The 264,538-nt window shown below is 40.1% G+C and overlaps 1 protein-coding gene across 1 annotated transcript; it reads left to right on the top strand.

Annotated features, from left to right (window-relative positions):
- The first annotated feature begins 36,977 nt into the window (after window positions 1–36,977).
- Window positions 36,978–264,201, top strand: grin2ab (glutamate receptor, ionotropic, N-methyl D-aspartate 2A, b). The gene is made up of 20 exons (XM_041785148.1): window positions 36,978–37,132; window positions 37,917–38,123; window positions 77,136–77,360; window positions 77,463–77,621; window positions 187,368–187,534; window positions 187,650–187,784; window positions 187,866–187,965; window positions 191,297–191,502; window positions 205,320–205,434; window positions 205,540–205,742; window positions 217,249–217,417; window positions 223,255–223,408; window positions 228,467–228,592; window positions 234,884–235,113; window positions 235,757–235,917; window positions 242,817–243,004; window positions 249,484–249,722; window positions 255,899–256,082; window positions 259,158–259,965; window positions 262,048–264,201. Exons 1-20 carry the CDS (start codon window positions 37,115–37,117, stop codon window positions 263,048–263,050), a joined length of 4,797 nt encoding a protein of 1,598 aa, XP_041641082.1. The 5' UTR covers window positions 36,978–37,114; the 3' UTR covers window positions 263,051–264,201.
- Window positions 264,202–264,538: the final 337 nt, after the last annotated feature.

Here is a 264,538-nt window from a genome sequence, read left to right as displayed (position 1 = left end):
ATGGGTTTAAATGGTTAGGTGTGACCTGCAGTGTTAGATGGCTCTTAGGAAGCAGATGAAAGGACAAGCATTGCACAAGGTCAAGTCCATTTACCATTACCACGATAAGGACTAGAAAGGTGTGATAAGCTTAAAGGGTTTCAACCCCCTGTGTTTGATAAATAGATAGATTGTAGTGGTGTCAGTTGATCAAAAAAAATCTTGATTAATTAATTAATTGCAATCAATCACATTTGTTGATAGTTTGGGAAAGATTGCATTACTGGCAGATTGAATAATAACAGTAACAAAAAATCAGAAAGGACATGCTTATGAAAGGCATCAAAACCTTTTACTATCTTTTGAAACTGGAGAAGTGGAGACTAGGTGTCCTATCATTAGCAGCAGCTGTAGACCTTAAAACTTAACTCCTGAAAAGATGAGTCAAAGCAGTTTCTCCTCTGCTACTGCTGATAACAGCACTGGTATATAGTTCAGTTCAGTTCAGATGACTATTAATACCCAAAGGGAAATTCAGTTTACAGTTTGCTCTGCCTCATTTAAACAATCTAAACACCACTTCTTCATTTTGATTGGTCAGTTAGGGAGCGCTGGACTACATTGGTTTTGTATCAAAAGTGGGCACTGCTGGTGCTAAAAGCACCAGCTATGGACAGGTGCTTGCTGTGCTGTGGCTACGTTTACACTGCAGGCCTAAATGCTTAATTCTGATCTTTTGCTCAGATCTGATCATTTAGTATGGCTGTTCACACTGTGGTCCAATCAGATATGTATCTGAAATGTACCACATATGAAAGTGGTCTGAATGTGATATGAGAAGATCAGATTCAATGTGTATTGGGCTGTTTACACTGTCAGAAAAAAATCCAATATGAGTCACATATGAGCAAAAAAAAGAAAAAAAAATCAGCTATGGGTCACTTTTAACTGCAGTGTGAATGTAGGCCTTGACATTGGATTTTTGCAGAGATCTGATATGCCAATATTTATACATTAATTTTGCCTGATACCAATATCAATATTAAAAGAAGTTCGGACCAGAACTTCAGTCCTTAGAGCACACTTCACAGTTTAAGGATGAAAAAAGAAACAAACTTCAGTCCTTAGAACATTATTTAAAACTTAAAGAATGAGGATGGACAAGTAATTCAGTCAGTTTGATCAGCCTTAAACTCCAATAACTTACTGTACATATGGCTGATATAAACCTCTAATATGGGCTGATATTGATAACCGATATTGGTTGCGAATATCTGCAGAACTGTTCATATCCACTAATACCAATAATCAACTTTTTTGAGCTAATATACCGATGTTGTGCCGATAACATCTCTAGTTTTATATAGGTTTGTCATGTGTGGTAAATGGAGCAAACCCTCTTTTCCTTTATGGCACAGCAGGTGCTCTGCCCTCCACACCAAAACAAAAAAAGTTAAAACCACCTCAGTTACATAAAACCACTATGGTTTTGAGGGACCGGACCTGTAACACTATGAATAACTTACAGAGATTTTTACATGATTGTGACTTCCCCTTAAGGCACAGAATTTTTTAATCATCTGAAATTCATGCAGAAAGTGACACATAATAATCACTAATAATGGTGATTATGATTTTTGCCATGAGTAATTGAGTCATTTAGCAGCTCTAGCAGTGAGCATAACTGTTCCACGGACTGTGCCTTTTTTCTGTACTTTCTTTCTTATGTCTTTCTCAATGGAGCTTACAGTATAGGCTTACAGGGTAGCAGCGATTTTATTCTTCCTGGAAGCAAGTCTTGAATTTTTTTTTTTTTATTTTGTGAAGGCATTGTTTGCAACCAGGAGCTGCTGCTAGAAATTGTTGCCCCCTGACATCAGCTAGCTAAGGGCCCAGTAACAGTAAATATCTATAATACTTGACATGTTCCAGGAGACCTGTCCGGCCCTGGGCTCTGTGAATCATTCAAGGAGAGTAATGGCTTCATCCTGCAGGCTCAAGCTCCTTTTTTGAATAAGATACAGCAAAAACCCTTTCCAGTAAGGTGGTGATGTTTCTGCAGGAAAAATGTTAAAAGTGGCAGAAAAGATTGCTGTTTTTGAAACAAATATTAGAAAACAAAATTATAGATATTTTTGGATCAAAGGCTTTAGATGCAAGCAGCTTAAAGTTCAAATAAAATATATGTATGACAAAAATGCAAATACTAGGAATGTGGGCAGAGAAAATAGCCCTTGCCTAGTGCTTAATTTGAAATTGATGCAGTCGTGAGCTTTCCCACTACCGGGAGCTGCTGGTCTGACAGCAGGCAACAGATCAGTGAGCGGATCACCAACATTAGTTTTCCTCCTGAAGAAGTCGACTGAGTCTGGAGCTGGAACAGCTGCTCGGAGACACACCGTCTCTGCAGCCGGTCAGAGGGTGATTGTAGAAAGCTCCCACTGGGGTAGAGTAAGACCTGTGCATGTTTGTCTTTTTCCGTGTGTTTAAGAAAGCAAAAGGGAAAAAAAATGCATAGATAGATTAAAAAGAGTGGTAGATGGATAGATGAGAGTGTTTCGGAGAGATGGAAAAGCAGCAGGTTCCATCCATTCATATCCACTTTATAGAGGCTCCACCTGGATAGGCCGGATAGTAGAGGAGAGTGATGCTGTTGAAGTAGCGAGAGTCCTGCTGTGTGTCCATCAGTTTCAAATAATCCCTGCTGCTGCTCAAGCGTCCTTGAGTCACATGTTGAACCCCTGCCTGCTCTGAGACACACCTGACTGCTGTTGCACTCAAAACTTACAGTGAATATGTTCCTGCAACTCACAAAAATGCATCTGTTTTTTCATCCACAGTCAGGATTTTGCCCTCCAAACAGCTCAGCAATGGTACAAGCGTGGACTCATTGCCTGCAGCATCCACAGTCACCGCTCTCACAGCAAGATAAATAAAGCAAAGGTGAGTGTTCACAAATTTGTTTTTCTGTGTGTGAGTTAGGGGTATGAAGGAATGACAAATAGTCTTCAGGAGGATAAGAAGCTGCATTTGTAGAATATTAGATGAATGTCAGAGGAATGTATAGCTGTAGAGTGTATTTGTGGACTTACATGATGAATTAGAGGAGCCTTACAGGAGAAAAAAGTACAATATTTGTATCAGGGAAAGTTGCACAAAGCCTCAAAGAGCTGTAAAGAGCAATGAAAGACATTAATCAAAGAATGACACAAAAGACAGCAAAACCAACTGAATGCATGAAAAGATATATGCTCCTCTGTCCTGGTCTAGTACCATACTAATGCTCTTAACATGCAAATAACACACAACTCCAATCACATACAAAACATAGATAATTAAGTATGGTGGCAAAACTCTCACATACAACAAATTTCAGTGGTTTGCATTGTTACATTGAAGTTACAATATGCTGCACAAGACATTGCTGCAAAAAGCATGCTTAATATACACACACCAGTAATGAAAATCAGAGCTGATACTGATGTTTAAAATTACAGTGTTGCTGATTGCCACTACCGATTATGCTGTCTCATTATTACATCTTCATAATTCTCGTTTGTTTTTTGAATGCAATTAAATGTGATTAGGTGCGATTAGATCTGGGCTGTTGTGAGCAGTCCCTCCTCTTCAAATGCCCCTGGTTAAGTTGTCAAATAATTTTGATGCTTTTTGATACCAAGTGCTTTAACTAATAGAATATCTGCTATTTTTAGGCTTAATAGTACAGAAAAAGAACCAAAACAGATTTATAGTCATATTAACCAGAAGCTTCTGCATGCTTGAGAGAAAGTGAGAGAGATGGCGCAGCAGCTGGTGATCAATGATGAAAGTGACAAAAGAGAGAGGGAGGTAAGCTAGCGACAAATAAAGTGCTGATACAGAGAACAAGATGTTAAAATGTTTCACAGCAGTTATGCATTGAAGAACTGTGAAATATGTCGACACCTCCACACAAACTTACAGGAAGATGAAGCACTTGGTCGACTGCTGCTGAAGTTGCGCTTCATACAAGCTGCTTTGTGTCTCTTTGCTTTGTCTTCCTTTGCTGCCACTATCTGTTTTATTCACTGGTTAGCAAATTCTGAAACATTGGAAAGTTGTTTTTAACATCTCATAAAATTGCACACGTTAATATTCATGTCTGTTGCAGTCAGATATAAGGATAAGGGAGTGACAGAAGCTGGGTTTCCATTACAATTTTTCGCAAAATAAGAGCGATATTTCTTATATTTCGACTAGGTACAATTGCGCTTTTAATGTGTTGCCATTGAAGGCAGTTTTGGGCATGAGCCTCGCAATTCTCGTAAAATCTCATCTCACCAGATGGAAAAAGAAATCTTGTTGAACAGTCTCAGTATTCAAATGTATATTAACATGATTACACATTCCTCTGCAAAGACTGTATATAGTTACTAAATGAAAAGACTGCAACTAAAAACAAGGAAAAATGGGAATACTGAGAAAAGAAGAATTCTTAAGAGAAGTCATGTCAGATACAAATATGTCATTGTGGATCTCTCTTACTTTTTGCTATGTAAAAGCATGACTGTTGATATGTAAAACGACCTTGAACTTCCCCTAAATAAAGAATTGCAAAAAAAAAAAAAAAAAAATCTCATCTTACGTGAATCCGCTGCAAGGAAGCTGGGCACTCAGAACCTGTTGCGTGTTGGTACTGTTATGATTACATCTACAGCAGTTGCCTTGATAATTTTGAACAAAACACGAAGGCAACAGATGACAGTTCAGAGGCAAAGTCCATATGTATGGCAAAGACCACAAATAAGGGTGTAAGTATGATAAGAAAAGTCTTGTCTCCACTTCTGTCCACACGTACTGCGCCATGTTGTCTCTGAGTTACTAGTCATGTGACACCGTACGTCACATCCTGTGACTTGTAAAAGTGGAAAAAGTGTTTTCATTACACTTTTGCAATATACCTCTATATCAAAACGTCTGAAAAACCTCCTCATGTGAGTGTAAAAACTTTTTAGCAATATTTGAGAGAGTTTTCAAAATTCAGGTGTTTCCATAGCCATTTTTTTATTGCGCTATTTAGGTTTTGTGCATTTCTAAGGGTAATGGAAACACAGCTAGAGATGTCACCTGGTCCCTAAAGGTTTTCCCCCAAGTCCAAACCTGTGGACCAATTCACCACACAAACGCTGACTTCCATGAAATTTCCTAAGAAAATAATAGTAATATTTTATCCTGGTTACAGACTGTATTTAGGAATGTCTTGTTAATTTTTGTTTCATTATTATAAGCAGTAGGTCTAAGTCTAATTTGGGTGTGTTGTGTGTTCAGTGACCCGTCCTTACAGTTGTAATCAAGATTATTCTGGCCCATTTGCAAATCCAGTTTATTGTGGAAACTTACACACTTTCAGCTTTTTGCAATGAACAAATCAAACAAAAGCAACTGAAGTAGTTCAACACAACTAATTTCTCAAGTAGTTTAGCCGGATTCAACTGCAAAAGCAACTTATAATAACTTCACCAGTTTTAAAATGAATCAACCCCTTCATGGTAAGCATCTATAGGACTAAGTAGAGCACCCTTCACTTCTATGACCTGCTGTAAACGAGTTGCATAGCCAGACACAAGCTCCTGGCAGCAGTCCTGAGGACTTTGAGCCCATCAATGAATCATTGAATAATTTGAATGCAACTGCATGTGCAGATTTGGCATGAAAAAATAACAAAATTAACATGTTTTAGGTGTCTAGCAGGTTATTTAGTGTTACCATGGTAATAAAACAGGTGTCAGTAGTTTTTTACTAGTTCCTGTCAGATGTCACAACAACTCCAGTCCTTTTTTAACATGATTTACAAACAGAATGTCTCATCTTTCCCAGAGAAGGTTCAAGACTGCCACACTGCTGACATTCTCTGTAACATCTGACCCTGAAAATAAATCAGTTTGTCTAAAAGGTAACTTGGTCTGCCCATAAAAGACCTAAACTCTGAATCAGCTGTTAGTTTCATTAGTTTGGCAGCTTTAAATTGGCACTAAATGGATACACATTGGCTACTGATATCGATGCATGCAACATTTGCAATCTACAGATTCCGATTCTACAACAGTACTGAGCAAAGTTTGGTTATACCCTGCTATCTTTGATGTTTCACATTGTCACCTTCTTTAATCTATTACATATCTGTTGCCCCTTCCAGTGGCTGATCAGGAGTGCAATGAATAATCCCGAACATTCCAGCTTTCTGTGTTACACATTACAGGCTGATGTAATAGGGCTGTAAATAACCCACCTTAAACTGCCAAATTGTAAGCACCACTTATTCACTGATGGGGTTTGTCAACAGAGCCAATTATGGCTGGTTCTGATGTTTAACTGATACAGCGGTCCACTTTTATTGCTTTGCTTGATGTGAACATATAGAAAATATTTCATAAACTCAAAGATTGAGATTTTCTAAATTCTTATATGCCACCTTTCAAAGCTAGGTTAAGTGCTTTCCATTACAGCAGAGGACAAAGCACACGAAATATAAACACAGCTCTAGGTATCATAGTCCAAATATTAAAAATGACTCCAGGACAGAAAGAGAGACAGAGAAAAGAGGGCTCCTCAGCTGTGACTGGAAGCACCCCAGAGAGTTTGCTGACCTGACTCCCAGAGGAGGGACTGTTCCACATTCAGGGACTCAGGACAGCAAAGGCTCAGTCCCCAAGTGCTTTCAGTCCTGAAAGAGGGAATACTTGCACGCCAAGTAGAGTACCTCAGGGGTCTGGGAGAAGTATAAGACAGAAGCTATTCATATATACTCTGAAGTAGGATATTGAAAGGTTTATGAATGAGGAGGAGGATCTCAGCTGAAACCTAAAGCAAGTATAGTGACATCATAACTAGATTGATGTGAGATGGATTTGATGTCTGGCTGGGTAGTCTTACTCCAAAATTATGGGTGAAGTATGACTGGTTTCAGTACTTTGGTTTAGGGAGGCATAAACAGCATTTACTGCAGCGGTCTAATCTAATCAGGAGGAAAATTAAGCATAAATAACCATTTTCAACAGCCAGAGAGATAACAGCGGACATATTTTTACAACAGTCCTTAGGAGAAGAGAGTAGCAGGGCTGAAAAGCTACCTTGACATATTTATCACATTTCAGAAGTTCAAAATTGACACGCAGACTTTTGGAAAAAGATTTGCTGTAGTACTTTATGAACTGAGAAGGATGTTTGCTGAGACGCTCCTCGGGTGAAACTCAGCTTTGATTTACTATGATTTAATGAAAGAAGATCTGAGACTTTCATTAACTAGACTCAGTCAGGCACTGGTGCAGAACCTTGACCAATATCAGGGATACAGGCAGCGACTATTTTGATAGTCGACTCTGGTTGTAGACTATTGAGTCGATTAGTAACCATTCTAGCAACATTTTTCACATTTACTTAATGGGTATAATTGAAGCATATGCCGTTAAAAGATCTAAATTCAAGCACTATTTTTGTCTCAACCTAAAACATGACCAGAGATAGAGGTTGGATGATTTTGTTAATGTTATTAATATGTTTGTATAAATAAAATTCCATACAGGGGCATCTACATAAATACTTTTATCATGAAAAAGTTCTTTTTTCCCTGTAAGTTTATCCAAAAAGGTAAATGTACACATATTTTAGATTCATTACACACAAAGTGAAATATTTCAGGACCTTTTTTGCTTTAATCATACGGCTTACAACTCAAGAAAATCAAATATCTCAAAATATTAGAATATTTTGGGTTTCCTGAGCCTTCATTCTTTTACTTTGGTTCAGTTCACACAACCACAATCATGGGAAAGACAGCTGATTTGACTACTGTCCAGAAGACAATCATTGACACTCTCTATAGGGTAAGTCACAGAAGGTCACTGCTGAAAGGGCAGGCCATTCTCAGAAGCTATATCACAGCGTGTTTAGAAAAGTCAAAGGAGAAAACAGAAAGGAAACATATGGTAAGAAAAGGTGCTCAGACAACAGGGATGAGCTCAGCCTTCAGAGGATTGTCAAACAAAAAAGATTCAAGAACTTAGGAGAGCTTCACAAGGAGTGGACTGAGGCTGGAGTCAGTGAATCAAGAGCCATCATATACAGACGGGTCCAGGAAATGGGCTAAAGTGTTATGCTCCTAGTGTTGTCACTCCTAAACCACAGGCGTTTTAAGTGTCTCAACTGGTCTCAGGAGAAAAAGAACTACACCATTGCCCAGTGGTCCAAAGTCCAGTTTTCAGATGAATGTAAATTTAGTATTTCATTTGAAATCAAGGTCCCAAAGTTAGGAGGACATTCACACAGGTGCTCCAGATCCAAGGTGCTTGGAGTCCAGTGTTTCCAGTTTTTACAGTCAGTGATGGTTTGGGGTGCCATGTCATCTGCTGCTGTTCATCCACAGTGCTGTCAAGGAGAGACCAGGAGATTTTAGAGCACTTCATGCTTCCATCTGCTGAGAAACTTTATGGATATACTGATTTACTTGGCTGCTGCCCACAGTGAAGCCAAAACTACCAGACACTGGTTTTCTGACCATGGTATTACTGTGTTTGATTGGCCAGCCAACTGGTCTGACCTGAACCCTGTAGAGAGTCTCTGGGGAAATGTCAAGAGGAAGATGAGAGACACCAGACTCAACAATACAGATGAGCTGAGGGCAGAACCTGGGCTTAATAACACCCCAGCAGTGCCACGGACTGATTGACTCCATGCCACGTCGCGTTGATGCAGTAATTTGTGCAAAAGGAACTCTGACCAAGTATTGAGCTTATAAATGAACAAAACATTCCAGGAGGTCAACATTTCAGTATTATAGTCCTTCTTTTCAGGCAGTGTTTTGTAATAAACACCAATTAGTTGGTGGGTTTCTTGAAAGGCGCTATATAAATTCAAGATATTATTATTATTATTATTAATTAAAAAGAAGTATCTTTTGCAAATTGGACTTTTCCTCAATATTCAAATATTTTAGGATAGGGAATGTTTTTATTGTTATGAGCTGTAAGTCATAATCATCAACATTAAGGCATAGAAACCTCTGGAATATTTCCCTTTGTGTGTGATGAATTTAGTACGTATGGAAGTTTCCATATTATATTAATATGATAGGAGTTGGCTCCACTGTTTTTAAGAGCAGAAGAAGAAAAGAGATCAAACAGAAAGGGGGAAAATGAGAGAAAAGGCAGTGTTTTATGGGAAAAAGCTAGCAGGAGTCCAGGCACCTGTGTCACCTTGTTGCTTGCTGCTGATGGGTTAAAGTAATGGCCTTAGCCCTGAATTTAGCAACAGCTTTGGTGCTGTTTTCTGACTATGTCAGGACTCTGTAGTAGGAGGTTTAACATCTTTATTTGCAGTATTTAGAGTAAAATTCCAGAGTTTGGAAGTTTTCTGACATATTGGTGTTGCATCGGTCACTGCTATGTTTTGTTTCCCTGTCACGTCACGGTCGCTGATTTGCATATGCAACCCTCAGCAAAGATGGTAAGGATGAGATGGGTCATTCCTGATCAACATCAAACAAAGGCATGTACGTTCACAGCATGAAAAACATGCACAATGATGTTACGAACAAATCAATGACAATTAAGTCCGTCTGTGACTAATTTTGTCATAGACTCATATTGACAGCGTTGATGAATGGTTTCACCCCTACTGTATATAATCAGTCTCCTGCATTTGTATTTAAGTGGAAGTTTTCATGGTTGAAAAATGAAGCCAATGCAGATGTGCAGAAAACTGCAGTTCCTTCAGTGTCCACTTGAGGCTGGCTGCTCAAGCAACACATGCCACGTACACACCCCATTAAAAAATATCGTTTACATGCATGTTTACAGCATGGTTTCTCAATTGATTTTGGTCAGAATGCATATTTAGTGGTAAAGCTGATATGACTGTAAGCCAGTGTGGTGTAGCTGTTTTTTTTTTTTTTAAGAAGTTGAAACAGAAAACAGTTTAATAATATTGTCTGAAAAATCATAAAACATCTACTTTATTGCTAAACTTGTCTTTGGCTAGAATGGCAGCTGCCTCTCTGTTAAATACTCAAAGTTTATAGGGCGTTGAGTTCACACCAGCAGCGTATCAAGGTACTGCAGACTCCAGAGAATAAATAAGATTATGAGTCACTTTGTCTTGACATTGGACATCAGGAAGCTTCATTATATTCAGAACAGAAGAGAGGGTGTTTAAAGCGCATTAAAGAAAGGAGATGTATAACAGCTTTACAGCAGCATTGAAGTGATATGTCTGTGACGTTATGGCTTTTCATTTTTTCCCTGAAAGGAAACCTCGCGTCACAGGATGATTTTTTTGATTGATTGAACAAAGTTTAAAATGCAGGCACAACCCAGCGGCAGTTTTTTCCCTTCATCTTCACAAAATCTGTATTTACTACAACAAAAAACATCCCCAATTCTGAATCCATCTGGCTAGATTCAGTATGTAATCTACCAGAGTACATTCAGTATGTGGGAGCAGCTCTTTAAATGGCTGCTAAACATAATGATACAGCTTAAAGAATTTAACATCTTTTCCTCCGGGGTGTTTTGAAAACACAGCAGAATGAGGATTTCGCTTAGCACTGCTTCAGATCTACACCACTCAGGAGTAAAGGAGAGCAAGGGGGCAACAGAGATGAAATTATCATGTTGTTTCCTGCACAGCAGGGGATTATTTGATCATCAGGAACCACTCGGTACTGAGATCATGCTTTCATGTTAGGGTGGTGCTGCAGAATGGAGATAACACCTGTCCTGGCACTGAAGAAACACAAAAATGGAGTTTATATGAAAGCTGATGCATCTCATAAGCCTGTTAGATTAAGCCAAATTACGGTTTAAGATGCCTCACATAGAGGAAAGTAGGCAGTCCGTTCATTGTTAGTTCCCTATTTAAACAGGGAAGCCGAGACACGCTGCAGTGGGGACACCTGTGACCTCACACTTGGCAGACTTGCTTATTTGACTAATTGTGCTGCAGTTTGAGACATTTATTCACATTACACATAATATGTGGAAGATGTACAGCTGTAATTTATCAAATCTCTCTGTCTTGCTCTCTGAATACTGATGCTCTGTGAACAGGAGAGTTGTATACATTTATATTCAGAAGGGCTGACTACAGCAGACCTGCAGTAACCCCACACTCTGCTACTCACACTGTAGAAACACTGAAACAAAGAACAGTCTACAGAAATATTCCAAAATGTACATCTTTAAAATAGAATGCTCAGAATAAATCTGGCATTTTAATGACCCTAATGGGTGATGAATTTTAATGTGAAGTTTAACATTTGGATGAGTTTGGATTATTTTGTGTTTAACCTAACAGCCTGCAGTAAAACAGGAGGAATATAATACTACCCTCTGGTGCTCTTTATAAGCTCCTACTTTACTGTGGAGAAGCTGCAAATACCACACATAGCAAAACAAGTTTGGTTGGAAAAATACCTTCAATAAAATAGAATTTTATATTAACTTAAATAATTCAACAGCCAGGAGATATTGTATAGTCCACAGTCTATGACAACAAGAGTTGAATAAAGATAAAAAAAAAAATCAATGTAGCAGAAACATGAAGACAAGGAAAGAGAGACAAATGACTCCTACTCTTATGGCCTGCTGTCACTGTGACCTGAACCCTGGAAAGAAGTGAGATGTTAAATAAATGAACAGAAATCAACATATTACATCCTTGGACTTAGCGCTTGCCTTTGTTGGCATGGTTTCTCTGCTCTCTGCCTCTACATTTTTCGAAAATTTTGGTACCTCGAAATTTAGGTTATCACTGTTACAGTTCTGGATTGAGACCCAGGAGCGAGATCAGCAGGTAGGAGTGATAGTGCAAAAGCAGCCTTTACTAGTCAAAAGGGAGAATATAGGTCAGCAACAGGTAGGCAGGCAGCAGAGGCAAACAAGACCAGAGGGGATCAGGCAGGCAGCCAAGATACCAAAAAACTAGCTGGGTTCAAAGGCATCGACACAGGCAGGTAGAAACAGAGAGTGAAGCTGCAGTGGAAAATCTGGAATATTAGAGACTTACTCAGTAGGTTTTAAGTGATGGACTGATTGAGTGATGGGGGTGAAGGTTTGATGGGCAATGTTACCCAATTTTTCCTTATGAAAATGTGCAGAAGGAATTTTATTTTTGATCTGTGTCATTGTCAGTGGTTGGCTTTTATCATCTAGTAATGTGATGTAGTTGATCAACCAATGTTAGTTTTTCAGGGCCATTTCTAATACAAATTATTTATAAATACATACTTGATGTGAAAAAAGTAAACTTACCTGGTCAAAAAATAAAGCAAAATAAACAGTTTATCACTTGCTCTGTTGACATGAGAAACGGGGCAGAACAACCCACAAGAAGAAAGGAAGTGATGCCATTCATTCACGATGTCAGTAGCACCCAGGCCTCTGTGTTTATTGGCTAGTATTGTGTGACATCTAGCCAATCAGATAGTGTTGTGGGTTGGACCATACTTGAAATTGTGAAACATAAAAACAAAGCCAGAGGGGAGGGCACACCCAAGCAGAGGAGCCAATGTAGTGCACTTTTTAACTGACTGATTTTATTAATGTCTGTAATCTGTAAAATAGAATGCTTATTCAGGTAATCGGTCAAATGCTTAATATAGGCTCCCAGAATCTGCCAGACCAATAATTAATTGATTCCTGATGTCAAGGTTGTAGAGATCAAATCTTAAACCTTCTGACATTTTTATACTTTCAATTTAAAGTCTATGTAAAGCAGTCAAAAGCATGTAGGTTTGTTAAGTTAAAAACTCAAAAGTAGGGCTCCATGATATTGGATTTTTGCTGGGATTTTATTTTAGGGTTCATATAGAAAAGATGCAATGACTCTTCCAGACAGTTTGGAGTAAAGGGCCAAGGGAAAGGCACAGGCCACATACATTGATCAGGAAATTCCAGCCCAGCATTACCTAGACATTCACTTTGGTTACTAGCCCATTAGTGTTAAGGGTTAGGGTTAGGCATCTGAAAGCTTTGAATGACCATAACTCATGATAGGAAGGTGCAATGAACTTGGGTGTTGTGTTTATTCCCCCCGTTTTCAGGGATGGGCTTTCCAGTGCTGCCACTCCCAAGAAGTGGGTGGAACTTGTCAAAAAATTGGAATTGCTTGTATCTCAGGAACGGAAGGTTTTTTTTCTACATATTCAGTGTCTCTCAAGACCAATATCTGATTTTGCTTTAAACAGACTTTAAATTCTGGAAAATCATGTTAGTACTTTCTAAGCAGGACCTACACAGCCAATAGGAAAGAGAGAAAGAGCGGGAGAGAGGAAGAGAGGGAGAGATTGGAGATTGAGCTGCTGCTGATGTTTCCAAGCAACGATAAACATTCTAGCCCTGAGGCCAACATTTGTTGGCATTCGACTGTTTACAGAAAACAGACAGGTTCAATCTCATCTCCATTTCTTCCTGAAGTACACACATCCGCAGTTGACTTTGTCTCCTCACAAATTTTCACATCACCAGGACTTGTTAAAGTGGCAGTAAGTAACAAAGACATTCCAACAGGAAAATGTTTTGCCTCTACCTCTGCCACCTCGTATCCATCCACAAAGCACTTCTCACCGAATGATGCTCCAAAGCTCTGCATCAACTGTTGTCACTGCAAACTGTCTGTTTCACTCAATTAGTTCTGCCAGATGATAGAACCACTGACAGCTGATCAATATACAAGCAGAAAAAAGTTTAAAAGTAGGAACAAGTGTGCTGCACATCTGTCATTTCATGTCACTGTGGCAAGGAGAGAGGGCTACAGACACGATTTGCTCTAAATGGCTAGATATATCCATGTTTACCCTGGATAATTGTCTGATTCATGCTTTATACGTTTTTAAAACATTAACTATAATTCGCTGACAACTATAAAACGCATTTAATTGAACAGTAACTAACCTCCAAAAGCACTTTTATTGCAGCTGAAAACATATATGTGTATAGGTAATAGTAGTTTTGATGATTAGCACATTTAAGTACAGTGGATCAATCAATCATTTAATCTTTATTTGTAGAGTTCCCACTTCACAAACAGGGTAGGTCAAGACAAAATTAATTGTTTAGGTGGACGCAACATAAATCCACCCTGAGCAGAGGACTAAGCAGTTACACTGGCAAAGAAAAACTTCTCTTTCATGGGCAGAAACCTCAAGCTGAACCAGATTTATGTTGAACAGCCATCTGCTGAAGCTGTTGGGGCTTTAAAGGGAAATGCATGAAGATAAAAGAGAGAGAGACCAGGGAACTGCAGGACGAGAGAAGTAGATGCAGAAAGAAAGAAGGGGTGGATGCAGATAAAGAAAAATAGAAAGATAGAAAACAAACACGACAACCATGAATAAGATAAATATGGCTTTTCATTAATTTCATTAATAAGTTTAGCAATGTATAACGAATTAGCACTAATAACCATGCTTGATAGGAGACTGAACATTGTAGTATTAGCATTAGCAGCTAGGATGGTATGGACTGGAGTTGACTGATTAGCAACAATAATGGTGCTGAAGAAAAATTTGGACTTAGATAGTGTTTAATTGTACAGTTGTGTTATAAATAGGCATAGTGTCTGCCCTCTGCAGGTTAAAACCAATTTGAATTTTTTACTGGCTGATCTGGAGGCAGCTGTCAGTTTGCATCACCAACAATGATTTAGGAAGTAAAGTGACCAGCTAACATCCCATGTTGATTAAAACAACTGTTAACTTTGGTAAGATTTAACAGTCATATTTCACGGGACGGTAAAGATTTCCATGGCAAAAGTGCGCTCCACCCATCAGATACAAAGCTATTAGGATTATAGATTGATTTTCCTCGAGATCACAAAAAAACTATGTTTTTCTTGAGAAAAGGTTGACAGCGTATAACCTCTGCAGAAGCATATACAGTAATTTAACACTCTGATACATGCAACCCAGGTGAAATGTTTTCTTACTTTTTAAAATAACATTTCAATTCAATACTGCATTCAATTAGCAAATTGCAAAATAATTGTAAATAACATAACTAATTCTTAGAGATGTTCCAATGCCATTTTTTACTCCCAGATACAATAATTCCAATAACAGAGCGCTGGGTATCAAATAAGATAAGATAAACTTTTATTGATCCCCCATTGGGGGAAATCTTATCTTAAATGATACCACACTGTAAAATAAAATGAGTTGAGCTTTCGTAAAAAAATATGGAAACTCATTGCATCAAAAATAACAAGTAAACTCCACTGGACTTTTGTGAGTTTAAAAAAACTAGTTCATTTTTAGTGTAGAGTTCTTGTTCTAAATTAACCATTTAAGTATTCACTACTAGTTTAAAATCTATTATTTTAAGTGCACAAAACTGTATTCAAATGTTTATTTGAGTTTGCAGGACTTGAGTGTGCAATACTTAATATTTTTAGTGCACTGTAAACACTGACAAGTTCATAGAACTTAAAATATCATAGTCAACTGATTACCTTAAAAAGTTCAGTAGTACTCACTGGTGGACTAAGTTGTGCAACCATTTGCAATAACAGCTGTTAGTGACCCACTGAACCAACAGTTGATTGCATTAATGCCAGTGTGCCATCCAACATTCATGGACATTAATAACGGTAACATTGCCCCCATAGGCTGGACCTCTGCATAAAGGTTTAGTGCCTAAGGCATTTTGGGAAAACTCAGCACATTTGTCAAAACAAATAATTTGAGTTATCACAAAAATACTTAAATTATTTGAGTTCTGTTCACTTAAAACTAAAATTAGTTCAATAAACTCATAATAATGGAGTTTAAATTGCTATTTTGGATTTTTAAGTTAACATAACTCAATTTTAACCACCTTTTTACTTAATTTGTTTTATCCAAGTAAACCAAAGTAAATTGAGGCCATTAGCTGTTATGGCCAAGAAGTACAAGTAACTTGTTTCTAATCAAAATTGAGAACAGGTTAAAACAAACTGAGCTAATTCAACTCAATGTTTCTGAGTAAAATTGATGTTGGTGTTTCAAGTACTGATCTGATGCTGATGTAAACTTTCTGGACAGGCTGCTATGGTAAACATCATTTTCCCTTAAAGTCAATCAGAACATGGCTCAACAACTAGGATGGTAATGTACAGCCTCTCTGTGACACTTGAAGTTGTTTTTCTTGCTAATTATTGTGTGTTTTACTGACAAAATAACTACGACACAGAGGGTCACATCACAGGCTCTATCTATCTTGCTCTCCATGTGCTATTCTGGCATTCTCCATAATGATCTGTGTCTTTGTGCAGTTTGACATATGACGTGATGACAGAACAGCCTGCTATTGGTTGACAGCCCCTCACAAAGCATTTCAGTAGCTTCATTGAGGGCTACAAAGGCATGGATAACATCAATGGAATGGTACAATGGCTAGCTTAGAGAGGGGGGAAAAGTTAGAGACTATCTTTGCTTCAAAAGTTATTTAACTTTTAATAACCTGTGTAACTTCTTGTTTCATACGACAACACTGGTATCGGATTGGTGCATAAACACATGTAGACGCTGTTACCAAAACCCACATTTTCAGCAGTGTAGGGTGTATTTCCTATCTCTATTGTTGCATTGATCTTACTGATCAGATTTTTTCAGTTTCCCTCGGGATTGATTAAACATCCAGCCAGCCATCCATCCATCCATCCATCCAGCATCCATCCATCCATCCATCCATCCATCCATCCATCCAACCAGCCAGCCAGCCAGCCAGCCAGAACAGCAGGTTAAAAACATTTCCTATCTTATTTACATCTGCTTTATTGTGAGATCACTTTTGATCCTTAAACACCATGTTAGGTAATAGGTTGATAATCTTAATATCCTGTAATGATACTCATGTCTTGTAGGTTAAGATTAGAGATCAGAAAATCTGAAGTTTCTCCCTTCTCCCTCTGATAATTTAATTGGTGAGGAAACTAAAACTTCTTTAGTCTGAGTCGAGCCAAATGGACGCTTTAGGAGAGGGATGTCTGAGCATAAAATCACAGCAGAAGATGGATGGATCACTATAAAGTACATCGTGAGACAAAATACATTGTTCTCCCCCTTTTTAGACAATATTGCAGCTTTAAAATTTACATATCACTGCAGCAATTCTGGAGTGAGACCCAGAGGCAGAATCAGTAGGTGGGAGTTACAAAAAAATTACTTTAGCAGTGCAATAGCAGGATGGTCGGAAACAGGTAGGCAGTCAGCGGAGGCAAACAGAACCAAGGGACCAGGCAGGGAGCCAAAAGTCAAAAAACTAGAAGGGGTCGGAGTCACTCAAGTCTGATGTTACAAATGTGGTAGAAAGTGAAGAGTTTCTGCTTTGTGAAAGTGATCTTTGTCAAACCTGCATCTTTAAACCCGGTGACTGAAGAGGTTAAAAGATAAGTGTTTGTATGGAGGAAAATTGGCATTTCATAGTAGAAGAAGCACAGGTGTTAAAACAGAAATGGATGATGGCAGGATTCCACTTAGCTGCTTTAGTAGTTGAAAGTCCATCTCAGTCCTTGGGCCTTTTGAGATATTAAGGCGTATTTATAAAAGTCACATGTATGACCAAAAAAACCAGTGGAAAGAAAAAACACAGTTGCTCATAGGCAGTTCATCCTGATGTATGTAGGTCCTGCTTGTAGTTCTGTGAACTGTGAAATAGGGTTGGGACTAAATGTCAAACCTCTTTTGTCAAATATGGACATTTTCACTTACAAAAATACTAGCTCCAAAAAGATTTTCCTACCAGTTTCACTCACTGGCTTCTCACAAAGGTGGTTATTACATGAATGAGTGTACCACAGCAGCAGTTAACTGGAAAAAGAAGGCATGTTCAGCTGACTAGTCCAAATGTAAGTAAAACTTTAAACAGTTAAAGTGCGCAGTTGTTTTACTTGAATTTCCTTAGGGATCAATAAAGTTACCATCCATCCATCCATCCACACAGTCCGTCCATTCATCCATCTATCCATCATCACAGATGTTTGCCAACTTTTTAATTCTGGTACTGACTACCAAGGAATGCAAATTTCAGCGTTTAGCTGTCTAATCACACAACTCCTATATTGTATCAGATTACAACACAATACATCACACCATATTGAAGACCCAATTATTTTATTTTTTAAGATAATAATTGCTAAAAATATGCCACTGACTTCTGCTCATGCCAAATTTTTTGCCGCTAGCTTCTTTGCAGATGACGTCACACTTCCCTTGAAGGGCAAGTAGTGATTTCGGCCTAGAGAAACTCTACCAAAATGCCATGTTTTGAGCTGTTTACGGCTATGCAAAGCTTTCAAAGTGCAAAAAATAAAGATATCACTAATTCTTAAACTACTTTTGTGTCCCTAAAATAATTTAATATTCAGGGGAATAAAAGCTTTAAAAAACTCATGGAGAAACAGCAGCAGACAAGAATTAAAACAGCCTCTGCGTCAAGCCTGGATAAGAAGTGTCTCACAATGCTCTGTAAAGTGTTGGTATTGTATTCAATGTAGTTGATGCCAATGTTGAACTACTGCGTTGGTGCGTAGATCATTATTGATTAACAGATTAATGGATGTTTACCCAGCTCCAGAGAACACTGAGAAATGCAGACTTTATTTGACTACACTTCCACTCAATAGTGATTGTTATCCGAAAACACAGCATGCAAAAATTCTATTGTAATTGGTTGTTTGTATAGATGAGCATTGTTAATGATTATAATACTCACACCTGCATATTAACTATGAATACAACTCCTACCTTCAAACTAATATCAAAATGTATGCTGAAAAAACCCTATATAAATCTAATACCCATTAAGGTAGTTTTTGTGCTTTTCACAGAGTATTAATATTTATGTAAGTCTGCTGTTGCTGTGTTGCACCACCAACAATTGTAGCGGCTCTTTTAGATCTATTGATTAGCTGCTGTTTTCTCTGATTTGACTGTTTCATATTCAGTAGTCATACATTATAGGCTGTTTTAAAGCAACTAAACAATAGTTGGAAAGAGAGATCCATGGGCCAGAGCTGCACTCAATCACCCCCCACACATCCCACATGTGTCATCTATGGGGAAGGCACGGGTCTCTCTCTGCTTGTGCTGGCCTGCAGGTCCCAGTTGGCCACTCATGATGGTCAGTCCACCTACGCCTCTGAGTGTTGTTGCCAGTGGCAGAAATATGCCGGTGATAACAACCACTAACAGGATACAGAGGAGAGACAAGGGAGCCGCCGAATGTATTTCTTTAGCTAATTACATAAAAAAAACAATGGATTTAGCATTAGCATTTAGCATAGGCTGTTCACACTTTCACTACTTTCTGTCTGTTTCACAGCCCCCCTCTGTGGGGCAAGTAAATGATGAGGTGTTGCCGGGAGCAGCTGGAGAAAATTGTAGAGAAAGTCAAGACACAGCTGGAGTGAGTTCACCTCATTTAGGCGTGACACCTTTACTCGCTCACACACACACAAACACACATTCCTGCATGTGATGTTGTTTTACATGTGAATCCAACCCTGCTAATTACTTAATTGCTATGTGTGTGTAACAGCACGTGTAACGGGAGTTTTCCAGCTGTGAGAGCAGGACTTGAGGGTCAGGGATCAGCATTTTGGCACTATTAATAACTATATAGCAGGTATCTATAGATGGATCTTAGACTGTAGCAATAAGTTAACCTAAATGACCTTTGAATGGTGGGAATTATTGTGAAAAAGTTTTAGAAATAACTTTAAAGCTGTCTCACTTCTTTCCATTTTGTTGAAATGTCCACTAAAAACTTGGCACTTTGAAGCCTGGATGTAAAAATGTGCTGAAAGGGCACTAACTAAGAATATTGATTTAAACTAAAACCAGCCTCTGCACATTTAAGGAATTAAAACAAAGGAAGGCGTACAAAATTCTTAATAGCTACTCTTAAATATACAAATGACTTTTAGAGGGATTTAACAACTGCTCTATCAAAGGCCATCCTCATCTTTAAGAACCAGTCATCATGGTTGTGTCAGCAATCACTCCCCTTTAACTGGAAATAGAGGGCCATTATTGTGTGTGTACTACTGTTCATTGCACTTTAGGCAGTGTATGGTACAGATACATTATATTGCATAATGAAAGTAGAACCATTGCCTGTTGGTTGTATGCTTCCACTCCATGGGACATACGACCAGCAGACCCACTACTGGAAATACAGTGGTGGGTCAAGAGAAGGGGTGCAGATGTCAAGGGATGAACACAAGGCTTGCAGAAAATGTTCTTAGTCCATAAATCTACTGTAGTAAAAGTAAGAGTGAATCATTTATTAAAATTGAATTTTAATCAAAGTACTGTGTGCTGAGTTTCGGCTACAAAAGGGGCTTGTCCAGTGAAATATCATCTTTCCTTAATGTGGAAGAGCAACAAGAAAATATCAGTCTAACCAGGTTGATTATAATACGACTGACAGTGAAAAGCAGCAGCTGGTTCTTGTTATGTGCTGCTGACCATCTTGTGAAATCAAAACCAAACTACTAGCCAGTTTCATGTTGTTGACAGAAGACTTGGGCCTCCTTCTTTGGCTTTGAGGGGGTTTGTCTTTTTACTTAGAACTTGATTCTTTTTACCTGCTTATACTTGAGTTAAAGTGGGCATTAGGGCAAAGTTTGGAAAAAAAGAAACCTTCACAAGAAAGGGATGAACATGAGAACCAGTGACTTGGTTCTCTGACCTATGACCTAAAAAAATCAAATCAGCTTATCTTTGAGACTGAGTGGCCATTTGTGCACAATTTTAAGACAGTCCCTCAAAGCGTTCTTGATAAATTCTGTTAACAAGCAAAGTATGAGCATGAAGCCCAGTGACCCTGATCTTATACCTATGTACTCCAAAATCTATTCACTTCATACTAGAATTATAATGGACATCGGGGCAAAGTTTGAAGAAAGGGATGAGTATGAGGCCCAGTAAACTTGATCATTAACCTATACCTCCAAAATCAAATCAGTTTATCCTTTATTCTGTGTAGACATTTATAAAAAGTTTGATGACAACCCCTTAAAGCATTCTTGGTATAAGGGATGAACATGAGGCCCAATGACCCTCTGTAGATCTTTGACTTTTGAACACCAAAATGTACTCAGGTGTTCATTAAGTTAGAGTGTACATTTGTGCAATGTTTGAAGAAAATCATTTTAAGTGTTCTTGAGACACCTGTCACATGAAAGGGATGAACATGATACCCTAACCCCTGATCTTTCACTTATGACCTCAAAATTGTATTAGCTTACCCTTGAGTCAGATTGGATATTTGGGCAGTATTTAGAGGAATCCCCTTTAAGTGTTCTTGAGATAACAAGTTCCCATGCAAGGGATGAACATGAGATACAATGTCCGTCGCTGTCAAAGGAATGGTGAAGATGGACAGATGCACAGCCTGAGGAGTTAGTGCCCCCAGCCCTGGCTATTTGGAGCAGAGGCATAAAAAATAAGCTATCTTAGTTCTATGGACACACACTTGGTTATACTGTGTAAATGTAAATACTGTGAAGTCTATCTGATTTTGGTTTTCTATTATTTCAGTATTTTATTTTTCAACAGTTAATGTTTGCACATAACGCAGAAAGTTAGCCCGAATCTATTTCTCGGAAAACCTAAAATATAAAGGTGACTGGCGATTCTGATCTGATTCCAAAATAAAGTAACTTGCACTAGAAAATACTAAATAAGAAGTCCTGTGGCATGGACAGGCACTAGTTAGTCCTGGAGGACGTGTGGCTGGTGTTAAAAAGGGAGGGACCAGCAGGATGGTGGGCATGGGACAACAGGGAGTGCGGACAAGGTGGGAGTCCAGAAGAAGATCTCCTGGACTGAAACTGGCAAGTGGAACCCCAATGAATACATTTTTGGTCCAAGCAGCCTACAACATTCTTTATAGCCAAACAAACCTCCATATCCAGGTCAAGAATGACTCGCAGAGGTTCCTCAGAACACATCCGAGGCAGATACCCAACAGCCCTTAGGGAAGGCCAGTAGCAGGGAGGGAACAAGCATGAGGTGAAATCCATTGCAGCGATCATCTCCAAAGCCATGGCCAACAGCAACCAGCTTTGAGTTGATCTCAGGTCAAGTTCCCAGACAACGTCATCACAACTTCATTGAAGCTAGATATGGTGCAAAGACTGCTGCTTTGAAGCAGGTGCAGGCCAAGTACCAGGTTGGAAGACAATCCTGTTGAAGTGGGGTGTAGAGGCTTCGCTGGCCAGTCATTGTGCAAGGTCTACATGCTGCTTGGCATCACTGGGGCTGCCAAAAGGAGAGCCATCAAGTTTACCATGGAGGTAGGGGAAAGGGCCTCCAGATGGCTGTGGCTCATGAGTGAGCCAGTACTGCTGGGACTCAAGCCAGGGTCTGATCAACCTGGCTGGGTCACCTGAGTGAGTGTGTGTGATGTTGAAAGACCCAAAACACACGATGACCTCAGGAACATAACTAAAGCTGTGTCCCAGTTAGGTTTGCACTATACTAATGGCATGATATTAGCTTAAAGAGTTCAGTATTGATATTGGAAGATATGATCATTTCTGCCATATTTGCAGCCATTGTAATGGCCATACTAATAAAAGTGGTTTAATGCATACCAGTCTTAAAAAGCTTCATCAGGTTTATCATAAGGAGGCTCCCTAGGGCCCCACACACTTAAGGCAGTCCACCATGAGCTCTGATTATTTTGAATGAAGCCCCAAACATAAAACAACTAACAGACTGTCTACTTCCCTGTTACTCTCTTTTTACAGTAAAAAGGTGTGTAATCATTGGTATGGTATCAGTGAATATTAGTTTGGAAATAAGTGATATCAGTAAAAATCTAATATCGAGCATCCCTAGACCCAGTGCATAATCATGCAACAGTAGAAAAAAATATACATCATTTTTGCACTTTGCATATATGTGTGTGTTTTACATGACACAACATATAAGGGGTTATTTTTTCTTTGAAAAGAGTTTTGTAAGAACTAGCTCTGCTTGTCTGGTGGCTCACTGATGATCAAATGTTATTTTACCTTGAAATATGTTCCTTCAGATTGTCATCATTTGTTGTCTTTTCAGCTTCAGATCTCATGGGGAGCTGACAGTTTATCAGATTCTTGACGTTTATCTGTGTTGCAACCAGGAACACTGTGATAGCACATCATCCTTTTGCTATTGAGCTTGTGAGTAAATCAGCAAATAAGGGAGTGAGTTCAGGCAGAAATGTACTGTCTCTACCCAAATATATTGATCATTTCAAAAGCATTTTCATATAAACAGTATCTCTAAATTGCATTATCTATTGTCACAATCATAATCAGTGAAATCCTGACCCTGATGTCATTCCTGAGAGGTATTGGCGCTATAATATAATTTGCATTGTGACAGTCTATGGCAGTCTGTTTTTGTTGTTCTCTTGGTGTAAGGACGGTTAATATGGGCTTGTGGGCATCTGCAAACATCATGTCACAAAAGATTACGCAGCAGGTTGAAAACACACTGCTTTCCGTGAGAGACAAATGGTCCCACTGCACCATGTAAATGTGGCCTTCGCTGATCACATTGACCGGACCATATGCGCCAAGAAAATGACACAGTTTCACCTTACAAAGGTGTTTGTGTGTCTCTGTGTGTGTTTCCATCTGTGTAAGATTGTAATATAGCCATCCAGCTCTCCCCCCTCCCTCTCTCTCTCCTTCTCAGTGGTCCTTTAGGAGATGCAGCAGATGGACAAGTATCCCATTCAGGAGAAAAATACCCCAAAAACCAGCCTGCATGAGATTATAAAATGACCAAACTGAGACTCAGGCTAAAACATACCAGCCCACAGACGGATTCATACTAATACACTCAGTATGAAAGCCCATTTCAGCAGCATTCATTTAATTGACTGACTGAGAGAGCGTTTGACAGATTGTTTCTTTCAAAGTGGGGATTTTCAAACCATTTCTAGGAAAGCATAAAATACTTGGATCAAGTAATCATAGGTTACAAATGTATTTGTTTCTGCACAGACTGAAAAACATGAACTGTTTAATTATTGATTAAGGACTGATGATTAAAGAATTGAAAAAAATAGTATCTTATCAGTTCTGTTTTGGCATAATGAAGTGTTTAAACATGAATTCATTTTAAGGTTTTAGCAGTAGTCTGCTACTGGAAGATAGATCACAGTTACTGGCTTCAACATACTTAAAACAGATATTTTAAAACAATGGTTCTCAACTGGTGGGTCAGGACCCAAAAGTTGGTTACGGAGCTGTTTTTGGTGGGTTGCGAAAATGTTTGTAAGAAAAATAAAACTGAAGCTAAAAGTACATGATTCATGGAAAGCTAAGCTCATGATAACAAGTGCATTGAAGTCTTTTTCTATCCATCTGTCCATTTTCTATACTGCTTATCCCGTTGGGGGTCGCAGGGGGGGCTACAGCCTATCCCAGCTGTCATATGGATGAGAGGCGGGGTACACCCTGAACTGGTTGCCAGTCAATTGCAGGGCTGACATGTCGAGACGGACAACCAGGCACACTCACATTAACACCTACGGTGAATTTAGAGTGATCAGTCAACCTAATGAGCATGTTTCTGGTGGTGGGAGAAGCCGGAGTACCCAGAGAGAACCCATGCATGCACAGGGAGAACATGCAAACTCAGCACAGGAAGGCCCCTGACTGGGAAGCGAACCAGGGACCCTCTTGCTGTGAGGCAACAGCGCTAAACCCCGCGCCGCTGTGCAGCCCCTTTAGTCTTTTTCTTGACATCTAAACCTGTTAAACTCCTTTTTTGAGAAAACAAAACCCTGATTTCCATACATGTAAAATGACAGAGGGGGTCAGCGGATGCAGAGGTCGGCAACTTTATGCAGAGTCACTCGCTACAGACCTCCAAACTTCATGTGGCCTTCAGATTAGCTCAAGAACAGTGCGTAGAGAGCTTCATGAAATGGGTTTCCATGGCTGAGCAGCTGCATCCAAGCCATACATCACCAAGTGCAATGCAAAGCGTCGTATGCAGTGGTGTAAAGCACGTCACCACTGGGCTCTAGAGCAGTGGAGATGCGTTCTCTGGAGTGATGAATTGCGCTTCTCCATCTGGCAATCTGATGGACGAGTCTGGGTTTGGCAGTTGCCAGGAGAACGGTACTTGTCTGACTGCATTGTGCCAAGTGTAAAGTTTGGTGGAGGGTGGATTATAGTCTGGGGTTGTTTTTCAGGAGCTGGGCTTGACCCCTTAGTTCCAGTGAAAGGAACTCTGAATGCTTCAGCATACCAAGAGATTTTGGACAATTCCATGCTCCCAACTTTGTGGGAACAGTTTGGGGATGGTCCCTTCCTGTTCCAACATGACTGTGCACCAGCGTGCAAAGCAAGGTCCATAAAGACATGGATGAGAGAGTTTGATGTGGATGAACTTGACTGGCCTGCACAGAGTGAGTCCTGACCTCAACCCGATAGAACACCTTTTGGATAAATTAGAGTGGAGACTGAGAGCAAGGTCTTCTTGTCCAACATCAGTGTGTGACCTCACAATTGCGCTTCTGGAAGAATGGTCAAAAATTCCCATAAACACACTCCTAAACCTTGTGGAAAACCTTCCCAGAAGAGTTGAAGCTGTTATAGCTGCAAAGGGTGGACCGATGTCATATCAAACCCTATGGATTAAGAATGGGATGTCACTTAAGTTCATATGCGTGTAATACTTTTGGATATATATATATATACATATATATCTGAGTGACATTAGTCATTACTGATTTATAAATATGCCTTAAGATTTTCAGTTTTTACTGTAAAATCTGGTGTAAGAAATTTTTTCCACCTATTTTTCCATCACAAAAAACTTTGCCGCATCTAATATATTAATGCCACTAATATACCAGCATAAACTGTTGAGACATGTGCCATCATTAGTGTAAGCGCCTGCAGCTGCCACCATCTATCACTGTATGAGACCTTATGTGATTGAAAATTAACAGCATATTGCAAGTGACCATGACTGATGCTGTGATACATAACAACAAAGATCAAACTGTGCCATCATGGGTTGGTGCCTCTTTTTAACCACTTAACTCGCTCCAAAGTCATAACTTGCATTTTAAGTAAACGGGACATATGCTGTGAAGTAAACAAGCCTTGCTGAGTGCTGGTTTGTGTGAGAACATCCCTCAGTTAAGGACAACACATTGACAGAGGAGGGCAGTGATCTGTCAGTGTCTCACAAAAATCACCCACAGGCTAAAAGCTCAACTACCCTAGAGATACTACTGCCAGTAGATGTCAAAAGTCTGCACAGTGAAAATAGAAGGAACAAAAAGAGCGACAGAGCTAAACAGGTACTGCCCTTTGTGGACTCTGCTGAAAGAAATGGAAAGACTTAAAAAAACAGACAGCGCCATGCATCCAGGCAACTTCTATTTCAGAATTAATGGTAAATAGTGTCCTCGAACTGAGCGGTGCATCTCTACCCGTCATCTCTTCTTATTGGTTTGATTGAAAGCCCTCTGGCAGACGAAATTACATACTCTGCATTTAGAACCCTCCCATCCACCTCACCCCTAGAGATTTTAAAAAACGTAATTACTGACATAATATAGAGACATGTATCTTCAGAATATCTACATCTTTCATTTAGACTCACTTATCTGTATTCATATATGCATGAATGTGTACCATTACACCAATGCATGTAGTTATCCCCACATGTACATGCAAACATATGCTGCACACATGTATGTTTACAGAGCCTCAGGGGGGAGGGAGCACACCATGAAGAGTTCCAACATGATCCTGTCCAAGATTTTTTTTCCTTATTAAAATACATGAAATTACATTATGTTAATGCATATTGATTTGACAGCTGGTCATAAAGTCTGCCTGTCTTTCAGCTGATTCATCAATTAATTCATTAATGATTTCACCACAAAGTATGCAAGAGTGTTGAACATGAGCTGATGGTATATTTTTTTCACTGCACAGTCCATCCCTTTATTCTTAGCTTGAATTCAATCATGTACACTACTAACTTTTCAATTATTTCTTCTTTTTCATCCCTCAATTACTCCCGCTAAGACTTTAAAAATACAATAGGTTAGTCCCTCAGATTGCCATCATCCAAACAAATAAACCCACAAAACTTTCTTACCCACTGAGGAGCTAATGAGTGATCATTATTCTCTTTATTAACCCAATATGCTGATGCTAGCTTATAACCCCAGCATTCCCCACCAACACCAGGATAAAGACTCCATCAGGATTTGGATGATGGCCAGGCTGGGAGTTTACACTATTGTCTGATTATTGGATTCATCCCCATAATCAGGCATTATCCCCGCATAAAGTCTCTTCCAATCTAATCTGTGTTTAATCAGCAGCACTAATTTTTTAAACTAGTCTGCTGATTGAAGCCATTACATGCACTTTTTCAGCTTTCAAGTTGTTCATGTTAATGGAAAACAAACGAAACAAGTGTGCTTGTGGCTTTTAGGAGCTTGAATGGGACCTAAAAATACATCATTGAGTGGCATAGTTCAGCGGTAAATATTTGCAGGTTCACATGTTCATTCCCACTTCCATCTAGCAATCTCACTGGAGTTGATCCTGCTTGCTGTGAGACAAACTGCCTCACCATCATTTTTACTAGCACTGCAAAAACAAATACAGCCCAGTTCCCATTTTTCCACCTTAAGGAGCTAATAAGTTCTGACAACCCCTTAAAAATTTCAGCAAATCTTGTATTTAAAGGTCATGCAGTCCGTCTTTTTTATCAAGAGATAAAATCTCAATCTCTTCAAATCTCTTCAATCTCAAAGTCAGGCTTTTGTTATTGCCAGGGGGATTTTTGATGCTCCCTCTGGCTATGCTGATAATAGAAAGGCCATAAAAAGCTAGGCCTCAAGATGAGCTCCTTCAAATTGTTCTGTGGACTGGGCCAATTAGTTTGATTTGGCTGCAGCCTCCAACACTGAAACGCTCTGTTGCACCAACTCCTAAGCCACTGTGCCATAAGTACCCCACATACACTCTGATCACCCAAAGAATTAAATACTCTGAATGTACTAATGGGATTTCCTGTAGCACTGTGAATTTCTGAGCTGTCAAATTGTGTAACAGAGTTTCCCCCCGATGCTTTAGGTGCAAATTAATGAACACTTTTAATGTGTGCTTCCCCAGATGAACTCCATGCAATCATTTCTGTATTTCTTTGGGTGTGTTGCAGGTTGCTATCTGAGATGGATCATATAGTGGAGTAAATTTACGCTCTGCTTCACTATGTTTGTGATGCCATGCCGCAGCAGTAATGGAAGCCTGTGACCTCCATATCACTCTAATTGTCAGCTTGTGCATGCTTGGATGCTCGAATCAGTGTCAAGACTTCATGAGACCTGCAGGTAAGTCGTTGAATGTCAATGGAATAGTTGACTGTGGGTTGGTCACATAAATTGCACAAAAAAAAAAAAAAAGACAGTTATGTTTGTATGGTTTATAAAAACAAACAAGTCAGGCTATCCATACCTTTCTACGTGATGTCACACTAAAGGAACTGCCCCTCAACGGGCAGAGTTGACAGATGTCAACTGCCTTCTTCAGCTAATTTTCATTTTCATTTTTAAAATGAAAGACAGTTGTTCCTCAAGCAGATGTGCAAACAGATGAGCAGACAAGCCCAAGTCATACTTCTACAGAATCCCATCCCAGAGAGGAGCAAAGAGCAGATTACTGCAGTCAGATGTTGCGTTGTGTCTGAAAACGCATTCTGTTCACTATATAGTTAACTCTTAGAGGTCCATGATCACGCGGCGTGATTTCATCATGCGATACTTTTGTCACATGACAGCATGAAAACAAAGCCACATTTTGCATTGCAATCACTTCGCCTGGAAAGCACAATCTTTAAGCTTTCTTTCAGCTTTTGTTTAATGTCAATAGGCCTAGTAAAACGGGAAATATAATCATTTTAGTTTGATATAAAAATTGATGTTACTCATAGGGGACAGTGGACCATGCTGCACAGGGCTGGCATTCGTATTTTTTTCAAAATTTCAGCATATTGTAAATTCTTTTTAAAGATTACAATATATTGTTTGAAATAACATTTTTCAAAAATCCATTTTTTGTGAGTTGTGTTTTTTGGAGGCTCTGTACAATTCTACCATTGTTATTAATCCCCAGCAAGGTTATTATAGTTAACTAAAACTAACTAAATGACTAAAACTAAAACATTATTATAATTTTAGTTAACTAAAACTAAATATAAACTAAGCTTAAAAAATGAACTAAAACTAATTTCTATGCTGACAAAACTAACTAAAAGTAAATTAAATAAAATACAAGATCCCTTTAGTTTTAGTCTCTGACAGCAGCATACTGACTTGCATGTATGCCCAAGCCTAGAGAGAGTAAAATCCCTGATTTGACTGGAGAAGACTTCTCACAGTGGTATTTTTTGGTCTTGAGTTGTATAAAAACATCAATATTGAATAAATGAAATGAAAAGTGAAGAGGTCTTTTGGGTCTCGCCCCTGACAGGTATCCGATATTGACAAAAAAACTAAAACTAACACTAAAACTAATAAAAACTAAACTAAGATGAAGCATTTTTGAAAAATTGAAAACAAAACTAAATTAGCAATCCATCAGGAAAAAACAAATTAAAACTAAACTGAATGGCTAAGGATATAATAAAATAGAGCTGATGACCCCACGACATTCTAGGTAATCTCTTTATTTACTTTTATTTATTTCTTAATTTATTCTTATTATATATATACATACGTGCATATATATATATATATATATATACACACATTTATCTTGTTTGCTTTTTTTATGTATTTTAATTTGTCTTCTCACGATTTATTTTAACTTCTTCTTTTAATAAGTAGGGTACACTGGGAAAGGGGCTCTGTTGGAGCTATGGGGTGGGGGTGGGGATGGGAGTGTGTGGGGGGCGTGTTTCACTGTTCAAAAATGAGACACCATTGTTGTTTATATGTTTGTTTTGTATAATCCTCAAAAAGCAGTAAAAAGGCCTTGACTAAAAAAACTAAACTGAATGTAAAATAAAAATTAGGAATTAAATACAGATAAAAACTAATTAAAACCCAAAACCATTATAACCTTGGTCCCCAGCTACTGTCATTGATGCTGTGAGTGTTGTCGATGACTGTGCTGTAGTCTGCTGTAGACATCTCAGAGTTGGGAATGAGTGTGTGATTTCAGACACAACCTTGGTCACAACAAACTTCCCCTAATGTTAACATAACGTTTGACTGACTTTTAATTAATTATTGCTTGAATCTGTAAATATTAATTAGCTAATATTAGCTAACTAGTACTCACCTATTGCTATAATGAATTTCTTGCCCTTTACTTCCCAAGCAGCAGCATTATTGACTCAGACACGTCAAAAATACTCAGAACTGTCCGTACTTTTCTAGACTTTCACCCTGGTGGCTCTGTAAGGAGAAGGATTCTTCACTACTAGAGATGAACTGAAATATAAACATCACTGAAGTGGAGCTCTGGCAAGGACTTTGCAGTTTAACTGATTGTTCCAAGTGCAGTACAAAGGGTCCAAAGTGACCAAAATGTAGAGTTTATGATATTATCTCCATTTTCCTGCTCTCTTCTTGGGATGTTGGCATGTGTCATTTTAAAGAGATGGAGAACTAAAAAGCTGGTGCTGCTATAGTGGTCAGTGGTATCTGCTTGCTCTTTTTGCCCTCTCAGCTAAGTTAAAAAATAAGTTTTAGTTTTCAAAGAAGTACATCTGGTGATGAACATAATAATACAACAATAACTACAAAAGCACTAAGAGAGCGCAGACCTTTGCCATTAGCCCTATCTCCCAGTAGTACAGGATCCTTTAAAAAATCCCTGAATCCAGACGGTGATTTCATCAAAATCCATCCATAACTTTTTGAGTTATGTTGCTAACAAACAAACTAACAAACCCTGCCAGTCACATAACCTCCTTGGCGGAGGTAATTAAATGTTGATTAAAGAATTCATTGTTGAAATGATAAATATGATCACTAATTATTAAGCGGCTGCAGTAGATGTGTCTGATGCTGACAAGCTCAGGAGAGCGGGGATGGGAAGGGAACCTGTGCACTTGGCATGCTTTTCCAAACCTGACCAATCCCTATGCATACTGGGTGCCCAGGGCAGGTGGGTTGACTAGGGCTCAGGGGCGTCCTCATGTGTTGTGGAGGGTTTTGCTAGAAGGATACCTTGAGATACAAGGCATGGGCCAGGTGCAGGCCTGGATGATGGCCATTAGGAGGCCAGGGTTGATGTGGGAAAGTGCCAAACCAGCATATGCTGCACCAGACCTGACCTGCTGCAGACCAGGGCTATAGCTCTAGTTAGTCATAATACTCTCCCACCCAGATGTTAATCAGCAAAGGGAAAGATGGTATCTTGTAACATCGGACATTTTGGCTATATTTTGACATAGAAAAGGAAGTGGAAGTTTTGTGTAGGTCACGTCAGTTTAAACTGGCATATTGACTGCAGCAATGCACATCTTCAGTACAGACATGTTCACAGGGACTGGAGGTGGGTGTTGTTTGCATTGCTAATGTTTGTTTGCAGGTGCTGTGAGCTGGTGTTTAGCCTTGTTTAATAAACTGCGCTCAGGTTTCACTGTGTCTGAGGGCAATCTCACCTTTAGACTAGTCTGAATTTAATCATTTTAAAATTAGACACCTAGAAACATCCCTACATGATATCCCTTAAGACTTTAAATGCCTACTGTGTACTTATTACTTGAGATATCTATTCAATTACAGTCAGAAAGAGGCCCTAAGAGATGCATCCAAATATTTATTTCACTTTACCATGATAGCAAGTACATTAAGGTTATTTTCTTGAGACCTTGACTCATTTATCTCGTTACCCTGGGATAGAAATGCAGTTTTCCTGTTAATTCCCCAATATCTTGAGAAAACAACTTAAGTTAGGTAATTATCAAGGGAAAACAAGTGTTTTTATCCCAAGATAGAAAAATAAATGAGTTGTGGTCATGAGAAAACCACTGCAATGTACTCAAGTAAAATAAAACACAAGAATGCATGTCGTCTGAATGCTTCTGCAGCTGAACAGAGCAAAGGTAACTGTAGCTTTATTTGTCTTTATAACAAGCTGAAAGCAGGCCTTAGATTCATAAAGAGAACAAGTTTTCTTCCCAGAACAATAACCCCCCTCAGGCTGATCCCTTTGCATCATTGAAGACTTTGCATAGAAGTTGTATAAATTTGTAAGGTCAAGTCAAACTACGTTCAGTTCTTGAAAAATAGATTATTTTATCTAGCAATAATTTATTCAAAATATGAATTATTAAAAATCCCAAAACTTACTTGTGTGAATTTATTTGTTGCTCGCTTACTTGATGATCAACAACAGAATCATGTACCTGATTATGAACACAATCTTAACATTAACAGCAACAACATGGTCTTGGTTTTCGTGGCAAAAATTAGGTCAGAAGATCTTCATCTAAAGAGTTCTCACTGACCAAGAAACTTTCTTAAACCGTTACTTCAATTAATAATTAAAATATTGACTGACCTTTTCGAGCTAAAGATAACTGCTGGTGTGGCCAAGTGAAGAAGACACAGCAGTGCATCACTCCCCGCTAATTGATTTGGCTGCTGCACTCATGAACTTTTCACTGTGATCAGCAGTGTGACAGAAAGTAATCACCCATCAATTTTTGAGATGAGCGGTTTTCAAAGGTGCCCATAAATTTCAGTAGGGTGATGATACTGCCAAGGTAGACCTTTGAGAGGCAGCATAAAGCTTGCATGAGAACCAGGCTCTACACACTGCTCCTGCATGGCTGTACGAAGCGATGCCGTCTGTGGGAGAGCTCATTCCAGGTCACCCACTCTCTGTGGGCGAGAGAGCGAGAGAGGGTGGAGAGTGCAGGGAGAGGGAGGGAGACAAAGTAAAACGACAGACTAGAGAGAGCGAGAGAATATCTATAACCTGATAACTGCCAGCTATCACACCATTCTTTCCCAGATAGAGAGCCTTGAATGCATCCCTGTTTATTTTGTTGCCATTTATTGACGCAGTGATTCATTTCCGTGGTCTATATAAAGACATGTACTGTAGCTACGATGCAATGTCTTCACCATGGCAGTGCCTCAGTCTGAGATCTTTGTGTAAAAGACAAGAAATTTGTCTTGTACGCTTATCATGCAGTCATTAGGCTGAATAATGCCCACCTACTTTCTTTACCAAGCAGCTTGCCCAGAAACATTGCAGTGAATCATATTTTTGTGGTTTTCCATTGTGTTTGCCTGTCCATCACAGTCCTCATCATTGTCAGATAAGCTCTAGTTTGTGCTGGTATGAAGATGCTGAGTGAGTAGGTGTTGCAACCGGAACTACTTTTAGGTAGCCAACCATGTGAGTATGACGGGGTAGGATTAGGGATTTGGTATCACTGCCTGGAAGTTGAACAAAAAAGCATTAATCCACTTTTCTATTCCCAAAAACACAAAATGTTCGCAAAAATACAACCCCAAGTGTGCCATCAGGTCTTGTTGTCATGGAAACAATGCCTTCTTTTTTTTTTGGCTAAAATGATTTTTAAGTGAAGTTGACAGTTACATGCTTTTATGGACTATGTCTCAGTTAGCTATGCAGCTAATTAGCACAGTGTGCTCTAAAAGATTTCCATATGAGTTGCATCAGCAGTGAGCGGGATTCCGGGGGGGGGGGGGGGGTAGTGTGTGCTGGGAGTGGGTGGGTGCGATCAGAGGGTCTCTAGTACATCAGCCTGTGAATGAGTGGCCGGCATCCTGTAGCACTAAGTGATGACAGTTGTTTATGAATGAAGGCTTGTTCAGTCCGGCACAGTTTCCCCAAACATGAACTATGCAAATCTGGGTTGCGCCTCTTCTAAAACAAAAGTGGTGACACTCTGAAAAAAGTCAGTTACCATGGATACAAAAATTGCCCACATCATTTTTGTCAGAGGCCTTGTGTAATCTCTTCCCTGTAATTTATTTATCTATTTATTTATTTATTTACTTATCAGTTTGTTTGTGTGCCTGCCTGCTGCTTTCTTAGTTGGAGTTGCTTTAATTGGACTTTTTCTCTCTCCTTTCCTCCAGTTCATTCCAAGAATATTGGAGTTGTGGGCTTTGACTATTAGCCAAATAACATTAGTGGAATGAGCCTTTGTCTTGAATAATTACACAGAGCAATAACACAATAGTTAACAAAGTGTTGATGGGTGCACAGTGCTAATGGGTCTCCCTTGTTTCTCAAGTTTTTCATAATCACACACTGCTATGAGCTATTAGCACCAGCTTTATAAAATTAATTCAGACAAAAGGAATGAAGTGATAAAGGCTTGTTCAGGTGTTGGGATACTGGTCACCAAGAATCCAACCTGAGCTCTTTATCTGTGTGTAGGAGTGTTTTTGGTGTCTCCTCTGCAGCACAAAATGCCTGAGTAACTTCTGCTCAATGTGCTGTAGGCCCATGAAAGATGCATGAAGACTGAGCCCAGCGGTGATAAATCAGTCATAAAAACAGGGACGCATGTTCAGACAATCCTAACACTGTGAACTCCTCCCATACTGCCTAAATACCTACAACTGTTTGCAGACTCTCCACTGTCCAAGTGTTGTGCCGGTGTAACAGAGTAAACACAGGCTAAATGAGCAAGGAGGAAACTCTTAAATCAAAGCACACAAATCCTGTAATAGGCAGTGTCCCAGAAATTACTTTAGGGAGGTCTGCACTGAAGCTATTCTTTGAGTGAGATTACGCTCAAAGAAAAGGACAGCTTTTTAAAGCTTATTTATGGTGGCCCGGAAGAACGTATGATTTTATTTCCTTGGCAACAGCTTTATGTTAAATATAGAACAAGATGCACATAGCTATAGTCTCTGATATTAGTGCTAACTTTTGTTTCAACTACAGATGAAAGCCACTTCAAGGCATCCTCCATAGTCCCTAAATGACTTGTCCTGAGTTTGGTCTGTCCCAACAGGACTCCTCTAATGAGTAAATATCAAGAGGGGATGAATGTGGGTGGGAGTGTAACAAAGAAAGGCTAAGCTATTATATTTGGAACCCCAGGATTTTTTTTCCTGAAAAGAAAAGCAGACCATCATACTGTTCCTGCGGTGTGTCTCCTTCTCTTTTATGTCAACGTTATGCAATCGTCTGTTTCTTTTATTCCAAGCCTGGGAGGCTCGGGCTTTGACGGAGGAGGATAGAGGACCTCAACAGGTGCAGATTTTTATTCTAGGGATAGAAGAGGAGGAGGAGGTGGAGGAGGAAGAGGAGGGTAGTGAACCGTCCCTTCATAATAAGCCCTCTGGTCTGCTTACACTGAGCTGCTTTTTTTGCCTCAGAGTGTAACTCGGCTTATGACAGCCAGTAGTAGATCCCTGGCCTGCTAACATGACCCCATGCAGTATCTACACCATCTGTCTGCAATGGGACTCCAAGGCAACACTCAGGGGGGGACGCAGAGGGAGAGGGAGGGCTGGAGAGAGGGAGAGAAAGGGAGGGGGTGTCTGCTCCCTAAGGACCTCCTGTGATGCAGTTTTGATCTGCTAATTATGTTTAATTGAGACTTTGTAATTCACAAGCGTTGCCTCTATTTCCCCTTATCTCACCCTTTTAACAAACTCTGGCGCTGACGAGGGAGCATGACACATCATCAGCAATAAACGCTCCGATGCATTTATTTGAAGGGATCCGTATTTTAATTTTGGGGGAAGGAAAGTGAGCATTTGGGGACCACTTGATTGGGTTAAACAGTTCAGCGGATATTGAAATGTTTTATCAGTGCGCAGTGGATGCTCTGAGGAGCGGAGGCGCCACGCGGCGACTTGTTTGACGCCGAGACAGTCGTCACAGCACACATACACAAACACGCCGAGGAAGGGAGAGAGAGACTTGCACAAATGCGCGCACGCGGATTTCGTTTGGCGAGATGGCACCAGGTGATGCCATGTTCGACGAATGAGGGTTCGCTGGTGCGCCATACCTCTCATTTTTGGAGAAGAGCAACTCGCAAATAGACAGGAAGACCCGAGAGAGACAGAAAATGAAGAGACGTATTAATTAAAGCGAGCTGTGAAGTTGGAGTTGCTTTTTTTGTGATTATTTTTGGAGCGGCAGACATGGCGAAGTCTCTCTAGCGCGCGCCCTCTTAACTCGCCACACATCTTTTTGATATTTTATAATGGGGAGATGAAGTCACCCAAGTCCCCCCTTCCTTCCACCACATCATCCCTCTCCCATTCAGGCCCGTCGCCCATATGTTTAATTAACTAGGCTGATGTGTAAGTACCTTCAGCCAGCGAAGCGTGGGCGGACGGGCTGCGGGGTAAAGAGGCTGCCGGAAAATATTTCCTTATTCCTCTCTGCCCGGGTGCTCGCTCCTTTGCTGGAGCATCACCTCCATCGCGCGACGTAGAAAGCTACAAAAATAGCCTAACTCGACCCGTTTCAACTTCTTCCGAATTGTTTAGTGCGTATTTTGGAGTGCTTTCGGAGAGCGCGTGAGGGAGAAGTAGAGGAAAGAGGGTGAGTGAGGAAAAGAGAGAGAAGGAGAGAGTGTGTGTGCTTATGTGTGTGTGTTTTGATGTTATTTGTGACGGAATCCCCCTCTCCAGTCTCCAAGAATCCGCGAGCGGCGCGAGAAGGAGGAGGAGGACAGGAGAGAAGGAGGAGGAGGAGGCGCGCGGACCTGTCCACGAGCCCTCACTGCGGAACGCGCGGGGCTGCCGCTGGAGATTCCAAAACCAACGGTTATTTTGGATTCTAGAGACTAACTATTCTCTGAACGTCAACGGTTTTTTCTTCCCCCGTTTCCCGGTCCGTCTCTGCCGCTGCATGGACGGTGTTTGACGTCTTTACCGAGAGGAATACTACCTTTTTACCGGGGGTGAGGTGCTGGTGGAAGGGGAGGTCTTCTGAGGCAGACAGGTGGATTAATTCGTGGTGTTGTGGCTGTCTTTTTGGGGAGACTGGATGGAGGAGAAATTGGTGGATTAATTTCACGGAGGACAGTCGTTTATGAGATTCCCACTCCTGCCGAGGGCACCCGAATGGAGTAACAGGCTGCAATGTCATCTCCACCTGGCCGCCTGGAGAGATGTGTCACGGGAATGGGGTGAGTTAGCTTAATTAGTATATTTTTTAGCTTAGCTTCCAACGAACTCCCGCCTCTCGAAGGGAGCCGCTTAAATTGAGCAGGTGTTTGGGGGGGTTTAGTGGTTTTAATGTCTGACGCACACTCTCTCCTTCTCAAAGTGGAGCAAAGGAAGGGTGACTGGTTTGTGCTCCACTGTTCGTCCGAGTCGCCGACACACAACCTGCTGCATGCCCTACATAGAGGAGCCCGGTACCGGAGAGAGGAGCGTGAGGGGAATATTCGCTGAGGAGCCACAGGCTGTTTTTAACGCTCTCCTCTCTCTCTACCCTCCCTCTCTCTCTCTCTTTTTTCGTCACAAACGCTCACACGCAGAAAGGTAGAGAGTAACGTTACAATTTGGTCTTTCTCGCCTTTCACAAACTTACCGTTGGATTTAAGTTATTTTTTATACGTCATGCAAGCGCCCGCTTCAGTAAGCCTCAGCATCCCCAAAAAAAGGCACATACGCACGCGCGCAGTTTTGCTCCCACGTACGCCAACATATAACACACGCGCGCGCACACATAAACGCACATGAGCACACGCAGGCTCCTGAACTGAGCTGGTATTTGATGAAACTGTAAAATGCGTTTGAGTCACGAGGACCTTTATGACATTGGGGACAATGTTTATAGCTGATATACACCAGCCTGCAGGCGCGCGCGTCGTTTGATTGAAAAGAGTGAAATTCAACAAGTCTGCGCTTTAGAGGACCGCAGTTCAATAAGCTGCGGCTTTTTTTATTATTTTCCCATTTTTCCAGATCAAGTTTGAACACTTTTCCTCTGGCTTCACTGACGCTGTGAGAAGGCACCAAAATGCCAGTAAACGGACGGGCCATGGTGGCTGCCTGCGCGGGCCCTCGCACCACGGCACCAAAACTCAACATTCATCGCACGGACTCCGAAGAAGAAGGCGCAAAACCTCCACGACCGCAAACCTGCAGCTGCCACGCTTTGTGACACCGAAGGTAAGGAGGACTCTGGAGATACAGTCCATCAGAGCGGCTCATGCGCAGCATAATAAGACGCTAAGCGGCGCTGTTGCATCACATTATGTCCGGCTACTGATGAGAGGCCGTGTAATGAATTCATATCTCAAATTACAGTTTTCAGGCTTTGAATGCAGTCACGTTGTAGAAACACATTTTCTTCCGTTTTCCTCCCGCTTTTCGTGCCAAGTCTGACACACGAAGTGTCTTCTCCTCCTCCCTGGGACATGGAGGCAATCACACACATTCAAATACACACATATGTTACATGGGGGGTAACTCTATAGGAGCATGGAAGTCTGACATGACAGAATATAAGACCCTAATTCCCATAATTCTCCATCAGACTTAACACTCGTAGAGGAAGTGGAATGCCCGTCATTTTTAATGCCAAGCGCTAAATGTGCATGTGTGTAAATTTATCATAATAATTTAGGGCAAATTACCATGCATACCACACCAGACTCATTGTGTGTGATGTAGAGAGCTGCAGAAAGAGGCTGCCGATGTGCTCAGCAGTAGCCTATTTTCTTGAATAGTGGGATGACACAAAAGGAGATCAACTCTGTAGGGCATAAACGCAATAGAGTGGGGAGCAGTGAATGTCGAGAGCTGTTGCTATCTTCATTAATATAAATATCCTGTGCAAAGCTGCAATGAATTCTGGGGATGATGTCATACCACCTTTAAAGCCTCAACAATATTTTATAGCAGGCCTAATTTTCTATTCACTTTCTTTTTTGTTGATATGGCTGCAGAGATGTGTTTTCTCCTCATGCAGTTTGCTATTAACTAAGACTGTAATAAGGCCAAACAGAAAAGCATCAAAATGTTTAGAAAAATCCTCAGTGATGCAATGCATACTATATTCTGTGTCCCATTTTGGCTGCAGCCTGACATAGTGTTGAAATTATATGTCGAGATGCATCTCACTGAGCCGTTCACTCAACCGTTTCTATGTTGGCAAAGCAGGTACTGTAGTTCAGAATTCATTGTCTCCGAGCAGCTTGACAGGGCTGCCAGAAGTGAGACTGTGTTGTTCTGCTTCTCTGCAGTTAAGGCTATTTAATCCCTTACATTAAATGAGCTCTTCTCAACATGTTTCTGTGCTGCCTTTAACAAGATGGCCCTCTTGAGATTATTTTGATGGCACCTAAGAGGAACCGGTGAGGTTCACACAAACATTAAGTTTTTGTACCTATGATAGTAGGATTGATCTAAAAGATACCCTTGTTGCCTGCCTCTGCTAAACAGATTTTTTTTTTGTAGTCCATTTTTCAAAGAGGCTACTAAGAGAGCTGTCTTGTAGGGACATGGCTGCTAAAGGTGAGCAGCCAGACTTCTGTGTCACACTGTTCTCAGTGTTTTGGTTAGTTGCTTGACTTTTTTAGAGCTGGAGCACAAAATTAGCCCAAAATCTACATATGCCTGCAAGTGGGAATGGGTTCAGAAAGCACTCATGCGGAAGACTATTTCTTTTCATGAAAGATACATCAAGTTTTTATCTCAGCCGAACTGCTTGTTTTACTGAAGCGATCCAAAAGTATCACAATTATTGTGCTTTTACTTCGTTGTAGTCTCAAACAATAGCTCATCAGGAGTTTAAATTTATCTGTTTGATAAAGACACATAATAACTAAGCTGTAAAATGCTGCCTTTTATCTGCTGGGTTTTTTATACTGTTCTGTTTTGCTCAGTTATGAATATTGAGACTCAAATGATACCCTACCCTTTATAAAACACTCCTTTTTTCCTTCTTGTGTCCATGAACATATAGAGGGTTTAGGTAGGAGTATACACACAAGATAGCGCTGAAGAATAATTATTAAGATGCTTAAAAAAGAGAAAGGCAAAGAAGTTGTGGGTGGGAAATGCTCCATGTTGCCCTGCGTTGTAGCTGTTTTTGTCCTGCAGGAGGTATTGACATATTCTGAGATAAGAGCAGCAGCAAATAATCCCTGTATCTGCTTAGTATTTTTGGCTGGAGAACACTATCCACTGAAGTTGAAAATAAGGTTCATGGTGGTGTGGTTCCGCTTAGAACATTAACAGCCAAAGCATGTGAAGCCACCGAGCCTCTGGCGTGGCCTTCAGCTTCAGCTGTCATCTGCTGAGTGAGTGCTTCTCTAAAGTCAATTAAACCTGCTATTGCGCTTGTACTGCTCTGCATCTGATATTATTATCCCGACAAACCTTCAACACAGACATTTGGCTACTTTAAGCTGTGTTCAACAAATTTAACTCTTTCTCTTCTCCACTGTTAGAAGAATCTGAAATCGGATGCTCTGCCCTCAAAGTTGCTCGCTGTCATCGTTCATAGGTCAAACGCTCACAGGAGGCTTGAGAGCAGGAAAATGAGTGTTTTCATTTTCTTCTTCCTTGCAATTACCAGTGAAAAGGACTGAGTGACATATGATAATGAGTCATTTGACCCCTGCTGATCTTCTGTATATTGATGTGTGATAGTGCAGTCTCAGACACAAGTTAATAACCCAAAAGCCTCTTAAGAACGTGCACTGTTTAATCATTTAATCAAAACACAGTTGGGGGGATCATTTAATGAGTTAGTGAGCCATAGTGATATTAAGTAGGGTTTGACTGATACAGGTTTTTGAATTTATATTTTTAGAAAGAAAATGTCAGTAGTTGATGCTGCTTTTAATTCCAAACATACAGAAATTTGAGGCTCTCATGCCTAAAACCACAAGTGTTCTGTCTTTTATATAGTTTGTATAATAATTCAAACCCAACGTCATTTCTCTACATTTGCAGCAAAATTTCTGGATTCTGATAAGTACATGTTCCTTAGGCAACACTAAACTCCTAATGATGTAAAACTCAGAAGAACCTTATTTTAGCACTGCATTTGTTATTAGTTTAGAATAAATGTTCATGACTTAACTGAATTCTGATTTTAGGTTAGAAAGAGCCACTTCCAGCACCATTTAACACTTTACTTACTGGGTGTGAGTAATTTAATAATCTTGGTTCTTGGAACCTACAATATAAGCATTACCTTTGCTCAGGCTTGGAGTTGGAAGTCAAATGTGACTTTCATTAATATTGAAATTGTGGTTTTCATGATAGCCAGATGGTTTTGATGATGGAAAATCAGCAGGATCTTGATCCTACTTGAGTCCTGGTCTCAGGGTGGATTTTGAGACAAGAATAACTGGCCCATTGCCAAAAGACTGCCACCTACAGTCCTTTGATAAAGTTTTTACTCCTTCCTGATCCTCTTTTTTTTGCATATTTGTCACACTTAAATGTTTTCAGATATTTATAATGATTTCATGGGCTGCACAGTGGTACGGGTTAGTGCTGTTGCCTTACAGCAAGAACGTTCCTGGTTCGCTTCCCGGTCAGGGCCTTTCGGTGCGGAGTTTGCATGTTCTCCCCGTGCATGTGAGGGTTCTCACCAGGTACTCCGTCGTCCTCCCACCACCAAAAACATGCTCATTAGGTTAACTGGTGACTCTAAATTAGCTGTAGGTATGAATGTGAGCTGAATGTGTCAACCCTGTGATTGACTGGTGACCAGTCCAGGCTGTACTCTGCCTCTCGCCCAACGACAGCGAGAGGCAGGGGATAAGCGGTATAGAAAATGGATGGATGGATATTGATTTCATTTATTAAAGGAAACAAAGTTTTTAAAAAGTAAATCTACCTGGCCCCATGTACAAAAGGAATTGTCCCCTAAACCTAATAACTGGTTGTGCCATCCTTGGCGGCAACAACTGCAAGCAAGAATGGTGTGATAACTGGTAACAAGTCTTCACATTGCTGTGGGGGAATTTTGGCCCACCCTAGGGTTTTTCAGTGGCCTGTTAAAGGTCATGCCACACCATCTCAATCAGATTTAAGTCTGGGCCTTGCCTAGGCCACTCCAAAACCTTCATTTTGTCTTTTTTTTAAGCCATTCAAAGGTGGACTTGCTGGTGTGTTTTGGATCATTGTCCTGCTGCATAACCCAAGTGTGTTTCAGCGTGAGGTCATAAACTGATGGCCAGAGGTTCTCCTTCAGGAGTTTTCTGGTAAAAAACAGAATTCATGGTTCCATCCATTATGGCAGGTTGTCCACGTCCTGAAGCAGCAAAGCAGCCCTGGACAATCACACTACCATCACCATGTTTGACTGTCGGTATTATGTTCTTTTTGTGTTTATTTTTCTCCAGACATGACAGGAAGTTCAACTTTTGTCTTGTCAGTCCACAGAATATTTTCCCCAAAATCTTAAAGACATTTTTGGTCAGCAGTGGTTTCAGCTTTGGAAATCTCCCATGGATGCCATTTTTGCCCAGTCTCTTTCTTATTGTTGAATCATGAAACGCTATCCTTAACTGAGTCAAGTGAGGCCTGCAGGTCTTTTAATGTCGTTCTGGATCCTTTTGTGACCTCCTGGATAAGTCGTCGTTGCACTCTTGGAGTAATTTTGATAGGCAGGCCACTCCTGGGAAGGTTCACCACTCTTCCAAATTTTCTCAATTTGTGGAAAATGGCTCTCACTGTGGTTCACTTGAGTCCCAAATCCTAAGAAATGACTTTATTACCCTTGTCAGACTAATAGTCGTCTTTGACTTTGTTTTTCATCTGTTTGACCTTATTTAGGTCATGGCATGATGTGTGGCTTTTTGAGATCTTTTAGCCTACTTCACTTTGTCAGACAGGTTCTATTTCAGTGATTAGTTTCTTAAATCAACAATTCTAGCAATAATCTGGCCTGGGCGTAGCTAGTGAATGTGAACTTAGCTTTCCAAAAATGTGATCAATCACAGTTAATTCATGATTTAACAAGGGAAGCAGGCACTTAATTTTTCACATGGGGCCAGGTGCAGGGCGAGGTTAAGATGGCTTTTTTCCCTTATACATGAAATCATCATTTAAAAACTACATTTTGTATTTACTAAATTTTGTCTTTGTTTAATGTAAGAATTTGTTCAATTATCTAAATCATTTAAGTGAGACAAATATGCAACAAATAAGAAATTTGGGTGGGAGCATATACTTTTTCACAGCACTATATACACATATTTCATTTTACTTCCAGGCAACAAAATGCTCTCATTGAATCCGTCAGAACAGTTTTACATTCCAAACACCTTTGCTGCAGATGGACAACCAGCTGGCTGGATGATGAGAGTTGCTTTTTGAACTTTTATTCTTAGTAAGGTTGTTTGAATAATGTTGTAGAGGTTAAGATGCTACAATAAGAGGATTTAATAATTTTTTGCTGGAGAGCAATTTTGTTTAAGCTGTGTTGCAATTCAGTTACACTTTGTGTGTTACCTCTGATGTCTCGTCAAGTATGCAGTATTTTCAAACTGAATATGCTGCTTTATTGTTAACACAATCCCTTTCTGCCGGGCAGGTTGTTATTACTGACAACCTTACTTGGTTGAAGGATAGTGAGATAAAGGTTAAAGAGAGATTGGCACATTGGAGACATTTATTGATCTATATGGGCAGGTAGTCAATCCTACTGGTATTCAGAATGTAAAACAGAGGGAAAGTCCCGGTCAGTTGGGACACTAAAGTGCAGAGAAAGACACAGCAGGGGAAGTAGATTTCAGTTAGGGGAGGTCTTCGTTGAAGAAGCAGGTGGTCATACACAGTCAGTCAATTCAAGGCAAACAGACCAGGCGGGAAGTATGCAAAAAAGCCAGAAGTCAAAAACCACAAGATTAAACCCTGGGAAGAAAGAGATGAGAACATGATTGGAGAGGAACACATGGGGTAGAACAAAGACAATCTGGTGGGGGAGCAGAATAAAGGAAGTACATCAACGGGGTTGACCGATGACCAAAATCAAGGGCAGGTTTGTAAAGAGTGATGCACTCAAAGAGCAGGAGGTTTACTTTGGTTCGTGTCCAGCATCTCAGTTGATCAAATTAACCCCCTAGGGCAACCATACACTGTGTGAATTGAAGCCGTTTCTAACTGGATTTTTGAGTTGCCCAACTGATTTTGATGCCAGGTAAATTTTGCACATGCTGCACATGCAGTGTACAGGGGGGCACAAGGCCCAAACACAGCTTTTTCAGCTACTTGTGACAAACTGGATGAATTGCTTAAAAAACTGGTCATATGACTGCTTATTCCTGCACAGTTAGAGAACAGCTACGGGCCATGAGATTCTGCAACTTCAGGGTATTTTTCCTGATTGTGCCTGCCCTCCTTGCACAAAGATTTATTTTGGGGCCCTTTTTGCCTTATAGTGATAGGATAGTGGATGTAGAGTTGGAAACTGGCATGAGACAGTGTGGAAATACATGCAGTGAAAGAGACACAGGCCGAACTTGAACCCAGGTCGCCCATGTACATGGGGCGCAACCTAAATACTAAACCATCTGAGTCCCTGCACAAATCTTTTTAACAGGACAAATGTTTACAGGTCTTCCAGCTGCCATGGAATAGGAAATTAATAACAGTTTAGCTTGCTATCTAGTAGGTGTTTCTTGGTGATTATTTACTAGACCCAGTTGCCCTGATCTGAGTTGAAGCACTCCATCCCCAGTCCCCTGCCAGCCTGCAGTCACACTGTTCTGAGCCCAGCTGTGCCTGAGCACAGATAGGTCATAACGTTGTAATATGACACTCGCAGTTTACAATAGAATACAATAGAATTACAGAATCAGCGCAATAGAGGAATAACACAAACAACATGATATTACCATAACTCACTTTGTGGCTTACTTTGAGTCATTTTGGTCAGATACGGCTCTCTAACACTCCCTTTGTTTGAAATGATTGTTGAGAGGAATGGTTGTATTGATTATACATGGCATAAATTTTGTACACCTATGCTCCTGCGCATGCAATAGCATTCGTACCTTGCCAAAGCCAAAGGAGTGTAATGTGTTTGAGCATGGGATAGAGCACTCACACTGGTCAAACAAACTGGACTTTGAGGCTCAAGTGTGCTTGGGTGCAGGCTGGATTGTATAGTGTGAGTGCACCCTAAAGTTTAGTGTGTGTTTGTATTAGGGCCATGCATGTGACATAGCTTCTGTCTGTTGGAGTTTTTAAAGAAAACCATGGATGAATGTTACTTCTCCCTACTGATCTAACATTGTGTGAGTACTTAGGTCTGCTTGACAATTACATCTTGCTGTGTGAGAATATACAGGTACATCTCAAAAAATTAGAATATCATGAGAAAGTTTAATATTTTTTGTCACTCATTTCTGAAAGTGAAACCCATATATTATATAGACTCATTACACATAGAGTGAAATATTTCAAGCCTTTATTTCTTGAAATTTTGATGATCATGGCTTGAAAATGATTACAGATAAGAAAACCCAAAATTCAGTGTCTCAAAAAATTAGAATATTGTGATAAAGTTCAATATTGAAAGTCATGGTGTCACACCCTAATCAGCCAATGAACTCCAAACACCTGCAAAGGTTTCCTGAGCCTTTAAATGGCCTCTGAGTCTGGGTCAGTCAGCTACACAATCATGGGGAAGACTGCAGACTTGACAGATGTCCAGAAGACAGTCATTGACACCCTCCACAAGGAGGGTAAGCCACAAAAGGTCATTGCTATAGAAGCTGGTTGTTCACAGAGTGCTGTATCCAAGCATATTCATAGAAAGTTGAGTGGAAGGAAGAAGTGTGGTAGGAAAAGGTGCACCAGCATAAGGGACAACCGCAGCCTTGAGAGGATTGTCAAGCCAAATCCATTCAAGAATTTGGGGGAGCTTCACAAGGAGTGGACTGAGGCTGGACTGAGGCACAGACCAATAGACGTGGGCTACAAATGTGGCATTCCTCGTGTCAAGCCACTCCTGATCAGAGACAACATCAGAAGCATCTCACCTGGGCTGTGGAGAAAAAGAAGTGGACTGTTGCTCAGTGGTCCAAAGTCCTCTTTTCAGATGAAAGAAAATTTTGCATATCATTTGGAAATCAAGGTCCCAGAGTCTGGAGGAAGAGTGGAGAAGCACAGAATCCATGTTGCTTGAAGTTTCCACAGTCACTGATGATTTGGGCTGCCATGGCATCTGCTGGTGTTGGTCCACTGTGTTTTCTGAAGTCAACAGTCAACGCAGCCATCTACCAGGAAATTTTAGAGCACTTCATGCTTCCTTCTGCTGACAAGCTTCATGAAGATGCTGATTTCATTTTCCAGCAGGACTTGGCACCTACCCACACTGCCAAAGGTACTAAAAGCTGGTTCAATGACCATGGAATTACTGTGCTTGATTGGCCAGCAAACTGGCCTGACCTTAACCCCATAGAGCAGTGATACTCAACCTGCGGCTCGCGAGCCGCATGTGGCTCTTTAATGACTCATTGCGGCTCATTTTAAGTCCTACTGCCTCTTAAAAATATATGATATTTAAATTAAAAAAGGAGAAAAAGTCAGCAGAAATGATTTGCTGCAAGTCATGTCCATCCATTACGTCTCCCACCCTCAGCTGCATCAACCAACCAATCACAATTCATTCTGGGTCTCGTACTGTGTTTACTGTGCAGGGTCCGACATTAACGGTTGCCCGAATGCCCGGGGCAACTTCAAAAAGCCGACAGGCAAGCAAAACTTGTAAGGACTTGCCCAATTGGGCAAGCACGACTCTGAGCTTTTCTATTCATTCATTTTATTATTTTCCTCTCTCGTTTCTGTTACTACAGAGCCCCCGAGTAGCCAGATGCAGTGTCGCTGCGCGACACACATCACATGTCCACTGGCTGAGCATGTCTGCTGACATGCAGACAGCTGCACAAACTTTAACTAAAAACCTTTCTGAAGGTAAACACTGTCATCAGTAAAGATTTGTGGTAGGTCACATCAATAAGTCTGTTACCCACATAAAGAAGACAGGCTTTAACTTCCAAATTTAAACGTTTATTATTTTAAATCCATATTTTATTACCATCGGATGCGCTCGACGGCGGAGCATGCGTAAGAGAAGAGAGCAGAGAAAGTCCGCCGATGGTGCGTCTCTTCAGTCTGCTCATTCATTGAGGTGTGCTGTCGTGTTTAATCTGAAGCTTCCCATTTCCTCATTTTAATTTTTTCTCCAGCCACTTCCTGCAGATGCTCTCTCACATCCATATCTTATGACAATTATGCCGATGTGCGTCATCATTGAGCATAACACACACGGATCACACGAGGAGATAACGTCATATCTAGTGGAAGTTGTCCAAACGGGGGTGTTTTACTTGATCTTTAATGCGCTAATGATCATAAATATTGTCAAAAGAGCAGAAATATAAAACCAAAGCTCCAGAATGAGGCTGGGTGAAACGTTGTGTCTGGAGAGCTGCAGGTGTAAGGCAGGGCTGGTTTTAGTCATTTGGAGGCCAAGGGCAAAGACCAATATGAGGCCCCTCCCCCTTTCACTAAAGAATTAATGATGAGTGGAAAAAATTAGAAAGCATCTCTTTAATGTTAATAAAGTTTACAGAACTCTAGTAAATGCCCCAGTGTGAGATATAAATACCCAAATAGCCAACCATAATTCATCTTTTTTTTTAAAGCATCTCAGAGCTCAAACTCAGCACATTCTTATGTCTTAAAAAAAATCTTTAGGCCAGGTGGAACTTTCATAAGGCTGGTGTTGGGCTAAAGACAGGTATTCCCCAAATGACCACTTTTTAGGGAATGAAAAGTTTATAATTTATAAAAATGATAGAAATATGATTTATAAAAACAAATTAAAATTATGAAAATTGAGATACAATTTTTTAGCCTGATGTCAGTGATAAGATAAATATATGCTCATTATCAGTGACATATCGGTTCTTCTGACTCTATACAGACATTTGTATCCCATTTAACCTCATAATTATCCACCAATTCACTGTTTTATTTCATTTCAACTACAAATGATCTGATCTATTATCTGCCTGACATTCCCGGTTTGTATTGTGGCTCTCGCTAAAGTATTATTTTTTAGACAATGTGGCTCTTTGGGAGAATAAGGTTGAGTACCACTGTCATTGAGAATCTGTGGGGTATTGTCAAGAGGAAGATGAGAGACACCAGACCCAACAAGGCAGCTATCAAAGTAACCTGGGCTTCCATTACACCTGAGCAGTGCCACAGGCTGATCGCTGTACTGATGCAACAATTCATGCAAGAGGAGGCCCAACCAAGTATTAAATGCATAGAAATGAACATACTTTTCAGAAGCCTGACATTTCTGTTAAAAATATCCTTTTTTTTATTGATCTTATGTTATATTCTATTATTTTGAGACACTGAATTTTGGGTTTTCTTATCTGTAAGCTATAATCATCAACATTTCAAGAAACAAAGGCTTGAAATACTTTATGTGTAACAAGTCTATATAATACATGGGTTTCACTTTCATAAACGAGTTACAAAAAAATATTGAACTTTTTCATGATATTCTAATTTTTTTTACCTGTAAACATATAATTTTCAAGTTTTGGTTGTGTGTTGTGAATCATTAACTTGTAAAGTGTGAGTTGACTTCCATTATGAAATGTATGAAATTCTACAGTGTATGCATGGTCTAAAACAACTAAGGAAAGGGCATTTTCCCATTGAACACAACTGTGTCTTAATATACCTGAGTAGGAATGGGAATCGACATCCAGGTCCATAAAGACTCAGTTCTGTATTTTTCAAATACCCGAAAATCAGCAACATTTTAGCTTATCAATACTCCTATTGAGTCTCTCAGGCTCTGTGATGCAACGTCATTTTATGGTAGCGCAGATGCAAAAACATGAGCCAAGGGGAACATAAGCTAAAAGCACATCATCTTTCTGCATTAAATCTAACCAAATTTCTGTACCTTCAACTGTCAGCTTGAAGATAAAAAGACTCCACCTGCCAGTAGCATGCAATCAGACCTGCCTGCACTGGGGGTAGCATGCACTCATAGAGCTGTCTTCAGCTGCTACAGGACAGTCCTCTTCTTCCCCTGCTCAGATAAATGCTGAAAAGTGTTCCCAAACTTTGTAGCAAGTCTTGTCCATTAGAAATATAAATCCAGTGTAAAAATCTATGGTGGAAGTAAATTAGCAAACTGAACGACCTGAAAGATGTTTTAAATGATGCATTCAAGTAAACAGTAAAATAGATGGAGAAAAGAGACAACGATGTCAGCCACTCTGGTTGTGCATTGCTTTTGTTCTGTGTGGACGTGGAGTCCATCCTGCGGGCTCCTATGGATGTTATTTTAAAAATTTTTTCCCTCTTCCTATTCTTCCACATCTACTGTGCAGCTCAGAATGAAATGGGCCCATGTTGTGTGTATATGACAGTTTTTGAAGAGACACGTTAAGAATTGTTTCTACATCTTACTCACTGATGAGCTGTACTTCAGCACGGTTATATTCACATGTCCATGCAGGGTCCGATGAGTCCGGTACAATTGTATTTCATTGATTAACTACACTTTTGGGTCAAGTGTACTCAGATCTGTGCCTTGGTTCTTAATGTGATTCCACCCAATCTGTTTGGCTAAGTTAAGGGTTTATCTTGACCGAGAATTTTTTAAATGTGCATTGATTTATTTTTTTGTCCAGTTGATGGTGGAATTGCAAGTTTTTTTAATCAAAAAATAGGCATTACTTAATCCCCTTAATGATGTTAAAAAATACTTCTTTATACTCTGAAAACATGCAGTAATAATTAACACTGTAAAACAGATGTAGGTCCAGAATTTGTTGTTGATTAATCAGTCTAGACCCAGTGATCCCAACTGTTGGGTGAAATATCTGCTTGTGTATCCATTAAATGCTCTGCTTTGTTTTTTGGCTGGTTTGTAGCTGCTGTGTGCTGGGCAGGTAGCACACATCGAGTTTATCAGAGCATTCTCACTTCAAACAGCTGCCTTTGTGACTGGAAATGAGTTTGATGAGATAATAAGAGACTGATCCAAAACACTTGCAAAAACATCCATGGATCTAAGCGGAACAAACAGATCTGGGTGAGGATTCTCTGTGGTTTCATCTCAACAACAAACACCTTCAAGATTACATATATTGAGGGGTTTGATCAATTATTAATCTGAAACTATTGATTTTGAAACCCCTGTTATTTCTTAAAAGAATACAACCTAAATATTGATTGTCAGTGGTCATCGTTCAAAAGAAAAACCCGCAGATGTGCTCTCTTTTGATGTCAGTGCTCGTCCTCCAGTTAAAGGCTTAAGGCTTTCAAGATGCTGGATGTTTCATTTTGGATTGTAACCCCCCACTGTGCCGATTTGAATAGTGTGCTTTTGAATTAACTTGATTAGTATTAGGCACAAAATGTGGCTTTGAGAGTGAGAACATTTTTTAGCTTCCTAGGAGGCTTAGTTGTTACCTTAAATGATGCTTTTTCAGTGTCTGTCTGAGGGTTTTCCAAGCTAAAAAAGAAGCTTAGGAGGTGCTTTAGTGCGGTCAGCCTGCACTGTCATTTTGGCCAACTTAACACCCAAAATCCATATTCCAATTTTATGCTTTTACAGGCTCCAGATTTGGTTCAGACTGATACAACAATGTCCTTGTTAAGTCATTCTTCAGCATTTTAAATCCGATTCGATTCAGTATGTCATGGCTACGAGGAACATATCAGTCACAAAAGTGTATCAGTACTATTTCCCCATTCAAGGATCACTGTTGGCAGTGGAGGTCTCACTGATTCCTCGATGACTGCCACTCAGTTTCATTTATTACTTATGTCAGGGCACAGTTAGCTCAGTGTGTCACTGAGGTGATTAATACTTCTTTTTTTTTCAATGAATCAGACGTTATTATACCAGCAGAGATAATGCACAGTAGGGTTTTCTTTAAATAGCTGCACAATCATTTTGTACTTTAGCACCATCTTTCTGGTTGCAAAAGTGAGTGTAAAAAGAAAGTTATTGTAATCCCCTTGATAAGCTTGCAGCTACATTACGAATAAGAAACTCTGGCACTATGTGCTCAGTACTAGCTCTGCCAATGATGTTAAGTCCATATGGAATATCATCAGTCTGCTGGAGAATAAGTCAAATGGCTTTAATCTTCCCTCGTATTATTTTCCTTATGAAAATAGAAGTTCTTCAAACTCACATTGAGTGGATTTACATTTTTAAATTATCTTTCTAATTTTTGAAAGAATGCTATTATATAAGGATTTTCTTTGAAAATGGTTATGAGTAGTGGGGAAAGTTTTTTTGAACCGATTCAAGAGCTATGGGCCAACAACTCTGTCTCCTTGGTATGCTTGATGTTTGTAGGCATTTAAGTGATATAACGAAATGAACCTCTAATGTGGGTTTGTTCATGTTTTTATTGCAGTTTTTCAGAAAACAATTTGACAGCATAAACTATATCAGTCAAAATGAATAAACATGAAAATAGAATTAAATTGTTGTAAAGCAATATCTTCATTTGTATTAAGCTAACTTCATTTCTCTTCAAGCCTTATGGTTTGAATGTTACATATTAATTTTTTGGCAGATGGCCACTCAGTTCAAGTCTTTACTCATGATACAAAATGATAATTACATCTGGACTTACATCTGTATGGATGCACAATATCATTGACATGATATTGGCATCAGCAGAAATTAGCTTAAAAAGGCATTCATCAGTATCTGCAGATATGAAAATTTCTGCCAATATTTCCTATTGATATTGGCTATAAATACCAACTTATATAATCTGTAAATAGACAAATACTGCACAAATTTGTACATACGTTTGTTATTTTAGGCATTCCTATAGGTGTAAAGTTTGATTGAAGGACTAAAGTTTGTTTCTTTGTTCATTCTTAAACTTTAAAGTGTGTTTTAAGGACTGAAGTTTTAGATCTAAACTACATTGATGTATTGGTATTGGTTCTAATGATTAGGCTGTGCACGGGATTCTTTTCTTTATCCTGCTCCTGCCTGCTCCTACTGGATTTCTGACCACTACCTCCCACTCCCCAGCATGTGCCATCTACCCCCGCCTACACCTGCAACAGGTCTGTCCAACCCTGCCTGCATCCTGCATGGATGTTGACAGTCCATTTTAAATGTTCAGAATAACAGACAGTGCATTTAATTAAAGGAATGGTAATGGATTGGTAATAGCAGTGTCAAAGTAATTCTTACCGACCTTGTTTAAACATCGTTTATCATCATTCGTTTTTAAGTTATACAGAGGTGAAGTTACTTCCTGATCTCTGGAAAGTTTGTGTATCATTAAAAACTGCAGCACACCTCCTTCAGCTCTTGCAGACAGTAGGCTAATCTCTACTCTATTTACGGCGTGCTGTTACCAACCTCGTCATTAAATGTTTAATGCAATAAGGCTAATTTGCATTGAAAGGGGTGTTTTTCCCCAAAGAACTGCATAATGGCTCAGCACCTCTGTAAACGGGTGCATATTAGTGGTGAATGGCCTACAAAATAATAAGGGGAGCATTAAAGTTGTTCTTTTTGACTTATTTACAAAGTTTTAGAGAATGCACTTACGGTTTGGCTGCATGGAGACAGACGCATATTCAAACATGTTTTCGCAGCACTGCTAACCACAACCGTAAAATAACAGCAATAGGCTGAACTGTGCTTTCAAACAGCAATGTGTGACACATCTCCCGTGCTGTCTTATTTAAAATGATCATGGATAAATGCTTTAAAGAGAGCTTACTTTAATCAAGGATTTTGGAGCAGGTATGTCATCACATCCAGGCATGCCAAAAACGTTTCCTAGTGAGTGTGCTTCAACAAAGTCCAGCTGTTTTTCAACTCTGTCACTTTCTCTCTCAGTTGTAAAGAGAAAACAGACTTGTGAGCCTAATGTAGTTTCAGTCTTTCTAAGTTATGTGTTATGTGTAGCAACACTTCACTTGATACAGATATTGCTACCAAGTGTACTTGGGGCCTCACTTGTCTCTTTGTAAGCTAGCTACTATAATAGCTACCTAACAGTATTAGTATGCTCTCAATCACTTGCTTACTCAGTGAGCCAGGGTGTATAAACACACTCATGCTTGTAAACGTTGTGGTTAGCAAGCTGAAGTTTGCTGCCATACATCATTGTCACAGCCTGCTGTCAGCACCTCACTGACAGGAGAGTGATGTTTCTGTTTAATGCAAATATTGTGTGAATTAAAATGGTTGAGGTGGATGTGAAAAAGTTTCCCAGCACATATACGTGACCATCCCTCTTAAGGCAGACTTTTTCGTGCTCATGAGAGAATGATATAACAAAATTCAATGTTTTAGGTAGAGTTATCTAAGAGTGGTTTGAGATTGTGTATCCAAGGATGGAATGTTTTTCAAAATTAAGCAGTTTAATCCATTATTGATTCGGTAAAAGCCACCCATGCTCACTTAGATTGCTGTTACTGTGTTTCTGCCTCAGACAAAGGTCTGTCTCTCATCTCCAATTTGTACAAACACAGCACCTAGGAGACTTCCTGGAGCATCGACTCTGCTTTTATTGATTCTGCTGTTGATTTTTTGGTGTGTTATTTGTCTGTGTGTGGAGCACACAGCACCTGTGGTTTAAAGTTGGCCATATAAAATAATTAGAACTTAGACCATGTCCTGATAGATTAACCACTGATTTTGTTACATTTACAGGCAATTTGCATAACACCCGAGCCTTGATGTATGTAGTGTAAAGTGATACTGATGTAGACTTAAAGCTTCACAGCTCAGAGTACCCGTGTTTATCAAGGATAAGCCTACTTGGAAAAATAAACCTCAGGTAATGCATGCAAGTACCTCTATCTAGCTATAGGTTGTTTGAAATCACGTGATCCTGAATGTCCTCTGGGGTCAAGAGATGGGGGACAGCTGTTAGGAATGAATGAAAACAAAGGAAAGTTAGAACCTCCTATATGGACCTCTACACTGCAATTTTCATCAGAAAAAAAATACACAAATTAAGCATGATCCCTAAACTTTACAAAAAAGGTGTTTTTTTCCCCACAGTTTAACCAATTTACCTGGCTTTGAGGCAGTCAATATCTCATATTACTCAGTCTCTCAGACCTTTGCGCCTAGCGTTGTTTAGCCAAATGAAGGGAGACAAGAGTCTTGAGGAGTCTTGTACTGAGCTTAGAGGCTAGCTGAGCCATATGAGGCGAGCTAAGAGGCTATCTAAGCACCTTTTACATATTAAAAAATCCTAATTTTGTCACAACATGCTTTTAATTGTAATGTGGTGTGCTATCAACCGAATAAACCTTGTGAGATGAGCAACCGGGTAATGATGTGCCATTTACAGGCCTGTTCTATGAAACTGCTTTTTATGTGGGCCACAGATGCCAGCTCCAGTTTGAGTTCTATTTTCCTTTCCTCAATCCTTTGTTGTTAAGCCAAACAGTTAAAAAGTGAAGAGCTGTTTGGGAGCCAAACAACCAGCTCTACTGAACCGAGCCAATTGATCTTAAAAGAGACAGATTTCCCATCACATTCATGAGAGTGGGTGGACATCATCTGAGGAAGCTCAGGCAAGATCAGGATTTAATGTGCTAAACCGTGTGACACCGCTTATCCAGGTTTTATGGAGGCTTTTTCAATTCCTGCCTGCTGCCGTTTCTGTGTGACTTACTCAAAACTTTTTAAATTTTTTTTTTTTTCTTTTTGCCTGAGTATGTCACTACTTTTGGGACAAGAAGTGGCTTAAGAATTAAGTATGTTTTTCATTTTCAAACTTCGAATGCTTGACGTAGTCATAAACAGCTCAAAACATGGCCTTTTTGGTCGCGTTTCTCTATGAAGATATTATTTCTTTTCCTCCAATTTTTGTTCTCTGCTGCTGCGTGATGTCATCTACAAAGAACCTACTGGCTCCTGCAATGTGCTCCCTTAAAGTTAAAGCAAGCTGCTTGGCTAACCCAGAGATCATGTTTTGCGCACAGCTGCCAATCAAATCTCTAGATGCATTTTGCAATTAATGGGTAAGAGCATTCCTACCTAAAACACAGTTGTTTGATTTGTTAAAGAGATGCACAGACTGAAAATCAGGGCTCGCACCAATGTTTACCATAACAGTTTAGGCCTCTGTCAATGCTTTTCATGACTTCCTTTCATTACTTCTGTTGGTGCAACACTCCCACTATGGGAGTTTTGTCTCATGTTGTCCATAAGGGGACTTCATCTGCCCTGTAAAACAGTTGTATACTGTTTGGCAACCCCGTGTACCGGATGGCAGCATTAAATCATATAAACACATATAAACACTGGCTGATATCTGTTCATGCCACGTTTTTTGCTGGTGGTTGAAGATTGTCAACAGAGCAGATACAGGCTTATACGCATGCTAAACTGATGCACTGATGCATCAATAATGGCATCCACTCAGATTGTCAATTGTTTATGCTCTGTACTGACAGTAGAGTCCATCCTGCAGGCTACTTTGAATGTGTCATTTTTTTTTAGAGGCCAACAACAACCCTTCTGTTCTACCGGTATCGGCTAATACCAATGTTTAACTGATGAATCATTGCAGCGAAATTTGTAGACTTCTCACAGGAGCCCTGGATGGCCTAACCATGTGTTTGCATTTTCATATAGAAAGACTTCTCGAAGCATATGACCAGGGTTCAACCTTGTTGACTCCTTCCCCCTCTCTCTTCCTGTTTGTTTTTATTTGGTCCACTGTCCTATCTAGATGAAGGTATAAAACTCCAAAAAAATAAAACATGAAAAAGATTGAAATTTAAAGAAAAAACAAATAGGAACTTTAATTTTTGTATTTCTTTTTTTTGCTACTTTAAAACACAACATTTATATTACATTATTTACCCACAGCAGCCCACACACATTAAATGAATTAGTTAGTAGTATTTCACTAACATACCTATGTTGTATCTTTCCATCAGTTTTCAAGACATCGTTTCAAGTAATAAACTTAAAAAAGCCCTTGATCACTCCATGATTTAGTGTGTCAGTTCACATTTACTTTATCTTGTTGAGAACATTGCCTGACAGCAAGATGCAGAGGCCAAAAATATTCCCCAAACATCTGCAAATCATCTAAAATGTATTTCTTCAGGTGTAATGCCTCTGTCCACTCTGGCGACAGGTGCTGTCTCAGTCAGACGGGGCATCTGGTGATGTGGGGACATTTGAAGCCTCTTTCTCCTCCTGCCAATCGCACTTTATAACAGCGCTGAGCCTCACATCAAAACACACATGCCGACCAGAGACACTGCCGCCTAGAGATGTATGATCAAAGATAAATCCCGTGTTTGGTGGCTTTTTAAAGCTTGCCATAAAATGCATGACTGAGCTAAAATCTATGTTGTTAACATAATTTAATATAAATGAATATAATACTGACTACTAAACTGTAATATCACCGGCTTTATCTGCCTTTTATGGCATTAATGATACAGGAGGTTCTCTTTATGTAATGACCGTATTAAACATGACAAGATCAATGTTGTAAAGAGCCACTATGCAGAGTCACTGCTGAAGAACAGTGATAAGGCAGAGTAATAATTGAGTGTTGTTGGAGCTCTTACTTACAGGCTTTTTCATTTCAAAAATAATTTGGCTTTTGAAGTTTTAATTTATGATCAACATGAGCGTGAGGGAAGCTCTTCTTAGTAGTAAAATTCCTAATATAGCTTCACATCAGTTTCACCATTTAATGGATACAGAACTCTGATGCCTGTTAAGAGTGAGTTGGGAAATTTAGGGAGGAAGACTGTGTTAAAAGTCTGATTATATTAAGATTATAACACAATATTTACTCCTTTAATGTTGTTATGAGTAAAAGCAACAGATGAAAAAGCGGTAAAAGACATTTCAGAACTAATAATGTCTTAACTTTCATTAATGTAGAGAAGGATGCACTTGTCGTGCAGTGAAATTAGTACAACTTCATTTTTTGGTTAAAATTTAAAAGGATAATCTCTTCCATCCTAACATCAGATCGTCTAACAAGGCTTACCGATGATTGACTACAAATGTCGTGTGTCATTTTAATGTTTCAGGTCTTTTGAATAATTGAAAGCTAAAAATATCACATTGTGTATTCATAAGTCTTAGCTCATGCTCTTCTATGGTCCTGTAACTCTGGCGTAATGCAGTTCTGAAGGCAGAAATAAAGCATGGATGTACATAAACACATGTTTAAGTTAAATTGGAAGCTTTCATAACAACCAACAAATCCTTCAGAGTTTAATCTTTATCTCATTGACTTTGTCGATTCATTTAAGGTACTCTTTGACAAAAAAAAGACCTGTTAGGTTATACAACTAAAGACAGACACATGTTAGACTTTGTAATTAATCCTCCTTTAGATCTTAAATATAGTTGAGTGCAGTTATGTTATATAAAACATAATCAACCTACCCTACAATATGCACTCCATCTTTCCAAGGTGAAAACTATCCTGCTGAAAGTCGATACACCTCCTCGCTTTGGCACAGCTTCATAATGCCTTCGTGATAATTTCATTTTCCTGCCCTCTCTTTCCTTGTCTTGCCCAGCACTAACCTTTTGCCTTTTAGTATCCTCCACTGGGGCCGTGTCTTTTTCTGTCTTTACAACCTGCCGCACGGAAACACAAATACACTCAAAGTCAAAAGCATAAAACTATAGATAAAGACATCCCCACATAGTGATGCGAACACACAATGCAGCCCCCCAGTGAAATGTGGGAGTGTGTCCTTTGTGGTGTTTGGCATTGTCCTTGTTTATTCATATTTATTACAATGAAATATGGATGACAGAACTCTCTCCGACATTGACTTCTCCCTTGATTCCACACGAACCACAGGCATGCAAAAAATGAAATAAAAGTAGAGAGATTAACTTGGCGAAAGCGTGCTCCCCAAACACATGTACACACATTTCTTTGTTTCACTGAAAATTTGATGTAGTAAAAGGCTGCTGGGCTGTTAAAGACTATGTCTAGCAGGCATGTGGTTTTATTGAGGACATGCAGAAAAGCACTAGGAAGTTACAGCGATGTTTAACAAATAAAAATGTCATATTTCTGACAAGACCTTTCAACCATTTTCTGCTGTGGAATCAGGACAACAAACATTTATGTTTTGCAATTCAATATCAGGGTGGGTGGATAATGATAGACACAGTACTTTAGTTAATGCAGAGCAATCTGTAGAAAATATAAACCTTGGCATTCCCAGGTCAGGGGGAAAACAAATTTAAGCTTACTATGTGAAAGTGCACCTGCCATAAGACTATTTTGGAGGAGTAGCTTGGAAATTGCTATGAATTGAAACCATTTTTGTCCTTTTTTAACTGTCACAGCATAGGTAAAAGGTCATTAGTGTTATTTAGAATAATTAAAGACTGTTTTACTCACAAATTTCCCAGTCATACATAAGTGAGCTGTTTTGTACCCTCAAATCTAACATCAAAATTGCTTCCTCTTCTGGTTTTATGTTGGAAAATATGCTCTCAAAAGCACAGGAATTAATTTGGTTCAATATCAGAGATTTTTTGTTTGGTTGGTTTAATGGCAGCATTTCTCAGCAGCAATAAAATACAACATTTTTCTCAAGGAAAGAATAATGGAGTCCTTGGCTCACTGCTCATACATTTTGCCAACCTTTTTAAAGATGGAAACAGGTGTTAATTGAAAAGTAGGAGAGGGCACTAGGCAATTAAATTATATAAACAATCAAAACAGTTTGTTACAATTTGAATAATTAGCCCACTCATACATCATAATAGTATGAAAATGTGCCTAATGTCTGTCTTCAGAAGGTCAAAGAGGAGGCTCTCTCTTTGCAGACCTGGCATTGAATTAGATGTGTGTATTAAATAGAGCAGCTAGAAATCACATCATAGTATATGTAGGATGACAAAAAACATTACAAAGCTAAAGCCTGATGTGTCAAGGAAAAAACATATAGTATGTCTTCCTTTGCACACCTTCCTTAAATAATTGTAAAGGTAACTGGGTGCACTTTCATGCATAACGCTTTAATTGAGAATGACGTGATGTCATGCTCAGTCCTCCCTTGCAAGCCTGTTACACTACCCTGACACCTGACAGCATGACACCAAGCTGTAAAAGCTTGAGGGTGGCTCTGAACTGGTTTGTTTTGTGCGACATTTGTGTTTTAAGGGTTCAGTTTGGGATTAACAGTCTAGCTGAAATGACAGCGGATCAATAAACCCTTCTAAATTGCACGGCTGCAAGCCAGGGCTGCCAGCTTGTTAAATCACAGTGTCTTCTTTTTGATTTTACCCATGTTGTTTGAAAGAATTTTGACTGTAAACATGGAGAAGTCTGAAATGTTTAAAGATACAGTGCTTAACAAATTTATTAGACCACCTGTCATATTTGTCTCAAAGACCATCCAGCATCATGAAGTGCTTTAATGCGGACTCTTTCATTTTTGGTGAGCTCTCCATGTTTTACCATTTTGAACAACAATGAGGAATTTCAAACTGACTTCACCTTTTTATACCCAAATTTGAGCCGGCTCACTGGGCTTCTTTGAGAAGTCAAAAAATTTATCAAGCATAACATTCAAGCACTAAAACAAATTTTTCTGTTCAGGAATGCAAGGAAATAACTAAAATTTGACATATTAACCAAGAAATAATAATGTGCTTTACTATTTTTTTCAGTTTTTTTGTAAATCAGTAAATTTGAAAATTCATGGATAACAATAATAATTATATTTTAACATTAAAAAAATCATTTTGGTTAAAGAGCTTCTACATATTGGTGTATTAACCATTGCAGAAACATAAAAAATGATTTTGGTACTTACCAGTGCTGTTAATTTAGGGCAGCTGTGGCATAAACCTTACTTTGGTTAGGGTTAGGGTGGTCTCATAATTTGTTAAGCACTGTATGTTTGAAAGAGTGCCCCTATATTGGTTATTTGTTTGTTTTTTTAACCAAGCATTGTTGAGTTATTGATTATGTCTGCTGCTCCAGATCATTTGGCTAAGCTCAATAATTAGTGCCAGTCTTTTGGCTTTCAAATGGCTTTTTATGTGGTACCAGTTTGGCTTTCAATTGTGCATTGAATAAAATGGAAGAAAAAGAAACCAGTTCTCAAACAGATGCCAACTCCTGTGGTTTATATAAAGTGCTGTTTCATACAACAGGTTTGTGAACAGCACAAATGACTTGATTGCTTAAACCACAAGGTTTAAACCTTGTGGTTTAAGCAATCAAGTGAAATCAATTGAAATTTTTTGCACTAAAAACTTATCGTTGAAACCATCACACATCCACGATGACATTGAGACACTTCTTTTCCTGCAATATTAACAATACTGTTACAATCCTACTACTTCAGCTCTGAACTTTTTGTCAATAAAATATTTAAACAGAAAAAAACTATTTTTGACGTGGTTTAAGACATTGACTATCAAAGTCCTTTCATCATGGAGAATGAATGCAGCTTGATTTACAGATTGCTGCTGATCTTCCTCCGATCTTTGATGTCTATCTCAGCGATGTTTGTTTGCCTAGTCATCCTTTCAAATGAGATATGATCCTAATCATATCTAATCATCCTATCATATCTATCAGTTTTTTTCATGCAGTTAATACTGAACAAAGCAGTAAGACTGGGGGACCATGGATAATGACACGTGGCACTCCCCTGATAAGTAGATGGTCAGGGTGCTATTACTGGTTCCTCCTTTGCATCAAAAGAACCATCACGCTCAGAGGTAAATCATCATGTTGAGGGTCTTTAACTTTGAAAAAAAATGGTTGCCTACTAAAGCATAAGACTTTTGGTTTGCAAAATATTATTTTTTTTGATCAGTAAAAATAATATTTAACATGAGAAAATAAAACAAACTGCACAGGACTAAAAGCCATGACCATAACATCTTAAATGTAAATGTATTTTCTGTTAGGTTAGATTGATGTGTTTTTTTTGCATAGATTAGTGATGAAAACAGATGTTAAAGGTGTACTTTTTCTGCTGTATTCTTCTGATGCTGAGGATTCTAGTCTCAATTTTACAAGAAGAATCAACAACAGTTTCTCTGGTCACATCACTAACTGTAACTTGGCTTGTTTAGAAACATATAAGCTTTGGCCCAAATGAAAAGGGGGACCAGCAGAGAAAGGACGGGTCAGAATGTAAAATCTGCTCCAGAACGGTCCCTTGAAAGTGGGGGAATGCATTGAATTCTAGGGCTTATCAAACTACCTAGTGCTGGTACCAGCCGACAGTTAGTCGTGGCTGAAGCCTTTGGGCTGATTGCCATATACAGCCATGAAATTAACAGGCAACCTCTGAGCTTATACTGCATACAGAGTTCACTGCTACAGCCCCAGATACACGAAGTGGTACGATAATAACTGATGCTGAAAAATTCAAGCATCAGAGCCATAACTGCTCAGTACCGTGAGAAGAGTTATGTCAGCAGCAAGAGAAATATTTCTTCTGACTTTTTTATATAATTTCTGTCAGATTAAAGTGATTAAACACTAAATGACAGCTGGATGACTGTTAAGCTGTCACTATCAGAGTGATTATTTAAACACAGTCAAAGTAGATCTGGTGTGTGTATGTGGGACTGTATTTGTGCCTTTCTTTTATGAGTGTGCTTTCTTCCAAAACTCCCGCAAAAAATCCTCACAAGCATGCTTTTTGAACATTTACATAAACCCTTAACAAACAAACAAACAAGCCAATGGAGTGCAAACATCATATTCCCACAGATTACAATCAGCTGTCTTCCCTCAGCAACCACTCTGAGGAGACAGTCACAAGTGTGCCTTTATAGTTCACAAAAGTGTTTTAAGTTTAGTTTCTTAAAGTTGCTATGTTTATTTTTGTCGGTGTTTGAAATCTTATTGTCTAACAATGCAAAATAGCTTTTCCCCTTATTTTCTTTTATTTATATTTTTACAAATGTTGAGGTTGGATATTTGTTAATTAATGTCCTGATAATGTCTTACAATGAAGCCTTTTAAAAACATTTTATGGGTGGTTTCACATTTGGGTCCCGAGCTTGGATCTGAGTACACTTGACCCCAAATTACAGTCCATTTGCTAAGTGTGAATATAAGCGTAATGGACTCAGGCCCCGTGCCCTGTCTATGATCCATGGCAGATGTGAGCACAACTGTTAAACCTGACATGCCAGATAGACCGGTCCACATACCTATTACATGAAATATGTCTCAGACATCTGTGCAACTGCTGATTGAAAGTGTTTGAGAAGAGCAGATCCTTTGTGTAAAAGCCAAAATTCATGGTATTTAGTGGTATTTCAAGTGTAGTTTTTCTGGTCAACGGGTGTCACCACATGACTGCAGCTTATAAATACTAAGGATTTTATGTCCGGGTCAGGTGTGTGATCCTGGAAGGGCTGAGGGTTTTTGACCGCAGGAGTGACAGTTGTATTTCACCTGTAATTGAAAGTTTATGTCTTTGATATCATAGACATTGTTTACGTCATTACCTTTGGAAGATTAATAAAATGAAGTGTTTGAAACACATTAACGCCTGGATAATTGGCAGCAAACAACACAGACACACCCTCAGGTAAAGCTGTTTGCAACCTGTAGCCTTGGCTCATCAGCAAGGTCACTCTAGGAACAGAACGCTCCATAGCTCAGAAGTAGACTGATTTCTTTAATACTTTGTCCAAAAAAAAAGAAAAAAAAAAAATCAGAGGATGATCGGAGAGACATTTCGTCTGTCAAAACCAAATTTTCCTCCAGGATGGGATTCAGTGTGATTTTTTGTGCTTTTTTTAAATAAGAAATGTTGTTCAGTTTTGATAAAAACTGCTTAGGCCTGGGGGATACGTCCTTATATCCTATCACAGTGGGGTTTTTTGGCCTTATATCATGGTATTACAAAATTAAGAGATAATGCATTTAAATGCCCATTCAGGTGTCTAAGTTTGGCATACTAAAGTCATGTCTGAGCATAAAAACACAGTAAAAGGATTTTATAAGTCTGTGTTCACTTTGTCTTATCACTAATTCTAAGTTTCCTTCCTTTTTGCTGAAGCATGTTAGGCTGCCAGTGAACACACCAAATTTCCAGATGTGGGCATTCACGATAAAAGCACTCTATGATAACAAAAACTACGGACTTTTATTGTGAAGGATTTGTCAGCGGTACCATGTTTGTCATCAATTTAACTTGGCTTTAGCAGTGAAGCCAACAGGTTTACGCCACCACAAAGACTACAGCTGCTTCACTAATCAACTGTATCACTATGGCCTGCTTCTTTGAATTATCATGGATTTAACACAAGCACATATTTCAGCAATTACTCAAGCTGTTGTAATACGAGTCACTGCAGCGCTAGGCTAAAGACAATCCGTATTGAACCCAGCTTGTACTGAAGCCCTAGACAGGCTGACGGAGATGATTTGCAAAGTGAACACTCGCTTCATGTTGCCATTATTAAAGACCTCAAACTTCAGGAGGAGAGAACACACCATCTGTGGAATAACCAAATATGGTAATTCTTTAGAATAACCATGTTTCAGTGATTTTGTGTAATTGTAATTGTAATTGGGGAAATGACTCCAAATGAGCTGAGTTGTGGCCTGCTGGTATGAATAGAAACAAAAAAGCTTCAAAAGGCTTTTGAAACATAACATTTTTTTCAGCCTTTAATTGCCTGATTATTGATTTTGTTGATGTTTTTAAAAAAACTGGGCCATTTCAATCAGCTTGTATGTGTTCATCATCAGCCCGTAGCCTTTAAATACCAACAGCATATGCTGTAATCATCTTTGTGGCTCTAGCTGTCATTAAAGCAAGTAGCGTTTCAGAACTGTTTCGCTGGTTGTGTTAGTATGTTTTGATGCCTTGAGTTTTGCAGCCTGTTGCTGCTTCACTTCTGCATCATGTTGTGCATGCAGTTTGTGTCAGTCATTAGTTCCCACACTAACACAAGACTATTCTTAAGCTTTAAGATTTTCACTTGTGTCAACCCTGTCTGTATATTCCTCTTTTAATTAAAGATACAGTATGATGATTTTCTGCACTGAAATTTATATTAAGTTTAAAAAAAAGCCCTTTCCTATTTTGCATTTATATATATTTTAATGGAGGTCTTGTATTTCCTAAAAGTTTCAACGACAGAAATTCTTGGTTTTATAAAAGTAACAGGATGTATCTTTTTATGAAGGCTGCCATAGGTTCCTTAACATCGAGCCCCACATCCAGCAAGTCAAGACCAGCACTGCTCTGCGCTGCCTTCTTCTCAGTACTACTTTTAGTGTTTAATTGAGGACTCAGTTCAATGAAAAGAGGCACTTCAGAAGGTGTTTTTACAAAACAGAAAACCAGTGTTTTGCTTTCATACATAAATTTATCTTAACAATGGAGAAAGAAACTGAAAAAGGGTTCCGGGTCCCAGCTGAAAGCATTACCAGGATGCACATGCACCCTAGCATCACTTCTAGCACACATGCATATTCTGGGGCTGCTTCCAGCATGACCAGGGAGTGACATTTTTAGTGCATTTCCTCCTCATTATGAGAAAAAACATTATGAATGAAAGCATTACGTTGATTTTTACTGAACAGAGTCCTCACTTCAAAACAAGAATCAAATAGCAGAGATGGGCACTGCTGGTCTGTGCTTGTCAAATTGTGTTATTGTTTTGGTTGAGAGCACCCTGGTGGCAGAAGTTTACACACTTTGTTTTACAGATAAGCCAACCAGAGCAAGTGTCCTCTGTTGGTTAAGGACATTGGGCATGTCTCATTGATTTATGTTGTCATAATTGCATCTTTACTTACTTGTATCAGCAGGAGTCGTTTTGTGTTACTGGTTTGCCTGTTAACCTGCTACTCCTGACCGTTAAGTAGGTAACAGGTTTAATGCAGGCAGCAAACAGAATTACATAGATATATCAACTTTACTGGCTCTGTAGCTCTGCTTCAGTCTGTCACACACTATTTCTTTCTCACCAGTCGTGTTCACATCAAAGGTTACACTCTCTTATAGTGAATTATAGACTTCACTAAGGATGACACTCCAATATTTTTGTAGACAGCATGTCAGTAAATGTTGTTAGATTGATTCAAAATATTTGTTGATGAATGCCAAAGAAGGCTGCTGCCACCTAAGAAAAAAATCATGCAAAGCAAACATGCAAACAGTTTCTTCCAGTTTTCCACACCTTTTAAAAACATTTCCCAATTTGTTCTTGAAGAAGACACACCACCATCTGGAATGTGTTTTAATTTTTTTACCCAACTGAAACACAGCTCAGCACACACTGCCCATTAATGTGACAAGCTTGGCTAGCTTCTCACTGCACTAATGCAGCCAAATAAAACTAAGAAACAATAAAGGTGGGTGGCCAGCAAACATAAAAATGAGCTGCTCTCCTCTATAAGGAGACATCAAGTCTAAACTATGAGCCGGAAAAGTGCACTCTTTGTTTTATCCCTCTTAATGCCTTCTCTACGAAAAACTTTAGTTCATTATCTTTATCTGAAAGTCTGTAAAACAACTCAGCTTCCATTTTTCTATTATGATTCAGACTGTCACGTAAAACCACAGATGATGTATTTGTGTGAGCATCAAGCACGCATTATGCACTGGCTCTTCTCTTCTGGACAAAAACTTCTAACTTTCCCAGAACTGTCAAGTTTCATTGTTTGGCAAATCTAAAAGTGACAGCCCTACACAACATAAAGTTCACTTGATGTGCATGGTATTTATCAAACAGGTGCAGCGGCCTGGAAGTGTAGTTAGCCTGTCATCTGAGACATGAGTTGCGTGTGATCAGTGAAGTGTGCCTCTCCTCTTCATGCAAATGCATTTAGCATTTAAGGGAGGACTGCACACATAAAGGGGGAGATTTGATAAATGTGGCTGACTGCACATTCTGGTACATTTATTAAGGCACAGCCAATATTCAGAGGTCCATTTAAAAGAAAAAATCTTTCCTTCTGCAACGCAAGTGCAGATTAGAAGTGGTATATTAAAAGAAGGTTGTGGTGGGGGAGAATTAATAACCCTGCATTCTGCGAAAATCATGCTGACAGCAGAAACATGTGTAGGAGAGCTACAGTGAATTATTTAAAAATTAGAGTGACAGCTTCTTAGAAAGTAGAATAGAGCAGAAATATTAAACAAACACAGCCAGGCATGCTTTTTCTCTTCACCATTAACAAAGATAGAATGAAAAGTTTTGGTTTTCTGATCATTCAACCATTAACCATCTGCATGACCTTGAATTACCATATTTCAGTGATTGTGGGTAATTGTAATGGCATGCATGTCTAAAAAATATTTTAGATGTTTAATGATGTTTTCTTCCAACTTAAGGCTGTTTTATAGCAATAGATACTCAAATTATGTTGTAAGTTAGAGTTTAATCAGGGCCTTAGTAAATGATTTGGAAAGTTTAAGTTTTATTTAATGGGAATAATAATTTCAGCTTCACTACATTTGATATCTTTTTCTGGGCTTGATTTCTTTCATGATTTATTTCCCCATCGCATTCCCATTTCACCACTGAGCTGCATCTTTTGGAGATCTTGTTTATATGCTGAATGCACCTAAAAGACAGTCCCAGTTATTCATAATTAGCTACTGCTTTAGTATTTCAGACGCTAATTTCATGCAGATTGGGAGCGCAAATATGTGCATAAATCTGGCCTTGACAGTCCGAGTTTGGAAATGGGCATTATGGGGATTAACATACCAAAAAAATATATTTTTGTGCCACTAAGAGCAGAAACAGTGGTAGAAAATGAGGTTTCAAGACATTATTTTATGTTAGCAGCTTTTATGTATGCAACCCCAGTGGCTTGGCAACAGCACACAAAAGAAACGATGATTTGATCTTCTTAATTATTCAACCCCAAGACTCTAGAGAGCACACAGCCAACTGTTATCTAATAAAATGCAGTAGGCACAAGTTTTTATTTTTAATGCATGTGAAGTTTGACCTTTACTCAGGCTTAAAAAACCCCTTAGGCAAAAATTAACAATAATATAGCAACATTTGAGAGTGACAATTTCCACATGCACTGAGAGCAAACGTGCTCAGCACATCTCTCAGGTACTAGAGTAACATCCTTTGGAATACAAGGGCACCACAGATTTCCATCAAGATGTACTTGACCTTTCTTGTTTTAGTGAAAAGTTATTTCCACTTCAGCTAATCCCTCTCCAAAAGCTCACTGCTCAGGTTTTATTTATCACTCACCAGCGTTTTTGTTTTGCTTTTTTTTGCAGCAGATCCCCCAGCATCCAAAGATCTAAATCATGTAATTCGGTATTCAGCTTTCTCACTGAGACCTTCTCATTATAATCACAAATCATAGGAGAGCAGGAGAAAAGTGGTGGTAAATAAAAATGAAAGTATCTGACTGACACACAGCAGAGTCAGTTTAGTCACAGGTGACCATCACAGATATCTCTACTCACTAGTAAAGCTGGGCAACATGACCTTAAAATCATACTGGGAGAACAGTATTATATCGTGGTCGTAGAAGATTAAAAGGGATCTCACAATTTGAATACATGTTTAAGCATTACAACCCTCCTTCTCCCCCTAAAACAAGTCTGTAATATGTGAAACAGCTCATGTCTGTGCATAAGATCACATAAAGATGAAATACAAGTCTATTGTTCAGTAAAGGTGCTTTTCAACCACAGAAACTTTCTCCTGGTACTAAGAACCTCTTGAGGAACTCTGTGCTTTTCAACTGCAGAAACCAGGGTCTAGATTTAGTTTGGGGGTAAAACCACTTGAAGAGTCCCCATTCAGGGGCTAGTACTTTCCAAAGGCCCAGGAAATATGAGGCGTCGAGCTGCAGAGGCTTGGGCAATATGGCCTAAATATACCATTATAATTTTTGCATTTAATGATAATGTTATTATACTGTCGTATTACTAAATTAAACTAGTTAACACATTTCAGGTGCTAGGAAACCTGTCCTCCTCTTAAAACAAACCTGTGATGGCTTACTCAACTCATGTCTGATCTTAAGATCACAGAAACATGACTTACTTAGCCTCTTTGTGTTCACTTCTTGGTAAATGCTCCTGTAGTTTTAAGTTTCACTTTTGTTTCCAGCTGCTATTGACTATACCATATTTCCTATTGGGACATTCATAATAAAAGCTCTATAAGTAATGACAGCTATGAGCTTTTATTATGAAGAAACTGACAAAAGTAGCGTGTTTATCATTAATTTAACTTAGCCTCCGCAGCAGTCCAAGCAACAGTATGCAACTGTAGTATTTACAGCTGCATCTCTGACTTGGTTCAGCATCGTAGCGCTCTTCTTGCACTCAACATGGACTAGCATTTAGTGAGTCATGAGTTAAACACTTACCCCCAGATCATTATCCTTGTGATGGTCGACAAACGTTTCTCTCTTGCTGTAGTAAAATTTACAGCCTAAACCTTTAAGAGGAGAGACAAAAATCTCCTCAGCAACCTAAACTGAGTCCAGTTGACATGTTTAGATCAAGCTTAGGCTAACGTTTACCTGGATAGCTGAAAACCTAGCTGATGTTAGTTTATACTAAGGGTTATACCCACTTAGCTGATGGCCAATACCATCGCTGAGGTTTTTTCACAACTTCATTTGGGGTAACACCCCCTCAGTGTCAAAATGTTCCTTTTTTTTAGTGTTTGACCATGAAAACAGATAAGAGATTGAGACAGGTCACAACATCTATCCAATAATGAATGTCTTCTCTTATACAGCAGTGCTGAATGCCAGCATTAAATTGTAAGGACACGACAGAAAAACATCTCCTACTGGTGTCCCTTCATGCCAACATTGTTTGCCCATGGCCAGTGTTTGTCAACTGGGCCAATCTTGCCGATATCGATGTTTACCCGATGCGTCTATAGATCACTCTCTGTTCCCCTACCGAGACCCTTCATCACAATAAATCCAAATATAAATTTATAAAGGTATTAATCTGTTTTTGCTTTAAAAAATCTGACACACACATTTGGTCTGTTAAATGTTAGATCTTTGTCATCTAAAGCTTCAGCAGTAAAAATATCACATAGCACATAATAATATTGATCTTCTATGTTTCCCTGAAACGTGGCTGTATCAGGAGGCCTTATTTGCGTAAATGGGACTTTGACACTGGTGGAAATGCAGGCAACAGGAACCAGTTAGTTTCTGGATGATAAGTATCTGGAACTAAAAGTTCTGGGTAGTTGTGGTCAAAAATCCCCTTAAGTTGTTCAGTTCCCAGTATGTTGTAGCTTAAAACTGGATGAACTGTTGTTTCTTTCCTGCTGAAAACACCTAATTTCCTGACGTGGCTATTCACAGTAAAAGCTTTCAAACAAGATGAGAGGTAGGGACTTTTATTGTGAAGAACTGGTCAGAAATGGCATGATTATCATTGAATAATCAGAGTTTAAGTGGAAACATATTAGCAGCAAGTTCATGAAGTTATAATGTTTACAAGGGCTTCTTTGAATCATCTTGGATCTAAAACAAGTGAGTCAGAAGTTGAAACACACCTTAGTGGTTCTCAGCAGCTGTAATTGAGATGTAAATCACTGCTGTGCTGAGCTTGAGATAAACCGAGTTGATCCATTCTTATTGATGGCCTGTGTCAAAGCCCCGGATATACCGACAGAGATGCTCTGCAAAGCCTACTCACTCACTCACTTAATGTTGCTGTTATTAGAGACATGAAACTTGAAGAGAGGATCATACAGGTTTATCTGTTTGCTGTGCTGTAAGTTAATAATAAACACCGACCCCGCTCTGACATGAGGAGGAGGAGGCAGAGCCGTTCAGTCTTGAGTGTGTAGGTCCGCCTCGCTCTGCTCTTTAAGTGTCAGAATGAAACATGCAGAGGAACGGCACTAAATTTGAGCGGTTGTCTGCCGCAAATCGCTCTTTTACACTGTTTTTATTGACCCGCCACCGGTGTTGAAAGATTGAGCTATTAGTACCATTTCTTTACTTGCATGTGCTGTACGACCAAACCGATAATGATGGTTTTGTAAAAAAATCAATTTAGTGTCAGTGATGGTGTTGATACTGGTTCACCACCCACCCCTTCTTGCCAGTGGTTTCATGTGATAGATAACATATGTGTAGCTTTGCAGTACAGATTGCTGCCATCAGGTAGTAAAGGTTGCTTATAATCACGAGATCAAGAATGGTTAATGGTCAAGTAAGGAGGGACAGCCCTAAGGAATGAATAGGAATGAAGTTTGTACTTTATATGGATCTTTACATTGGAATGTTCATCAGAAAAAAATGTATTTACATTTAATACAATTTCCACACTATAGAAAACAGGGATTTGTATCACGGTTTAACTGATTTACCTGGTGTGGTGGCAGTAAATATCAGAATTTACTCAGTCCTGCTGACCTCCTTGTCTCTGGTGTCAGATGAAGATGAACATGTTTTTAACTGTAACGTTGATTTTTGTGGTGTAAGCAAACAAGTAATGATGTGCCGTTCACAAACGAGTCTGCTCTACAAAATAGCTCTATGTGAGCCACAGTAGTTATCTTCCATTTGAGTGCCAGTTTCCTTTCCTCCATCCTTTGTTATTTGATGCACATTTAAAGAGTCAATCTGATACCAAATGCAGAGCCAAACAACCAACTCTACTGAGCTGAGCCAAAATATCTGGATCTCTAAAAGCGGTGGATTTCTGGTCACAAAGAGCGAGACTGGAGGTTGATGAGACGTACATCAACTGAAGAAACATAAGTAAGATCAGAGTTTAATGTCCTGAACCATTACAAAACTGTACTGAAGCAAACTGGACTACTTTATGGAAACGGACCGCACATGAGCCTCAATATTTCACTACTTTCAGGACACACAAGTAGCATAAGAATTAAGAATGTCTATATTATCAACCATATGCTTAGCATAGTCATGAACAGTTCGTGGCCTTTTTAGTAGCGTTTCTATATGTGGAAAGAACCTCTTGCCCCCCTAGGGGAATTCTCTGCTGGTGCATCATCTGCACATAACCTGTGGGGGCTTTGACTGTCCCTGATCAGTAACTAGAGATAACATATTCTCCACATTCTGATATCATTTCAAGTTGCTGCTTTGGTTAAGCCCTGCAAACTGACTGGTTTCAATTGGATTTTGCGCACTTAAACTACAAGAGTGGGCATCTGCTCTCTAAAGCCATTGCACTGCACAACTTGGTTTCAGCAGACAGCCTCTTCATGCTTTGCGACATTGGCTAAATTCCTCCTGGCTCTGATTGGATAAACACATGTCCCCCATAAAGCTTATTGGATCAATTACTACCGCTGTTTGAAGTCAAGATGCCAGACTAATCAGTCAAGATGACGGATTAAACGTCTGGACCCAGGCACAATATATTGGCTAAAATAAATGAGTGACAGAAACATGATTTACATGCTAATAGATGGTGAGAAGTAGGCTGTGCTGTAGGAGTTTGAGAGGTTTTAGTGGACATTTTGATTCCTGTTTTGTTCACTGTGGAAAACTAGTGAAGGAAAATGCAAACTTTTACCAGCTGCTCTCCAAGCCTCTAAAGTTGGCATGAGACAGTTTTGGGTGGAGTATGACTTTAACGTATTTTGGCGAAACAAAACCCACATAACTGAGAGCCTAATTTATGTTGTCATCTAGAGACACTTTGCAGAACTGCCTCATTGGCGATGAATGAAAGAAAAAAGTTGTGGACTGATAGATTTAAGCAATTACACCCACATAAAATTGAATTTAATTGGAGATAGGGCTAACATTGTTGAACCGAAAAAAATGTGCTTACATCCGAGGAAACTCACCCTGAGTTGAGTTACACTGAGCACAAAGACGTCCTCTGATTCATTGTCACTGAAGCAGCTGCAGGGCCTGTGAATGCCAACACCCATCAGAGCACCGGGTGCGTTGTTTCTAGCTTTGACAGAGACATGGTTTTCATAAATTGTGTTTTAACTTTAGAGAAGAAAATAAAGAGCATTTTTGGACAAGAATAGTTTGCTGCTTTAAGGCAAATATGTACAATGAAGGAAACTTGTAAAAATGAGGACAAATAAAAGCTCCCTTCAGTCTGTTTCATTGCTCCATATCAAAGAATAAATACGCCCTTATCCTTTAGTAGACATTTTTAGAGTAAAAACCCTTGAAGGGTTGGCAGGGCTCAAGAGAATTAGGCCACTGAATATTGCTGCATTATTAAAATCAAGCTTTTTTCAGTTTCGTAGAAATATTAGCATAAATGCTAATACAGAGGCAAACAGTAAACAGTTGCCCCTTATGACATCTCGTTCGGAAGCTAATCACAAGAGTCAGCGGAGAGGATTTTAAGCCTGAATGCAAATCGCACAAGACAGTGGGAACACTCAGTGACCCAAACTTCTCCAGCTACGTTGACCATTTTGGGAGCAGTGGCATAGCACACTCTGACTCCTAGTTATGTTAGCTCTGATGCTAACTCCAGGGAAAGTTAGTGTAATCTTGTCCCATTGGTTAGAGCTGACACTAATTCCCTGGGACAGGAGTGTAGCGGTGTGTGATTTAGCGGCGTATGCTAAGTGCTGCTGGAGCTGCAGGCTAGTCTGTGGGCACCAGGGCAGAGAGAGCAAGCTGGGAAAGTACTGACTTGACTAACTGGCCTGATTAGACCGGGTGTGAGATGACATGGATCAGATACACACACTAACCCGACCAGAAAGACAGATTGGTAGAATTAGAGAGGAAGAGAAATGCAATGCATGAAAAGGAAATGAATAGGTAAAGATGATTAGCATTCACAGATGCAAAGTGAAAAAAAAAATGAGGTGAGGCAAGGATGAAGAGATGCAGAGACAGTGGGTTAATTTGGTGAACGTGATGTTTCCTCCTGGGGTGTTTTTCAGCTCTGCTGGACTGTGGTGGTGTAAGAAATTGGCTGAGATGCAACGTAGCATTCGCATCATGGTTTCATTAGTTCTCATTCAGCCCAAGGCATTTCACACTGCATTTCCTCTACTCATCTGCTTCCTTTAGATCTGCACATATTACAGGAAAGGTAACACAGACACAGCTGAACTGGGAACAGGAACTGAAACGCGAGACTCTACTGTATCAGACTGGAACTTGGTTAGAATATAAAGTGGAAATAAATGTTATTTTTCATCTCTGTGAATGTTATTGATTGATGCAGACACTTTTGTGCCTTTAGCGATTTGGAATGTTTTTTCCTCATACCCCCACGTCTGGGGTAAAATCAGATTACATTTATTTCAGGGTTATTTTATCCATTAATAGCTGGCACTTTACTCCGAACACTGCCTACAGGCATAGATTATGTTGAAATAAAGGCAGACAGTGGAAGAGAGATTTAGGGCGTCTCGTGAAGGCTGATTAGCGCTTTAACAAAAATAAAGTTGGGTTTAACCCTGCTCTCTTAATGGTTGCCCACTTTGAAACAGCATTTTGAGCAGCTGAGGACAGAAAGAGGACAGTAAACTCCCAGCCACTTGATCTTATCTAGTTATCTTTGGTTTTGCACTTGAGACTTGCTCGAATAATTACATTCAAGTCACACAGCCAAGTCACACTGTTTATATCAAAGACAAATACAAGCCCATCTCTGAGAACCCCGGCGGGTCGTTTTACACCACTTACTGCGTTTATGAAGACATGGTCAGAATACACAAGCCGCTCAGATAGAGGTGGATTGCAATATATTCTGTCCACAACACCGTTAAGTAGATCTTCTACTTGTTTCACAAGGTGTGACCCAATTTCCTCCAACAAACAAAAATGTCAAGAAGGTACAGCTCTTGTGGGTTTTGTAGGAGGCAGGGCAAACATTGATTTCATTTCTTAAAAAGGAGGAAATATTTAAAGGAGGGAATTACAAAGATGTATATTTAGAAAATAGTGAAATTTAATCTTGGCTTTACACAGTGCTGTCTTCCTATTAATTAGTCATGTAAACATAGCATAAAGGAAGTTATATTTTTGCCACGTCTTCCTATGTTTTAACATGACACACCAGATAAACTATTACACATATCTACTGCATGGGATATATTTCACATCCATCGAGTAAACAGCCCATTAATGGTGTTTGAAAAAGGCAGAAAAAAATCTTAGAGGGTGATTTGAAAAACAATGTCTGTCAGACTCAGTACTAACCAATCATAGTGACACAACTTATAGTTGGCATCAAGGTCATTATAGTTAACTAAAACTAAATAGCTATAACTAAAATGTAAACATCCTTTTAGTTAACTGAAACTAAATAATAAACTAAGCTCTACAAAAAATTTAAACGAATTAAAATGTAATTCTGTGTTGACAAAACTGACTAAAGTTAAATAAAATTAAAGGTAAAAAATCCTTAGTTTTAGTCTTTGACAGCAGCTTGACTGACATAAAAAGATATCCCAGATATCCCATATTTCAGAAAAATCCAACAGTAAAACAAAAACAAAAAAAGTAAAATAAAGCATTATGAGAGTTGAGAGTTGACAAACCAGAAGTCAAAATTAATTAAAACTAAACTGAAATTTAAAATAAAAGGTAATTAAATAAAAATGAAAATCATAGGAAAATTCCAAAACTATTATAACCTTGGTAGGCATATTATGCCTTGAAGAGTAAACTACAGTGCTTAACAAATTTATTAGACCACCTGTCATATTTGTCTCAGAGACCATCCAGCATCATGAAGTGCTTTAATGCGGACTCTTTCATTTTCACTGAGCTCTAAGCGTTTTACCATTTTGAACAGGAATGAGGAATTTCAAATTGAATTCACCCAAATTTGAGCCGGCTCACTGGGCTTCTCTGAGAAGTCAGAAAATTAATCAAGCATAACATTCAACAACTAAAACAAACTTTTCTGTTCAGGAATGTAGGTAAATAACTAAAATTTGACATCAAGAAATAATAATGTGCTTTTCTATTTTTCAGTTTTTTTGTAAATCAGTTAATTTGAAAATTCATGGATAACAATAATAATTATATTTTAGCATTAAAAATATCATTTTGGTTAAAGAGCTTCTACATATTGGTGTATTAACCATTGCAGAAACATATAAAATGATTTTGGTAATTACCAATGCTGTTAATTGAGGACAGCTGTGGCATAAACCTTATCTTGGGCGGTGGTCTAATAAATTTGTTAAGCACTGTACATAACCAGAGCTCGACAAGCAGCAGCTATCGCTCTTTACTATTGAACTCAAATTAACCAAACAGAAACATCCTTCCACTAGGAAATACTTTCAGAGCAGTTATTTGCTAAAGAAATATTGTCAAGCTCTGATAAAACTGCAAGTGGGGCCAAACGATTGTGAAAAAATATCTAATTGTGATTGTTTTGACTCATTGCAAATTTGATATGAATTGATGCATTGATGGAAACGATAACTTTCCATGTCATCCTCATTATGATTAAGAAAATATACAAAAATAAGGACAGTAGCATTTTTCCTGGAAAATTTTCTAATGAAACATTGACAGTTGAATGTTTGCATGGTATGTTGATTATAACATCTCTACAGCAAAAAAAAGGATTGAAGTGGTATTTTGACACATTTCAGGTTGAAGAAAACCTTCCTCTATTTAAAAACTGGGTAAACACTTTATTTGAAGGAGTATGCCCTAGACTGACATGACACTGACATAATCAAGACATGACACCTGCCATTCACATGAATGGGGCTTTATGAATATTTGTAGATGTCATAGGTGTCATTCGGTCAATTATGTCACCTTCAGTGCAAAGTTGACATTGTTTGATCCCTTTTTGCCTCTTTGCACAGTAAGGTAGGGCCGTGGCCAGCTGTCTTAGCCAGGCATAAATACTCGGGGCAATAGAGGAGAATAGGATGACATCCAGTTTTTACTTATGTAAAAAGGAAACAAAGCTGAAGGGCAACCACACAGGGTGCAAGGTGCACTAAAAACCTCCCCTCTTCATTTGGGATGTCCGCTGGTGTAGTGGTGTGTGGGTATGATTTTAATTTATTGCATTAAAGGTGACATAGTTGTCGAATGATGCTTAATGATAACAACCATAAACGTTCATAAAGCCTCGTTTATTCACAGGTGTTGTCATGATTATGACAGTGTCATGAAAGTCTTATGCATACCCCTTCAAATAAAGTGTTACTGAAAGTTGCTCGGGACATATTGCTATTTAATCTTGCTCAGCCTTAGCTTGCAGTAGAACTAAACGAACCCAAAGCTACAGCTACAGCATCAGTCTCCTCAAATGACACTGATTGGCCCTTTCCTTTTCCAGACTATTGCACCTTTCATGGGACCAAAGGACACTTTACAAGAAAGACAGAAGGCATGCCACAACACAATGAGCAGTTCAGACAAGAAAACAAGTTATGAGTGTTTTGGGGAGACAGGGAGAGATTGTGGGGAACAGGTGATGCTCGAGCTTTTAAACATGTATAATGAAGGAGCATTGCAGATGTTTGTAGGGAGGCTGTGCCGTATTGCGAAGGCCCTGATGAAGTTAAACTTTTTTTGTCTATTATATTATTTTTTTAGCACATTTTTTGTCTTTATTTGATACTACAGCTATAGAGAAACAGGAAACATAGGGATGGAGGATGGTGGAAGACATGCAAGAAGCTTGATGAATGGGAATCGATCCCATGAGGACTATAGCCTCTGCTTGTGGATGCCTGCTCTACTCACTCAGCTACACCAGAACCCTAAATTAAATACATTTAAACATGTTGAAAGCTTGTAATCCTTGACTCTTTTTTGACACTTTTTAAGCTCTTTATAAAATGATGAGTGTAAGTATTTTTTATCTAGACAGTTCTCAACACACCTGACAGCACATGGTATAGGGGAAGAAGCTGCGTTGGGTTCATGCCTTTATCCAAAGTCAGCAACCTGCCGGTCTGACCATCAAAAACAATGACAGGAGGAATAGGGCAGAGAAGTGCCAATATGCTGGTCCACATATATAAGTCTCAAATGTACTGTTGCAGACTGCTGAGAGCAGTCATAAAGTGTCAAGGTAAAGAAAATATTGTTGCAGCCTTAGTTTATGAGCTTTATAAAATAAATCCAGGATTGAAATCATCTGTTTTTATAAAGCATCCTGTCACAGATTCACCACAGGGTGGTTCTTTGGGTTTATTTCTTGTGCCTCTGTGTTTATTTGTGTTTTTAGGGTATGATGGGTGTAGTGGGCTGGATGCTGCTCCTACTCTCCCAGATGATGGCTCCAGTGGCGTCCCAGAAGCCTCCAGGGCTCAGTGTGGGTGTGATAATGGGCCAGACGCGCCACTATTCAGATCAGGAGCTCCGGCCACCCCGGCGCCCTGATGACGCTCTTGATGTCTCTGTGGTAATACTGAGGATCAACCAGACGGACCCTAAGTCTGTGATTACACAGGTAAGAGAAGCTGACTTCATTTTCCTCCCTCATACATATGCTATCCATCAAACAAGAACAGAGTCTTCTTTGACACCTGTGTTTGTCTCTCTGTGCCCAAAGGTGTGTGAGCTTTTATCACGCACTCGTCTCCATGGCATTGTGTTTGCTGATGGCACCGATCAGGAGGCCATCGCTCAGATCCTTGACTTCCTCTCCGTCCAGACGCAGCTTCCAGTCCTGGGAGTCCACGGAGGCTCTTCTATGATCATGGCTGACAAGGTAAGTGACTGTGACGCAAAAAACAAACACCTGTTTTTGGGAATGCATAATGATTGTGTTGTTGAGATTAGGGAGGTGTAATCCCTTCTGTCAGACACCTTTGACTGTTAAGGGATGATTCTTTTCAACCTGTTCATTCTCCTGATGTCCTTGTACGTTTGCTATTAGATTTCTGGCTTGGTATTCAGAACATCACATCACCTACAAATGCAGCTCATAATTGAACGTAATGTGTTTGGTTGAATAATATTCCATAAATCAAACAAAATCTGTATATGTTTTACAGACTTTTAATTCATAGAGAGATTGCATAAGTTCTCATCTGGTTGAAATAAGAAATCATTAATCAGCTTTTGATTAATGTTACATTTGGCCTCCTGTGACTTACTTGAAGCTCTTTGAAAAGTGGATATTTTGAGGTTTTCTGGGTTAAGGATGGACATGGTTTTCTTGCGTCATATAGAAACTGTCCGAGGATGTTGTAGTCAGCATGTTAGAGATTAGAGAATTCCACATAAGAAGGATTTTTGAAGCTTGTTTGTGATATAAAGGCTGCTCTGTCAGATTATTTTTTATTTTAGCCCAGAGGAGAAACAGTACTGATTGATGGCTTTTATCACTCACTCTAATAAATTCACTGTTGATGAGCCTTACAGAGGTTGCATAGAGCATACTTTACAGTACAAGATTAATAAGGTCAGTAGAATACTTTGCAGAGAATGTGCAGCAGTCTCTGGTACATCATTTCTATTTTAAAAGATGATCAAGCATTGTTTCAATATGTAATAATGCATTTTCTGCTTTGTCTAAAAACTGGGGTATGTGATGCCAAAAAAAAGAGAGAAAGAAATCCTGGGCTGTGTGTAGTTGTTTCACGTCTAGTGCACAGTGGGATGCCAGAAAAATAAGATTCCTTGTTCATAAAAAGAGAAGAAAAAAAGGAGAAGATATCCTCTAAGATTGTATTTTTTTGTTTTATTTTGGTGTGATGCTCAGTGCAGAGTTAGGGATGTACATGTCTTTCTTAGCGCAATTCTCTTTCTGCGACTGACTCTGTAGACCTCGCTGACTGACAGGCAGACTGAGGAAGCTTTGATAAAAACACAACTGGTTCTTTAGCTTTAAATCTCTCAGGGCACCGCAGCCAAAAACACAGGAACCAATAACTGCTGCAATACGGCAGCCTTTTGAAGTACAACTTGATGGGGGATGCAGTGTTTGTGTGAGTATGTGTGCAAGAAAAGACAAGAAAGGAAACAGAGGAAGGTAAGAGAGGCAGCAAGAGTTTACTCAAATGTTAGGGGAGTTGGGTTGCAACATGAAGGTCACTGGCTTAAATCCCCCACTGAGTTTATAATGATAGTGAAAATAAATAAAATGCACTCAATCGGTGCTGTTGATGTGCCATTAAACGAGGTACTTAACCCCCAGCTGCTCTAATTGAAGTGCATGGTGGCCAAAAGTACAAGTGTGCGGCCGTTCTTGGCAGCTCCCAGGTGTGAGCGTGTGTACCCTGTAACTATGCGGCCCCCCCACGAGTGCTCCTGCACCCCCAGCCTGGAGATAAAAAATGTCTGCCTGTCTAGTTTGAATCAAGGGCAAAAGCTGCACTCTGGTATGGATGCTCGGTGAGTCAGTAAATCACTGGAAAGCATTGCTGGTATTTTTTTTCTGAAGTTCTGATGTGTTTGGTCGTTTACTTCTCATTTATCTGCAGCTGCCAGAAGGACAGAGTTCAGACGTGGGGGAAAGGTGTGAGAGGATAGTGAAGATTTTCTTTACTGTGTTCTGGGTTTATATTCTTGAAGAGTTAATTTATTTATATATATGAACGACTAAAAGATGAGGTTGGCTTAAAATCTCCTCTTTATTGATTAAACATTACTTGAAAAAAATCGGTCTGTTCAAGCCATTTGGATCATAGTCCACGTTTGGAAACGTGTTTTAGTGGATGATGGAAGACATTTAAGTAGATAATTAAGATTAATTAAAGACCCTGTAAAGTTAAATCCAACATTTGTGTGTTAACACTCTACATTTGTTGGAATATGGTTGCTGTAACATGTGAGAACACTGAGATCTACATGTGACTAAATTTTGGATTTAGATTTTTTGAAAGTTTTTCACCCCTTTCCTGGCTTGGTTTCATTTGGGCAGGGCAAATATGTAGGCTGGCCACATCATCAGCCCACATTGGGGAATAACCCTGCCCCTCTAACGATACAATGATATAAAATTGACGAACAGTTCACGTCACTACAATCTGTTGTTAGCCGATGTCACTGCTCTCATTTAAAGTTAACAGTCAGTTACATGCTGTGTTTTTGTTCATTGTAAAGTAAATTTCCCAAATCTATCAGCCACAGTGGCCTTTGGATCAATTAAAGCATCATAACAGCGATTTGAGCCAGAAAACAAACTTTGTCTATGCTCTGGCACAGAGCTGGGCAGCTGCTCTTTGAACAAAGGACAGACTAAATGTTGGAGTGCTTGTCTATTTTTCACTTGAACCAGAAGCAGCAGAAACAAACATCTTACCTGCTTAAGTTTTGTTTTAATCCATGTTTCCTTGTCTTTAGTCCTGGATGATTAAAAGAAGCTGACTGTGGCTTTGTCTCTGTCAAAGCAGCAACAGCTCAATCCCTCCTGCCTGTTAGCATCGTGTTGCTTAAGTTTAGCAAAGTATCCAGTGACAGCAATGTTCTGTTCCTGCCGCAATAAAAGCCTATTTTCAGTAGCAACTTAACAACAAAGACATCTCATAAACAGGATAGACTTAACTTCATATAACTCAGAAAATGAGATGTAAGGCATACCTGAAGAGTTAAATATAGAATGAGAAAATGAAACTGAGACCTTTCAGCTCTAAACTGTTTCTGACATGAATGTGTTTGTTTCTCTGGTGGCTGACAAGTCCAATAGAGCAGACTGATGATTCCTAAATTCAGGTTGCAGCTTTTATTTACATTCTGAGAAGATCTTATGTCTTGTGGGTGTGGTTTCAGCTCATTCAACGGATTCGCCCACACCATCTTGGAACAGATTTTACTGCCTCATTTTTCATGTTTTTGAAGCATAATTTGATAAACTTGAAGATTTTTTTGACTGAAATTTAGCCTGGTGGTTCATAACACAGTGGCCTGTCATACAATAGACATGAATACAGATTTATTATCAGGGTCTTTACATTAATAAAATTACTTATGGGGGAAATTACCTTAAAGGGCTTTATGTTTTTAGTTAAATGATTGGTTGGAGGGCGTAATTTTTAAACATTTTCATTCAATAACTATAGAGGGCAGGTCACGTAGGTGGGAATTAGGAGGACTTCTTCGTTCTTGTGGAGTAGGTGGGAGCTTCATGCTGAATATTTTTTTTTTTATTGTGTTTAAAGTTATTTTTAGTAAAACTTAGTTTTAAATGTTGCCACAAAGGATGTGGAAACTGGACTCAAATAAATGGAAGATGAAGTCAACAGATCTGTGAGTAATTTATTTGTGGACAAGCTTCAGAAATAAGCATCACGTTCTCTCCTACCACCAGAGTGACATTTAAATCTGTTTTAGAAAAATGTCTCCACAGTCTGTGCCACATTCAGAACTTTTTTAAGCCCATGAAAGTAGTTCCCTTGATCAGATAAACATGAATTAATTCCAGCATTATTCAAATATCAAGGATTCATTTAGGATATGCCCTCATTTTAACGATGTCAAGACAACAATTAACATAATAAATGCACACAAAAACAGATAATGAGAAAACAGAAAACAACAGAACATGTTCAAAGGCTACTATGAGAATTAGAGTTTTCCTCTGTATTGGTAGGTGGCCACAAACGCATAATGAACTCTACAGAATATTTGAAGTGATTTATCAAAACATGGCACAGACTCAGTGGACCCCTCTGGGCTAGACTTCCTTCTGTCCAACTAATTATCTCAAAACTGACTATGGCTGACTTCATAATTTACACCACGGTCCTGACAAACCTGGCGGTGTGTGTTCCTGATTTTCTCAGTGTTAAATCTGATGTGATGGAGGATTTGTTAGGTCATTGGTCCCCAACCTGGGGAGATTCCGGACCCCAGATCTCAGTGGGGCACAAAGCTTTGTCTACTCTGTGGTTGTCAAGTTAGATTTGCACATATTAACTCAAATCAGGATAAAACACTTAATAGATTGTGCATACAAGGCACTTTTGCTAAGAAAAGCATAAGTAGACTTATTTTCCTGGGGCTTTATCAATTAAACAATATAGATGTTGATTTTTGACAGCAGTGTCTCCATTTTTAACCAGTGAGTCTTGGAGGTGGCTTAGCTTTTGTCAGATACAAGCAGGGGATCTCCAGGGAAAACAGGCTGAGCTGCGTAAGGTGGTGATGAAACTGACTGAAATTAGCACTGATACCTCTTTGTGACCTGTGAAAGCAAATAAGACCATCAGAACTAAGAATGACTGGTATGGGTTTCTAAAAATGCCTAAAACTTCTGCTGCAGGGTAGGTCAAACCAAGTGGGGAAATGCAAGCTTGTTTCGCATTTAGGATATGCTAAAACCTAAATTGAAACAAAGTGGGAGTCCCTCACATGAGCTTTAATTTAAATATCAAGAGAAAAACACACATTACATCCAACAAGATTCTCAGAAACCAGAGAATTTTAAATTTATTGTAAAACCCCTAAACCCATTCAGCAAGGGTTTCCATTGTTGCTTTGGTTGGAAGGATATATGTACATAAATACTGAGGACATTCCTGCATATCACACTGTGAGCCAGAGATGCAGGCAGCTTTGGGGTCGTGTCAGCATGACCCATGTGCAATAGCTATTGTCCTCGATGTGGGCTGCCAAGGTTCAAATTTGGCCTGCGGCTTCTTTTCCCCACGTCATTCCCTACTCTCCTTCTCGCCAGTTTCAGAGCCACTGTCCTTTGTGAATAAAGGCATAAAGCCTGAAAATAAATGTAAAAAAAATACAAGGTGGCTGCCTCCAGCATATTTTGTACTTGCCCTTGTCAAAGTCTGACAAGTATTTTCATTTATAATACTTTTGTCCAAGGTCAGCACTGGGTGAATTTGTCATTTCCAAATGCAATTACAGAATAATGCTGACATGGTGGAGGCGCTATATTGTAATCTGTTCAATGCACAATGGAAAATGCGCTGCCTAAATTGCCAGAGAGGAAAAAAGGTGACAGAAGACGAAGCTTAAAGTCTTGTGTGGATAGCAGAGTTTCTGCTCTACAGTCAACAACAGTGGATGTGTAGGAATTTCACAAATACATTATATAGCTTCCACTAAACTGAACCTGCCAGTATTATGTCTGAGAATTAAAATGTCAGCTGCTACGTGGAGCTCGGACCAAATGTTGTGAGAGTTATGCAGAGGAACAACAAAATAGAAACAAGATATTTAGTCATGAAGATCAAATGCCTATCCACATTTATGTCCATGTTCAGATTCTGTGAAGCTTTCGTTCTCTCTGCAGTTACACCTGTGTAACATGTTGAATTATTATTTATTTAATAGGGATCAAAACTAACCTTGCAAAGCAGTAGATACGCCTGTTTCCATGTTTCTCACTGGGGAATCCATCTTGCAAAGCTCCCATCTGAACCATTTGGGCCCAGTTAGAAAGTGACAGGACCAATCAGCAATGAGAGGCAGTACCTTCGGGTGCGGTGGAGTCGTGACATAAGCAAGCAGCAACAAGAGGCCGGTGCAATTAAGGCAGAAGACATTAGCGTGGATGCTGCTAAAGCGCCAGTTTTATCAGAACTTGACAACATTTCTTTGTTAAATCTCTATTAACTAATATTCATTTGCCTTACATCTGTTTTACAGCGTGTTATCATGTGATATTGAAAGCTTTAAGATGCTGAGGTGTTGCATAGGAATATGTGTTTATAATAAACACATACACAAAGTAAAGGCTCATTATTAACAACAAAACCTGCCAGAGGGGCAGAGAGAGATTGAGTGTGTGCATTTTTTCCACAACTTTATTCATAGCTTTCATAATTTCCAAACAAAGATATTTTTCCTACAAAGGTAAAGTTTTAACATCCCATAGCCTCCTACCAGCTCCAAGATATTCACAGATTAACAGAAAAGGAATAATAAATAAATAAATAAATGACCATAATATTTATAGTACAGCAAAAACACATTTTACAAAAAGGGGTATAGAAAACAATGAAAAAACCCACAAACAAAACTAGATTAAAATAATAATCAATTGATAAACAAACACAATTAAAAAAAATGTACAAAAGTGTGTGTGTGGCCACCAACAAGCTGCCCTTGTAGATAAAATTGGAATATAATATTTTACAGCTGTTCCAACAGATACGAGAGGAAAAGACGCCATACACAGTTAAACTTGTCCTTTTTTCTAGCTTCAGGTTGTATAGTGCATCCCTGACCCAGTATTGGGTCTGTAAATTACGTTCACATTTGTGCAGGCAGGATAAAATCGACAGGCCAAACGTGTTCCCCAGGACTGAGGTTAAGTTTTTTTGGGTTTTGTTTATAATCAACTAACATACAGAGAAATGTTTCCTAGTACAACATCAAACATCAAAAGTTACATTTTCTATTATGTTCAAATCTGGATTATGATCAGATGGAGAATGAGACCTCTCCCTCTGTCTTTTATGGGTTTCACCAGACTACCATGTGAATGATGAAATTTGATGTTCATGCAGGAAGCACCAGTCATTTAATATTAAAAAATATGTTTCCTTTTTACAAAAAAAAAAAGATTTCATTACAAATTGATGCATAAAAATACAGCAGGATACAAGAAATACGGCTTCTGACCATCAAAATCCTCTATTCTAAGAATTCCTAATATAGTCCTGTGCTGCTTGTAAAATGTGTTTGGTTAAGCCATTCTGTACAACGTGCATATGCATTTGTGCACACAGTAAGGAAAGTACCTCAGCTTCATTAATTCCTAATATAGTCCTGTGCTGCTTGTAAAATGTGTTTGGTTAAGCCATTCTGTACAACGTGCATATGCATTTGTGCACACAGTAAGGAAAGTACCTCAGCTTCATTTTCAGCCAGGGTAAATCCTGATTGCATTTCTTTGTCTGTTCAATGACTTATTGATTAACCATGTATCTCTGGCTGGTTGTCTGTTGCTTTTATACCTGCTGTCTGTGGTGCAGATCTTATCTCAGTGATTTCAGAGTTTATGAATGACATGCACATGACAATAGTGTAATAGTCATGATAAAGAAGACCAACCCCTGTATTTGACTCTAGAAATCCTGTCTCCATGCAGCACTTCTTGGCTGGTTGTCTGTTGCTTTTATACCTGCTGTCTGTGGTGCAGTGGTAATCTGGAGGATTGAAAGAAATCCCAGTGGGCTACTAACAATTCAGCCTGATTACTGTGGGCTAACAAACAATATTGTGCTTTCTGCTGCCTGTGCGTGCAGAGTCTTTTGCTCTTTATCTCTTCTTACACACCCATATGTTCTCTTAATGTCACCATCAAGTCTATAGTCTGAGAGTGAAAGATGAGCGGCTCATCCCCTGTTACCGTGGTTATCCTGGCTCAGACCAGTTGTAGTCTACACATCATGTTTTAGATAGAGAAGAGAAAAACAGAAGGAGGAATATGGTGCCAAGAAAATGCAGAAAAAAAACTTGAGCAGGCAGGCAAGTGCTCTAAAATAATGGATATACATGGAGGTGGGCAGTGCAAGTGTGAAATACTTGGTGTTAAAGCAGCATTAAGCTGCCAAATGCAAACTTCCCTGTCATGATTATGTCACATTTCAAGGGAAGGCTTTCTTTAGTTGTCATTTTTATCAGTAGCTGGCTGCTTAGCATCACACTCCATCACTGAAACAGATGCAGGCATCCTCCAAAAACTGTGATAAACAAGGCTGTGGACACAGTAACTTACTGCAACAGCTTCTTTTTTATATATATATAAAACAGACACTTTTTATTTGTCAAGTTTAGACACAGTGTGACTTCTCTGCTTGTTTTTCACACAAACTAGAATATTTTTCAAACAGAGTGGTTTGTTGTGTAGTTGTTTGTGGTTTGCTTCCAATTACCAGGGCTGGATTTGGCAGATTTTTGTCAGCCCTAGAGGGGTTTTAGCTTTGTAGTCAACTTTTTGACTGTTAGCATTCCTCTGCCTTATCAAACCACCCATATAGATATTTCCATCATTTAAAATGTGTAATATATTGATTTATTTCATCGAAGAAATAGCTTTACACCTTTAAAGAGCAGCCTCCCAATTCCAACCCTCACAACCAGTACAGTAACACCATCTTTATCCCCTGGGCTGAAATTAAGTCCCTCTCAAGTCGTCACATGCTGCAGACCACATTGCAGTTCACATGAAGTAGACCCCAGACCCCTCCATAACCAGCTTTCACAGATGTTTAGCATAAACAGTCTTGGGGGGAGAAATGACTTCTTTTTGTGCTTGGTGTATAAATGTCCTTGACTCACCTCCACAAATAACCGCACATGCACACACTCACAATTCCTTATTGCGTTCGGAATACATTGATAAATAAAAGAAAGGAATAAATCTACTGGAGAAACTTTAATTTTTCTGGTAAAATTAGATTAGCAACAGCATTCTCAAAAGACAACTCACTACAGTAAAGATACGACTCCTCAGGTTAGACCTTCAGAATAAACTAGTCAAGTTAGTTGTCACGTTCAGGTAAAAACTCAAAACAAAAGGTGAAGGGCCCAAATGCAGATAACTGAAATGACTGATTTAATTAACAAACAAAAGAACTTACTCAAATTAAATCCAGGAAAACCAAACAACAAGAGTCCATGAAACAACGAAAAATCCACAAGGAGGCACGAGGAAAATCACTGAGAGTAACATGAGGAGTACAGGCACAGAAGACATTTGACGAACTGACAAAGGACTGCGAGAAACACAGAACCTAAATACACAGGGAGTGATTAGACAAGGAGAGACAGTTGTGGGTAACAAGACACAGGGGAAACTAGCGAGGGTAATCACTAAGGCAAGAAGCAAAACTGGAATCACACACAAAGGGAAGGCAACTACACAAAAAAACAGGAAACATGGAACACTTCACAATACACAAGAACACTGGACCAGGGGAAAAATCAAACATGAGACACCTGGAGGGAGCAAGGAAGGAAATACAAACACAGGGAGTAACACTAAACATGAAACACAGAGAGTAAACTAAACATGAAACATGGGGAGTAACACTAAACATGAAACACGGAGAGTAAACTAAACATGAACACAGGGAGTAACACTAAACTTGAAACACAGAGAGTAAACTAAACATGAAACACGGGGAGTAACACTAAACATGAAACACGGAGAGTAAACTAAACATGAACACAGGGAGTAACACTAAACTTGAAACACAGAGAGTAAACTAAACATGAACACAGGGAGTAACACTAAACATGAAACACGGAGAGTAAACTAAACATGAACACAGGGAGTAACACTAAACTTGAAACACAGAGAGTAAACTAAACATGAAACACGGGGAGTAACACTAAACATGAAACACGGAGAGTAAACTAAACATGACACATGGGGAGTAACACTAAACATGAAACACAGAGAGTAAACTAAACATTAAACACGGGGAGTAACACTTAACATGAAACACAGAGAATAAACTAAACATGAAACACAGAGAGTAAACTAAACATGAAACACGGGGAGTAACACTAAACATGAAACACGGAGAGTAAACTAAACATGACACATGGGGAGTAACACTAAACATGAAACACAGAGAGTAAACTAAACATTAAACACGGGGAGTAACACTTAACATGAAACACAGAGAATAAACTAAACATGAAACACAGAGAGTAAACTAAACATTAAACACAGGGAGGAACTAAACATGAAGCACAGGGAATAAACTAACCGTGAAACAGAAGGAGTCAAACTAAACACTAGAACATGATCTAACATAAAGCACAAAATACACAGAAACACAAGGGATCAAGAACTAAACACTAAATAACCTGAATTACACAGAATAAACACAGGAAAAACACTAGAAATCAGAACAGAGATCATGACATTAGTAGTATTAATCAAAGGTGTCAAAAGTATTCACATTCATTACTCAGGAAGCAGTATAGGTACTAGGGTTTAAAAAGACTTCTGTAGAAGTTGAAGTATCAACTCAAACTTTTTACTCAAGTAAAAGTTTAAAAGTACTGGTTTCAAAACTACTTAGAGTATAAAAGTAAAAGTAATATTAGGGGGACAAAATGCCATTAAGGACAAAAGCTTAGGCCGCTTCACAGGGGCCGCTGCTACTACAGTAGCAAAGATGGACATAGGTGTGTTTTGGTACTGTAGAAAATGCAAGATGGAAGAATCCAAGATGGCAGAGTTTGTGGAGGGGACGAATAAAGGCTTATTCTTAGTTAATAAATAAATAAATATATATATGTATATACAGTGCTTAACAAATTTATTAACCCCTACCAGAGTAAGGTTTATGCCACAGCTGTCCTAAATTAACAGCATTGGTAATTACCAAAATCATTTTTTGATGTTTCTGCAATGGTTAATACACCAATATGTAGAAGCTCATTAACCCAAATGATACCCAAATTCATGGATAACAATAATAATTATATTATTGTTATCCATGAATTTTCAAATTTACTGATTTACAAAAATACTGAAAAAATAGTAAAGCACATTATTATTTCTTGATTAATATGTCAAATTTTAGTTATTTACTTGCATTCCTGAAAAGAAAAGTTAGTTTCAGTGGTTGAATGTTATGCTTGATTAATTTTCTGACTTCTCAGAGAAGCCCAGTGAGCCGGCTCAAATTTGGGTGAATTCAGTTTGAAATTCCTCATTCCTGTTCAAACTGGTAAAACGTGGAGAGCTCAGTGAAAATGAAAGAGTCCGCATTAAAGCACTTCATGATGCTGGATGGTCTCTGAGACAAATATGACAGGTGGTCTAATAACTTTATTAAGTACTGTATATTTATATTTGCTTGTATAAGATAGTTAAACACTAGTTTGAACTGGCCTTCTTATGGATAATATGTTTTATTTTTACCAATTTTGTCCTGCTAAATGCTTTTAGGCTAAATATTACACACAACACCTTTAAAGAAACTTAGGTTGTATAACCAGCCTCTTCTGTGCTAGCTAATGTACATTTAACTTAGTGATGATGCAACTTATGGTGTTTTCACACCTCTAGTTTGGTTGATCTGATCAGAATCATGGATCAGTTTGTTACATTTTTGCATAATTATGCCAGATGTGGTCTGAGTTTATACAGGAACATTCACAGTCGGGACAGACTGTGTGGTGGAAATGCTCTCTAGTTGGTCAGAATTACAAACGTTTACAGTTATGACATTTTGTCTCTCTAAACTGAGATAAATACATAAGATAATAAATTCTTCATCACAAATACATCTACAATCAATAAAAAAATAAAATTGTGTGAAGTTCAAACTTCTTGGTAGTTATGTTGTATGAAAACGATCTAAATCAGTGGGATAACTTTAACAAAATCGGTTACACCCAGCTGCCCTTCCCCAATAACAGCAGACGAGGACATTTAACAGGAAGGATCCCATACTAGCTGGTTACCAGAGGGATGTACTGAGCATGCTCCACAGCACAGTGGGTTTCTGTGTGCATGTGTGTCACAGCCGGGACCAGAGCAAGCAGAGATTATGCGTGTATTAATGATCTTGGATTTTATCTAAATAAATAAATTAATCGAATGTCATAGCCTGTCTGGGAGTGATGCCCAGGTAAAATCTATGAGTGGGATGTGATGGATGTTCTTTACCTTTGCAAAATTTTTCCCTCAGAAAGCATCCTGATGAGAGGAGGAAGAAATGTGCATTTGCTTCTGAAGATCTGTCAGATCTTTCTGTGGATATTAAACATGTATTTGACTGGGTATGGTAGCTGGTGTGATCCAAAAAGGGCAGAGCTTTCTGGCTTGGATCAGAGTAAATTCGATTCATAATGTCACTCAGAGACCCACGTTTTCAGGAGGACTCTGTGCAGCTGTTTGGTCCAGACCAACAACTTTCACACCAGCAAAAACAAACTGCACTAACTCTGTAAACACTGGAGTTTGGTTGAACTGAACCAAAGTGTGAAAGCACACTTAAAAAATTAAACTTATTCAAACAATGCAATAATAATGGTTTCACCTTGCTTTAACTCCTGGGGTTGTCTGACTATTAAGATTGTTAAAGTTTTAACACTTACCGTTATACCTTTTGGTACTTAATCTAGTAGTGGTTTACTTTAGACAGTTAAAAGGGGTTTGCAAGCAATTATTCAGAAAATAATACAAGAAATTGCCTGTAGTGTGTGCCGAGGGCTTGTATTTTTCTTTCCATGGTATTGATATCTTTAAGTTTTTACTAGAATTGTGTTGAAGTTTTAGATTTATTTTTACTGACAACTCATCCATTCCCTTCAGCTACTGTAGGGCAGGAATGACACCTGAGGAGTACCTGCGGCCTCTTTGACCACTCAGTAGAGATTATTGACCAGTTGTCAGACACATTGATCTATTGGCTGTGGATTATCTCTGTGAACTTTGCTGACACTGCGATTGCTTTTTCAATCAGCTTTTTTGTCTTTACCTACACTGTTCTCCTTGTACTTCTGCCAGAATCTGAAATGTTTGAAATAAGTTCCAGCACAATTAGACAAGCACAAACAAATCAAAGAATCATCCATTCTTTTGTACACCAAACCCGTTTTTCCCCTAAATGAAAACAAATGGATCAATGTCACAACAGGTCCAACCTCCTCTCCCTGTCTCTCTCCTTCACTTCTCCTCGCCCTCAGCCTCCTCCTGTACTGCATGTCAGTGAGGAACAGTCAGGCGTAATCTTGGGGCGGTTGGATGGTGTGCTGTGAGAAGGCAGACATGTTTAGGGAACACAGAATTGATGGGGAGAAAGGGCATGTGTAAGCCCAGGAGAGGAGCAGGATTAGTTTGGAACGTTGTACTTCCATTACAGAGGTACCGCACTGGGAAATAAGAAACGTTGGCTTCTGCTCAACCCCATATGTGCTCGCCCATTCTCCGCCAACCGTGTTCATCTCATCTTTTGACTTCTTCCTCCTCGTCTTGTGGGGGAATCGAGGGTGGGGGTTGTGGGTCACACTGCGTAGCATAAGAACACGAACATGCTGAAATGGAAGGTTGTGAATTAAACATGCATGTTCTTTCTGCTTGGCTCTGCCACCATGCTTGGATGCTACCCTTTTTCTGTGGTGTCTGCGCATTTGCATGCATGCGCATGTGTATGTGTGTCACTATGTGTGTGTCTCAGCCTGGGATGTCCCATATCAGTAGGGGCCATTTGCCCAGGTTCCTCTGCTGAGGTGCTTTAATATTTAACACCTGCTCCCCACACCTGCTGTCACTTGCAGAAGATACACTGCTGTGTCATTCACTCACTGAGTCCTCCCCCACTTTCACCTTTTAATTTCTCTCTCCAGCTCACTACTCTTTACTTCCTCCACATCTCCCTGTGTCCTCCAGCCCCACGTCTCTGTCTAGTCCTCTTCTCCTGTCTCTATCGCTCTCCTTCTCTCCTCCATCCTGGCTGAAACCCCATCCTTCTCTCTCTGTCTTGTCTCTCTCAGTCTCCTCATGCCTTCCTGCTCTTGCTTCCACGGTTGTTATCCTCTGGTGGCTGGGGTTTGTGCGAGCTACAGCCCGCTATGTCAGAAGGCTTTGGGAAATCTTGCTTGCCTTGAACCCCTGTGAAGCACGATTGGATGATGGGTTTGTGTGTCAGTGTGAGAAAAAGAGTGAGAGAGGGAGGGAAAGAGACAGCTGGTTTAATATGGTTACTATGGTGACTAAACTAGAGCATTTAGTTCTGTTCTGCCTGCTGCTAAGTTTCCCTGGATGCGTTGACACCACAGGTATTGATGCTTAGATCGTTCCAGCTTAGCAAAAAGACAAGTTGATGTTTACACGAATGCCAGCAAGATGTCAACTCCTGTCACTGCATGAACAACTGCAACCAACTCCACACTGAGATGGCTAGTTTTTAAATCTAAATTATGGGTGAATTAGGGGTCATGCTAGCACACTGGCACTATTATTTATCTCAACAATCATTATTTTTGATTTAAGGGTTATTTGGGCCTGGGATATCACCTCTGGCATTTTGAGCCAACCTGTTGCCCTAAAAATCCACCACACATGAAACAGCAGCATCAGCCTCCATCACCCTATTGTATTACAGTTATACAGCAATGATAATGACTTTATTTTTATAGCACTTTTAAAAACAGATGTTTTCAAAGTGTTTGAACAGACAAAGCAGAGGCAGCAACTTAGGGAATAATAAAATAAACATCAACAATCGGAAACGTACTGTAGAAGGGCTTAAAAAGTAAAAGAAGAAGGCAAGAACAGTCAGCAAAAATAGCAGAAGAGAAAGGAAGGCAAATAATTTGAAGTATTGGAAATGAATCTAAAAGACAAGATGTTGTATTCAGTGTCCATCATCATGTAAGAATGTATTTTATTAATGTTAATATTTTAGCTTAACATGGCAGCTTCTGGCTGCACAGGGATTAGAATTAGCTGTCAAACCAAGAAGGTTCCTGGTTCAAATCCTGGTCAGACTGGATTTTCTCTTTGTTCTAGCTGTGCATGTGTGGGTTCTCTGAGGGTACTCCAGCTCCCTTCCACAATCCACAGAAATTCTTGTTAAATTAATGATGACTAGATTGTACCTAGGTGGATCAGTAACACAAAATTTTCCTTCATTTGCAGTTGCGCCATCTGACATTTGCAACTAAATGCAAATTAAATAGGTAAATACTTGACACATGTTACTCTTCTTGTAAGATAGTGGACACATATATTTTAAAAGTAAAATCAAGAGTTTTATGGTCCGACAAAATTGAGCTGTTTTAGCTTGGTTGGACCACGTGACAAAAGTGTACCCACTCACCTAAGCAACGCTGTCACTGATCTGTTTTTTAAAGTAATACCTCATTTACCTAATTAGAAGTAAAGTCAATATTTTTAGAGCTTTGAATGGTATTATTTATTGACAGTTTTTGCAGTTTCCCCACTGAAACATTGCATGCACCACCTGACATTTTCAACTAATGTCAAATTTATGAGGCAAATACTTAGACACATATTGTTACTTTTGTTCTTGTAAGAAAGTGGATACATGTATTTCAAAATAAAATCAAGAGTTTAATGGTAAAAATATTTTTTAACCATTTTACATTGGTTCTACCACCTGACACTGAAAGTGTACCTGACAACCTGTGACTGAAAAAAAAATATCTCTACCTGAAAAGGATCTACAAACCATTTCACTTGGTTGTGAGTGTCAGCTGGAGTTAAATGGATGATAATTTATGCTTCAATCTGTTTTCATCTCTTAATTTCAAATTGAATTTCCCATGATCACGGGATCCAGAGTTTTTCAATGATCATTGATCTTATAAGTTTTCTGTACGTAAACTATGACAACATTTGTTTGTTTCAAAATTTTCAAACAAAATAATTTCAAAGTATTCTGATTTGAATTTCTCACAATTAAGACATCGTTTTTAATAGTGTCAGTATTCTGTTCATTTACTCAGATGGTCTCGCCACCTGACATTTTTAGGGTTTAAGATACAAAAATATGAAATTAATTATATCATTTAAATGAATTAAAACATATTAAAACAAAGCAGATGTAGAGCAAATTGGTGTATGCCATGAAATGTATTTTTTTCCAAAAGGAAATAAAAGATTAGAAGACAAAAATATGGACGGCGTGTCATTGACCAGCAGTGTCAATTTTGCAGCTAACTTACATTTGGTCTTAGTTTTCAGATTAAAATGCTCTTGAATTTAAGTCAAATCTACTCAATACCAACCTTTATTCTTTACTCTAGTTTTAGCTGACGGAAACCCCAGAATGTTTCAGTTCAGTTTTAGTCAATAAAATGTCAATGAAAAGTCTAAAACTTTACTATTAGTCACAACTTTTATCCTAGTTGAACTGATTTAATTTGCCAGATTGCTAGAAAGGGATGCACAATGTTGGATTTTTGATAGCTGATATTTAGAAATGTAAATACTGGTACTGGTATATCAATACTGTTATTTAAATATATTCCAGACCTGAGACTTTAGTCCTTAAAACACGCAATTTAGAGTTGTGTTAAGTTAAAGAAACGGCATATGTACAGAGTTTACTTTATGTAGACTTGAGCACTGGCAAATTTCTATTTATGAGGTAATTCTCGGTTCATTTCCTTCATACCTTCTGACCTACATCAGTCAGAAGAGAACAGGAGCTTATAATCTTTCTTTATGTCTGTTCTAAAGGTCAGAACTGTGCTAGGAAAAGGCATTTCAATTTGCAGCTCCCTTTGCATCAAATTCATCACAAAAAGACCTGGAAAGTAATGAGCTGGTCTTATTGGATCCTTTTCAGATGTAAAATGACTTGTTCTAATGTATTCCTGTACCTAATATTATGCCATTGTGTGTGGCTGCTTAAAGTTGAAAACTTTAACTGTGCTGCTGCCTGTCTTGTTCAGGACACTCTTATCTCTCAAGTAAATTTTTGTGGATTTGATTTGATGTTGGTGGTTGAATGAAGGTTAAATTAAAAAAATGATCGTGAACTAGCTCATAAGTGACAACAGCTGTGTGTAATGATTGGTTACATCAACACTCACTGATTTTGAGCCAGTAGCAGGTCAAATAAATGAGCTGACACATAGCCCAGATGAGGAACAGTGTTGTTTTCTGAAGGCTCTTATTTTGCTTATCTAAACTAGTGTGCAAAAATCTCACCTTCAGTGAATTAAAGACATCAAGCTTCATGTTTGAAGAGAGCAAAATTCAGAAATAAACATGCTGAGTGTGGACTCCTTACCTTTTGTCATTGCAGTTGAAAACTGACCATGGGTCACACAGCGGTCACCCTGAAAAAAGGCTGCATTTAACTAAGTACATGAATATCATAGACTTGATAGACAGTGCTTTAACCTAAATGCACGATGAAATCTCCATCTGCAGTGCAAGCAAACATCTGCCAACTTAGCTGTCAGCTCTCTGCTACAGTAGATCAAAGAGCATCTCTTATGTAACACTGTGTCCTATCCTCCGACAAAAAATAGAATAAAATGGAATAAATACATTTGTAGACTCTGCCATGTAATCATTATGTAGCATTTGACTGTTTCAGACATCACCATTATTGGATGAATGGATCAAAGTGAATTTCCTGCTGCAGTATTTGCAGTGCCCCAAAATAAACTTGAGCAAAAATGCAATCCTGATAAAAGATCTTGGTCTAAAAATATCTCATGTGCATAAAGATAATGATAATAATCCTTGTACTTTTGAGAGTGATGTCTAGAGAACAAAACCGTCATAGAAAGAACAAAAAATATAAACTAAACGAAGCTAACTAAAGAATATAAAATTGATAAAGCACTAGTGTTGATTATTTGACATGTACAGGAAGGAATTAATGAAGCAAAAGAGTGTTGAAGGATCAATTTTTAATAGAGATTCAAAAGAGGACAAAGATGAGAGCTGCTTGCTATCCTCTGGCGAGTCATTTTGGAGCGACGGGGCTCTGATAGCAAAGGCCTGGTCCCTCCTGGTTTCCTATCTAGATCTTGGAATCTCTCAAAGGAACCCACCGGAGCATCTCAGGCTACACTCAGGCTCATGCGGGATTAATCATTCATAAATGCACTCCAGGGCAAGTCCCAATCAGGGCTTAAAAGTGATAATTAGAGCTATAAGTTGCATCCGTAGATGTGGAATGTATTCATAAATGGCCCAGAAGGGACCATATGACTCTGACTCCATGCACTCCTTTTTTTACAATTCTGACAATTATGATAATTATTCTAGTCATTTCACACTTAATCAACTAAACTTGTTCACTCTCACTATACTGTTGGTCTGTCTTTGGTGCTTTTACTCAGAGAGACACCATATTTGGACTCCCTTCACTTTTTCAGTTTTGTTATGTTGCAGCCTGATGCTACAGTCGATTAAATTCATTTTTATCCTCATTAATTTGCACTCAGTACCCCAGAATAGCAACATGAAAACAGAAGTTTTAATTTTTTTTTTTTGCAAATTTGTTAAAAATAAAAAAACTAAAAAAATCACACTGGCATGATTAATTAACTCTTTGCAAAAACACTCGAAGTTTAGCTAAGGTTCCTTCTGTTTCTCTTGATCCCCGCTGAGACTTTTCTACACCTTCATTAAAGTCCACCTCTGGTTAATTAAACTGATTGGACACGATTTTGAAAGGGACACACCAGCACCAGGAGGCCTCACAGCTGACAATGCATATCAGAGCAAAAATCAAGCCATGAGGTCAAAGGAACTGCCTGCAGAGCTCAGAGACAGGATTGTTATAAGACACAGATCTGGGGAAGGCTACAAAAAAATTCTGCTGCACTGAAGGTTCCCCAGAGCACAGAGGCCTTCATAAGCCTCAAATGGTAGAAGTTTGGTGCAACTAGGACTCTTCCAAGAGTTGGTCACCCGTCCAAACTGAGAAATCAAGGGAGGAGGGCCTTAGTAAGAGAGGTGATCAAGAACCTGATGGTCACTCTGACAGAGCTCCAGAGATCCTGGGAATGAGGGCATGTTACTGTGTCAATAAGCAGATACTTTTTTCCGAAGTGACATAAGTTTGGGACAGAAGTTCCTGGCATTAAGGGCTGGGACCAAGGGCCAACACTGGATACTCACTGTGCCCTGACTGGGATTGAATACCCCAGTTTACTGTAGTAAAGTCAATGAGCTATCCAGCTGCAAGGAATTAGTAGCAATGAGTATCATAATCTGGTACTGACATGGTACCAGTATCAATACATCCAATACCTACAGGGCTGAATTACAACACGGATATCAATACCGAAAAGAAAAGCAAGAAAATTGTTATGGAATTTATGTGATTTATGTGTTACATTACACCAGCTTCCTTTTCATGTCCCATATTTAACTGGCATTTTTAAATAAGATATTTTTGTGACTCATTTATGATACCAAGACAGCTTTTTAGTCACCCACTGACTTTCATTACACTTTTTTCCTCTCAGAAGTATCAATTTAAGCACTGTTTAGGCACATGTATCAGAAAAAAACCCAACAATACCCATACGTAGGAATTATTGATGAACAGGAATCACACTGCCTCATGTCTTGCATTTTCGAGATAAAGATTCAGGGAAGAAACAGTAAATGTGCAATACTGTTCTTCTTATAGAAGCAGATTTATCATAGTGTGAGAAATGAATCACTTTAAAACGAGTGACTTTGAATACATCTTGAAGCTTTCAAAATGTTGCATGTTTCTCAAAGTGAAATGACACATTAAGAAGCAGTGGTGGACTTATTTGACATCACAGTGTCTGCAGGGAGAAGTTGCACTGGTTTAACCTAATTGTGCTGAAATGGCCATTAAAGCATGCAATCAAAAAAACAGTGCTCTAATTATGGACCTTAACTGCATCAGGATCAATGCATTAAAACTGACAGCCTGAGTGATTTTGCAAGGCTTAGAGGCTGCAGTTCAGAAAGGGAAACAATTCTTTGCAGCATCACTCCCCCATAATTTCTTGTTCTGGAGTTGTTTTCATCTTTGAAGGGCACTGGAAATATTTGCTGTAGTTTTGGCTTTGAGACTGTCACTTCTCATCATGCCTTTTTAACTCTGAGTGCTTTTCATCTTTGGACGGTGATATTCACTCCACCTTTGGCTTGGAGTCAGGCACTTTACTGTTCAGCATATTTCTCCTCTCCATTTTCTTGAATTTTCTGTTGATAAAGTTTGCATTTCTGCAGGCAGCTTCTTCTCTTTCAATAACACTGCTCATAGCAACCTACACAGCTGTTTTAGTTCTCCCTGACCTTTGCAATGCTGAATTACATTTGTATACTTGACTGCAGAAAAGATTTAACTTTCCTCGGTCAGGGGCATTGTTAAGAAGTTATATAAGCCAGACTGGTGATTGGCAGTACCTCCCAGAATTATGAAAGTTCTGCTGTAATTTCAGAATATTAAAAAGAAAAAGTGTCGGTGTCTCCTTTCTGAAAGATAAAAACTTATGCAGTATTTTGGATATATGATTGGCTGATTCAGATTTATTTCAGATGACCTCCTTTTAGCTGTGAAAATACTAATGCAAGCTGAAGGCAACCCGGGGACAGCAGTGAGATAGCAGAAACCCTTTGAAAAATAATATTGTTATTGCATTGCTGGCCTCTTTGGCTCATGTTTTGGTTTCATGGCTCTGAATGCAGAGCAACCTTAAAGTGCCCTTTGCTTAAATCTTTTAATTTGCTGCGGTCGTCTTTGCTGCTTTGTCTGAAGTGGAATTCTTTGTTGTAGTGCGCTGGCTTTTACTGAAATGTTGATGACGACAAAGGGAAAATCTTTTAGAGACATGTAAACACCCTGCACACCCTGTCCCGGCCAAGAGATCTGCTTTTTTTTTTTCTAAGAACATCTTAGATGTAGGCAGAGTACAAAAACTGCTTTGCATTATATCTGAATGCTGCTGAATGGATCAGTGTCTTGGAGGATGAGAGAACAGCGATGCTTTCGACTTAAAAAAGAAAGAAAGAAAAAAAAAAAGCTGCTTCAGGCTCCAGGCATAATCACACCACTCTGCTCCCACTCTGCACATACCCTGTAGCACATTATTGCTTTAAGGGAAAAAAATTTGCATCTAATAATGTGGACTTCCAATTCGGTGGTTCAACACAATCCATTAAAGTTGCTCCCTCTGTGGGGCCTTTTATAGAACCAAAGAAATCACATTGAATCCACACAAAGGGCTCTGCCTTCCTGTATGCAGCATTATTTATAGTGTGAGATTATCAAGACCAGGCCAATCTGGAAAATGAGTGTTTTTACCTGGCTGTCAACGTAAGCTGGTAATCATGTCCAAATATGGAGAGCGTGCTTTTCTGCTTGCCTGGCAAATATGCAGACACAATTGATTATGCAGGCTTTGTAACCGTATGCAGCAGGCAAACAATAGCAGCTATTTGTGTGTTCCAAAGTGGGGTCAGTTGACTAATGTGCTTGTTGTTTGTTTGCTATTTGTAGTAATTATAACTGCATCAAATTAACAACTATATTGCTGGGAACACACAGCAAATATGGAGCTACTTAAATATGCAGAACATTAAGTGCTCCAAGCTGCGATAGCTTATTAGCTGTGTTACACCACTCTTTTTATTTAACCTTCACTGTCAGGCATTAAAGTGCCTTGCCACCCATTGTATCACAAAAACTTTCCATGCACTGGTGTTGGATTCACACTCCACAAACAAAAACAGCCCATGGTGAAAATCTCAGCCTCAAAGTGAGTTGCTTTCTGTTGGCATCGGCCGGGCAACTGAAGCAAAAATACCGTCAGTCACAGCTGATATCCGACAGCTCTTTATGATCCTGGCTAGCGGTGCTGCTGCCCAATAACAGCAACCTAAGCCTCTGCTTTTTACTCCTACAGTGATGCTGGCTCAAACAAGTCAGCTTTGACACTGACGACCAGTGGCGTTCATGGGGACAGGAATGGGTTGCCCTTTTTCCTCTTGGGTGAAAATTGCCCTTTTCAACTGGCGATCTAAACTTTTCATGGCCTGGCCTGGCCCTTTCATAGGGCCCTGACCTTCTCAGGCTCAGCTGAGTAAGAGTTAGGTTTTTTTCATGCCCCAAAATACTGCCTGTGCAAAACACTGACGGAGACTTCTTATTAAATGTGAAATAATCCATAGAGTCATCTGTGTGCCTATAGTTGGGAGTCGTTTTGGCTGTCCGAAAGGCCAGTGGCGACTCGAGTGCCCTTAGTTCATCAGAGTCAGAGGGAGAGAAACGAATGTTATCTAAAAAAAAAAAAAAAAACTCCCCCTGCAGTTCTTTCAACATCTACTGAAGTCAAAATATGTCACTGGATTTGAACCGCTCTGCTACATCTGGTCACAGTGATAACAGGCAAGAGATGTGTCAACTCTCCGACTTATATGGCTGAAAACGCAGCAAAATGTTATTGAGAGCACACTTTCAGCACTGCCACTACATGCTTAATATTTGAAGCTACTGTATGAAAAAAGATGCCCATGTTAGGACTTCAAGTATGAAGATTTCCTGCAGTTTATTTTAGTGCAAAAAATATATATTAAGCATCCAAACTCACAGAATTCAGCAGAATGATGCTTTACTAATAATAAAGACTATCAACCTGTAATTAACAAGATCACACCATGCTGCAGCTACTGTAGATGCAGTCATTCTTTAACAATATACTCTCATCTACCAATCTGATCCCTTTGGATTAAGCCAACAGCAATACATCAGAGCTTTTAACATCCAAAGCAACTTTCCCCCTTACCACCGCCACAGCACTGCACTTTCACATTCAAATTAAGCTGCTAAATTTTTCTTTTAAATCTAAAATTACAACTCCCCTCCAACACTTAAATCTTTATTTCCATGACTGAACCCAGTCCTTTCATTTTCTAACACATAGCAAAAATATGAAAAGGACTAGATCAAAGAAATAATGTCTATTTGCATTTCAATCATTGAATCACATACACCATCTGGAGGTGGGCGTTATGACCTGAAATTTATATCATGGCATTTTTAGGTTTGTTGTGGTAACAGTATTATAATGTGATATTACAAAATTAAAAGACTGCATATAAATGCATGTTCAGACATTACAGCCGTGTTTTTCCCACAAAAACAAGCCCGCTATATAATACTCAGCTCATGACTGTCTTTAAGACCAGAGATGTGCGATATTATAAGTCACTTTTTCTTTAAGTCGGCTACATTGTAGTTTGAGACAGAATCATTTCTCTCTTGCAGGGTTGTGTTAACTGGCTGCTGAAAACACAGTGTTTCCTGATATGGCTGATTTATGATAAAAGGTATCTCATTAACATAAGAACCAGGGAAGTTTGTTTTAAAAGACTGGCCTGAATTCCAATTTGATCATTGAAGTTGAAAGCAAGTGTTCATAGCTTCCACTTAATGTTACTGACACATGGAGCCCCCCCTGGTGGGCAAGTATGGCCTTCAACTGCTGCACACTACTGAGATGTTGATGGTCTCAGTTACTCCCAATCTGTGTAATGCTGGCCTTACACCAGAGAAGTTTGCTAAACTTTTAAAAGACTTTAAAAAGACTGACATCTGTGACCCTTTCACATCTAAAGACAATTTGACAGCAAGTCACTGAGTTTTTTAGTCTCGGACTATAGATTCTGAAAAGACTGTGGGCCACTTAACCTGGCGTGTGTGTTTCACACATCCATCTGGTAAACCACTCATAGACAGCTTTTTGAAAAAGGTAGAGCCTTAGAAAAAAAAACTCAGAGGGTGATGAACGTTCTGTCGTCACATCTTTGTGGGCCAATCAGAGCAACAAAACATGTGACGTAGCTGCTATCGAGCTGTGCCCCTTATGTAGGAACTACATAACACGAACCATGGCCACTGTAGACATGTCAGTGCACAACATTTGTCGTTTTTGAAAAGAAAACAGCTCACTTCTGTTCTTTGTTCTTCTTTTAACAAAGAAATGTCACCAAGTTCTGATAAAACAGGCGTTTTAGCAGCTCCCACGCTAAAGTCTTACGCCATAATTGCACCGGCCTCTTGTTGCTGCTTGCTTACGTCACGACTATGCTGTGCCTGAAAGTACTGTCCCTAAATAACACAGATAAAGTGAGTGTTATGAGAAGTGAAGTTTCTTTGTTCAACCTTAAACTGAGTTTTAAGGACTGAGGTTTAATACGTTTCTGTATTTCTCACTGGCGAATCAATCTTGCAAAGCTCCCGTCTGAACCGTTTGGGCCCGGTTAGAAAGTGACAGGACCAATCAGCTTCGAGTGGCAGTACTTTTGGGCGTGGCGGAATCGTAAGCAAGCAGCAACAAGAGGCTGTTGCAGTTATGGCTAAGGCACTAGTTTTATCAGAACTTGACGGCATTTCTTTGTTAAAAGAACAAAATACAGCAGTGAGTTGTTTTCTTTTCAAAAACGACAAAAGTTGTGTACTGACATGTCTACAGTTGCCATGGTTCGTGTTATGTAGTTCCTATGGAGTTTACTCCCTCAGTCGCGGCTATGTCACGTGTTTTGTTGCTCTGATTGGCCTGTAAAAATGTGACAGAACGTTCATCCAGTCACCCTCAGAGTTTTTTTCAAAGGCTCTGCCCTTTCCCAAACACTGTCTATGAGTGATTTACCAGATGGATGTGTGAAACAAATCCATCTGGCATGCCAGGTTATATTAGTGCATGGTGTAAATCAAGCTTTGACTTCCTGGTGTTGAGTCATTTTTATGTAGGTTGAGCTAGCAGTGCCTCATGTGCACTATAACCAAACGTGTTTAAACCAGTGATGACACTGAAAAAATCTTTTTTTGTGACAGAACATGCAGTAATGAAACTGTCTTCTTGCCTAGCACTTGTGCTTCCTCGTTGTCTTATTCTCAGTCTTTTCCTCAGTGTTGTCAATGCAGCTGATTATCTGTTGTTGCTTTGTTTCTGTTGGTTGTGTTTTTGTGGCAATGCCTTTCTGACAATTTTCAGCTCTGGATCAGTAATCTGTTGTGACATCAGACACAGTGTAACACATTTTTACATCACTCATCTTAGCTTGCAATCTTACTCAGTATATTATCAATAAAATCTAATTACAAATGTAATGACACAGAAACAACTTACTGGATCAACTAGAACTATTCTAAATCACTGGATATCTCATCCTGACAGGTGGAAGCCTTCCCTGGTCAGCTAAAGTGTCTGTAAGAGATGTCCAGATCTAATAAGAGTCAGAAATTATTAGATTCATGATCAGATGTCCTGATTAACTCAGATTGATCATGCTGCTTTGATGTATCAAACTTCAAATTATATAAGAATTCTCACATTTTGAACCCTCACATTAAACCCTATGAAAACAGATGTCCAGCAGGCAGCTGTGTAAGATCATTGCTTTCATAACCCTGCTTAAATAATTGATCTAAAATTCAAAATCCATGGTGAACTGACCAAAGGAACTTTCATTATCTTCACAAAGGAAGGCTAAGACTTGGGCCTATGTCAGGTCAAGAACAAGTTGTGAAAGTTTTTCAGGGGTTCGGGCACACAACAGAGACATTTGTTGTAAGGTGGTGGATTTTTGTAAGGCTGTCTTTTCTCATCTTTAGTGCAGCGATGAAATCAATGTCTTTGTTTTGTCCAGTGATGTAACCATTCTCAGCTACCAATATGAGAAGTCTCACCGGCACCAAACAGGGAGCTGCAGACTAGGAAGCATAGCGGGAGGTAAAGGAACACACAGTTCTCCTGGACTGTGAAAAAAGGAGCAGAAACTGCTGGAGCTATGGAGAGAGTGAGAATGCCTCTTTGACTTGTCCTTGCCTTTTTACCAGGACAGAGTGGAGATGTAAAAAAGGTGGACAGAAATTGCTGTAGCCCTTGAAACTCCTGACAAGTATGCTATAACTACCTGATAACAACTTCTGTCCACCTTTTTACCTTCTTCACTCTATCCTGGTACAAAAGAGAGGAAACACCAAAGAGGCATTCCTGCTCTTTCCGCAACCCCACCAGTTCCTGACCTTTAGAACCAGAGTGGCTCCATATGACTGGTCATTTTGCCTTGTATGTTAAGCAGCAGGTGCCTTTCTGTCAGCATGCAGATCTCAGTAATCTTGTTTTCATAATCGTGAAGCTAAAATCATAATTGAAATAGAAACTTAGAAGATCCCACAGCCACAGAATCTCCGTCTGTTGACACGCTGACACTCTGTCTCGTGATTTTGAAGGCACTAATTGTGAAAATTTGGACTGTTACAAATGTTTGAAATTGTAATATAGCCAACGGCAATGTTTTTGAAACTTTGATATTCCACTGCACACGTTGTGGTCCTTCTCTGGCATGTTCCAGAAGTTCTGCTCCCCCGCCAGCTGCAGGCCAGGTTTGTTTCGGTTCTACCACGGCCAAACCACATCAATCCACAGAAAGCGGATCAATCCAAACAGCAGGAAGAACATGCAAAGCATCCAGTCAACTTCAACTTATCAACATTACGCCCCATCCTGTGGCACAAGCTACTGCTTGCTGGCCGGTCAGTGGTACTAGAGCATAATTTTAAATGGAGCATAATTTTTGGCAGGCCGTAAACGCGCCAGTAACAACAAAGCAGCGGCTTGGCTTTCATGTGCTAAAAATGTCAGCAGTGTGGAAAAGCTTCGAACCTGAGAGCGAAAACAGTCCAACGAGCACTTGCAGCATCTATAACAAGACCGTTTCATGAGGTGGTAGCAGCAGAGCTGCATTTAACACTACAAATTTGATCCGTCATCTCAACATGCAGCTGAATACGGGGACTTTACAAGAGCAACAGGCAGCTTCACCAAAGATACACACTCTGGACTTTAAGAGAACAGACAAGTACCCTTGAGGGAGCAATAAGGCAAAAAGGATAACAGAAAAAGTGGTCGAATTCATCGCTGTGGACAACTAGCCCATCTCCACCAGCCGTGGTGGAGAATTTGGATCCACGCTATACCCTGCTGTCTCGACATTACATTACTCACTGCTTTACCAGAGCTGTACAACAAAGTATGTGACAGCATACTAGAGAAAAGCAACCTCACTGCCGTTAGCTTCACTACAGACGTTTGGAGCTCAGATGTTTGACCCATGTCACTGCTGAGTCTCTGAGAAACAAAAATGAGGGGAGGGCGAGTGATGTAGCAGCTCTAGTTGCACTTTAGAAATTGCACTGAAATTACAAGAGTGCCTTATATTTGGGTTTTATCCCAGTGTTAATGTTTTGGTTTAATCTCAGAATAAGCTGCTACATTTTGAAAAAGACTCTTGTTTTAAATCTGTATGATTCATATGTTTTTGATCCTATTCAAGTTAAACTGTTTACACCACTTTAAAGTGGAGTTGGGATGTTTTTAATTCATTTTTTAGTTCAGTTTTTGTTGTGACTAATAGAGTCAAGTTAACTTGTAAGTGGAACTATAATATTTAAAATTCATTTTTTGAGTTCATATGTTATTGTGACTATTGACTCTGTTACACCACCTCTAAGTGAATCTGTGGTTACTTGAGTTCACCTTTTGACTGCTTAGGTCATTCAGCTGACCACTTTAAGCAGATTTTGATTGTCTGATTGAATACTAAACACTGCACTAAGTGAATATGTAAATTTATTTTTTGACAGATAATTAAAGCAAAACAGAGCTATTACACCATTCTGAGCAGAAATGTGATTTTATGTTTTTTTTACAACAATGTTGGCTGTACTGAGTTAAATGGAAAAAGTTTGAGATATGTAGTAGTAAAAATTGAAACTGTAATCTAGATAATTCTGAGTATCGGATCGGGACTCGGTATCAGCCGATATTCAATATTAAAAGATCGGATCGGGATCGGAGGCCAAAAATGCTCATCAGGACAACCCTAATAATAAGTGTATTGTGATGTTTTGTGTAAGGGTTGAACTCAGGTGCGGAGACGGAAGCAGTTTTAACAGTTTTATTGTGAGGATAAGTGCACCAGGGAAGGGGATTCCAAGAGTCCAGGAGGGAGTGAGGGAGTGCTGGAGCTGGCTGTGGTGAATTGAGCAGGAGGCACTGGAAAAAAGGAGGAGAGGCACGTTAGCGACAATGTACACAAAATGCAAACACTAGAGATCACTGGAATCATCAAAAGCACAAAGAACTTCTCTGAAGGATCACGAGAAGGAGCCCGGAGGCAGCGTTTAGCGTGAGTTAATGTAGACAAGACTCAGGCGCTGTAGAGAGCTGCAGCCAGTCTTAAATAGCAGGTGTAATTAGAGGATTCGCTGCAGGTGTGCCTCTCCACAGCACCAGGGGGGCAGGGTGAACGCCTCAGGAGAAACAGAGTCAAGTTAGCAGCCAGCAACCAGCTCCGGAAACCGGAAGTACCACAAAGTAAAATATTCAATACAAAATAAACACCACAGTACCCTCTCAACGGACGCCCCTGGCGTCCTGCCAGGCTTGTCCGGGTGCGCCTTGTAGAAATCCCGAAGAAGGTTGTCGTCTAAAATTAGTTTTCTGAAATCCAGGAGCGCTCCTCCGGGCCGTACTCTCCCAATCTACCAGAAACTGGTAACCCCGCCTCGAGGTCTAACGCCCAGAATCTTGGAAACGGTGAAGGCGGGATGGTCATCGATGATCCGGGGGGGAGGAGGGGCGACGGTAGGAGGGCTCAGATCACTGGAGGAGACCGGCTTGAGTAGTGACACATGAAAGGTGGGATGGATCTTCATGGATTCAGGAAGTTTGAGCTGTACTGCTGAGGGATTGATGATTTTGGTGATCTCAAAAGGTCCAACGTGGCGGGGGGTCAATTTCTTGGATTTTGTCTCGAGGGGTAGATCTCTGGAGGAGAGCCAGACCTTCTGGCCAGGGAGATATTCCGGGGCAGGAGTGCGGTGGGCGTCAGCCAGTCTTTTATTGCGCTCAGCCGTGCGCGAGAGTGCCGCCTTGGCTGTCCGCCACACCTCTCTGACGCGCTGGAGATGGTGCTGCACGGAAGGGACGGAGACCGAGATCTCCTGTTCGGGAAACAGGGGGGGTTGATACCCGAGGCAACACATGAACGGAGACATGCCGGTAGCAGCGCAGGTGAGAGAGTTGTGGGCATATTCAATCCAGGGGAGGTGAGAGCTCCAGGTAGAGGGATGATGGGCAGCAACACAACGTAAGGCCGCCTCCAGACTCTGATTGGCCCTTTCAGTCTGGCCGTTGCTCTGTGGGTGGTACCCAGAGGATAGGCTGACTGTGGCCCCCAGCTCCTTGCAGAACTCTTTCCATACACGTGATACAAACTGGGGTCCGCGGTCCGACACGAGGTCGCTAGGAATTCCATGGATACGGAAGACATGGAGGACCAACAGGTGAGCCGTCTCCAAGGCAGAGGAGCTTGGGGAGAGGGACGTAATGGACGCCTTTGGAGAACCGGTCCACTATAGTCAGGATGACTGTGTTTCCCTCAGAGGGTGGGAGACCGGTGACGAAGTCCAAGGCTATGTGCGACCAGGGACGACCAGGAGTGGACAGGGGATGCAGAAGGCCAGCAGGGGGTTGATGAGAGGATTTTCCTCTGGCACAGGTGGAGCAAGCAGCCACGAATTCACGGGTGTCTCTGGTCATGCCCGCCACCAGAAACTCTGCTGTAGGAACCCGAGGGTCCTCTGGAAACCGGGTGGCAGGTGAGTTTTGATGCGTGAGCCCAATGGAGCACTGGAGAGCGAGCTGAGTCCGGGACGAAGAGACGGTCTGGGGTCCAGTTCGGGGTCCGGTTGGGCTTTCTGGGCGTCTTTGACTGCCTGGATGATGTCCCATGTGGCAGCACCGACGATACAGGAGGGGGGAAGAATCAGGTCCGGCTCAACACTCTCACGAGAAGGGGAGTCCAAACGAGAAAGGGCATCAGGTTTAGTGTTTCTGGAGCCTGGCCTGTAGGAGAGGGTGAAGTGGAAACGACTGAGAAAAAGAGCCCACCGGGCTTGACGGGAGTTGAGTCTGCGCGCCGTGGCGCAGATAGGCGAGGTTCTTGTGGTCAGTCCAAATGATGAAGGGCTGTCGCGTGCCCTCCAGCCAGTGCCTCCATTCTTGTAGTGCCCACACCACAGCCAGCAGCTCTCGGTTTCCCACGTCGTAATTGCTCTCGGACGGGGACAAACGACGAGAGAAGAAGGCACAAGTGTGAAGCTTCTTCGTAACGGGTCTCTTTGCGACAGAACAGCCCGGCCCGGTCTCCGAGCGCATCCACCTCCACCACGAATTGGAGGGAGGAGTCAGGGTGCTTGAGGACGGAGCTGACGAACAGAGTCTTGAGCCTGGTGAATGCCTCAGCAGCCTCAGGTGACCACCGGTAGGGGGAACTAGGGGAGGTGAGCCTAGTGAGGAGCAGCCACCCTACTGTAATCTCTAATGAACCTTCTATAAAAGTTTGCAAGCCTAGAAATCGCTGGAGTTCCTTACGGTTACCTGGGACGGGCCAATCAGTGACTGCTCTGATCTTAGCAGGATCGGGTTGTAATTGGCCCTGGGCAATGATAAAACCTAGAAAACTGACTGATGGGGTGTGAAACTCACATTTCTCGGGTTTGACATAAAGTCTGTTCTCTAGTAGCCTCTGGAGGACTAAACGAACATGTTGCTGGTGTTCCTGGAGTGACCTGGAGAAGATAAGTATATCGTCAAGATATACGAACACGAAGCGATTGAGCATGTCCCTGAGCACATCATTAATGAGAGCCTGAAAAACTGCAGGGGCGTTAGTGAGACCAAAAGGCATGACCTGGTATTCGAAGTGGCCAATAGGGGTCTTAAAGGCTGTTTTCCATTCGTCTCCCTCTCTAACTCTGATGAGGTGATAGGCATTTCTTAAATCTAGCTTGGAGAAGACCTGGGCTGAACAGAGAGGCTCGAAAGAGGGGTCAATGAGGGGAAGTGAGTATTTGTTCTTTACAGTGATGTCATTAAGTCCTCTGAAATCGATACAGGGGCGGAGTGTGGAGTCTTTCTTTTTAAAAAGAAACCAGCTCCTAGAGGAGACGAGGAGGGACGGATGAGACCTGTGGCTAACGAATCATGAATGTAAGTCTCCATGGCCGCCCTCTCCGGGGCGGAGAGGTTGTACAGGCGACTACTGGGCAGGGACGCGCCAGGGAGCAAATCGATCGCACAGTCATAGGGACGGTGAGGAGGGAGAGAGACGGCTAGGTCCTTGCTGAAGACCGGGGCTAAATCATGGTATTCCTGAGGGACATTGGATAAATCAGGAGGAGTGGGAGTGACGGAAGGACGACTGACCGGTGGACTGGCTGAACGCAAGCAGTGAGAGTGGCAGTGTACGCTCCAATTGGTTATGGTAGCGGTTTTCCAATTGATCTGAGGATTATGTAATTGGAGCCAGGGGAGACCTAAAACAACGGGAGCGTGAGGGGACGGAATAACAAACAGCTGAATTTTTTCACTGTGATTACCCGAGATAATGAGGGTTATGGGGGCTGTCCGGTGAGTAACCTTAGCAAGCAACCTGCCGTCCTAAGGCGGTGATGTTCTTAGGAGTCGGTAAGGGTTCAAGGGGGAGTTGGAGCTGTTGAGCTAACGTGTCCTGAATAAAGTTGTCGTCAGCTCCGGAGTCAACAAGCGCACTAATGGGCACGGAATCGCGCCCCCAGAGGACACTAGAGGGAACGGCTATGCGCAGGGGAGGGCTAGAGGAGGAAGAGGTCTGGCTCACCCGAGTGCCCTCGTTCACGGGTGAGCCCTGTCTTTTGGCGTCTGGGGACAAGTAGCGAGAAAGTGACCTGTCTGACCACAGTAGATACACAGTCTAAGGTTAAAGCGTCTTTGGCGCTCACTGGGGTTAGTCGGGTGCGCCTAACTGCATGGGTTCATCAACAGGAGTGGGGGAAAAGTCACGGGAAGACCTAGTGTGTTCAGGAGACTGAAGAGAAGACTGACCAGAGGGGGGAGCTACGGGACGGAGCTGGAGGGCCTTTGCTGACTCCTCTCTCTGCGTCTTTCTCTCAAACGGTTGTCAATGCGAATGGCTAGTGAAATTAAACCCTCAAGGGAGTCAGGTTCATCCCGGGAAGCGAGTTCATCCTTAAGCTCACTAGAAAGACTCTTAAGAAAAACCCCTTTGAGCTCGGTCTCCCCCCACCCGCTCTCAGAGGCTACAATACGAAAATCAATGGAGAAATCAGCTACTGATTGGTTACCTTGGTAGAGGGAAAATAAACGTCTTGGCTGCTTCTTGGCCCTGGAGGGGATGATCAAAAATCCGACATAGTTCACTAGAAAATAACGAGTAAGAAGCTAACACTGGGGATTCTCTCTCCCAAACAGAAGTGGCCCAGCGGAGGCTTTCCCACGTAACAAATTAATTACAAAGCTATCTTGGCCCTGTCCGTGGGGTAACTCAGGGGCTGCTGGTCAAACACAAGGGAACATCTTAACAAAAACCCACTAGCGCTACCTATTTCTCCTGAGAAGAAATCAGGGTGAGGTACATGAGGCTCTCTATAGTGGGGGAGGGGAGGAGAAGGTGAGGGATCTACTGCGGGTGGCTGAACACTGACAGGTGGAGGCTCAGGAGTGGGGTGGTGAGGCTGAGTGACTGAGAGTAACTGCTCGGATATGCTGGAGACCTGGGTGTTGAGAGTCTGAAGAGATTGCATGATACCTTTTAACATGGACTCGTGATGTCCTAGGCGTTGTCCTTGGTGGGTGATGGCCGTTTTGAGGGTGTCTGATTCCGCTGAGTCCATTTCTGGCCTGAGTCTTCTGTGATGTTTTGTGTAAGGGTTGAACTCAGGTGCGGAGACGGAAGCAGTTTTAACAGTTTTATTGTGAGGATAAGTGCACCAGGGACGGGGATTCCAAGAGTCCAGGAGGGAGTGAGGGAGTGCTGGAGCTGGCTGTGGTGAATTGAGCAGGAGGCACTGGAAAAAAGGAGGAGAGGCACGTTAGCGACAATGTACACAAAATGCAAACACTAGAGATCACTGGAATCATCAAAAGCACAAAGAACTTCTCTGAAGGATCACGAGAAGGAGCCCGGAGACGACGTTTACCGTGAGGTAATGTAGACAAGACTCAGGCGCTGTAGAGAGCTGCAGCCAGTCTTAAATAGCAGGTGTAATTAGAGGATTCGCTGCAGGTGTGCCTCTCCACAGCACCAGGGGGGCAGGGTGAACGCCTCAGGAGAAACAGAGTCAAGTTAGCAGCCAGCAACCAGCTCCGGAAACCGGAAGTACCACAAAGTAAAATATTCAATACAAAATAAACACCACATGTATTTTTTAAATCCATTTTTAATCCTTTCTCGATCATTTACTTTGGCTTTCTGTCATGGGCATTGCCATGTTGTTTTCCCACAGTGCATTGTGGGAGGGGCTGTTGACCAATGGCAAGGTGTTGCGTCTCTACGGCTTTAAAGGAATGGCACAAATGAATCTAACTGCAAAAAAGCGCGTGGACATTTTTTTGGCTTTAGAGTCCTACAGCTGTTTTAAAATTCAAGTGACATTACTGTAGTTGATGTATTCCTAAAGCCCTGTCTTGCCTCGTAACAGAAACGAAACTCAAGTCCCGCTGGAGTTTTGAAGACGGAGAGCTTTAGATCGTCAGCCCCTTGTCCCTTTCTTGGGAAACAGTCATTGGTGAATAGTACTCCTCATTTTTTCCATTAATCATCACTTTACTATCAGAGAGGCACTAAATTATTCACAAGTAAAGTTTTACATCTGCTTGGGTGTGACTTAAACAGTTCTGCGCCACACCAAGTGACGCCATAATTGCGGACACAACAAATCACTAAACAAAGCTGTTGCCATTATTGACTTTAATGTATCTTATCTATGCATTGTTTCAGCCCTATAGAAAACAGGACCATTTTAATTTCCTAATGCACTCACCCATGATAAAAGAAAAAAACAAAATAAAACTCAATAAACTTATTTATATACAGTTTTTATTTACAGCTGATCCATTAGTAGTAAATATGTGCCTATAACCAATAAACTTTATACTGACAGCATGCTGATAATATTTTGCATCCCCATAAGAAGAGTCTTCCTTGAATCATCAGTCGGTGTACCAGATGACAGCATGAATTTAACACAACAGATAAACATCGGCCACTGATATCTGTTCATGCTATGTTATCTGCAGATGGCTGATGTTTGTTAACAGGACTGATTTTGGCTGAAAGCAATGCATCAGTGCATCCCTTCTTTACATGTAAGAGGGCGTTAGCCTATGAAGACTTTTATTTGTAGATTATTCTGTGGGCTTTGTTGCCTTTATTTGGATAGCTGGAAAGAGAGAGTGGGGAGAAAACATGCACCAAACAGCACAGGGACATGGTTTCAGTCCTGTGACCAGTGTGTGGAGTGCTATAGCCTCTATATATTGGTGTCTGCTCTTCCCATTGAGCTACTCTGGCTCCCTTTAAAGTCTTTTTTAAGTTTCTTCAGTCCTCAAGCGTATGGAAGGCACATGAATCTCAGAGGAATAACATCAATATAAGCAAAAATGCAAAAGCATTGGGAGGATATCTTAATATAAAGTTAAATTGAAGCATCACTGTGCTTGTTTCCCTTAAATGATCATACCAGAAAGTATTGATTTATTCAAATTCCTTATGGAGGGGAATATTTTTCATGTTTCTTCATTAGAAAGAGTTTGTGATCCACATAGACTGCTTTTATTTTCTCAGAAATGTGTTCTGTTTTTCATAAATATGCAACAATTTCAATATTTTCATGAACTTGTATGGTTTCCTGGATTATGTGGCATGTAATATTACCAATAAATGATGTAGCCTAAATATATAGCAAATACCCCCAAACACATGCTTGTGCTGCAGACTTTAAATCTCTTTAACCTTGCCTAACTTGTTTTAGTTTATTTGAAACATATTTAGTGAAAGTTAGAACTACACATTTCTGCTTTAGATTCCCCTGAAGAACATTGTTGACAGTGTAACAGCACTTGTTTAGATGTCTGTTTATGCGCCTGCGTTCTGTTTATCTGTCTGCGTTGGCAGCGTCTCTCACTTATTGTTGTTTGCTCGTTGGAAACGGCTGCTGAAGATGTCAATCTCTCCTCAGCAGAGCCGCTGCAGCTGTTCAGCATACATCTCGGCCGGCGTTGCTGCATCGGGCTGTCTGTCTGTGCTGTGTGTCAGAACAGCAGGATGTCACCAGCAGCCAACAGGTCCCTCTGTCTCACACTCAATGACAGAATCACCTTCACTGGACCTGCTCGGTGTGTTTTCATAAAAACTGTGTGTGTGTGTGTGTTCATGAATCAGTCATATCTGTCAGCAGTCATCTTTACTCAAGCTCAAACACACACAAAGGTCCCACACAGAGCAGGCCTCTATATTAATACGTCTGTCTTCATCTTTATCTTCCTCTTTCCCCACACAGTCCACAGATTACAGCCTCCCCCCCTTCATCTCTCTCTTAGATCCTTTCATTTCTCACTCGTCCCCATGTCTTTTACTCTCTCCCTTTTCTTCTCCTCACCTCTCGCCAACCTCATCCCCTTTCCTTTTCTCCCGTCACCCCCCTCCTGCTCTCCTCCTTCTCTCACGCCCCAGTTGGGGAGTACAATGAGATGGCAATGGCAGGGCTGTGGTGCATGTGTGTTTGTCTGCGTGATGTCACACTACAGCAGCTCTATAGTAGCTCTCTCTTTTTTAATCCCCATGCTCGCAGACCACACTGCTATTTTAAGATTCTATAAACCTTTTCAAAGAAGCTTCAAGGGGAAAGCTTGTCCATGTTCTGTGTACTGAGTGTTTGGAAGAAAGAGCGAGTGTGTTGGGAATGTTTACGTGTGTGTTTATTTTCCTGGCAGACAAACTGACAACCCAACTCTTTGCAGTTTTATGGTGGAATTCTACTTTACTTCACAGACATGATTTCAGAGCCTTTAACATTATAGAAAATGTGTAAAGCTAGAAAACAAAAGCCCCCTTTTGATGGTAAAAGTTAAACCTATTTGGGGATTTGCTCTGTGTAATAGTTTTTTTGCTTTCCTGCTGGGTCACATTAATGTTAGGATCCCAAGGAAAAAGTCAAATAGAATATTTAGAAGCCCTGCTGATGTCATGTTAATAAAACAGGCAGCCTTTCCAGACAATAAGCAGACAATAAACCTGACTCGGAGGGTATTGCATGCTCATTATTGCTCCTGCAATATAATATCTGCAGTCCTGAACTGTCTGATCTCTTGTCTTTCTTCATATGTAAATCTGTCACTGGCACAGAGGAGCTCCATTGTCTGTGGTTTCAGGGTAAACTCCCCTTTAAAACATGAAAAGCACAAATACAGAATCTAGACCATGGCCCAGTGCCTGCACTCGAACTCCTAGGAGGGAAAGGTGCGAAAAAGGAGAAATTTTCACTTATTAAATGGACTGCTGAAAACTGTCAGGAGACGGGCAAGGTCATGACTGAAATATTTTTTCCTGACCTCACCTGAGATAGAAGGAAAAACCCAAGAGCTCCAACACATCCTCAGGTTTCACAATGATGATGTGCTTCCTCTCTGTTGACATTATGACTGGTGGCAAATGGATTATTCTTAAAGCAGCAGTCATTTAGACCTCTAATGGAAATGCAACAAGCTGTAGATACAACATTAACATATTGTGACCAAAATAAAGTTTCTGTTGCAAATGTACAAACTGAAGTTTGTCTCTTTACACACCCAGCATGCACAAATTGTTGGGGATATGTAATATTAGATTTTTACTGATATCTGACCCTAAGCTCTCCAAATTCATTGTAGCTGATATCAGTACTGACATATAAACACACGCCTATTTTATCCTAAAGAATACCAAGGCTATTTGTTTTAGAAACAAACAAAACAGACAAACAACATTTGATTCTACCACAAATTATGAATGCATTCTTTGAGAAAGCATAAGTGTATATTACATGCAGGCTGTATTTTTAACAGAGTAAAACCAGACTCTATTCACCTTGTTTCAAAGCTACAAACATCACCATATAGACAGTGAGCTCTGTAGGCCCTAATTTAAAAAAAATCTTTTATCGTTTTAAGGAATAATAAGGGATCAAAAGAACATCAAGATGAGATGATTATATCGAAACAAACTTTAGCTGACTAAGATTTGTTGCTTCTGCTAAAACTCAACAAATTTCCTCTCACATTCTGCTAAAGGCCTGTAATGTCAGTAAAAATGTGGATATCTGCCGATACAGATAATTAGCTTTATATTCTGATTCAGACAACTTTATTTATCCCAAAGGATGGTTTTTGTGGTTTACCTAGACTAGAATTGGCCGGTATACATTTTTAATACTGTAATTCCCTCCCCAAATATTTCCGGGGAATACGGTATTACCGCCAGGTGTAAAAATGACTTCATACAACCACTTATTGGCAAGCAAGCATTACGGGCAGCGTGCTTGCCTTCACAAGAGCTTCATTTAATCCTTTATCAAAATGCTTCAGGTCAAAAAACATTTATAGGGTGATGTTTACAGAAGTGCTGGAAGTGATTTATAGTCGAAGCATTGTTCTAACACAAGTCAACAGTTACAGACAGCACAGAGGAGCAAACAACGTTTCTTTTTTTCCTCCCCATCTGTGGCACATGCATGCACTATTTTCCTCTCACTTCCCTCCCCTCTTCCCTGATTTAATATGTGAAATAATGATCAACTGTTATCATTTAGAATCTGGGAATGTAAAGTAATATTTCATGTGCTTTTAAAGATTGACCTTAAATATTATTTCTGCGTAGCACAACAATGCCAAGCTTGTGCCTGGTGTTGCTGGACTCAAGCATGTGTAGTTATTATAAACTTGCAAAATTTTCATCACTGATCTACACCCAGAAAGAAGAAATGAAGTGTTTTAAAAAAAAATCAGGTTGTCATGCATCACATTTCAGCCAGTGGTGCAAGTTGTGGTGCCAGGCCACGGCGTGCGAGTTTCTGTGCACCGGTATGTTTATGTGACGTTTGCCAAATTGTTTGCCAAATTGCCCCGACATCATGAGTAGGAGTTCTGACATCACTTTTAGAACGTCTTCACACACAGACGGTGGTGCTGCTGGTGGGAGTGGACATATACTCTCAAGGCATTTGCTGTGGCTATTTTTTAATACCCCAGGATACGGTATAACTGCCCATTCCCAATCTAGTCCATACATTTGCAGACAACAGCAAATAAGCTATTATCTGCTGATATCAATATCTTAATGATAATACTGTGCATCCTTAGTATCCATGGATTCATGTTTGAGGGAACTTCCCATCTTAACTCTTCTTTTAGCTTTGCCTTGAACTGTTTTTCTACGGGAGTCATTCGGCTCAAGAGTTTGCTGATTTCTCTGCTTGACTCATCACTCTGATTTTCAGATTCTTTACAATTTAGCTTAAATTATGAACAAAGGGTTTCAGGTAACTTTGTTATCTGCTGAAAAAGACCCTGATACATACCAAAAAAGTGTATGAAGTCACTGAGTGCAAACTGTCATAACCAAAGAATGGGTCATTGAACAAAAACAAGATAAGAAATGCAAAATGCCTTAACTTTTCCAAGAGCAGGTGGAGAAACAGACCCCTATTGCTTTACAAAGTGGAAGTGAACTGAAATTTATTCTGAGCATGTAAAAAGAGAGAATAATGGTCATAAAATAATAACATTATTACACAAAATATAAAGCATAATGCAGTACAAAATTGTCAAACACCTGATGAATCCATTTACATATCTAAAGAAAAAACACTAAGGCTCATTAACTTTTTTTGTCATTGTTGCTTTATGCTAGAATCTACAAGGTTATCAGGTGTTTATTTAGTCATTGTCCTTTGCTGAATGAGTGAAAACAATGTCATTAAGCTTTATGATGATCTATTCAAGAGTGAAGCACAAGTAGTGTCCATCAACCAGCATCGATTGGTTCACCAAAGAAAACTGTCAATTCTGGTCTCTGCTGAGTTAAAGATGAAGGATTTGTATGATTTTTGATTCATGACTTTAGTCTTTAAAAGTAAGTAAGTAAGTATTAAAAGAAAAAAGAAGCAAAGTTCATATTGAGAAAAAGACACAAGCTCTTTTTATCTGTGTTAGAATAGGGGAAAAGAAACCCAGATTCACCTTAACAGCATAATCAAACCTGAGATCTAAAGGATTATTTCTTTAAGTAAACATACAAAAGTATTGCTAGCTGCGTGTGCTCAAAAATACAGGAAAACTACTCACAATGTAGAGTGACTCCTTTATGAATTGTACAGCATGTCATAGCTACTGTCAGAACTGCCTGCTAAACAATCAAGCGTCTGATCCCTTTGTTAGTTGGCACCAGAATTACTAGTCCGTTAACCAAACTCTTAATATACATCAATTCACACCCACAATCCAAGTGAAATGTTCTGTCTGAATTGTAACTCAGCTTCCTGCCACTTACTCTGGTTAATGGCAACTTCTTCGCTGTTGCACCGCTCTTTAGCCTGAATGTAAACAATGGTGGACCGATAGCACGGATAGTATCTTATAGAGACAACATGGTTTCAAACTATTTTGATCTAGAAAATAGGGATGCATTTGGACACAGGCTTTTTCAAGTTATTTAACTGAAGTATGAAATGATGGCGTTCAGCACTGGAATGTGGACTTTAACCTGCACAGGATAGGAGGTGGGATTCAAACACCGGTAGCTTTAGCCACACTCTGCTGACAAACCTTATATGCTTTACCCCTGTATTGTATATGTAGGTAGTGATTGATTGTCATACAAGTTGACTAACACAGTTTTAATTTTCTTTTAATTGTTTTTAAATTATTTGCCTAGAAATGCCACAAATTTTTCTTGTATTTTTTTTGTTTCTTTCAAAGCTCACAGATCCAAACAGCTGATCCCTCTGCTGCTGGTAAAGGAGCATGTTGCATTGCAAAACAGTGTTGAATCAAAGTGGCTTGTTGGCCTGGAATGTAGCGAAAAAAGTCTTAAAGCGTACACTTAGTCAGACATTGGTAAGGTTGGTATTCATTGCATGATAAAACTGGCCCCAATCTGAGGTGATGTATAGCATGGCATTAATGCTGGTACACAAAGCAGTTTGTCAAAATACAGTACATGCTGGCCCATCTCTCCTGTGGCTAGTTGCAAGTACCTCAGACAAACTCTCTTAAAAAAAAACAAATGTATGAATAAAATGAAATCAACATTAAAACATCAGATAACAAAGCTGGTCTAGGTTCAAATAAGTTGGTAATACTTTCCTAAACTTAGTTGGCATCTGATAGGACAGCTGAAGACAGACAGGAAACACAGGGAGGGGAAGCCAAACAGCACCAGAGTCAGGGATCAATCCTGAGACCACTGCATTAAGGACTCTGGCCTTGCTACACCAACTGATATAAACCTTTGCCTGCATTGTCATGTTTAGTCCTGTTTGAAAAATCTTTCAAAGATGCATGGTAGGAATTGTAAAGGATCCATCTCCCTTTCAAGCACCCTGAAATGTACACAGAAGAAACAAGAAAAAACCCCTAGGCTTTGTTTCTGTACCATTTTAGTTTCAAGTGCTTGTAAGACATAGATGTGTGATGTAACTTGTATCATAAATGTACAAAGTGCAGTAGTTTTGGACATGTTCTTGTGTTCTTCTTGGCTGTGGTGCTGAACATTACCATAGGCTGTTTTAAGCTGCTTAAACAAATGAGCAGTGCTGCTGTTTCCTGGATTGGACAGTCTCATGGGTCCTGTTCCACACTAATAAATGTGTCCTGCCCTGCTTCCTTAAACTGGCACTGGTTTGTGCCCTCCAGCCGTCCCCTACATTTTTATTTCACTGGAAAATTCTGCTGCTCTGAGCTCTTTCTTTCTTAATAGAGACTGTTTCCTACATGAAATCTACAACCTGCCTCTTGTCATTATCCCCACAAGCCTCCTCAAGGGGTTTCATGATATTGTCGGCCAAGTGTCATCTCCACTGTAAATAGCTCCACGGCCACTGGGGCTGCTGGGTCCTGATTCATACATGCAACATGCTGTCTGCTGTAAAAATAGTACACTTTCCAGCATTCTCAAACCCGCATTGCTATTTTCATAAATGTGTCTAAACTGCTGGAAAGTGAAAACTGTCAGGTTTTCAGGCTAATTTGAGACATCCTTCTCCTAACTGTTGGTTCTGACTGTGCTGTTTGTGTCCTCATAGACTCCAGGGCTGCCTCCAATATGGTAAATCATGCTAGTATAATTGAGTGTCTTGAGCACAGGGCCGGTGTAAACAGCACTGCCCTGGCTCATATGTCATAACTGATGAACAGAACCATTTAGGCGATTTTTCATCCGCTTGTCTTGGATTTCTCATGGGGTCCCTCAGGGTTCAATTCCCAATAAATTCTTTTTCTGCATTAGTTTTCTGCACCATTGAGCCACATTATCAAGACCTACATTTTCATTCGCTGTTTATCGACAGTGATAGGCCTGCTAAAGCCTCCTGATTTATACATCTTACAGAAATCTATCTGCATCAAGGAATATACATTTTACTGACCCCAAACTTTTGTCTGGAGCAAACCACAAGCTATTTGAATCCTGCATATTCACTAAATAGTCGTATCTTTCTAAACCCATGACCCATAAAAACATTAATCCATGCTTTAAAGCTTGAAACCTGTATTTTTCCAAATGATATCTCCACCTTAAGTGTCAGGGGAGAAATGAAATGATGTTTGAACTAGAACAAAGGGGATTGAACTGTTATGGATCATTCTCTGAAAGTCTTTATTAAATCAGCCAGAGTAAAACCTGGATAATACACCAGCTCTACATCCTCAATTTAACCGCTGAGTTTGAGGATAATGTCCCTCTAAGTTAATTAAAGTCAAACTTTAGTAATCCCAGTAGGGAAATTTGTCCTCTGCATTTGACCCTTCCTATCTGTTCAGCAGGAGTGAGCAGCCAATCCCAACCAGACAAGAGTTCAAACCCTCAATCCTTCTCCTCTCAGCCACATGGTTAATACATACAGACTATTTGTATTAATCAATATGGTAATTTAAAAACTTAAGGGATAACTTCTTAGTGTTTAACAAAGCTCCTCTGTGTAATGAAAGCTGTTATAGTTTGCTTAATATATCAGATTTTACTGATACAGTTTGATCTTTAAAGATCCCCTCCAGCCATGTTTTATGACATACATATAAATACTTCTTGGCTGCCTTTTTTCCTTAGTGCCTTCATTTGGAGGTTTTCCAGGCACAGCCAACTGGTAGCACACCCTGGGGTAGACCCAGAACATGCTGGAAAGATTATATATCTCATTTGACCTGGGAACGCCTCAGGAGGAGCTGGAAAATGTTGCTTGAGAGAGGGAGGTCTTGCTCATCCCTCTGCATGTGCTACCTAGACCCAGATAAGCAAAGGAAAATTTATGGATGGATGGACATTAATTATTAAATAATAATTTGAATCTGAGATGAGTTTTTCCCCAGAAAACTTGTAAAAAACTATTAGTGTACTCTTTCTCCCACAAGAAAACAAGAATCTATGCTTTGGATAATTTTAAAGATTTAACTGCTAGACACAACATGCTTCCTACTCCACTGAGAGCTCATTTTCAGTTGATTCTGCTTTCACATCAAATGTTTATGATCTGAATAATTTTGCACCTTGATTTTTTTCTTTCTTCTTCTTTCCAATGAGCTTTGATGTCACAAAACTCTGCTGAAGGTATAAGGCTACATGAATCCAGCCAGATTAGTGCCTGACTGCATCCTGGCAGCTCACTGCTAGCTACCAACGCGCTCTCCTCAAATAACGCTGATTGGTCTGGTCTGTTCTCAGACTGGGCACAATTCAGGTATGAGCTTTGCCAGATAGATCTGGCTGATGATAGATATGAAATCTGGTAAGTCCATTGGCATTGCAAGGTTAAAATCAATTCATTTAAAATCAATTTAGCATTCTCAGTAGTTTTATTGTCAACTGTTGAGATTTCAGTTGAAAATACTTCAGATCCTGGAACACAACCACATGAGTCAAAAACTTAGGGGTGAGAGAGAGCAGGAAACAACTTGCAGGAAAGGGGCCAGAGGCCAGATTTGAACCCAGGCTATTACGAGGACAAAAACCTCTGTGATGGCAGTCATAACCGCTAGGCTGGCCCTGACTCGTCTTTTAGCAGCACAATTTCCAGCTCTAGATCTATTGCAAATGCCTGTGCAGGATTCCTTTTCTGTTCTTAATATTTTGTTGGTGATGTTTTCTTGAATCAAAGCAAAGAGTAAGCATGCCGAGTAGTTTAAAATAGGCCTTAAGGTCACTACAAAGAAAAGAGGAAGTGCTGCAAGCTAACTGTTGTAACCTAGCAACAGTAGGTGTCCATGAAGAGTGCTTTGAACTGAGGTCATGGGTGCTATCAGCGCAAAGAAAAAGTGTCAGAGGATTTCCGCTTCAAAAAGATGATTTTTTTCAAACATTACTCACAACTCATCTCACAAATAAAGGTAAAAATCTCAATTTACATGACGATAAATCTTAAACATTTTTTCAGTAGAGGGGAGCTTTACACTTTACTACTCCTTATGATGAGCTGCGTCTGCAGCATGTTCCCTATCAAACATCTTAAACACATTATCTGCAGCACACCTCCAGTTTTTAGGCCACTGTATTTCATCTCCTCCCCCACTGGATTACTCCTTGCACATGTGCATTGGTTTTTCTTCCATGTCCTGCATGCTGCTAGGGAGGAACATCGCTGCCAGGCTTCAAATGCATCCAAAAAGGTACCCCACATTTCCCTGCTGGCTGCTCCTCTTCTTTCTTTGGCTCTGCCATAGCAGAAACGTGGTGTAAGGTCTGCCATAACAAGGCAAAAATGCTGGTTGTTTTTGCCTTTTGTATTTCTGACTGTTTTACCTCCTTTAATGATGGGTTCCTCTTCATCTAGAGCCCTTGATTCATGACACATGGGGCCTGATTGTAAACTCAAGGAGGAAGCACCTTAATTGTTGATTTGCGTAGTTTATTGAAGTGCTGTGTTAGATTAGGAGAAGCTCTTTCATATGCTGAAATCAAAGCTGATTGAAAACCAATTTCTGTTCTTAGGTATTTCTCTCTGTTTAATTTGCAGGTTTCTGTGTGAGCATTTGTCTGTGAGTGTATTTTTCAGTGTATTAAGAAAAACAGCATTGATGATTTCAGGATCCTGATAAACCATGTATTTATGTCAGTGTCTGGGTTATGGCTGCACAAAAATTTTATTTTTAGATTTGATGAAATATGAGCTTTAGTAATAAACAAATTGCAAAAGTCTGACTATATTGAAGCAAATTGAGTCATTCTCTTAAATTAAGTGGTAAAAATGCTGGATTTATTTTGGTTTCATGACAAACATGCAGCAAAAAGCTGAAGCTCATGCAGATTTTTTTAGTGGTAGTTTTGATAAAAGGGCTTCATGGTATCGCAATATTAAGAAGTCCTGTTGTGCATCACATTTTTCCAATATAGTACAGCTCTAAGGTAAATATAGCCTAAAAGCCAGATATAAGCCCAATGAAACTGACTGCACCTATTTGGTCTTCCTGTATTTTTCCATATTGCCATGTACATTGCAGAAACAACTAGAAAAGCACTTCGAGAGCGCAGACCTCTGCCATTAGCCCTATCTCTCAATAGTGAAGAATCCTTTAAAAACATTTCTGGATCCAGACGATGATCTGGATCACTCCCAAAATCTAATTCGCTGATTACTCCCTCCCTGGTGGGGTGGAGACATGGTGAGGCAAAGCATTGGCTTCACTACGTGTGGACTGTCTTGGCAGAAGCATCCATGGTCTCACCGGACGACTGAAAGTCATGGCAGAGGGTAAATATTTCTCTATTTCCCCCAGCATTGTGAGTATTCTCGCTACAATTCACTGTCTTTCTGTTACACTCCGGCTCGTCTCCTAGACTGGGCGTATATCTTTCAAACTCTGTAAACTCCAAAACTTTGAATAGAAACACACCAAAAAATGCTGCTGGGATTGAAGTTCCTCATGTCCGCCATCACCTGGTGTAAAGTGGTAACAGCGCAGACCTCTGCCATTAGTCCTATCTCCCAATAGTAAAGAATCATTTAAAAAATTTCTGGATCCAGACGGTGATCCGGATTACTCCAAAAATCTAATCAGTTCTTCCTTATCCCATTTCTGACATTTCCTGAAAATTTCATGAAAATCTGTCCATGACTTTTTGAGTTATGTTGCTAACAAACAAACAAACTAGCAAACAAACAAACCCACCCGATCACATAACCTCCTTGGCAGAGGTAAAGATACAGCTTTATCTTACCTCAAGTAAGATCATTATTACTGCTATAGAGTTCAATTTAATCTACAAGCAATTTAAACTACAATGTATGTTAAGAATAGGTCTATGGCTGTGTCCAAAACCACTCACTCATTCCCTACTCCCTATCCACTATATAGTGAGCAGCATACAGTGGACTATATAGTGGCCTCAACTGCAAAACACAAAAATGATTTTGGACACTACTCCGGCCGCGGGAAATGATGTCATCGCCATCCCACATTTAAATCGTTAAATGTAGGAGCACATTTAACAGCAACAACAGCTCGTAAATTTCGATGACAGCGGCTGAGGGTCAAAATTAACGGTAGAATTTCACTGAAAACTGACACTAAATGTGATGTATTTTCCCCCCAAAATACAAATAGTAGTAGATAAAAAGCTGGTGCCCTCAGGTAGCTTACTCGCCACATCTGTGCCTTACTTCAGCCTCAGTTTTTGGCCCAAACAAGCATCAAAGTTCTGCACAGTACTGTGTGTGCTGTTGAATTATTGTGCCATGCTACAGTGGGGATGACAAAGGGGAATTAGTGATGAAAAACCCTCATGCAAGAGTCATAGAGCCTAATGTTACGCATTATCATGACGATAAAAGTACAGAACAAAGCAGTTAATGTGCAATACTGTCCTTCTTGTATGGATGGATTTACTGTGTAAGGAATCACTTCACTTTTAATGACTGAGAGTTGTTGCAATAGAAATTAGACTGTATTCTCCAATTGCTGTGTTGTGAATTGGTTGGCATTCAGAATGTTGTAGAGTGGCCCATCACAAGAAGTTGCAAGTTTCAATAAGGGAGGCATATAATGGGCCTGATAACCGTATTGGTGGATATTAGCTTTCAAATGCAACTATCAGCTTTGGCAGACATCAACATTTTGGCAAATATTCACAACCAATATATACTGGCTGTGAAAATCAGCACATATCGACTGTAAATATCACCCTAAGTACTAATAAGCTTGTGGAGTTTGTTTGAAGTCTTTTCTTTGTTCATCCTCATTCTTTAAACTTTAAAATGATTTTTAAGGACTCAGGTTTGTTTCTTTGTTTATCCCTAAACTTATAAATAAATATTTAGATCTTGATAACAGTCTCTGTTTAAATCAATCTTTAAATATCGGCATATAGATATCAGCAAAAATCCAGTATCATGCACTCCTGGTTTCAGCTCATTTTAGCAAGAGTCACTGATCTTAACTGAGCTTGAGTCTCAGTTATGTACTGTTATAATGATAACAGAGATGTCACAAAGTTCTAGTGCCCATAATGACAGCAAGGGTGTGCCGAAGGTGATTTGCAGTTTCTATTTCTATTTCCAGAGTGTGATTTTTCCCCTGATGTAAACAGGACAGGACAGTCTTCACAAATGCACGGAGGTCATTTACTATAATTATGTTTTTTATTAAAAAGTGTCATGTCTCTATGTAATATTCATATTCTATAGAAACATTCTAATGAACAGTAAACACAGGTACAGAAAAACAACATCTTCATTAATAATGTAAACATCTGCTGTATAATTAAAGTTGCTCTTCCCTGAAAAACAAAGCTGTTCACAGCAGTGTTTGTGTGCATTATCTGATTTAAATCCAAATTGGTGCTTATCATGGAGAATTCATTTTCAGAGTTGTTTTCTTTTATTTAAATATATATATATTTTCAGTGTTTCAGTTCAAATAACAGTTGTTTAACATGCTCCATATCCCAAAATGAGAAACAGCATTACCCAAAGCATCAGTGATGGGAAAACACATTTCCCTAGTAAGCTGTTAAACAGTGAAGTGGGGTTTTCAGGGGATTTCAAATCAGGACAAACAATTAGAGCCAAATCTGTAATAAACAACAAGCCAAAGCAAATACCACTTCTGTTGTCATTTGTTTATTTCTTCAAACAGCCAAATTTGAGAGTGACTGATATCCATGCTGATGCTGTTTAGACTCTGTTTGGCTCTATCTTTGTAATGTGAGACAAAACAAAGCCTCGAAGTGATCCACATGAGGGTTAATTTACAAATGCCACACAAAATTGAACAGTGCAGCTTATAGGATCGGGTTTCTTTGTGAAGGTTTAAATCCTGTCCACACTAACCATGACACTCAGATGAGTTACAAGCATGAGCTCTGCTGCCAAATCCATTATTTAAGGTCACAAATTTTACCCCATAAGACAAGTTTATATTGGTAGTCCCCAAAACATGCCTGTGAAGTCTGTTGCTGAAAAAACACTCCTGTATTGGATTTGTGCATGTCTAAAAACCCATCTTTTTCAGCCCTTCAGAACTTTCTTCCAAGCAGGGTGGGCGAACTGAACCTGGGGTAGGTGCTAACTCCTCACATGACATCATGAGGGGAAAATCTGAGAACACCTTGTTTCAGCACAAATTTTCCAAAAGGTGGACAAGGGAAGGGGGAAAGGGAATGGATTTTTCTGATTTTTTGCTAGAAAAGCCTAGAAAAAATGTATTTTGCATAATATGTGATCTTTAAAACAATTATAATCACACTAATATTTTTTATGTTGATTTAAGAATAGAAGCAAAGCAGAATGCTCAGTAAAAAGATTTAAAATAAGATCTGCAAAAGGTAAAAATCTTATTAACCATATTTTGCATATTACTAGGGGCATGGCAAAATATGTTGAAAAAAAAAAAAACAAAGTCCACACGTTTAGGGCGGAGCAGCGGGGAGATGTGGTGAGTAAGAATGGCCTAGGGGACCATCTGGGCAGGTAGTAGGGTTGCCACAAGCCCCTGGTTGTGCTGTGGATGTCCCAAGGTCCTGAAAACTGCAGTGATCTCGACATATTACCCTGGATGAAAAGGCCCAGATATGACTCAGAACTGACTTATTATCCTTTATTTCTTTACTGTTAAAGAGATGTGTAGATTATGTATCGAAACTTGGCTGAAAAAACATCTAAATATGAAAGCTACATCTCTCTCAGCCCTAGTGGGTCTCTTTTGTTGGTATTGTTTGCACGCACAGTGGCAGTGTGATGCACATTCCTGCCTTTGATTTCACAGTATTAAACTTTAGGTAAATGTTTGTAGAAGTGGTGCCAAGAACTGTGCCAGAAAAGGCATTAAAGAAGAAGACTGCTGAGAGCAAATTCAACTGCTGACCGTGAAATGTAGAAAAGAAAAGGGGTTTAAAGATTGGACCTATGAGTGTTTTAAGTGTCTTTTGACTATCTTTTTCAGTTTTAGAGTAAGCTTTAGGGTTGTTAAAATGTGGCAATGGACCAGTTTATCAGCTGTCAGGCCTGGTCAGTTTTAAAATTAGCTCAACCTACAAGTATTTTTACACTCATTAGGCATAAAATCTTCACATGTTGCATACAGAAAAATCTCATTTTAGTGTTGAGTATTGGTGCTTTAGATTCAATTAATTTAAGTGCCAAGATTTAATTTGTGACTCCCTAAGAATGGGAAGAATCTCACTGGCATTTTTACATTGTGTCATAACAGCATGCCAAGTGTCGGACATTATGTCAGGCATTACTTTGCGTCACACAGCATCATACACTTGCTGTCCACATTGCGTCCATTTAAAGATGCAATTCTTTGGCCTAGTGCTCCTCTTTTGAATGTGAACAAACAGAAATGTGGCGCTTTCTATTGATGAGCCTTTTGCAGCTTTGAGCTGAGTAGTTTTGTCTCTGCTGACTCAAGTCAGAGTACAACATTTCGAAGAGGAATATGGATAACTAATGCAGCACTATGTACATTTTGAAAAGAGCTCTGTTGACTGAGAAAAGTGAATAAAAATCAAGGAAATGTTCCTGTCCAACACTCCTAATACCTTGTCATCTACCTCTTTCCTTGTTCCTTGTCCCTGTTGATGAGAGCGACCGAGAGGAAAATAGGAACAGGGCGACGGGAGGAAAAAGTGCCGCCTTGTGCTTCTTCACACTGCATTGCTTCCACGCTGTCAGGATATTACAAAATAATCAATGTGACTGAGCAGATTTTTGCGCTGATGTTCGCTCTTGTGGCGTGTAGTTAGGACACACTGTTAGACACACTATCTATTTGCATCTATTTTACATATGTGCACCTTTCAGTTAAAATAATATGGTTTGGATCAGTGGGGAAATCACAGGATTGGTTGAAACTGTAACTTGTGATTCCCTTTGCTTTCCCCCAAACTGTTACAGAGTTCTCATAAGTAGCTTGATTTCAGGGCTTAACGTCCATAATGGCAGTTTTACTGAGCATCTAATGTAATATAGAGTCTGATCATTTATAGACAATGAAGCCTACTTTTTCTGTATAAGACACTGGCAGCCATGACAAAGCATCCGTATTTGAGTACTTAAGAATGAGAGTGTGCTGGTGTAGTTCATCAGCAGACACTGTCCACAGAGGGATCATGGTATTGATTACCTGACTATTATATAAATCCCTAAAACAAAGATAGGTGGCGGGCCGAAAGTTTTGTAACTTCTTATTGCTCCTGCACAGCTACTGCTGATATCCACTCTCTGTGTAATTGGTATGTGAACAAAGGGATGCATTCTCCAGAGCAAACACTCTCTATAGGTACTCTTCTACCTGCTAACTTTTCTATTGTCTAATAAGCCAATAGCAGCAACAGGCATACAACCCAATCAATCATAGTTAGGGAAGTGTTTGACAAAGTTGCAAGACTTGAGGGACGAGAGGCTATCACAGCTACACTGTCGCTCATCAATCATCCCTCAAGTGCAAACAAGGAGAGGAGGATTGTTGAGATGCTGTTTTCTAAACTATGGTTACCGATAGAATGATATATTACATCCATTTTCATACGGCTGAATCTGAGCTTATTGACCCCATACATTCTTCTCTAGTCTGATTCTACCTCTTTTTATTTATCAATTTAAAGTTTAAATATTCAGTATTGCATCCTGCTGTATCCACTGGAAATAAAGTTCAAAATAGACATTTTAACCATGTGCAGCTCAAAACGCTGAACAACTAACCTTTGCATATTTTTCTGAATTGCTAATCAGTACATAAGGGTGTTACAAACTGGTAATTTGTCAAAGTAGCTCACTGCTAAATCAGCTCCATGACAGGTGTAGTTACACAAGCATTCATAATATTGACATAAATAGTTGCAAAGACAAGCTGTTATGCCACTCCACATAATAGACGCATACAATAGGTGATTACACTTGCAAACACGCGTAGTAGTGTTTCTCAACCCCATCCACTGCACAGACAAGCAGCCATATGTGCTAAAAGAACAGGCACATGCCTGGAGGCATCCACCACCCATGTGCTTCACGTGTTCAACTGGGATGGAGGTTAGAGAGGAGAAGAGTGGGGGGAGAGGAGAAATAGAAAGAAAAGGTGTAGAAAAGAGGGATTTGAGTGAAGCTGGTGTCAGACGCACACCATGTTGGTGTCAGTTCCACTCCTCTTCCTCCATGTTAAGAAGTTTCTCCCTTCCTCCAAGGGAAATGCACCAGCTGGCCCTCTGAGAGTCAGAGAGAGAGAGAGAGAGAGAGAGAGAGAGAGAGAGAGAGAGAGGAGAATGAAGAGTAATAGTAATAATAGAAAGGCAAGTGCACGTACAAGATGAGATCGAAAAAGCAGAAGCACAGTGATAGATACGTTAACATAACACTACATGCAGCAGGGATGTCCAATTATATGCCACAGAGAACCCACTTCTGTCTGTGCAGCACTTCCATCCGACCAAACAACGGAGCTCTTTCTCAATATTTGTTCTCATGTCCCCTGTGACATTTTATTTAGTCTCTAGCTTATAGAGCTGAGAGTTGAAATGTCAAGTCATTGATCATGTACAATATCAAACGTAGAGCCCATCTCAAAGATGCAGGGGAGTAACGCTGAACATGCTCAGGGGAAGCTTGATATCAGGATCCTTTATGGTTTTAGTTTGGCATTCTGGGATTTAATAGGGGAATCGCAGCAGCTGATAACTTGAAGCTGCGAGGCATTTGTGAAATAATGTGATGTATTCATCAGGTGGAATAAAAAACTGTATCTGCTCAGTATTTTTTAGATCATCAGCCCACTCTCCATCAGCAAATCTTCCTTTCCCTGCAAGTAATTGGACACCACTTACAATGATATGGCACAGAGAGATATATGCATACAACAGTCTGAGACACTTCCTATTCAGTTTTTTAAATTAATCTATTGTGACTTGTGTTGGTGGAATTTAATCATCCATAATTGTTCCACTTAGAGACAAGAAAAGCTAGACTTGGGTGAGGTATGTTAGTAATATCTTTGAATCACTGATCATGTTCAGTTGCATCGGGCATCATTCTCCTGTATTATGTCTTACTGCTGTGTTTTTTTACTCGTAACTAAGCCATATAAACATGCTAAATCGACAAGTCTTAACTCTAAATTCAACGCTTCTGGACTGATAAGTCTAAACAGTCGATCACCATCAGCAACTGTCACTGAAAAACAAACAGGGTTAGGTCAGATAAAATCTTATAAGGCATTTTTCCACTTCCTAGTTGTTTTTATGGTCAGCTAGTAAGAGGTTGAATTTGACAGTCTGAAAAACAAGTTGTAAACTAACGAAACTTGGTTAAATCAGTTTATTTTAAAACCGTTTGTCTACTGTTTTACAGCAACCACTTTAAGCATAAAACAGCTCCTGCAAACCGTTAGGCCTTAGCTTTCATATTGTTCAAAACTATCAAAAGGTAGTCACTTCCTAGCATTGAATTGCTGTAAAATCTGGTGCATTTTTCTCTAAATGAATAAGCCTCTCTGCTTTGTTTCTTTTTCTCTTTATCATCCAGGGTGTGAGAAGCAAAAGTGGCTGGCATGTGCGCTCTGTTTAACTTCCTCGTCAGAATAGCAGCCATGGTACCGGGATCTAATAAGGCAGCAGTGCAGTTTGACTCTTTTGCAAACAGACTAATAAAGTACTCTTTAGTTGTAGATTAGTGTAGTTTTTACACTGCGATCAGAGTCTATCAGTGAGTATAAAGATACGTTTCAGGGCTCATAGCGAGGGGATCATGTCAGCTGCCTCACTCAACTGCACATGATGAATCAGAGAGGATGACTTGTCTTTCAATCTAACTGCCTGGCAGTTGGTGTTGCTGGGAGATTGTATTCTGGGGTGATATATGGTGAGAGTTCATTTTTGTTCCAAGAGGTTTTGTATCATCTTGTAAACGTTCTATTCCAACAGATCAACACGTCCTGCTGCAGACAGTTGATCAGACTCTTTCTGTTCAGATCTTTTGCAAACAGACTGTAATAAAGTAGTCTTCAGTTGTAGTTTAATGTAGTTTCTACACTGAGATCAGAGTCTACCTCCTTGCACAAAAAGATGTTTCGGGGCTCTTACTGGAGGGAACACGTCAGCTGCCTTATGCATCAGCACAGCCTGCTGGCATGAGTGGACAATGGGATTGTTAAAGTGGCCAGCTATTTTCCGGCTAATTTTAGCCACATCAGAGACACAGCCTGCTGTAACTCAGCATATTCTGTCACAGCAGCATTAACTTCAGATTTGTATGATTTCCAGGTTTGACAAACATTGGCAGCTGTTAATGGCATGTGTCAGTTTTTTGCCAATAGCCAGACTTGGCCAAACAATGAGGCTCACAAGGCCACCATCGCCCAGTGCACATATTCCACTGCTTTTAATACCTTTTTTCATAGAGAAAGTCAAAAGAGAGAAAGTCAGCTTATATACCTGGACAATGCAACGTTAATACAGCAAGTACATACAGCTGCCACATCACACACTGCATGAGACCCAACGGTACAACCCTACTGAATCCTTCCGAGTGTTGAGCAAACAGAACATTGTGTGCTTGCCTTTTTTAAATTGAGTTGTGCTTTCATTTAAACTGAGCACCGTAAGGTGTAGGTATTAAACTGCAACCAGTGTTTCATTTCCATGCATAAATTTCACATATTGAGAGAAAAAATGTTAAAAAGCGACGGCGCCTACCGGACTTGTGCCACTCTGTGTGTTTCTCCCGTTAGCTGGAAGCACAAGCTGGAATATGTCAGCACTTTTAAAAGAACTTTTCTCCCTCAATTTATGGAAGTCAGTTTTCCTTGAAAGTTTTTATTGATGACACTTCCATTCAAAAAAGATAGTCGGAAACAGAAGTGGATGGAGAACAATGCTCCGTTGGATCACATATTAAGTTGGGCCGTACTGAAACCAGACTAGTTATTGGCCCTGTTTATTGCTGATTAAACTGCTCAGAATGTCCTAGAATACACATTGACACAGAACACTTTTGAACTGCTTTTCCCCTTCATCAGGTCATAACTGTGCAAAGAGATCAAACTGTTTTGTCAGTTAACCATGTTTAGCACTGGTTTAACTGAGAACACTCCTCAGTAAAACAACCTCAAGTAAAAGCTCAGTGGCTGTACTAAAACTAGTGGATGCACAAAGTCCATGTTTTGGAAACATATGGTATTAAAAGAGCGACACAACTGCACAGAAATGGCACTTTTTGGACTTCGAATAAAACGTAAATCCTCACCCAAGTAAGACACAGCACCACAGTGTCATACTGTATTTGAACTTTTCACCCTGATCTCAATATCAGAGGAAAATGCCTGTCTTGTGATTGGGTTAATAGAGCTTTTGTGCCAATAGCACCCTTAATCAGTCCAGGGAAGCTTAAAAAGGTAACAAGAAGCTAAAATGTCAGGACCTTACCATCCTTAATGCTGAACAGAGGTACAATAGGCAACCCTGAGTGTCTTCAGGTTGGAGAAATGGGAACACTGGGGGTTATAACCCATAGTCTAAGTCTTTTGTTCCCTTCATACCACTGTGAAAGCTGTCCTTTCTCACCTGTCATTAAGTTTAAAAGTCCACGACAGATCAAGGATTTGCCGTGCCCCCTCTACCCTCTTGACTTTTATGGCAATGGAAGTGAATTGCAGCTGTGGTGTGGAAAAACTCCAGCTCAGGGACGCTTTCGTGTCTCCACTGCAAATCGCAGATGGTGCTGTCCTTCTGGCTTCATCAGCCTGTGACCTCTGATGTGCAGTTGAGCTTTTGACTGCTGCGTGCGTGGCGGCTGGGGAAAGGGTTACCACCTTGAAATCTGAGGTCGTGCATCTTTCACGAAACGAGGTGGCTTGCTGTGTTCTGATTAGAGGGGAGCAGCTGTATCAAGTGGAAGGAACGGAATAGCTTGGGGTCACAGTCATGTACGAGTGTAAGAGGGGGCAGGAGATTGACATTGCTGCCGGTTGTCGCAGCAATGTTGGAGCTGTAGCAGAGTGTAGTGGTAAAGAAGATAATCCGCTAGTGAGGATGTAATATACTGCTACAATCCTTTTAGTCATCACCTGTTTTAATGAGCTGCTGGTTTGACAAAAAGTGTTAAATCATGCATTATAAGGAATGCGCTTCAACAAGTTCTCACTGCTATTTCAGGGTTTTTTTCCAGGTCTTTTGCTGCATGCAATCCACTTCTCTTTATTTGACTTTCCCCTTGTACATCTTTCACTTTCAAATAAAAAAAGAAAAATAATCATCAAGAAAAGGACTTTCTCCGGTGGTTTGGCTGGCCTTGCGAGATAAGCCCACACGGTTTTCATGTCCTGCAACGATGCGTCCTCGGTGCCTCCCATGGAAGGTGTCACCTTGGAAGACACTCAGAGTAAGACAAAATAAAGCTACGTGACTTTATGTTTCAAACTGGCCTGAAAAACCCTCTGCATTAGATCTCCAGGGAAAGCTGGTGGAAGTCAGTCGGTAAAAGTCTCTCTCTTGGCTGTCAAATTAGCTCACATTTAACAACTCTGAATAGTAAAAGGGGCTAAAGGATGAGAGGATGATACTGCTTTGTTAAATGGCAGGAGCTTCAGCTTTTTCGTGTAAGTGATACAGTGGTTTTAAAGCTGATTGGCAGAAAATAACCAACTGGTCATATGATCGGTGATTTTATAACAATTACACAAGTTAAAGCTCCTGGGGATCGCTTTTAGCTGGTTATAAAACATAACCTGACATGCCTGATGGGCTATCTCACAAATTTATGAAAGAAGAAGTAATTCACATCCGTCTGGGCAACAAAAATTGCAAGAAAACTCTGGCACACTGTCTAACTTGCTAAAGAATATATATTTTTGTGTTTTAGTACTAGACCTTCATCAGTCCATCATAGCATCAGATCTTTATTGGCAAATTAACAATCAACAAACAGCAACGTCCTGACTAAGAGAATAAATATGATATAAGAAAACCAAACCCTGTGAGACAATTTTAAGAAAATCTACAATAAAAATTGTAAATAAGGGGGCTAGGATACCCCAAAGAGAGCTAAACTACAATCTATAGCAGGTCCTCTAACTCAGATTTGTTTCCAGTTACCTCCTAGGCCTTCAGTACTCTTTCATAATAACTCTCACATTCAAGAAGCATATGTTTGTTAATTTGCTGATTGAGATCTGGTCTCATGATGATAAGTTGATTGCAGGTGTGTAGCCACTTCCTGTATAAGATATCATGCCCAAACTCTTTAACCAATGATGGTCTACCACTGAAACAGTGCAAATAAGTTACTTTTTTGCACGTTGGACAGTACACAGGAGTTTTCTTGAACTTTCTGTGGGACACATTTCCCTTCAAAGCACCAGTTTTATGAAGTAGATGAGAGATCTGTTGTGACATACATCTGGACAACAGCCCATACATGGTGTTTGGGAAGGTCAGAACCTTTAGAAAATTCTCAGAGGGTGATTGGATAAAGGTTTTGTCTAACTATAAGATCAATTAGAACAACAAAAAAATGGCATAGTAGGCAAGTGCAAGGGCTGCTTGATTATGGCAAAAACATATTCATGATTGTTTTGAATTTGTATTGAGATCACATTTATTAAAAATGATTACACATTGATTTTTACAACATCTGGATCACATGCATTTATCAAACTCAAACACTTAACATTTTGAAAACAAGCAATGACAATATAAATGAATTAAAAAACTTGGTATGTAAAAATAATTGTATATTCTAACAATAAAAAGACACAGATAAAACATTCATGGCTAAGTATCATAACATGACAAAACCTATGGGGTTAGGGTTAGGGTTAAAACAAGCATAGCCTAGCATGTGGCACAGAAATCTACTACTACTAGTTCAACAGGTGCCTATTATCATTGCTCACTATCAGTGGAGCCAGTTGGTGAATTAAACTCATGCGGAAGCCGGTCAGGACAAGAGCAAAAAAATCCTTTTCCACAAGAAGCTTTCAGTGTGGTTCTTTGCTCTTCTTTGAATAAATAAATGTCCACTTCTGATAAAAGTACCACTGTAGCTACAGCCACGCTAATCTTTCAACCGTCTGCATTGTTTACCAGCTTGCAGTACATCTAAACCATGCCCATAGCTATGTCCTCGTTCTCCTCAAATGACGCTGAGTGGTCAATTCATTCTCTAATTGGGAACAAGTGTTTCGGCTTGAAGCTTGGCAGGACGGCACCATCTGATGAATGACATGGAATCTGGCCAATCCATTTGCTTTGCAAGGTTATATAAAAATCACCGATATCGTCATTGACGCCTCTGTATGACATTCAAAGGCAGAGAAGACCATCAACATAGAACTTGATTATTTGTAGATAATTACTAGACACTTTGTCCAGAAACACACATGATTTGTGGATATAAATATGTATATTAATCAGCAGTTGTTAATTACATTTATTATATTTATATTTGGCAGTGGGGCTGTTCTGGGATCCCCCTGTCCTTCCATGAGCCTACATGGAAAGCATCAAGCAAGAAGAGTGCACATTCCTGCCTTTCCCGTACCTACAAGGAAAGCCCAAGGCAGAGAGAGAGAAACAGCAAAAATCCCAGAGCAGAGTAGGAACCAATGACAACAGAAAGACACTGGTAAAGTCAGAAGCAGAATAAATGAGGAGCTGGGGTGGAGGAAAAAAAGTGGCTCGTAGAGGGAGCAGCAAAAAGAAGCCAGCCTAGAGCAGTTTAAATATAGCAGCATGAGTGCAGGTAGCTAACAACATGCTTCGAGCGAATCAGCTGGCTGAGTTGATGAAGGCCTGCGTGTCATCAGCTGATCTTAATTATATGGCAGCGGCTGACTCCGTGGCGCTCCATACGCCAATTTTTGGGTTCATTTTTCATGTCAGAAATTCTCAATTTGACTGTTAAAAGAAATCGGGGGATTTTCTTGTACAATAAATGAAAAATACTCAAGCATAAATGGACAAAAAGGAATGGATTTATGCCTGGGGGGCGCCAAATTCAACACAATCTGAAAGTTCCTCACAGAAGCTTTAAATTATCCATAATATATTTCTATCAGTCTTGTTTCAGTTCGAAAAATGTGACCATTTATTGTTTTTTTCTGTTGCTTCATTACATTAAAGATTAAACATCCTCTGATTTAAAAAAAAACTGGACAACACATATGACACCAACATGATCCCAAGGATTTTGCATTATTTACTGTTTTACCATGTGTCTTCATCTGTACAACTGCATGTTTAGCCAAATGAATAATTAATACATTCATCAATAAAGAAAATAATTGTTCTATGCGTTTCTATCCCCAAATGATCTTAAATGAATTCAAAGCCAGTAGACATTGTCTTGCCTCGAATGCTGTTTATATAAACGATACGTCACCCTGCTTACAATCTCATCAACATGAGTCTTTATATAACCTGTGGCACATACAGTAAATAGACCCCAGGGAGTGGCATTTCAAAGAAACAGAGAGGAAAACAAACAGATGTGAGGGAGGAAAAGACCAGAAAATATGCAGAGTTCAACTGGGTGAAGACCACAGGCGGAATATTAGAGTGGGGGAAAAGTCAGTGGGCGATGGGGTTTATTTTTCCATTTTCTTGCAGGTAAAGTTGAGTGAGTATGCATGTTATTTTTCATTAAATTTTCCCAGCCAGTCAATAATTCACATCAGCAACCTTTGAGTCATAGTCCCACTTCTCTGACCTCCATACAGAGCTCTGACTCACTGCACATAATATGGTATTTCAATATCCAAATGCGGGGAGAGTGCTACAGAAAATGACTCTACATTTTCTGTACAATCTAACAGTATGGTTCAGATATTATGACAGATGCTTCCTGCAATAACTGTGTGCTGCTAATCCCTTATGACAGTAAAACAATGTTTTATTACACTTCAAATGCATCCATGCTGCTTTGATATTATATATATCAGCATATAAAGCTTAGCATTCCTTGTTGAATCTAGTATGTGATATTTTCATTTTTCAGCGCCTCTGCTTCTGATGCTCCCCCCTTCCTTTAAACCACTGCCCTTGAACTATTAAATATTTTGTGCACAGCCTCACTAAGAAAGTCTGAACAGCTAAGTAGTGATGAGTTGAAGAGACAGGAACAGAGTGGTGTAAGGATAGATGGAGTAAAGGAGAGAAGAGTTTTGTTGTGTTTCTGAGGTGGTGCCCACTTTGGCAAGTCAAACTCCCTTCACCGCTCTGTTCTGCTCTGCTCCACTCTGCGTGGGTTGTTGCTGTATAAATAACACTCTCAGAGCAGATCAGAGAGAGGAAGAGAAAGAGAAAGAGAGAGGGTGAGGGAGGCAATAACAGCAGAAGAAGAGTTGGTGAGGGAGACGGGGGGAGTTGGGGACACATGGGGGAAGCAGAGCAGGGGGAGAGAAAAAGAGAGAGGATGGAGAGACACAGTTGATCAGAGTGATATTAGATGTTCAAGAGGAAGAGAGAGCAGAGAGAGAAGAACTGAGAGAAAGAGAGAGAGGGGGGAGATTGAGAGGGCTTGAAGAATAATTGAACCATATATGGTAACAGTTAAGTATGAGGCGATTTGAGAGGATGAGAGAGAGAAAGAACAAGTGTGAGAGAGAAATGGATGTGAAGATGTACAGTACCAACCCTTCAGAGAGAAAGAGAAAGGTTTAGTGTGTGTGGTGTCATGAGATGGCCTGTCTTGGGCGGTACTTTTATGACACCATCAGCATTAGTCATTGGGAAGATGATGAATAGTGTTAAGATACTGCAGCAGCTCATCACTGCCAAACAGCAGATTTCAGATCATTTTGCTCACCTGTTCACCAGCTAATTCTAGCTGACACGTTTAACTTGAATCCAACTTACCATATTGGACATGAGATTTATTGTTAAGACACACATTTTCCCCCTCAGACTCCACTTGTAGCATTTTATATATGTATGAATCATTTATGTTCATGACCTTACAAAACTCTTTTAAAGGACAGGCTGTAAAGCTTACTGAGATGCAGCAAAGTCTGTTGAGTGGGTTTTGCTAGAAAATAGATCTGCACAATGTGGAAAACACTGCAATGTGCGAAAACACTGTTAAATATTGTGATAGTGGCATAAGATTATGTATTAGATTTAACATGGCTAATGTGTCTATCTTATTTTTTACATAGTATCTGTGTTTGCAACATGCTTTTCATGAATCCAAAATAAATACAGGAATTGTTGTTTGTAAGGCTGTCAGCATTACACACAATGACATTTAGGTCCAAAATTAACACACTGAATTCTTTAAAAGCATAAATCATGTGCTATTTCATGCACCATATAAGCTACTGTTGCAGCGCAGTGTCTTCCCACTCTCACAGTGATGAAAAATAAGGAAACTGCAGCATTTTTGAATGTCATATATCACTTCAAAAAAATGGCATACAGCTCAGTAGTCAAGATAAGAAATCTCCACCTTTTGATACCAAACATTTGACTTTTTTCTATTCCCTGTAGCACTTTCAGTATGCTTTTCTGTAAGAACGTTTTTTGCTGTAGTTAAGCTCAAGTTGGGACTTTCAATCTACCAGAAGTTTTTCATTGTCTTTCAAAATAAAGCAGGTATTTATCTAAACAGAAAGTTAAGTACCCTGAGCTTAAGCTTTAGTGCGAATTGCAAGGTAAAAACCTAACGTACAACAGTTCCTTAAACAAATCTAATCTTAGATCATTATTCTTAACTGGGATACTTTAACAGAGGCAGCAAATAAACAGAAACTCCTGAAAAGTGCAAATACTGTTGTGGTAACCTTGGATTATTGAAGATAAGTGTATCATTTTGTACATGCACTCCTGCATGTTTTTTAATGTGTAACAGTGAAAATCACAGAATAAGAATTTTGGAATTGTCTCTGAGTCATGTTTTTAGGGTGCCTTCACGTTTGGCCACAGCGCGATTGCTCCCCCTCCACACTTCCTACTGGCTTCACATTAGGAAAATAGTTCTGTGTCTGGGTATTTACCCAGTCTTAAACAGCAAGTGGCAGTATGCACGATTGTGAACCCACGAAATAGGAGAAAGAAGAAGCAGCAATGGCAACCACTCAGGTTGACCTGACCAACTATAGTTGTGTCATAAGCCAGTAAAGTTGTCCAGTCTGCCATCACTGATGTTTTTTAATCATATTTAAGGCACCAGCAGTGCCATTCTTTGTATTTACTACACCTCAACGGTCATCCATATGTTGAGTCATAACAAACCATTTGTTGATTTGATTCTAACAATTTCCGCTGTTTATTGAGAGAAATTTTGAACAAACTGCTGCACCAGGAAAAGAAGTTTTGCCCTTAAGATGATGTCATAACTCCCTGTCCCGTATTGGAGCGCAGTCATATTCACTCATTTAAACCAAACTAGAGTCCACTTGAATCACGCCTGAGACCACCTCCTGAAGTTGGCCCGGCGCCTCGGTGCAGTTTGTTTGCATTCACACTGACCCCGAGAGTGAAACCCTGCTTAAACTACACTGGTTTAACGTCTCGAATTTATTCAAAGAATAAATCTGAGAGTCAAGATCATGAAATACATCACTTTGCACACATTTAAATTCCAAATCAACAAACTATTAAGTTTTCACTCTCAATATAGACTTGAAATCAGTGTTTTAAAATGCTCGGTTACTGAATTTTGAACAAGGCATTTTTAATTTGGGATTAATTTTAATTTTAAGAATTGTATCTTTTGCTAGCCTCAATTGTTTGTTTTTACAGCTGAATTGGCACCAATTAATCTAAGGGTTGCAGATAGCCAACTTTAGCTGCATATGATGCCCTCAAAATGTTTTTAAAATCAGGGCCATTATGCCCAGACTGCCTTCAAGTAGATAGCACTCAGGCATACTTGAGAAAGTATTGCGTGTTTACTAAAAGTACACATTTTCAGTGTATTTGGTGCAAATTTATGATGGCAGTAACAAAAGTGTAATTAATAGTGCATGCCATTGTTTTCTTTATTTCAACTACGATTCAAAGCCTTAGTTCCCAACTACTATACATGTTGGGACCCCCTAGGAGGGGCGCCAAAAATCTCAGGAGAGCCGCAAGGCTTTGTCTACTCTGAATCTTTTAAAATTGTGCTTGTACGTATGAACTAAAATCATGATCAACACTTACTAAAAAGTTTATACAAAGTACTTCATGTAGGAAAAACGTGGACTTAATTCCTTTGAGTTTTGTTAATGAATCAATACAAATTCTATTGATTTTTGACAGCAATTTCTTTTATTTTGTTTGGGTCATGGGGGGGTCTCAGCATTTATTAGATACAGACTGGGGGGCTCCAAGGAACAAAGGTTGTAAATCACTGATTTAAAGCAGAACAAGTGGGACAATGTTCAGTTCCATGCAGCGCATAAACGCCCCACTCAAACTATGAACCACAGTTCCACAGTGGCCATGTTCCAGTGATGTCAGGCTCAGAGTGGAAATCTCAAATGATGTTTTCATGTTGTGTTATTATATTTAAGGAGATTTGTCCCAGTGCTAGATGTTTATAGAGTTTTAATTAATTTCAATTTGGATTTTTAACTTCCCACAGTCAATAAAACAAGATAATCAAGACTAAGTAATTACTCTATGGCATGCTGTATTTTCTTTGTTTTAAGGTAAGTTGTGTGGTTTCTTCACAGCCCAGCATGTGCTCTACCACTCTATCCCAAACAGCTCTCACTATAATTTAAGTGAGGAGCAGAGGGAGCCACAGCATCTACTCCAGTTAATTTGCAAAACAGGAGAGCTGAAAAGATGGGAGAAAGGCTGCCATCGGTTAAAAAGTAAACTGACCTCAGTCTTGATTTAGAGGAGTGTAAAACAAATTTATTTGAATTGGAGACACAGATGCAGCTGCTATAACATCACTGGGTAATCATGTTAGGTAATCAAGGTCTCAATATAAATTAAAAAATATAGGGAGTAAGAATTTTGATGTAATCATCAAAACTGTTTATCTTTCATCCAGTCCTGATTGAAACTGTTTTTCTTTCATCTAGTCCTGATTGAAACTGTTTTTCTTTCATCCAGTCCTGATTGAAAAGCAAATACAAAACCAATGAAATCTAAAAATCCGGTAAGAAATGGTTGGAATGAAATTCAATGAGTTGGCCTTTTTGGGTTCATTTAAGAAAATATGTTTTCAAGACCCCATCTGGTTAGAGAACAAGCCTTTAACAGCATCTCCAAAAAAATTAAGTCAACATTACCACAGTGACACAATTATCCGACTCAATTTGCTCTGCGAGGCTTCAGTGCACATTTTCAAAATCTAATTAGTAATGATCCAAAATTGATGAAAGACTCAAGGCACCAGAAACAAATTGTCAGATTCACGGAGAATTAAAGCATTTTCATGCAACATACTGAAACTTAGGAGGGCAGATCGTCAGGCTGCCATGCAATGACATCTTTACTACTGACGACATTATAAAGAAGGTATTTAGGATGAGATGCATGCATATTCTTCCACAACAGTTCTTCTATAAAAAGTCTAAAATCAAGAGTGATATCTGTCAAGTATCAATAAAAAGCAGACAATTTATTTCTCTATATTGCTATATTCAAGCCTGAAGTCCACTGAACAGAGATATGATGTTTTCAAACAGCGTAACAATATTGCTGTAATTAACTTTAAGAATTTCCCCTATACTCACATTCAACAACCATCTATGCAATTAACAGTATGTTAATTTGCCTTTTTCCTTACAAACTCATGAAATGTCAGCCAGCTTTTTGTGCACCCCCCTCATATGCATCGTCATGCATCTAAATGATTGCAGTATGGCTTGGCTGAATGTGATAAGTAAAAACAATAGGATTGCTGACCTTTCCCTTTTGAAAAGGTTGAATGTTAACTTATTCAGTTTTGGACATTGGAGCTTTGGGAACTAATTATTTCTGTTTGTGTGGGGACTTTGAACCAGTAATTGTAAAAGTACATTTGTCTGTTTAAACTTGCCCTACGGAAAATGTACCATAACTATGCCAACATAAAGGCTGCGAAGAAATACTAACCGTTATTAACTACACCCTAGAAGTGTGTGACTGTGTATGAGGGGAAAATTAACAATATGGAAGAAAAACTGACCTACCTCGCTGCAGTTGTTTAATGATGGCCAGAGGTGTTGCTAGACAAGCTGATGGTGATGCATCCAAGAACATTGTTCTCCAGACCAGTACTAATCAGCCGTTATTGGTGCGAGGCTAGCTAGCAGAGGATTTGGATCAGAGTGATCCAAGAGAGGCCTACATCACTACAGCCGGCTAATGATGGCCGACGGGGCTACAAGCCTGACACATCCTAAATGATTGCATTACAGATCAGCTCACTGCGGATGCTTTCATCACATGTTGGACTATCTTTGTATAAATTATGCTCACATTTGATTAGTTTCACTGCAGCATACTCTGAATTTGTTATTATCAAAACATTGAATTGTGAAAAGCCGACATAAATCTGTCTGGTGATAAAATAATCTGAGATAAAAAAAGTGTTTCGTTTAGCTCTGTTAACATGTTCAACCACATTTCATGCTCTTCCTGCAGTGTGTGTTTTTTTTCAGTGTTGAAAATGAGAAAAAATGAGAAAAGGGATGGAACAACCATCTGAAATGTCATCTGATAAGAGCAACCCAGCTCAAAGTGGCACCACTATAATCTCAATAATGGGTTTACTGTGTGGCAGCCAGCAGATTGTCATTCCTCATATAGTATGGGCAGCGAGATATTTGACCTCAGCAAACACTGCCTCTGGTAGAGGTCTCCTCTCTTGTGAAGTGTTGAATTTTTATCAGTTGTCTTTTAAAAGTTGTCCTCTGACAGAAGAGGAATTACCGTGGCATTTTTACATCGAGCCTGTGAGCATGAATTCTTTATCAGGTATAAATGATCCGTGAAATAATCCACCCAGTAAAACCAATCCAGTTAAAATAGTGTTATTGATCGAACAGCGTGCTTCATTTCTCCTGCAGGGTCTAGTTCAGTGCTAGTACAAGTAAATAATTGCACTACCCAGTACTGCTGAGCGCCGGTACTGCCAGATTGGTGCTAGGCAAGGCTAATGCAGGTGCCAAGTGGAGTGTTAAGTGCTAGCCGTGTGATACGGGCCTATGGCTCCTGTTGCTGTAATGAGAGCGGCTGCTGCTAATTGCCTTAATTGAGAGAGTGACCTACATATAAGAGAGGCTTTGGTGGATCAGCAGAACAGCTGGCAAACCTGCAGAAGGCAGGACAGGGAGGAAAAGGAGGGAGGGCTAAAAAGAGGGTGAAATGGAACGAATGGGAGAAAAATTAGGAGAGGCAGAAGTAGATGCAGTTAAAAGACAAATATGGCTTGTCGGACTCGAAACAGATTGTCGGAATAAACTTTTTTAAAGCATGACCACTCCTCACACGGTGTAAACTTCTTGTTTTATTTAAAATTTTCTGCACACACGCATGGCTAGATACCCGCATCATAATTTTAGGACCCAATTAAGCATCAAATGTGCCATCAAAGCCAAATTTAACCAGTGGAATGATATGGAAGCGGTGCAAAACTCACGTCAAACAGATAAAAAGAGCAAGAAAAGGGACTTGAGGAGAAGGCTGGCAGTGACATCATGCTTTTAGAGCAGAGGCCGGCCCTCAGGCCAACACTGAATACACTCTTAACAGTCTTGTGTACTTCCCTTAGACTGAATAATTCAACACACTCCTGATGGAGAGACTTGACTGTGACTGTGTGTGTCTCGGTGCTGCGGTTCTATGTGCACACACAAGGGTGCATGAGTGCATTTGTCTCGAGAGCGACGGTGAAGAGTATAAGTCGAATACAAGTTCTGTGTGTGAATCCAACTTTCTGTTTTCTTTGTGTGCTAGAAAGAGTGTAGGAGAGAGAGGGAGGCTGCTCGGAGTCATTGAATGAGCTTGTGATGTGTGGGTGGCTGCTCAGTTTATGTGCATGTGGTGGAGTGTGCGCACACGTCTGTCAAGTCTGTTCAAGTAAATGTGGATTTTCTGTGTTTCAGATTAGGTGGTTCAGCTAGTTTTTGTTCCCCCTCAGAAGAGAAATAGTGCTCAATCAATCCCTTTTCCTTCCCCTCTACCTCACACATTCACTCATACATACAGTAACGCGCTGTCTGCCTCAGTCTGTATTTTGGATTTTAAGCTGCAGTGCTCTTCAGTGTGCCCCCATTTCCTTTTCTTTCCGTGTATGTGTGGGTGAGTGTGTGGACAGTGAGTGTTGGGGTTTGATCCTGTGCTAATGATCTCCCAGTGGCTCAAACTTCTGTAAAGTGTGTTGAGCAGGAAAGGAGAGAGGCAGAGAAGAGGAGGGAGAGGAGGAGGTGTAGAGAGACCAGTGCCTGATCATGATCATCATCCTCATCATCACTAAACCTCCTCCTGGAGTAACCCTCTCCTCCCTCAGTCACTGTGGGAAGCTTTTTGAGCATTTATTTGGCATTGGTAATATCAACTAGGGCTGCAAAATTGTAAAATTAATTGCTTTTTTCCCCAGTATAGCAATTTTGATTTAATGTGCAATTACTTTTAAGTTCCTTATATTATGTATTCTCAAAAAATAAAAGTAATAAATCATTCTACATTTTAATGACATAACATCTCTGCTGTTGCTGCAATATATATATATACACACTACATGGCCAAAAGCATTCACTCACTCATCCAAATAATTGAAATCAAGTGTTCCAATCACTTCCATGGCCACATGTGTATAAACTCAAGCACCTAAGCATGCAGACTATTTCTACAAACATTAGTGAAAGAATGGGTTGCTCTCAGGAGCTCAGTGAATTCCAGCATGGTACTGTGATAGGATGCCACCTGTGCAACAAGTCCAGTGGTGAAATTTCCTCACTCCTAAATATTCCACAGTCAACTGTCAGTGGTATCATAACAAAGTGGAAGCAATTTGGAACGACAGCAACTCAGCCACCAAGTGGTAGGCCACATAAAATGACAGAGTGGGGTCAGCAGATGCTGAGGCTCCTAGTGAGCAGAGGTCGGGGCTTTTCTGTAGAGTCAATGGCTACAGACCTCCAAACTCCATGTGGCCTTAAGATTAGTTCAAGAGCAGTACATAGAGAGCTTCATGGAATGGGTTTCCATGGCCGAGCAGCTGCATCAAAGCCATACATCACCAAGTGTAATGAAACGCGTTGGATGCAGTGGTGTAAAGCCACTGGACTCTAGAGCAGTGGAGACACGTTCTCTGGATTGTCGAATCACGCTTCTCCATCTGACAATCTGATGGACAAGTCTGGGTTTGGCGGTTGCCAGGAGAACGGTACTTGTCTGACTGCATTGTGCCAAGTGTCAAGTTTGGTGGAGGGGGGATTATGGTGTGGGCTTGTTTTTCAGGAGCTGGGCTTGGCCCCTTAGATCCAGTGAAAGGAACTCTGAATGCTTCAACATACCATGAGATTTTGGACAATTCCATGCTCCCAACTTTGTGGGAACAGTTTGGGGATGGCCCCTTCCTGTTTCAACATGACTGTGCACCAGTGCACAAAGCAAGGTCCATAAAGACATGGATGAGAGAGTTTGGTGTGGATGAATGTGACTGGCCTGCACAGAGTCCTGACCTCAACCCAATAGAACACCTTTGGGATGAATCAGAGTGGAGACTGAGAGCCAGGCCTTCTCGTCCAACATCAGTGTGTGACCTCACAAATGCGCTTCTGGAAGAATGGTCAAAAATTCCCATAAGCACACTCCTAAACCTTGTGGAAAGCCTTCCCAGAAGAGTTGAAGCTGTTATAGCTGCAAAGGGTGGACCAACATCATATTAAACCCTATGGATTGAGAATGGGATGTCACTTAAGTTCCAATGTGAGTCAAGGCAGGTGAGCGAATACTTCTGGCAATATAGTGTATATTAGTGATATCAATCGGTTAAAAAAAATAATCAAGTTAATCACATCACTATGCTGTGATTAATCATGATTAATCATTTCTATAGTTTTAGTAATTTTTAGATTTTTAAACGTTCCTATTATCAAGTATTTATTTTCATTATTTTAACTTTATGTAGAGCCCTTTGAAAGTGCTTTTTACAAAAAAAGTATTATTATTATTGTTAATATAATCTATAAATGAACATTTAAAATACTACTCTTTATTTGCATTTTTGATTGACATAAATTGATACAAGTATGGTGTTTAAATGAAGAAATATTAAACAAACTAGAGTTTTTAAACTTATTTGTGGTTTGTAAATCAGAGTGTCTTAATTCACTGAGCAATAATATTTATAAACTGCAAATGAGCCCAGAAGATAAACACATCAGGTACTAAGTACCGTATGCTGTAAAGTGAATGATCAGGTGTGCTGTTACCCTGAGGTAGGTGTGTTTGCTGACTGATGTCCTGTGGTCTCTCATCAGTGTAATAAAAGTAGCTCGGCCAGCTGCTCCACTTTAGTTGCCTTTTTAGCTTTCATACAGCCCACGGATTCTTGTGGCTGTAGTTCTCGTAGGTGTCCTGTGGTACGGGTCATCCGAGGCAACCCGGATGACGTCTTGAATCCCCTTGTCGTTAACAATGTTGATGGACTGCAGTCTCTGGCGACCTATTAGCGATCGCATTAGTTAGCTTAGATGTTGTCATTTTGGGGACAAATCTAGGTCTGCCGGACTGCGCCGGTGTAGCTTTGCGTTCTGGCTTGATCCTGTGTTGTTGTTAACGTCTTTGCTAACATTAAAAAAGAAGTGTTTTGCCCAGAGGTGGTATGTTAGACCTGTTATATTTTGGTGTAAAGACAGTTCATCACCACAGTATGTACATACAACTTCTGTTTCAACCAGACTTTCATTAGCCAGCTTTTTAAATCCAAATTTCCTGTGAAGCAGACCTGGTCTGTCTCCTCACTCATCACTGCTGGCTGCGTTTGACACGCCTTTAACCTTTTCACCCCAGGGACGTAAACATTCGCACAGGAAGAAGTTGTGGTCAAACTTAGTCATATGATTAAATTGTGTTTTTATTTTTTTAACGTGTTAAGCTTCCAGATTAATTACGAGTAACACGTTTATATTAACAGGCCTAATTAATATATTTTTGCTCTTTCTAGTTGCACTAGCAAACATTTGAATGCTTACTAGCTAACTGACAGAGAGAGTATTAGTAGAGCTACATCATGGTTGATCTCACAGCATCAAATAAATGCTCAAAGGCCTTTCCATAAGTCACCACCACCTGAGCCTCCACCAGTTTTTTTTTTTTTTTTTTTATTTCCCCAAAGTGTGCGGCATCAAACCTGCTGGTGACAGAAGGATGGAAGGAGTTGTGGATGGACAGACAGATGGATACACAGAGCCAGCATGTGATGTGTGTCATTCTCGCTCTCTCCTCAGCTCACGCAAGGGAAACGTCAGCTGCTCTCAGACACTCAGATATTGGAACTGAGCTTTCTCTCTAGTTTCTTTTTATTGAATGTCACAGAGAGGGGTTTTCTCACATACCTCTCTTTCTTTCTGTCACCCCCCTCCTCCTCTCCCTCCTGTCAACTCTCAACTCATCTTCCTGCTTACATGCACTGTAATGCACTTTTGTTTTTCTGAATGTGTTTGCACTTCCTCTGCTTCCTCTCAGTCTTTGCCTTTACCTCTCCTCCTCCCTCCCCATCTGGAGTAGATCTGTCTCACTAATAGGAGGCCTGGTAAATTAGCCTTTCTATCCTTCCTCTTTGTCGCTCCTGTCTCCTCCCTTCTTCTCTCATCCGTCTCTCCAAGTGGGCGCTGCCCAATAGAGCATGCATACCCACAGATACGGGCATAAAAATACATACGCATAAGTGCGGATTTGCTGTGTTGTCTCACTGTTTGTCTTCAGGTTGGGTACTGGCTAATAGGGCGTAGTAGGTAATGGCAGCCGTAGCCTATTATCTCTGCTCTGCTGTCTAATAGCCACTGGCTTTCAGCATCTGCCATGTAGCTGCTCTAACTCCCCCAATGGACACTTAGCAACTTAGCACTCACACTCATAGACACACATGTACATCCCACCCCCACAGATGCACGGCAGAGATAATGTACACACCGCCAAAAGTAATTTGTGCATATGTGAGCGTGTTTGTGCATAAGTGTTGTGTATATGTGCATGGCTATCGCATCTTACACACCATGCCTTGACATTCGGTATGCTCTCTTTTCCTTGGGGAGCACTGCCTTCCTTTAATTAGTAAAGGAAATAGATTTACTTATCTGATCTTTGACACGTTGGCCACGTACACATAAGCATGAACACATCTGCCTGCATGCAGTCAACCACGCAGCACATCAACACCTATCCATTACCAGCGTGGTGGAATGCCAGAGAGGGAAGCTAACACATTGAATGTGTGTTTGCTTGTGTGTGCGCGCTAGGGAGGAATGAATCGGCTCCCATCTGTAGACTGACCATTGATTTGCCATGGTAACGGTGGATGGTGACTGTTGTGTGAACAAAAGCGATGAGAAGAAGTGGCTGGATTGGAAAAAAAGGGAAGGAGCAGTGGAGACGGGGGAGAAGGGGAATAGAAGGAGAGCGGCGGTGGTATTAAACTGGGGGGGGGGGTGGACTCACATGGGGACACACTCAGCAGAGGCAGGAGAGGATTAACGTGCGTTAGCCTGTTGCTGCTTTACCTAAATGTAGCTACAAGAACTCACTGTGGGTATTCCAGAAAGAGAGTGCGCGTGCATGAGAGTGTTGTGGGAGTGTTTTTGGTATGAAAAAGGCTTACACAGACCTGAGTAAGGCTTATATATAATGAATGAATCCCCCCTTCAGCTACCGTTTTTCTTTCCTCTGCAGAATTCGTCTAACCCCCCCTTTCTCCTCTCCCAGCAAACAATCTCTGCAGAACCTCTTCACAACTTTACAGCGTTTCTCCCAGAATCCTCCCAGCACCCAGCCGACATGCCCTCTGGAAGCCTGTGTCATTGTATAAACGTATTCAGCGGTATTTAGAAAACACAATGCCTTGACTGTCAACAGCTCTCTTTAGAAACACTGGGCTAATGTAATTTTAACCAAAACGGGGATAAACCAATGTTTAGTATTCAGCAGGGCCTGCAGCTCTTCTCTAAAAGCTGAAAGACTAACACACTAAGAATTGACTAATTAATCCTTATGCTGGTGGCATTCATACACCAGCCAGATCCTTTTGTTTCGCTGCAGCGTCGGACAAGTGCCCTGACGCTAACCCTGACTAGACGTCCTGTTTGCGTACCTGCGGCACTCTTCATGTTTAGCACGGTCCGGCAATCAGCGCTGAGGTAGTCAGCTAGGACCGTCTGACTCACGCGCGCTGCCATTTTTAAACCAAGCCTAAGGTTTCTAAAGTCCATCAGAGTCACCATCAGTGGGTTGAGAGAGACAAAGAGAGAGAGTAAGAGAGAAAAGGATAGAGTGGGATTTTTTTTCACCCAAAGGCACTTCAGCTATAAATATCAAACTGGCAATTCTTTGATTTGCCAATGAAGGCTGCCAGAGCAGAGAGGAGGATGCAGGGTCTCGCTCGCTCCTTGAGCTGCTTTAAATTCATTCACCGACAGGGAAGGAGAGAAAGTGAGGGAGGAATAGGCTTGGCTGTGTCATTAATTTCCCATGTAGGGGGATGAAATAACATTAACATCTCTTTCTCTCTGAAGCTCCATAAGTCAAACCGTTATTATTACTCAAACGGCAGAGGCAGCACACACCATATATAGACAGCACATCCTATTCTTTTTCCTGCCGCACCGCTGCCTGAGAGTGTGAGAGTGTGTGGATGTCACAGCCTGGACAGACACTTCAGTTTTAATAAAGCTGAGGCCTTTCAGCACTCTGGCAGATTCTGCTGTAATCTCTCCTAAACAGGTGTTGTGATTAGCCTCTGCCGTGAGCAGCATTCTGACACTTGGATAGGCAGGGCCAACCATGCACACAACCTTCGGCTATACCACATGGGAGACAGATTTAACCGCCTGTGCTTGGCAAGCGCACTTTTACCATCCATTACAATGTGCTTTGTTGAAGTTCTGCGAGAAATTAATTTTTCCTTCCACAGCCAAATAATTATGTCATTTCTTTTCAATTTTCTAGTTGATTCTATGGGAGCTGATGTAGCACCATATCTCATAGAGTCAGTGCTGCAGAGCATTGCTCTTGATTTATAGGCAAACAGATGGATGGATTGTTTACCAGGAACACAAATGATGCTTTCAAACAAAGCTGAAAAGCCTCTAGTTTCAGGGATAATTATGAACAAATTATTGCATCAAATTGTATTAACCTCAGCAGTTACTTTGTTATCTGGTTTACATTTTAAATCATCCAACATAAAGATAACAAACACTCCACTTGCTTTGCGGTCCCAATTAGGGATTAAATCTCCTCCAAAGAACATCTGCATTAGAGAGTTTTGCCAATTAAATCAAACTGTAGTAGGAGACTGTTTGTTCTTCACTCTCATGCTTTAAAGTAGGCGCTTTCATTTCCTTTTTCTTACTTCTTTTTGTCAGTGACAGAGCTCTCTTTGCTTCACAGAAATTATTTCCCACTCAAGATTTTTCCATTTTTCTTTAGAAGAATCTGAATGATGAAAACTTGGCACACGAAATAAACAAAAACTTTCATATCTACACCTCACGCTCTTACAGACCAAGCTGATAAAACTGCAAGATGGGCTTGTGTAATTTTACTATTGAGAAATACTCACTAAATATTACATTATAAATAATTCAGAGCAGACACTGGTAAAGAAGATTCTTTGATCTGATGAAGTTGTATGTCTCGGATATCGGATGATGCACTTAAACTGATGAAAAACTGAAATGCAATATAATAGAAAACGAGCTTGCAGACAAGGAAATGAAAAGCTGTGTTGATGGTAGTCTGCAGGAGAGATATCTTACCTTCTTCAATCACGGTCGTTCATCTGTGACACATTAGCAAGACTGCGACAGTGGATTAATAAATCACTAATCCCCTGTAAATCCCATCAGGTATCGGTAACTGATCACTTGTTCCTGCGACTCTAATAAAGCCTCAACCAGACTAAAATATCGCCACTGACAGAAAAGAAATGTATTACATGGCTATGATGGATGGCTGTTTGCTCTTCAATATGTCTGCAAGCTGTTTTTAATGGATTTTTGAAAACAAATGTGAGTTTATGACTTCCCTGAGATAATTATGGTAAACCTGCAGTAGAGCACATTGTATTAGTCTCTGACTGTGGCAAACAGTGGTGGGTTCAGAATTTTTATGGCCATTAATGACGATGGGAAGAAAGGAAATTATACAAGTACTGCACACTCACACACACATAAACACAAAAACGCTTAAGGCAGCACATCTCAGACACAAATTAAGTCTCTCTATGACAGGTAAAGTACCTTTACAGAAGCAAAACAGTGGCCATAAGGATCTGGATGTTATACACTACAGAACTTATTCAGTTTAACTGATATTGAATACTTAATTATGGAAAGTGGTGAATTCATGGCACTGAAATGTTCTAAACTTGTGATCCATTCACCTTTATATCAGGGTCGTCTGAGGCAGTGTTGCACAGCACACTGAAATTCTAGTAAACAGTATGATACTAGAATTTCCTGACATTCTGTACTATATATACGTACACACAGCAGCAGAGAACTTCTCTTGGGAGACAAGTAGTGATTTCTGCATGGAGAAACTCTACCAAAAAGATGCGTTTTGGGCTTTTTAAGACTATGCCAAGCTTTCAAAGTGTGAAAATAAAAACACCCTTTATTCTTAAGCTTAAGCTTTGTGTCCAGAAAGTAGGGATTTTTTCAGGCAGAAATGTTGAAGTTTCATTGTAATATCATCTCACAATATGAATTTAAAAAGTCTCCTGGATAAGAGTCACACAACACTCATGTATGGTCTGTTTTTGGTTTGGTTCAGTACAGTTCTGTCATGCTTTAGCACAGTCAACCCTGCTCTTACTTGTATTTACTCAGCTGATGTCTGCCCAGCTTTGCTCGTTGTGACTGGAAATCCATCGCTATTGGATCAACATCATTCGACAAAGCCCAGTGCTCAGCCTGTTGTTTAACTTTCATACGGCTCTTCATGTGGTACCAGTTGCTGGAACTTCCTTGCTGTGAGACAACAGCTGTAACCACCGGTCCTCCTTGCAGCGCATTATGGGTAACTTTTTAACACCTTAACCCCAAATGTGGGAAGAATTACCTTATTTTTATCAGTCCAAACTAGGGGTTGACCCTACATTGGTTTTTCAGGGCTGATGCCGATTGTTAGTAGTTCATGAGAATGATTACAGATATTTGGAATCAGTTGTGAGTACGTGATTGTTTGGACAAACAAAATGCACTTAAGGTGCACTTTAGCTGCACTCAGCTAAAATTGCATGATCAAAATAATGCAAAAAATAATGAAGGAAAATTATTAGCTCAGCACTCAACAGAAGAAATGGCAAAAATAACACATAAGCAGCAGGAAATTGGGAAGTACTACCACACACTCTGTGTCAGTGGCTAGCAGGCTTTGGTGGTGATTGCCTGATACTTGTGGGCAGGGCATTAGGTGAGAATGAAAACAGAACAAGAGGGGAAGACACACCTTGGAGCCAAAGTAGGGCACTTTTTGATAGACTAAAGTACAATGCAGTTACTGATAATCAACTCAATAATTGCTCGACCCTTTGTCCAAACATTCACTTCAAGAAACTGTTAGAAACGGACACACAAAATGAAAAATACAAACTTTGATATTTGGCTAAGAACAAAGTTGTTTGAAATATAACAGATGTCTGATGCCAGGAATGTGGGCTAACATTTGTTGTTCTTCTGCGATACCTCAGCTAAGTGATTGTTTTGCAGAAATGGAGATGGAGATGACAAATGGAGATGCTAAACATTTCAATCTACCAGATGGGCATGCATGTTAAGTTTCAAGTTGATGGAAACACTTGATAGCGAAATTTACTGAATAGCAACGTCAACATAATATTACACTAATGCAACAAAATAACATTGGTATGTTTGCCATTCAGTTAAGTTTATAGCTACTTAACATTTCCAGAATATCTCAGACTGTCGGTACTGAAAATTCTACTACCATGGAGCATACACTATATTTCCAAAAGTATTCACTCACCTGCCTTGACTCTCATATAAACTTAAGTGACATCCCATTCTTAATCCATAGGGTTTAATATGATGTTGGTCCACCCTTTGCAGCTATAACAGCTTCAACTCTTCTAGGAAGGCTTTTCACAAGGTTTAGGAGTGTGTTTGTGGGAATTTTCGACAATTCTTCCAGAAGCGCTTTTGTGAGGTCACACACTGATGTTGGACGAGAAGGCCTGGCTCTCAGTCTCCGCTCTAATTCATCCCAAAGGTGTTCTATGGGGTGGAGGTCAGGACTCACTCTGTGCAGGCCAGTCAAGTTCATCCACACCAAACTCTCATCCATGCCTTTATGGACCTTGCTTATTGCACTGGTGCACAGTCATGTTGGAACAGGAAGAGGCTATCCCCAAACTGTTCCCACAAAGTTGGGAGCATGGAATTGTCCAAAATCTCATGGTATGCTGAAGCATTCAGAGTTCCTTTCACTAGAACTAAGGGGCCAAGCCCAGCTCCTGAAAAACAAGCCCACACCATAATCCCCCCTCCGCCAAACTTGACACTTGGCACAATGCAGTCAGACAAGTACCGTTCTCCTGGCAACCACCAAACCCAGATTTGTCCATCAGATTGCCAGATGGAGAAGCGGGATTCGACTCTCCAGAGAATGCGTCTCCACTGCTTTAGAGTACAGTGGTGGTGTGCTTTACACCTGACGCTTTGCATTGCACTTGGTGATGCACAGTGCTTAACAAATTTAGTAGACCACCTGTCTTAGAGACCATCCAGCATCATGAAGTGCTTTCATGCGGACTCCTTCATTTTCGGTGAGCTCTCCACGTTTTACTATTTTGAACAGGATGAGGAATTTCAAACTGAATTCGCCTTTTTATACCCAAATTTGAGCCGGCTCACTGGGCTTCTCTGATAAGTCTGAAATTAATCAAGCATAACATTCAACCACTAAAACTAATTTTTCTGTTCAGGAATGCAAGTAAATAACTATAATTTGACATATTAATCAAGAAATAATAATATGCTTTACTAGTTTTTCAGTTTTTTTGTAAATCAGTAACTTGGACTGAAAATTCATGGATAACAATAAGAATTCAATTTTAGCATTAAAAATATCATTTGGGTTAAAGAGCTTCTACATATTGGTGTATAAACCATTGCAGAAACATCCAAAATTATTTTTGTTTTACCAATTTTTACCAATTCTGTTAATTTAGGGCAGCTGTGGCATAAACCTTACTTTGGGTGGTGTTCTGATAAATTTGTTAAGCACTGTATGGCTTGGATGCAGCTGCTCAGCCATGGAAACCCATTCCATGAAGCTCTCTACACACTGTTTTTGAGCTAATCTGAGGCCACATGAAGTTTGGAGGTCTGTAGCGATTGACTCTGCAGAAAGTTGGTGATGTCTGTGCACTATGCGCCTCAGCATCCGCTGACCCCGCTCCGTCATTTTACGTGGTCTACCACTTCATGGCTGAGTTGCTGTCGTTTCCAATCACTTCCACTTTGTTTTAATACTACTGACAGTAGACTGTGGAATATTTAGGAGCGAGGAAATTTTTACCACTGGACTTGTTGCACAGGTGGCATCCTATCACAGTACCACGCTAGAATTCACTGAGCTCCTGAGAACGACCCATTCTTTCACAAATGTCTGTAGAAACAGTCTGCATGCCTTGGTGCTTGATTTATACACCTGTGGCCATGGAAGTGATTGGAACACCTGATTTCAATTATTTGGGTGGGTGAGTGAATACTTTTGGCAATATAGTGTATATATTAAATGTTGAATGGTTGAATGCCGGTGTAGTTGTCTACAGAGTATGTTCCACAGAAGGCATTTTTATGACCAACCATCAGTTTAGGAAAGAGGATATAAAATACCCTTGTATTCTGTTGTAGATATTTTGATCTTGGTGAACTTTCATCTAACTGGAAGTAACCCAGTGACAGCTGCTGTGAAAGGGGGCTCTTTGATTGGTGGGCCAGTAGACCAATCAGACAGCCAACAAAGGTCAGTGGAACATAAATGGAATCTAACAGATTCCTGTCATAAAACCCGTGGCAGTTTAACCCAGAAAGATATTGTTAGACCAAGTAATAAAAGACAAAAATTATGAAGGTTGTCACAAAGTTTGTTCTTTAAGTTTTAAACATGGGGTTGTCTAAAAAAAGTTTTACAAGCATTGCTGAATTCAAATTTAAGTGCAAGTTCCCCTCATCTCCATACATACACTCAGTTTGTTTCTCATGTACTGGATTAAACACTTAAAACAAAGTTTTTGTGTAGAAACAGCAGACTTTTTTCTCCTACTCCTGTTAATGGCTTCGAAGCCACTGAAAACATCAGTGCATTTGTCACGCTAAGAGACTTGTACAGCCTGTTTCCCTCGACATCTACAGTATCTTAAACATCTCTATACTTAATTCAAATTAATACAGAACTCCTTCTCTACAGCGGTGCTTAAACTGTGCAGAAATGCAGGCCTCTTGGTGCGCTTGGGCTGAGAGCGTGTAGAACTCAGCAGCAAAATTAACATAACACTTTTTTAACTTTTGTGTGGGAAAAAGAAACTTTTAAGGTCAGAGAAGGAGAATGTGTTTCGAAGCATCTGGGGACGTGCTGTATTGCACTCAAATATTACATTCTGTGGTTATGCTGTGCTCTTTGTCAGACCGCTGTCCATTACATGCTTCTCTGAGTTGGTGGTTAAACCTAATGCTTCCTCAGTCTGAGCTAGGCTATGCTAGCTTGGGGGCTGAGCGCTGTGTTAAATGCTGTTCTGTGTTTGCCTGGGGAGTGCGAGGCTGTTAAATACTACAGTAGACTAAAGCATGAGGACTGACCTCTTGTTTAATACTGAATTAGGCTTTGTTAGCATGGGGAGCCAACATCTGCAAGCTCAATGCTACAGTCCTCTGTGAGCTGGGTAAATGCAGAGTGTATATGTTAGTAGATGTGGGCTTTGGGACCTGTCTCTGTGTTCTTAAACTGAAGAGCTTTCAGGGCTTTGGGGACCACTGCTTGTTAGCCATTGAGGGACCTGCCTTTACATTCTGTTTGTGTCAAGAGAATATTTTATGCTATGTCTGTGCTATAGAGGCTTTTGACTGAGCTGTCCCTATTCACAGCTTTCAGCTATGTTCAAAGAGAGATGTTTGATGTTACATGTATGACTGTTATACTCATAAAACTATTATTCCAAGCTTTATAAAATCGTATCACACTTCAGACCCGGAGAAATCAATGTGTATGTGTAGATTTCTTTCTGAAAAGATGCTGCCTTCGTTCTGTTCATACTTCAAAAGCTCTATGCTCTTTCTGAAAAAACGATTCTTTGGCTGTTACTTGTGACACTGGTCAAATGACAGCAGCTTCCTCTCCAAGGCTGCATTAGGTGTTTGTTCATAAGTGGTTTTCCTGAGTTAATTCTTTGTTAGCGGATGGATTAAGAGGGATGTTTGTTAGCGTGAGGGTTTTCAGAACATCTGCTGAGCATTTCCACACAAACAGGCTGCAGCATGAAGCTTGTGCTGTCTGCCAGAGTAGCTTTTGTAGTGCAGTTTTAATATTTTACAAGTTCTTTTTTGGTGTGCCTACCTTTTATCCCTCTAACATACTAACCACACTGTTTAATTAATCCTAACTACAGCGATAAGCCCACACATCCCCAGGTAGAGTCATGTTTATGAAGAAATTTCTCAGCTTTGTCTTGATTAGTCAGAAACAAAGTCAGGAAAGAATATGCTCTTCTCTGTTTCCTGGTATGGTGTAAAGATTAATCAGGCTTGATAACTGTCATATTTTGTTTTGGATTCTGGACAAGATACTGTGACATTTTCAAAGCTGACACTTTGACTTGTCATCATTAAAGAAACAGCTGTAATTAATTAAGTTAAGGATGGATAAACTGAAAGCAATCATCTGTGTTATTAATGACACCTGTGGTTCTCCTCTCATGTCAAAATGTCTGCCATGTTAAGGCTTAAAGCCTGTGTAAGACAGCTTTGATTACAAGACCAACCATCTGTTAAAGCACCTGCTTTTGGTTATGTCTCCGCGTTTAACACCTTAGAGTGTACTCTCAATCTAGATCTAAGTGTTTTTCAAGTTTTCCCACAGGAAACACAGCATGACTGATGTTCCTTTTACTTCCATGATTTGACATTTTTATTCAAACACCTGCCGTGATTTGAACTATGAAACTGTTGCTCTGTTTTTAATGCGTTCTTTGTCTTGTTGTTACAACAATGCAACATGTGTTAAATGCTAGAGTTGTCTAGATATATGGACAGCTTATCGCTAAACCTGTTAGAATTAGAAACTGAAATTGTTCAAATGGATTCTTGAGTGCTGAATGTGCTAACCTGACACACCAGGTAAACTGTTTCATATACACTATATTGCCAAAAGTATTTGCTCACCTGCCTTGACTTGCATATGAACTTAAGTGATATCCCATTCTTAATCCATAGGGTTTAATATGATGTCGGTCCACCCTTTGCAGCTATAACAGCTTCAACTCTTCTTGGAAGGCTTTTCACAAGGTTTAGGAGAGTCTTTCGTGGAATTTTTGACCATGCTTCCAGAAGCGCATTTGTGAGGTCACACACTGATGTTGGACGAGAAGGCCTGGCTCTCAGTCTCCACTCTGATTCATCCCAGAGGTGTTCTATGTGGTTGAGGTCAGGACTCTATGCAGGCCAGTCAAGTTCATCCACACCAAACTCTCTCATCCATGTCTTTATGGACCTTGCTTTGTGCACTGGTGCACAGTCATGTTGGAACAGGAAGGGGCCATCCCCAAACTGTTCCCACAAAGTTGGGAGCATGGAATTGTCCAAAATCTCTTGATATGCTGAAGCATTCAGAGTTCCTTTCACTGGAACTAAGGGGCCAAGCCCAGCTCCTGAAAAACAAGCCCACACCATAATCCCCCCTCCACCAAACTTGACACTTGGCACAGTGCAGTCAGACAAGTACTGTTCTCCTGGCAACCACCAAACCCAGATTCATCCATCGGATTGCCAGATGGAGAAGCGCGATTCGACACTCCAGAGAATGCGTCTCCACTGCTCTAGAGTCCAGTGGTGGCGTGCTTTACACCACAGCATGCAACGCTTTGCATTACACTTGGTGATGTATGGCATGGATGCAGCTGCTCGGCCATGGAAACCCATTCCATGAAGCTCTCTATGCACTGTTCTTGAACTAATCTGAAAGCCACATGAAGTTTGGAGGTCTGTAGCGATTGACTCTGCAGAAAGTTCATTTTATGTGGCCTACCACTTCATGGCTGAGTTGCTGTTGTTCCCAATCGCTTCCACTTTGTTGTTATACCACTGACAGTAGACTGTGGAATATTTAGGAGCGAGGAAATTTCACCACTGGACTTGTTGCACAGGTGGCATCCTATCACAGTACCACACTAGAATTCACTGAGCTCCTGATAGCGACCCATTCTTTCACAAATGTCTATAGATCTGCATGCCTTGGTGCTTGATTTTATACACCTGTGTCCATGGAAGCGATTGGAACACCTGATTTCAATTATTTGGATGGGTGAGTGAATACTTTTGGCAATATAGTGTATCTACTGCATGGATATATTTCACCATTTTTACGCCAAGAGAAGATTTCAGTGTGACTCTTTGCTCTTGTTTTAATAAAATGATGTGGAGCAGTTCTGATTAAACAGCTGCTTTTCTACAGCTAATCACTTTAGTGGTAGCAGACACCAGCTATTGTATACACTGGCTTACAGAACAACTCAATCCACCCATAATGATCACAAGCTCATGCTGAGACAGGGCAGGAGAAGAGTGAACACGTCCTTTCAATCATGAAAAACTCTCAGTGTGGCCCTGTGTCCTTGTTTTTATGAAGTTCTGATAAAACTGCTGCTACATGATAGCTACATCTAAGCCAACTGTGACACTGGCAGAAGCCATTGCTAACGGCTTTGAGTCCAACTAAACCCCCACCCTTAGCTACCATGTTGTTCTCTTCAAATGACGCTGATTGGTCAGAACAGTGTTCGGTTTGACACAAACATTGTGGACTGGAGCTTTTTATGATGGATTTGCCTGATGACAGTGATAGAGGCTGGCAAATCCATCTACTTTGCAAGGTTTCCCCCAATTTATCTATACAACTTCTGTGCCACCCTCCGCAGCACCACGATTTTGCTCACACCGAAGGGGTGCAACCTCGCCTACTGTAGGTGTATCGAGAGCGCTGCGCTGTGGCATGCAGCCCTGATCAGCAGGCAGAGATCATGGGAGATCTGTGACTTCATGCTGGAATAGTATGTCAGCAGTGGACTATTTTACCTTTTTGTGGTTAATTTATCATTCTGATATAAGTCCATGATATTGCTTACGCCATGGGTGGGTACATTAGGAAGTTAAAGGTTAAAGCTGAATTAAGTATGTGTGGTTTTTTCCTCAAATTTTCTTAAAAGTTAACTTTTCCTCGTTAATGGCGCTGTTGTAGCTCTGTGACCCTCTGACCTCCCAGTGACCCTTTGCTTTCGCTGCAGGATGAGACATTTTGCTGATATAATGATTATTTATGATCGGGAGTTCGTACATTCTGTAGAATTTTGAAAGTACCGGATACTCTACACTTTTGACTTCCTGTCTTGAGCTTTCTGATGGATGGGGATCGACAAGGTTTGGCAGCAGCCGGTGTTCTGCCCTCATTAAAGAGTCCCCTTCCTTAATTAGACAGACGGATAACTCCTTCAACACACTGTGGTCAATAAGCAATGCTTCCTCACGTTTCACCGCGTTTTATTGATAATGTGCAGAATGGAGTAAAACTGGAAAGAATGACAAAAGATGATTTGAGTAAAAGTATGCACAAAAAAAACAAGATAACATATTCACATGATGTAAAACATCCTCTATTTCTGTATCAAGTATGCCTTATGTAGCTGAATTTAACTAAAAGCTGTTAACTTAAGACATATCATACAGAAGGCAATAAAAATGTCTATTGATACAAAATATAAGCATAGAAATGAACAGAGTAATGTATAGATTATCTCACTTACAGACAATGCTCCCTCAGGTGCTCATGTATAAAGGATGGTCATAGATCCTGCAGAGCGCTTCACCATGTGGTGCTGCCAGTGACTAAAGGCTAAATAAAATGGCCGTCTACGGCAAGTCATAAGTCTTAAAATGTAAACAAAGAACAGGTGCCGCCTAGTGGCTGCAAGAGGAAATGTACCCTTTTCTCAGGTCGGCACACTCCCCGCCTGGTGTCCTTAAGGATGCCACAATATCAACACAAAGAACAGCTGAACAATCTGGACTATCCAGTCTCTGGGGAGAGAAGTAGGACAGTCTCTGTGACTGGACGTAGAAAGGTCTTGCATGAACCATCCTTAGCTGTTTTTATCTCCACCTTCCTCACTCTACCGTCTGAGCTTGGAAATGTTTTAACAATGATACCTATAGGCCAGTCGTTCCTTTTTACTTGGTTGTCTTTCAGCACCACTATGTCTCCAGGTTGAAGATTAGTGGTCTCCTTTTGCCATTTCCTTCGTCTTTGCAAGGTTGGGTGGTACTCCGCCCTCCATCGATGCCAGAAGGCGTTTGCGAGACTTTGGACTTGCTTCCACTGCTTGCCATAAAGGTCTTTCTCACCAAAGTCACCTGCTGGGGCAGGCAGTGCACTTATCTTCTGGGTCAGAAGTGTTGCTGGGGTTAGGATGAGAGGGTTATCTGGGTCTGTTGATACAGGAACCAATGGGCGAGCGTTAACTATGGCTGAGACTTCTGCCAGGAACGTGGTCAAGACTTCATGGGTAAGTCTTGATGGGCCATGTTTCAACAGCATGGAGTCCAAGATGCGTCTTGTGAGCCCTATCAGTCGCTCCCAGCTGCCACCCATATGTGATGAGTGCGGAGGATTGAAGATCCATTTGCATCCATTGTTGTTTAAGTAGTCCTGCAGTTCTTTGTTGCTGTATACAGAGTCTATCTGCAGTTCTCTACATGCCCCCACAAAATTTGCTCCACAGTCAGACCTTATTTGCTTGGCTGGTCCTCTGAGAGAAAAGAATCTCCGAAGAGCGTTTATGAAGCTTGAGGAGTCCATTGACTCAATGACTTCAAGATGTATGGCTCTTGTGCTCATGCATGTAAATAGCACTGCCCATCGTTTGCTGCTTGCTAGTCCTCCTCTTGTCCGTCTGCCACAACCGTCCAGGGTCCGAAAACATCTAGACCAACGAAGGAGAAAGGAGGATCTGAACTGAGGCGGTCAACAGGTAGATCAGACATCTTCTGGCTCTCGACCTTCCTTCTCAGCCTTCTGCATGTGACACAGTGATACAGAATGCTGCTGATGCGTCGTTTTCCACCAGTGATCCACAGACCTGCTGCTCTCAGAGCACCTTCCATAATATGACGCCCCTGATGGTGGACCTGCTCATGATGATGTTGGATCAGTAGGGTAGTAATGTGGCTTCTCCCAGGGAGAATCAATGGACAGATTTCATTTTTCTGTAAACTCATTTTGGAGAGTCCACCAATCCTTAGGAGGCCAGAGGTGTCAAGGTAAGGGCAGAGGTTGTAGAGAGGACTTTGTTTAGGAATGGGTTTTCCTGCTCTAAGGCACTCCAATTCTTCCTTAAAGGCATCTTGTTGCACACTCTGGAATATGGTGATCCTTGCTTTGTCTAAGTCTTCCATAGGGCAGGAGTTTTCATGAAGATGCCAACCATGGCAGCTGCTGCCCGTCTTGAAGGAGCTGGCAACATGTCTTAGTCTTGCAACTGCACGAACTGCTGATCGCCAGCTAGAGAATTTCTCAAAGCGCTGGGAGCATAACTTGTCATTTTCGACACTGTTGACGAAACAAGTTATCTGTGGCCGGATCTCGATGTCAGAATTTGGATTAACCAAGTCAAAGGAGAGAGGGGAACATTCAGGTTCAGCTGACTTCAGCAGAAATGCTGGTCCTGACAGCCATGTGGTGTGAAGCAAACTGCCTGCTGGGACTGATCTCGAAGCATGATCAGCTGGGTTCTGGTTAGTGGGAACATACTTCCACTGCTCTGGACAGGTTGTCCTCCTTATGCGTTGCACTCTGTTATGTACATAGATGTAGAAATGTCTGGTCTCGTTGTGGATGTAGCCCAATACTACTTTACTGTCAGAGTAGAAAGTAATGCTATCAAACGTGATGTCCATCTCATCTACAATTGCATCTGCAATTTCCACTGCTAGCACAGCAGAGCATAGCTCAAGCCTTGGAATGGTTATCTCAGGACGGGGAGCCAGTTTGGCCTTGCCAAACACAAAGCCAACGTTTGGATTGTTGTTTGCATCAGTTGTTCGTATGTAGGCTACAGCAGCAATTGCAGTTGTTGATGCATCACAGAAGATACATAGTTCCTTGTTTTGAGCTTGGCTAAGGGATGTGGAGGTGTACTGGCGTGAAATCTTGATCAGTTCGATCTCCTTCAGTGAGTTTCTCCACAGTTCCCAAGCTTCAAACTTGTCCTCCGGAAGAGGTGCGTCCCAGTCACAAAGTTCTGTGGTAAGTTCCCTTAGTAGAAACCTTCCTTGGATGCTTACTGGGGCTACAAATCCAAGCGGGTCAAACAAGCTGTTGATAGTCGACAAGACCCCGCGTCTTGTGTAGGGTTTCTCTGCAACTGATACTTGAAAGGTGAACACGTCCTCCAGTACATCCCAGCTCACTCCTAGACTTCTCTGCATAGGGGATGGGTCTGTGTTCAGATCCAGATCTTTAAGACCTTTAGCCAGGTCGTCTTGAGGAAAGGCTCTCATAACACCTACTCTATTAGAAGAGATTTTGTGAAGGCGCAGGTTAGAGAGGGCTAGCATGTCCTGAGTGTTTTGGAGAAGAGTGACAGCTTCCTCCTCTGTTGGTAGGGACACCAGTCCATCATCAACATAAAAGTTCCTCTCCACAAAGTGTCTTGCTTCTGCTCCATATTCCTTCCCTCCCTCCATGGCAGCTCTTCTTAGTCCATAGGTTGCGACTGCTGGAGATGGGCTGTTACCAAAGATATGCACGCGCATTCTGTACTCCACAACATCAGCGTCAAGGTCATTGCGATACCAGAGAAAGCGGAGAAAGTTGCGATGGTCTTGACGTACTACAAAACAATGGAACATCTGCTCTACATCAGCTGTTACCGCCACTGCTTCCTTCCTAAACCGCAGCAGTACACCGAGCAAGCTATTGTTCATGTTTGGACCAGTAAGTAGGACGTCATTAAGGGACACACCATTGTGTCGGGCGCTGGAGTCAAATACAACCCTTATCTGACCAGGTTTCTGAGGATGGTACACTCCAAAATGAGGTAGGTACCAGCACTCCTCTTCTTGTTGTGGGGGCGGAGCGACCTCCGCGTGTCCGTTCTCAAAGATCCTGTTCATGAAACCGATGTAATGGTCCTTCTTTTCTGGATGTCTTCTGAGTGTGCGTCAGGGTGTTAAGACGACTCTTCGCTTGTTCATAGTTGTTTGGGAGGCGTTGTCTTGGGCTACGGAAAGGAAGCGGGGCAACCCAGCTGTTAGCTTGATCCTGATGGACCTCTTTTTCCATGATCCTCAAGAATGCAAGATCTTCAATAGAAGGAGCTGTTCTGTCATCATTCTTGGTGCAGCAGAAAACAGCATCTCCCATAACACCTTTCACATCAGTAGGTAGGGGTTGCTGTTCCTTGTTCGGAATAAGGGAATTTTGATACTGCTGGTTGGGACTGAAACTCTCCTTCACACTTATTCTGTTTGGGCAAGGTCTCATCCTGCTGGGTCGTCCATTCTCAAGGATATTTGTCTTGAAGGCATCCACAGATGAGGGTTTGTGACAACCATCCAGGCAAACCTCTCCAACTATGACCCATCCAAGAGCTAATCGTTGTGCAAAGGGAGCGAACGGAGGTCCGTTGCGCTGCTCAAGAACTTTGTGTGCTTGAATGATGTCTCTTCCTAACAGGAGTAAGATCTGGGCCTTGGCGTCAAGTGGGGGTATTTCAGTCGCTAAGGACTTCAGATGAGAATGATACCTAGCTGCTGTCGGAGTGGGGATTTCAGCTCTATTGTCTGGGAGCTGGTCACACTCGATGATCGTAGGAAGGGTAAGACTTGTACTCTTATCTACTGGTTCAACAATGAAACCCCTGGCTCTTCGACCTGTAGTCTCTGACACACCTGAACACGTTCTGAGTGTGTAAGGGCAAGTGTCATCAACTATGTTGAACATGTCGAAGAAGGCAGATCTGGCCAGTGACCTGTTGCTTTGGTCATCCAGAATGGCGTATACTTTAGTTCTCTTCTTTGATTGGCCTTCAGGATACACATAAACTAGGCAGATTTTAGAACAGGATTTCCCTGTTGTGCTTTCTCCACAAACCTCTGTGCAGGTTGAGGTGGTGACTGAAGAAGAGAGAGCTTCGTCTTCCTCCCCGCCATGCCTTTCAGAGGGGTTTGTAGATGACCTTGTTAACCAAGGGGCAGGGCCAGCATGTAGGGCTGCAATATGCTTCTCGCTATCACATTCAGAACACCGAATAACTGCCTTGCAGTCTTTTGCTTGGTGAGAAATCGAGGAACAGCAACGGAAACATATCCCATTTTCCCTAAGATAGTTCCTCCGTTCTTCTAGGGTCTTCTCCCTGAAAGCTCTACATTTTTGCAGCGGGTGGGGCTTCTTATGAATGGGACATTGCCTTTTAAGGTTATCTGATTCCTCATCCTTTTGTTGTGTATTTTCGACTTTTGTTTTGTTTACTGTGACAGGTCTTCTCACAGACTTCAGTGAGAATCCATCTCTCTTAGGCGGCTGGATGCTCGAAGTTGTGACGATAAAACTCGGATCATTTCTCATCTTCGCCTCCTCACGGATGAAACTAGAAAAGACAGCAAAAGGAGGGAAGCTTACATGGTTTTGTTGTTTGTATTTTGTGCCGTGAGTCATCCATTTCTCCTGAAGACTGATAGGTAGTTTTTCCAGGATGGGACTAATGCCGCGTGCTGTATCCAGGTAAGACAGACCTGGTAGATAACCACCTTCTTTAGCTGACTCTACTTCCAAGAGAAGGTCACCTAACTCTATCAGGCGTTGTGAGTCTTTATTTGATATTTTGGGAAAATGTTCAAGCTTGTTGAAGAGAGCACTCTCCATTGCTTCCGCAGATCCATAGCACTCCTCCAGCCGCTCCCAGACCATATTGAGGGCTACAGCAGGATTTCTGACATGAACTGATCTCACCCTTCTTACATGCTCAGCTGACTCAGGCCCAAGCCATTTAATGAGCAGGTCTAGTTCTTCACTGGGTTTCAAATCCAGATCTTCAATAGCATTTGAAAACGAAGATTTCCATGCCCAATAATTCTGTGGCTTGTCATCAAACTTTGTGAGGCCAGCTGTCAGTAAGTCACGGCGAGCTAAGAACTTTGCTAAGTCTGAGACAGAATGTGATCCACCAGATCGGTAGTTTCCTCTTCTGTCTAGCTGCTCGCTATCTTGTATTTCTGCTTTTGGCACATATGGGCTGTGCCCTTCAAATGTAGTGCGTGGTGTGTTTTCTTCACTTTCTCTTTTAGATTCAAAGTGAACAAGTGGCTGCGTCGTTGCAGAAATTGCCTCGGTTGGAGTAGGGGTGTGTAGAATTGGAGGGTGGCTGTCCAGCTGGCTATGGACAGGTGTACGATAAGGGGGAGAGTTATCTCTGGACTTAACATCAACATCTACTGGGAATGCAACTTTAACTTTAGCAGGCTTTGGCTTGTCCTGGCTGGTTTGTGTCTGGCTTGCATTCATGTAAGCATACTGATCTTGAACGTACCTTTCAGTTCTCTCATCTGACTGATGAGAGAGGCCTTGATCGAATTCACGGAATCTAGTTAGCCCCTCGACACTTGGCAGATCCACTGCTGCCTCAAATATGGTTGCTTCAGCAAGAGCTGCTTCTGCCTCTTTCTCCTGTTGGATAGCCTCTAATGTCGCTTCAAGACGTGTCTCCTCTACTTTAAGTTGAGCCTTTTTTACCTTCACTTCAATCTCCCTTTGTGCGAAGGATGCTCTGGTGCAGCTTCTGCCTTGGCCCGTGCTTCCACAGCTGCCAAGCTTGTTGCTGATCTACTGGAGTGTCTTGATGACTTAGAAGATTTTGATGAGTGTGAGCAAATGGATCTTGTGTCAAAGCCTGTGCCCTCTGGAGCTGACATCTTAGTGGTTGTTAGTGCAGGTCTACACTTCCAAGAACACAATCACCATTGAATCTGTCTTTTTACTGTTCTGCCCTCATTAAAGAGTCCCCTTCCTTAATTAGACAGACGGATAACTCCTTCAACACACTGTGGTCAATAAGCAATGCTTCCTCACGTTTCACCGCGTTTTATTGATAATGTGCAGAATGGAGTAAAACTGGAAAGAATGACAAAAGATGATTTGAGTAAAAGTATGCACAAAAAAAACAAGATAACATATTCACATGATGTAAAACATCCTCTATTTCTGTATCAAGTATGCCTTATGTAGCTGAATTTAACTAAAAGCTGTTAACTTAAGACATATCATACAGAAGGCAATAAAAATGTCTATTGATACAAAATATAAGCATAGAAATGAACAGAGTAATGTATAGATTATCTCACTTACAGACAATGCTCCCTCAGGTGCTCATGTATAAAGGATGGTCATAGATCCTGCAGAGCGCTTCACCATGTGGTGCTGCCAGTGACTAAAGGCTAAATAAAATGGCCGTCTACGGCAAGTCATAAGTCTTAAAATGTAAACAAAGAACAGGTGCCGCCTAGTGGCTGCAAGAGGAAATGTACCCTTTTCTCAGGTCGGCACAGCCGGCGCTGAAAATGAACCTGCAGTGTATCTCCAGCGAAGCGCAGTGGAGTGGCGCTTCAGGGATGCGTTGGTGCTGAACTGCTCTGATTGACTAGATAGGGAACAATTTTGCTCCGCAGTACAATTCGCTGGCAGATCGCATCCTTACATATTTAATTTTCTTGAGCTGACTGCTTTATCTTTTCTCTGAATCATCTCACCATGTGTGCATTTCTCATGCAGGTATCAGCTGGTGGTTACAGGAGACAACAATCTCAAACATAGCCAGACTGTTACAGAGTGCTGCATTCAGTCCAGTTACTGAAGCTATAGTCTCTTTATTCCAGTACTCTGGGTTGTTCATTTGTGACTCGCACAGCATGTACTGAAGGTGCAGCCAGTGTACGGACACACACATTCATTCACTAAAAGAAAGGTGTGTGTATGCTTTTTATGTTCAGCACTGCCAGAGCTTGTACAAGAAAAAAGATGACAAATAAAGATTTCTGTTGATTAAAGAGAACTTGTTGTTGGCAGTAAGAATTACAGAATTTTTGGCATTTGTAAAGATGTTCCAGCATTCTTGACGGGGGGATAATAGTTATGGTTACTGAAAGGATGCAGCTTTGTGCATTACAGTCTGTTCTTAGGTTTTTTGAAAGCACCTTTTTAATAAAAAGGGAGCTCAAAACAATCTAACAGCTTGTTACTATCAGTATTATTACTGGAACTGTAGCAAGGTAGTGGAGAAATTTAAGGATTGTAATGCATTTTTAAGATTCATAGAGGAATTTGTAGAGCTGTTAAACGGAGGCATGGCTTGTTATGTAGTATAGATCTTCTATCCATCCATTATCTATACCACTGCCACCATGCTATTAAAGCTATGATAAATGTTGCTTTGTGCTGAGCTCATGATGGATTAATGCTGGGTATTTAAATGATAGTACAGATATTATGGTCTAGACCTGCCCTCTTTGTAAAGTGTCTTGAGATAACTTTGGTTATGAACTGGCACTATTTGAACCCACTGCTAATCCCAGCTGTCTTTAGGCAAGAGGCAGGGTGGTCATTGGACTGGTTTCCATTCAATTGCAGGGTTCACAAGCAAACAAGCAGCCATGCTCAAACTCACACTCACTCGAACCTGCGGGCAATTTAGAGTCACCTGGAGGAGGAATGGGTAAATCCAGTACTGACATGGTACTAATTCCAACACATCAGATGACTATTGTACCGCATTTTAACAGAACCTTTGATGCTTCATTTTGGTACCCTGCGACCCCAAATAAAAGGCATGGAAAACATGTATGTAATTTATGTGCACTCATTTACTCAAGCAGAGCCTAAAGGTCTTTGAAATGTTTTGCTGTCCAATGCAATGTCTCTGCTCTGCTCGAGTTTTCCTATGGAGGACAGTCACACTGTCTCTGATGCAATGCAATTCAGAATTTTATTTGAAGTTACACCCATTTCCTATACTTACATGCTCTATTGGCATTTTTAAAAAAGACATTTTACTGGATCATTTTAAAGATAACTTTTATTCACTCGCTAACCTTTAACACATGTTTTTTTCACTTAAAATAATCAAGTCAGGCATTTTTTAGGCACTGGCCCCTTTTGAAAAGCGTTGATTTAAGGGATGCACTATTTTGGATTTTGCTGGAATCTGATATGCCGATACTTACAAATTACTCTTAGCTGATACTGATATTGATATCAATAATGATATCAGTATTTAAATGTAGTTCAGTCCTAAAACTTTAGTTCTTTTAAGACACAATTTGAAGTTTGAGGATGAACAAATGCACACATTTCAGTCCTTAAAACAGACTTTAAACTGTAAGAAATTATAATATATAAAGAAAAAGACTTCGGCTGACTTAAGTCTGTTGGTCCAGACCAAAACTCTATTAATTTGTTCCTTGTACAGCCAATAATTAGAGCTGAAATAGGCTGATTATTACAGCCAAAATGTTGGTTGTAAATGTTGGCAGGATTTTCATATCTGCAGATACCAATATCATCCTGATATTATTGTTCATCTCTTATTGATTTTGCACCGGCATCAGGAGAAATATAAACAAATGAAACCTAACCCTAGAGAGCCCACACGTGCACAGGAAGAATATGGGATGAACATAATCTTGCAAAGCAGATGGATATGCCCGTTTTCGTGTTTCTCACTGGTGAATCCATCTTGCAAAGCTCCCGTCTGAACCGTTTGGGCCAGTTAGAAAGTGACAGGACCAATCAGGTCGATGGCCAGTACTTTGGGGCGCAGGGGAGTTGTGAGGTAAGCAAGTAGCAACAAGAGGTCAGTGCAATTATGGTGGAAGACATTAGTGTAGATGCTGCTAAAGCGCCAGTTTTATCCGAACTTGACAACATTTCTTTGTTAAAAGAAGAACAAAGAACAGCATTGAGCTGACTTTTTTTCACAAACGACAAAAGTGGTGTACTGACATGTCTACAGTCGCCATGATTTGCATTATGCAGTTCTCTATGGAGTTTCCTCGTCGACAGCAGGGCACCTCGGTTTGGGACTACGACGTCACGTGCTTTGTTGCTCTGATTGGCCCATAAAGATGTGACAGAACATTCATCCAATCACCCTCTGATTTTTTTTTAAAGGCTCTGCCCTTTCCCAAACGCTATGTATCGCAGGTTTTTCAGATGGATGTGTGAAACAAATCTATCTGGTGTGCCAGATTAGAATGAACATACATGGTCCACCAAGAAAAGCACTATCTGACAGGGGTTCGAACCAGTAACCATTTTGCTGTGAGACAGCAGTGCTAACCCCTGTACCACCCTGCAGCCCTAGCCTTGAACTTACATTACAACTGTTTTTTTATGTAAATGAGGTTAGATCTGTGACAAAAATCCATGAGCCAATCCAGAGAGTGAGATTTGTGATCCATTTGACCACTCTATATGTGTATGTGTAGCTGTAAGACCATGGACATGGAGGAGACTTTTGCTCTGTTTGGCCTCTGGATTTTAATTTTCTGCTCTAGAGAAAAGGCAGACATGTTAAATCTTAGTAAAAACACAGTTCTGGGCAGCACTTCAGTTTGTAAAACTTCACTTTTGAGCAGGAGATAAGCTTGTAAAACTGCATTTTTGGCACCGCTGCTCTGTCTCTCTCACTATTTTTATAGTGATTGACTTTTTTTCTGCACTTTGCCTGTGTACTCCAAGCTGGAACGAGTTCACTTTGTCGACAGAGGACTTACTTTGCCACTCTGGCTTGTTTGCACTTTTGTGCAGACTTAAGTGTGGTGGTGCTGAGCAGCATCTGGGGGCCGTACTTTGTCAAGCCAACTTAATGTAGCTGCGCCATCCTAACTGACCTACTGTATTAAATATTAATATCACACATTGCTGGCCTCATCAACATCCTCCTCCTCATCCCCATCTATTTCTCATTATTCTGCACACTGGCTCCGTCCCCTTCTTTGTACTGTCCCATGTCATGTTCTCTTTCACAAGCCTTTTAAATATCGGCCCTTATCTTTTGTTTGCCTTCTCGCCTCATCCACCTTCACTACTTGTAGGACACAGACAAGGCAGGGCAAATTTATTTGTATAGCACATTTCACACACCAGGAGGATTCAATGTGCTTTACAGTGTGATAAAACAAACACAGCGGAGGTAGAGCTCCTCCTCCTGCAGCCCACATGACTCCCTCTCCCAGCCATTTCAAGAAATGTGTCAGTTCGTACCTCATTAGCCTTGATCTGTAAAGCTCTCTCCACACTTTCATATTTACTTCGGCTGATTGCTGTAAACAAAAATCAAATTTGACGTGAAATAGCATGTGCCTGTGTGGGGAGGAGAATATTGAGACACCGTCTTGGTTTAGGCGGTGTATTATTTATTGGTCTGCTGGCTCATGAGTAAGGCTGTATTTTTAGGGGCCTCTGTACATGGACATATGTGTACATGGTTGTGTGTGCTATGTGCACGCACGTGGGTGGATGTGAAACTCCACATGAAGTTCACTCTATTTGTATAATTGATGCACAGTGTCATCAGTAAATCTCTAGGTATGTTGGGTTATAATGTGGAAATACGTGTGTGCATTATTCATATGTGAGCTTCTTGGTGGACTTGTGTGATTTGATGAGAAGATGCAAGTCTGTGTCAACGTTTCTTTCTGTCCTATATTATTCAGCAACCACCAGAAACTACCATCATCCCCTTTCACCCCTCAGTCTGCTAAAAAGAATTGCGCCTCCTTCATTTCAAGTTCTTTACTATCCCTCTCCTTCTCTTCTCTCCTCTCTTCTGTTGGTTTTGAATGTATTGGATTGGAAGGCACTGTGACAGAAGTAAATATTAAACATGTTGAAAGCATTTTATGAACATATATGACATGTGGCAGCATCTCTAGGGTATCAGCCTGTCACCATATAAGCCCCACTGTATATGCATGAGTGATCACAGGCTACTTTACATTTAGAAAATTGACTGTGATGCATTTTGAGATGTTTAAAACTGACATTCTCTCCCGTTCTCTCGGTTTTCTTAGAGATTTAGGTAACATGATGTGGGTTGTTGCAAGTCGAAGCTAATTTTGGTTATCATAATTGGTTGATAAATCCATGTTTTTGTTTTTTAAATGTATGGGAATGTACAATAGAATGCACAATGTTCATTTTATTTGATACAGGTACCAGTATACTCACACTGATTTATATTGTAAAAAGCACCAAGTTACTCCAGTGTGGTGTACTGTTTCTCACTGGCAAATCCAACTTGCAAAGCTCCCATCTGAATAGACTGGGCCCTATAAGGAAGTGACAGGACCAATCAGCAACAAGGGGCAGTACTTCGGGCACAGCGGAGTCGTGATGTAAGCAAGCAGCGAGAAGAGGCCGATGCAATTATGGCAGAAGAGAATAGCGTGGATGCTGCTAAAGTGTCAGTTTTATAAGAACTTGACAACATTTCTTTGAAAAAGAAGAACAAAGAACAGCAGTGAGTTGTTTTCTTTTCAAAAATGACAAAACTTGTGTACTGACTTGTCTACAGTTGCCATGGTTCACGTTATTTTAGTTCTCTATAGAGTTTACTCGTCGGTAGTGTCACATCGTTGTTGCTCTGATTAGCCCATAAAGATGCAACAGACAGAATGTTCATCTAATCACCCTCCAAGTTTTTTTTTTCAAAGGCTCTGCCCTTTCCAAACACTGTCTATGGGAGGTTTTCCAGCTGGATATGTGAAACAAACCCATCTGGCGTGTCAGGTTAAGCTGCATCACAGTCTTGATTTTGTCTTTTGTAGACTTATTTCTGAGTAACCCACCAAAAAACTCAAACTTATTTCTGTTACAGTTTTTAAATGCATTAATACTGATGTTGGAAGGTTTTTTTTTCCTTCAGCAATGATGCACACTGAATGCATGAAATATTCAATTATTTGACATTGTATAGTTTACATCATCAGGAAACTCCTTACCTGATGGTGCTAACTGGTCTGAAGGTCTTCTCCTAGAATATTTAAGTATCAAACTGATATATTGGACCAGTTTGTGCATTTTCTGTATCACTTTTAAAGTATGATTTACTTGTGTGCCCTTTTCTGTGTTTTTAAATCTATTCCAGGTTTAGTATTTATCAGGCATGATTTCACACAGTGATATTTCAAAATACATGGACTATAAACAAAATTCCCAGAATAAGAATCACAATAGAGTTTTATTGCCAAGTATGTTTTACATACAATTAACTTATAAGTAACTGAATGTAACTAATTACATTTACTCAAATTACTGTAATTGAGTTTTTTGGGGGGTACTTGTACTTTTCTGAGTAAATCAATACCTTTACTTCTACTTAAGTAAGTTTCAACCAGAGAAACTACTGTTACTTGTGTACAATACTCTTGTATTTTTTCCACCTCAGTTGACGACACAGGAGCTTACAGAGAGAATGATTCCACATCCCTGTTGATTTGAACTCCCAAAGTGTAACTTTAACTCCATTCTGAGGGAAATGGTCTTCTTTGTTAGAGTAATTTGACAGTGTTGATCCACCAGTGTTGCTTCAGCTCTGTAAAGAGTCAATTGATCCAATCTCCATCAACTGCTCAGCCTACACATCTTTCAAATCTGGGGGGATGTGTGGGCTGAGTTTCCCATCATGACCTTGGGCAGAATGTTTAGATGTGTTTTATATGTATTTATTAGTGTTTGGATGTTGTCTGTTGTACAGTGATCCCTACTGGGATCTTTTGCTCGTGTTTATGGTGGATTGTTGTTTATGATGTGAAACACATGTGCACCATGAGTTAAGTTATCCACCGACTTAGAGTTCCCACCTGTGACTTCAGGTATTCCTTAAGGTTGCATAGGGCATATTCTTTATCTGTATTGCCTTGCTGTGAAGTTGACTCTCTGTTTTGTTCTTAGCAGATGAGACCCACCTTCCTACAGATTTTTAAGAGTAACTGCAGATCTGTCATATTGTAAGCTATTTAACACTTTTAAGAATGATGTTTAACTATATGTAATGTGGACCAATATATACAATTTAAAGGTTCTGAATTTAACCCTTCATGAGTTAAATTAACAATGTCATTTTTGCTGTGTACTTCCTTAAAGAACAACTTAAATGGAGATCTATTCTCTTGTTGTTCTTGCAAATAAGGAAAATTCATATTTTACTGCACAACTCCTCAGTAGCTCCTCAGTAGGTACATTTTAGATTGAAGACTTTTTATTTTTACTTGTGTAGGCTTATAAGCCAATACTTTTACTTTTATGTAAGTAAATTTTAAACAGAGTAACTGTACTTTAACTTAACTATAATTGTGTACTTTTTTCACCTCTGCAAATAAAAGCATTAAGAGGCTAATGAAACATATTAAGATAAGCTAAAAACTTAAATAGATTATTATAAAAGAAATATAGCAGGAAAACAAAAATATAAAGTACAATGTAAACATCATAAAAGTATGTTCAAAGGTGCAAAAAAGAAGAAACTATACGGATGTGCAGGTTTACTGGGGAATAGGTTATAGTGCAGTTTTCTAAACACACACAGTGTGCAGTTGGAAACAGAAGAGAAAAGGCTGGTGTGCGTCAATGTGCTGCATACAGTTTGTATAAACAAGCACTGTTTTTGTCTGCCGGTTCTAGGGTTCAGTGAGAGTCTTTGGAAGGAAAGCTGGAGTACTGTTCATGATGCTGACAGCAGAGGGGAGAGACTATTCTTACTGGGAGGTTTTGGTCCAGATGGACCTTAGCCTCCTGCAAGAAGGGAGGGCCTCAAAGAGTCCATGTCCAGGGTGAAAGGTGTTGGCGCAGTTTTACCTGCAGGCCTCACACAAGTGGTGGTAAGATAGTAGAGCGCAGCCAATCACCCTTTCCGCAGAGTGAATGATACGCTGCAGCCTCCTCCTGTCACCATGACCAAACAGCGCGCACTAACACTCTGAGGCAGCCATCCTCAGCACCATCTCGGTCTTTTATAGCTGTAGCTTTACAGATGTAGCCTCTGTTCATGAGGAATTTATATGACAGAGTTCCTTTAGCCTTGTTTATAGACTGCCAAAATAAGGAAATATAAGCAAAACCCAGAATGAGATTCATTTCTGTGTACGTGGTCATGCAGAGCAGTCATCCTCTTTTTCACTTCTACTGTTCTCTGGATTTTGACACTGTGACATTAGTATCACACTCACACCTTCCTTCTTCACACTGAAAGAGAGGAATTATGTAATAGATGTATATAAATGCATGGAAATTAGTGATTATACTCTTTACAACATTTTTGATAAAGATCAATGTCCGCACCTTGCAAATATCATCACTTCCCTCTGTTAAAAAGACTCCAGTATTTTGACTCATAATTCCTTTATTCACACAGATGAACCTCATGTGGAGAGTTGGAGAGTTTAGTTAATAACATGGTAGAAGAATAAAAAGCAGGATAACGGAGGCTGTCTTCTGAAATTCTCAAAAAAGTTTGCAAATTTTCTTCACTTTCTTCTCTGTTCTCTCCATGTTCTCTTGGATAAAGGTGACACAATGTGGGTTATTGCAAATCACAGCTAATTTTGATCATAATGGATTCATAAATCCATATTTTTATTATTTGAATGCATAAAACATCCACAATAAGCCCAAAGAGCTTAACCTGACATTTTTGAGAAAAGTAAAGTCCAATAACAAACCCAAAGCTGTGGCAACAAAGAAGAACAAATCATCATATTTGAGAGTCTGAGAGATAACCCAGAGGATAAATCTGGCTCATTAGATAATCTCATATGAGAGAAACATAATCAGAGAGTTTACAAACAGACCTTCTGTTTAGCCTGGCTTATTTCTAACAGAAAACAAAGGTGAGCAGTGGAATTATTACCTAAGCTGCCAGCTGGAAAAATCACTCATAATTTACTGACAGACTTCCCACTTTAACTTTGACCTTTCCTTCTTGCCATAGCTCAGTGCACACAGTTATTCTGTGCAATGAGGAAAAATTACTGGCATTTGTCAGTTATCAATACATAAAAGTTGTGTGAGCATGCCCACGGAGGCTCAAGCATTCATGTTAAATGACGCTTGACATGATCGTTAGGCTCTGCAGTGGGTGTCAGCAATCATCAATCTACTGGGCCCCGAGACAGGCGACACATTCTCCAGCACGGACCTAACGTACATTAATGGTCCCTTTAAATCCTACACTCACCCAACAACAAAGGAGAGCCCAGGCAGCCTGACCAAACCTTATGACACTGGCCCTGGAGCTGGTTTGTTTATTTGTCTGCAGGATTACAGAAAACTAGTGGCATAAATGTAATAATCCAATTGAAGAGTGTAACATTTGCTTAGAAAAACACTTTAAACAGAGTTTTGATCTTACTCTTAAATTAGCTGACAAAATACCACACTGGCCTGACTGTAAGTGAAAACATGAAGAGTCAAATTTACAATCAATCAAAGTTTTATAAACACAGTTTTTTGTAACATTGCTTTGATTTCAAGCAATTTCATATAGTCTTTATTCCAGACAAGCTATTTGAACATATTAATGAATGGTTTTCTGGCCTTTTAAGCAAATGCATCCTACTTACATTTAAGTAAACATCCAACGGAGGTGTCAAACCCAAACAAGACAATTAGGATGAGGTTTTTTTGTTACGTTTCCTCCCTTATCAAAAAAAGTAAGCAATGCCCCCAATTTCTGATGGTTTGTAAAATTGTCTTATCTCAGGAAACTGTCAGAGCTGCAATATTTCAAATCCAGATACCCTGGGAGAACCCAAAGGAAAATCCTGAATGTGCATAGTGGAGTGTCACATTGAACAAAGCATTAGCCAAGTGGGAAGTGAGCTGGCTGAAGAACAATGCATATGAAGAACATGCAAGAACAATACATGGGGAGCGCATTAAACCAATAGGCCACCTGCTCCCCAAACCACGGTATTTTAAGTGAGGGTTCAGTGTGAGAGAGGGAGGAGGGGAGCTGAGTGAGCAAGAGAGAAGTAAGCAGCAGGTGCTGATCTGAATCAATTCCCAAACAAAATGACTTGGAATTGATGTGAAAATTTGCATGAAATTGAAACTGTTCCAAAAAAAAAAAAAAAAAAAAAAAGACGAACGAAAATGTCATTGTCAGTGTGCAATCATGATTGCAACAGTTTTTAACGTGCCCACTGCTCACTGGACCCAGGCTGTGTTTGGATTGTGTGGGGTCCAAGATGTCCTGTTAGACTCAGCAGCATTGTTGTATCTTATTGTTGCTGTTTGAGTTTTTTCTTAATTTTTCTTGTAATGTCTTTAGAACAACTTCCCTCGATGGAGATCCCCATATAAGATCCCCATAGGAGATGCACATATAATAATATGACAAGAAATGCACTGCTCAGCTCTGGTCACTGTAAGAATTAAGAAGGTTTTTTTTTCAGTTTACTAAACATTGTATCTTTTTTCTTTGTTTGTTTTTGATAATGAGGGAGAAAATCTGTTAGAAAAGTTTCACTGCCAGCCTGCTTCACTCTGCAAATAGACAGTGAAATAGAGTAGTTGGGGACGAGTGTTTATGGAAGTATCTGGTTTTGAACTTGGCTCAAGATATTGGTTGGTTGACTTTTTGTCAATGAGGTCACAAAGGGCCCGTGTTAATAAAACCACCAAACCACTGATGTGCCCCACAGGCTCACCTCAAGGGTGTGTTTTGTCACCATTGTTGTTTTGCACTAATAACTGTAAGAGCCGCTTTGAGCCGAGGTTCTTCATTAAATTTGCTGATGATTCAGTCAAGGTCAGTCTCCTGCAGGACCATGAGGTGCGCCATGGTCCAGTTAATGGACAGTTTCATTAAATGGTGCAATGTCTCCTCCTTGCCTCTCTGTGTGTCCAAGACAAAGAGATGCATGGTATTACTGTGGGGACAGTCAGTCAGTTTAAATACTTAGACACCATCCTCAATGATAAACTGACCTTTGACACCAACACTGATGCTATTTATAAAAAGACCAATTAGAGACTGTTCTTCTTGAGAAAGCTGAGTGGATACAGTTCTTTTAGAAATTATCTACTGTTCTTTTATTGAGTCCATTTTGACTTTTGCGATGATCTGTTGGTTTGGTAATCTCAGCGTGGTTAACAAAAACCAGACTGGGAAATATTGTTAAACGTTGTAGGAAGATAGTTGGCTTTGACTTGAATGATTTGTTCATGTCTTTCAAGTGAGAGCCACTCAGAAGGCAAAGACCATCCTAGGGCAGAGTTCAGACGTCTGCCATCTGGGAGCAGGTTGTACCAGGAGGGCCACATGGATCAGATATCTGATAGCTGTTCCATCAGCTATTGGGTTTTTGAATAAGCTCTAGGCACTGCTGTCATTACACTTTGACTGTTGGAATCGTGTAATGAATCTCACTGCCGTTTTGTCATGGTGAGTTCATGGGAATTATGTATTACATGCAGCTATTTATGTTTTTATGTATTGTTATGGTGTGCATTACTTGTGTGGACTTCTGTTGCAAGCAAAATTGCCCCTTGGGGACAATAGACTTTCTAATCTTATAATTTAATCTCTAAAATGCTCCCGTCATTCAGTAAACACAGTAATGTCTGTGCGTCAGCTCCTCATCCTCACTGTGTTTTTATCATAAACAGTAAACAGGCCAAATCTGTAAAACATGCTTCCATGTTGTGCTCATCAAAATCTTATTAGAACTGATTTCTGTCATGAAAAGGTTCCAGAATTGTAACTTAAACTGTTATTATAAAAGCCAGTTTACTGAAATGTTGTGTTGGTCTGCTCAGGCCCATAAATACCGGGCTCAGGTAGAGTTGGGCAGGAATTTTCGAGCTAGCTACGAGCTAGCCAGACTTCTTTTTTAATTAGGACTCTGGTTGGTGATGAATTAACTCTGTTAGCATGTTTTCTGATGTTTTGGTCATATTATTGCTCTCTATACACTATGAAAACAAAACTGTTTAATTTAACATTATGTGTCATATCGCATTCTCAACATCTTGAACTATACTCACAGCCATATTCTGACATAATTCTCATATTGTAAGGGAAAGCTATCCAGCTATAAATTACTGATTAACTTTAGTTAATTGATGTCTGTACTACTGGCTTTAATGGAGGCTAGTGCTTTCAGAGCCTTTTAAGTATCTGCTCAGAATCCAACCTCAATTGGCTGGCCCCACTGGCTTGATAAGCAGTTTAATCTGTCATGGCCTGCTCTGTAGTCCAGCCACCAGGCCTGCTCATGCTCTGTAGCTCCACAAGACCAACATATAATTACTGGGTTCATCAGATAGCTTTTCCACACCATTCTCTGACCCATTGCACCTTTAAACTGTCCTTGAATTTCTTCTCTCGCCCAAGCTAAGTGCAGATACTTATCTGCTTAAGTTAAACTGCATTGACTGGCCCCAGTGGGTTGATAAGCCGTTCATGTGGATGCCCTGGCACGCCCAGGAGTCCAGCTAACAACACTGGATTTGAGTGCACTGGCTTCACATTTTACCTCTGAATAATGTGATTTGGATAATCTGGCTAATCTGCTGTCTCCTGTACAACCTACCTGATCATTAAACTCCTCAGGTGATCTCTTTAGACATGGTTTCAATGAAGTGATATTGCAGATCCTAACAGTTATAGTGGGGAGTACAAAGAAATGAGCCAGTTATTGTTAAAAAGACAATTATCCCCATCACGGTGATTCAGGACCTGAAAATAAAGTTCTTGTCTCACCGGAAATAAGTTAATTTCTGGGATAAATTCCAGCTTGTTCTATATTGTTCCCTTTGATGCAGCTTGAAACTAAAGAAATTAACTGACCAAAATAATTTTAGTGGAAAAAAAAAATCAAAAGTTTTGTGTTTTCCTCCAGGGAAGAGTCCTTTAAGATCTACAGTTGAAGCTGCATTCAAGCATCAGTAAACTCTTAAGCTGTCTTTAGCCTACTAAGCTTTTATAAGTCATATTAAAGTGTTCACCTCAGTGATGCAGAAGTGAGACAAGACCAACTGCAGTGGGATTGCATGACTCACTGTGGCTCCTGATGGAGGATTTCTGACCCGTAACTGACAGTCTGTTGACGTTTTCTTTTCCAATTACCAATCTTTAAATACTGCCATAGCCCTCACCCTCTTTACTCCCTGCCCCCTTATCTGAAAGTTTCATTACTTCTGATTTCACAATTACCTTTTACTTCTTTTCTTAGCATTTTATTTATTTATTTTGCTTCATAACCAGTACAGAAATAACAAAAAATTGAATGGTATTATTGACCTATTAGAATGGAGTATTAAACAGACACGTTGACCAAAAAGATCACCTATATTATTGCAGTTAATATAATTGACTAATAATGTCTTAATTGTGTCATTTAATGAGTACTTACAAAGTCAAGTGTTTGCTTAAGCACTAATTTGTATGTGCTTAGTAGGGGTGTGAGTGTTCCAATAACTCACAATTTGCAATTTGATTTTGACTCCTGGGGTCATGATTTAAATCCATATTGATTTTAATTTAATCCTCAATCACAATACTTTGATTATTTGTTACAAAGTGGTGCGTAGTTCAGGATCCATTCTAGTCTACTGTGCAAATATATATATATATATATATATATATATATATATATATATATATATATATATGTAGCTGATTGAAGTAATGTAAACACACAAAGATAAACTCCATGCTGAACCTGCAGAGTGTTTTTGAATAAAGAATATTATGTGGGCTTTAGCCAGCCCCTCCCACCAAAATAGCTCTTACTTTAATTTCAAATACAACTAATACGATAGAGACCAAATACGAGTTGAACAACGATTGGTTGATGATGTTTGTTTTTTTCACCTTTGTGAGCTTGACACTGGTGCTGGCGATGATGGGTGGAGTAGAATAAGCTGAGGAATGGACTTCTGAGGAGCTTGACCCAGACACTGTTGAGATGAATTGGAAGTATAGTGGTGAAGGGATGCAGAATGATCAGAGGAGCTGGACCATTACAGATGAAATGTAATGAGGTGGCTGGGGTGGAGGAGGGTTGTAATCAGCTGCACTAAAACAACAGTCTGACTGTGGAGAAGAGAACATAAGACATAAGACAGCAGCAAGATGATTGGATCAATGCAGAATGGGATTGGCTCAGAATCTAAGTGAGTAGACGGCCATAAAAGGAAAAGGGCCGGATGAATCAGTGAGCCATTATTAGTGAATGAAAGGATTAATAGAAATGAAACAGTCTTCCTATTTGAACTTATGTTAAGCTTCATTTAAGTGAGGAACGGAGGAGGACATGGCATGGTTGGTTTGAAAAGAGGGAGAGCTAAAGAAGACAACAGATAAGCAGCAGTTTAGCAAAAAAAGTGAAGTTACTTCAGCTATATCTGAGGGGACAGACCTAGATCAATGCAAAATAACTTTCAAAATCTGTTGCTGCCCCTCAGAGCCATGCAGCAAATTTGTTCATCGTCTGAAATGTGTGCACAGGTGCAGGTGCTGCAAAAATTGAGTAATTGTGCTTGATCTCCGTAATGATCATTTTATAATTATGATTAGGATTTTTGCCACAGGCGGTGTATGAATTGAGCTAGGCAGTTGAGTCACTCCTGAAGAACTTCACCTTTATTTTACAGACCTTTTATTTTATTACCTTTGGTGAAACTTACTCTTAGCTGGGAGACTGCTGAATCCACAGTGTGCCCTGACGCTGTAAATGAAGACGAGATTGGCTGTTGTCTGGTACTCCATACATTCTACAGGCAGTACATTAGTATGTGGGTAAGGGCCATACATAGCAACACTGGTAGCTTGCTAGTGTTAGCAGCACAGCTGGTAAGCAATGACAGACACTCCCTTCAGCTCTGGTGTCCTGAGGAAGATAGAGTGAAAGGAAACCACAGCAGCAGGTTTTCTGTACTCAGGTTGGCATCTGGTCAAAATTTACTTAGGATGAAGAACAGTTTGAAAAATTGATTTCAGGATGTTTTAAATAGATTTGGAATCTTAAAACTTAATGTGTGAATGTATGGTAGATTGTAGACATATATGAATCAGTTTTTCTACACCCCCATGCTGACACTTGTACACTTGTCCTATCTGCCTCTTATAGGATGAGTCTGTGATATTAAACTAACAAACCAAGAAAGGTCATTTTTCACCAATTTAACTATCCCCAAGCCTTGAGCTCACTCAGTCAAATAATCGAAAGCTGCTCAGGTTAAAGTTAATGGTTTTCAGTGAGTGGCCAACTGAAAACTATAACCTTATTGTACAGTTGATTTCTGATTCTAAAAGAACAAATATATGAAGTTGAAAAGATGGTCTGATGATCTAACATTACAAAGCTGAAGTTGGCTCTAACATTAGCAGCAGTTTACTAACTTACTTATTAATGTAACATAGCAAAGTTTGCTGCAAGTTGATGTCATACATTATAGAAGGGACATAATGAGGTCATATAGGCTGTAATGTGCAATTTGCAGCTTATTTTACAAATACTGTTGTCTCACCTTCCAAAAAATGTAGACCCCCTTGTTGATGTTCTGCATGTTGAGCTGATTGTGTGCTCTGCCACAAAGCTCAATCCAAAGTAGACACTTTGCTGTGTTTATTTGAGGTTTAGGGAACAGGATAAAATACACTTAAATCTCAAGCCTCTTAGGTTACCTTGTGAGTGCTACATTTACCCCATGCACATCCTTTGACTGTTATTCTAAGCTTTAACTGTATAAATGTAGCTGTGGGAAAATCATCATTTCTAATACCCTTCTGTTGAGGTCTATGACCTGGATATTTGAGTGCACTGTGCAGCTGCAGGACATGTAATTGGCTCATAGTGTTGACGTGTGAGGCTTTGCAATAGGTTAGTTTGAGTCAAGTACACTACATGCACAAGAGCATTTGGCCACACATATTAATGACTGAAATCTGGGCTGTGTCTGAATTCACTTCCTATTCACTAAATGGTGCACTATATAGTGAACACGCCATTTTGTAGTGGTGTCCGAATTCTGAGTGAGCATTGTTATTCACTATATAGTGCACTCATTCCATCCCACAATGCATTGTGAAAAGTAGTGAACAACCAATGGTCACCAGCCCAGCAATATTTACCATAATGCATCGTGGTTGCTGCTCTCAAACATGACGGATGAACGAGATGAGCACAGGAACATATAGAAAAACATTTTTAAATGCTTTTTTGTTTGTTGGTTTTACCAAATCTGTAAGAAAGTATTAAGGATTCAAAACGGAGTAACTTTTTCCCCCTATGATGATTACAAGATAAGAGATCATCATCTTTTTGCAAAAATAAAGGATAATACACAAAAACCATGTATATTATTTTATCACTATAGAGACAACTTTTTTATCTATCAGTATTTTTTTTTTTTTTTTTGTGAAAATACATTACATTTTGTAGCAGTTTTCATTGAAATTCTACCGTTAATTTCAATCCTCAGCCGTTGTCAAGGAAATTTACGAGCTGTTGCTGCTAAACGTTTTAATTGTCATCATCGCCCACGGCTGGAGTAGTGTCCGAAATCATTTTAGTGTTTTGCAGTTGAGTCTATTATATAGTCCACTATATGCTGCTCACTATAGAGTGGATAGGGAGTAGGGAATGAGCCCAGGTGTTCCAATCAGACCCATTCCCACAGGTGTTTAAAATCAAGCACCTAGTCATGCAGTGTAGTCACAAACATTTGTGATACAAAACGGGTCATTCTGAAGGGCTCAGTGACTTCAAGCTTTGATAGGATGCCACCTCTGCAATAAGACTTAGTGATATTTTATCCCTGGATATTCCACTGTAAACTCTAAGTGATATTATTTGAAAGTGGAAGCGTTTAAGAACAACAGCAACTTCCATAAGTGGAAGACCACATCGAATCACAAAACGGGGTTAGGACTGCTAAGAGTGTAAAAGGTCACTGAGGCTCTGCTGATTCTAAACCTGACATTAATGCAAGCACAAAAACTGTGCAGCTGCATGCACACCTCACATCACCAAGTCTAATGCTCATCGTCAGACAGGGTGGTGTAAAGCATGCTGACACTGGACTGTGAGGCAGTGGAAATGTGTTCTGTATAGAAACAAATCACGTTTCTCTGTTTGGCAGGCAGGTGAGGGGGTCTGGGTTTGGTGTGTGCCAGGAGAACTTTACCAGAGGGGTGATAGTATGGGGCTGTTTTTCAGGGTTTGGACTAGGTCCTTTACCTCCGGTGAAGGGCAGTCCTAATGCTTCAGCATACCAAGACATTTGGGACAATGCTATGCTTCCAACTTTGTGACAACAGTTTGGGGAAGGCCCTTTTCTATTCCAACATGACTGTGTCCCAGTGCACAAAGCAAGAACTATAAAGACATGGTTTGATGAGTTCAGTGTGAAGGAACGACTGGCCTCAACCCCATCAAGCTCCTTTTGGACAAACTGGAACAGAGACTGTGAGCCAGAACTTCTTGTCCAACATCAGTGCTTGACCTCATAATTGCTCTACTGGACACAAATTCCCAAAACACTCCAGAATCTTGTGGAAAGCTTTCCAATAATAGGGGAGGCTGTTAAGGCTGCAGAAGGGGGCCAACTCTATATTAAAGAACATGTGTTTGAATACTTGTGTCCATATTGATGATAATCACTGAAGATTTTAGTGCTTTTAATCACTAAAATGATTTAAAATGATTGAAAATGACAGACCATGGAATATCATTTTTGACCAATCAGAGTATTTATCAGGCTTGCATAATGATTAAAAAAATATAACCTTAATATTGTAATAATTACAACAATTTTATGTATTAATTGTCGTATTAACTGCTTATCCAGTGATTGCTTGAGCACAGATTTGTATGTGCTAACATTTGTACAGTTGCACTGAGTGTGCGAGGGAGTGAGTGGGTGTTTGTGTGTTTTTAGTATCAGTGCCTGAGTGTTGGTGTTATCTGGGCAAAAACCGAGGATGTGCCTGTTGCCACACAAAGGGAGATTGTTTCTTGTTTTCTACCTTTTTCTTAACCTGAGTAATGTGTAAAGCCACACACACACCTCCAGTTACACACATACACTCACACACTGATGGGAACAGCGAGATAGATCTTTTTGAAGTACAATTTCATCCTCTCTCCTTCCCACTTTTCTCCCTTTTTTTACGCGGTGAAGGGAGGCGAGCTAAATCTCTGCAGGGCTCGCTTTATGTGTGTGATGGACAGAGCTGAGGGCTTTTTGTTCAACTGACGGACAAATCTAGGTTTACACACATGTGAATATACTGTACACACTAACATACATGTGAAGGTGGAGACGAGGCGAGGGGAGATGGAGCTGACAGCTGATCCTCCATGTGTGTTTATGAGAGCTTTGGTGTTTAATGTGTCACGTTCTTTGATGCCCTCTGTGTGAAGGGTGTCGGAACATGTAGGTGTGTACGTGATTAATGTGTGCGTTGTGTGTTAAATCTGTGTGTATTTGTAAGAGAGACCCTGTGAGAAGGTTTGATGTTTCCATCTCTCTTAGTTTTCTCCCAAGACTCCCCCTCTTCGTTTTTTCCCTATCTTTTCCTGCTGCAGGTATCTCAATCTCACTCACAAGACTGCAACACTTTTTCTCATTCTTACTCTCCCCTTCAGCCTTTTTCTCTTTCTCTCCCTGTCTACTCCTCCTCCTCCTGCTTCCTCTCTGTGCTCTCTTCGCTCCTCTCTGTTGGATGGGCTGCTTTGCTGTCTATTTGTTGTGTCCCGAGGGAGAAACTCAGCTTACACTTTATGCAAACATACATTCTTGCAATCATTAGCAACTTATTTCACACTCACTTTGGGTTTCATTTTGTTTAATAGCTGCTTTGGTTTTTTTTAGCAATGCTTACTGCTCTGTCTCACTCTCACACTGACCCCCTGTTTCTTTCCAATGCCAGGACTAAACGGTTTAACTGTATATGACACTATGAATTAAAGCTGTAAAATTGTTTTTTGGGGGAATCCTCTGACTTTGAACACCCTGCCTGGAAATGACATCACATCTTTTGCAGTTTCTGTAAGGGCTGCTCGATTATAGCAAAAATCATAATCATGACTATTTTGTTTCTTATGGAGATAGTGCTGCATGATTGATCTGCAATTGCAATTTCATTCTGTGTTCTAACAGCTGTATAAAGGCTGTAATTCTTTTGTATTAGTATTACTTAACAGATTTGCAAAAATGCCTGCAGAAAGTCCTTTAAGTTTACGATAGTGCCACTGCATTTGTGCTTTATAGAAGTGCCTTTATTTTCTTTCTTTCTTTAATTATCATTATTCTCTGCATTTTTCTTGATAACCAAGCAAGTAGACTCATGCTACCATGTATGTAACAAATCGTCATTGCAGTTGCAAATCCCAGTATCGCTCAGTATATTCCCAGTTGCACATATTACCAAATTGTGCATCACTATATTAAGATCACAATTATAAAACACAATTCCTCATTGATTTTACAATATCTGCAATGCATGCACCTCTTCAACTGAGATACTCTTAACTGGATAAAATCAAGAGAAGGTATGCAATGATGTCACTTTCAGTTAGACACGACTGCTCAGCCAGACTGAGTGAAAAGACATTCTGAAACGCAGCTTTCTGCTAATTGGGGGACGGACAAAAAAAGTCATATCTGCTTAGATGAAGCATATTTGATGTCAAGAGAAACCTACACTGTTTCCTAAAGACATAGTTGACTGTGGACATTGATTTGTGGCCATAAATCGAGCTTTCTGACATTATACGGACCTGATTTCAAGTAAAAGAAGCAGAGCTTTAGTGGCAGACAGCCTGGTTTGATCAGTGATGGATGTGAAACTGAATTAACATTGAAGTTTGGTTACTATGAAGCTTTAGATCAGCTGTTTCTCTGTGTTTCAGTGATTAACTTTCTTCTTTTTACTTACTTCTACTTTTACGTTTATCTGTAAAAAGGTGCTCTATGGCTGTTAAATCTGTTTATGAAAATTAGGAATGCACCAATACCACATTTGTCCAGACTAAATTGTACTCATGGATGCAGAGTACAAATAAGAATACGTAATACTACAGCTGTTGTTAAAGTTATTTTGGGTGTGTGTTTTATTTACATCAAATGCCTGTCATCCCCCCCTCTTGACAGCTTATGTCATCTTAATTGATGCTAAAATGTCAATATCAAAAGTCTAATTTGATCACTAGCATGTTTCTCTTTACCTGCAAATTAAGTGAAATGAGACTTTTTAATAATCAAAGACAATTTATTAGTTTGAAGCCAAGTACAGTCATTTGAAAGATCTAAGGAGTGATGTTAAATCTCTATTTGTGACTAGAAGGTTGGTGCCTTCTGCAAAAAGCAATAAAAGCAATGTCATGTATGTAAATGAGGACTAATGAAGAATGAATTATGGCTCCTTGAGGAAAACCATAGTGGATTCATGACCATTAAAATAAACATAGTGAGTTCTATTATATTATATTTTTAGAGCCATTCATAAACATGACCATGAAAACCATATTTTTATGTATTTGCAAACTAAGTGTTTAAATGCATTTGAAAATCCAGAAATACACTGATTGTGTCTTCTTTATTGTCCAAAGCAGTCTGTTTCCTGTCGGTAGGTCCTAAAAGTGCTAAATTAGTAGGACGATTTTTTTCCGGAAGCCAAGTTGATGATTACAAAGAATATTTTCTTTTATGTGCTAGTTTTTCAAGACAATAAACCTCCAGTTTATTTTTAATGTGAAAAATTCCTACAATACAGCTCTCAACTTTCATATTGTGTTGTATAAACTGTTCCAGCGTCAGATATGTTCACTTCATGAAGCATTTATGGAATTAACTCCAGTATTTCACCACATAGAAATCATGTTCATTTACAAATGCTACTTTGTTTAAACTATACAGCTATAAAGTATTATCTGTTGTCAATAGATGCCTTGTCACCTTAGATATCACTTTACCACATGGCTGATCTGCTGAAAATATATATATATTTTTTTTAAGTAAACAAAATGAAGGAGAATGGAGTGGGGTTTAGCTTATATTCATCATAAACTGAATGCATGTGGTAGCTGCTGTAACAGCACAGCTTCAAAATATCCATCAGCTGAGGATCTATACTGCCCGCAGTGAACATTATAAGGATATCTTTGTAAAAAAGACAGCACTTTTAAGCTGAATTAAAGCAGTGTGCTGCTTACTCCCCGCTGTCACTGTTTCATAATCAGGGGTTGGAATGATGAACTCACGCTGAGTGACATCACATACATAACTCTCTATAAATTAATGTAGTTGCGTGGAAAAAAACATAGATAAATCAAAATAGTTATATATAATAGCAACTAATCAACAGGAAGAATTACTTTAATGGCCAAAGTGTTAAAACAATGCTGAAACATTTACCAGACAAGATAGATCCTATGAACAAAAGCACATGGGTGCAGTTATAGTAATAGTAATGGTTTTAATGATCATGGGAAGATAAAGACGTGATTGAAATCAGGACTTCAATGACAACCCAGCACTATAATGTGCAGCCCAGTTAATTTGTGTTGATTATCCATAACCAGGATGTTTTTACAATGAAAACAAGCCAATCTATTTGTGCAGTACAAACAGAAGCAGGAAGAGGATTTGTATGTGGCTCGATTGCCTTTGAAAACAATGCCTGGCTGTTGTTATAAAGGTTAGTGAGGGTTAAAGTGAGTCGAACCTGTGAGTTATGAGGCAGTTATCTCGACCATTAGCCCCCCTCCCGTTGTCAGCAGTCACTCTCTCGCATCGTCGTCTCACTAAATCTCTCCGTATCTCTCCTTCCTCGTCTTTCTCCCATATTCTCTCCCTGCTCTTTAGTTTCTCGAGCACTTAACACCCTCTCTTATCTCCCTCACTCTCTGCGTCTGACTCACTGATTGCAAATTTGAAAATTGTTTTAATTCCGTCGAGGTTTTCGAGCCTTTGAGGCTTTTGTTTTTTCCTTTTGCTTTTCTGCAATTAATTCAGTTCCTCTGACAAATCTGCTGACTGTCTCTGATGTCGGCCTCTGTGTCGTTGCAGGATGAGAAGTCCACGTTCTTCCAGTTCGGCGCCGCTCTGCAGCAGGAGGCTCTGCTCATGCTCGCCATCATGGAGGAGTATGACTGGCATGTTTTTTCTATCGTCACTTCCAAGTTCCCCGGGTACCAGGAGTTTATCAGCACACTGAAGATAACTGTGGATCACAGGTAATGAATACGCCCTGACACATGTAAACACACACTCTGTTTTCATCCTTAACCTTTATTTACAGTGGCTGACAGCTTTAAGCACCTTGTATAATTTAATGGTGTTTTGTTGTAGCTTTGTGCGCTGGGACATGCAGAGTGTAGTGACTCTGGATGCTGTAGACGGAGACCCAAACTCTAAATCACACATTGCCCTCAAGAGGATACAGAGTCCTGTTATACTGCTGTACTGCTCCAAAGATGAGGCTATGTGAGTACTTCTGTCTCTGTGTAATGCACTGACACTTTCTTGTAGTCAATCTTTACTGACTCTCACTCCACTCCTCTGCAGATATATTCTAGAGGAAGCTAGATCTTTAGGCCTTATAGGAGCCGGCTACATCTGGATTGTGTCCAGTCTCACCACTGGGAACCCAGACTTCACCCCTGAGGTACTGAAACCCAATATGCAGGAACAGGTTGCCATTTTTGAGTGGTTTTACTTGACAAGGGATGTTTTTAGTTCCAGGTTTTTTTTACATTATCTGCAGCTTGTCCTTGGTTTCCCCTTATTTCTGCAAAGTTAAAATAAAAAACTGAATTATAAGAGTTTTTTTTTTTTTTAACCAGGGATGCACTGATATATCAATTCAACATTGGTTGAATATCAGCCCTATGATATCAGCCCTGTTGACAGACATCAGCACACTGATAAATAATGTAGCAACAATAAATGTCAGAAGCAATGTTTTAGCTTATGTAGATTATCAGTTTAATGCTGGCATCTAGTGCTTATGCACTGATGACCCGTGAACTCCCACACAGTCGTGGTAACAGTGGGGACATCAACGGTACGATTAGCAGACACACTTGCAGCCAAGCTGGTGGCCAAGACGGGACAAGAGCCGCGTTGTGTAGTCTGACATGGAGCTGTCATGAAAGACCCAAAAACCTTTGTAGTCTGAACCAGCCTTAGCTAAATGTGCATGCAGAACAGTCATCCTCCTCTACTTACAGCAAATTTAGTGAGCAAGCAAAATGTTATGACAGGTGTCATGAGTTGAAAATGGTAATGGGATGTTAGAGCCCGTATTTAGAATAACAGTAAGCTAGCTAGACAGATGACATGAGGTCACTTTATGATGTATTCAGTGTCAAGTCAGTGAAGTGACTCTTGGGCAAAGCTAATTATTATTATTTTATTTATTCAATCTTTATTTATAAAGGAAAAAACTCCTTTTTAAGAGTGTCCTTGACAGGCAGCAAAAGTTTAACAGAGTTCCAGACAAAGAGCAGGTAAACACAGAAAACAGATAGAAGTTACATTATTGAAATGCATCAAGAGACACAGGATAACACATTTAAACAGTAAACATTTGCCTAAATTGAACACATTTGTAATTTAATCAAACATCTGTAGCCAGATGTGTCTGTCTCCAAGCCATCAAACTTCTTAAAAGAGTTTAATGAGAGCAAAATCATTAAGTCTCAAGTCTTTGGCCAATCTATTTTAAGGGAGCATTTTATCAAGTTAATTTTGGACCCTTGGAACAGACAGTAGGAAAATATTCTGGCATCAAACAGTATAAGATCCTATGCTCTTCTGACTGATGTACGTTAGAAGGTACGAAACAAGTAGCCTGAGAATAGCCCTGTAGTTGGTATTTCAGTCTGAGCAGAAGACCAGCCCACATGTTCATTCAACAAACACTGATACAACAAAGTACATGTCATGATGTACCAAATGTTATATTAACAAAACAAATTCAGGTTTTGGTGGTTTACCCAACAATATAAAGGAGATATTTCAGACAGACATTAGTTCTCATCAGTTCATACAACATGGTAAAAACTGCGGATGATTGAAGCTCAGCGTTACTTCATGCAGGACATCTTAATCATACACCCAGCTGTGATCAGCTGACATCCAGCTGATCCCTTTTACCACCTACCAGTTATCACAGCCAATCACAGCTCTTTCTCTCAACACAGCAGTGTATACACATGTGAAATACTTCTCTCTAATCCCTGCTTGCATTAACGCTGATGCACCATGCTGCTGCTAGCAAAACTTGACCTCCTCCACCCCAGCCTCCTCCTTTATAGCATAAAGCTTCCTGCACCCTCATTCAGATCCATGCTACAATGTATTCATTGCTTTTTAACTAACTGTATTTTCTATTCAGTATGCAGTCATAAATCTGTCTGTTCTCTGGCAAGTCAAGGCATGCTGCTTGACTAACCCAGGGAGCATTTGTGAGTAGAGCCTTCTCCGCCAAGTAAAGCTGTTTATCCATTTTGCAATAAAATGGTCAAATATATGGCTATTGGTCCTCTAATAGTCATCCTCTAATAATAGTGTTGATACTGGAATCAGTTAAGACTTGCATCCCTAAGAGTCTCAATTTTGTTATTGATATCAATAAAAATTTAGAGACCCATCCCTTGCAATAAGACAAGACATGACTCTTTTTATTTTTACCTTCAAGCTTTGATCTGTTAGTTTTAAGACACTAGAGGAAATGGATCGAGATATAGAACATCTTCTCAGCAGCTTCTCTTAACTTTAAACATACTATATAAAAACTTATGTAGTGATAAAAGTGGATTGCTTTACATAGAAGTATGTGGTGGAGTCTTGTAATATTTCCAGCTAAAAAAAAAAAAAAAAAAAAAAAAAAAAAAAAATTGTTCCAGCACAAAAGCAGCCTTTTTCATACTCTGTTTTTGTTCATGTTAAACTAACAAGAAATGACATGTATATAAGTGAACTTTAAAGATGCTGGTAGGCATTTTGTGTCCTTCTGACTGAGCAAGTCTAGCTGTTTCCTCTTTTTTTTTCTTTTTTAGGCTTTGTGCTCAGGTAAGCTAAAAGGCAGCCAGCCTCAAATTTACCAGAGTGATTCAAGACTCGTGTCAATCTTCTTTTGCCACCACATAGTGAATAAGCACATTTCTCTGACTGTCTCAGACAGCATACAGGAAAATCACAGTGACTAGGGAACACTAATTCATCTTACATCATAGTTTTAGTTTACTTGTTTGTGTACATTTTTCTTTCTTTAACTTAAGACATTTGCTCAGCACCTGAAAATAATGTTTGACATTGTTATATAAACACTGCCTCTCGAAATGTTGGATCAAAAGTTTCTGTAGCTGTCATCTAAATAAGCATATACATTTGAATATCAATAATAAAAAGTATAATCAGCTCCCATTCTTCCCTCACACTAAAAAGGAAGATGTATCAAGTGTTTGCTTACCTTTTCTAAAAGCCTTTAAATGTTTATTCTCCTCCCTTGCACATCCATCATTATTTCTGACTCAGAGTTCCTCTTTGTGTTGGTTTTCATGCCCGTGTTTTCTTCTTAGACAGAGATCTGATTCTTCACTAAGTGCCAAATTAAATGAAAAAACAAACCCCTGTGAGGTAGATTGACAGACTAGCATGCTGGCATTTTCTGATGTTCTCTCTGTCTGGTTAAGAGAGATAAATTTAGTCAGCCATTTATTTTCTCCAATCTTAACCTTTTGACAGACTCCAGATAGATGATACCAGAATGACTGACTGATTTCACTTTGCAGACTTAGTATGCTCACACTTTAAAGCCAGATTTGAGTTAATATAGGAGGAAACATGGAACCAATAAATCATCAGCCTGACACCTTTGAAAGATACATATGGAAGTTTTAAATTGGGCTTATAAAATGTGAAATTGATGTCAAATTGAATGTTTCACACCATATGTGCCACTTCTCAGATCTCCTCTCCTCTCCTCTCAGATGTTTCCCCTGGGCATGATCTCTGTGTCCTATGATGACTGGGAGTACCCTCTGGATACACGGGTGCGGGACGGGGTGGGCATCATTTCCTCTGCAGCTACTGCCATGCTGCGAGAGAAGGGGGAGCTGCCAGAGGCCCAGAGCAGCTGCTACAGCACAGCATCAGACAGGAGCCCCGGGAAGCTCCCACCTAGTGCACTCCGCAGGTACGTGACAGACATGTGGCAGGGGTTGGCAACTTTCAAACCAAGGGGCTATTTTTAGCTGCAAACAAATAATCTAAAGCAGACAAACATGTTTGAGCCTTTAGGTGAAGGCGATCTCAGAGCCCATCTGCATTAATTGTCTCTTAAGATCTGATAGGCGATAAATTTCTCTGGGAATGGATCCCAATTTCACTGTGATTCTGGCGTAGCCATCGGTCAGCATTTTACGACTTCAAGCCAAGACTTACTTTTTCCACATAGAGTTTACATATCGAACACAGACACTTTGGTGCGTCATTATATTTTCAGAAGAGGTTCTATTTTTGTTTTTTGCATCCGTCCAAGTCATTTAAATGGTTGATTGATGATTCAGATACCGTCTGCTTCTCCTGTCTAGCTTGCTTGACCCCCTCCCTCCACTCTCTCTCTCTCTCTCTCCCCCACACTGATACCTCACTTTAAACACAGTCATTTGCCTGTGTGGAAATCAACCATGAAACTTGATAGAGTGCCAAAGTTTGTACAACTTGACACAGTGCTGTGATGCACAAGCTGGTGCTGTATGAAGATCTTTGTCAGTGTCTTTTCAAGGAGTGAAAGCGCCACAGAATCATCTTCACTCTTTTTTCTCTATGCATTATCAAACAGTTTGTTACATTCATTCAAATTTACAGTGAATGCAAATAACACGCATCGGACACTGTGTGCAAAACCAGAAAACGACATTCAAAAACAAGGGACTCAGTGTGAAAAGACCTTAACTGTTGGTTTTATGTCTTCAGCTGTATGTCATGTTTGCACACAGATATTGCAAATGGGTAAAAAAAAGTTCTCTGAATTGCATCAAAGGGAATAGTTATGTGGGATTCACCCTGGCTTACATCAGTGTGATGAGCCCAGAAAAGGCACTGATTTTCTCGTAATTTACTTGGTATTACTGGGTCTTAATTGTACAGTATGTCAAGTCTGCCACGAAGGGATGCCCTGTCAAAACAATAACAAAATTTTATGAGTAGAGATCTTGCTGCCTAGCTTCATCCCATTGCTGCTTACTTCTTGTTTTGAATTAAAGACTCTGTTCAACAATAGGACACTCCGTAATAGTGCTGTGCATCTTGTCTGGTTTCATGTTTCAATTGAATTACAATTATCAGGTTAATGATTTCATTTGAATTTGACTTCACTTGATTCGATTTCAGTGTATTGGGTAACAAATAACCTAATGCACAAGTTCTTCAATTTAAGTAATCTGTCATTAGTTACCTTTTTCCATAAAAGTAATCAGTTACTGAAGGAAAAATAGCACGTCCTTTCTCCTCTGTGGCTACAACAGAGAGAGAAAAAATAAAAGAATCTCCCTGAAGCATCGGCACTTTTTGTCCTTCTCTCTGTCTTGTATGCACGCAGTGGTGTGCCATCATCATGGTGAAGCTTAAGTCTAAAACTTCCCGTTTTGTTTTAATTGAATCAGCTGTGTAGGCGTTCCAAATACACAGTTATTACACACAGCCTTTGTGTAATTCTGAAAACCTCTGCTCAGTTTGTTGTCAGATCAGGAGCATATTAAACAGCTGGAAATGTTTCTATATCTGTTAGAGGAGTTATCAGGCTGGAGAGTTACAGATTATGGGCCGTAAATTAGGCTGTACAATGGCAGAGGGGTCTACACATTCAAAAGCAGATATTGCTACATGTTGTTTTTACAACCAAGAAGGAGAGGTGAAGGGTAACGCAGAGGTACTCTACGGGTTAGTTTTATCAGTAGGTAACATAGTAATGTAATGAATGACTTTTCTCAGTATGTATCACAGTAATCTAACGAGTTACATTTAAAAGTAACAAGACCCAACACTTATCATGATTCATCCAATGCATCCTCCATTTTGTATACTATAATTGCACATAGCTGCTTCTCACAGAGGCAGTCTGATAAACACATTTTAGTGTCAAAATAAATTTGTTTTTAAAACGTTCCATCCATCCATTTTCTATACCGCTTATGCCGTTGGGGGTTGCAGGGGGGCAGGGGCTGGAGCCTATTCCAGCTGTCATCGGGCGAGAGGCGGAATACACCCTGGACTGGTCGCCAGTCAATTGCGGGGCTGACATATAGAGAAAGACAACCAGGCACAGTCACATTCAGCCAATTCGGATGATGAATTAACTAATGAGCATGTTTTTGGTGGTGGGAGGAAGCCGGAGTACCCAGAGAGAACCCACACATGCAGGAGAACATGCAAACTCAGCACAGAAAGGCCCTGACCGAAACCGAACCAGGCTGTGAGGCAACAGTGCATACCACTGCGCCACCATGCAGCCCCTTTTTAAAAAGTTATTTTTCAATTATATCATTTAACTTAATGATATTAAATGCTTACAGTCATTATCAAAATAATATTCTTCTCTTATTTGAAGTAAAAGGTTTGCATGAAAATGACAGCTTTTGGAAAAATGCGTAGGCATATTTTTTTTTTGTTTTATTTTCAAGATTTATTTTGGGACTTTCTTGCCTTCATTGAACAGACAGGACAATGGATAGAGTCAGAAACAGGGATTAGAGAGTGGGAGATGACACATTGTGAAAGAGCTACAGGTTGGACCCAGACCAACTGCATACATAGGATGCAACCTAACCTCTAGGCCAAGTATAGTTGAAGGCTGAGTCGTGTTTTTGCATTTTTCAATGCCTGACTCACACATCTCTTATTTAATGAAAGAAATGAACTTCATTTCGCCCTGTTAGGGTTTCAAATCAGAGCTGAAAACGTGACCAGTAGCCTCCTGTGTTATTTAAAGGATTTTTATATCAACTTAACATGAATTTAATGTAAGGGAACATTGTTGACATGTTTTTAGTGTGTGTTTGCTCATGTCAGAGTTGTCATACATTGACCTTATTCGGCTCTAGGTTAATTTATTTTCCCTGTCATGGTATGGTACGTTTGCTCCACAGGTGAATAGAAGCACCACATTTAACAATCACTACAGCACTGAAACATACAAGACACACTTGTGTTAAACTGTCCATGGGGACAACAAACATCCATCCTCAATTAAAATGTCTTTTTCCCAGTTTTCTTTTCTAATTCTCCCTGACTCGGTCATATCTCTGTGTTTATGGGGGTGAGCTCGGGTGATTGAACTCCAGCAGGGAATAATCATGGTCTATCAGCTTATAGTAGCAGTTCCCACTGCTTTATATTGTTGTCTTTCATGTGACATTCAACGTTTCTATGACAACGATGAACAAGGTGGCTCCATCATGACAGCCGCCACATCAAGACACGTCCCAGTACAGTTAGAAATGTTATCTCCCTTGATTAAACCTGTGTAAAATATTTCAGGTAATATAAGAACTCAACTAATATCTAACACATGAATAGTAATTATTCATGTATATAGGCATTTCAATGCAAAAGTTCTACATACTGGAGATTAAGTTTTCTAAAACAGCAACATCAAAATGCGTCTTAGTTAAAGGAATAACACACGCTTTGTCAGGTCTGTCATCAAGAGGAGGAGAAAATTATTTTTAAATGATTTTTTGCTGCACAGAGGTCAGATCCATGATTTCTAATGTGTTTCATAAAGTCACAACAACTAAACACTGATTGATTTCTGAACACAGCGTCAAATAGATTTGTTACTTAAGTAGATTTGATCTATTGTTGCTTTTTGCCTGCACCTGAATGCAAAAGTCTGTTTATAGAGACAAATAAATCATTGTCAGGGTGCCTCCAAAGGGTCATTGGCATGGATTATGTTCTCTCTGCTTCTGCTTCAATATGGACCGACTTTACTGCACATGCCACAGCCTGCTGATGTGTAACTGGTCAGAATGGCTGGGTCTTCAAATGCCCTGCAAAATAAAAATCCAGACCCCTGAGTCCACAGTTACGAATAGATCTTAATTAAATAAAAGTTAGTTGATGAGTGTTGGGGGTTTTACTGTGAATGTCTTTATGATGAAGTCAGTTTTGATTCTTTAAGATCATGGACCTAAAAAGAAAGACGTCTTTGGTGATTTCTGGTGCAGGGATGCTCTTACAAACCCGAACAATAATGAAAAGGAGACAAACCTTAAGAGCTATGCTTAAAGATAAATGAAATAAAGTTGGTTACTTTGTCAATGAATTTAACATGGTGCAGCTTGCTTTAGAAATATTAAAAGAAAATAAATTTGGTCAATTGTAAATAAATTTAACCAAACAGAGTTCATTGTGAGGTAATCCATGAACAACAAACCCCCTGTGTCTGAGCAGAAGTCACACAATATCAGCCAAGGTTAATTTATCAAATCACAACTCTGCAAAGCAGACACTTGCAAAGTAGTATCCTATTAAAAGAGATATCTGACTGTGTATTATGGCACACAATCTTGATATTTGTTCTAATATCAATGATGTAACTCTAGTCTCCATGCATGACTGCACACCTTCATCTGTGAGGCTCCAGAGCTGTTTAGATTTCTATCATGCTCATAAACCTGTTGCACATGAGCACTGATTCAAAGATAGGAAACTCCTTCAGGTAGATAAAAAATTGACAGGGATAGTACACCAACATAGAATGGTGTTTTTCCGGAGAATTTCAGTAGATCCCTCTTGAAATTGTTTTGTGCATCATTATAGGCAGCATCTTCAAGCTCAGCAGTCAAGGTTAGGGATGGAGATCAAAACCTGGTTCTGTATGTTTCAAAACCCAAATTCAATAACGTTTTAGCTTACTGCTATCAAGTCTTAGGGCTCTATAACGTCATTTTGTTGTATCACTGGTGCATAAAACAGTTCTTGTGGAGGAAACATAAGCTGAAAGAATTGTGCATTAGATTAAAGCAAAATGTGGTACCTTCGACTGTCGGCATGAAAGAAAACAAAACTACAGCTAAGGGAGTAGCATGCTCTCTCAGCACTGGCGACGACGTGTTTGTTTAAAAAAAAACAAAAAACAAAAAACAACTATGTTGAAACCTGTGCTGTAGAAGAAGGGCCAGTGTGTCCACAGCTGGTGCTTAAGGCTCTGGGAGCTCTCACAACCTCAGTTTTAGGAAGTCTCACCAGTGTTTATTCTTTCAGGCTGCAAGGTTACTTGTGCTTTCCTGTGTAGTATCTGTAAAGTTATCTCTAAATAGCCCTGTGTGTTTCATATTTATTTTTTATGAGGATATATCACCAAGAAAACACAAAATCAATGGAGAGGAATCCTGCCTGACAGAAGTAGCAGCTATAACCCTAGAAATTTTAAAATTCAGATTGGTTTCCCTTCCGCCATTATCAGTAATCCTGCCCCTTCTTGATTTTAGATAGATGAACGTTATTATCTGCATGAGGAGTGACAGAAATTCTTCTTTGACAAGGCTCAAACAACACATTTAAAATCACACTTAAAAGCACATTTAAAATCCAAAACACAGTCATAATTGGAATGTTAAAAGCAACAGCTGATAAAAACAAGTATTGTGTTAATTGATAAAAACAAACTCATTTCATATTGTTCAGGGTGGTTACTGCAGAGGGAATGAAGGTTTTTTGTAGATATTTTTCCAGGCCAGGGGAACTTTGTATTGTCTGCCTGATGGCAGTAACTGGAAGGAATGATGAGGGGGGTGAGAGGGGTCCTCTGTGATCAGGGTGGCTGTCCTGATCTGCAGCACCTGTGGACCTAAACCCAAAAAATGCATATCCTCACTTAACCCTCTGAGACTCCTGTCATATACAACAAGAAGAGACACAGTTTACGAAAAGGTGAAAAAAAACCCAAAAAAACTTCTGGACCTTTTGCAGCCTGCCGTTGTACCGTTCTAATAATGCTCTCCATGCCTTTGAATTCCTTATAAAGCTTTTCTAGCAAGCCTGGACTTTGGGTGACTTTCTTGGTTCTTTAAAGATTAAATCTGCATCAGTTACTTAGACATTGAATGTCTTTTTATCCATTTTTGTAATCAATTTTCTGATCTTTTCCGCTGCTAGCGGCTACAGCTATCCACCATTTTGTATCCCACAATGCTCTAAGATAAGATAAAGATAAGATAATGGGCTGTGACAACCAGTAGCGGGTTGTTCTGTTGTTGTGTCATGCTGCATTGAACTGTGCTTGTCTTTACACTGAGCTCATGAAGGGCCTGAACAACTGATAATAGAGAGAAAGAGAGACAGAAAGCCTGTGACATGGCCCTCTGTGTCTCTGCAGACAGGAACTGGTTTGAATAATGGCTCAAATAAAGCCAATACAATGTCTTTTTTTTGTGAATATGAGACTATTTTGAAGATTGTCAGGGTTGTCACAAAATGATTACTTTTTCACTTTTGGTCCCCAAGAAATGGGAGAACACGTCTGTGCAAAATAAAGTCTTGGTCATTATTGTTTACGCATAAAAACCTTTGAGTTTTATGTCCGTTTCATTTTTTCTTTTTTCTTTATAGTCCCATAACTTTTTATGAATTGAAGTGGCATTACTGCTGCACACATATTCTTAAAGCTAAGGTTGCAGTGAAAAAAGGATGTTTAAAGCTTGACTGTGCACCACAGGAACTCATGACTTTTCGACTTTTCTTACACCCCTTCTGTCAAAAATGTAATGTCTTCCCAACAAATACTTAAAAACTATCAAAAGTCTTGTCAATAAAGGCCGGGATTGCGAAGGAATATTAATAAGGATGTCAGTATCAAAGTAGCTATCGCTAATTTTTCACATATTGCTGCCATAAATTTGTCTTTCTTTTGGTGTTTTCTTGTTTCTCTTGTCCCTTTACTCTTCCTGCTTTTCTCCCACCCCTGCCCCTCCTTCCAGTCCCATTCCAACCCCAGTGCAGCTTCATCAGAGGGCTGTCAACATGAGGCTGGTCTGCTCAACAGTCCTGCCCCTAAGGGAAGGCTTATGTCGCCACTGTAAAGGACTAGATACTGCTAGTGCTGTGCTCTTGGTGATTAACGCTGGTCTATTATAATAGGCCAGATCAGAAAGTACGGTCAAGACCTTCCCTCTTTTTAAACTGTCTTGAGATAACTTTGGCTATGAATGGGAGCTTGAAGATTGATGTCAATAAAAACAAAAAAAAAGTTCTTCCCAAGTCAGTCAACTATGGTCCCTAAGTCTTTTGCTGCCATGTCAGCTTTGTCCCTTTTTTTAGAGGAGTTACTCTGAATGGAGGAAATCCTGTTTGACTCTACTCATACACTTTTATGCCTGGCTGTACATATCATTCATGTTTAGGTTGACAAATGTAAAACCATTTTCTATTCTGGGAAAGGCTGCACACTTTACAGTTGGAAAAAAAGGGGAATCTCCTCAGGCCTACAGCAGTGATAAATGAAAATTAAAAAGGAGAAAAATAATGATATTCATACCCACATATTTTTTTGTCAAAGCGTCAGGGAGCCACTGGAGAATTGCTAAAATGCTGCATGCAGCTCTATAGCCGCAGGTTAGCGACCTCTGGTCTGGGGACTTGCATAACTGTGTTTGTCTTTGTAGCTGAGGGTTGAGCAGCCTTACATAACTCTTTTAATGTACTAATGAGAGGGGCAGAGGCAGAGCGGACAGCAGTGTTTAACACTCTGATGTCTCATGACATTTTACACTTTTAGCTCTAGTACACTGCTGCTCGCTGCATGAGCTCTTCCTGCTGTCCTAGTGGACAGACAATGAACATCAGGCAGACCTCTGTCTCCAGGCTGCCTGTGTTAACCACAGCCTAGTGTGTATGTTTGTGTGTGGTCTGCGTGTGTGAACACCTTGCTGCACATGACTGCATTCTCTGTCATTAAGTCAGGATTAAAGCAGCTTTTACTAGCTTTGTTCTCCCTCTGTTTTTTCTTGTTATGTGGCTCTGTGGGTGGCACGCATGTGTTAGGTGCATGTGTGTGTATACATGCACTTCTGCATAATAGTGTGCATGTGTGAATGTACTCCCCTCTGAAGTCTCTGTGATGGAGAAACCTTCAAATCCTTCCAACATGAAGAGGGCACAAATGGGCGCACACAGACATGCATGCAAGCACATTCAGCCTGGTAAAGGCAAAGATTCTGAATCTGTTTATAAGGCTATATTGCTTCCTCTAAAATTCAGCGATGGGATATTGGAACTGTGTCTTGAATATAAGGCATGCAGTGCTTAAAATATTCTCAAATAATTCTGAAATCTGTGTAGAACTGACTGAAAACATAAAGATCAGGTTGCTAGCTCTGCAAATGTATAATGACGTATGAGTTGCCTCATTAGAATAAGAGCCACAGTCTGATTTTCAACATTATGGCTTTATTATCCCATCTGTCTCTCTTATTAGACCATCACAGAATATATCAAAGCATACACAATATTGCCTTTGTTGACAGGTTGATCCAATATAACCCAGACCTCAATAGGAGCTGAAACCTTTTTTGGAAAAGTGTTTTTTCTTCCTGTCAGAGGTACCTCATTTGTCTCACTAAGTTATTAGATAGAATTTGCATATTTGTCAAAACAACTGCAGCCAATTTTTGTGATAATAAACTGACAGGTTGGATTTCCCTCCTCTGATTTGGAAGTGGTGAGGCTGTGATCAAAATTCTGCATACATTAGTCTAGATACAATCTTGCCGCAGTGTGCATATAAACAGCGTGAGGTGGAGAGGAATAGGACAACATAATCTGGCACTTAAAAGACACTATCAGCCCCGTTGGATTTGCTGCCATTCTTGCCTGACAGGCATTAATATCTCAGGCTTGAGTTCAGCATTATTTGGGCTACACAATGGTAGAGGTTTTTATTGAGGTTTGTCCTTGCAGTAAATTTCAAAAGGTTATTCTGTTTGATGGGACCACTGTACCATGCAAACCCCTAAGCTGTCACTTTTTTTCTAAAAAGATGTGCCCTGCCATAATAGAGGATTTAGAAAAAGCCTCCCATCTTTCATTATTTGTACTTTTAGAGTGGTCACACAATGGGTAGTACTTCAATAATAGAAAATGTTCCACTGGCAGTCGTAAATAGACCCACATTTTGAAGACTGCATTAACAACAGCTGCTTCTTTTTGGTATATTTGTATGTGCATGGTGAAGCTTTTAAACCAATACTGAATTTCCAGGAAATATAAACTATTTTGCATGCAGTCATTCAGACTATTTTTAATGTCACTGTAAATCTCATTTTGTTAACATAACAGAGGCTGACAAAGTGACATGAATTTACATATGAGTACAAATATGAGGTATAATCTGCCTCTTTGACTCTCCGCAGAAACACCAGCCTCATCCGTTTAGATCAACATCTTTTCCCCAAAAAAGGTAACAAACCTGAAATAGGAGGAGACAGCAGCTTCCCAGAATAGACTGTCACAGTGTTTCCGCTATATGTATTCAACTGTGGCAATGCACTGTGACAAGGGCAGCACCTGCTGCACCATGAAGATTATCCAACGTAAAAAATATATCCATGTCACTAATAGTCAAAGGCATTGTAATCTGTAATGACAAAGGCAGCTTCTATTATACAGCCCAGATGAGTCTCTTATGTGTTACTTTGTAGGTTTATATATCAAATTATTTCTGTTTGCTGAGAGAGTTTATACGCCCGGCAGAGCTGTTTGGTATTTTTGCTGTGCCTGCGTGCGAGGGAGACAGGGACCTTTTATTTACTCAGTGTGACTGAAGCCTGATTTGAAGGGGCACAGGCCTGATTCCCAGTCTTTATAAAAACACATGATTAATGTACCTTTGGCTAATCCACTGCCCGACAACAATATTTATGTGTGTCGACTCTAATATCCCTCCTGCAGATGAGACAACACAGGATCCCACCTGTTTGAATTGGTGTTATTATCATAGTTTTCATCTGCAGGGCGCATGCTAAACAGCCCTCAAACGATTCACTTGATGCATCTTGACTTCCTGTCGCAATATTGGTTTATGCCTGAGTCTTCATGGCTGTGTGTCTTGTCCTCCTCACATTCAAAACAGCAGTTTATTTATGGGCCCTTTTGGTCTATTGCTTTTGGCTGTGGATTTTTGTAATGCTTATTGCATGTTTACATTTAAGTAATGGTAAGAGATAGGGAAAACAGTTTTTCTACAGAAGTGGTTTTTAACTGGTCTAACCTCAGAACGGTCCAACACCTCCCTCATGAGGATTCATGACCCACATTAAAACAAAAATCCACCATTCAAATTGTTTTAATGAAAATGTACTTTTAGCCTTAGATGGAACAAAACATGATTGAGACAGAACAAAACCAGCATGTTTATGGTACACTTCATTACAAAAGCATGCTTTTATGAGTACATGCACATTTTGGTTGTTTTCAAGTAATACTGCAAAATTATCACATTATCATGGGACAACAAGCTTTGTTATTCCAAGAAAATAAGATTTAAAAAAGTCAAGATTTCAGGGAAACAACCAAACTACTTCTCGGGACAAAAGCAGATTAAAAAATATAGACATATATGGATAGACAAAATTGTCCTCTAAGTGCTTCCGTACTCCATCATGCATAGTGAAGTGGTAATATGGTATGCCAGGGTATTTTAAAAAAGCCACAGTATTGATATAATTACTGTAATAAAAAAGGTGTTTTTTAATGAGTGAATTTTTTAAATAAATGAAATGAAGCTGGGGAGTTATGTCTGTTGATAATCTCGAGTGCAATGATTCACACCTGACATGCATCCTAATTAAATCACATGACTCACATCTTCCTAAATTACTGGTCTAATTAAGCTGCAGGATATCCAGTCTCTTCAAATTCTGTACTGTATATAAAAATCTGCGAGGAGTGATTAAGTTGGAGCCTGACGTCAAACATGTTATTTTACCATAATAAATTCTTAAACAAACTACAGCATGAGATTATTGGCCGAAATGCTGTTAGAGCTTGTGTCTGTTTCCAGCAGCAGCATGTGTGTGATACCAGAAAAGCGACAACAGTACTCCTAATGATTTAGGCCTCACTGATCAAACCACAAACCTGTCCAAAAAAACAACCTTCTGCTGATATACACCCAAACTTTTGCGTCACATCACAGTGCTAAACATGACACCCCACTATGGTCATCTCTAAAGTCAAATTGGTAAACATGCTCCACTGGTTGTGATCCACAACAGTGTGAGCTGAAAATACCTTCTTCTTAAAGTAAATCAGTGATGAGAATTTGAGTTAATAACCATATATGCAGGGCGCTGCAGCAGCAACATCAGGCACAGTTAAAATCATCTTTTTTTTTCAAATGTTCAGATTTACAAACTTTTTTTTATGGGATTTGAAGGTGAAGTTAATCGGTGGTTGTTGGTTACTGGGATGTTTTTTTACACATTTTGCAAAGTGAAATCACAGCTGCTCAGAGCACATTATTGTTGTGCAATGAGAAATTGAACAATACTTGCATTACATCTTTATCTGTTTGATAGCACACAAAACCTTACTCCACATTTCTAGGTCCTGACTGATAATCGTTTGAGATTATTATCTCTAAAAAAAAGGTGGAAAAGATTGCATACACAAGAGGGAGAGGAAAAAGGACAAAATTTGATTTGATCCTCTGTTCTAATATTGCTCTCTTTCTCAGTTAAGTAGGAATACAATGGTGCAACTATAAAGCGCTTCCAGCAGTGTTAATTTTGTTGACTAAAACTATGACCAAAAATGTAAGTCGACTACCTTTCCATGAGGAAAACAAGACTAAGACAAGCTAAAAGTAGATCTCTGGTGACAAAAAAGTGATGAAAACTAAGTTAAGTTTTCATAAAGGAGATTAAATAAGACTTTAGTGTAATTTTGTTTTCGTTAGATGTTCAAAATCCATGTTACAAGAGAGCACAAGCTGTTAGATAGGGGGAATCTGGTGCTCATCTGCATTTCAGCTGTAAAAAGCAGGGTTTCTATTCAGAGAATAAATGTTTTGCATAAATTTTGAACCAAATGTAAGGGGTTTTTATGGACAATAACTGGTCTAAAATGTTATCTATCATCAACTAAAACACACAAAGGTATAAATGACTAAACTGTGGCTAAAACAAGACTTTAGCCATATTCGCACAGGATTAGTATTTCCCAGGGATCTCTGGTCATTTGTAATAAAAATACAGGATGTCTGCTCTTTTAATTTGGTGTGAATCAACCATGTCTTTAATTTGTGGAGTAAAAATTCCAGAGAGAATTTAAAAATGGTCAAAATGTGCTGCTTAACATTCAGTAATACTTAGACTTCAACAGCTGATTTGGATGAGGAGGGCTGTTGTTGGTGCGTAACAATCCAAAATTAATAGATCGAAGAGTAATATCAGCTGCATAAAAACTGTAGGAGAGGTTCACATTTTACACAAGACGTCTTGTTCCCACATAGATAAAGGGGAGGGATGCATTTCTAATAGCACATGTTGTCTATAGGGAACTCTGGTTAACCGTGTGTACAGGACACATGAAGCCAACGTCACCCGCAGAATCTGATGTGCACGATATTGTCATTTTGTATGAACTTTAGAAATAAAAATCTCCTGTTTGCATTGCTGCAATTTTCCTTCAGAAATGTCTGTAAATTTGAGTGCATTACAGACTTCACTTATCCTGTACGAATGCACCACACCAAACACTGATGTCAGGGGGGAATTCAAAAATATCAGAGGTACACAGGTAACTCTAATGCCATGCAAATAGTACTTAAGACTGAGTTTAGAATAGCTGTGAAAATTAACTGTTCCAGCGGTCTTGCAATAAATGTCTTTTTTGTATCTTTTAAAGACTCAAAGCATTGGCACATTGCATTCAAACATGTGTCGGGGCATCACTCTACTGGCCAGGCTTGGGCCTGCACACCAGCAAATGCCTGATCATGTCATGTGTAATTTTATTTTTAAACACCTGGCTGTAATTGTAAGATATTCTGGGAGGTTTTAACAGTGTGAAATTTGATGCTGCCCGATTTTGCTTCAAGGACTTTTTGCCTGAATTTCCATTCACATCTCAAATTTGCTACCCTCCTTTAGGTCCTGACCCCCCTGTTGAGAACCATTGCCCTATGATATACATAAAAGTTGTGTAGTTTGAAATGCAAAAACTGTTTTTTGCAGAGGATTAAAAGCTGCAGAATTTTGGGTTTTTATAATATTCTGTTTTGTCTGATAATATTTTACTGAAAGAGCATCATTGCAAAACCTTTGTTTGACACTGTGTCAAAATAAATCAGACTGTTTCTAATAAAACACAAAAGACGGCAGAAGAAAAGAGTTGCTGCAGTTGCTGTTGTGATTTTGAATTTTTAGTAAAGTTCCTTAGACATCTCTCAGTTCCCCAAGTGGGAATTCATGCTATTATTCAACCTTAACTCTCAGAATATCCTCTCCTTCTAAAAATTGTTTTACCGAAGCGAGAGTATTCTTAATCCCCATATCACTGTGTGTGATAGCGGTTCATTTCCTTCTCTCTGCTGCTTCACTGTAGCGAGTGTGTAAATGTTTCAGCAAAGGATCTGTTTGCGTATGCATGATAACTGTAGTGAGTAACAGAGTGAGGGCAGCCTTTTTGCACCAGTGGCTTGTCTTTCAGGCGTATATCTGTGGAGAAATCAATGCAGAATGTTGATGGGAGAGATATGTGGCCTCTGACTCTTCCCCTCCTACACACACAACAGATGCACTAACACACACTCACAGAGGCATACACACTCAGGCATGCATGCACACGCAGTGGGTGAAGACAGCATTGATTTGAAGAGGATACTCTTGCAGTGATTACAGAGTGCTTAACTTGTTATTTCAAATGTATCTGCTCTTGTGAACACACTTGAACAGATGCAAACAAAAGCAAATAACGGCTTCCTACTTTTTCTCCTGTTTGTTTTAGACACATGATGCACGTATGGAACGATGGGCGGGACTTATCCTTCACTCCAGATGGTTACCAGGCCAACCCTAAATTGGTTGTCATCGTCTTGAACAGTGAAAGGAAGTGGGAGAAGGTAACAAATGGACACAGTTGATTTATGACAACAGCAAGGAAATTAAAATGTCACCCCGCTTCAATTAGGACAGCTATTCCTGATTTTCTGTTTGTGCACACGCAGATGGGCCGCTGGGAGAACGGGACGTTGTCGTTGATGTTCCCCGTGTGGCCGAGGTATAACTCCTACGGGGACGAGGATGCAGATGAGAACCATCTCTCCATCGTCACGCTGGAGGAGAAACCTTTTGTCATTGTAGACAATGTGGACATCCTCACTGGAACATGCATGAGGAACTCTGTGCCCTGCCGCAAACACGTCAAAGAGTAAGTGGACAAAAACACAACACCTACACTGCTCAAGAGCCCTTCAAATACCACTCAAGTTACTCAAATAAAAGCCGACAATCCTTAAACTGGAGGTGTCGGACCTGTTCGTTCTTTCAGAGAAGTTAGATCCAGATGTTGAGAGCTTTTTACACTCAACTCTACTTTCATTTTTGTAAAGATGAATAAAACAGCACCTCTCTAACTCGTTTGTCTCAGAACATAATTGTCAATCACTTGCCCTTTGCTTGTCCACTTTTGTTCTACAAGGATCTCTACCGGGCCCACTCATTTTTACTTTATATAATAATGACTCACCATCTGTTTGTCCTCCAGACTGAAATCCAAATGTATGTGCCTGACAGTGTGATATATTCACATGGGAGGACTGGAACACAATACTGAACTCACATAGGCAGTGCTTTATGTTGGAGCTTACAGCATGCATGTTCTGTGTCGCACCAGATGTCTTTTTAAACCAGGAGAATAGGCGTATGTATTAGTATTCAAGTCTCATTCAGTGTAGCTTATTTCTGATTCATACAGAACAACTCCGCGTATCAACCCAGACAGCCGAGATGTTAATCAGTGATTTCCCCTCACATTACACTTATTTTATGTTCCTTGTCAGTGTCGTAGGGGGTAAAACTCAATCCCAACTTCTGTCACAGAGTTGAGCACATACAGACAAAGTAGCTCTTGTCTGGCTTGCAGATAATCACTTCTGTCAGTATTAATAATTAATTGCTCTCTGTTGCTGTCAGCTTGCTAATGCCAATCTGTCAGTGTACTTGATTTTTGTTGTTCTGATACCCCTTTAATTGCTTTTGTTTCCAAATGTTGTCTTTTTTATTGTTTCATTAATGCAGTGTGATTTGTGTGTTTTTTTAGATGTAGTGAGTGTGTTGCTTGTTTTAAATATTCCAATTACAAAGGCTGCACTGTTTTCCTCTGTAGTACATATTCTCTTTTAAACGCTAACATCCATCACTTTAAGGCTCTGCATTCTTGTAGTGCTTTCATTTCCATAATGTTTGTATTTTAAAGTTTAATCCAGGTTTTTTTTTCAATCTCATTACCAGATTTATTTAAAATGTGGGTAGGTATGGAGGGAAAAATGGCTTTGAGGAATTCAATCTTAATCTCGAGTCTTACAAGCCACTGAACACTTAATTCATTTAACCAGTTCTGAATACCAAAATACCAGTGAGCTCACATCTCTCCTCCTGTGGTTTGATTCTGCCTCACTGGAATTATCTGCCAGAGTTCAGGTTCAAAAATGAATTCGGATGTAAAAATTAAGTGGGTTAGGTTTTCTGTCCCTTCACCAAACTTTATCTCGAACAGAGACAACCGTTTATCTCAAGCTGCACATTGGATGATGTTCAAATCATAACCATTAAAAAACATACATAGCAGACCTTTGACATTAAATGCACACACCAGATACTTTTACCAGACAACAATACCACATCGCATCATCAAGCGTGACATCAGAAGAAAAGTAGGTGGATGATAAATGACATCCTCCTGGCATTCCTTCTGTTTTGCAGTGAAAAACATTAGAGATATTATTAAGTCAATCATGTCGCTGCAGGAAGTCCACATGGTCTTCTTTTTCAACAATCCACTCTACTCTGATCTTCAAAAGTGTGCAGCGGCTCGGTGGGTAAAGCAGGCGCCTATATGCTGAGGCTATAGTTCTCAAGCACTGTTTAGGAAGAGTCCCGGTCTCAGCCCATGTTTGGTGCATGTCTGCCCCCATTCTCTCTCCCCATGTTTCCTGTCTCTCTTCAGCTATCTTTTCCAATTAAAGCAGAAAGCACTAACAATAATCTTTAAAAGTGTGAGGGCACTTGCTGGCCTGTGTGCTCTCATTTGCGAATGCTGCTATTTCATTGGAGGCAGTAATCTGGTATCGTAGCTGTCTTACATGTTTGATATTTATGATTTGAGACTGGGGAGGCTCGGACTCAGTTGGGTGCAGGAAAATAATTGTATTGACTCTGGAGGATTATTTGAGCAAATAATCAACTGCCACCCACCCCTCACCCCCAGTCTTTTGGGAAAGGGGTCCAATTATGAGCACTAAGCCTTGGAAAGATTTTCAGATTTTCTTGGATGTCAAAATGGCCAAAACAAAACCAAAAGATAAATATATTTATATATATATTTATATTTGGACACTCCAATATGTTTTGCCCAAAGTATTAAACTTGATGATGTGTCTCGTTGACATGTTGTTGGATTTCATAGAATTAGCAAGAAAAACTCCAAGCAGGATGGGTTTCTTGACTTTCTCATGAAGGCCTGATGCTGAAACACACTGAAGTGTGCTTTTAAGGTTTTCATCAGTTCTTCTCAACTGGAGGGTGAGAACCCAAAAGTGGGTCACAAAGCTCCTTCCAGTGGCTTGTGAACATGTGCCAAGAAACAAAGTCAGTATAGAAGCTCTAACTGGACATACAGTAAATTCAGACATGCATCTTTTTAGTTTTTACTATGAGGACATAAGATTTTCAGTATTTGTCTTGATATTTTTACTGATTTATCTCTTTTCTTTTAATAGCATAGCTGCTTTTCCCAAGATAACGGGAAATTCCTCAAGAAAACATCATATTTCCATGCTGTCTTGAAAACAATGTTGTAAAATAAGATGAACAATATGCATGCAGGTACTACTGTAATGATGGGCTTTTAAACATGTTTTGTTGGTCTTGTTTCTTTTTTCAATAACTTTGTCTCTTTTATGGTCCAAATTCCAAAATTTAGATCAAGATTTCCTCTAAGGAGGTGGTGGTGGGTCTTGATGCTCAAGCAGTTGAGAACCACTGGTTTACACGACCACTGCGTAAAAATGAATGCATGTTAAGTGTTTAAAGAGAGAGACTTGGAGTTTTTTTCTTGCCAATTCTTCATTGTATTTATTTATTTATCATGTTATTTGTCAGGGACAATATAGAAGCATTGCTGCATTTGTTTACAATGCAACATATACAATGTATAAAAGACTTCTAGCCATGGCTAATTTGCTTTGATTACATGAAGAACAGCTTAAACATACTATCTACTAAGTCCATAAAGTTCTGCTTTCTGCAATTTTTAAAAGTGTTTTAAAATGTGCACAGGTGCTGAAATGATTAATATTCAACTAAGTGATGGTACTGGACATAATAGCAGTTGTTACACTAGAGGCAATATAACAAGAATTTGAAAGAAAATAAATAGATTGGAGATAACATCTGCAGATTCGTCATTTAAGAACTTACCTGTAACCTAGATGTTTGTGTTATAAATCGCTCTTATATCTAGTAGTGATTAGGGCTGTTCATATGTGGCAGAAATCATAATCAAAATTATTTTGATTGTTACAGACATCACAATTACTATATATAAATTACGATTACTTAATGGTGCTTAGCATTAGTTCCTGCAGGACACAGTAGTCATACGCCTAGCCCAGATCAGCTGATGGCTAGCTGATCCCAATTATTGCCTCCTAGCTCCCACAGCCAATCACAGCTCTTTCTCTCAACACAGCGGTCCATTTAAATACAACGTACTTCTCACTAATCCCTGCTTGCATTTATGGTGATGCACTATGTTGCTGCTGCTGCTGCTAGCAAAGCTTAACCTCCTCCACCCCAGCTTCCTTCTTTATGGCATAAAGCTTGTTTTACCTTCATGTTCAGATTCATGCTACTATGTATTAATTGCTTTGATCTAATTTTATTGTATTCAGTATGCATTGTCATAAATGTATCTGTCCATAAAGGGGGGGTTATGGCTTCCTGAAAAGTCAGCGCATGCTGCTTGACTATCCCAGAGAGCATCTTTTAGGTAGAGCCTTCTCCACCAAGTAAAACTGTTTATCCATCTGCTATAAAATGTTTCAATGCATGATGAGAGTGTTCCTGACTGAACTGATTTTACATCAGCATCAATGTTTTTATCAAACTGACTTTTAAGGCTTTAACATGCAGCAAGATTAAATAAAATAAGCTTAAAAATATAACTGTAGTTAAAATATTTATATAAAGAAACAATAAATAGATACAAATAAGTCTCTGTTTTAAGATGATGTGGCTAAAATTTAGCAACAAATAATGGAACACCTCCCCAACATGACAATACCTATGGGAAAAACAAATACCACATTTAACACAGTAATGGTTTAATCTTAATTATCTTGTTTTTTAAATCAAAGGTAATGAAAAACACCATTAAAATCAAACCTTGATTAATTGCCCAGCACTAGCAGTGATTGATATTTAAAATCAGCTGTTGAGTTGCATATATATTTTACACTTTATGGCCTTAAATTGTGTCCAGTATACCAGGAATAGAAACTGTTTATCTAAGTCTGAACACATTTACAGTTCCTGTGTGTCTCTGAGTGTTCAGTGTTCCTGTTAGAAAAAACTGTGAATACATAAATCTCTGCCTGAGCTGCACCTGGAGACAGAAAATCAAAAGATGTTTCATGTGGGACGCTGCCCAACCTTTTGTCATCTCCCATCTGGACAGCTGCAACTCCCACCAGGCATGGCTCGTAAACTATTCTGTTCAGCAGCTACAAAATGTCCAGAACGCTCTGGTCTGCCCTGTCTCCAACCTCCACAGGTTCGCCTTTTTCACCCCACCACAACTCTCCTCCTTCCTCCCGACTGGCTGCCGGTGGCTGTTCACATCAAATTCTAAATTCTGGTCCTGGCAGTGAAGACTCCTCTGGGAGTCACATGCTCGTATCTGCAGGCTACGGTCTACCTGTACTCACAAGCCTGTGTGCTCTGTGCTTTACTACAACCAGCCGCTAAGCTCTCCGCTCCCTGCGGCAGCTACATCATCGTTTCACCTGGCCTTGACTCTTCTTTCTGCTGCTCCTCAATAGTGAAATGTCCTTCCCACTCCAGGCGGGACAGCAGCATTACTCCATATCTCCCATTCTAAAAAATGCCTCTTTTCCCTCAATGAGTATCCCATTTCTCATATCCTCTCCCTGCACCTGCTTCAGAGGAACATCCCTTTGATCTGTTTACTTGAATTTCTCTATGATTAATTTTAGAGCGTCTTGATCTGGCATGTTTCAGGATCACAGGAATATTTTGTTTTTTGTTATCAGCCCACTAAGTGGCTCATGATAACTTTATCAGCAAATGAAATCAAACTGTTTTCCACTTCATATAGACTTTGTTGTGCTTCCTCATTAAATGGGATTTTTTTTTTTATCAATGCAGTTGTTTCCCACCTCACCACTCACCACCTGACTGCATATATATCACTTTCCCTGCTGCAACAACAGCAGTGGGCTGAATGTTTTAAATCATCCTTCCATAAGAATTATAATGGTTCAAAGGCATTGAAATTTGCCTCACAATCAAAGTAAATTTCATACATATGAAGCACTGATTAATCCACAAATGAGCTATTCATTCATTCATGCAGGCATTACCTTCCTAATCCTCCTAATTATAAGTTCTGTCAAAACATCAGTGATTCCATATACGACATGTCTCCTTTGAATAATTAGCCCAGACTCAAGCTTTGAAGCCTCCTTCTTCTACCGCCACACGTCAAACAATATGACTCTCTCCTTTGAGAAATGCTTAAAAGGTGTTTTCATAGTAGCTGAAGTGTGTTGAAGGCCTTGTGTGTAAACATTTCAGAGATACTCCTCAAATAGTCACAGAGAGTAAAACTTTTCCCACTGAAACTTGTCTCACATTCTTTGGCATCTTTGGTTTTACTCCAATTATCCGCTGGATATGGACACCTCAATGAGAGACTGCATGACGACAGGCAGCTTTTTTTTATACTGCAAAGTCATTTTTACTTTTCAGCTCATCTGTTTACAGTCAGCTCAGAGTACACAAACTTTAATTATTATAGCTTCAGGTTTTTGTGTAAGGCTCAGCCAGTACTGAACCTGCATTCTGATTGATCACTTCTCTACAATGGAGTCAAAATGCACAACAGAAATCTGTTTTCTCTGAAGTATTCCACTCACGACTGGCAGCATTATTCTCAATGGATGTCAACATTTCTGCCACATAATAGGAACTATTTAAATTTCCTTCAGACTGTAATTAGGTTAGGATAAGATTGGATGAGCTAGTCAATGCCAGCCTCATGGGAAGTGGAAAAACTCAAATGTAATTACTCTTTTTGAGGATGTTATTATCTTTTTTTTAAACAAAAACAGTCAGCCATAGCCCTTTGTGTCAGATGCATTCTTCCTCAAATTGCTTCTTTCGTCCAACAGACTCAAAAACCAAAAGACTCTGAATTTATAATTAACAAGGAACAGCAGAACATCCTTATGTTTAGGAGGCTGGAATCGTCAATTCAGCCTAAAACTAATTACAGGAACATTTAACAGATATTTAGAATAGTCAGTAATATATTTACTTTAATAATCGAATCAATTAATCAACAATTGAGCTCTTTAACAATAATGATGCTCTTAAAAAGCCCTTAATTCATATAAGTAGTTACCAAAAGATAGTAAAGGATGACAAGTAGCTAATTATAAGAAAATATTATAGTAAGCAATATCACAAGAGGACATGGGTTATCAGCCCTGCTATGCAAGTATCAAACAGTAGGCCTCTAATAATCACAGCAGAACTAATATTCAGTACATCACAGCCTTGAATGTGATGTTACTTTGAGATAACAGTCCTACAAAAACAGCACAAAAGAAAACCTGAAAAAGTAAAAATCAAGAACTTTTTACTCCACCAATTCAACTAGCTGCACAGCCTAACTGATGCTCAGGGTTGCCAGGTCTGGGTGACAAATCTAGCCCAATGGTCGATTAAAAACTAGCCCAAAACCAAACTCAACGCTGAAATTTAACATAAGTAAAACCTCTGCCTCACCACATATATTGCTTGTGTGCGTTCAGGTGTGCCGCTTCTATGTGTGGCACAGTGGATCTTTGGTTGTGTGCCATGTTCTGTGTTTTCCTGCTTCACTGCTGGTTGATTTAGTTGTATTTGGGGGTAAATAAAGTAGTTTATTCTGCTTTGGATATCAAATACACATACACAAGACATCAAAAATAGGTCCGCTCTACCAACGGACAAAAAAATCTACTCCTGACAGTACGTAAAAAGTATTCCTCGGGAAAACTGTGGACCTGGCAACCCTGCTGATGCTGAGCCAAACTCAAACATTTAAACACTCTTGCTACTTTGTTTTGTCTAGCTTTGTCTTATCCATTTACCATAACACAAGTAAAAGACTGGTATATGTTTTACCATTCTAAGGTATCAGCTTGATAAATAACACTGTCAAACACTGTCTGCTGTCATGCTAAATTAATTTAATAATTAAGGGTACCTGGCTGAAATAGAGTAATACATATCATGAAAGTTTCACTGACACCATAGACTTCTTGCATCCATCCCGCCCCAGTCTGGATGGCAAAAAAGACATATAACTGACTGGTTGCCACTGTTTAACAAACACTCTTGTCCACATGTTCCCTGCGGTCTTCTTCGTATTGAGCATTTTGTAAAAGGAAAGCTAAGAAAGCTCGTAATGTCATACCTGCAAACGAATTTATGAAAAGTAAACCAGCATGGCTCAATGCAGTGTCTTATTTGCAATCCAAACGCTGAATGGGCTAATACTAGAACTCGTGATTACTGGTGTTACGGTTCAAAATGACACCAAGTTTACTGGTGACTTTCCGCTGAATGAGATGTTGAGAACAGAGAGTGCTGCAAATGCCTCCTGACTCAGTCTGATGACCAAATTTTGATATTTAATGAAAAAACTAAGCTAAGAGGCATTTGCATGGACAGCCTGCAAAGACATCAAAGCTTTTGTATGCTCTAAGATAACTGCCTGTGTATACAAAGAAGGCCCCATTCAGTCTGGTCTCTGAAAGTTTCCTCTGAGTGCCCTCGAGGTGACTCACCTCATTTGACAGAGTCTCTGCCATTTGTGCTAAGTTTCCTTTTTCTATTATGCTATTTTTATTTTTATGTGCATACTGTTTATAGACTAAAATGCAAATTTAGCCAAAGGAAAACACCAGTACTTCTACTTCCACTTTAGTTAGTGACCTGTCTAGTTAAATTACTTGGTTAGAACTAACTGTTGATAGAAACTGAAGCTGGACTAAAACAACAATCCAGTGACAGTGTTCATTGCAGATACTAATTATAACAGATTGGGAGAAAAACATTTGGCTGTATCTTTGTCACTGTTGCCTCATGTTTAGCAACTTTTGCAGAAAGTTGAAGAAAGTTTTCTCTTCCTTTGTCGATCTGTAACTTTGTTTTATAAGTTGGGAACCTAGCTTGACTCATATATGATGTATGACCTGCAGTGTAGCCAGTTAGCCATACACTGTAGACATCATGGCAACACCTGAAGTGTTAAAAACATTTCATGACAGTGCAGTTACACTCAGAGACCTTCAGTGGATGCCAAAACATACCAAATTTAATTCCTGTATCGCATTGCTTCTTTAATAATATTATCAACTAAAATCCAGGGATTTTTCAATACCCTTTTTTCCTTCCAGATATGATTCCGATGCCAGGGTGTTGGGTATCAGCTGATACTGAGTACTGATCTGATACCAATGTAAACTTTCTGGACTGACTGTGCAGACTAACAAATTATTTTGGACCTATATTTGACTCAGAGCTTGCCTAACTAATAGAAACATAATGTACAGCATCTCTACGACCCTAAAGTTTTTTTCCTGCTGAATATTGAGTTTCTCTCCTAAATATTAAAATAAGAATAATACAGTTGGCTGCCTTACAGGCTCTCTCTATTGCTCTCCTTTATGCCCTATCTGGGCAGCATCTCATGATTACGGAACAGTCTGCTATTGGCTGACAAACCCTCACAAATGGTAAACAATATGGCGGTTAGCATTTGATTTAGCATTTGAACTTGCAGTAATAAATGATTGTAATTTGATTAAAATGTATAAAAAGACATTCAATATCGGGTTTACTGGTTTGGATTTAACCATTAAAGTCCCCAAAAGTCACACATGTTCCAGGCACACTGAAATGGCATCAAAGGCATCAATGGGAAAGCACAACGGATTTATTCAAGAGGAAAAACAAGTAAGAGGCAACAATTTATGGTTCTAAAGTTATTTAACTTTTGATAAGCTGTGTCACTTCTTGTCCTGTACGACAGCGCTAGTCTGGGAGGTGTTTTAACGATCACATTCAGAGAAAAACTGTCACGTAGCCTACTGTTCTTTGCTGCTGCAGTGGGTCCTTTGGTTCTTCTTCTTCATTGCTTTAACAATAGCCCATAAATTTTAAACAGTTCTTGGGTTGTTTGTGTGAATGCATTACTTGCATGCTGTATTGGCCCTTTAAGCACACTTTGGTTAAGCAACTGCAACGTCTCCCTGCAGCCACAGTGATGTAAAATAACTACACTGCTGCTCCTTAATGTCTCATTTCAGTTTGAAAAACTCACAGACAGCTCAGTGGACAAATCAAAAGTCATCTGCACCTCATGCTATCACAAATTTATTTTTTATATAACCCATTACTTAACCAGATGAAAACCTGTTGAGATCGAGATCTCTTTTACAAGGGTTACCGCCCCCTTATTTTCCTTTTTGGATCCATAACAAGGTCTTTCTTCAGTGGTGAGGGTCAAATCATAATCTTCAGTCTGCACAAAGCTCAGCTAAAATCCAAAATGAAACAAAAGTGGTTTTAAATGCAAAATTTTCAAAGGTTTGACAGGCCTCATTACTATGCATGCTAAATTTCCCGAGGCTTTAAATCAACCTTGAAAGTTAAAAAAGTAACTCCTTTTTCCTGTAGAATAACCTAATCCTGATTACTGAGCCTCGTTTTACCATCTCACACTTTCTGTGGTATCCACGCTTTTCCCTTTTAAACGACTCAGTATGATGTGTCGCTTTAGCCATGGGTGCACAAATAGAGTGACTAATAATTAAGTAATTATTATTTCATGAGTCATTACTAGTTGTGCCACTAAATGGCTGATTCATTGTTGAATCAGGCATTATTCAGAACAATTCATTAAATGATCAGGTTGTTGCTGATTCATTGCTCTCCCTCAGTCCTTACCAAGGTCCTTACCAGGTCCTACCAGTTAAACTTATGACCTGTTTTCTCAACCTTTGATAAATTGTGTGGTGATCGCTGTAGGATGGTGAGTGGTCACATGCCCAGATGACCGGTCTCTCCTTGGCCTTTGTTTACGTTACATTTACTGTTTGTGCGTCCATCCATCCATGCGTTCATACATGTGGATACATACATCCAATCATCCATACGCGCTGCGATCACTCTGTCACTACTTCCATATTTTATTTGTGCGAATGTAAGACATGTACCAGACAGATGTACTGTGTGTATCTGTTGTTGTGGGTGTGAGTATTCGTGCAATTATGTGTGATTATGCGAGTGAGTGTTTACATAGTGACATAAGGACAAAGAGAGGGCTCAGCTGGGAAGAGCTAATGCATACAGTACGTGTGCATTAAAACACCTGGGGCACTTACTGTACATACACAGACTCTCACATATGTATGTATGTATACCATGCTCTCTTTCTCTCGCACATACATATTATCAAATGCGCCCACATTCTGCTGTGCTGCAGATACAGTTAACTGTAAAAAGATCTTTTAATCCTTTGATGGTTTGTTCCTTTGACAGTCGCTCCCGTGTTCCCTGTGTGCAAATCCCTTAGTTCTTTATGAACTTTCCCTTGAATTGGAGCCAGCTGAAATGTTAAGTGAAAAGGTCACAGAATTACTGTTCCAATCCATACATGCTATATCAGAAGATGGCTGACATGGAAACGGAATAAACTTTTTATGAAAATACTTCTGAAAATGCTGGTAGGGTTTAATAGATCATGAGAATCATTTGATCCGACAATTCAGTTTAGTTCACTGCTCCGAGGTCCTCAGGGGATGGCTGTCAGGAAAGTTTACTTAAACATCCTTTTCCATTCTGTGCATCATGTCTGCACGGCTGCAGTGCTGCATGTGTGTAGGTATGCTGCGAGTTTAAGAGAGATACCTCCTTATGGACAGAATCAAAGAAACACTGTGAAGGGGGGAGGAAAAGGAAAGCGTAAAAAGAATGAGGAGAGAGATGAGGGGAAGGACAGCTGATATTTTAATCATGTGGGTTGGTTGTTCTGCAGAGCCCAGCTCTATTTAAAGCCCGGCAGCATCTGCTCAGTACCCTTGAGTTTTCTGGCACTGAGGGAAAGGCACACACACATACTCGCATATACTCACATAGACACAGCGTACAAGCTCTCTGTGCCCTTCAGCTGTATTTACGGTTACTCTGCACTGTCATAATTCTAGTTTTACTGTGTGATGGAACCAGCAGATGTGGAGTGAGCAGGAACAAACAGTGCAGTTACACTCAGATTTCACATGCTCGCCTCTTAAACTGGGAAATGTCCTCTGATATGAGAAATTATGACCTAATTATTTTGTGCATATGTTTGTGTGTTGCAGTAACAGCACATCAGGAGGCTCCTACATAAAACAGTGCTGCAAGGGCTTCTGCATTGACATCCTGAAGAAGATAGCCAGAAATGTCAAGTTCACCTATGATCTCTACCTGGTCACAAATGGAAAACATGGAAAGAAGATCAACAATGTGTGGAACGGCATGGTTGGAGAGGTACTTAGATGTTTTTATCTTACTGCATTACCTTTCAGTTTCAGGGTTCTCATTGATCCTTAAAAGTCTGAAGTCTAAATTACACTGTTTTTTTAATTTAAGGGCATAAATAATCACTTAATGTTTTGTTTTAACCTATATAGATCCTAAATTTATCATGGCACTTTGAATAAGACATGAGAGTACTCAAATTTACATGGACAGGTGTTTTATGATTCTGTAGTTATTTTGTTTTTTGTTTTTTGTTTTTTGGACTTGCATATTCACACTTAGATTTACAGCATTGAAAGCATTTATAGCAAGATATTACACCCACATTCCCAAACCATTTCTGTTTAAGGAAGTTGGCGTTAGCTGGAGATGACAGGAAATGCTCGATGATTATCAAACAATCAGTTTTCATTTGAATAGATACTTAGCAATAGATACTCTTCAGATACTTTCCAAATAAAACAGGTCTAGACCGTACTCTTTTTATATTATTTATAAGGCTGGCCCAACATGAGTCCACCATGAGCTCAGCACTTAGCAAAATTTTGCAAAGTTATTGTGGCACAGAGACAGCAGCGAAAACGAAGCATTTCAGACGGAGGTTAAAATAAGGGTTTTTAAGAGAGTTACTGATCAGAATGTCTCAATCACCCTTTGTGGAGGTCTTCCGGGCGCATCTAACTGGAAGGAGACCCCGGGGTAGACCCAGGGCTCCGTGGACGGATTATTTATCTCATATGGCTAGGGAACTCTTAGACATCCCCCAAGAACAGTGTGAAAATGTTGCCGGGGAGAGGGATGTCTGGGTGGACTTGCTTAGACAGCTGCCACCACAACCCGGCCCCAGATAAGCGGAGAAAAATGTATCAGTGGATGGATGGATTTACCCACCAATGCAGGGGACAGTAATGTTCGTAAGAGTTTGCTTACTGTTTTCAAACAACCAATGAAGAAGAGGAAGAAGCAAAACAAAACACAGGAAGAAGAAAGGTTAGCTCCCACTGCAAGAGAAGCAGAGAAGAGAGGCCTGCCAGCTCCTTCTCCCTCTCCTCATCCTCTTTCTTAAAAACCCTTTTGTATGTGAAAGCAGAGCGGGGCAAAGAAATTACCGCTGATACATTTTACGGACAATGCGCAGACCTGTAGAAATAGAAAACATCTGCGGCAAGTGTGGGTTTAAGCGCTCTGCTCAGACTAGCTGCGTTTACATGGACACTTCTAATCAGGTGAAACCCTCAACCTGTTTAGAAATGCTGCATGTAAACACCTAAATCAACCCAATCAAGCCCCATCTGATTAAAAATCTAATCAGCTGCAGAGGGGTGGTCTACACCTTTTTACGACTTGATCAGAGGGAAAATTTTTTCATGTAAACACCTTCACTCAATTGATCTGACACGGTCTTTCTGCGCATGCTCTTCGTCCTGACGTAACTGCATGGTGACGTATTGTCGGGAGCCGTTCTCGCCAGCAGAAATGGGGCACTAGACTCAAACGGCGGCAGTGGAGAAGCCAAGATTTAGGGGATGTCGGCCTCAATGGGGAACGGAGAAATAACGGAGCAGCGGGACTATATACCACTGGAAACCAATAGCAACCATAAATCATGTGACCTGTGTGTCACATGATTTATGGTTGCTAGTGGTGACCGTTGACGCGGTGGCTGCTATTCTGATTAAAAACAGGCACATATAAACACCTGATCGGATAGATCACTCACAATGTAAACGCTTGACCCAAAACATTTAATCGGGTTGATTTCAATCAGATAAGAATTAAAGTGTCCATGTAAACATGACTACTGTGTTGCAACGTCCCATCCTGTGTTTACATGAGCCAGTCTGTGGTCCTTCACCAACAAACATGGGTCAGGATATTACACGGGTAACCACTGCACCGGCTTTTCACCAACAACATTGTCACAGCAACTTTCATAAATCATGTATATAATACATTGCTCTAAATTTGCATTTTATTGTTATTCTTTAAAGTCAGGAGATATTAGGCTGGTCATTTCTGTTTTGCTTTCCTCTTTTTTGTCTCGTGTCGAATATTTAACAGGCTGTACCAACTATCACAGTTAGTTCTGGATAACACAAGATAGAACAAAGAAGTCCATAAGCTGCACTAATGTTAGTAAAAAACAAAATAATAATAATGAGAGAAGGAAATCTAGAATTATAAATCCGGGACTTAAAGTTCTTTTTTTTTCATGAACTGAACCTGTACCAAACCGTGACCCCAAAACAGCGTTAGGAACCGAACTGTGGCATCTGTGAACTGTTACACCCCTAGTAATTACAAGCATTTTTCTGCAGAGTTATGAGAAGATTGTTACTGCTAGATTCAGACCCAGACAACTTTATTTGTCCCAGAAGGGCATTTCTATTTCACAGCCTACCAAGCCTTATTAGAGAAATCAAAACAAACCAAAATAAACAGTCCCTGCAACTTTGGGATTATCTTATTGTCAGTGTCGGTGACAAAAGACCAGCAGATGCACCATAAATATAGCACCTGAAGAATTAAATTAGACATGCATAAACCTTATATCTTACCTAAGTGTGCTACAGCCAGAGCCTGGTAAGCTTTGCCTGGTTTGGCTTACGGGCTCAAAACAGGGAGAAACAGCTAGCTTGGTGCAGTCTAGTTGTGCAATAATTGGCCCACCACCTGTTATGTGGTGCTTACACAACAGTCACTTCTTAGGGCTGGCTCTATTTGATGTTTCTGCTTTTTAGTGCCCCTTACTGCTCTGCTAGTGCCTGTTGCGGATCAAATTTTAGCATTCACAGCATCAACTACACTGACTGACTGGGCTGCTGGAATACTCAGACTGCAGTTATTGTTTTAAAATCATAGTGAGCCTGTTTCCACTAATGTTGAAGTTGATCATTAGTTGAATAATTGCTGGCTGGTTAGCTCTGCACACTTTTAAGCTAAATTCAGAGCTACCTGTTGGCTAGTTTTCTCTGCACAGGGCTAAATCTAGAAAAATGAAATATATCTCCCAGGGTTCCTGCAGATCCTTGAAAAGTTAAAATAGTCTTAAATTACTTATTTGAAATTTAAGGCAACAAAAAGTCGGATTTTTACTGGTGAGAGGTCTTAAATTTTGGCTGGCACTTTGAGTAAGACATGTCCTAATCCAATCTTTGTTTTATAGCCAACCTTATATGTTTATTATCATTTCCCCCACAAATTGCTGCATAAATGAAGGAAATTCAGCGTTGGATGTTCTAAATTTCTTGGAGGAGGATCCCAACCCCCTCTCTGATTTTGTCTGACACACTGTGAATTTATAAACTGTTGTGAAACTCCAGTCTGGTTCCCCAACATCTTGACTACCAGGCTGTCCACTTAAAAATTCTTGTATCCCACCTTTATTTTAACTGGTTGTCCCTGACAAAAGGTATTTATCTGATTTTTAATGATTGAACTTTTTAGAATCTGCTCAGTACACCTGATCAGCACCAAAAATATGTTAGAATAGAAATCATTATACTGTGTGTGTTGATAGGATAGAGGCATTTAATGTGCCAGAAATAATAAAAAATGTGGGCGTTATTATCCAACAAATTTTATTTTGCCCTATGCAATTTGACATTTCACAAACAGTTTAATAAATCAGAAAATTCTGTCCTGGTCCCATGTACCAAAAATCTCATGCTTCTCATTTTGGACAGATCAGTGTGCAAAAAGTGGTGTATTTATGTTAATTCAGGTCTTAAAAAATCTTGAATTTAGGCCCCTGTAAAGAGAAATCCAATGTTTGCGTCTTAATACATTACATATGTTGGAACAAGATTGTTAGCTGATGTCACTACCTTCATTGAAAGTTAACAGCCAGCTACATGCTGTGTTTTTTTCATTGTGAGGTTAATTTCCCAAATCTATCACCCACAGTGGCCTATTAGTCATTAAAAGTGTTGTAACAGAGAGATTTGTACCAGAAAACAGTAAATTTAATCCTCAACTTCTGTCTCTCTGCTCTGGCACAGAGCCAGGCAGCTACGTTCTGATCAGAATTTATGTATATCTCTGATTTTACTGCCTCATTTTTAATGATTTTGAAGCTTAATTTTATACACTTAGAGATGTTTTTCATGACTGAAATTTGGCCTGGTGAAATTTGGCCTGTCATACAACAAACCTAAAATACAGATTTTTTTTTTTAACTTAACAGGGACTTTAAAAGTGTGTGGGAACCCTGCTCTCCCCTCTTTATTGTAATGACACTGGGTAACAACATAGGTGAAAAGACATGAGTACTTTTTTGTTCTCCTTGTTTTCCTGACAACATAAGTAAAATTGCAGGGTTTTTTACAGACATAGTAAGAAATAAAACAAAGAATCCTGCATGGCGCTGGTTGTAGCTTCATATTTAAAAGACATAGTAAGAGTTGTATTTGAACTTTTTCTGCCCTCAGCAGGTGAGAAATGAGTGTTCATTCTTGACTGAATGTCAGAGTTGTCCAGTGTATTATGTAAAACTGTAATGTGCCAGACTAAAAATAAAAATGCTGTCTTATACATTATTCACTTGCATAATGCATGTTGTTTTAAGAGTATAAATAAATTTGTCCTTCCACTCTAGACTATGAGAAATGATTTAAGTTTTATAATATGGGAGAAGGTAATCCTGGTGTCATTCTAGATTTTTTATGTTCTCTACAAATATAAAATTCCCTGCCCTGTCTTTGGCACTCAGCCCTAAGCCTATTTGTTCCTACTCGAGAAGTGTCTCTCTGATGTGTTTTTAATCTTTTATATACAACAATGACGGTTTGTGGCACAGATGAATGAGCTATAACAGGCTTTGGGTACTGACACAATACTAAATTGGAGAATCACTTCATTGTTGGCTTTGGTCTTTTCATGGGATTTGTTGACTTTAAGAAAATGATGGATTATAGCCAGACTTCTCCTTTAAAGCTGCAATCTGTGATCCAATTTTAAACAGAGGGGTCTGTGTCATAACACCAGCAAAAGTCTAAGACACAGGACTGGAAGCTGCTACTTTAAAATGATTCATGCATCTTTCAACATGCTCGCATGCTGACACTAGACAAAAAATCTGAGACGTAATCTATTCTGATGTTGTTAAAGGTTTGTTTTTGTGTCAGCTGTTATTTTTAGAAGTAGTTAAGGTTGATGATTTCAAATGCAGCTAGTCTGCCATCATTAAGCCGCAGTCTTTTCCTATATTCCTGCATTTTATGTGGCCAATATTGTCTCTTATCGGTGCTTTAAACTTCAAGTAAACACTGATTGAAGATAAAGATTACAGCCCTCGACATTTAGGAGGTATTTCGATCCTGGAGATGATTTATTTATTCTCAGATTAAATGAAAGCTAAGTGCTGTCACATTAAAGCTCTTAAAGGTCAAAAACTGCAACATAAAATGTCTGATAATGAAACCTGACAATATGATCCATGGATGGTGGTAATGTTTCCTTGGGGCTGGAAGCTAAAGACCTCAGTTTATACAATTAAATGTGAAAAAGCATAAAATTTTACTGCTCACTAAAAACGACATCTGTATGAGCAAAAATCTTAGACCGTCAGGAGACATTCAGACAGAAAGGAGCGATGGCACTGTGAAAAAGACAGCTGTATTTTTATTTCTCATGTGGTATGGCTGAAAATGCCCCCAACTATGGATGACATTCTGCGCTTATACCCTCAGTCGCTGTGATATTTTACATCAACAATAAAAGAAGGGAAAAATCAAAGGAGAATTGTCTGATGTCCCAACATTTGCAAAGCTCACTATATTTATCTCTGTCCATGCAGGTTTTTTAGTCACGCATTCACTGATGCCATTGTTCTCTGTGTCGACCAGGTGGTGTATAAGAAGGCGGTGATGGCCGTCGGTTCGCTGACCATCAATGAGGAGCGGTCAGAGGTTATTGACTTCTCCGTGCCCTTTGTGGAGACTGGCATCAGCGTCATGGTGTCACGCAGCAACGGAACCGTCTCTCCCTCAGCCTTCCTTGGTACATCTATCTCCTTTTGTCTCCTGAAATCAAAATCACTTTCTTTCTCTCTATTGTTTTTTTTTTCCCTCTGTCTATCCCCGGTGAGCTGACTACTAGGAGAAAAAGAGGGAGGGGCTTACATGTTGGCAAAACCCCACGCATAAAATGGAATATTTTATTCAGACAGTATATGCTGGCCAACTTCCACTTGTACCCTGACTTTATCTGGGCCTCAACACCCTGAGCACATAAATATTTCTAGCAGAGCAGAGGAAGTGGAGTGTGCCAGCGTTTTTTTTTTTTTTTTTTTTTTTTTTGAAAACTCAGCTCAGACAAAGCATTCTTGATACCTTCTCTCTCCTCCTCCTCTCCTCCAGTTGTTCAGATGACTAGAAACTGAAGCGTTCCTCTGTGCTCGCCTAATGTATTGTATTGTCATTGGAGCGAGACAGGGAGCGAGGGGGTGTATTGGACCATGCGTGTGTTGGTCCCAGAGTATCAAGCCATGTGTCAGTATGCGTGTAAGTAAAAAAGTGTGCGTGTGATACAGCAGGAATGTACTAGAACGTTTGTGTATTAAGTCAGAGATGTGTGAAGAGTGGATGTGCTTTGGCCGTATGAATGCTAATAATATTAGTTCATTTAAAAGGGACAGAGCATGTTAATGAACAGAAGTATAAAAGACAAATGTAAACCTGCAAACTTCACAAAACTGCTTACACATTATAGCTATTATAAAACAAGACTGATGCTGTAATACAATTTTATTGAACATCAACATTTCACCCCTTCTGCATCGACACATCGCTGCGTTCAGGTCTTGCACTGATCAAAGCAGTGCAGTAGGTCCTCTCCGGACAGTTCTCAGAATGTCTGTGGTTCTTATCTTAATCTCGGACACAGACTCAAAACTTTGAGCACAGATTCAATCATAGGAAAAAGGAATGTCACATGGTGCTGGGTAAGGTGAATAGGGAGGAAGATCAAGCGCTGTGATTTGTTTGTGGGCCAAAAACTGCTTTACCAAGAACGCAGTGTGAGCTGGCGGGTTGTCTTGATGAAAGAACGAAACCATTTTTCCACAATCATGGTCTCTGTCTTCTGACTTTTTCTTGCAGTTTTTCTAAAAACTGTTTGTAATATTGTTTGTAATATTGACCCACTCCTCCAGAGCTAAACCCTTAATGTCAAAGAAAACAATCAACATGGCCTTGGATTTGGACTGGCTTTGTCGAGCTTTCTTCATCCTTGTTGACAATGGTGTTTTCATGCATTGACTGCTGTTAAGTTTAAGGATCGTATTGGATCCAAGTTTCATTGCATGTTTCATCTCCTTCTTTAAAAAAATTGGGTTTCTATCACTCTTTTCATAAATGTCTTCACAAAACTGCTTGAGTTTTTCCTTTTGATACACAAAACAGGTCCAGTACAAAAAAAAACAGGCTGGTACAGTGCATATGCATCTGCTGCACAATAACTTAACAATGTAATTGGAAAGTGCAGTGGAAGGCAGACTAGTACAGCATGAACATACATATGTATGTGTATGCACACGCTGCTGCAGCAGCAGTGGATACAGATTTGATTTGGTTTGAGATGGATCTTAAGATTGGTTTTGAAGTTGATATATGTAGGGCATTCCCAAATGGCAGGCAGCGTAACGTTCTAGATGTTACTGTTCCCTGACTGACAGCGCAGACTGTCCAAAGAGCAGCACCTCGCAGTCTCTTCTGCAGTTGTATACAGATACTGTGTCCAGAGCAGGTATATTCAACATTTTGAAATTGTCAGAACTTCAAAAAAAAATTCTCAAGTATACAGCAACAAGATATGAGAATAGTTTTCAATGGAGAAATTTTTAATGGTCTTCTTAAACCAAAGTGTCTGCAGGGTCTTAAATAATACTAAAAGTTTGTAGATCAATTTAGCAATAATTCAGATTTCTAAAAGTATTAAAAAGTCTTCAACAGAAGAACACAAGGTCTTTGATTTTCAATTTTTATAACAGTTAAAGAGTTTGTAGGATAGTGTTGCTACTTTTGTTTTTACATTTGACTTTAAACAGAAGTGAGATTCTGATAGAAGATTTGACATCAGTCTGGTTTCACTGCGCTGTGGGTGCATCCTTAAAGCTCCGTCATGCCCCTGTCTAGAAAGCTAACTGATAAAATGACGTGCGCACTAGATGTCTGTTAAATGCAAGTTTTCTGAGAAGTAGTTGGAGGGGAAGGTGTTGGAACTGTGGCTGATACTTGTTAACATTTTATCGGACTTTTGTGAATGAGAAACAAAGAAAGCTTTATTTGCAAACTACAGTAACAAATACTATCTTCATTATCGGGACTATGTACTCACATTTATATCTTACAATCTGCACAAAACATGCACATAACTGTGGCACTCATGTAACAGGTTAGAAGTTAAAGATGCAGTGAGATATATGGAGAGGGTCTTGACAAAGGGGTTAAAAATATTAAATTTAATATCAGACTTTCTGTGTAGAGGGCACACACTGATGTCACTTTTAGCACGTGACATGACTGCTCAGTCAGGCTGAGTGGTGAAACATTCTGAAATGTGACTGTCTGCTCACTGGGTACAGATGAAAACTGAAGAATAACACACTAATATCCATTTAAACTGTAAACATTTGGGCTTGACTGAGATCCATACCGTTTCCGTATGACACAGTGGATTGTTGACATTGATATGTGGTTTAAAGGCCCGCTCAGGCCACATAAATTCAGCCAGATTTTGGCCCCACTGCAACATCAGGGCACATCCCCAAACGCCGGGCCAGATTATAAGCATCAAGAACGACAAACGCTCTTGTAGTGTGGCATAATCAGCAACGTGTCAAAGACGGCCCATCTCCATGATTTAACAAGACTAGCATGTCAGATTTTTTCCTGCATCGTCATCTAGTTTGACATGCCTGACCCGACATCAACAGTGTGAATCCTGATACCTACCAATAGGAGAGCATTTGCTTCTTATCTTTGTGTTCTTATTTACCACAGTGACATTGAATAAGTTCCCACTTTTTCGACCTGTGTCTCAGAGACAGTGGTGAAGTCAGCATACGATGAGCGGCTGGGATCACACTTGTAGTGTGGCCAGGCTGTTGGCCAAGATGGGACAAGATTTTCATGGCATAATCTGACATGGTACCGCCATGAAAGACTAAAAACATTGTATAGTCCGAGCCGGCCTTTAATCACGTTTGCTGACATTTCATGGACCTGATTTTAAGCTCACAGAGTAGAGCCTGAAGGCATACATCAGCTCAGGGCATCAGTGATGGATGTGAAACTGAATTAATGTCAAAGTTTAGGCAATTCAAGGCTTAAGATCAGCTGTTTCTCTTCGTTTTAGTGATTCTTTTACACCTTTCTGCTATAACTAATCTGTAAAAGTATCACTCTGTGGTTGTTAAATATGTTTGCAAAGATTCAGGGTGTATTTCAAAACAAGATCAGCATAGCCTGGCTGTCTTACCTTATGTGGTTCAAATCTAACAGTAGGTACACCTTCATTTTGTTTTTAATGTGGCCATTTCACATAGTACAGCTCTCAACTTTCATATAATCCTATATGAACTGCTATCATTTTGATTGCGTTCACCGCCACCACTGGGGATTTTTCTGGTACTTGAGGGGATTGTGGACAGGCCAGGGGCACATACTTTTGTTAGAAAAGCCTGAAAGGTGATTTTTGCATAATATGTCACCTGTAAGAGGAAGGAGAATGGAGTGGAGTTTAGCTTATATTCATCACTAACTGAATGCTTGTGACAGCCCAGATTTATCTTATGGCTTTATTAACTCACCGCTATGGCTCAAAACATTTCTATAAACGTATTAAATCAGCTGAGAATATGTGCCAACAACAGTGAACGGCATCAGGATGTAGTTATTAAAAAGTTGTTATTTTGCAGCTGAAATTAAGCTTTTTGTCGCTTACGCCGTACTGATTCCTGTCCCCAGTATGAACTCTGTGACGTCACATCATACTCTCTATATAACCTGTCTATAGTGACTCTACTGGTTTGAGTGTGGTGATGCCAGTAGGTGACTGGTTAGTCAAACAGAATTCAGTGTGGGAAAAATTCAAAGCATGCAGAAACATTCTGGCAGCATTTCCTGTCAGCGACGCCCTGATCTGTCTGAAGTTAGATATATTAAATTTGATTGTTTAGAAATCTTTTTAATGTGTTTTTGAATATGAGAGAAGAGTCTCGAGTGACACCAAGGTACTTGAATCCATTTGCCAATTAAGCTGCACTCCTCTCAGGAAAACATGTGAATGTGTGATCTTTAATAAGAGGCGGCTGTTTCGTGTGTCTGTGTTTATATAAAAGAGTATTGTATTAATGTGAGTGTGAGAGCGTGTATGTGTTGAGCCTGGGCCAGGGTATCAGTGACGGTTCAGTATCTCTCGCACTCATATTAGTGGCACCTCAGTGCACAATCTCTCAGGGTTGGCTAACCCTGGCAGTCACATACTTACACATATAGTCCACACACACGCACAAACATAGACACACATGTGATTTGTCTAGGTTTGGTGTCTCTGGCTCTCATCCCGCTCTCTGAACTCCTGCCCCGTTACACACCAAACACATGCAGGCTCACACATGAAAAATCCCATACACATGCCCACAGCAGGGCACATCAGATCACTTGGAGTTTGATTCCTCTCTCCTCCCCTCTCTCTCTCTCTCTCTCTCTCTCTCTCTCCCCCCTTCTTCCTCCATCTCCCCCCGCTCCAGGCCTCTCCGTCTCCCTCTCTCATCCAAGGGAATAATGAGAAATATGGAAATGTACTCCGTCAAACTCTCTGTGACTAACTCTCCCTCTCCTCCCTCCCTCCTCTGTCTGTCTCCCCCATCTTTCTCTGTCTATCATCTTTTCCTCCACTTTATCTCCCCCTCGTCTCTTTTGTCTTTTATTGAGTCTGTCTCCTCCTCCTTTCCATCCCTCACTTTTCATGCATCTCCTGCTCCTCCTCGGTGTCTGGCTCTTTCTCATGTGCTCGATTTCTCTTTAACTCTCTCTCTCCTCCTTCCTTTTTTAGAGCCCTTCAGTGCATCAGTTTGGGTGATGATGTTTGTGATGCTGCTCATCGTCACAGCCATCGCGGTCTTCCTCTTTGAGTTTGTAAGTCCACTGGGCTTCAACCGCAACTTGGCCCAAGGCAAAGGTAGGTTCACACGCACCCAGACAATCAGGAATATCACACCAATCGTTTCTCCCCAGAGCAAGAAGCAGAAAATCCAAGCTTCCCCCTGGAGCAAAAGAAGTGACCTATTAATGCTCTGACTACAGACAGTTCAGCCCTAACATTTTTATCCCAGAGTTACACTTATCCAATACTTTAATCTGAGGCATCATCAGAAACAGGAATCTGGAGCTGCCCTGCTGGCAGTGAAATGAGGGAAAATGTTCTGATCAAACAAATTTACATTTTAAGAGGAATTCTAGGTGTTGCAAGGGCAGGATGCTCTTTCATTATTTTTTGTACAAGCTCACCTGGACATGGTTAAATAAATCTTACTGATGTGTACTAAACAAACAAATCTTTAGGATTTTATGAAAGGAACCTTTTTGTTTTCTTGCCAAGAGTAGGACCAGAAGTTCACACAGATCTCTTTACTGAACATGAAAAGGGGAGCATTATTAATGTTATAAATCAACTTAGTCAATATAATTTGGCTTTTTTGCCAAAAAAGACAAAAAAAACTCTTTAATGTTAAAGTGTAAACATATTTCTACAAAGTCATGTCAACTAAATAAAAATATATAATGTAAGATAAGTGATTGCATAAATATTTTAACCCCCTTTAAAGCTAATTCATCAGAGGTCCAGACTGTTGATGCTAGTAGTCTCACAATTAGTGAAATGAAGATCATCTTAGTGCATTGAATGTGCCTCGAGTCATTGTGCTATAAAGACGCCTGTGTCTGGAAGGTCCAGTCACCGGTTTATCAGTACTCTTGGCTCCCATTACACCACAAAGACAAAAGAACACTCCAAGCAACTCAAAGAAAAGGTTATTGAAAAGTATGTTTCAGGGGATGGTTACAGAAAAATTTTCAAGGCACTGATGATGATCCCCTTAGTTCAATTAAATCCATCATCAAGAAATGGAAGGACTATGGCACATGTGTAAATCTGCCTAGATCAGGCGTCCTCCAAACTGAGGGATCATGCAAGAAGGAGACTAGTGTGAGAGGCCACCAAGACACCTATGACAACTCTGAAGGCGTTTGTGATAGTTATGGCCGGAGTTTGGTTGTACTGTAAGCCGGTATATATGATGGTTTCTGCTGGTGTAGAGATTAGCTCTGATGTAGCTGTAGTAGAGCGCTTTAATAGTAAGAACTGGGCCAGAGGAAAGAGCCACAATGACAGCTTCTCTTGGCAGAGCAGATGTTTTTGCACTTCTCCAGACTGGCTTTGGCATGAGTTTTCCACCAGCAAGCTCCACTGTTGATAAAGCACGGCAGCGCCTGTCTGTCAGGCTCAGGTTACTACCAGATCTCACTACCTCATCTTGTTTCTTGTCTGATTGGCCCATATTGAATGTGATGGATGGATTATTCTTCCAATCACTTTCCCAGAATTTTTGGAAAGGTCTATATAAATCAAACAATCAGTCAAACAATATTTATATAGCACTTTTCATACAAGACAATGTAGCATAAAGTGCTTTACAAACAGATAAATTAAAACAAGATTAAAGGAAGAATGATCCAAACCCACTTCGCCCAATCTTCTAACTCACCCACCCCGCAATCCGTACACAGTATTGGCAAAATGCATCATTGATAAAGGACACTAGTAGAACAGGAAAATTTATGTACCCAGTACGCACCGAGGAAACACCGTCTTAAAGGTTTAAAATGAGTAAACACTGGAGGTGTCATCAAATCAAATATATGAAATAATCTATCTGTCATGTCAGGTCACATCATTAAGGATCTTTGGTGTTTTCAATGATAGGTTCCCTGGAAGCTACTTTAGTGGTATTATGTTAATCAACAGCAATGGACAGAGTTCTCCTTCCTGGATATGGACTAAAGCTCACCACTGTGTTCATGTTCTTTAGCTAAAGGAGCTCATTGATGTCCATATTTCCAAGACAGAAGAACTGAACCAAAATGACCATCAACCTTTGCGTCCTTTCTGTGTGTGACTTTCTTTCTTCCGGGATGTTACTGTGCTAGTTTTAGTGTCTTCTGAATCTATGTCAAAAACCCTGCATCCTTTGGCTATTACATAAAGCAAATAAGACACTACTAGTTAATGCAAATAGAAGAGGAGTTACAGGACATTCCCAACATTGGTCCTACTGTGCATGTAGCATTGAGCAGAGAGACTGTCCATGTCAGGCGAGACCTCATTACTTTGAATACTTCATTAGTGGTAAAGGGGAGGAGGTGTGCCATGGTGCTGCAATTAAGGAAAGAGGATGACAACCTCATAATGATGACTGAATTTCTATTTGTTTTTGCCCTTTTGGATGGCTGAAGAGATACAGGAAATGTGGAAAAAGAGTGCTAAAAATACATGCACGAAACGGTTACTGATTAGTGGACTCTGTAATGGAGTGCCTGCCAAACCAGCTGAGTTCAACCAGCACCCCATTTTTACAGATTCTGATTTGATTTCAAGAAGTACATGTAATCAAATCAAAAATTACAACAGCAACTACAATCCCAGTCCTCTGGACAATGAACTACTCCATTTACACATCCAATCAGCGAGACTTTGCAGACCTTGCAGGAGAGTGCTGGCAGAGTAAAGTCTTTTTAATGTCTCTTATTGCTTTTTTTTTAATTTTCTCTCAAGCTGGTTTGGAAGATTTTCCTTTCATGTAGTTGTTCTGAATAATGTTAAGATAAGATCAGGACCCTCATTCATCAACTGTGCATTTGCACAAAAAGTGTGCTGAATGAGTGCACACGAAACTTCTTACATGAAATGTAGTATTTTGCACATTTACAGTATTTTTTTTATCTTACATGCACAGCTCCAGCCATGCTTGTGCACACAATCTAGTAACAGAATTCTGAAACCACAAATAGAAAGCATTACGAGTGTCACAACATCAATACAAGTTGGCTTTCCTCAATTTAAAGCACTCATTAAGTTTGTCAAGTTTGACACAGACTCATTGCCTAATTGGTGTCAGAGTTTTTGAAATAAAGCTTTGTCAGGTATTTGAAATGTACTGCCTATGCTCATCTGGCTGTATTGAAAGGTTTGCCGAACCATGCGCTCTTCAGGGAGCACGTTTTAACAGGATGCACTGATGTGTTTGGCTCAGCTCGTTCTGTTGGGATTGTCACTGCTCGATCATTAATCCCCCAGGGAGCTGATGATGCTGAAATTGCAGCGTCCACTGGTGAAAAGTATGTGGTATTCTGTTATCCTTCAGTTGCAGATACTTCCTACCAGTTTGCCATGATGTGTTTGTTTTTTTTCTGTGTTCTTTTGCAATGAGCTTTTTATCAAACTTCTTCTTCTTGATTTCTGAAAGTGTTTTCTTCTCTGACCCAACAGAATTTACTGCATTTGTCACCTTCTCTGGAGCAGCATGTTCTCTTTTGTTATCAACCCCCCACTAAGCGAACAAACAATTCATTTGGTTCACTTACTGCGAGAGTTATTGATACTAAGTTTTTCTTCTGTTTTTATCAACCTCATCCTTCTTCATTTTCAGTTGTTTTTAAGCTCCTTTTCTTTGCTCTCTTTACTGTGATTTCTGGGAAGTAAAAACAACTTGCATGGTCTTTACAAGGATGTGTTGTCACCACATATGGTTTGATTTAAGGGTTGCTGAATGCAAATCTTCCTGGGTGTGCAGACTTGTGGAAATTTCTATGCATTGTTGATAAGTGATGGCTCTGGAGTTTACTTCATCTATGAGTGGGACTTTGGTGAGAAATATCCTTGATATGCAGTGGCAGTCTCCAGCCAGAGTGTGACTGTAGACCAGGACAGGCAGCTTTGGTTTCTGAGAGGGCCACATGACTTTTATTCTCACTCCAGAGAGTCAAACTGACACAAAATGTGTCATATTCTCAATTTGACAGTTATAATTAATTGAAACTAAATGAAAAGAATAACTGTGTAGCTTTTATCACAATTTATCATCCCATTATATATATATTTTTAAAATTCAAATGTAAGTAACTAGCTCTCTTTGCTTGGGATTAGTTTTACCCAGGGGACCTTCGGTGATTTGGAATAATCACCCTGGATGTCTGTGTTTGTAATCTCATGCGAATCAACCATGTCTGTAATAGGGAGTAAAAATTCCAGAGCAAATTATCGACCATATTTCAGCGCATACATACTGTAGGTCCACAGGTAAAACTAATTCTGTGCACATCAGCATCTTTATAATTTAGGGTGGTAATCATGTTTTTTAATGTGGGTTTTTCCACTCCTTCTTCTGATCAGAAAGCATAATAGAGGCCTCACAGGACATGGTGAACAAAGTTTTGACATACATATGCTGTTAATAGTGCTTTTCTTTCAGTTAATTCCAGCTCATGTTCAAAAGTGACTTTATTTTACTTCAACTATTTATTTAAATTCTACTGTCCAAGTGTACGTAATCGCACAGCTGCTCTCTTAATATACACAGTGCTTCTGCTCTGCCTCTTCTCTTAAAAGGTGCCTGATCCTATGTTAGTATTATTTAGCTGTACATTTCATACACAACACATTTGATTTGAAATGTGTTGCTTAACATTCAGTGATTAGACTACAACAGCTGATCTGCACAGGGAAGGTTGTTGTTGGTGCGTGACGATCCCAAATTAATAGAGTGCAGAGTAACATCGGCAGCATCACCTGCATAAAAATGTTGAATACATCAGGAAATTGGTTCATAGTTAAAGACAAATCATCTTTCTCTCTCATATGAACAGGAGGAATGCTTGACTTTCTTTTTTCCTCTTCTTCTTTGTCTGATCAGTTGCAGATTCACTCAGGTACCATGTCTGTGATGTGTAATGGAAGAGCTAGGGGAGATTTTTCACTAGTTTATTGGTCATGGACAGCTTTTTATATAGCTAAAACATGTTCAGTATGTACAGGAAAAAATCACTTAAGCACCTGGTGTCTATTGTGAGGTCTGGTTAACCGAGTGTAGGATACATGAAGACAACATCACCTGCAGATCAAGATTTGCCTAACAATGCATTTTTGTATGAACTATAGAAGTAACAATTCACTGTTTTCATCACTGCAGCTCCATGCTTTCCTTTAGAAATGTCACGAAATTCGGGTATGCTGCAGACTTCACTTATCCCGTGCAAATGCATTGTAGCAAACACTGACATCAGGGGGTAATTTGTCAATTATCAGAGGTCCACAGGTAATGCTAATCCAATGTGAATAGTGCTATTGTCAGATAAATACATAATTTAAGCCAATTTAAAATACTATCAATGCAAGCAAAACAATACTTGTTTTTTTATATTAGTGTATTTCACTTACAGATCTATTTTTTATACAAGTGATGCATGTAGAATATTTTTACAGCAATAATTACCACCAATTATATCTCTGAACTTCACACATAACCATAATCAAAGACAGCTACAGAAATGTTTCTATTTTTTCATTTTTAAATGGCAGATATTGTTGTATTTTCTTCATTTTTATTATTTCTTGAAATTGTCTTTTTGGCCACACTGAGTGAGAAGGAGAACTGCATGCAGCCCATTGGCCTCCTCTTGCCCACCACTGCTGTGAAACGTGACATGGCATACACTGTAGCTGCTCAGAAGTCAGGAAGCAAACCTTATTGATTTCTGTTTGGAATCAGTGTTGATTTGCTTCAATTTAGAGAACTGCTTGATGCTGGAAACACAAATTATGTTTAGGATGTTAGCGTGAAAAATATCTCTCTATTATGGGTCACTGCAATTATGTGTAGGTTGCTTTAATTGGTCAGTGGAACTTTTGTTGTTTTCATTTACTGATTGACAAAGTTATTGATTACTTGTGACACAAGCAGATATCTGTTGTCTACGACTGTCATGGAGTGTTTGCTGTATGCGTAAATAAAAATGACTGACAATAAAAGCATCTCATTTGATTATATTCACAGTGTCACCCCCTGAAGGAATGTTTGTACCCTCAAACTGAAGCTTTTTTTCTGGATGTTTTGTAGTAATTGGTTTGAAAAATAGTCCTTCTAAAATTAGGAACAGCACATATGCAACAGTAAGCCTATAATTCACCCAGAAAAAATGACTTAAATATGTAGTACTGTACTGAATTGACTTATCACATAGCTGACAGTTTTATCCAGTACCCTAGAATCAGACTCATTATATCGACTGAAAATGTGGGTTTAAAATTTCACATTCCTACAGACGCTCTAGGGTTTCTTGGTTCTTCTGCACAATCTTTTTTTAATTTTCTCTTTTTTAATTTCTCCATCTGCTCCCCTGCTTCTCTCCCTCGCAGACCCACATGGTCCCTCTTTCACCATCGGTAAGGCCATATGGCTGCTGTGGGGTCTGGTGTTCAACAACTCTGTGCCGGTGCAGAACCCAAAGGGCACCACCAGCAAGTTCATCGTATCAGTGTGGGCCTTCTTTGCTGTCATCTTCCTGGCTTCCTACACTGCCAACCTGGCTGCCTTCATGATCCAAGAAGAGTTCGTGGACCAAGTCACCGGACTCTCGGACAAGAAGGTGGGTTAACAGCAGATGGACACACAGAGATACACTCAGAAGAAACTAAATGCATTCACAGTCAGGGTTGCTCTTGTAATGGATGCCGGCCCTGCGGCCAGACAGGACTCTCCGGGGAGTGCCCTTGGGCTTCAACAGTTCAACCCCTCTGGCCGTAGCTGTCACCAAGCTAACACTGCCAGCGCAGCAGACCCAGGGGCACACGCACACACATGCAAACACACAGGCTGCATAGATCAAAGATGCCTGGGTTTGTGTGTCTGTGTGTGGAGTTTGCAGAGGCTGGCAGTGTCAGCAGAACCCCAGCCAGTCTTACGCTACATTGGACACACAATGATGATGACTGATGAGTCCACTCCACTGTCTCTCCCTCCTCCTTTCTCCTCTGTCTCTTCTTGTCACTCTCCTCTCTCCTTACCTCTGTGCGTCTCACACTTTTACTCCCTGTTTTACACAGACTCTCTTTCTTCCCCTGGTTTTTCGCTTACCTTGTCCTGTCTAGCTGTCATTCAGTCCAGCTCTTTGCCTTTTAGCCTCTTTGTGCTTTATTTCTTTTAATTTTTCAGTGTTCCCGTCTCCTCCTGTCACTGCTCTCTTTTAACAATCCGTCTCTGTTTTGCTCTTCATCTTGTTCCTTCTGCAGTTTCAAAGTCCATACTCCTACTCCCCTCCGTTTCGCTTCGGGACGGTTCCTAATGGCAGCACCGAGCGCAACATCAGGAAGAACTATCCGGATATGCATCAGTACATGACCAAATACCATCAAACCGGCGTGGTGGATGCGCTAGTCAGCCTCAAGACTGGGTACTGTAAACTTGTCAAGCTCATTGACTTCAAGTTGAGATATATTATACCTGAGAGGATAATTCTGTTTGCCGACAGCTTGCATGATTACAAACATGTGAAAACAAACAAAAAAAAGATATTGCATCAAACAGAACCCCAGCCCCAAGAGGCACAGCACTGGCTCCAGCTAAAAAGCAGCAGTATCTGTGTTCAGTGGTCCCATCACTGAAGGTAAAATGCAGAGGCTGTCTGTAAGTGCTCATTATTGCATCTTGTTGCTGCTGGAAAGAGGAAGCTGCCAAAACAGGCAGAGAGTAATTTGTTCTGGAGTTTTTCTACCTTTATTCTCCCTCCTGAACACAAACTAATGGAGGGACGGCTGCAGCACTTTTATTTGTTCATTAGTTTTGTGGGCTTTGATCTTTAGGGTATTTTCCGCCACATGAATTTTTACTTTTTACTTTAGCGTGGCTGCAATTACTTCATTGATGCTGCTCACAATGGAACAAATTTACACAACAACAACAAACCTGTATAATTAATGTGTTCAGCTAAATCATCGCTGTTTATTTCAGTTCTTCAAAATTTGTCATTTAGGCAGGAGGAAACGTTAGCACATTGAAGCTATCGCATTCTCAAAGAAACTCATATAAAATTCCCTTTTCTTCGTCTATATTGTTTTCAAATAATGTGGGCCTTAAATGAATTATTATCAGAGATTCTCTGTGCAGTTATGCAACAGCAGATGCTCAATGATCCTATTTAACATATGCCCTTTGGTGAACAGTTTAATTCAAAGTGTTTTTATACTCATGCATACATATCTAATAAAGGAGCCCCAGGGGAAATGATTAGCACCAGGGTGTATTCACTGGCTTTCACAGGAACAGTTTTTTGCCCATAATTTAGTTATGAAAAAGGTTTTTGCTGCTGTATAGTCCTGTGATATCAGCTCCTTCTTTCATTGTGTTTGGTTAACAGTCATACATCAAGCTTCTCTTTCTGCTGAGCTCAGCCATACCAGGCCCACATAGGGGGATTGTCGCGTCAGATACAGATTGTGGCCCCATAGTTTGAATCCAGCGTGTCATGTCAGAATAATGACAAAACCTGCGAGTAAAAGATTACAGCTCATTGTGAACAAAGGCATCCCAGTGTGCTGATTTACTGCACCAGCATCCACATCGCTGAGCCACAGTCCGAAATCAGACTGAGATATTCAGCTCAGAGAAAACAGAGTTGTGACTAAGCCAACGTGTTTGTTTAAAGATCTGAGGAACATTGTTACAGTCACTGGCATAGATGTACATGTGGTTTTGGAGCAGAGACTCAGTAGTGCTTTGGTCCTTTTCTCTGAAGTCTGAGAGCTAAAACTTCATACAGTCTTTCCCAACTATCAAATATATACAAACCCCAAATAAACTGTAGATTACTGGTTCTCACCTGGTGGTTTGGGACCCTAAAGTGGGTTGCAGAGCTGTTTTCAGTGGGTCGTGAATTGGGTTGGGTGTTGTTTGTTTGTTTTTTTCCTAATGCCGGTGCTAAATTGATACTTTTTTAACCCCTTAAATATCTAAGGGCCCACCAGAGGGCTCCCCTGATCATAATAGTCCAACAAAAACAGCCAGAAAGAATCCCCACAATCTAAATCCACTCAAATATTCAGCCCAGAAACATCATTACATCATTAGATCTATGGACTGCTTTTGTATAATTTCAAATTTACTGTAACCTCAATCCTTTTTGGAGTCTCCAGTGTGAAAACCCCTTGACTTTTCCTCTTAAAAACAGGTGTAAAATCTTTTATTTTTATCAGCTTTGAACAGGGCTTCATGCTTTGGTCTGCTTGAGTTTTCCAGCTAACACCTCCCAGCTTTAGTCATCTACAGACTTCTGTTTCACTATACAAATTCTTTATGTGGTGTAGCTCAGTAGTAGATACAGTGAGTCTGACAGTTTGGAGAGGAACTTCAGGGTGTTACTTCAGGAACTTCAGGGACACCTTATTTGTGCTTGTACTTCAAATGGTTCAAACAGCATTCAATATAATTTGGGTATTCCTGGATAGGCCTTTATTGACTAATTTTACCTGGAATTCTAAAGGGTTAAAGGGAATCATGCATGGTTAGACAAATTAACCTTATTGGATGGATATTTGTATCTCTTATATACTGCATACATTGAACTAAAAACTTAGTAGATATCTGCACTTTTAGTAAATTTGAGCTTCTAAACTAACTAGGAGGCCGCCATGTTTTGCTCTGCACTGGTAGTCTAATGGCCACAAAGTTCAACCAAACTATTTCTGAGCAGAAACCAGCCATCTCAGACTAGCAGCCTATTTTGCTGCTTGCATGTGCTGTGTGTCTGCTCTGACATTTACCGTCACTACTTTTATACCCGACGCGAGCGTGCTCCGTGTTAGCTTTTTCTCCCTGCTATCAAGTTTTACCTCTGTAAACCTCCCAACTAGTGACTTAATTCAGTGTGTAGTGGAACAGTGCCAGGGGCTTTTCAAAATAAAAGCATTCTGTACAAACAAAGGGAGTGTCTCCAAAGAAATGCTAAAGTTGGCTTTTAACTCAAAGGGTATTCTAGCTGTGTTTATCTTTCCTCTGGCATATTGTACTGGTGTGGAAACCAAAAGCTTCCCAAATAGTAGACGTTGAACAACGAAACTGACACATTTTAGCTTGTGGCCTTCATTAAGGTCATCAAGAAGCAGACTGCAAGCATATTCTACTGACGTGGACGTACACATTTGCTACAACAAAGTAAATATAGCTCTCTATCATTTCCCTGTCTGTTTTGACCAATAACCACTTATAGGTCACAAAAAAAGGCAAGACCTTAATCCTCTGAATTCTCTGCGTGTGTGATATGGTGCTCATGCAGGCAGTCTGAAAGCTCTGAATTACTAACATGCAAGCGAAGCTAAAATCCGGGTATGTCACAGCAGAGATACACATCTCATGTGCTCAGTCAGTGAAAGAGCCAAAACAGCAAAGATATGGCATGGGCCGAGGAACGCTGTGGCCACGTGACGTCACACTGTCAGTGCAGACCAAAACATGGCAGCCTGCTGGTGAATTTCTAAGTTCAAATTTACTTAGAATGCAGCTATCTGTTGAGTTATTTTGTTCAATATACATATAGATGAGATACAAATATATATCCAATAACGTGGACTTATCTGATCATGTTGGGTTCTTTTCAACAGTTCTGAACCGATGCTATTGATACTAAGACAAAAAAGTGTGGAAAAGTGTGTTGAAAGTCACTGGGAGAATAAAAGCTGGGTATCATAGCTGATTCATAGAAATATCTTTCAAACATCCCAGTAAAACAGGAGATCATCAAAGGAAACAGGTGTAACTTCTCCATGTAAGAGCCTAAAATTCATACATTGGCTTTGTGTCATGTGATTGTAACCATGCCCTGCAGAAATAAAGTGAGTGCACCTAAATCACACAAATTCAGTAACGTATTTCTTTACTTTAATTTAGAGTGGAGCTGGGGGTTGTGTCTGGGTGGCAGGGTGCTGAAATGAAGCATCAACATTTGTGTTGTAACTCAGTCCAGTAGGTATTAGATGTATTGGTAGCTGTACCATGTTGGTGTCTGATTCTAATACTTACTCCTAATCACAAAGCTGTTTTTGGTGTCAAAAAATCTCCAATTTACTAAAGGCCTAAATGGACTTACTTCCAGACCTGTAATTTTACTCTGTTTTCCAGTGACAATGGGTCAGTTTTGGTTGTTTCTTTCAAATACAACATTTCATCTTCATTTCTTAGAATTTCAAAGCTGGTTTTCCCATGACACTCTGGAAATGTAACAAAATTCTAACATATTCCCAGTAGGGTAATAAGTATGCATGCATGTCCTCCCAGGATTTCTGCAATGATATACTTTTTAAACATTACTTTTTTTGGTCTCTTTTTCTTCTTCAGTCGTGTTGTGTTTGATCTAGGGTCCTAACTGCAACATTCTTCACTAATTAAGTTTGACTGTGTGAAATGTTTTGGAAATTTGGGTCACAGTTTCTCTTGAAGAAGCTGGTGGTGGGTCCTGAGGCTTGACCAGCTGAGAACCACTGCTGTAGTTGTTGTAAATATTACATGAAATTAATTAGCATCTAAAGATTTACATTAAAGAAAAGCATATGCAGCCATGAAATGGAAAACATGTATGTATGCTGTAATAATGCTTTGATGTATTTTAAAAGGCACACCATTCACTACTCAGCATATTTACACCAGTGTCTTTGTTTGATGTGGTCAGTAAAGAAGAACATTTCTCAGTGCATGCTATACTAACCTATAAAGCTCTCATGCTCCTTGAGCAGTGTAGGTCGTACCTACATGTGTCAGAATGCATTGTGCAGAGTAGCCTTTCCAGAACAATGGAAATGTTATATTATCCATGACATCCTCTGCACTTGTATTTCTGGATGTAGTCTTTCTGTTGGTAGCAGTTTTAAAGCTACTCTGCAGCACTACCAAATTCTAAAGGAAGAAATAACAGTGGAAATAGGCTATGGTTGTTAAAAGCAAAATAACACATTCCTCACTTTATTGTGATCACCAAAAGAAGGGTAACAGATCAAAAAATAATCATTTTAACCATTAATTAGATCCTTCTTTAGTTAAAAACAGTGTGCAGTTGCTGCCCCTTTCCCAGCTGATGGCCTTGTCAAAATGGGAGTGCAAAAAATCATTTTGATATTTACAAAGAGAAATGTTTAAGCAATGGAGAGGTGTTACTACGCCATCAGCTTTATGTCATTAGTCACCATGAATGATAATCCATACTCTTACTATATTATTTATGCATGCACATTAAGTACATTTTTAGGACTTGTTCATTAACAAAGAGGTTGTTCAGGTGTGTGAGTCTGAAGCAAAACAGGAGTAGAGGCCAAAGAACTTAACGAATATGTACAGAACTGCCAAATCACAAAACAGTCACCTCATACACATGCAAGGATTCATGCTTTTTAGGAACAGTTCTGCAATGGAAGTTTAAATCTGCTTTATCTTATCAACATTTGGCATATACTGGCATTGAAACCTTGGTTGGAATTAGACCATTTTTGACCGATCACTTTAAATGGCATCACACGTTTACAGCCTGATGCAAAATGACAGCTGACATAAATGATCATCTGGGCTGATCAGATCATATTGCCGATCACTGCTCAGTTAAAAATGCTGATATCAGCTCAAATCAGATAAACACAATCAAAGGTTTGAACACACATGCGCTAAACCAAAGATACAATGGGATGAAAAGAATAGAAAAGGAATAAAATACAATATGATACGATATGATATGATACAACACAGTACGTTAGGATACGGTATGGTAGGATACTATACAATACAGTAGGATACAATACGGTAGGATTTGATACAGTAGGATACGATACAATATGGTAGGATACGATACGGTAGGATTTGATACAGTAGGATACGATACAATATGGTAGGATACGATATGGTAGGATACGATGCGATATGGTAGGATAAGATACAATACAGTAGGATGCGATACGGTAGGATACGATACGGTAGGATACGATACGGTAGGATACGACACAATACGGTAGGATTTGGTACAGTAGGATACGAATCATTATGGTAGGATACGATACGGTAGGATATGATACAATACGGTAGGATGCAATACGGTAGGATACGATGCCATACGGTACAATACGATATAATACGATACGGTACTCTTTATTGTCCTCTAGTGGAAATTTGTCTAAGACTCCAAGTGTTGCACAAATACATATAGCTGTCACCACAGTAATAAAAACGTATGTCACAACAATCCAGACATAAACCCAAAATCCACAAGTACATGGAGTTGCAATGTACTTAGGAAAAAAGATGTAAGTACATATTGTAAAACTTTCTTCCCCATTAAACCCCCCACTAGTACCTTAAAAAGAGCTGAAGTTCCCCAGGTACACAAAAAAACCCTGATATGTTGCTACCAAAAATACAAATCAATTTGAATAGTTTTCACCATCCATATCCTAACAGAATACACAAGTGTTTTTACCGAAAGACCCTTGTATGAACTATTGATAAGTGTTTTATCATGATCCTGATTAGTATGAGTAAGCCTAACTTTAACAACCTCTGAGAACACAGACCCGCGCAACCCCCCCAGAAACCTCTGGTGCCCCCCTCAAGGAGGTCCGAGACCTCAGGCTAGGAACCAGTGGCCTAGAAAACACCCATGCTCTGTGGAAAATGTTGAAGAAACAGAGTGCAGACAGTGTTTTCTGATCACCAGCCATTAGTCTTTGCTGATCTGTTGCTGTCAGAGTGTCCCTATCTAGTGTTTGTTGTTTCAACCCAACACATTGGGTAGTTGTATACAGCCTGAGCTCCCCAATGTGCCTTCTAGTAATGCCGTTAAGTAACATGCATCACGTATAAGCATATATATTTATAAGAACGCCTGTGATGCATACGTAAATGCAACGTTAAACAGCAGCAGGCCTTCGAGGGGTTTCTCTTTGCATGGCAAATTCAATCTGATGCAGTGCTCTAGGAAATCATCTGTAGCTTCATATTTAAAAAACATACCCTGCAAAAAAATGCATCAGTGCACCTTCAAGAATGTTAACTATTCCTGCAATGTGTATTGATTTCAACTTGCTGTCACAGGTCAGTTTTGAGGATGAAGGGCAAGCAGTTCGATCACAAGAATGACTTCTTCTGTATTACTTAAACTAAATAAGTTTTGGTCGGCGACAGTATAAAAGCAATAATAATAAATATGTATATAATTTGATATGCACAGATGGGAGAGGGAAAAAAAGACTTGTTGGTCTAATTTCTAAATCATGCAGCCCCTGGTCTGGATACTAAATCTTAAATGTGCTTTTTTCCACACAGAAAACTGGATGCTTTTATTTATGATGCTGCTGTGCTGAACTACATGGCAGGAAGAGATGATGGCTGCAAGCTAGTCACCATAGGCAGCGGCTACATCTTTGCCACCACAGGTTACGGCATCGCCCTGCAGAAAGGATCGTACTGGAAACGCCTGGTGGATCTGGCCATACTGGGCATCATAGGGGACGGTGAGACACCAACATTCTTTTTTTTTTTTTAACTTTTTATTTGTAGTTTTTTAAATAGAACAAGAGGCAGGCGTAATAAAACATTTAAAAAAAAAAAAAAAAAAAAAAACCCAGATAATCATGAGGTCTTGGATTGGTCCAGACTAGAGGGCAGCAAAACTGCCTCATTCAAATGCAGAGTGCAAAACCTTGTGGTTACAATATACACATATCTATATATGTAAACACATACACTGATATACATATCCGTACAAACATACAAACACATGTGGCAGTTATCAAAACACCAGTAAAGCACTAGCTGGCCAAATAAAAGTTCCATTTTTCCCATCGTTTCTCTCCAAGCTCTTTTTGAAGTCGTATAGAATGAGTCATCTGTTCCAGAATATGCAGCTGTTTTACAATGCTAACAAAGAGACCAGCCGATGGACCATTTTTCTGTAACCAGCACTTTGTAATGGCTTTTTTGCTTGCAACAAGCAAGATTTTTAGAAGATAGGTATCATTACTATTGAGACCATTAGGAAGATGTCCAAGATAGAGGGATGTAAATGTTGTACTGATAGTAAAACCCAAAATTTTTGAAATAATTGCTGCTACCTCCTTCCAGAAGGACTGAATGAGGGGACAAGTCCAAAACACATGGGCGTGGTCAACCTCAGTCTCTCCACAATCCCTCCAGCAGGGAAGCTGGTTGCCTGTTTGCTTTGATCTCTGTTTAGGAGTAAGGAAAAAACGTATCAAGTTCTTCCAACAGAAGTCCCTCCATGTCCAGGAGTTTGTTGAAGATGACCGTGTCTCCCACGCTTTTAGCCACATTTCCTCTGTTATTGTAATGTCCAGTTCTTTTTCCCATCTTTGTTTAACATAATCCGTATTATCATTTTTAAGTAATAAGATACCTTTGTACAATTTACCTATGAGGCCTTTGTTGCTACTGGAATTATAAGCATCAATAAACAGCTGAACAAGTATTGGTGGTTCTCTTGTACCAGGGCCTTTCACCTTTTTACAAAAGTAATCACGGAGCTGTAAATATCTAAAAAAGTCAGCCCCAACTAGTCCAAATGACTGACATATGGTATCAAAACTGTTAAATTCCCCCTTTTTAACAATCTTACACAGTGAAGAGATACCTTTATAAGCCCATTCTCTAAATCTAAGATCTTGCGATGCCGGTGTAAAGTCTGGATCATACGCTGGCCATCGAAGTAGCTTAATCTCATTTTGGAGTTGAAAACTTTTGACTACCTCTGCCCATACTTTTAATGAATGATTTACCCATTTACTTGTTGTTTGTGACAAATCCTTTTCCCTCATTACATATCCAAGCACTGATTGAGTAGGTATATCCATCATGCTCAACTCCATATTCTTCCATTTCGCTATATAGGTTGGATTACACCAGTGTAAAAGGGGTCTTAATTGTGCTGACATGTAATAATCCCTTAAAGATGGAAGAGCCATGCCCCCCCTCTCTCCCGGCAGCTGAAGGGTGGTAAATTTTATTCTTGGTCTTTTCTTATCCCAAATGAATCGTGAAATATGTTTATTCCATTCTCTGAACTGTTTTTGAGGTATTTCCACTGGTAGTGATAAGAAGAGGTATAATAATCTGGGAAGAATGTTCATTTTCACTGATCTAATTCTGCTGCCGAAATCAAGAGGGAGCAAGCTCCAGCCACTGAGGTCCCTGTATATTTCTTTGTTAATGGGGTGATAGTTGATATTATACAACTGTGACAGGTCTTTGGGGAGGTTTACTCCAAGATATTTGATATGCGAGGAGTGCCATTTAAAGTTATATTTCGCCAAAAGTCCTTGTGATGGAGCATAATTAAATATCATGACCTGAGTCTTATGGACATTAAGAACATAACCTGAATATAGACCATATGTTTCAAGTCTTTTCATAAGTAAAGGCAGACCTGTATCTGGATCCACAAGCGTGACCAGAACATCGTCTGCGTACAGACTCACTTTATATTCTTCTCCTCCCATCATAATTCCTTTTAATTCTTTATCCTGTCGAATCATTTGGGCCAAAGGTTCAATAAACAAGTTGAAGAGGCTAGGGCTGGCAGGGCAGCCCTGCCTACAGCCCCTTTGCAAGGTTACAGAGTTAGAGAGACTACCATTTATCTTTATTCTTGCAGTAGGAGAGGAGTAAAGTACCTGTATGCATCGGATGAAATTCAGGCTAAAACCAAATCTTTTCATAACAAGGAAGAGGAATTCCCACCCGACGGAATCAAAAGCCTTTTCAGCGTCCAAACTCAGAATAATAGAGCTAATTTTTCCTTCATGTATTTTCTCAATTACATGTAATGCTCTTCTTATATTGTCTTGAGTTTGTCTATTCTTTATAAAACCCGTTTGGTCCTCATCAATTAACAGAGGCATCACTGCCTCCATCCTCTTTGTTAAGATAGTTGCATATAATTTATAATCTGTGTTTAAGACGCTTATAGGTCTGTATCCCCGACAATCCATCCTATCCTTTCCCTCTTTTGGGATAACCGATATAAAAGCCTCTCCCCAAGAGGGAGGGGGAGATCCCCCCCTCAATATAAAATTAAAGCATGCTTCTAATAAGGGGAGTAGGTGATTTCTCATTGATTTATACCACTCCGTGGGAAACCCGTCTGTACCGGGAGATTTATTAGAGTTCAAACTTGAGATAGCACTCTCTATCTCCTCTACTGTTATTGGTAGGCTAAGTTTATCGTTAGCTTCTTTACCTAGCATAGGAAGGTCTAGGGAGTTCAAGAACTCATTAATGGTTTGTCTATTTGGCTGTTCTGACTGTGAATAAAGGGACTTGTAGTATGTCTCAAACACTTTTTGTATATCATCTAAGTTGCTAGAAATCTTATTTGTTGCCGGGTCTCTAATCTTATGAATGCAGTTGTTTGCTTGTTGTTTTCTAAGCCTCCAGGCTAACAATTTAGAAGCTTTTGGGCCTGCTTCATAATATCTTTGCTTCATAAACCTAATGTTTTTCTCAACTTCCTCGCTTAATATTTTATCTATTTCCTGTTTCACATTTCTGATTTGTTGTGTTGTATATGGATCCTTATTAGTAATGCTCATTTTTTCTAAATCTCTCAGTTTTTCCTGCAATGTTAATAGCTTCTGGGTTTTAGTTTTGTTCAATAAAGCCATTCTGGCTATGATTTTCCCCCTGAGAACAGCTTTGGCTGCATCCCACAATATACAAGGATTCACCTCCCCATTGTTATTATCCTGCATATAAAGATTTATGTCTTTCACCATAGCATTTCTGAAAGGAGTGTCATTTAGCATTCCAATGTTTAACCTCTATAGTGTTTTACATCGTCTGCCATCTAAATGTAATGTTAAGTAAACACCAGAATGATCCGAGAGGTCTCTCTGGCCTATTCTACAATCTTTCAGACGATGCATATCTTTTTTATACATAAAAAAGTAGTCCAATCTTGAATAAGCCGTATGCCGAGCAGAATAAAAGGTATACTCTGGGGATGACCTCCACACATCAACCAATCCCAAATCTTTTAAAATCCTATTTATACATTTTTCAGTTGAGTTCTTCTTTCTTTTCCTATTAGTTGTGTCTAGGGAGGGGTTTAGAAGCATGTTAAAGTCTCCTGCACATATCAGGGTCCCAACCGTCTCTGAAGCAATCAGGTTAAAGATCTTTTTATAAAAACAAATATCAGTCCCAGGAGGAGAGTAGACATTAAGCAGTGTCACTTCCTTTTCATCTAATTTCCCTTTTATAAGGACAAATCTGCCTTCTTTATCTCTTATTTCTGATAAAAATTCAAAGCGAGTTGAGTTTGAGATTAAAATGGCAACTCCTCTTTTTTTTCCATTCCTATAAGATGAAAAGAAGGTGTTTCTAAAGCCTGTTTTTTTCAATTTATCATGTTCGACATCGGAAAGATGTGTTTCCTGCCAGAATGCAATGTTTATCCTCTCCTTTTTTGTTTTAGATATCATTTTACTCCTCTTAATCGGATTATTTAGCCCATTAACATTTAATGACATTATATTATAATACTGGTACTGCATTTAAATATTTTTGTTTGTAATTTTACCACTGTGACCTTCCAGACCTCAAAAACAGAAAGGAAAACATAAGAAAAGATTCCTGCCGAACTATAATACAAAACAAAGAACTGTGCTTCCAACAAAATAGGTATTGTGTCACCTCGAACAGTGAGGGGGGATGGCCACGGGGTGGGGCCCCTCATCTACTAAGTAAAGTGTGTGGCTATTTATTTGTTGTCGACAGGTACCAGCCTCCACCGTTAATAAAGAAAAGAGCTATACATATTTCTATATACAGCCTATACAAATAAAAAGGGTAGGATAGGGTTATTTTAAATGTCACTGACTCAATCCCTGGTGATAGTAGAGCAGCCTCGAATCCAAAACAAAACGTAAACAAAGTTTTTTCACCATCATATTCACTCTATACAGAATAGTCCATGCCTCACTCATCCTCTACTGCTGCTCCCGGTTCCGTTCTACGGTATCCTTTCAGTTTTTCCCGAACCTGCCGCTGGAACCGGTCCTTTTCTCCGCCGTGTCGGTGTTCGGTCGTTTCCCACGGCAGAAGTCGAGCCAGCATCTCCTCCGTTACTGCTTTCTTCTTGGTGCTTTGCTTTACTTCACCCACCGTGAATCCTCGCTTGCGCAGGTCCTCTGCTGCTTGTGCCGCGCTGTTGTGCTGGACCGTGCCCGACTCATAAAAGATGCGGATTTTCGTCAAAGGAGTTTGAAAGCGTATTCCGTTTTCTTTCAGTGCCCTTTTAACTGGTATATATTCCTTCCTTCTGATCTGCACGTCTGCTGCGTAATCATGATCGAAGTACACTCGTTTGTTTTGAACACGAAGTTCCTTCCTCCATGCCGTGTACAGTATTTTCTCTTTAACCGAGAACTTAAGGAACCGGACCACAATAGACCGTGGCGCGGCACTTGCGGGAGGTTTTGACGCCAAGGCTCGGTGAGCCCGTTCAATCCCCAAGTCACAGTCCGGGCCAAGATCAGCTCCAAGTTCTGACTTGATGAGGTTTTCCACAAACACTGCAACAGACGTGCCTTCAGCTTCCTCCGGGACACCATAGATCCTAATATTATTGCGCCGAGAGCGTCCTTCCAAATCTGCTACTTTATCCTGCATTGCTCGTTGATCACTCAGTAGCTGCGTTAAGGCATCTTTCACTCCGATATCCCACCGCTCCGTGTCTGCCGTTCTCCTCTCCAGCTCACCGATGCGTTTCACTGTGCCATCGATCTTGTTTGTTGTATCTTGTATCTTTTTATTGATTTCTGACGCGAATTCGTCCATTTGTTTTTTAATGTCCTCCCGAAAACACGTTCGGAATTCCATAAGATCGCTTTTCAGCTCGGCTTGGAGTGCTGCCATCCCCGTACATACTGCTTCACTCACCACCTTACGGATCGAGTCCAAAGTTTCGTTTTCAGTAGCACCACCATCTTGTTTTGCTAACCCCTCGCTAGCCATGACTTCTTTGTCAATTTCTCGCTCGGTGTAGGTTCTCAGCCCATATCCTCCCTTCTTGATTTTGTCCCCGTTCATTGTTAGGTCCGAATGTATCACTTTTAAATGGATTCGAGTTCTATATTAGGGGAAAACTCACAGCTGGTACCGGAGCTCTGTTTCTAAGCTGCCATACTGTGTAGGGCGCCACCGGAAGTCCTCACACCAACATTCTTTATTAACTCACTTACACTGCACTGAAGTTTCTACGTTGCTCCAGGCCTTTAGTGTCATTACAGCTGGGCCAGTGCTCAGATTTTCCTCTTTTCACCCCCTCCTCCTCAGCACTCTCCCTCTCTCCCCACTCTCTCTGTCAGAAAGCTATCAGGGGCTAGTCTTAACACACCATTTCATCATCATTACTCCGAGTGGCTTTGTGTGTGCGCATGTGGCTGTGTGTGTGCCCACCATGGTCCGTTATGTTTACTCCTCCAGATTGTTCTGTATAATAAGCTGTGAGATGGTGCGAATGGAAGAAAAAGAATGAGCCAAACAGAAATCAAACTGCTGAAACCACTAAAGCGCTCCGCTTCACACCCGGCCCCTTTTATTCAGGGCAAAACGGCCGCATGCGCAGGCGACACACGAACACTCTCCCAGTCTGATAATAATTCCTTCCATCTTTCCTTATCACTCCATCACTATCAGTTCCTCCCCTCCTCCTCCTACTCCTACAATCCTTTTTTCACTCCACCTCCTGTCTCCTTTCCATTACGATCTATTTACCACTTCACCTCTCCCCCCTCCTCCCTTTTCCTCTCCATCTTTGCTCCTAATGACACTCCGTTTTTCCCAACCCACCTCCCGTATTCCCTCTATCAGCTCTCTCCTCCTGTTTTCTCTCTCAATTATTCAACTGCTTTTCCCAGGTTGTCTGACAACACCTTAACCTTGCTCTTTGCCCTTTTTCCTGCCTAACCAACAGGTGAGATGGAGGAGCTGGAGGCCCAATGGCTGACTGGAATCTGCCATAATGAAAAGAACGAGGTGATGTCGAGTCAGCTGGACGTGGACAACATGGCGGGCGTCTTCTACATGCTGGCCACAGCCATGGGCCTCTCTATTCTCACCTTCATCTCCGAACATCTTTTCTACTGGAGGCTGAGATACTGCTTCACAGGAGTATGCTCGGGGAGGCCGGGGCTGCTCTTTACTATCAGCAGGGTAAGTACAAGGAAATGTTTCTCATAACCTTTCTCCACTGCAGGGACCTTTCCTAGGAACTTTACCTGCAGCAGGAACATGGTTAAGCTCTGGTTCTTGGGTATTTTCCCCCCTCTGCATCTGAGATATTACCCTCAGATGTTGCTTGTAGAATTTGTATCGCTGAGAGCTGCTTACTTATCAAACAGCATCCTCAAGGGTGCAACAGAATTGATTCAGAAGCACTGGTTGTTACAATATCAATATAAGGTCTCTAGATGGGAATTTCTTGTTATGTTATCGATGTTTAAACAGTAAAGCAAACTTACAGGCTCCTCTAAAAGGCTGTCAACACCAAGAAAAATAAGTTTGACCATAAATGCTAAGCTCTCAGGAAAGTGGATAGCAGAGTTCACACTTCAGCTTTAAGACAAGGACAGCAGTATCTTTGGATCCTAACAGGGATTTGATAAATGGTGGGGCTTTTTTCCTTGGACCTGAAAGTTTGTAGAGGATTTTAGGACTGAAATCTTCCTGAGTTACCTGTTTACAGATGCACCTCACAGTGGGAAATTCTCCATGTTGGACAGGAGGGGGGTCACAGGAGGCAATCTGGTAATGAAAGGACAATACAGAAATGGTTCATGAAGCAACAAAGTCCACTTTAACTTTTTTTAAGAACAAAGTATGTCCGTTTCGTTCATGAAAATAACCGCACTGCAAACATTACAGACTGAGAAACATTTTGTAAATAAAATAGAGTAAAGGATCGGAGGTCTAATCCATGACTAGATTATATATAGATGTGTTTTAGAAGTAGTTACACAGACAGTGGCTCACTTTAGCTTCTTTAGCTTTATGACTGTTGCATGTGCTCTGTGCTCTTAATGGTCAGTGTCACTGACGTCACAGAACAAATCCCAGACCGTTAGCCGATACCGCAACCAGTGCATAAAGGACTATAGTCACTGTATGTGGGTGCCTGCTCTACCCACCGAGCTAAACTGGTGCCCACTAGCTTTCTGTCAGGTGGTCAGAAGATGTCTCAGATGTGTTCTTGATTGTCATTCACTGTGACACACTATGGGTGATGAAACATTTTTCAGGGCCATTGGGTCAGGCTGTGATCATAATGTAAACATTTAGTCCTGTTAGTCATCTACCTGTTCTCTCTCTCCTCTTCTCCTCCTCCTCTAAGGCCGGCCACACGCTACAGGATTTTAAGCCTGATTTTAGCCAAGATTTGACTCCCCCAACGATTGTGGGGGCGTATACCGACTGGAGCCTCGTCGCAAACAAGTATTTGTCTAAGTAGTCTGCATGTGTGTGATGTCAATACGATTCATTTACTGCTCCAAATCGCGTCGTAGCCTCCCAGACCCTGAATCGTAAATATCAAACATATTTGATACTTACAATTCTAGGTCATAATGTCGCTGACGGAGTACCCACAACAACCAATGAGATCGAGCACACCGATAGCGTCACCAGACATACTTTCACCACTCACAGCCATAAACACAACTGTACTTTAATTTCAGCCAGGATTTCATCCTGGGTCTTTCCCCTGTTTTATGATTGTTGCTGCACCTGTAACACAGGCCAGGACAGCCTGTTGTGGAGAGACAGCAAGACGGTATCGACAGACATCTGTGTTTTTTTTGTTTTTTTTTCTGAAGTCACGTGATCACGCAAGGTCATAGGCAGATCAGCAGGTGTGTGGTCTCCAGTGATCTGACTGTCTGGCTGAGTTGTCTAGTGTGTGCGTTCAGAGCAATAAAGCTGAAAAATCTTTGGAAATTGTCCTGAAGTCTGTGGTCTCTCATGGTTTTAAAATCGTTTCAGATTAAAAAAATCGTCTAGTGTGTGGCCGGCCTAAGTGTGTGCGTATTTGTGTGCCAGAGCCACTGTCAGATGGCTGCACAGGGTTTGATCACTGAAATTTGAAAATGACTTGATTAACCCAATATGAAAAAAATAACGAGTTGATCTGAATTGGATGAATGTTCATGAAAAGGCACTGCATTTATTGCAATGTATATTCATGTATAGTTTTAGTCAATAGGGTGCTAAGGATCCATAATGGGGCCCAGTGTGCCACAACCCAGGGCTTGGGAGGGAAGCAGGGTGGCCAGAGTCAAGCTTGATACATGTCAACACACACTTGTGCCACTAAACAGCCATGGTCAAGTTCAGTGGCATCTCTTTTGTCCTGGTCGTTTTGGTCCTGTTAATACGCCTGGAGACCACTGGTGATTTTTAGGCCTTTTGGTCATCCATATCATGACCAGGGGCTCATGGCAACCCTGCTCCCCACCCGGCTGGTACTCTAGACTGTGCGTCCTTGCCACATCCACCCCTACTGTGCCCAGAAGGTGTGGGCTTTGTTATTTTTTTCATCTGATTATTTTCCCATACCCCTGGTAATATGCAAGGACATCCAGAACATGACTGGGGTTGTGTTAATCCTTCCAGCCTGACGGGAGCCTCAGGGAGCTTACTCACCACATCTACACCTTACTTTAGGATTAATTTTTGTCCCAAACATGCCTATTCTGCACATGTATATCCCCCCCAAAAAATGTGTTAGTTTTACTTAACATCGTTCAGACCTACTACGATGACAGTTTTTGTCTTTTTTATCACCATATTAACAGATTGAAAGGACACATGTAAAAAAAAACACTTACAGGAATAAGTAATAAACATATGAAGCATATTCATCACATGTTCAATGATTTCACCAAACATTCACAAGTCGCTCACTGGTTGTTATTCTTGTGTCATCATCCCCTCCTGCTCACTCATGGTGAAATTTTCTGTGACATTTCCTGCTGCTTTCACACATCAGTTCACCTTAATTTTACAGGGGAATTTTACCAGGTAAAGTTGGAATTTAGCTGTTAGCATTCACACATGCAGCTAATGCCAAAATTTCTGAGAAATTTTATAAGGCTTAATGTATGTGTGAAAACGCAATGAGAAATGGCAAAACCTGTAAGTCAATTCATAGCATTTAGCAGATATTTATTACTCTAATGTGGTTGACTCATATTAAGTGGTTTTTGTGGGTTACAAATTATGAAATGCAACTGTAACAGAATTTGACAGTGTGAATTACACATTTAAAAACAGAATTTTACCTCTTGAAAGTCCTTGTAACAATGACTGGGGTTTATTCTGCCCCTTCTGTTTTTGTCCTTCAAGTTTATTCAAGTGTTACTAAAAGTAAGTTTTTCCTATCCTTGACCACTTTAATGAATTTATTACATATATATTTTTTGTACTTTATATATCTACATAATAAACAGCAGTAACAAGTCTCCAATTTTAATTCTAATAAGCTGCCTTCACAGCTGGAATGTCATTGTCATTCTTGGCACCACAGCTGACAAATTGATCGTAAGTGCAGATGCTTAAATCATTATCGTTTCAGTTTGTTATTGTTCTCTGTGTTGATGGCCTTTAAAAGACAACTAGATAAAAGAAAGAGTGGGCTAAACACAGAAAGAATCTGCAATAGAGACTAAATTCACCTGTGTTTCCAAATCATTTCCCTGTGGTTGTGTGCTGCAGCAGAGAAATTATCAGGGAAAAAAATATTATTATTGCAGTTCTGAACACAGCTGCCAAGCATTTCCAGTTTTTAACACAATTAATTCAAACATTGCACTGTAAAATAGAAAACAATAACTTTGCTGCTGTCTTAAACTGTGCGAACATCTCATCTCAAACAAAGATTTCCAATCCTTCATCTGCTAATTTGCTTAATCTTCACGGCTCTTCATAAGAAATGCAAACAAGAAAACACAGAAGGGACTTTAAGTTGTGTAAATGAGTAAAACTCTCATGGTTGTAAAGCTTTAATTTCATGTGTCTTTTTGTGGATCATTTGCATGAAATGTGCTACAACACCAATTCCAAAAAAGTTGGGGCGCTTTGTAAAATGAAGATTAAAACAGAATGAAATGATTTTCAAATCTCATAAACCCATATTGTAGTCACAGTAGAACATACAGAATAGATCAGATGCTGAAACTGAGACATTTTACTATTTTCATGTAAAATATTAGCTCATTTTTAGACTGATGGCAGCAACACATTTAAAAAAAGTAGGGACAGGGCCATGTTTGCCATTGTGTAGCATCACCTATTCTTTTAACAACAGTCTGTAAATGTCTGGTAGTAGGATTGTCTGATTTGGGATTCTAGTTGCTCAATAGTCCTTGGTCTTCTTGGCTGTATTTCTTATTTTATAATGCCCTAAATGTTTTCTCCTCTTAAGAGGCTCAGACTTGTAGGTAGGCCAGTTCAGCACCTGGATTCTTCTCCTGTGAAGCCATGCTGTTGTGATGGATGTGGTATGTGGTTTATAAGTGTCCTGCTGAAATAGTCAAGGCCTTACCTGAAAGAGACACTGTCTGGATGGGAGCATGTGTTGCTCTAAAACCTCTGTATACTGTCAGCATTGATAGTACCTTTCCAGGTGTGTAGGCTGCCTATGTCATTGGTACTAACGCAACCCCATACCATCAGAGACACAGGCTGCTGATAACATGTTGGATTGCTTCTTTCTTCTTTTGTTTGTGGGACACAGGGACTCCATTTTAAATGAGCTTTGGCCCAGAGAAGTCTGGGGTGTTTCTGGACCCTGTTCACATATGGCTTCTTCTCTCCATGATACAGCTTTAAGTTAGATTTGTGAATGGCAGAGCGATCTGCGTTGACAAACATGATTTATGGAATTGTTCCTGAGCCTATGGAGGGATTTCCAGCACAGAATCCTGCCTGTTTTTAATGCAGTGCTGCCTGCATCCAATATTAACCTTCAGCCTTGTTCACTATGTAGAGATTTCTTCAGATTCTCTGAATCTTTTGATGATATCATGTACTGTTGATGGTGCAAAATTCAATGTCTTCACAATTTTAGGTTGAGGAACATTTTTGTGAAATTGTTCCTCAATTTTTAGACTCAGTTTTTCTCAGATTGGTGAGCCTCTGCACATCTTTACTTCTGAGAGAATACAGTCATGTTACTGACCTGTTGCTGAATTTACCTTATTAGTTCCAAAATGTCCCTCTAGCTGTTCAATTGTACCACTTTCTTTTCCAGCCTTTTGTTGCCCCATTCCTACATTTAGGACACGTGTTGCTACCATCAAATTCAAAATAAGCTAATATTTTTCATGAAGTTGTAAAAGGTCTCAAGTTTAACATCTGATATGGTGTTTAGGCTCTATTTTTGCACAAAAAGTTGGTTATATAATTTACATTTCACACAGTGCCCCAACTTTTTTTGGAGTTGAGGTTATATATTTATCCCGTTCAAGTTTGTATTTGTTTGATAAAAGACGGATGACGGGTCCAGCTGAGGTAGAGCTGGTTCACTGCTGCTCATACAGTAGGTACAGCAGGAACGAAGAGTCACACTTAGCTTAGGGGATGATGCACGCTCACTCACAGCTCTCTCTGTATCCCTCTCTCACCCACACACGCAAACACAAGGCTGTCTAACAAAGTTAAAAATGGTAACACATATGCAGCCGCAGTGTGCTGAGGGACAGACTTGACCACCAACGTATAAGGGTAGACGGATGCCCACACACACACTGGAACACACAAAGTTAAACACACACAAACAGAAATGGGCACACCCAGACGGACCGTTCTTCCATTATTCATATGTCATGTCTCTGTGTTAGGCAGGGCTTTTATTCCAGACGAGCAGCATTTCACACATTAAGTGTTTTACAAAAAGAGCGCGTTGTGTGTCTGTGAGTGTGTGTCTGTCTCTCCATGAGCACATGCCGTTAGAGCAGCGATACTGGAGGGTGAGTGGACGACTGCAGGAAGAACATCTCCTTGCACTCAGAGGCTCCCTCCAGTGACATCATCACCTAAATTTAATTTTGCAGGCGCCTCAGAAAGCGGTTCATCTTGAGAAGTGGCGATTATCTCTTCCTGCCTCTTTAGCAAACAAAATGAGGTGAAGGTTTGTAGTAAATGCAGCGCAAAAAAGGATGAAGAGGTCTCTGTTAATTAACTGTGCAAGGAAATTAGTCTGGTGTATGTTGAACTTTATTTTGTGGAGTCACTGGGTTGAGAATAAACGGTTTCATTATCTCTCTTATCTCTGTCCTCCCTGCCTGCCCCTAATTTCCTTTTTCTCTTTTTCTTCCTCTCTCTCTCCCTCTCAGGGTATTTGGAGCTGCATCCACGGTGTTCACATAGATATGAAGAAGAAGAATCCTGAGCTGGACTTTAGTCCTCAAGCCAATATGCTGCATCTGCTCAAGTCTGCCAAGTCTGTGGCTTTATCGTCCCCTAAACGCAACACAGTGCTGCTGCAGCCCAGCATCCTTGATGTCATGACAGGGAAAGGTACTTTAAGTCTTTCTCAATCACAGTAAAGATGGCCAGTGTTGGGAGTAACACGTTATTAAGTAATCTATTAGTGCAGAGGTTCTCAACTGGTTGAGCATTAGGATCCAAAGCCAAATCCTCAGTGAGAAATCGTGGCCTGAATTTCTGATATTTTTCTACCAGTCTGATTTATTTAATGAAAAATGGTGGAGTTTGGACCTCAGGCAGTGATGGCAATGATAAATGGTAAATGCACTTAAATCTGTATAGTGCTTCTCTGGTCATCTAACCACTCAAAGTGCTTTTCTGCACCACAGCATAGACTCATTCACATCCATTCACTCCACATTCACACCCTGACAGCGAAGGCTGCTATGGAGAGTGGCCATCATTAACCAGTCCCCTTCATACACATCCATTTGCAACTGAGGCAGCAGCAATTCGGGGTTAAGAATCTCATCCATGGACACGTTGTTGTGACTGCGGGAGCTGGGGCCTGAACCCTGGACCTTTCTAGTGAGAGATGATGACTATACCTACTGACCCAGTCCCCCTACAAGGTTCAGTCCAAAACATATGGCAAAACAAAGGGACAGGAGGAAGGAGGGCTTTCAGGCACATATTGCGACCCAATGAAAAAGACTCCAGCTTCCATTTCTGAGTTCTGACCCACCAACTAAGAACCACTGAGTACAACTACAAAGATTACGTGTATATTGGACCACAGAATGTATAGCATTAGTTCTGTAATTTAAGTAATCAGTTATATTGTCATCTTTTCATTAAAGCAATTTGTCACTGGAAAAAAATGCTATATTTTGCATAAAAAAAGAGAAAAGAAAATCCTTGAAGCAGCTGTAAACTTTCTTTTCCCTCAGGTTTCTGTGCATGTAGCCGACATAAGGTAAATATACATCATAATTATATCACTGCAGACTGCTGAAATATTGCACAAAGCTTAATTGGCATCAGCCATTTGGTTGGCTGGCCACATGCTAGAATGTTTTCAAATCTTAAACAAGTTTTTAAAACATGGGAGACCACAGACATACAACAATTTCAAATGATTTTTCAACACATAATCCTCTAAGTGCACACATAATCACACATAATCCACACTTAAGGGTTTATTTGCAAAGGACCTCAACATGCCCCTCCCAATCTTCAGAGGGGGTAAACCTTGGATAAGGTTGAAATTAGAACTTAGAATGTGTAGACAGCCTTATTTTAAGTGACATTTGAGTGCAATCCATGGTAGCCTCCATTTTGAAAGACTAACTTTTTTATCAACCTAGTAAGGCTGGCTACACCCAATTTGAGGCCTGATTTGCCTGCCCTGACGATCATGAGGAGGTATCCTGTGTCAAGGCTTGTGGCAAACAAGAATAATCCTCAAGTGTGTCGTGTCAACACAATTATTTTACTGCTTCAAATCAAGTCGTAGCCTCCCAGACCTTGAATTGTAAATATCAAGTATGTTTGATTTTTAAATTCTGGTCATAATGCGAGCAAGCAGACCGGGTAGCGTCACCAGCTGGATCTGACGTACTATCATCCCCCCACAAACCTAAACACAACTGTACCTTCATTTTTGGGATTTCTTCCCGATTCTTTTCTTTGTTTTGTGAGTTTTGCTGCAACTGTAACATGCCAGGACAGCTTATTGTGGAGGGACAGCAAGCCCAGGGTATTGACAGACATTCATGTTTGTTTTTCTTCTGAAGTCATATGATCTCACAAGGTCGTTGGCAGGTCAGCTGGTGTGTAGTCTCAGTGGTCTGACTGTCTAGTTAAATGTGTGCATTCAAAGTTTATAAGATTAAAAATCACTTGAATTTGTCTTTATGTCTGTGGTCCCCCACATTTTTAAATTGTTAAAGATTTGATAATCATCTTGTGTGTGGCCAGCTTAAAAAGATCGAGAATTGGAGTTGAAGCAGGTCTGAAGCCTCTTAACAAACAGCTACATCATTCTGGCATATTATCTGTGTCCCTAATTATGCATAAAGTAATATCCCCATGTAAACAAAATGCATGAGCTTAAAAAATGTACAATTTGGGTCTATAAAGGTACCAACCAAATGTTTTTGGGCACGGCTGTAAACTTTATTTCTAATGTTAAACTCTGTTTTTAAACATGAGGTGTGTATTTGACTTCCCGTGCTTCTGCAGACAGCCTCCAGTGGACATTCAAGGAACTGCAGTTTGTTGCTCTCTCATATTGGCTTCATATTTCAGCTGCAAAGATTGCCGCTTGGTTATTATGCATGGTAATAGCGAGGTAGCAGAGAGGACAGCCCTTATTTTGTGGACATATCCCCATTATGTTGAATTTTTCAAAGGGCGAAAAGAACATCAAGGTGGTTTGTAAGTTTAGGGGCCCATTGTTTTTGTGAAAATGTCTGTGTCTGATACTGGAGTCCTCTGCCCAGTTAATTCTCAGACTGTGAGCATATTAAAGAGCTGTAAAGGTTATCACAGCTATTATTACTGTCATAAGGCTGCAGAATTACAGATTATGGGCTGTAAATGAGGCTGCAGAAGGATGGTTGAATCGATGAAATCAAAGATGGACGTACGGTCGCCTACGTGCTGTCTGGACAATATCATCAAGCACAATAAGTCACAAAAGAGTATTCATTTTCGTACTCTGACGTTTTACTTTCACAGAATGCAACACTGTAATCTAACAAGTGACTTTTCACTATCAGTTTTCTTGTGACAAAACAAGTTGCTTTTAAAAGTAAAGTGAACCAGACTAAGGATGACTTCTATCTCAAAGTTTTTAGATTTTGCCCTCACAAAGCAGCTAAATGTGGCACATGTGATAAGACTGCTTACACGTCCAGAGGTGACTCTGTCTTCTTTATTCAGTTTGTGTATGCAGATCTAAAGGTGACTCTCTTCACCTTGTTATGGACTTGCGCATCTAATAGGATTGACTGTCATGATTGAGTTCACCTTGTGATTAGAAACACATTAGGTGACACACACAGAGTGCCAGGGCACAAGATGAAGTATCTAGCTGAGCATCCATCCAAACATCCATCTATTGTATCTGCTGTCTGAGGTGCATCTTTCCTTGTCTCCTAGGTAACTCGCTCCATGGTCTGCCCCCGAAGGGTCCTGGTCTCTATAGCAACGCTGCTGGTCCGCAAGGTTTCCTGTCATTGGCCGGGCGACACAAAAACCTCCTCAATAATGCTGCACCATTCCCTGTGCAACAGAAACCCCCTCCCCTCCAAACCAGTCCCAACAAGCCCCAGCTGTCGATCACAAACGACAACGGAAAGACCCGCCTCGCCGGCCCGGCCCTCACGGCCTCCAAACCTCGAGCCCTGTGGAAGAAAAGCGTGGAGACATTAAAAACCCAGCCTTCTGTTGTATCGCCAGGTCCAAATCCCGCCCCCTCATCTGGACCAGGACCTCCACAGATGAAGAGCCAGCGCTACCTCCCCGAAGAACCACCGCCGCACTCTGACATCTCAGAGTGCTCCAGCCGCCCGCCGTCACACAAAGATTCTGACTCCATGGGGGCGAGGGGTGGGTTCAAGCCAATCAATCAGCTAAGAAAAAGAGGTGGAGGAGGAGGAGGAGGAGGAGGAGGAGGAGGGGAAGGTGGGGGCAGAGGATCAAAGATATACTCCATTGACTCGGACCAGGCCAGTCTGCAGTCTGCTCCCCCGTACCAACGAGACAGCCAGGGGGGAGGTGACGAACACAGTTATCCCCCTGACCTGTTTCCACCTGAGAGCACGTACTCACACACTCACACACACTCCCACCAGGGCGACGCACCCATTCTGCAGCTGAGCGCCAGCCTGCTGCACCATAGTCACAGCGCCGAGGCCGACCTGCACTCCCTGAAGGACAAGAAATACAGCACCTACACCCACAGCAGGTATCATGTGTGACACAAATACTAACTCCATGATCATGATCTAGCACTTAAATGGCCAGTTTCACAAACAGGATTAGATTAAAGCCAGTCTCAGACTGGGTACATGTGTCTCGGCTGTGACATGGCTATGGCATGGCATGTTGACAGGTGAGGGCTGACGTGCCTGATATACATATCTCATGCACAGAAAATCTAGAGAGTAGACAGCTCCCCTATTTTTCCATGACCAGCATGTTCTGTTGTCCAAAACAGACAGGAAAATAATAATGGAGAGCATTATTTACCTTATTTTAGCAGATATGTACGTCCACACTGGAGGAATATGTTTGCAATGTGTTTCTTGTTGACCCTGATAATGGTCACAGGCCCAAATGTGTCTGTCTAATGGAGTTGTTCTCTAAATTTAAACTATTGGTGAAGCTTTTTGTTTCCACATCTATAGAAAATGTCTTGAGGTTGCAATTTAGACAGTAAGTACAAGGGAAGTTTTCAAGCTCCCAATTAAGGAAAAGAAATTCTGTTTTGTGTTTGCTTTAATTACCACCATACCAAAAAGAAACGAAGAAAAGTACAGACACAAAATGTTTGCGTGTTACACCCCTATTATTGAGGTAAACTTATGAAGAAAGACAGGGCTGTGAAAGCATGGAGACAAAGCCAACACACAGTACACAGGCACCTTGTATAAAAGCCATGAGGGTGCATGATGGAGCTGACACATGAGGCAGCTGCACACAGCAAAACATGCACCCAGTCTGAAAAAGGTGTTAACCAGGAGTTGGCCTTAGTTCAGATGAGTTAGTGACTAAAATTTGGCTCTGCTAGTCTGTGAAAATGGAGTCCCATAGTTTCATTGTAGTCCAGTGTGCTCATAAATACCTACTGGTTTGAATCTTGAGAGGAAACAATGGCAAAGGCAAAAAAGATTTTGTTAAAAAAAACTGTAGTAAGTTTGGAAAAAATGCTTCTCGAATAACTATTACGAATAAAGGCCTTCTCCTTGCTTTTAACTAAATCCCTGTTTGCAATGCCAAAAACCTTAATGTGACCAGGACTTTAAGAGAGATGGCTGTTGGCCTTCCTCTCTGAGAGAAAGTAGAAAGCTTAGGGTTCAAGCACAGATATTATCTCCACTTAATTTTCTTTGTTCATCTGTAAGCAGCCTTGAAAAGTTCTTTCATTAAAATTATTTAGCTGATAAATTTAATCAACAAGGAATGGCCTCTATATTAGATGCAGGGGTGGAAAGAAACTGATTACATTTACTTGCATTGATTTACTGTATTTGAGAAGCTTTTGTGTACTTGTACTTTTTTGAATGCCTTTTGATATCAGTCACTTTATTTTTACTGAAGTATATTTTTGGGGAATTATTAGCTTTCACTACATTTTAAAAAGCATATATTACTGAGAAAAGAAATCAAACTAAAAGCCAGGAGAAGACTCTTCCAGGAGGTCCAAGCTTTCTGTCAATGACATGAGACTGGGTAGTAGCTTGGCTTTGATAATAGCACATGGCAAGAGAATAATTCCTCGGTTCATCTCAAAACATTTTACTTACTGTTAAGTTACACCTTATGATACCCAAATGGGTTGGTGATTCATATTCTTCTGATGTTATTGCACATAAAGAAAAGATAAAATTTCACTGTACAAGACCCATGGGTATCAAAAGTAGCTACTCAGTACTTTTCTTTTACTTAAGTAGATTTACAAACTAGTACAATTACTTGTACTTGTGTAAATTATAACTAAAGTAACTGTACTTTTTAATGTTTATTTTAGTACTTCTTTCACTTCTGATAACATGTTGGTCTTCATCTATATATTCCAAGTAGTTCGTGCTCTCTCACGAACATTAAGTCAAAGTTTAACTCGCTCCTTGTAAGATTACGTCCAAGTCTAGGTCTTATTCTTCCCCTTGCAATCAGCTTAATTTAATCTAGAATATGCTGAAGATGTGCAAGTCCCTTGAGTCAAGCATGCTTAAAGGGTATTTTAGTCTAGCTTTAGGCTAAAGCCTTATCTGTAAAACCCGTTGTAGTTTTTTATGAATAATGTCTGTTTTTTCTCTCCTCTCAGTGTGAAAGAGAAGGCCGGGGGATCATTCGATGCTCCCACTACAGCACAGGGAACGCAGATCCGGGCCGGCCACTGTCGCTCCTGCCTAACAAAGCTAAGCGGTTACTCTGGTCTTTACACCGTCCGCTCGCCACAGGCTCGCTGTGACGCCTGCGCCCACCTGGGAAACCTGTATGACATCAGCGAAGACCACCTGCATTCGCACTATTCCCACGCACACACCCACCCACACAGCGGGGACATGTTTACACACTACCTACCCCAGAGTGAGCTGGGGATGGTGGGAGAAGGCGACGGGCTGGTCAGCCACTTTGAGCCCTCCCCTTCCTCCCCGTCTCCTCTTCCCACCCCTTCATCGGCACCACACCTCCAGCTGAGTCGTCAGCACTCCTACGAGAATGTGCTTCCAGACGGCATTCCCGAGCGGTCGCCACAGCAGCACACGCACATGCGGGGCCTGAGCTTGCCTGACAGGGAACGGGACCGGGAGCTGACCTTGGACGAGGGGGCTTATGCTAACGTTCTCACAATGCGCTCTGATCGGCCGTTTAGCAGCCGCAGCCCCCCGTCCCCGTCCCCTTCTCACCACCACAGCTTGGACACCCCGTTGCCCCTTCCCAGGCGCTCAAAAAGCCTCTTCCCTGAACGGCCCTCTCACAACCCTTTCCTCCAGTCAGCCCCTGGCACGGCACAGCGAGAGCCCGCCCCCCAGGCTGTCACACGCATGCCGCAGAGAAATTCTGCCCACGAGCTCTATAAGCAGCGAATGCCGCTTTCGCTTACCCTCGGTAACCATGGCAGCCATCACAACAGCCAGCATGGCGGCCATATCGAGCAACAGGTGTTCTACCCTCAGCAGGAGCCCCCTGTGGTGGCCTACATGGTCTCACCCGCTGCCTCTCAGCCAATGAGCTATGTGACAGCGCCGCGAGCCTCCAGCGCAGGCGGCAATGCTAGGCCGCGTCTCTACCGCCGCATGCCCAGCATCGAGTCTGACGTCTGAGAGTCACACGCAACACAATCTCTGTCACTGAAACACATTAACACACACGCATGCAGGACAGAGGTGTGTGTGAGCGGAGCAGGGAGCTCTGATTCTAAGCACATCCACAGAAAAACACACACAGACACTCACACCGAGACGGCCAGCTCCGGACTTAAAGGTTAAGATGCTGAGTAAATAAATCATTGTTTCTTTATCACAGCCTCTGTGGGGCCGGGCTGGGGCCACAGGGACACCTGGAGGCACAGTCCAGGATGAAGAGGAGCGTGTGCGTGTCAGTGTGTGTTGTAGCCTCAAACTGTGGGCGAAGAGGCACAAACTGACAATACGTCTGACATGACAGATTGAATCCCAATGGAATTAGAGGGACACTGTACACGGAGTCTTTACACCGACAGTGAGATCAGATGGAGGATACAAAAAAAAGTTGTGTGTTTGGAAGACGAGCCGACTTGTCCCGCCCTCTCACCAGCCCTCTTGGAGATGAAGGGGACACAGAGAAGTATGGAGTCATTATTGTTGCAAAACTCAAAAGGACATTTTAATGTTTTGAGAGCATGACTTAATTATTTTAGGCTCTTCAAACTTTATTTTGAATCTACCTTTCTACTCAAAACTGCCTCGCTGTGTGTAGATTTTATCTATGCTCAGAAAGTACACTTGTGCTCAAATTTTTAGTTGATTGCTTAGATTTCCTGTGCTCATGCTTAAACTTTTCCTTTTCATTTGGTTTGCTTATGCTTGCTTATGAAACTTCCACTCTGATTTTTCTGTGTGCGTATAAAACTTCAGATATTGACAGTAACAGCATTTAGATATATGAACCAAGCTGTACAATTAAAGTAAAATATTGAAAGCCAAAAATGGTTGTAGTGCAACGAGACAAAGATTTCAACCAGGTATATATATATATGTGTGTGTCAAATGGACCAATACTGAGAAAACAAAGTGTTTGTTGTGCAATAACAAAAATGAATGCATCAATTTAAATATCAACAGAAGTGTGTGGATTGTGCTTGGTGCATTCATACAAAAAAGGACAAAGTTAGCCAGCATCAGGGTAACTATGTGAGTGGTAATCAGAGAAACTCTGTGACTGTGGAGTGGTCGTCAGAGTGACTCTGTGACTGTTGAGTGGTTGTCAGCATGACTCTGTGACTGTTGAGTGGTCATCAGAGTAACTCTGTGACTGTCGAGTGGTCATCAGAGTGACTCTGTGACTGTCGAGTGGTCATCAGAGTGACTCTGTGACTGTCGAGTGGTCATCAGAGTGACTCTGTGACTGTCGAGTGGTCATCAGAGTGACTCTGTGACTGTCGAGTGGTCATCAGAGTGACTCTGTGACTGTCGAGTGTTCATCAGAGTGACTCTGTGACTGTCGAGTGGTCATCAGAGTGACTCTGTGACTGTCGAGTGGTCATCAGAGTGACTCTGTGACTGTCGAGTGTTCATCAGAGTGACTCTGTGACTGTTGAGTGGTCATTAGAG

The sequence above is a fragment of the Cheilinus undulatus genome, linkage group 4 (assembly GCF_018320785.1).
Source record: "Cheilinus undulatus linkage group 4, ASM1832078v1, whole genome shotgun sequence".
Classification (NCBI taxonomy): domain Eukaryota; kingdom Metazoa; phylum Chordata; class Actinopteri; order Labriformes; family Labridae; genus Cheilinus; species Cheilinus undulatus.
This window is presented reverse-complemented; position numbering and strand designations above follow the sequence as displayed.

Coding starts and splice junctions, on each gene's coding strand:
- grin2ab (XM_041785148.1), top strand. Junction 205,743..217,248: donor TGCCGCAAACACGTCAAAGA/GTAAGTGGACAA, acceptor TGTGTGTTGCAG/TAACAGCACATCAGGAGGCT. Junction 256,083..259,157: donor TGATGTCATGACAGGGAAAG/GTACTTTAAGTC, acceptor CTTGTCTCCTAG/GTAACTCGCTCCATGGTCTG.